At 35.7% G+C, this 259331-nt stretch overlaps 1 protein-coding gene across 4 annotated transcripts; it reads left to right on the forward strand.

The window, feature by feature from the left end:
* Positions 1–76051: 76051 nt before the first annotated feature.
* Spef2 (sperm flagellar 2) lies at positions 76052–240728 on the forward strand. Of its 4 annotated transcripts, XM_063258063.1 has the most exons (39): positions 76052–76221; positions 88681–88783; positions 94359–94611; positions 101487–101627; positions 102635–102699; positions 106285–106471; positions 109991–110179; positions 117580–117767; positions 125497–125665; positions 139053–139272; positions 139945–140075; positions 141832–141907; positions 143452–143516; positions 152611–152714; positions 155306–155562; positions 160877–160985; positions 161974–162131; positions 165145–165312; positions 169786–169836; positions 175813–175961; positions 177638–177765; positions 177847–177985; positions 180497–180634; positions 186024–186175; positions 189751–189931; positions 195549–195702; positions 197516–197641; positions 199673–199811; positions 203378–203607; positions 207601–208766; positions 208882–209111; positions 209232–209440; positions 211604–211710; positions 213753–213935; positions 219238–219330; positions 224538–224717; positions 231436–231684; positions 232413–232535; positions 240428–240728. In XM_063258063.1, exons 1-39 carry the CDS (start codon positions 76164–76166, stop codon positions 240515–240517), a joined length of 6858 nt encoding a protein of 2285 aa, XP_063114133.1. In that variant the 5' UTR covers positions 76052–76163; the 3' UTR covers positions 240518–240728. The 4 variants fall into 4 exon arrangements, 3 of the variants coding, with proteins under 3 accessions (XP_063114133.1, XP_013008357.1, XP_063114134.1); XM_013152903.3 differs by lacking the exons at positions 207601–208766; positions 208882–209111; positions 209232–209440 and having other exon boundaries at positions 240428–240726; XM_063258064.1 differs by lacking the exons at positions 169786–169836; positions 207601–208766; positions 208882–209111; positions 209232–209440 and having other exon boundaries at positions 240428–240725.
* Positions 240729–259331: the final 18603 nt, after the last annotated feature.

Consider the following 259331-nt stretch of genomic DNA (forward strand, 5'->3'; position numbering starts at 1 on the left):
AATACAAAATATAGGCTAAAAAGTAAAAGTCTCTTAAGTATGACCCCAATTCCACTCCTCCCACCAGGGGAAATCAGTGTTAATGAATGAATGTATATAACCTCGAAATTTTTTTTCAAAAAATTAAATACATCTATACTTCAGATATAATTTAAGCTTCCTATTCAAGAATGATACTCATAGATAATAGCATACATGCCATAATTTTACAGCTAAAATATCTACTACAAAGTGAACACAGCCGATCTAAAAATGGGACATTATGAGAATGTCGGAGGTGCCTGGTATTTCTTATCTATCTATATCTATATATCTATATCTACTATATAATTTTGTGCACAAGTAAAACCATAAGATACACATTTTCTTCCCATTTACTTTTTGCTTTGAAGAGAAAAAGCAATAAAAATCATGATAATTTCAAAACAAGATAATAGATTAACAATGGTTAATATATTGTATATTCTTATCTTCAAAGTAGTTGCTCAAATTACAAGATATAAGCATGAAAAATTGATTAAACAATAAAACACAAACCATTCTTTCCAGTGAAATAATAGAAATTAATAGTATAATTATCTTAGTTATTTCATATATATATATATATATATATATATATATATATATTTCTCTTCCTTCTTTTTCTTTTCCCATATTCTAGTTGTTCTTTCCTTTGGAACAGTTTCTTCCCCTTTCACAGTATCTATTGTACACCTTGTATGTTATTTATTTTTTTACTTTCTTACAATAGGGAGACAATGCAATGTTCACACATGCATGTCTGATTTATTTCATTTATCAGTATGGTCTCAAATTGCATCTATTTACCTATAAAATCCTCGAGTTTGTTCTCTTACTTTTTCTACTTAACATATTTATTTATATTAAGTAGAAATATAAACCTTGTTACTGCATCATATAATTTCCATAGTATTAATGTTTCTCACATTACATTTTTAATAGACACTGATTTATTAATATGATCTTCTATAAAAATTTTAAATTCAGAGCCTTTAACTCTTTTACCAAAATAAAAGTCATTCTTTTAAATTTCTATATTTCCAAAAAAATTCTGACTGATAAATGTAAGATTGTAATAATCCTCAGGTAAAAAAAAGATCTTTCAGGAACCATTCATATTTCCCTCTGAATGATATTTGTAAACAATGTTTAACAATAAGGCAAACCAAATGCCTTAGCATCTTGTCCCTAATTTCTCACAGGAACAGGTGTGACAGGGCAGGGCATGGGTCAGACTAATAATGTTGCAGTTTGACTCCTAGAATCAGTAGCTTCTGGGGAAAAATGATGACTAACAGCATTGCCAATTTCAAGTGACTAACTTGAAGTCACTGAAATAGGGTAGAGAAGATGCAACATTATAGTCTTAGCAGCTGCTGAATTATGAGTTCAACACATCATTGTTTAAATTCCTGAGGTAAAGAGGTACAACAAACCTGCAGGAAAATAATCAAAGGAACCCTACCTTAATGAGTGCTAGCTTTTTAAAAATGAGGCTGCAATTAAGTTTGAATGAGATAACGAACTATCAGCTTAGGGTGGCTCTATAAGAAAAGAAATGAAATAGATTTTTTTCTGTCTCCATAAGTGTACAGAGAAAAGATCATATGAAGAAAGAGCAAGGAGGAGCAAACAAACCAAGAGGCAAGGACTTTTCAGAAATCAACTTTGATGACACTTTGATTTTGCAATTTAGGTTCCAAAACTGTTAGAAAATAAAGTTCTGTGAAGTCACTCCATCTGGGCATTTTGTAAGATAACCTAGAAAATGACAACCAATAGAGTCAGTAAGAGGGATCAACCTGTAAATGGCATTTGGGTGTGAGGTAGTTGGATTTGTTTGTTTACACTTATTGACAGTGCATGTTACAGTTAAGAAATTTCATTTGTGTTCAAATTTGTGACTTCTGGATTTTATATCTTTCTCAGAAAGGTCTGCCAATCTCTTCCCGCAGGATCACTTATGCCCTCACTCTACTGTAACTTTTGAGTGCTGGGGTGCTAAATGAATATGAACCCCCCCCCGATATGTTTACTTTTCAAAATTTCTCCTATTAATTTTTTCTTTCTTACTTGCAGGCTTCTCTGAACATGAAGAATGGCCCTTGGCACATGTATGTCTATTAATACAGTACCTTTACATTGTTTATAGAGTTTTCTTTTTATTGAGTTATGCTGGCATCGAATTTAATTCTATTAAACCGTATTATATAAGAGGTTTTGTTTTTTTGTTTTGTTTGTTTGTTTGTTTTGGTACCAGCGGTCAAACTCATGATCTCACGCTTGCCAGGCAAGTGCTTATGCCACGGAGCTAAATCCTGGGCCCCTCTATGAGCTTTTAAATGTAACTTTCTATTTTGTTTTGTTAAAGTGTTTTTTTGTTTGTTTGTTAGGGTTTGTAAGACTTGGGAGAATTTATTTCTTTGCATCTTCTAAAATTGGGTAAACATGACACCAGTAATCTATTCTTCAAGATTTTAAAAGAACTCTTATAAAAATCATTAGAGCTTGAAGGAAAGCTTTTTCAGCAATTTTCATCATTTTTTTTCTTTTACTGTTTTAATTTACAAAATTTTAAAAATTGAAGGTATCGTCACAGTTTATTTCTCATATCTCTACACCCACTTCAGATGAACCTTACACACACACACACACACACACATCTATATATTTCTAAACTACTTCATGTGAAAAATGCACGTGTTGCCTGACTTCTTTAAGTGAGATGGAAAAGAATAGTACTCATAGAAATAAAATATATCTAAACTGTTTTATTAACATCTATAGAAGAGAACTATATCTCATAGAAATATGTTTGTTGGGATGGAATGAGATATTAAAGCAATTTTGTCAAGTTTTGATATCAATGAATAACTTTTTCTTAAAAAGTAGCATTCGCAAATTCTACATTAAATGTTTCACAAGTATTCAATTCCAATAATTTTTCTTTTAAAATCATAAATTCGTATTATCTTTTGATTAAAGGATTGTATTCAAACTAATGTTTCCTGGAATGAATAGTTTTAAAAATTCAAAATATTCTATCAAATTAAGAAAGCTTTCAATGTTAGTTTCTTGCAAGAGTGCAAGTTTCAGATCATAATCTTCTTCATGGTTAATTATAGTTTAAATATGAAGCGCTTTACAATGATTGTGTCGTGCATTTAGCTACCATTTTTACTTTTGTGTATCACTGAGGATCAAACCCAGAGCCTCACATGTGGTAGGCAGGCAGGAATTCTACCAGTAAGTTACATCTCTGGCCTTTCATCTTTGCTTTCAAATATCACCTGCCATTCAAAAATAATCTGCATTATGATATTGCAATATTACTTATTGCATGAAGTATTAATTAAAATTGTTAATAATACAGAATATATTAGGGAAAAGTGAGACAGATCGTCCATGTCATATCTTTACAACATTGGAACTAAGGCACAGAGCATTTTTTATAGCTCAAAACATTCTCAGCACACATTTTCTTGTTGGCCATCCAATGTGTCAGAATGTATTAGTGGTTGTTTGTGATCAGCTTCCATGGCAAGTCAAATTAAGACATTAGTCTCACAGTAAATGTACTATGTAGTGTATATTTGGGCAATTCATTGCTTTTACTGCACGATTGTTTGGGTCATCTTTCATTTTCATAGCAACACTTTCTCAGTGAAGGCAGTAGTATGGTGATTTGTGTGCCAGCCCAGGTTCCTGATTTGGGTTTGATCAGAATGTTTTCCTGTCATTGCAGCTAGTCTAGATTATCTTGTAGTAAATCTGATGTTCTACAAAACAAAGGCAAATAATAGATTAGTGGAGTTTTGTTGTTGTTGTTTTATTTTTAATGCAAATTCAGTACTGGAACCAGGTATATAATTTTCAAAACCTAATACAGAATGAGAATATGTGGCCTTTTATTCAAAACATACTAAGAATTCCAGGATAACAATAGCAGAACTTTTTTTAAAAAGTGGACTGTTAGGGTCTCTGAGCACCTGTGCTGTTCCATGTATGATGCTCATCTTCCCAATATGGAATAAGGTGCTGATAAAAAAGAAATCACAGGGCCGAGGAGTACATGTTTCTTTTACACTACACAATGGTTACTATATCCCAGACTTGAGAAAGATAGGCATTAAAAACTCAAGAAAAAGTAAGGATGACCTCACAAAATGAATCCATGGCATCAAGAAAGATAATTTCAAAAAGTTGGAAGTTGTTCAATACTGAAATTTCACAATTGCAAACGAGAAAGTTAAAGGAAGGGTTATGGAAAAAATGGTGAACCATAGGCCTTCTTAGATGAGTTCAAAATTTAGAAGACTTTTGTACAAGATAAAAACAAGGTATATTACCAAAGGGGCATGTCAGGGATACAATAGTACTACAGAATGATCTAACCTTTGGGGAGGTAATTTCACATGCACACTCAGAAATGTCTGTGTTTATATTGGAACAAGAAAAGAGTAGCCATAGCATAAAAAGAACTCTTTAATCATATGATAGTAAGGACACTTCAGTACTAATTGACTACTTAAAATGTGAACGTGTTGAGCAGTGGATAGCAGACAGCATGGAGAAAAAATCTTGATTTATTGTCCAAATTTTAGAGTCTGTTCTCAACATGTAAATGATTTACGTCAAGGTAATCAACCAGAATGAAACTGAGAGACTGTTAATATTTTTAACAGAGATAATTGTAAATTTGATATTCTAGAATGAGTAAGAATATAAAGGCCTGAATTGTTCAAAAAAAAATCAAATGCAAAAAAGTAACATTCTTATTTGTGCTTGTAAAGCAAGCAAAAATACCTATGAAATTTCTCAAATACATAACATAGTTATGTAATTTTTTGTGCATCCTTTTATCAACTTTAAATCCTTCCATTTAAACAAATTTTTCATTAAATTTAAAACATGCCATTTGTTTCCTCAAACATTTAGCCAATACCTCTAAGGTTAATTTCACTCAAGTTTAAGAACTCTTAAGTTACTATTGTCTCTTTTTTCCATTTAGCCTCCCTAAATTTTATTCACCACTTGACCTCAGATGAATGATGTTTATCATTTGATATATTCTGCCGTTACACTCCCAATACTTTCTTTTTTCCTGTCCTACCTTTCAATTTGTCCTTAAGAAGGAAAAATAAATAAAAAAGGATTTGCTATCAGGCATAATGTACTGTTCTTAAATGCCAAGATTTTGTTTTTTAAGATGAGAAATCAGCATGGTAGAACTGGCACAGAATAAACAATGCTAATTAATTTTGACAGGTTTTTTTAGTGGATGGGCATAGAACATTTTCTGGCCAGAAATCTTGACTCTGTGGGGAAGAATGTACTGAAATTTAGATTTCTAGTGTAATGATAAAAAAGTATTTCCATGTTAGTTGAAAGAAAAGAGAACTATAAAGGGATGATATATATCATTCATTATTTAAAACTATCAACTAATGTATCTGCTGGTTGGAAATGCAAGATTTTTTATTATAGGATGTTTGTCATTGTTATTTAAGATGGGAATTACTATTTTTCCTTTTACTTGGCTTTTCCTTAATTATTGCCTGAATATATCTACAAGAGTAATTCAATTTGGAATAAAAATTTAACTCTAATGATTTTTGTTTCCAGCCTGTATTATCAAACAGTAACATTTTTAAAAAAATACTCAAAACAGCTTGAATACATAATAAGCATTTTCATAATTCACAAATGAATCAGACAATTACACAGGTCATTAAATTTTTTTCCATTTAACATATTGAAAATATTCTAGAATTATTATTTAATATTTGAAAGTAGAAAATGTTAGTGTACAGAGGAAGAAAATATCTGTGCTATTCTTTCACTGGAAACTCATATCATTCAAGATATTTGGTGTCTATCCAAAGCAGCTCCTAAGATGATCTCCCTGCCTGACACCCTAATTTTCCAACATTGCAAGCTGCTCTTGAATGTGGGGCACACAAGCCAACTGACTTCCAGTAAATGTAATTTAGCAAAGTGATATGTTATCATTTCTAAGATGGGGTTAGAAAATGACTCTGAATTCTATCCAGGGCATGCTCTGTCTTTATTTCTCCTGGATTAATAATCTAGAAGAATCTTGCTATGTTATAAAGCATCCCTGTGAAAAAGCCCACAAAATGAAGGCAAGAACCAACCAACAGCACTTATCTGAGCTTGAGAGTAGATTCCATCTCTAGTGCACATTCCAAATGTAATTATGGCCTTACCTAATAGCTCAACTTCAATCTTAAGAAAGATCTATAAGCCAGAAGAACAATACTAATCCTCCCCAGATTTATGATCTATAGAAATTGCAAGATGATAAGTGTTGTAAGCTGTTAATTTGGGAGTACCTTTTTATGTAGTAATAGGCAAGAAATACATGGGTTACAAAATAAAGACATATTTGGAAAATCCATGAATAATCTATTTATGATTTTATCTAAAAAAGTTAAGAAAAGGTGCACAAGGACAGAAAAAATGTACCCTTGTCCATATCCATGGAAACTGTAAGTATGTTACTTTATGGGTGAAAAGGAAGTTAAGCTAAGAGTCTCAACACAAGATTATCTCGCTATCCAGTGGGCTTGCTAGAACCAAAAGGGTCATTATAAAAATGGGAGCAAAGAGGTCAGAGTCAAAGAGGGGAGGTGAAAATTGAAGATGAGATTGGATTGATGTACATTAAATTTGAAGGTAAAGTACACACGTATCAACAAAAGCAGAGGTACAAGAGTGGATTCTCCTCTGGAATCTCCAGAAAAAAGAATGCAGCTCGGCCAACATCTCATCTTTATCTCAGTGAGACTGATTCTGAACTTCTGATTTCCAGAAATGCACAATAGTAAATTCCTTTTGTAATACACTTAGTTTGTGACAATTTGTTAGATGAAAATGAGAAACTAGTACAGGATCTTTGTTGAAAATCTGTTTTACTTAATTTTGTATAGTTATTTCTATACATTGTTACATTAGAATTCATACTTGGAGTGACAAAACCAAGGACTAAGACGATGCTTAGTGTAAAAAGTTAATTCTATTCTAATTAGTCTTTAAGTAGCAGCACTCCTCATCTCTTCCAGGACCAACAGTGCAGCATCTCACAATTTCCCATTAAAATACCAAAAAGATCATAGAGTAGGAAAAATAATTCATAAAACTCAAGACTGATGAATAGATGAGACTTAAGCTTTTCCTAGGCAAGAGCTATTTTTCTTTTGAATTGTTTACAACACTAGCATATTGAAAAGACTTAACAAACATTTATTAAATATTGTTAAATGTACATTCTGAAAACAGAAATTATGAGAGCTCACTTGCAGTGACAAGCAGAAAGATCTGAGTGGAGAAAAATTGATGCAAATTTTATTTTAAGGTGGATCTAGGTGTTTTTCATGAAATATAGATGATCCAAGGCAAAAACAAGGTAGGAATTGTTAATTTCTTCCACTGTGTGCCTTTGAAGATTGGAGTCAAATTGGTCTCTTCTTCATGGCCCAGTAGTAGAATCTATGGCATGCATAATTTCTTTTAAGACAAAAGATGTTTAAGGCAAGAGCTGTTCTTTTCTCATCTAAAACCTCATTATTCAGGTTAAATTTCAGTGCTACTGCTTTTTGATAAATAAGTTGGTTTGGGATTGCAATTTGGTACCTGGTTTCTGAAAGGTTTACCATCATTGGAATAGATATTACTTATAAAAAGTTAAAGAGGGAAGAGTAAAAGAGTGTTTTATTTTCAATTCATTTTATTCTCTGTCTATTTAAATAAAACAACTCCACATTTATTACAGACTTAAGATTTAAAAGCTCATCAATTAGGGTAAAATCAGTAACATTTTTTCATTGTTTGAAACAAGATAAAACTGAAAAAAGAATATCCACCAAAATTGATAACTGTACTAGCATGCGACTATGTCTTGATCTCCAGATATAAATCTGAGAATGAAATTTGACCAATATACAAAAGTCAAAGGACAGCAAGGCAAGAAAAATCCATATGTTTGGTACAATGGAATAGAAAAAGGAAAAAAAATATATACTTGAGATTCAGAAGGAAAGTACATTGATGGAAAATCATGACAAATAACCTCACGATAAAATTTTAAGATATTGGAGTCATCATCTAGTTGAATTAGGAGTGATTTCTTTGAATTAAAAAGGTATAAGATGAAAACAGACCAAGATGCCCAGCCACCTCCAAGCAGCAGGCAGAGCCTGGAATCCAGTCCTGGCCCCTGACCATGCTGGGGTTTAATTCTAGTGCCTGAGGAAGCGTTAGAACTTTTCTCTCAGGTAGTAAGACCATGCCCTGTGTCTGAAATCACCAAAGGACACATGGAGTCCCTGTGGGCCCAACAGGCTCACCCCCAGCAAGCTCCAAGTGGTAAGCAGCTGCCAGCAGTCTGCCCCGGGAGCCAAAAGGGATCTAGGTGATTCCCAGTGCACCCAGGAAGCTTTGAAACATCACTCAAAATGCAGAAATAGGCACGACTCCAGCAGGTACTGAGGAATGCCACACTACCCTGGGACCTTGGCCCAGGCCTTCTTGAGCTTCTTGCATAACTCCTGCTGACCCTGAGGAATGCATGCTGCCCTCAGACCTTGAGCCACACAGCCGCCCACTTCCTGCATGACTCCATCAGCACTGAGGAATGCCGCGCTGCCCGGGACCTTGGCCTGTGCCCAGGGGACGCCCAGACACAGGACGTCTGCTGACCCCTTGGGGACACTTCCTGTAACTGCCTCACCCAAAAAAGATCTCAGCAGGTTCCACTCAGTGTGGTGAGTATGTCCCTAAAATAGAGATGTACAGTGGGTAAACAGGCCAGTAGTAAAGCTCCCTCCAACTAACTGTAAGATCTTGGTGAGTCTGGCAAGAGTGTGGGTGACCCTTCCTGCAAACAGCAAGCATCAGGTAGGTTGAGGAGTGTGCCAATAAGGACTACCCCAACTTGGAGAAAACCAAAAGGGCTTATGAGACACACAGGCACACAATAGGGACATAGTAGAGCCTGAGCCAACACAAAAACTTTAGAGAGGGAGATTTGGTAACCTGGAATAACCTGAAGATAAAGTAACAGCAGGAACTAAAAGTTGACCTACATCAATACTACCAGGCTTGTCAGCCCAGGAAGAATATAGGACTCACCCAACAGGCCCTGCAGGGGAAATCAGGTGGCTGGCTCACCTCTTCATTGAGGGACCCAGCAATTAAACAAACATCAACCTTACATTAGGACCCCAAGATACACACTGCCAACAGTTGACACTGGTGGGATTGAAGGACGAAATACTAACTCAAAAGGAGAAAATGACAAAATGATAAAGCAAAATGCAATGCCAAACATCTAGTCCACCAGGAGCTGGTACAGGAGACATTGAAATAGAGGACTTCAAAAATAATGCACCAGAAATCTCTGAAAAGATAGCAAGTGAAATTAAAAAAAAAAAACTCCATGAGGCTATAGAGGAAATCAAATTGGAAGTACTTTCCCATGTAAAGACAGAAATAACAACCTTAGTAAAGGAGTTGCTGAGCACACTAAAAGAAGAAATAGAGAAAAAGTACAGGAGCATGGGAAACTGTTTGAAATCTTGAATGAACAATATAGAAAACAAGCTGAATTCATGAAATAAACTCAAAAGAGCCATCCAAGAAACAAACATTCTATTCAGAGCTGGTGGAATCATTTAAACGAAGCTGAGGAGATTTTGGACATTGAGGACAGGATCTCAATTAGTGACCATGAAAGGATAGAACTTTTAAAAATAACAAAGCAGCATGAAATGACAATCCAACAGCTTCAAAATGATGCCAAGAGCAACAATGTAAGATTAATAGGCATCAGTGAATGTGCAAGAGTCAATGCAAATCACATAACTAAACTATTCACAGAAGTAATAGAAAATTTCCCAAACATGGGGAAAAAATCTGACATGCAGATAAGTGAGGCATATCATATACCAGTTACAACCAACATAAATCTACACCCAGACATATAATAAAGATTCCAGACATACAGCATAAAAACAGAATACTAAATGCTGCTAGAGAAAAGACACAACTCATCTATCGAGGAAAGCCCATTAGAATCACAGCAAACTTTTCAGCACAAACCCTCAAGTCAAGATGAGCTTGGTGTAAGGTACTTCAAGCCCTGAAAGAAAACAACTTCCAAACCAGACTGATGCACCCAACAAAACGTTCTTTCAAATTTAATGGAGAAACAAGATATTTCCATGAAAAATAACAACTGAAGAAATTCATGTCAACCAAACCAACCCTAAAAAGAGTATTGAAACACATACTAGATAGTGATAAAGTGACCACAATCCCCAGAACAACAACAGGAAGAAACCACAAGGTAAGGCAAGCAACTAAACAAAGGAGAAAAGCAGAAAACAAACAACTGGAAAATAACATGGCAAAGTCGAGCCAGTACGTATCAGTGATATCCATAAATGTAAATAGCCTCAATTCACCTATCAAAAGAAATAGGTTGTCAAAATGGATCAAGAAACAAGATCCTACAATATACTGTACACAAGAAACACATCTGACCCAAAGAGAAACTCATAAATTAAAACTCAAAGGATGGAAAACGGTATTCCATGCAATAGGAATCCAGAAAAAAGCAGGGGTAACTATTCTATTTGCAGACAATGTGAACTTTGAACCTAGAATGATTAAGAGATAAAGAAGGTCACTACATAATCATTAGTGAAAAAATTCAAGAGGAAGAACTAACAATTATAAATATATATGCACCAAATGCAGGAGCATCCCAACTACATAAGACAGATACTAATGGACAAGAAGAAACAAATACACAAAAATACAGTTATAACAGGGGATCTTAACAGCCCATTGTCTCGAAGAGATAAATCAACTAGACAAACAGTCAGCAAAGAAATAATAGAACTAAATTATACCTGTGAGCAATTGGGCTTAGTAGATGTGTACAGTGTCCCACCCAACTACATCAGAATACACATTCTTCTCAGCTGCGACATCTTCCAAAATAGGCCATATATTATCCCATGAAACATTCTTAGATAACTGCAAAGGTATTGAAATTATCCCACGGGTAATATCTGACTATGGTGCATTAAAATTGGATATTAATGGCAAAAGAAATTTCAAAACCTGCATAAATGCATGGCAATTAAATAACCTTTTGAACAACCAGTGAGCTATGGATGAAATTAAAGAAGAAATACAGCAATATCTACAATTCACTGAAAATGCAGAAACAACATGCTGCAATCTGTGGGATGCAATGAAAGTGGTCTTAAGAGGGAAATATGTAGCAATAAATTGTCATATCAACAAACAGAATGAGCACAAATAAACAACCTGATGCTTCATCTCAAGCTTCTAGAAAAAGAAGAGCAAGTTAAACCCACAGCTCATAGAAGAGAGGAAATTGTAAAGGCAGAAATCAATGCAATTGAAACTAAAAAAATTACAAAGAATTAATGAATCAACAAACAAACAAAATTGATGAACCTCTATCTAACCTTATAAAGAAAAAAAAAAGAAAAAACCCAAATTCACTCCATAAGGACTGAAAAGGCAGAAATTATGAGATCCCGTGGAAGTACAAAAAATCATAAATACTTACTTTGAAAATCTCTACTCATAGGGTGGAAAACAAAAGGAAATGGAACAGATTTCTAGAAACATGTGAACTACCAAAGCTCAACCAAGAAGATATAGCAATTTTGAATAACTCAATATCAGCTATTGAAATTGAAAACATAAGTGAAAGGTTACCAACAAAGAAAAGCCCAGATCCTGATGGATTCATGCCTGAATTCTACAAGAAATTTAGAGAAGATTTGATGCCAATACTTCTTAAATTCTTCAATGAAATTGAAAAGGAAGCAATCTTCCCTAAATCATTCCTGAAGGCAAATATTACTCTGATACCAAAACCAGAGAAAGACCCCACCAAAAAGGAGAATTATAGGCCAGTCTCACTAATGAACATTATTGCAAAGATTCTCAATAAAATACTGGCAAATAGAATGCAGAAAATCAAGAAGATCATACATCATGACCAAGTGGGATTCCTCCTCCCAGAAATGCGGGGATGTTTTAATATATGAAAATCAGTAAATGTAATACACCACATCAACAGAGGCAAAAACAAAAGTCACATGGTCATCTCAATAGATGCAGAAAAAGCTTTTAATAAGGTCCAACACATGTTCATGATAAAAACCCTACAGAAACTCAGAATGCACAGTACCTACCTCATCTAGGACAGACCAACAGCCAACATTACACTAAATGAACAAAAACTGAAAGCTTTCACTTTAAAATCAGGAACAAGACAAGGATGTTCACTATCACCACTCCTATTTAACATAGTTCTGGGAATGCTAGCCAGAGCAATCAGAGAAGACAGAGAAATAAAAGGAATAAAGATAGGAAAGGAAGAAGTTAAATTATCACTATTTGCAGATGATATGATACTTTATATAGAAGATCCAAAAAAACTCCATTAAAAGACTACTAGAAGTAATAAGCAAATTGAACAGTGTAGTTGGATATAAAGTCAAGTTCTCAAAAAACAATAGCATTCCTGGGGCTGGGGATTTAGCTCAGCGGCATAAGCACCTGCCTTGCAAGCAGGCGGTCATGAGTTTGATCCCCGGTACTGATAAGAAGTTTTTAAAAAATTAAAAATCAATAGCATTCCTGTACACAAACCAAAAACTCACTGAGAGAGAAATTATAGAAATATAGCCCTTCACAATAGCATCTAAAAAAATGAAATATTTAGGAATCAACCCAACCAAGAATGTAATATATGCTGAAAATTATGCTATGCTAAAAAAGGAGATGGAAGAGGATATTAGAAAATGGAAGGATATTCCTTACTCTTGGCTAGGAAGAGACAACATCGTGAAAATGGCCATATTCCTCAAACTGTTATGCATATTTAGTGCAATCCCAATCAAAATACTATTAACATACCTCATAGATGTAGAGAAAACACTCCTAAAATTGATTTGGAAGCAGAAGAAAGCTAGAATAGCAAAGGACATTCTGGGCAACAAAAGCAAGTCAGGAAGCCTCTCAATTCCTGACTTGAAACTATACTACAAAGCCACAGTAATAAAATCAGCATGGTACAGGCAAAGAAATAGACTTGAGGATCAATGGAACAGATTATAAAATGCAAGCACAACTACAAAGACACTCAGCCACTTGATATTTGACAAAGGGGCTAAACATATTCACTGGAAGAAGGATAGCCTTTAGCAAATGGTGTTGGAAAAATTGACTCTCCACATACTGAAGACTGAAATTAGATCCAGCATATCACCATGCACTAAACTAAAGTCTAAATGGATCAAAGACTTAAATATTTAAACAGAAGCACTAAATTCACTGGAAGACAAGGTAGGAAGAAGTTTTGCAGACATATGGGTAGGCAGAGAATTCATAAACAAAATGCAAACTGCATGCGAAATACTTCAAAGGATCAACAACTGGGATCTCATATTATTGAAAAGTTTTGTACTTCTAAAGTAATCACCAACAGAGTGAAAAGAAAAACCCACAGAATTGGAAAGAATTTTAGTCAGCAACCCCTCAGACAAAGGACTTTTTGCAGAACATATAAAGAATTGAAAAACATCAAGACTCCAAATTCAAAGACCCTCTCCAAAAATGGGTATAGGAGATGAACACACAGTTCTCAGATGAAGATATACAAATGGCAAAAAGTACATGAAGAAATGTTCACCATCACTGGTCATTCAAGAAATGCAAATTAAAATAGCACTGAGATTTCATCTCACTCCAGAAAGAATGGCTGCCCTCAAGAAATCAACTGATAAGAAATGTTGGCGAGGCTGCGGGGAAAAAGGAACACTGCTCCAGTGCTGGTGGGAGTGCAGACTGGTGCAACCACTAAGGAAATCATTATGGAGAATTCTCAGAAGACTAGGATTGGAAGTTCCATTCAACTCAGCTATTCCCTTCCTGGGTATTTTCCCAGAAAAACTGAAAAGGTCGTATCACAGTGATGTATGTGCACCATATTCATAGAAGCACAATCTGTAATAGCTAAATCTTGGAAAAAACCATAATGCCCATCAACCACAGAGTAGATGAAAAGATGTGGTATTTTTATACAATGAAATATTACTCAGCTATAAAAAGGATGATCTTGAGGCCTTCATAGGCACATGGAGATATTTTGAGGCTTCTTCATTAGTGAAATAAGAATCATATTTGTAAATATCACATTGTGTCTCTAGTGTAAAAAATAACTGGGGCTGGGGATTTAGCTCAGCAGCATAAGTGCCTGCCTTGCAAGCAGGCAGTCATGAGTTCAATCCCTGGTACTGATAAAAAGGAAAAAGACAAAAAATAGTAAGAATAATAGTAAAAACTGTAGGAGTAATAAAACCCATAATGTGTAATTGCTATTGTAAAAACAATAGAGGAACAGTAAGTGCTCTAAAGGATATAACTGTCTGTATGTTTAAGTGCGTAGGAATGATAACCATATTACTAAGTTTTTACTGGATCAGTGAACAGAACTGTTTGCAGGTGCACTGTTTGAATGTTCACTTTGTATGCTTCACTTTTGTAACTTGACGCAACTATTTGTAAGAGGACATGATATGTAATTATCAGCAAGTTATTTCTTATTGTTTATTTTTTGAAATTATGTATTATTTCTACCCTTTTTTCTTTTGTCTTTTTTTCTTTAAATAAAAAAAAAGAAAACAGACTGTACAAAAAGGAACTAGTGCAAGATTTAAAAAAATGGGACAAGGTAATAAAGATTAAAAATCTAAAATATTATAAAATTTAAAGTACATGTTATATGGAATAAAGGGCAAAAATAAAATAATACTGTGAAAATATTAACCACCATGTTTAAATATAATTTGACATGCTGAAGCACAAAGGAAGAGAAATGATACAAACATAAAAAAGAAACATACGAAAAAAAAGATAATACATGAAGAAAGGCAAAAGCATGAAACAATGATATTTTCCCAAACCTAAGAAATAAAGTATCAGTATATATAATTTTAAGAGCTATCTTCTATGCAAAATGAAGGAAAATTACTACATTTAAATACATATGACAATGTAACTTATAAGAATATTTAAAAATCTATAAAACCCCTAGACTCTCTCTCTCTCTCTCTCTCTCTGTATATATATATATATATATATATATATATATATATATATATATAACCTACTATGTATTCTATATCCATGTTTAGGTTTTTATATGCATACCTCAAAATTCAAGTTGTGTCAGAACTTTTTATCTTCAGAAATATGTGCAAAATAAAGTAGAGAAAAATATACATAGTTCTAGGTAGAAAAAAAATATAACCAAACATGTCCCAGGCCAAGTTGAATGTCATATATAAATGCAATCAAATTCCACATTTATTGTTAGCATCTATGAGCCACATCACTAATTTATTCAACATTCTTGAATAACTTCAGTATCTATCCAGTGAACAGAAGAATAAAATATGTTGTTAAAGGAAAGGCATACTCCATTAAAACTGATATTTTTTTCAAAAGTCTGAATTATTTTCAAATGGAAGTAGAGTTAAATGGAATTTGTAAAAATTCTCAATTGAGAAAACATAAAGTGATATATTCCAGTGATATAAGTATGTGAGCAGACATAGCTAAAAATGTTCATTGAATACCTAAAAACCATGTTCAAAATGAAAATCCCACTAAATCCACCAATACGGAAATAATTAAATCCATTATATCTTATCATGAGGAAAAATTAAAAAGCCCTTAAAATAGTAAAGTTTGAGGAATAAGAATGTGTATAGAGAAACACCACAATATACCTTAGTGAAAACGTTATGAAATATCATGCATAAAAGAACAAATTTTAGAGAAAATGAGCATACATGATTTGAAAATGTTACAGAAAGTTTTGTGCTAAGTCATCAGCAGCAGTTTCCTGTGTGGCTTTCCTCTTTTAAGAAAAATTATGCATTTCCATAATTTTCTACCAGAAACATGTTTCACTTTTGAGCAAACAATGTGCATGTTCTCTGCTTCTGCAGTAAATAGAAGGTAAATACTTCTTTGAATTAGTCAGGCTTTCCATTGCTGTGACATGGTATCTGGCCCCACAACTTAAAATCAGAAAGAATTAATGTAAAGGAAGAGAGGGTTAATTCACTTCAAGGTTTAAGGGATTCGGCCCATGGTCAGTGGCTTCAAGGCGGGAGCATCGCTATGGAAGGGCATAAACGAGCAAAGCTGCTTAGCTATGGCACCTGGCGAGTAGAGCAAAGGACCAAGGCCAAAGATAAAGAGATGAGGAGTCGTATCTAGGACTCAAGATCCTGCCTCTATACCCATGCAGACACACCTAGAAGTGTGTTCTACCAACCTCTGGGAAGTTCCCAAAGTCAGTCAAGTTGAAGGTCCAACCTAACCACCATACCTATCTAATTGTGTACGTTTATTATATTTCATGAGTTGCTTTAAGAAACAGTTAAAACTTGACCATCAATTAATGTGAGAAACCATAGTATGACGCTGAAGCTATTATTTGGTGGCGTTTAGATGGACATTGTTAAATAATTCAGATAACTTAGTCATTCAATCACCTAGGTAAGTTTTCCTGTCATTGCAAGCTAGTGTGCCCACTGTGATAGCATTATGATAGCTCTCAGATATCAGCATGACCCATATGCCATACTAAACTCATTTAAGGTTCAGACATATAAATGTTAACATGTATCCTCAAACTCTTTTGGTTTTTTTATTCCCTGTAGACATTATTAATTGATCGGAGTCTGCATTCAAGGCATTATGTGTTTGCCACTTAGGTTCATCGCTGTGCTGTCACATTGTTCAGTCAGTCCCATGGGCAGTTAGTCAGTCTGTCCATCAGGAAACACTTTTTAACCTCAAACAAAATCTGCCCAGCACAGTCAGCCATGGTAGTGAACAACACACTCAAGATGTTTATTCTCATGGAGTTTACATACTTATGTGGGAAGATGATCAATAGAAGAGAAAACCCTTAAATAAGCAAGATCATTCTAGATGGTTATGATTATTATGAGAATATTAACCAGAAAAAATTATAAATTGATATTGCATAGCATGATCCATTGAAGTCTAATGAGGAAACTCCTGCATCAGTATTTGAATGGAATGCAAGAGTAAGCCAAAGACCATTTTGGAAACCATTTATAGATGGAACTGGTACAAATGTTCTGGCTTTCTGTATTTAGGAAAAGAAAGAGGTTCCATGTCATTGGAACAAATACATGTAGTGAACCAGTCGTGGTGAACTGAGAAAATAAAAACTATTTCATGTATTAAAATAAAGTAAATTAACATATTGAACTGGTTACCTAGATGGTAGAAGACTATGAAGTTAAATGGTATGATGAAGTGACCCAAAGATTACAAGTTGCAGAAAGCAATCAAGAGCCTCAGGTTGACAAGACTATAGCGGATGCAGTTACCAAAGCTTAGGCCAGAGTCACTCAACAGAAGCTGCTACATGGTATGCTTGTCCCACAAGAAAAACAGGTTTCATAGGACAATCAGGTCAGGGAATGGGGGCTGAATATTTTAGTGTCTCATTTGCTACCCCTCTTACCAGTGCATTCTGCAGGAAGGCTCAGCCTTCACGGCTGACACCACAGTGGAGCCATGAACAGGGCACAAATGGGACTGTGGACAAACTGGAGACATACAGAAAGGGAGAGGTGTTGAGACCTTGAGGAAGCCTAACTGGAAGGACCTTTAGAGAATAGAACTCCAGATTGCTGGAGTCATAAACTAAGTGTGATCTGGTTTACAACACATCTGGGGCTTATTTCCATTGTAGAGGTTTGTGTACCCATACTCCCAATCCTTCTCAAGTGCTGCAGTAATGTAGACTCTTTTTAGAGACCAAAATTATCTGCAATTTATGATAGCAACTGTAAGCACTTATAGTTGGCCTGGTGTCAAATCCTAGCTCTGTTGTCTTCAAACTGACCTTGGACAAGTCATTCCCTGTGCCTCCAAGGTTATAAAATATGGTTAATAATAAACACCTACTTGAATGATGTTATGATTTGTGTCTAGATGCCCCCCCAAAGCCTCATGGGCTTTTAGATAGTGCTTTTTGAAAAGTAGCTGAATCTAGAGTTTGTGATTGATTCATGCATAGCTCAGTGATAGGTGCTGGGATTAAGGGTAGGTGATTGCTGGGTCATTCCACTGACTGGATTTGTACCTTCCTAATTCAAGGAGTCTGGCTAAGACAAAAGAGGAAAAAAGAAGCTTATTTCCCCCTTTTGCTCTCATTTGTTGTCTTTCACTGCCATGAACTGTTGCCTCTCTATCATGTGCCACCCTGCCTTGGAGCCAGATGATTATAGACTGAAACCTCTACAAACTGTAAGCTAAATGAACCTTTCCCTTTTTAATTTCATGTGTCAGATATTTTGTCTCAGCAAAAAGAGAGAAAAGTAACTAAGACAAGTGGGTCATCATAAGGATAAAGTAGTTCTTAAACAAAATTAGTAGGTCATATACACAAAAGGATTAAGTAGTTCATATACACAGATGGTTGCCAGGCCCAAAGTGTTTATGTATATTTAGTTATTAGTAGGTGTTTTAAATGCCCATTCAAGTGAGGCCATTTGCATTTAAAACAAATGTTCAAGGTTTTGAGTGATAATCAAGTTGCTACATCCCTCAAGTTAGAGTGTCTCAAAGCAGCACTTTAAGCAGCAGCATTCCCTGGGAACTTGTTTAGAAATGCGAGGGCTCTGGTCCCATCTCAGACCACTGAATTTGGAACAGCCTCATCACTCTGTGCTTTTATAAGCCCTCCAGGAGACTTTGCTTGTGAAACTACTGCCCTGAGTAATAATTTCTATTGAATCTGCTAGCCTGTCAGAAACATATCTGAACTGTTCAGATTGAATTCATTATACAGAGGCCTCCAATGACCTTTAGTGCACAAATAGAGAATATGAAGTTACTTTTTTATTGAAATGTGTTTCTGCATGTTTTTAAACTTTTACTTCACTGCCCATACCATATGTGAATGTGATTTTTAAAAGGAAAATACAATATAAGTGAACGTGTTCTTTTAAGGAAATATTCAATATCTCTCCAAATACTATTCTCTCTGTGTGTGTTTGTGTGTGTGTGAGAGAGAGTGAAGCACTGAATCCTTCCCATGCCAGTGCCAACCCAGGGTTGTCCTCCCTTAGTTATCTATGCTAAGGCTTTTTACCCTACCCCTCTACAGATCGAGAATGCTCCCTTGTGTCCTGACTGGTGAAAATGGTGTTGTTCTCATAGGTGAAGTCTCTTCACTCTCACAGAGGAAGAAGACCCTTTCTGTTCAACGAACCAAGTTTGTGGCTGTAGGCAGAAGGTCTTCATCCAGAGAGCTTTGAAGAACATAGATTTTGTTCTTTTGTACAGGAAGACAGGGCAGTAGCTCTCTGCCAGCTTCTACCAGGCTCCATCAGGGCAGGATTTTCCTCCTAGAACAGGTATTTCTTTCAGATCTATCATGCTCATCCCTCAGACAGGAGCCTCCATGGGGTATCCTTCTAATACACTTTAATTATTTCTATGGTAAAGTTTCTCCCTTTTAAAAAATTCTTACATGTTGATAATTAAAAAGTCACTACTAAAATTATTTTATCTCTTTCTTTACATTTCTATGATGACTCTCATTTCTCACTACAGGCATGCCTCAGACTGACCAAACTGAAAAAGGCAGAAAGAAAACTCTCTAGAATAAGTATTTTAAGAACTCTTGTTACTTCTAATGCTATTACCTTTCCTCCATCGGTTGCCATGACTTTGTTTGGAATCACAGTATCTTCATTTCACCTAATTTTTTTGGTGGGAACTGTTCATGCACTCCTTCATCATTCAGGCTTCTGGTTCTTAGATTGTGTCTGCTCTTACAAATGAGCTTCAGTTCCTTTGGGAAGCAGACACGTAACAATCATTGAATGAATAAATGAAAATTTAGACTCAGGGCATCGTGTCCTTGGGCACAACTTTGCAAAGATGAAAACAGGCCTGTGTTCCAAATTGTTGCTTCTTAAATATTAATAATTTTATTTATTTAATTGAGGTATTAAGCTTCAGAATCAGATTCCATGAGATTGCCCCAGTCCAATTAATGTTCAGTTATATGACTTAACTTTTTGTCATTTAACTTTATTACATTTGAATTTTTTCATCACTAAAACAGGAATACTAATGATTTTCCTCTGATAATGTCTTTCTGAATTTAGAAAAGTTGTGTGTAAAGTAGTTGCCACACTGCCTAATGTTTAATGGATGCAGACTGAATGTCAGCTGTTGGTAAAATGGTTATTGTAGTTTTTTTATTAGTTATAACAATTTTAATTCAAGAAAAGGGTTGTAAACAGCTTCAAAGATGTATACACTTCATATGACATTTTCATTAGAAGGAAATTTTAAAAGATTAAGAATATTTATACCTATGGGATTGTAGACTATTTATCTATTGTTACTTTTACTGCACTTTTAATAATTAATCTTTGAGGCGGACTTCCGGGAGAACATGGCAGACAGATAACAGATGCTACGGAGGCTCTCTGAAAGGCTTGGTTCAGAAGTCAGGAATGGTGCGGAGTAAGGGGACATAAGCAGGTGGAGATATGCTCTGCTGACTCAGGAACGAACTGGGCTGAGAGAAACCAACTTGGAATGCAGTCCTGGTGCTAAAGCAGGAACAGAAAAGCCTCAGTGTGGAGTCTGGACCCCGTGCCATTGGAAGCCACCATTTGGGTTTCCCGCCCCGTGGCCTCTACATCGGCTCGGCAAGGAGAGAGACGCGCGGAAGCTCTGAGAACAGCAATCTGCGAATGGAGTCAAAAACAGGATGGGCAGGGAGGTGTGCACTGACTTGTGGTGAGGTGAGTGAGAGAAACTGACACTCTACCACAGTTTGACTCCAGCAGAGGACTTTCTGGGCCCGAGCAGTCCTGCGGGAGCAGGGCGCGGTGGCGACTCCAGCCACACATCCCCCTCTCTGGCGGGATTGGTGAAAAGTGCCTGGCCTGCGTGACGCTGCTGGCAGACTCAGTAGGCTGGCCCAACCCAGATCCCAGAGCCTGACAGTGGCCTGGAGGGGCACCCTGCGCGTAGGCTGCCTAGTCCGTAACTCCCTGGTGCGCTGCGGTGGGCGGGAACACCTAGCCAGCGCAATTCAATCAGGCTGTGGCTGACAGGGAGGGAAGCTGGGCCTCCTATGTAAGCTTGCATATATAAGGAACAGAGAATATGGGAAAAGGCAGCAACAAGAAAGGCTCTTGGCCCCCAATTCTGAGAAACAGGCAATAGTGGACACCGCACCAATAGACATAAAGCGCCATATAGAGAGCCTCATAGACCAATTCAGGAATCAAGTTATCAATGACCAGAAACTAGAAGTATGCAGAATAGTTAGAGAAATGCTAAGCACCACCCAAGAAAAAACAGATGGTGGAATGGAAGAACAGAAAAAGAGGGGAGAATTGTTTGATGGAGAAAACAGAGAAAGCATAGCATACGTGAAGCAGGTTCAAAGGGACTACCAAGATACTAAGAAGTCTATCGAAGACTGGCATAACAGCTTGAAAAAATCTAAGGACAGACTATCTGAACTGGAGGGCAGACTTGTAATATGGGAGAATGAAATGAAAAATTTCTTAAAAATAACAAAGAAACAAACAGCAATAATCCAAAGACAAGAAGATGATAAGAGGAGCCATAACTTAAGGATTAAGAACATAAAAGAAGAAGTAGGGACACAAACAAGTGAACTACAAAAGCTACTCACAGAAATAATCCAGGAGAATTTTCCTAATTTAGCAAAAGGTAAAGACACTCAGATGTATGAGGCATACAGGACCCCAGCTACCTACAACCCAAACAGAGCAACACCCAGGCATATAATAATAAAAATTCCAGAAATTCAATACAAGAACAGAATATTAAAAGCTGTAAGAGACAAGAAACAGACCACTTACAAGGGAACACCCATCAGAATTACAGCAGATTTCTCTGCACAAACCATCAAATCACGAAGAGTGTGGGGGGAAATAATTCAAGCTTTGAAAGATAATAATCTCCAGCCAAGATTGAGATATCCTGCACAACTGTCCCTGGAAATTGATGGAAAAACAAGGTGCTTCCAGGATAAAGAGGAACTGGGGGAATTTGCAACCACCAATTCAACTCTACAGAGAGTTTTGCAGGATATTCTTAAAAAAGAAAAATACAAAGAATCCAGAAATAGTGGTGGGGAGGCCACAATGAATGGAGCAGAGAACAAAATGAAGAAGACAAACTGATAGCTACTGACAGAAAAAGAGTTCAACAGAAATGAGGTAGAGAAGATTGGATGATAGGAACAGCTAATTTGGAGAAAATGACATCTTAATAGGTAATACTGATTTAGTATCATCTTGTTTTGAAGTCTCATCTAGCTTTTGTTCTTCTGTCTCCAATGGTCTAAATAAGTTGTATCTTATTGGATTTTATTATGGACGATAGTATAAGCAAAAACCCTTTAAAGACAAGGAGATTATACAGAAACCATTGTTCATTTTCTGTTAGTCGATTCTAAATACTCTGTAATGCTGTCATTCTCTTAAATGGTTTTACATTGTTTTGATATACTTAATGCTACAGTATACAAAGTTGTACTCAAGGATTTCAAGGAAAGAGACAATATGGTAACTACTTTTATGTCAGGATTATCTTGTGGTGAAACACTATTCTGCTTAAATGGTTATGTTTTGATCTGCACTGTTTCGCTGTTATGCCCTCTTTTATCTCAATCTCCACTCCATTATTTACTTTTTTATTTTTATCCTTTTAATTAAGAGAAATATAAATAAAAATAGCAGGATATATTATAGTAACCCACTTTGACTTTCCATTATCTCAATTTAAAGCCCTGTATTACTCTCACAATCTTGTTTTTGACTGATGTTCCCCTATTCTGTTTTGCTGGATAGTATCAGGTTCGAAAGTTTAGGCATCAGCTGTGAAGATAATGAGATTCATTATAACACCCATTCTCGTTGACTTTTATCTACTTTTGAAGACCTACAATGTCTCCAATGCTTTGGTTTTGTCGGTTTTATTCTTTACTGTTTTGTTCAATCGTATTATAACTAATGATATATGCAATTCTATTAGAGATAGCGGGAGGCATTATGGTAACCATTGTTGATCACCTTGTATTATGTTTTTACATTATCTATTATGTCCACCCTTTTGACTTGACCGATTCTGTTCTGTTATGTCACATTTGGCTCTACTCTCTTCCAAAAAAGTAATAAGAACCGTGGGAGCAATGAAACCCAAAATGTGTAATAGTCATTGTACAAAAGAGAGGAAAAGAAAGTGCTCTAAACTATATAACTGCATGTATATTTAAGTGTATAAGATAGGAAATGATATCACAGAGTTTTATTGGATCATTGAACAGAACTGTTTGCAGTATCATTGTTGGAATGTCCACTTTACAAGCTTTAATTTTGTGACTTGAACAATTATTTCTAAGATGACAATATGTAATCCATTAACTAGTGATTTCCTACTGTTTTTTTTTCTGTAAATCTGTATAACTTGTACGCTTTCTCTGCTTTTTTTTCTATTCTCCTTAAATAAAATTTAAAAAAATAGAAACAATAATTGATCTTTGTTATAGAAATTATACCAACTATCAATAATTTTAATGTTTTTGAGTTTTCAGAAGATTCATTTTTTTACCTTATTTCTACTAACAGTTTAAATCAAAACATTTGGAAGTAAGTAGGCATAATTGCATACATTCTAAAGGATACATATATGTGTACACATACATCTATGCACATAAGTAATAAATATTGCCACACTAAAGCACTAAAGGTTGAAATAAGAATTCTGAGATCTTTTAAAATACCCAACTAAATTAAACTGTCAGCCAGAAAATGAGAGGAGGAGAGAGATAAGAGAAGTATGTTTTTAGCTCATTATGTTATAAATTAAAGCTAAATCAACAGAGAAAATTAAGAAACTGCTCACATCCCCCACTTACATTTGAAGATTCTTCATCAGTGCAACATCTCATTCTTCTTTTAGAATAAGCCAAGAAGCAGCAAGAACTTCTCTTATGGACTGTTCTCCTATCCCAGGACAGCCTAACTCATGTAAGCCCACCTTTCTTATTTTAACCAGTATACGTTTGATGAAAACAAAATAGAGTACTTACCTAACTTGAATGAGTTTAATTCCTAGTCTAAATGCAGTTCCTGCATTTAATTCCTAGTCTACAAGAGAAAGAGGGAGAGAGAGAGACAGAAAGAGAGAGAAACAGAGAAACAGACAGAGAAATGAGACAGAGACAGACAGAGAGAGAAAGGAAAGGAGAGAGAAAAAAAGAAGGAAGGAAAAAAGGAAGAAAATTATATTTCCCTCAAAATACTCATTATAAAACACCTTGGAGGGGCTGAGGATTTAGCTCAGAGGCATAAGTACCTGCCTTGCAAGCAGGCAGTTGTGAGTTTGATCCCCAGTACCAGTAAAAATGAAAAAAGACAAAAAAAAAAACACCTTGGAAACTGGGTTCTAGTGCATATTTCTCTAACTTTTATTTGACCATGATTGTGTTCCCTTAGGGAATTCGTCCCAGGATGAGTGATTTTACCTTTGGCTAGCATCTGAAACAGCTTAATAAATCCTCTATGTAGAGACTTGTTAGTCTCAAGTGTTTAATTTTACAAGGTCACAAGGAGCAGAATTACAGTATCTTCTTTAAGAGTATCATTTGTCATTCCTCTAGAAAGGCAGTCTTTATACTAAGAGCATTCGTTTACTAAAAATACCAAGAAATATTGTAAAAGTGAAGCAACTGAAGAGATTTTAAGAGGTACAACTTCCTGAGCCTTAAACCAAACATTCTGGACTCAACTTTGCCAATATGGTAAATTATTCCAGTACAATTTGACTTCCTCTGTTGTAATGAATAATGTTGACTACCATAAAAAGATATGCCAATGACTATTACAGAAAGATTTTCAACAATTCAATTACAGGGAAGTAATAACAAGAATTCTATTAGACTCTGAGGTCAAAGAAGTGAGTTGGTAGATTCAGAAGAACAAGAAAATTGATAAAAACTGCTACAAATAAGACTGGAAAGAATGTAATTTCTTCCAGAATCAGCAAGGGAAAATTAAGCTGCCTGTATATCTGCTCTACTCCAATGAAACGTTGCTTTTTGCACATAATTTTAAGGGAAAAATGGTGGTTATTCACTTTTTTTTTTTTGTACCAGGGATCAAACTTTGCATTTGCCAGGCAGGTGCTTACACCATTGAGCTAAATCCTCAGCCTGGGGTTTCACTTTTAAAGCAAATATATATAAAATTGACAAGGGAAGATATTAAGCAGATTAAATGATTCCGAGTATCTATTTTGTGGCTTGAGAATTCTTTCCCTGAAATCATCTTCCTTTATGATCCTCTCCCTTCTCTTAGACTCTCCTCCTAAAGAAAGTTTACAGTTAGTGTGAAGTAGATTTCAGTTTTAACTGCCTTTCTTTCAAATTTTCCAACTCCAAATTAAAAATAAAGCAGTGAACATGAAACCATTTTCACCATATAAAAATGCTGCACACTCGGAGGCCTGCTGATGAGAATGTATTTTACTCTAAATGAATTTACAGTGATCACCTTAGAAAAGCAAAAGAGTTTTATAGGATCCTTTGCTTCCATTAGAGTGCTTTTAAAGTCATTTTAAAAAACAGAACATAACTATGGGCATGGGAAAATGTCTGTTTCAACTAACAATTATATCTACTCCTATTTGAATCTAAAATTATGCCTTTATTCATGCTTTAAACAATTAAAATCTAGCATTTTAAAAGAACTTTTGTCATTTGCTCTTTTGGGGAAGAAATCAGTTCTGTATTTCTATATTTGTATTATCATATGGAAAACAAGGCTGAAATCCCCTGTTCAGTGTTTCTGCAGGGGCAGCTCTTGTCCCTACTGTATTGATTCCATTATTTTATAGAGGTTTTTGATGTCTTCTCCTTGGAAAGGAAGTATTCAGGTGATCTCTACCTTTGCTGTGATCCACAAGGAAGTAATTTTATTTATTTACCTTTTAAAGTCATTTTTAGATTTTTAATTTTTTATATTTTATTGGTATTTATTTTTAGTACAAAATGATTACATTTGCCCTGGGTGGTTGGTGCATTACATGACATCTCTTTATTACTTTTGTTAACCGTATCCCTTCTTCTTCCTCTGGCTCTGTACCTCTCAGACTCAGTTTCGTACGTGCATGTTTGTAGTACATGCTGGTCACTGTCATCATAGGGACTGGGTGCGTATATACAGTGCTTCAAAATCCCCTCCAACCTTTTCAAAATCTCCTTTCCCTTCCTTTCTGCCCGTTTCCTCCATCTCTCAGTTCCTTTCTCATGTGCCAAAGAAGCTTTTTAATTTGATGTGACTCCTTTTGTTGATTCATGGTATTACTGCTTATACAACGGGGGTTCTGTTCAGAAAACTTTTGCCCAGCCATATGTCTTCAAGATTCTTAGATATTTTATCTTCCAGAACATTATGTGTTCCTATTTTAACATTTAGATCTTTGATCCATTTTGATTTTTAGTGCATAGAGAAAGATATGGCTCTTTCAGTCTTTGGTATGTGGATAGACAGTTTTCCCAGCATCATTTGTCAAAGAAGCTATCTTTCTCTTAGTGAAATTATTTTTCCTGTTTGTGAAAGATAATGTAGGTAAGTGTATTTGGAGTTTCTGCATCTTTTACTCTGTTCCATTGATGCTCATGTCTGTTTTGTGCCAAAATCATGCTATATTATCCTTGTAGCTTTGCAGCATAACTGGAAGCTCACGATTGCGATGCCTCTGGCCTTGCCTTTGTTGCCTAAGTTGCGCTATTTTAGGTCTCTTTTGGTTCCATATTAATTTTAGGATTACTTTTTCTCTAGATTTGGGAAGAATATCATTGCCATTTTGATTGGGATTGTGTTAAGTCTGTATAACAGTTTTGGAAATGTGGTCATTTTCACTGTATTTCTTCTGCCTATCCAAGAGGAGAAAACAACTTTTATTTTTCTGATGTCTTTTCATTCTCTTTTTTAGAGTTCTGTAGTTTTGGGCATAGAGATCTTTCACTTCCTCAATTAAGTTAATTCCTAAGTATTTCACTTTTTTGGATGCTATTTTAAATACATTTCACCCTACTTTTTCTCTCAGTGAGTTTATTGTTGTAAAGGAACATTTTTGAGTTTTGAATGTTGACTTTATATCCTGCTATGTTACTAATTTGAATATTAATTCTAGCAAATTTTGGTGGAATTTTGGGGATCTTCTATGTAGAGAATCATGTCACTTGCAAATAATGATAATTTAATTTCTTCCTTTCTATCCATATCCATTTAATTTCTTTCTCTTTACTGATGTAATTAATTTAATTTTTTTCTCTTTACTAGCTAATGTTTCAAGAATTGTACTGAATAGATATTATGTTAACAAATTTTTTTTGGTCATGATTTTAGAGAGAACTTTTCAGGTTCTTTCCACTTAATGTGATGTTGGTCATTGGTTTGTCAAAGATGGCTTTTAAAAGGAAGTAATTTTGATAAGAGAAAAAAGAGGATAATACTGGAAATCGCAGATTTCTGCTCTTCCACAACTATTAGTAGTTTTATCAATACATAATATTGAATGCTACCTATATGTGAATATATGCTAAATGCTTTAAAAATATTGTCTGCTTCTTCTTACTTTTCTTTTTAAAAAAATAGCCATATTTATAGGGCAATTTATAGGGCAAGACAATAAAGTACACAACTGTTGGATGATACTTATTCAAAGTCACATTGGCAATATAAGAAAAAGTAGGGATTTGAATCTTAAATCCGAGTGACTTTAGAACATCAAACACCATTGAATACAATTCTTCAGGTTTAGTATCATTGTGCAATATTTTTAGTTTTGCAAAGGCTATATTTGCAGCAGTATGAATTATATAATCCAAAAGTTTCCCTGGAACTGTACCTATTGTTATTTTATTGAGAGAAAAAGATCCTTACAGATGTAATTAAATTATCTTTTCTTTTATTTTAAAGAAAAATATAAAACAAAAGATTTATAGAAAGATAATAGAAAATTAACAATGATTAATGTTTGCATATTGTGCTCTTCAAAGCAGTTGCTCAGATTATAAGACATCAGCATGCAAAATTGATCAAGCAATATAACCACAAACCAATCTTTTCTTTGTTTCCAAACCAGCCTTTTTTTATGAACTAAAAGCAATTATTAGTATAATTGTCTTAGGTATCCTGTATATGTGTATAGTTTTTCCCTTTTCCTTCCTTCTTTTCTCTTTTCCCTCATCCCAGTTCTTTCCTTTTTAGTAGTTGTTTTCCCCTTTTAGGATATCTATTGCCAATTTTGGATCTTATTTACTATTTCAGTTTATTTCATTAGGGAGATAATGTGATGTTTACACAGGAGAGTCTGATTTATTTCACTTGTGAGCATAGTCTCTAGTTGAATTCATTTATCTATAACAACCTTAAATTTATCCTTCTTTATAGCTGAGTAGTATTCCATTGCATAAAAATACCACATCTTTTTATCCATTCTGTGACTGATGGAAATTTGGGTTGTTTCCAAGATTTAGCTGTTAGAAATTGTTCTTATATAAACATGGGTACACATATATCACTATGGTATGATATTTTTAATCTTTCTGGGAAAATACTCAGAAGGGTAAAATTGAATCAAATGGACCTCCAATTCCACTTTTTTATGAATCTCCACACTGGATTTCCACAGTGGTTGTACCAGTCTACACTCCCACAAGATGGGTTCCTTTTCCCCCACAGTCCCACCAACATTTGTTGTTGGTGGATTCTTTGATGATAGCCATTTTTTTCTGGAGTGAAGTGGAATCTTAGTGTTCTTTTAATTTCTTTTTCTCAAATGAGCAATGATATTCAGCAATTTTTATTGTACTTATTTGAAATTTGTATTTCTTTAGCAGGGAAGTGTATATTCATCTTGGATGCCCATTTTTGGATTTGAATTTAGGAGGCCTGATTTTTTTCAGCTCTTCATATGTTCTATGTATAAGTCCTTTGAGGGACAGTTGACTAAAATTTTTCCCATTCTGTGGATTTTCTTTTTACTATTTTGGTGACTTGTTTTGATGTGCAAAACCTGTTTGATAAGGTGAGATTCTACTTGTTAATTCTTTAAAGTACTTCTAATGCAGTTTTTTTTTTCATGAATTCTTTGTCTACTCCTGTCTGTAAGATTTCTACCTACTTTCTCTTCCAGTATGTTTAGTATTTTTGCTTTAATAATTAGATCTTTGTTCCATTTTGACTTTAGGGCCAAATGGTAATGACGGGTTCTGTTTTAGTCTTCAGCATGTGGAATGCCAGTTTTCCAGAACTATTAATTAAAGAGGCTATCTTTCTTCCAATATATATACTCTTGAGTATATTTGGCCCTTATGTCAAAGATAAAGTGGTTAAGTTTATTTGTGGTTTGTCTGTATCTTCTAATCTGATTTTCAGGTCTGTTTTGTTTTGTTTTGTTTGCCAGTACCATGCTGATTTTATAACCATAGCTTTTGTAGTCTAATTTCAAGTCAAGGATTGTGATGCCTCCTGCTTTGCCTTTGTTCCCCAGGATTGCATTTGCTATTCCAGGTCTCTTCTATTTCCAAATGAATTTTAGGAATATTTTCTCTAGTTCTGTGAGGTATGCTGATTGTATTTTAATCAGAATTACAATAAATCTGTGCAGTAGTTTTGGAAGTATGGCCATTTTCACAATGATTGTTCTTATCCATGAGCAGAGAATAGCTTTCTATTTTCTGATATCCTCTTTGATATCCTTTTTGAGAGTACTGGCATGAGTACTTTAATTTTTAATGTATAGATATTCTTAAAACTTTAAGAGCATTAAATATTCTCTAAATTTCTTGTAAAATTCAGCTGTGCATCCATCAGGACCTGGGCTTTTATCTGTTGGTAAGTTTTTGATTACATTTTCAATTTCATTAACTAATACTGGGCTATTCAGGATATTTATATCATCTTGATTAGACTTGATAATTCATACATTTCTAGAATTCTGCCCATTTTTCCTGTTTTCTACTCTATTCAAGTAAAGTTTTTCAAAATAGGTATTGATGATCTTCTGAATTTTCACATGATCTGTAGTGATTTCACCCTTTTCCTTCCTTGTTACATAAATTTGAGTTTTTTTCTTTCCATTTTTTTGGTAAGATTGACTAGAGGCTTATCAATCTTATTTATTCTTTCAAAGAACTAACTCTTCAATTCATTAATTCTTTGTATTATTTTCTTAGTCTCAATCATGCTAATTTCTATTTTAATCTTTAAAATTCCCTCCCTTGTATGAGCCTTGGTTCTGACTTTCTCTTATTTTTCTAGAAGCTTATGGTGCAGCATTAAGTGGTTTAATTGTGTGCATTCTATTTTTCTGATATGAGAATTTACAGCTATAAATTTCCCTGTTAGGACTGCATTTTCATTGTATCCCACAGTTTCTGGTAAGTTGTACTTATATTTTCCTTTGATTTTAGGTGTTTTTTAATTTCTTCTGTGGCCTATTGTTTGTTTAGAAGGGTATTATTTAATTTCCATTTTTAAGTGGTGTTTTTGCAGTTTCTTTTGTCATTAATTTCAATTTCATTGCACTATGGTCAATTCCTTTGTAATTATTTAAGCATGTTCTGTGGTCCAATATATGATCTATTTTAGAGAACATCCCATGTGCATCTAAGAAGAATGTATATTCTGATGTTGAGTGGAACACTATAAATGTCTACTAAGTCATTTTGTTCACTGGTTTGGTTCAGCTCTGTTACTTCTTTGCTGATTTTTTGATGATCTGTTGTTGATCTCTTTGTGACAATTAACATTTGTTCAAATCCATTTTATGCACTGTATTTCTTTCCTATATTGATCATTCAGTTTCCATCCTCTACCTTTCCTCACCTATTTTTTATCTATCTGTACTCTAGAATTTCTATGCAATTCCTTTATATAGGTTGACATTTCTTTTTTTTTAACCTGAGAGATTATTTTTTATCTGATTTCCTCTATAGCCTCAAGAATTTGTTTCTTTACTTCAGCAGTTATCATTTCAGAAATTTCAGGTGTGTATCTTCCAATTTATTCTATGTCCGTGTCTCCTGGATTTGGTCTAGGTGGGTAGAGGTCTGAAATTGGATTTTCCTTCTTTTTCTTGTCATTTTCTATTTCAAAAAAATTTTATTTATTTTCTGTGATAATTCCTGTGAATTTTTGTAGTACGTAGCTGTGTCACTAGTATTAAGACCTCTCTAAGAAAACTTCTATTCTTGAGGGATATCGTCTGTATAAGCAATTATTGGTTTGTGTCTGTCCCAAGAGCCTACCTTCCCAATTAATTAAGATGTCTTATGGTATGGGCAGCTAGTTTGAAGATAGCAAGAGGCATTAGGGTAGCCACTGTTGATTTCCTATTATCTAGTTTTGATGTCCTGTATCACTTTCACTGTTTTGTTTTGATTGACTTTATTTTGTCTTATTTTGTTTGGTTTTATTCTCTTAAAAAATTTAAAAAACAATGGAGTGTTGGTATCTTTTTGGCTTAGGCCCAAGTCCTTTGATGCAAGGCTGTAATGAAGTTTTTACCCCAGAGCTTCCAAGTACTGTTACAGAAGGGAGAACAGCTGACTACATCAGATATGACAACCCAGCTACAGTAGTAAAACTGCCAATAACATTAGCATCAAGTACAATTTAGAGACTGAAAAGTTGTGTTTACTACTGTTTTTATGATTTAGATCATAGGAGCAAAGTCTATAGTATAATAGAATAGAACCAATCATAAACTAGGAGTTCATATGCAAAATGTTTTCCTTTGGTATAAAGTGGCTTTGCCCTGTGGTCGGAAAGTTTAGGAGGCTAGTGTATAGATCAAATACAAGTGGGAAGGAAGTAGAAGCAAAGTTGGAGGACAAAGGATAGTCCACAAGGTTTGGGAACTGGAGAAGGAGCTGGAAAAGAAAAAATGAAGGAGTATTCAAGGGAATATCTGAACTTGGTCTCTGAGTTTGGGGAATGGGATGATTAATTATCTGTGGTTGGAGTTCTCTGCAAGTGTTTATGGAAGAAAGGAAGTTAGAAAGGAAGGAAAGGAAAGAAGGAAGGAAGGAAGGAAGGAAGGAAGGAAGGAAGGAAGGAAGGAAAGAAGGAGAAAGAAAGAAAAGACAAAGAAGAGAGAGAAAAAACAAAGACAGGAATTTGACAGAAAAGGGCCAGTTACAGATTCTGGATCCTGCTTGCACTGGTCCTCAATGCCATTGGGTAGTGGGAGGGACCAGATACTTAGATTCCTCTAATGAAGTCAGTTTCTGTGTCACAGCTTCTTCCCACACTGCTTGCTGGTCCTTAGAAGAATCTTGAGGTGAGAAGATTATCCTAAATTATCCAGGTGTGTTCTAATTGCCATCATGTGTGGCTCTAGGGAGGGATGCAGAAAGCAATAGTATACAATCAGAATTTTTTTTATTTAAAGAGAAAAAAGAAAGGACATTAAAAAAGCAGTAAAAGGGTACAAATAATACAGTATTTCAAGAAAAAAATATACAGTAAGAAATCACTAGTTAATAGGTTACATATTGTCTTCCTAGAGATAGTTGTCCAAATTACAAAATTAAAGCATATAAAGTGGACATTCATACAGTGAAATTGGAGACAGTTCCGTTCAATGATCCAACAAAAGCTCAGTAATATGGTTTTCCATCCTACACACTCAAAAATACCTGTGGTTATATCCCTTAGTCCACCTTCCTTTCCTCTCTTTTTTACAATAACAATTAGACTTTTTGGGTTTTATTACTCTCACGGTTCTTATTACTTTTTTTGAAGAGAATAAAACCAAATGTGACTAAGCAAAACAGAGTCAGTTAGAATAGAAGGGTGGGCATAGCACGTGATGCAAAAATAGAATACCAGGTGATCAAAAGTGGTTACCATTGTGCCTCTTGCTATATGTAAATTGAGTTATCTATATCATCAGGTATAATAGAATTGATCAAAACAGTACAGAACGAGACCAATGAAACCTACACTGGAGACCTTACAGGACTTCAAAAGAAAATAATAGTCAAACCATAATGAGCATCATAGTATATCTTATTGCTTTCAAAGTGGTTGCCTATACCCTCAAACTTGATACTATCAAACAAAATAGAATATAGAATAATCAGACAGAACAAGATGGGGAGAGCAATACTGGGGTTCAAATCAGGTTAATAGGAAAACCAAGAAAGTTACTATAATATGTCCCGCTATTTTTAATTTAGTTTTCCCTTAATTAAAAAATGAGAGAAAATAGATTAATTTTTAAAAAGGGGAGGAGATTGAGATAAGAGAGGACATTGTAACAGAACAACGCAGGACAGAACCGAACCATTCAAGCATCATTGTGTTTCAACATCAGATAATTTAACATAATAGTAGTCTCCATAGTGCCTCTTTCCTTGAATTGAGTGTAACTTCGTATGCTATAACTTCAAGCATATCAAGACCACTCAAGAGAATGCAAGAATTACAGGGTATTTAGAACCAGCTAATAGAAAAACGAACAACGGTTTCTTTATTATCTCTTTGCTTATAAAAAATTTTGTTTATACTACACTATAGCATATAGTGAAATATAGTAAGATACAACATGTTAAAACCAGTGGAAACAGATGTACCACAGCTTGATGGGACTTCAAAACAAGATGATGTTAAATCAGCACTAGCTTTTATGATGTCTCGTTTTCTTCAAAATAGCTATTTGTACTATCATAGATACTAAAATCGAACAACCCAGGTTAAAACCATTGCGGTTAATGAGTGAAAACATTATATGGCTTCAAAGCAATATGATTGGGAATCATGATTACCACATACTTTTATGTATTCTTATCATTTCTTGCACTAGGGAAACTATGCAGTATTTATACATGTGAGTTTGATTTATTTCAGTTATGAGTATGGTCTCAAGCTGCATCTATTTATTTATAAATGTCTCAGTGTGATCATTCTTTATAGCTGAGTAGTACTCCATTTATAAAAATACTACAACTTTTTTATCCACTCTTCAGTTGATGGACACTTAGGTTGTTTCCCAGATCTGGCTATTACAAATTGTGCTGCTATAAACATGGGTGCACATATATCACTGTGGTATGATGCTTTCAGTTCTTCTGGGAATACGCCTAGAAGTGGTATAGCTGGGTCAAATGGGGCTTCCAGCCCCAGTTTTCTGAGAAATCTCAAGACTGACCTCCACAATGGTTGCACTAGTCTACACTCCCACCAACAGTGCAGGAGAGTTCCTTTTTTCCCCACAGCCTCTCCAGTATTTGTTGTTGGTGGTTTTCTTGATCTTGGCCATTCTTTCAGGAGTGAAATGAAATTTCAGTGTGATTTTAATTTGCATTTCTCTAATGACTATGATGATGAACATTTTTTCATATATTTATTTGCCGTTTGTATTTCTTCATCAGAATTGTTTATTCATCTCAGATGCCCACTTTTGGATTGGGTCTTTGAATTTTAGGGGTCTGATTTTTTTAATTCTTTGTATGTTTTAGACAGAAGTCCTTTGTCTGAGGGGCAGTTCACTAAGATTTTTTTCCCAGTTTGTGGGTTCTTCTTTTCACTATGCTGGAGATTTCTTTTGATGTGCAGAAACGTTTTAATAAGAGGTGGTCCCAGTTATTGATTCTGGGAAGTATTTCCCGTGTGGTTTGAGTCCTATTCATGAATTTTCTACCTACTCCTATATCTTAAAGATTTTTACCCAATTTGTCTTCCAGTAGATTTAGTGTTTTTGTTTTAATATTTAGATCTTTGATCCATTTAGATTTTATTTTAGTACATGGTGATAGGCATGGGTCTAGTTTTATATTCCGGCATATGGAGAGCCAGTTTTTCCAGCACCATTTATTAAAGAGACTGTCGTTCTCCCAGTGAACATGTTTGGCTCCTTTTATCAAAGATAAGGTGGTTGAGTGTGTTTGTAGTTGTGGTTATATCTTCTAATCTATTCCACTGATCTTCAGCTCTGTTTTGGTTCCAGTACCATGTTGATTTTACTATGGTTGCTTTGTAGTATAACTTCAAGTCAGGGACTGTGATACCTCCTGCCTTGCCTTTGCTGCTTAGAACTGTCCTTGCTATTCTAGGTCTCTTCTCACTCCAGATGAATTTTAAGAGTGATTTCTCAAGTTCTGTGAGGTATGTTTGATGGCATTTTTATCAGGATTGAATTGAATCTGTATAAAAGTTTTGGGCGAATGACCCTTTTCACAATATTTATTCTTCCTATCCATGAGCAAGGGATGTCTTCCCATTTTCTGAGATCATCTTCAATTTCATTTTTCAGTGTATTATAATTTTCCTTGTACAGGTTTTTCACTTCTTTCATGACAGTAATTCCTAGATATTTCATTTTTTTGGTTGCTAGTGCGAAGGGTGTGGCTTCTTGTATTTCTCTCTCTGTGACTTTGTTGTTAGTGTATAGGAATGTTATTGATTTTTGAATATTGATTTTACATCCAGCTATATTACTGAATTTATTTATTATATCTAGCAGTCTTTCAATGGATTTTTGGGGGTCCTCTATATAGAGTATGATGTCCTCTGCGAATAATGATAGCTTAACTTCTTCTTTTCCTATCTTTATGCCTTTTATTTCTCTCTCTTGTCTAATTGCTCTGGCTAGTATTTCTAGCACTATATTAAATAGGAGCATTGATAAGGGACATTCTTGTCTTGTGCCTGATTTTAAAGTAAAGGCCTTCAATTTTTGGCCATTTAGTATGAAATTGGCTGTTAGTTTGTCATAGACAGCCTTTATTATATTGAGGTAAAGACCATCTGTTCCAATTTTCTGCAAGGTTCTTATCATGAATGAATGTTGACCTCGTCAAAAGCTTTTTCTGCATCTATAGAAATGATCATGTGGTTCTTACTTTTGGCTCTGTTGATATGATGTATTACATTTATTGATTTACGTATATTGAACCATTCCTGCCTACCTGGGATGAATCCCACTTGGTCATGGTGTATGATTTTCTTGATGATTTGCTGCATCCTATTTGCCAATATTTTATTGAGGATTTTTGCATCTGTGTTCATTAGGGAGATGGGTCTATAGTTCTCTTTTTTAGTTGGGTCCTTTTCAGGTTTTGGTACTAGGGTAATATTTGCTTCTAGGAACAATTTAGGAAGGATTGCTTCCCTTTCAATTACACTGAAGAGTTTGAGGAGTGTTGGCATTAGGTCTTCTTTGTATTTCTTGTAGAATTATGCAGTGAATCCATCTGGGCCTGGGCTCTTCTTTGTAGGTAAGAATTTAATTATGTTTTCAATTTCATTAATAGAAATTGGGTTATTCAGTAGTTTTACATCTTCATGACCTAGCTTTGGGACTTTGTATGCTTCTAGGAATCTGTCCATTTCCTCTGTGTTATCAAACCTTTGAGAGTAGAGGTTTTCAAAATAGGTGTTGATGATTTTCTGTATTTCTATAGGGTCTTTCATTCCTTATTGCATGAATTTGAGCTTTTTCTTCCCTTTTTAAAATGAAGTTGGCTAGGGGCTTATCAATTTTATTTATTCTTTCAAAGAACCAACTTTTTGATTCATTGATTCCTTGGATTGTTTTCTTAGTCTCTATTGCGTTGATTTCTGCTCTGATTTTTATAATTTCCTCTCTTCTTTTGTCTTTGGGCTTGACTTGCTCTTCTTTTTCTAGCTGTTTGAGGTGTAACATCAGGTTATTTATTTGTATTCGTTCTGTTTTCCTGATGTGGGAACTAAGTGCAATAAATTTTCCTTTGAGGACGGCTTTCATTGCATCCCACAAATTCCAGTAAGTTGTGTTTGTGTTTTCATTTTCTTGTAGGTAGTGTTTGGTTTCTTGTTTAATTTCCTCTGTGACCCACTGATTACTCAAGAGTGTATCATCCAGTTTCCATGTGTTTGTGGGAATTTTTGTAGTATCTTTTATCATTAATTTCTAATTTCATAACCCTATGGTCTGAAAGCATGCAAGGGATGATTTTGCATTTATTTAGATATGTTTTATGCATTAATATATGGTCAGTTCTAGAAAATGACCCATGCACTGCTTAGAAGAATGTGTATTGTGTTGTTGTTGGGTGGAATACTCTGTATATATCTATTAAGTCTATTTGTTCAAAGGTGTGATTCAGTTCTTTTATTTCTTTGCTGATTTTCTGTCTGGTTGGTCTGTCCATTGGTGTCAATGGTGCATTAAGATCTCCTGGTAGAATTATGTGACTGTTAACTTGGTTTTTCATTTCTATTAGTACTTGCTTTATATAACTGGGTGCTCTGGAATTTGGTGCATATATATTTAAGATAGTTATCTCTTCCTCTTGGAGTTTTCCCCTAACCAGTATGCAATGACCTTCTTTATCCCTTCTGATAATATTGGCTTGAAGTTCACACTGTCTGCAAACAGAATAGCCACCCCCACTTTTTGGGGGGTTCCTGTTGCATGAAATATTGTTTTCCATCCTTTGACTTTCAGTCTGTGGGTATCCTTTTGGATTAGATGGGTTTCTTGTAGACAACAAATGGTTGGATTTTGTTTCTTGATTCATTCTGCCAGTCTGTTTCTTTTAATTGGTACATTGAGACCATTTACATTAATGGTTATAACTGTTATATATTGGTTTATTGTTGACATGTTATCTTTCTGCTGTTGCATCTTTATGTTTCAGTTCTGTTTAATTGTCTGCTTTGTTTAGTGGTTTTTTCCTAAATGTATCTAGGCTGTCTTTCAGTATTCTTTGCAGGGTTGGCTTGGTGATCATGTAGTTTTTCAGCTGTTCTTTGTCATGGAAGTATCTTATTCCTCCATCCATTTTGAAGGACAGTTTTGCAGGGTATATCAGTCTAGGTCAGAAATCATTTTCCTTTAGGATCTGAAACACTTCATTCCATGCTCTTCTTGACTTTATTGTTTGTGCTGAGAAGTCTGCTGTGATTCTGATAGGTTTTTCTTTATAGGTGATCTGTCTTTTCTCTCTGACAACTTTTAATATTCTATTCTTTTGTTCGATTTCTGGGATGGCCATTATTATGTGTCTGGATGTAGTTTTATTTTGTTTATGGCTATTTGGAGTTCTATATGCTTCATTGATCTTGATATCAGTTTCCAATCTCATGTTTGGGAAATTTTCAGCTATTGCTTCTCTAAATATCCTCTTGACATCCTTTATGTTGTTCCCTTCCATTTCATTTATCCCTATTAAACTTATGTTGTTCCTCTTTGTGTCATCTTGCGGGTGTTGAATTGTTATTTCCTGATTTCTTGTTATTTTTAAAAGATATTTCCTTTCCTGTTCACTGGCTGCAATCTTATCTTCGAGGTCTGAAATTCTATCTTCACATTCATTGAGGCAGTTTTTACAGCTTTCGATGGAGTTTTTGATTTCCTGTATATCTCTTTGCATCTGCTTTATATATTCTGTTTGTTTCTTATATTGTTCATCCAGGGATTCTATCTTTTTGTTTATCTCCTCCAATTTTTTAACTGTGTCTTCTTTAGATATGTTCAGCATCTCCTTCACTTCTTTTATCATTTCTTCTTTTACCTGAGAGATTATTTCTAGTTTGAATTCCTTTAAGGCTTCCCAGAGTTGCTTCTTTATTTCAGTTACTATTAGTTCAGGTACTTCAGGTATGTGGCATGTATTTTCTTCTATGCACATGGCTCCTAGGCTTTCTTAGGATGGGCTGGATGTTTGAGACTGCATTTTGGTCTTTCGTTTTGTCATTTTCCTTTATTTTCGAGCTTCCAGTGTTGTTCCAAGTGAGGGAGAGAGGTCAGCCAGGCTGGGACAGAATTCCCTGCCCCCTCCTTACTCACTGATCTTGACAGAAAGTCTGGTCCTTGTCCCCAGGCCAAGAAGAGAGCTCCATTGGTCTGGGACAGGGCTCCCCACCTCCTCTGGACCACTTGACCTGACAGGAAGCCAGATCCTGGCCCCCAGGTGAAGAAGACTATCGCACTTCCGCCTGACCCACTTGTCCCAACAGGAAGCTGGAGCCTGGTCCCCAGGCAAAGAAGAGAGTTCGCTGGGCTTACAATCAGAATGTGAAGATGGATGGGAAAATTGGATTGATTTGATCACAAGCTCAGGAATGTCAATGGCTAAAGAAATCTGATATGTACTTGAGAAACAATGCATTCATTCATTGATAATCAGAATCTATTATCAACAAAAATAGGACAATTTGGAGAGGACCTCAACTTTCACAGTGTTGTATTTGTTTCTGTTGACTTTATTTCCATAATTCCATAATCCAACTTACTTTGAAATGAAGACATACACATTGAGGAGTGAAAATGCATAGATATGCAAAGTAAATTGGTGAAAGGAAATTAAAATTGAAATGTCTTTTTCATTAATTCTTAAGTCCTAGAGCACGTTTGTCCAGCTTATTCTTATAGCTGATCCTATTTAATTGCTTAGCATTGGCATTCCTTTCTTATTTGTGTTCTTGCTTCAGGGTGGTCCAAAACATGCAACATAAGGTGCTTGGTGCCTCTGTGCTCCCTGCAGCTGCAAAGGTGGATATTTTGCTCTTGGGTGTCCTCCTCACGGCCTTTTATTTAACTTCCTGATGAAAGAATAAACTCCTCTGAAAATTTAACTCTTACTCCTTTGTATTTGTTGTCCTGTTTTCCCTTCCCATATAGGAAAATTGTGAGAAGAAAAGCAGCAGAATATCCTGGTGATACTGATTTTCTTCTCCTTTTTCTCTCTTTCTTGTGATTATTTTGTTTTCTTGCTAATGTGAAAGCAGTCTTGCATCTGTTATTTATTTAAATTTCATTTTTTAAGATTCATATTGCCTCATGAAATAAGACATTCATAGAGGTCTCAGGTGATACTTCAGTTTTCTCAGTGTTTAAAACCTTTTTTTTAAATATATGAAATTTTAACTTGATTTGAAGATAAAGTTTCTTTTTACCACTTGCATATTTTTCTGACTTCTGTCTTCTTGTCATTTTATCTTATTTATTGTCAAATTTCTGCTCTAAGTTTTTTCTTTTGCCTACAAAAGGACAGAATAACTTCTTAATATTCCTGCTTCCTTTAATCCTGTCACAAGTGTCACAGTTATTCAATTGATAACTGAAGTCATCAATTCTTCAGTGTCAAATTGTGTTTCACCAAAAAAAAAAAAAAGTCCTAATCTCCTTTAAAATAGTACTTATCTTGAAAACAGGGTTTTAACAATTGTAGTCAAGTTAAAAATGAAGGCATTAGCATTAGGATAGATTATAATCTAAACAAGTAATTTTCATATGGGCCATCTTGAGTCCATAATATCTCTGGACATTTAAGAAGAGACAAACAGGAAACATTAAACTATAGAAGTCTAAGCATCTGTGAGTGAAGTTTCATGTTCTGTTGTCATTACAACATGATGCCAAGTAAAACCAGAGGAGTGGTCCAGGGATTGTATGTGTGACTGTGGTAGGCAAATAACAGCTTCCCAAATCCTGAAGTTGTCCGTGTCATAATCCCTCAAACTGACAGCTACATCATGCTGCATGGTAAAGAGGTCTCTGTAGATATGATGAAGAGTTTTGAGAACAGAGAGATTATCCCGGAATGACCAAATGTGCCAAGTGTAATCACAAAGGCTGCTTTATAAGAAGAAAACAGGAGATAAGACAACAGAGGCAAAATGAACAGGAAAGAAAGATTTAAAAAGAAAGAAAAGGAGAGAAGGAGACAAGAAAGGAAGAAAGGGAGGAGGGGAGGAAGGAAGGAGGAAAGGAAGTGAAGATAAAGAGATCCAGTGATGTTTATAGTGTTACGTTTATTGATAGAGGAAAGGGAAACAGGTCACACGGAATGCTGATGGTCTCTAGAAACTGAATTAGGATAGGAAACAAATTCTCTCCTCAGAGCTGGTAGAAGAAATTAGCCCTGCCAATACTCTGAATTTAGCCCTGTGAAACTTGTTTTGGAATTCTGACCTCTGGAATATTTTTGCTTTATTTTGTTTTGTTCTTGCTGAGTAGTTCAGACTGGCCATGGACTCACCATGTAATTCTAGGCAAGCTTACTGTAATCCTCTTACTTCAGGTTCCCAAGTGCTGGGATTACAGACAGGATTCACCGTATCTGACTCTAGCCATACGATTGCAACATGATAAATTTTGGTTGATATTAAATATGTAATCATTTGTTACATCAGCAATATGAAACTGATACAGTGACTTTGTGTAAACTGCTCAATTTCTACCGACTGATCTGTTCTAATCCTTCAGAAATATGTACTCAATATTTATTATATTCCAACAGACAGATTTAAGAAACCAACATAATAATGTAACAGAAAGATACAGAAAAAATAATCATAAATATGATGGGAAGAGACAAAATAGGAAGAAGTTTGCATAGGGAGCCGTGGTGTTAGAAAAAGAAGATGGGCCAACTCATTGAAAGATAAGAAGGCATCACCAAGGTAGTGACAGCATAGCTGGGTCCCAAGGGATATATGAAAGGAGTATTAGATGATCTCTGACAGTCTTCTCAAAGGCAAGATGTTGGGGAAAACAAGCAGTTTTTCTGGGTTGAAGTGACTGATTTCCTCAATTATTCTCCAGAATTTTGCTTCTTAGTAAGATGCACACTTGGACATTAAAATGATCTCTATGTTTATAGCAGCACAATTTGTAATAGCCAGATCTTGGAAACAACCTAAGTGTCCATCAACTGACGAATGGATAAAAAAGTGGTATTTTTATACAATGGAGTACTACTCAGCTATAAAGAATGATCACATTGAGACATTTTTAATAAATGGATGCAACTTGAGACCATACTCATAAGTGAAATAAATCAAACTCACATTATAAATACCGCATAGTTTCCCTAGTGTAATAAATGGTAAGAATACATAAAAGTATGTGGTAATCATGATTCCCATTTATATTGGTTTGAAGCCATATAATGTTTTCACTCATTAATTGGAATGGTTTTAATCTGGGTTGTTCCATTTTATTGCATGTGATAGTACGAATAGCTATTTTGAAGAAAACAACACAACATAAAAGCTAGTGCTGATTTAATATCATCTTGTTTTGAAGTTCCATCAAGCTGTTATTTGTCTATTTCCATTGGTTTTAACATGTTGTATCTTATTATATTTTAATATATGTGATAGTATAAACAAATTTTTTATAGGCAAAGAGATAATATAGAAACCGTTGTTCATTTTCTGTTAGCTGGTTCTAAATACCTTGTAATATTTTCATCCACTTGAATGGTTTCACACTATCTTGATATGTTTGATGCTATAGTATATAAAGTTATACTCAAATATTTCAAGGAAAGAGACACTATGGTAGCTACTATTATATCAGGTTATCAGGGGGTGAAACACTATGATGCTTAAATTGTTCTGTTCTGACCTGTGTTGTTCTGTTGTTATGTCCTCTTTTATCTCAATCTCTCCTTTAAAAAAAATAATAACTTTTTTCTTATTTTTTTTAATTAAGGGAAAAGTAAATTTAAAAATAACCAGATATATTATGGTAACTTTTTTGTTTTCCTATTAACCTGATTTGAACCCCTGTATTGCTCTCCCCATCTTGTTTTGACTGATTTTACTCTATTCTGTTTTGTTTGATAGTATCAAGTTTGAGGGTTTAGGCAACCACTTTGAAGGCAATAAGATTTACTATGGTGCCCATTATGGTTTGACTATATCTTCTTTTGAAGTCCTGTAAGGTCTCCAATGTTTAGGTTTTATTGGTTTTGTTCTGTACTGTTTTGTTCAATTCTATTATACCTGATGACATAGGCAACTCTTTTTAAGATAGCAACAGGCATAATGGTAACCATTGTTGATCACCTGGTATTCTGTTTTCACATCATGTACTATGTCCATCCTTCTGTTCTAACTGACTCTGTTTTGCTTTGTCACATTTGGTTTTTTTCTCTTCAAAAAAAAAGTAATAAGAACTGTGGGAGTAATAAAACCCAAAATGTGTAATTGTTATTGTAAAAAAGAGGAAAAGAAAGTGATCTAAAGGATATAACTGCATGTATATTTAAGTGTGTAAGTTAAAAAACCATATTACTGAGTTTTTGTAGGATCATTGAACAGAACTGTTTGCAATCTCACTGTTTGGATGTCCACTTTGTATGCTTTAATTTTGTAATTTGAACAACTATTTCTAAGATGACAATATGTAATCTATTAACTAGTGATTTCTTACTGTATATTTTTTCTTGAAATCCTGTATTACTTGTACCCTTTCACTGTTTTGTTCTGTTTCTCTTTAAATAAAAAAATAAAAAAAGATCTCTTTGAATGTTGACTTATTTTAGACAATCTAAATAATTACAACTAATTGTAATTCTGTATTTATTAAACTAAAGATATTTATTGTCATTGCTTATCAGTGTGCTGACTCCTAGTGTGTTTATTACCAGAAAAGATGTGAAATACTTGGCTATGAATGTCATACCAATTAAGCTGTGTTGGTGGCAAGAAACCGAATTTCTGGATCTGAGTGTCTCCTGCAGTTTCTCACACAGCAACAAGTTTAGAGAATCCTGAGGTGACACGTCTCTGGCTCTATTCTGATGGTTAGTTTGACCTGTCCTCCTACATGGGTGGATTCTACCCTCAGACTCACTATAGATTTAGAAATAACATCAGTAAGGGATCATACTGGTGCCTTGTCTAGATGTTGTTGGGCCTGAGTACTTGTTCCCAAGGTGCTGTGAGAATTGCATTTGACTAAATAGGAACCACTTTGGCTAGAAAGTAATGCTCAAGGTAGGAGAAAGGAGGAGGCGATCAAAAACTGGTGAATGACTAACACAGGATATTCAGGATCTCTCTGTCTCAGTATGGGACCATTTCCTTATGCAACTTCTGCCCCAGGGTTTCCTGGAAGACTAGGAAAAAGCCACTCTTCAGCTGAGAATGAATCCTTACCCAGCTTTCTTCTGACACTCCTCTTTGTTCAGTGTTCCACCCTCAATAAAACCTTTTCCTAGAATCCACATACTGGTTTCTTCTTGAGTGAACCCGGCCTTAGATTTTATTTCCAAGTTTCATTCACCCCAGAATGCACCCCCAGCCCCGTCCATGCCAAGCTGACTTCCCCTCCTGCCTCATTTACTGCCATGCAACACAAGTCTGTGCTTAGACTTTTCCCTATAGATCTGGAATGGAATAAATTTGAGGGAATCAATCCATAAAGCCATATAATTATAATAAATGCAATCTGCTTTGTTGGAGATGTTTATCTTTCTGTAGTTTTTAGCAGAGGGCACTAGTAATGAGTTTCAGTGTTGGTTGCACCATGCTGAATTTCCAAGTACAGGGAACAGAGATGAAGACACATGAATCATTTAAGTAATTCTATAAATGCAGTAAACTAAGAGAAACAGTGTTTTTCCAGCACTCCTAACTCGCAGTCAATCCCAAGGCAAAAAATCTCTAGAGTAATTTTCAAATTTTAATGAGGGAACATTACTTCTTTGGAAGATGACACTGTAAAAGAATAAGGCCACATTTTGTGATTTTCCCTGCACACTGGCACATAGTTGAAGTTAACAAAGAAAGCTTCATTTATTCAAGAATGTAGTGCTAGGAAAATGTTCTGAGACTTAAAAATCAGTCTTGTCCTGAAACTAGAAGATCAGAAGGAAACAAGAATGATAGTAGCTTGCTGTACTATAAACTTACATGACATAAATTCTTCTAGATATCTCTTAAATCACCAAAGACAATAAAATTAATTTATTAAGTTAATTTTTCACTTTAGTTGGCAGAAACACTAGCAAACTGAAGCAAGCATAGTGAAAATACAGTGGAGCTCCCTCCCTGATATTTTTGGCAGACATCTCCCCATATACCAAGCTCTATCATGGCTACAGCTCCATTTTTTTGGCTCTTTTTCTCAGCACAGGTTTAACACAACAAAGTGAAAAAAAAAAGAGTTGACAGCCAGGAAAACAAGACATACTTATTATGTGAAATAATATGAATAAGTGTGGTCGTGACTTTTTTTCCAGTTTGTGGATCTTAAAGTGGAGATTTTGGGTTCTGTTTTGTTTTACAACTTTCTTAGAAGAAAATATGAGGCTAAATGTAAGTTTCTAAAAAGCAAAACAAATTTCTGACAAAGGAAGGAGAAATTACATACTCTCTGTATAATGCTGTTTTCTTCTACCTTACAGAAATTGGAATAACACTCTGTAGAGAAGTTAGAGCCTGTGGAGCTTATGGTAACTTTATAGAAATATGATTCTGATACAGGAGGCTTCATACTGACATACTTAGCATGTTGCACTATGACGACCAGATATTTGAGTTCTGTCCCTTGGTTCACTACTTTCATGTTGTGACTTTGGGCAATCATTTATTGATGCTTCTCAATTTGGAACATTAGAAAACTATGATAATGATGTTGAAGATAATGATAATGAGAATCATAGTAATAATGTTATTTATGGAGCACACACGATGTGACAAGCACTGTGTGTAAAGTATTTCCATAAACATCTTTAAAAATCTCCAATACAGTGATTCACATCCTTATTTTATTTTAATCAGTGTATTTGTGAATAGCCTTTTGGAGTCAAATCATACAAGGAACCCAATCCTATTAACTTACCCAATAAGAATAATTATTTCACATAATAAAACCACTCAAGTTCAGTTAATGAAGCAATTCATCACGTTCCAGAGGTCAACTTGTTGGCATGATTCTGGCTTTTGGACTTTGATTATTCTATCTTGACTTGACCTTTTCTGCTAACGATAGTTATGACATTTATAAGTCACATCTTCCTACAGTGATGAGCAGTGGCAGGAGGAACTATGTCTGCCTTTGTGATCTTTTTGTGTTACTGACCAAAAAAGAGTAACGTTACTTTCTAAAATAAACTGCACCAGAATGCATATAATTACTGTGATTTCATTAGACCACCTCTGATTGATTCTTGAGTCCAAAGATAGCCTGAGACACCCTTAAAGAACAGTTTGAAACAGCTAAACAAATATACAAATGAAGGTCTGGTTCTTGGATAAAATTTCAATTCATGAGCCAAGGGCCAAAAAGCAAGCATAACCCTAAATTTCTCTGATTCATTCTAATCTTTTCCATAATCGTTCCCTGAATCTTATTATAACTTAGTTCTTAATTTTAAAAAATCTTACAAAAGTCTCAATCACTTCAGATTGCAAGATATATTTTGGAAAGCCCTACAAACCAGAAATACAAGTAAACGTAACTGTTTGTCCCATTTTCTTAGATACCTTGATCTTCTCTTACCCAGACCTTCCACTTTGCAAGTCTTATCGCCCATAGAAGTCCCCAGTCCTCCGTCTTCAGCCTTTCTGTGATTAGTTATACAGCAAACGGGAGGTGCGATGCTAACACCTCTAATTTGTGGTAGGAAGGCTAAAAATGTTCAAATCGCCTTCCAGAGCTCACTTTCTATGAATCAAGATAATTCTCAATAGCTTTATTGACACTGGATGTGGTCACTTAGGCAAATTTGAGTGATGTGATTACTGATGATAGGTCCTTCTTTTATTAAAGTAAATGTATTCATTTCTTGAACATATGAGCAAGAACATAAAGTCATGGAGATACGCAGACATAGGTTTGATAAGTACTGAATCAAAAACATAAACAAAAGTATTTATGAGAAACAGTTTAAAAAGTTGAGAGACCAAATAATTTAATTCTTAAGAAAAAATGGACCTATGAATAATTTAAGTAGAGGCCACTATATTTGCTTCTTGAAAAGTGAAAGTAAAATGTATCAGTCTCATCCTGCAGAGTGCAAATATAGTAATTATTTGTATTTATTGCACTTAATATGAGACATTTGAGAGACACAGAGATAATATATATATATATATATATATATATATATAAAATATAACTACATGTATTTAAAAATTTAATTTTAAAGATTATTTTTAAGAATTATTTTTAGACTTAAATATTTAAAGATTATTTTAATGTGGATATTAGGTAAAACAAATTTAGGCAATCGAAGTTGGTCATTTGAATTTATCAAGTCTATGTTCTTGCATTTCTTTGCATTGTTCTTTTATTAGTAGATATAAAAATCAACATCTGAATTACTGGTAAATGAGGAATTATCTTATATTCCAAATATACCTACCAACTGCACTTTGAGTTCACTTTGCCAAACTAGGTCTAAGTCACTGACAAGAAGATGATATCTTAGTTAATTCAAAACTTTTCTCTTTTCCTCAAAACTCTGCAATTTCCCAGTAATTAGTAATTGTAGCACATTAAGGTATGCTTTAGTGCAGTTTCCTTCCAAGCCTAGCTCCTCGTTGGGAAATACCTTTGCTTTTAACTCTCTCCTGCAGGACAGCCTGCTATTTCCAGGGTCACTCCTGGGAAGGAATGCAGCAGCAAAAGTTTTGCAGACAGTAGAGGAGCCTCTTGGAGGAAATCAACCCTATGTTTAGCCAACACCAGTCAGGTAGTGCTGGATATTACTTTGCACACCATGTAAATCCAGAGTATCTGTGTGATAGGGGTCCAAAAGGAAAGCTCGCCCCAAAAAATGAATCACTGATGTTTTTACTTATGATACGGATATATTAAATTCTGTCAAAGTTTCCATGATACCTAAACAGATTTCTGAATAAAGACCTGATGCCATGAGACTGAAAATATCATTTATGGAATAATTTCAGAGGTATTATGCTTTTCAAACGTATGGCATTTTCTGCTAAAAGTTGTTTATCTTAGGTCCTTTTCTCAATATTAATTAAACCTATGTTTATGTTTGAGCTGCTACCACTTCTAAACTAACAATATTGACATGACAATGAAGCAGAGTTGTCCACAGATGACAGTGTTATTTTTGAAGCAAAAATGAACATACAGAAGCATGATTTCAGCTCAACCTTTAGTTAGGAGTGTATAAAATTCGAGGGCTGAAAGTATCCTTCCACAAAAACATACAGAAGAACACCTTAATTTCATATCAATGACCTCTGATAGCTGAATAAACTTTAATATCATAATTAGAGAATATTCAAACTCTTCCAGCTCTTCCAGTTTAAAACCTCCTCATAAGTAAATATATAGTGTCCTTGAGATCCAAATTCCTAATCAAGACTAGTTTTACTTGTGTCCAGATTTCACATACCTTTCAAAAGCCATAGGAATGAAAAGTGGACTGAACTGTACTAGAGAGAGAGGAGGAAGTAGACACAGTGAATTTGGTGGAGCACATTCTTCTTGCCTTGGCTTTCTGTCTGCATATGGCAGCTCTCCTCTCTAGGCTCCTGAGCCCTCTCTGCCTCCTATTCACTCCTTCCTGAGCAGGGAAGAGGAACGGGTCACAGATGATGAGTTGAGGAGAGAGAACTACACTGGTGCAAACAGTCCTGCCTGTTTTCTTCCCTCCCCTGCCTTTCCCTCCTTCACCACCCCTCATCTCTCTGCATAGGACACTCAGTGTACTATGTACTTTTAATGCAAACAAGATTTCTCCTTTCAGAGAAGAGCTGTTTTTTTCCAGTTGTGTCAATGACTAGTCATATCATCCTGTTAATAAGTTTGTTCTCTCACTGAGTAAGCCAACTTATGGTCTAGAAGACGTAGGATATGTTCTTTTCTTTGCTTTTTTCTTTTTCTTGTCAGGAATCTCAACTTCTGCAAATAGTGTTTTTCTGTAATTGACTCTCAGCTGGAACAGGAAAGAGTGTTGTTTACTAGTCTTCTCAAATTTCAACAAGGATTCCAGACAGCACTACTCTACTAAATTTATTCTAATATGTAGCAATGCAGTATGGTGTGGGATAGAGAGGAGCACAGTGTCAAGATACAGATAATATTTTGTTGGTTTTGTTTTGAATGGGAACTATTAAATTGCAGTTTTAGATACGAATGACACAACTGTAAGGGGCAAACTGAAGATTCAGAGAAGAGGCAATAATTGCAGGAACAAAATCCTTCACTAGAAGAAAGGAATGCATGGAATCCAGAACACGAGTGGAATAATTACCCCAGAGAAGAAGGGACAAGATCACCCACTGTAATATAAGCGGAAACAGAGAGTACAGGTAGGTGTAGTGCACCCCTGGAAGCAGAGGGAAGCTTCCTTTTGGTTGCTATTGTTGTATCAGTAAAAGTATAAATCAAGGCCATCTGCTTTAAAAGTATGAGTCAAACCATACATACGTATTTGGATTGAGATTTATTGACTCCATTTAGAAAAAGTTTATTTTTATCAAGTGTCCATGGAATTTCCTCAACTTTTAACTGAATGCGGTGCCCTCATCACTGTGTACATCCTGACCTTTATTTCTGGTTTTATTTTTAATTCTCTTGTTGTCCATGGTTCTTATTTTAACAACTAGAAATTCTTTTCAAGTGTAGAAGGAGTAAGTAAATAAATGTGTGCTAATAATAAGTTAGCTGGGGTATTTTTCAGAATATTTATACTACAATGTAATAAGGAAGACATTTTGTATTTCACTGTAATTTTCTGAGTGAAATTTTGAGAAGCAAAATCCTGTTTTCAGTTCTTTGCTAACAACATAGAATCAAAGACAAATTTAGTTATCTTTTCAGCACCCTATCAGTAGACCTGCCTGAGGAGGTCTACATATAATATTACATATTATATGTCATATATATAGTGTCTTTTTGAGGCAAGTTCTCTCTATGCAGTTCAAGCTGGCTTTGTCCTCACTTGGTAGCCCAGATTGGTCTTGAACTTGCAATGAGCCTCCTACCTCAGTCTCCCAAGTGCTGGGATTATAGGATTGTGCCACTATGCCTGACTTATATTTCTTAAAGAATTATGTGTGACTGGCTACTTTTATTTCTCATTTTCATGCTGAAGGACACAGGCAGGTAATTGCCAGGAAGCTTCCTGTATGTTGAATAATATGTAAAATAGAAAAATAATTTTGAAGGTATAAAAGATATTCTCCAATCCATAAGAGAATATAATTAACAAAGTTTTATTGTCCCCATTTTTTTGTGATCTTGTATGCTATTATAAAAAGTAATCAGAGAGAAATTGATGGAACAATAAAAGTAATAAGACTGAACATTTTTCATTGCAAAATCAAGGGTGTTAAGGGACATGTTGTGGGGTGTAAGACCTACTATCTCATTGGGGCTAAGTAATTTGATATTTATATGATCAAGTATTCATCTGTGATAAAAATCATTTGCTTCCTTAAATATAGATCTACTAGATTCTATAATTTCATACTGGAAGAGATTAATGAGGCTGGCTTTCAGGAACGATAGGTAAGGACCACGGCCAAAAAGGCAAAATATTTGAGATCTCACCTATCATTTAATTATGTTCTTATCTTTTATTCAGTTGTTATTTATAAGAGAATTTCAAGTTATATCTAGAAAGTAACCTGCCATTTAGGCATCAACCTGTAATTTCAAATTAGAAATTTCTTTACTTGTTTTTTGAAACACAATTTAATAGTTGAGAGTAGTTGATCTACAATTGTAATTGTTAGGATACGTTTATGCTCTGGAGCAAGCTGTTGGGCAATGTCAGGTTCTGAAAAGACTTCAGCAAAACTAGTCAATAATATTTTTTACTCTCTCATTTCATCAGTTTGATTTGACTCAGAAAATATTCTGCTTGGTCAGTTTGTACTAGCTTTATCATAGGTTCAGGCACTCAAAGTGATTATATCTAGCTCCATAAATCTAGTTCTACCAATAGCAACAATGCTATCTAGATTCAGTTTTCTGTTACACAATTCAGTTGTGTTATTAAACTTTAGAAACAAAAATTGTATTAGACAATGGAATTTTAGCAATCTTGAGCATCAAGTTATTCATGGTCAGACAAAAGTATGGTTAGTATTATTGCTGAATAAATAGTGCTATGAGAGAACCATACCTAGAAAAAGGAAAACAGAGTGTCTAGGACTTCTGGGGTCTCTTGATGATTCTTCAATTACTATTTAAAAAAAACCTCAGAACTGAGCATCTCGAAACCACAATTTTATTTTATCTGTCATTTTGTGATCAGGCATTTTTGGGTACTGGGAAATTCTCACTTGTGCTCTCTCAAAACATTGCAGTCCAACGTTGGCTAGGGATCCCTGGCCACTTGAGGTTCACTTCCAAAATGGCTCAATTAATTGGAGACGTCAACTAGAACAATAGGATGTGGCCTCTCCCTGTAGCTTGGGATTCTTAAAGCATGGGTGCTGGGTCCTGAAGGTCACAACAGTGCAGAAGCACCTGCCAGTGACAATTCCTAAAGCAAAGCAGGAACTCCGTGGTTTCTTCTAATCTAGTCCTACTGACTGCATATTAAAGGGCACTGAATTGGTCAGTGTAAAGGATGTCAAGAAATATGTTAGTGGATTGAGTCAATTGTTGGAATGCCCTCTTAGGGTCCAGCAACCATGATTTGAGAAGCCCAAAGTTTAAATAATTTAAAAATCAAAACAAAGTACATAATAGGAAATAGGAAAGTAGACTTTGGATGTGAGTATACAAGAAGGAGAGGAGAATAAGGGAAGTAAAAATGATTGAGATATAATATACTCATGTACCAATTCTCTGCAATAAATATATTCTTAATGTATCTCAAATATGCATTAATAGAAAATAGAATATATCATGATCAGTGGAAGACCTTACTTTTGGAACTTTTACTTATCTAATTTTCATAGGTTAAGAGAGTAGAATGCTTATTTCCACTGGGCTCAAGTCATTACTCTGTTAATATTTTCACACATAGTGAAACTTACAAGAATTGAAGGGATTTTTTATTAACATTATTTTCTAGGAGAAAACTTTCCATCTGCTGTTTCAGACTAGAGCACCAGATGTGTTTAGTGTAAGTAGACAAAAAGGTTATACTAGTTTTTTGAGTTATTCTGATTTAAAGACTCATTTTTAAAAGTGTAGATTCAAAAGGATACATCTCCACGAGAAAGAAATTGGGCAACAAATGACATCCATAAGCTATGATGTATCAGCCATATTGCTGGCAAAAGAATAATTGCAATCAGTAGGATTAGATTAGTCCTTTTTATTAGTACCTCTAGTGGATGAAAAGAAGGAAACATGATTTGAACACTATAAGTGGTTTTCATAGGTAGTACTTAAGTACCTGCTTGTGATTTTTTTACCTTTGTCTTTTTTAGAGCAATGTCAACTTTCTATTGGTTTTTTAAAATTTGTTTTAAATAATGCATCTTAACTTGCCAGAAGTCAAAGAAAACAAAATCTACACAGACTGGCCAGAAAACTGTTGTAGCTATTGTTTTTCCCTGCATGAATTGGTTTAAATAGGGATCAAGAATCAAACACAAAAACATAGAATAGGAGAACATCAAAAATCATGCTTATTGTCATCAATCCTAGCTCATTGCTCCTTAAACCTCAGTGTAAATATTAATCTTATGAAAATTTAAACTGTGTTTCTTACTCAGTAAGTCATTGACCAGGCTGGGATTTTGTGTTTTCTGAATTTCCCATGAAATGTTGATGTTTCCGGTTAAGAGGTAACATGTTCAATTTGCTTCTATTATCAGGAAAATGTATTTTTACTCTTCAAGAATTCATTTGTAATTATCGAACAAATGTATTTGTTTATACTTCCCATTTGTTTCAATAAAATTCATCATGAGATAAACTCTGATAGTATTCTAATATTCTATTATTTTCACATATTTTACCATGAATAATTTTTGGGCTTTTAAAAATCAAAAAAATTAAGCAGTGTTTTAAGTATATTAAAAAATGTTATTCTTAAAGTACTTTAAAAGCCTGTAGCGACTTTCTCAGTTCTGTTTCCTAGTATCTCCTCTTCCAGAAAAGTCCCATTATTCCTAAATAAATGTACTCCTTCACTCTTGATGAGCTAAAAAATACATTTTCCTGAGAACAAAAACAAACTAACTTTTCCTTCCCGGCCTCATAGCAGGCAAGGAGTTTCGCTAACCACATGCTTCCCACCATGACCCACTGCCTTACCACAGCCCCAAAAGCAACAGAACAACTGGTCGTAGGCTGAAACCTCTCAAACTACACAGTAAAACAAACTTTTCTCCTTATAAATTATTCATCTCAGATTTTGATTAAGGAAAAGAATTCAAGATTTCAAAAATTATTGCTGGAAGATAATCATATTTTGTACAGCTGGCCAGGTAAAGGAGAAAAACACATCTTTTAAGAAATGTTATTAGTATACGTTTTTTAGAAATATTATTACTATATGTTTCATCACAGGGAGTTTGCACATGTACAAAACACATCCTAATTTCTTTTAATCTTCTACCTTTCTCTCCACTTACTCCTCCACAAAACAGATCTGCAATGTTCTCACTTATTACTAGCAATGAAGATGAATACAGGATGTGCTTTCCATTCCCCAATAATCCAGCCACCAAATAATATAAAAATCCCTTTAGTACAGAAAAAAAAATCTTCAAAAGACAGAAATAAACAGTGGGAAATTATATGGGAAAAAAGCACAAATAAACTTAGGCAATTGTGTATGTTGACTATGAAGGATTGCTTTGATACCACTGCACATATACTGCACAAGTGAAAAAGTAGGGGTTCTAGTTACTATCTGACAGTGATCTATGAGCGCCCTTTTTCTTAGTTCCCAGAGTAATAATATTTATATTTTAGCAGAAAGTCATTTCCATTTATTCTATTAGTTTTTCATAAACAGCAATGTTCTTCCAATGCAAAAAAACACATAAACAAAAAGCAGAAGAGAAGAAAGAGAGCATCACTATGACAGAATCTTAGGTGGGCCTCCACCAAACAGTCTATTTACCTTTGTGTAACTCCCTTCCCTTAAATGTGAGGCCTACATGTAGGTATAACTATATGATCTTATGCACATGGTCACATTGCATAAAACTGTAGCATCCATACTGCAAGAAGGATTTCCACAGTGGCTTTGAAGAGGTAGAGGGGCATGTTGTGAGCTGCCTAACAGAGGCTACCACAATACAAGGAGCCAGAGACAGTAGGAAGAAACAAGGGCACTCATTTTGACAGTCAGCAAACAACTAAATGTTAACCCACAATGCTATTTCAGAAGGTTCTCCCCAGTCAAGATTTTAGATGGTAACTTAGCCCAGGTTGTAGTATAATTGAAGTCTTATAGAGTACCCAGCTGGACTTCTGACCCAGGGGATCTCTGAGATAATAAATGTTCCATGTCATAAGCCACTAAATTGTGATACCATTGTTACATACAAATGAATAATACAAGTTCTATTTTCACAATAGTAAAATTTGTGAATTAGAATTTAAAATGTAGCATACCACTTGACTTTGGGTATCTATTATTTAAAACCTTAGTACCAGTTGGTACTTAGGGTCACATAACTATTTCATGAATGCTGGTGTAAGGGACTGTGCTATGCATCATGGGATCCTGGCACTCCACTAAGTAGATGCCTGTAGTATTCCACACCCCAGAATCTCTCTAGAAATTACCAAGTGTTCTTGAGTAAGGAAAATAATTACATCTGTTTGAAAACCAATGACTTAGAGGAATTTCTTCATTTACCTCTTGCATACTGTTAGTGGTGTTAGGACATTTTAAATATGCAATTAAACATGAAACAACTGAAAGGGTGCTTTTGAATTTGTGAAATGGCTCAAAGCTCATAAGTGAAAGGAAACTGGATGACTTTTAACACAGAAAAAACAAAGTTGGTAGTAATTAATGGCTTTGATGGATATTTACACAACACTTAAAATGCTAATGCTAATTGTAGTGAATGTTGCCAAATTTCTAGGCCAATGATTATAGTTAGACTTCCAAATAAGGATTGAATAACCCCTTCTCTAAAACAATGCATTTTACAAGGGAAAAAACCAAATTATAAAAAACTTTCTGCTTTATAATTTGATATATCTCTCAGGATCTTACAATGTTGTACTTATGCACCACATCACTGTAATGGTTGCCACAGGCCACTGTAATGTGCTCATCTGTTATCCACTGAATCACATTGGAGACAATGCAATTGTGTAAGAAAATGAAATAAGGGATAGGGACTAAAAGGGAGACAAAATTAGCTTGAGATGATGTAACCATAAAGCTACAAAATTCTGAAGAACTTATTCAAAACAAAAAAACTTAATTGGAACATGACAAGGTGAGTAATGAAAGCAAAAGAAAAACAAAAGATAGAAAGGATGTCATTCATCACGACAGCAACAAATAGTAACACAAATGCACGTGAATAGTATGAACCTATCCATAAAGTACTACTCAGAGTCATAAAAGGCATGTATAAATATAAACATACAGCTCAAAAAAACAAAAGTCAGTTTGTAACAATCTGAGAAATGACCTTGCCTGAAAATCTTGTTCATATGAGTTAACTTCTAGCTGAACTGGAAGTAGGGTGTATTTATTTATTTATCTATTTATTTTTGTCTTTTTGAGATAGTCTTTCTATGCGGTTCAGACTGGCCTTGAGCTCACTTTGTAGCCCAGGTTGGTCTCGAACTCACAACAATCCTCCTGCCTCAGCCTCCTGAGTGCTGGGATTACAGCCACGCACCACCAGGAGTAGGCATTTTTAAGAGAAACAAATAAAGGAAAGTATGGTTAAATTACTTTTAAAAGTGAAGATTAAATAAATTATATTATTAGAGGAGTTTAATGATATTAGTATTTATTTATTTACTTATTTATTTGGATGTTTGAGACAAGATCTTGGTAGGTAGTTCAGGGTGGCTTCAAAGTTGCAGCAGTCCTCCTGTCTCAACCTTCTGAGCGCTGACATTACAGGTGTGTGCCACTGTCCCCTGCAGTATTTATTTATTGTTCACATTAAAGTATGATGAGAAAAATAGACAAAACATTTTTAAAATGCCAAGGAAGCTAATGTTTACATTTTGGAGTATCTTTTTCTGGAATTTTTAAAGCATGATCTTAAATAATTAAAATAACTTACAGATTTACATAAATAGTCTCACTAATATTCTCTATCCCATAGCTTTGCTAGTGGCTTTATAATGCTATATAATGTAAGAGTTTTATACTTTATTCAGTAATCTCTATATATTTGTTTTTAATTTTCAGCATTTTTCCAAACCATAATAAGTATTCCTACATGCTCATTTTTGCACATGATTCCCATTTTTTATGAAGTACTTTTGTACTTGAAAATGCTAGTTCAAATGCTGTACATGTTTCTAATGTTATTCTAAAATACATTGACAATTTCCTCCCTCTAAAAGGTACAAAATTTCACTTCCTCCAGCTCAACAATTATCTTAATTCCTGCCAATTTGCCACTCAATGACCTAGGACTAGAAATGCTGCAATAAAAAACTGTTCTCACACAGTTAATGGGGGAGTAAAATCAAAAGTAATCACCCAGGAAGACAATTTTTAGTGAGCATCAAGAGCTTTGAGAATATCCATGCCCCTTGACTTTTTGGAAATTTATCCTAAAGCAATGGCCTAGCATATGAAGAAATAATTATATCAGAGAATGTTGATCTCATTACATTTCTGTAGTCAAATTGTGTAACTATACTAATTGTCTACAAAAGAAAGGGCTATATGAAGTATAACATGTCTATTAAAATTGTTAGGAAAGGATTAAAATAATGTTGACAATATAAAACATGTGTCCAAAAATAACGGAAAGAAATGTACCCAGATTGTCAGAGTAGCTGACACCCCTTCTGAAGCTAGACAGTGAGACTACCATAGTGACTATTGATGTTTTATTATTCTTCACCAGAGAGCACACATCTCCTCTGGCTAATGTGTGGAGATTCCCAAAGAAGATTCTCACGAGGAAGACACAAGATGACTAGCAGCCAGATAATATGTTTGCTGAATGCCTGAAATTTCCAAACTGAGCATCAATCACTAAAAACCGTATTTTGCCAGTTACTAGAGAACAATGCATAGAAACAGATGCAGAGCTGTAGCTGAGCTATAGGTAACAGAGCCTTGACAATCAAAACTTTTTCAAGACCAAAGCATTTCACTGCTTAGGTCTTTCTAGAATTTGTAGATATTTTATTTTCAATGAAGCATCCTCAACCAAGATCAAGAAGGAATTTAGAATAAGACCACCTTTCATGGAACCACCACAGCCAGAGTTAAAAAAATATCACTTTTTCTTAGATTTGTCCCATTTCTTCTCAAGATTCTATGCTTCTATCAAAAGGCACCAGAAGTCTTTCTGTTCCTGTTACCATTTTTTTTTTTTTGGTGGCTGCATTTATTTTCTAAGGACATTCCTATCTCAAGGTTAACTTTGTTAAAGGGATATAAAGTTCATGTTTGAACTTTAAGGTTGTATAAAGACAGAGGATCTGTTCAAAAGTGACTTTGCAGACTACTTCTTACTGCTTTAGTGTTGGAAGGAACTAGTTGAGGCTCTTTTTTTTTTTCCTTTTTGCCTTATTTGATGGGAGTGCACAGCATTTCTCTCTTCCAGAGGATACAGCTACAAGGTACTATCACGGAAGCAGGAAACTGGGGCTCTCACCAGATCTAAACCAACCAGCACCTTGATCTTGGAGGAAAAAATTCTGCTCTTTTATTAGTACATGTTTGCAACACATAATAATTACATTCACTGTGTGAAATTGGTGCATGTACATGACACATCTTAACCTTTTTTATCTCTCTTCTCTTGCTTCCTACATCCTCCCTCCCCCTATCCTTTGGTCCTTTTCCCTTTTCAAAAGATCTGTCTCCTTAGTTTCTATTATCTGTCTTTTACTTTGCTCTTTAACTTTTTGATATTGTGGATATTTCACATAAGAGAAACCATGCAATGTTTAAGCTTGTGTGTCTGACATTTTACTTAACATTACTGATTCAAAGTGCACCCACTTCCCTACCAAAACTTCAGTATATTACTTATTCTCATCACAAATAGCCAAAGACTCTGTCCATATTATATAATGCATTCCCTTGCTTTAATTTTTCTCCTCGGCAATTATCACAAGTGTACATATAGTTCCTTTCCTATTATCTATTTACTCCACCCCCAAATGTGAATGCCAAATGGCAGAAATATTTGCATATCCTATGCACTCCTCCAAGGCTTGTCATTCAAGTACAATATTTGGAGGTGAGGGGGTTAGCATACCCCTGTAATACTGGCATGATGGAGACCAAGGGAAGAGGATTGCGAATTTTGGCTCAGGTTGGATGATTTAGTGACTTTGCATCATCCTGTCTCAAAATAAAATAAATTAAAAAGGGCTGAGGATGCAGATAAATGTCAAGGTCTTGTGTTCAATCCTCAGTACTGAAAAAATTTCAACATGCAGTTTTTATTTAAAAGGATTACTCCAATTGAAGAAAAGGGTTATAGCAATGGAAATTTACAATAGAGAGAACACTTCAACCATGAGATTTAAGGTCAGATGAAATATAATTTTATGTAAGGCAAAATAAATGAGGATGGAAATAACCAAGCATAAAGAGTGAAAAAAATAGAAGATATGGTATCACACTTTTCCTCACATCAACCAGTTCCCACCATTAAGCGAAAAGAAAAAGTAATTTCATATTCCAATAGTCAAACCTACACCAAAGTTCAGTTCCTTCCAGTGGAAAGAAAGGTTAGTCAGAGCAGATAAGTAGCTATTTCGCTTAGATTGACCGATAAAGACAAAAAGTTCCTACATGTTCATCATCATTTGTGAGTCAGAAAACGGAACTTCTGGAGGGCTCATGTGTGACTTTACTGCAAGCGAGTAAGGATGCTATTGGTGATATCTAAGTCACATGGGAAAGGACCGGCTTTTAGAGTAACACATTTCCAGAAGCCCTAAGGTTGGTTTCTTGATTCTCAGTCGTCTAGGACCTGTCTTGCAGATCCTAAAACTGTGTGTAACATACAAAAGGCATCAGGTAAATACTTGCTGATTGAATGAATCAATGAATGAGAACCCCCTTAGCACAAAGAAAAAAGACAGGAGAACAACTAGACAGGACAAGAAAGAATGGGGAGGAAGCCCAGCTATAGTTCAGCCTTTACATTCTATAATAACTACTACATATCTTTGTGGTTATCAGTGACCCACAAACTTGTGCCCACAAACTTTGTGCCCACAAAGTGTGCCCAAAACTTGGGTGAGTGTGCTGTAGTCATAAGCTGGTTCCAGGTCACACTGAGCTTGACCACTAGGTTGTTTCATCATGCTTTGGCTTTTGCTTGTTGCTTGAAATGTTCGAAATTGTTGTTTGAAACGATCTGATTGACAGAAAAGGCAGAATTTGTACTATGTCATTATCAGAAATCTCCTTAAAACAAACCAACCAAGCAAAACAGCTTCAGTGGTCTCTTTGGGTTCTATAAATACTTTATTAAACTCTTTGTAAATGTGTATTACAAGGGGTATATATGCCTATTACAGTTGTGACCTTATTATTTGAGGTAAAGGCTGACTTAAAGTGTATATAAACTGTTTTACAAGCCCTCAGCAGAGATACTACATTAAAAGTACAACCACTCAATGCAAGTTTATTTCTCAAAAAATTACAAATGTGTTTTTGTTAGTTTTTCCATTGTTCTGCAACAGGAACAGAAAGAAGAAAAGCTACTTCTTGGTATGGAGAATCAGGGCCCCATCATGTAATATCTGAAGGAATTTATTCAAAACTTTGTGACCCTCTACTTTGCTTCATTATCTGCGTATCTATTGGATTCCTACTATGTGAAGTACACTTTACCAAAAGTCAACCTTTTGTCAACAATTTCTAAATGCAATTCTGAAATTATATAATAAGCCTAAAAATGATGATTCAGTCTTACAATTGGATACAAAAAAAAATAATTGGCCACTGCATTCAAGGAATAATCTAATGCCACTTCAGCTTTATGGGAACAAAAGAATGTGTACTGTAACTCTGAAACTGAACAATTATGCATATTTAAGTATAAGAAATTAAATTGTCTATGCATACAATATTAAGACTGTTATTTATTTATGAATACACAGTGTTTAAAATTATTAAACACATTATTTATTTCTGAATACACAATGGTTTAAATGATTAAATCCATTATTTATTTCTGAATACAAAATGGTTAAAAGTTTGTTATTTTAAAAAGTTATGCAATTGTACATGCCAAACTGTAAATTAAAAATTTAACATGTGTTAACAAGGCCCAGTTATTGAACAAGATTAGCAAATAAATAGTAAATTTAATTAGCAGTTACATATTATAAAGTACTTAGCAAGAGTCTTTCAAAAGCATTTTGTATTCCTTGATGCTATTAAAATAGATTAACATAAATGCTAGAGGAAATTAAAGTTCTTTCTTTTAAATATTAATTGCCTTTGGAAAAATTGCAGTACAAAATGTTTTCTAATTTCTCAATTTCTCTCTATATCAATATATTTCAAAAATATTTTTAAATGTATTAGGGCCCCCTTTTGAATGTATCTAGCTATATCAGTCCCTGTTTTACTAGAGAAACAGACATAACACAAGATATATAAATATGTAAGAAATTACAAATTGGCTTAAGAAATTACAAATCCAGCCACAGAATTGGATGTGGAAGCAAGCAAAGGGTGTCTGCACACTGGAGACTGAGGGATTCAATATTCCATGCAAGTCTATATCAGGAGGTCAATGGATCTGTGATGAAAGGCTAGAAGCCAGGCTAGAAGCCAGATGACATCCAAGCTGAAGACAAAGATTGGACTTCTTGGAAGAACACAAGTGAAAGAGTTTTGGCCCAGACAGGACTCTGTAGACAGAAAAGCCTCAAGCTAGAACAAAAGAGCTCCTATCTCCCCCACCCCTAGGGATTTACCTGTGACTCTATCTCCCCCCACCCTTAGGAATTTGCCCCTGGTGCAAAACCAGTGCCAATGAGATACCTGTGCATCTCTAATGGCCCCAGGGCACCCTAAGCTTAGGCTACTTATATACCCCCCCACACCACGTGTCCGCCAGAGAGGCCAGACTCCAGCGGTGGGGGTAGGGGGGTGTTCTTATTTTTTCTCTCCGCGTTCTCAGAGTAAAGGCCTCTTTTGTTCTATACTTCTCTCTTTTGGATATAATCTTATCAACAAGCAAATCCATCCTTCCTCATTTTCCTTTTATACATACCTTCCAGGTGATGAACCACCCTAGGGTGAATCCTCTACTCCCTAGGGTATAGAATTGCTGAGTTTAGTTAAGCTTCTAAACTTCTTAAATTGACACAATCAATCAACAATTACACTGGCCATGTAAAATGGTTGTGTCTTATCCATGAATTTGAAACACGCTGCAAAATAGTGAGATGGTCTTATTTTAAAGGTACATGCTGAGTTCAGAAGACAAGTAAGTTATGGGCAAATCCTGCTTCAGAAGGTTGTATTGCTCATGAGAGGTTGATTGGACCAATTTCATTTTTCTCTTGCTTCTAAAGCTTTCCCATCTTACATATGGTGTAAGATTGTTTCTAAACTCATTATAACCCAGAAGCCTGGTATCTCTTTTCTCTAGAAACTTATTATGTGTTTGCTTCTTAGTCCAAGTCTTTGCTGTTCTATGACACCTAGCCTGGTAGCTCTAATGGTATTTATTTATTAATGAAGTATTTACATACCAAGGGCCAGACACAGCGCTAGGCATTTTTAGGTATTAGGAACTAGTAACTCATTATATTAATATAGGGGAGTGAAACTCCCAACCTACTATACATCTGGTACGAGTTTGTATTCTCTAAAATCAAAGAATGAATTTTAGGAACCACAAGTTTAAGGGTAGAATCTATTTATTGGGAGAAGAAAGCTTCTTTCTGAAACAGAAGAGGTCCCAAGCAGGTTGCAAGGACTCTGTCTTTTCTAGGGACTTTTATAGAGTAAAATCACAAGGTAAGATGGGTTCAGGTTGGGAGACTTCTGATTCCCTCAGGGTGATAGTGAAGTATTTAGAATATCAATTCTTAGGGTATGGGTGCATTTGTTTGTCTTTTGTCTTGAGGCCTAGTCCACAGCAGGAGGTGTCTGTCTCCCCCACAGCTGCAAGGTACCTGGGCTTCTGCGCTGGCTCCTTCAAGCACTTAGCCCGGTGTCATGCATATAATATTTCTAACTCAGATGCCTATAACAATATCTTCATAGCAAAAGTATGGGGCCATTGCTCTTGTTATCAAGCCCATTCTAAGAGGAGGAGATTAGGAAATGGAGAAACTAACTTGAAAAATCCAGGAAGCCTGATTCTTGAATCTCTGCTCTAATCCTCTAAAGTCCATGCTGGCAGTCCCATAAAGGGCTACATGACAGAATTGTTGTACACTAGAAAAAAGAGCTTCGTTATATTTGTATTATACCAAAATACATGTAACATGACCCTAACGGTTCTGTATACATTTTTCTTCTCCCTTCTCCCTCTGGGTGACCTAATTGATATGTTAACCATTGCTGCCCTCTACAAATAACAGATGTGGTGCTAAACTAAGGTAACAAAAGGTTTTTAATTGCTGCTAGACTCCTCTGTTCTCTGCTGAGGAAAACAGGATCTTCCCCATTAGCCTATCTCCTGATCTACACCCAAACCCCTTACTCTGTAAACAGTGATATATATATAAAGGCTGCATGTATGGGGGGCGGGATACTCACAGCTTTTGCAATCTCCAACTGCACTGTGTTGCTGGGCCCAGGATAAAATAAATCAGCGCTGCTTTTTAAAATATGTTTTTGCCTCATTTTTTAAACTAGAGTTTGGGGGCTCATTTGTGTATTACAAAGAAGAATATGTTCCAAACAGTAAACTTTATGTCACATACACAGAAACCTTGCACCTACCAACCCCAAGGATTTGAGATATGTAAATTCACTAAGAGTTAATCAAATACCATATTTTAAGAGAAGGATGTACAGAGACCAATCTGCCTAATACAACTGAGCTAACATTTACTATTTCTTAGAAGACTGGTGCTTTACAAAAATATTATAAACTCCAAACTGATCCTAATTGTTCTCTGTATATAACCCCTGACTACAACAAGTAGTTTAGAATAAGATAAAAGAGAGATAAGAAATTCCTCTGGTGAGGCTGGGGATTTAGCTCAGTGGCATCAGTGGCTGCCTTGCAAGCAGGCAGTTGTGAGTTCAATCCCCAGTACCGATAAAAAGGCAAAAGACCAAAAAAAAAAAAAAAAAGAAAGAAAGAAATTCCTCTGGTATCCTGATCCCCAGCTGCTAATCATCCTCCCACTTTGGTAAGGAAAGGAAAATAAAGAGATAACTACATGAAGATTTTTTCAACATTGTAAGCAAAAATGCACTGTGACTTTCTTCTCTAACCAAAATTGATTTTCTTTCTTTTTTCCCCCACTTTGAAGATAGAAGAGAAATCATGTCTTACTTTTCCTTCAGCGAGAATCTCTTAAGAAAGTGAACATGGTATTGATTTAACAAGTAGGTTGTTAGCCACTTTACCCTAGGATGCTTAGCAGAAAGCTGCAAGTTCTATGAAATGCCTTAGAAAAATGTCTTAAAATTTCCTGATAGGTATTGTGGGGGGAGGAAAGGTATTTATTTTTAATGATGAGAATTTAGTCATAAAAATGATCAAAATGCTATCTGTGTCAGTCTTCACTATGTATTGTGAATATATATTAATAAAAAATTAAAAGTCGAACGAAACAATAGTACCCCAAGAATCTATTTGACTACAAATTTAGTACTTCTGCTAACAGTAATAATAATACTAATTTTACTCATTGTGTTGGTATAATTTACTGTGTTTCATAATTCCTCAGTCCCTAAGCAGACACTAGTGTAAAAGATGTCTTGAATTTGAATTTTGTTTCAGATAAATTATTGCCTCAATTAAAGACCTGAGAAAGCCGAATCCTAGAAAGATGAGCTGGGTATAGCTTTTCACCCAAAATCTTCATTTCATATGTTAGCTAATCAAAGTTTCAAAGTGTGAGATGATTCTAATCTGCCTCAAGAAGCACAGCATTTGCCCATTTAGAGTACTCTTGTACCCCACTAGACCTATCTCTGTGTCCAGTGAAATCCTTCTCGGGAAATACCCTTGAAAAATCATTTGTACATCAAAGTAAATTTCCCCATAAAAATAATGAAAACTCAGAAAATTTGTTTCACAAGGCAAATATATTCATAGAAAATGATGATAGTAGTTTAATCTAATACAGAATTGCTCTTTATTTTTTTTTGTACCAGGGATCAAACTCACAACCTCACACTTGCCAAGCAGGTGAGCGCAGCTGAGCTAAATGCCCATCCCTGTAATCTAATACAGGATAAGAAATAAATTCCAGATTATGAAGAAAAATAAGTTACCTTTGAAAGCCATCAGGATTGGTGTGAGGAAGGCAAGAGAGAGGAGTGTTACTGTGGAGAATGACTTTATCACTAGCAGAATCACCACTATCTACTGAAACCTTTTCTTTTTCTTTTCTTTTTTTTTTTTTTTTTGTTTTGTTTATTTGAGGAGGGCAGGCAAGAAGAGTTCAATATTTATTTAAACCATTCACATTTAAGAATCAAAGAAACAGACAGCAGCAATACCATTTGATAAATTGTATAATTAGCCATGATTTTAAAAGTAAATAAGTAAACAACATAAAAACTCTGTCCACTGAGAAACAAAAGGAATGTTTATGTGGTAAAACACTGCATTCAAAACAAGAAGCAAATACCACACAATGATGCTAATACTTCAGAAATACACGATGTTAGGAACCAGTGAGGAATTCTTGCTCTTTCCTTCTATCCAACATCACACTTCAGGTTCGAGCCATGCAGTAAGGCTGAAGTGAAGGGCAATGCTCTCCTTTCTGAGTTCGACGTCCAGCTAACTCAGGGTTGGCACCGTGCTTCTTCTGTAGCTGTGAGCACATCGGTTCCAGTTTATCCTGATGTCTTTTCACTCTTTTTGTATACATCTCTCTATTTTCTGAAGCCTCAATTCTACCAAACGTGAAATTACTTCTTGTTTCTGGGCTTTATTAAGTTGTTTAGTCGATTCTTCCTCAGTCCTTTTTGTTTAAGCACCCAGCTGGCTTCTTCTGGAAAGCTGTTTAAGTAAACTTGTTTACTGCTGAACCCACAGATGCTGATGAAGCTCGGTCATGTCTTGCATCTCCTAACAAACCCTTGAACACCAGTTCTGGACTCCTTTACTATCCTGTGGATCACTGTCTCTGAGAAGTGAGGCAGGAACAAATGGTTGGCCCTCTGCTGTGGAGCCACTGTCAAGATCACTTGTACTCAGGCTTGTAGCAGAAATACTTTTTTCCTGAGTTTCTCAATAAAATGTTGATTCTACAATTAGTTTATTGATTGTTCCAAAGTTCTAAAGCACCTGCTGGTTCATAACTATATTCTTGATATCACCCAAACATCAGATCTCCTTGTTAGGTTCCAACTGATGTCCTGTGAAGTACTTGCTACAGAGTTGATCTTTACACAACAACTAAAGGGCGACTTCAGGTTTCCCTGTGAGTTGGCAGCCTACTATCTTAATTTATGATAAAGGGAGTACTCTGAATCACTAGATGATTCTGTGTTGTTCTCCTTTTAGGCACATATGCCTCTACCCTATCATCTTTTCATAAGATTTGCAGTAAATGTTGTAGCAAAGAAGATGATCTTCAGTTGATCCTATCCTTCCCAAACCATCTGAGACAAAAGATGACTCTAGATCCTTAATGGCAGTTGATGGAACAGGCCTCACTTGGCTCCAGGCTAGCAGAGACCCAAAAGCTGCAATTGATCAAATGCTGCAATGCAACTGGATCTGTAGTTTTCAGACTCTAAGCTCTATCAACTTGGACCACTCAGCCATGGCAGAGTACAGGACACCTGGAAGCTTTTTCTTTTCATGCGGTTTTAACAAGGAACCCACCCAACAACATTTTATTTTGCCTCCTTTGGAGGATTTTGCAGAAATGTAACATTGCATTCTTATTAAATAGATCATCTTTTGCACGGCTTCATCCTTACTCAAGTGGTGCTTTTCTACAAAAGTTTGCACTATTTCCCACATTTTACACATCTCCCTAATCTCATTTGAAATGAAGGATTCCTCTGCCTTTTTCTCCTCCCTTGTAGACAAGATCTCCTCCATAATCTGTTACTGTTGGGAGACTCTGACATAGTTCTCTAGAGAGAAAACCATTGGTTCAGTCATGATCATGTGGATTCAGTGTCATATCCCACTCATACTGCAAGACATCGCCTATTTATCAAGTTAAAATTTGTTAGAAAAGATTGGCCATTATGTGGAACACTCACAGAACAAGTTACTGGCAATCCAAGTTTTTATTGAACTATTAGTTATTTTAAAATGAAATAAAGAAATCTATGGTCATGTGGGAATATTTAACTCACCTCTAGAAATTTTTCAGTCAAGTAGACAAAAATAATGTAATAGATTTTAAGAACAAATCATAGGCTTATGTTAAAGAAACTTTTTTTATATTTTCTATCTTTTTACCTCTATGCTACATCATGATTATAATTTTAGATCACACTAAGGTACTTATTTTCAAAGTTTAAACACCATTGAAGTGTACATATATTAAAATTTTAATTAATTTAATTAAATATAAATAAATTTATATTTAAATAAAATTATATTTAAATAAATTTAAATATGAAATATATTTAAATATATTTAAAGTTAAAAGTACATATATATATATATATATATATATATATATATACTTTTAAATATTTAAAATTATGAATTTATTTGTATGTGTTTTACTTTTGGTTCCAGAGGGCTGCTCTTTTATTTTCCTATATAATGGTAGTCTATTCTGTTTAGTTAGTTTTCTTTTGTTGGTGAGGCAAGGATTTGGTTCATAGTTTGTGGAGGCTTCAGTCCATAATCGGTTGGCACCAAGGCAGGGTGGTACGGCAGACGGGCATCGCAAAGGAGAAACAGTTCTTGGCAGGCAGAAGGTGGCAAAGCAATAAGGGACGAACAGCTCTTTCTATCCCTTATATCTTACCCAGGCTGTGTAGCAAAGCTAGAGCTCACGCTCTTAATCCTAGAGCCTTTACCCTAGCAATGCACCGTGAATCAATTCCAGCGTCATACACTCCAGATACAGACTCTTCTGCAAAGAAAAACCCGCTTTTGACTACATGGTGCTTTGAGGGATATCTAGACACAAGTTTAAACACTATCTTTCAAACACTAATATATTTTCACTACAAGAAAATGTAGTGAGTTCCTCTTTTCACTTTTTGTATATATTACTCTGAAGTTTAAAATATATTTTACACACTACAATTGCATTACTAAGATCTTTTTTTGAAAAAATGCTGGGAATCTAACAAAAGGCTTTGCACATGCTAGGCAAATGTTTTGCTATTGAGATATACCCCACTCCTCTCTTTCACTTTTTAAGCAATTGTATATACACACATGTACATCTATTGATAGATCTATCAACTAATCTATCTACCTGTTTGTCTGTCTGTCTATCTGTCTGTCTGTCTGTCTGTTTATCTTTCTGTCTGTCTATCTATCTATCTATCTATCTATCTATCTATCTATCTATCTATTGATCTATCCATCCATATATTTGAGAATATTATTTGGATGTTACAAATTGTTAACATAGACTAGTAAATGAAATTTTTCTTAGGAGTTGGTTCAGAATATTTCCATTGTGTTAACTGAAAAAAATATATATTTGTAGACATTTTTATGAAACTTTTGTCAGAATAAAATTTTTAGCTGACTGGTAAAATAAAGATAGTTTGAAAGTATAAAGCTTAGCATAATTATTAATCATGGCATCATTATTATTTTAGCATATGTTAAAATCATTAATTTACTGGTAGTATCTTTTTTGGAGGGCACCAGGAATTGAACACAGGACTTCATGCTTGCCAGTAGGTGCTGCATCACTGACCTAAATCCTCAGCCACTACTGGTTCACTTGTCTTCGGGACTATGTGTAATAGGAGTTATTTGCTGAGTTTATCAAGGTTTTAATCTAAAAAGAAATCCATCTGGTAGACATATCAAATTAATAGAACTTGAACGCTGAGTTCTACTTTCTCAAAACTAGACATGGCAATTTCTTAACAAATATAGATGCATCTTCATTTTAATTCCATCACATATTATATTACACACATCTGACTGGTTTACAGTAAAGTAATGCAGACCGGTTATTAAGAGTAGGTGAGGTAGAGAAGATAATAATAAGAAAATAGGCTTCATTTAAATGTCTGGATTCCTTTGTGGTACTGCTTGATCCAGTCTTCTCAAACCTCCAAACCATTAAGTAATTCAGACACTCATATACTTAAGAATATTTAAAATGTAGAATGGAAATTGCTAGTACCCAGAAGCTAATATAGAATTTACTTTGGATATGAATTCTTGATACAATTCAAAGTAGCATAACTTGGGCAATCATGTTAATAAGAACATGAAGATTCAGCAATCCCTCAGAGACATAATCTGAAGCAAACTTTTTTTGTACCGGGAGATTTGATACAGTAAAGAAAGATGATGCTTTTCTGTACTGTGGAATTTCACAAGTGAATTTCTTAAACATGGGTTCTGTAGAAGACAAACTTCAAATTCAATTAAAGATTGTAGCCTCCATGTAAGTCATAAAAATATTTTTCCTGAACATCTAATTTGTAATTATTCTTAAAGAAGATAGAAAGATAGATCGTGCCCTGAAACAATAATTCAATATGTAATAAAAGGTCACCTACCGGTATTTTTTCCTAGGAATGTATACACACATGAACATACACACAGACAGACACACACATATACACACCCCTCGCAGCTCCTCAACACTGCATAGCAGGGTTGCAAACACCACAGATACTGAGAATTCATATTCAAATAGTCTGCTTACATGTCAGGTATTAGGACAGAGTTTTGCAGTGATAGATCTAATCTACATAAACATTCACAGATCTGTCATGAGAGTATTGTGAGTTTTTCATATGTTTTATCCTTCAATTTAAAATAATTTTTTTCTTTCTTAAATTTTATTTTTTTCTGCTTATTCTGTTACCAAATGTTCTTTTCATGTGTAAAATTGAAGCCAACCAAAAAGGAGACTTGTAGAAATATTGCAGTGTGCCCTCATCCACTGTGTTCACCTGATCTTCCACCATGTAACATCTGGCATGTCCCCAAAGTAAAAATGACCAGGACAAGTCAATGTGGTGAACTTGTTTAGGGCTTGGATGCAGCCAGAACAGCACAATGAAAGACACAAAAGAGGACTTCCACAACTGTTTCATAAAGTGGCAAGAGCAATCGCACAGGTATATTTGAAGTGAGGAGGAGTATTTTAAAGAATACTAATGGAAAACTGTCTTTTGCTGTAATAACTTTTATTTAAAGTAAGAAAGAAAAGAAATTTTTAAAAAAATAGAAAAAAGAGAAAAAAGTAGAATACAGAATTGAAAAAAAATTAACATCATAAAATCGCTAGTTGATACATTATATATTGTCCTCTTAACAATAGTTGTTAAAGTCACAAAATCAAAGCATAAAAAGTGGCTAGACACTCAAACATTGACAGTGCAAGCTTTTCTATTCAATGATCTAACAGAAATTTAGTAATTTAGTTATCTATCTTACCCACTATACATACCATTATATCCTTTACAGCAATTTCCTTTCACCTTCACAATATCTATCATACTTTTTAGATCCCAATATTCTGTCAGTTATTATTTTTTACACTAGAGAGACAATGTGATATTTACTAATGTGAGTCTTGTTTATTTCACTAATTAGGGTATTCTCAAGTTGCCTCCATTTACATATGAAGGTCTCAAGATCATCCTTTTTATAGCTGTATAGTATTCCATTGCATAAAAATACCACATCTTTTTCATCTACTGTGAGGTTGATGGGCATTTTGGTTGTCTCCAAGATTAGCTATGACAAACTGTGCTGCTATGAATATGGGTGCATGTATATCACTGTGACATGAACTTTTTGATTTTTCTGGGAAAATGCCCAGGAGGCCAATAACTGGATTGAATGGAACTTCTCATCCTAATTTTTGAGGAATCGCCATACTGATTCCCATAGTGGTTGCACCAGTCTGCACTCCTAGGAACAGTGGAGAAGTGTTTCTTTTTCTCCACATCCTTGCCAACATTTGTTATCAGTTGATTTCTTGATAGCAACCATGCTTTCTGGGGTGAGATGAAATCTCAATACTGTTTTAATTTTCATTTCTAAAATGACCAGTGATGGTAAACATTTCTTCATATATTTATTTGACATTTGTGTATCTTCATCTGAGTATAATGTGTTCATCTCCAATGCCCATTTTTGGACAGGATCTTTGAATTTGGAGGGCTTGATGTTTTTTAGTTCTTTATATGTTCTGGAATAAGTCTTTGGCTGAAGGATTGTTAGCTAAAATTCTTTCCCATTCTGTGGGTTTTCTTCTCTTTGTTCGTGATTTCTTTTGAAGTGCAAAAAACTTTTTAGTAATATGAGATCCCAGATGTTGATTCTTTGAAGTATTTCCCATGCAGTTTGCATTTTATTCATGAATTCTTTCCCTACCCTTATGTTGTAATAATTTTAAAAATTGTAAACATTAACATATTTTATCATACCACATTTGTTTTAATGTTAATTAAAATTTTATGACTAATTTATTGGTTAAACACCTCTATCTTACCAGAATTTCTTCTGAGGCTTTGTTAACTGTTTAGCTATGGTCAGTGTAACCCTACAGTTAAAAAACAAACACTATTTATATTAGCACATGTGTGATATACATTCACTGTGGGTAGTTGCTGCCTGTCTTAGCTCTCTTTTTTTTTTTTTTTTTTTCTTCATTTTTATCGGTACTAGGGATCAAACTCACGACCGCCTGCTTGCAAGGCAGGTGCTTATGCCGCTGAGCTAAATCTCCAGCCCTGTCTTAGTTCTTTATACGTTCCCTCTAACACCCCTCTCCCTCCATCTCTGAGTCCCCTTCCCGTTTGCCAAAAACCTATCTTCACATCTAGCTTTCATTTTATTTCACTGATTTATTTACACTTTGGATTCTTCATATAAGAGCAAACATACTATTTTTGAACTTGTGTTGATTTATTTCACTTAATATTAAGAATTCAAGGTGCATTTATTTTCCTATAAATGACTCAAACTTATTCTTCTTTATGGCAGAGTAGTACTCTATTTTGTATAAACATTGCACAGCAAAGAAAAAATACCAAAATGTCCACCAGAATTTGGGGTTAGATTTATTTATATTGATGGGCCTGATAAGGACTCAATCTTCACAAAATATCAGGCTCCAATCTCTGGTTGTTTAGGGCTTATATGAGACTTGCTAGCAAATCAAAAGTACAGAAGCAGAATATCTGGTGGTTATTGATTGGTCACATTTTATTTCATTATTACTGATTGGTCTACAATAAAATGACATCATATATGTTGCAGTTATGTATGTTGAAACTCCAGGAAAGCTCAGAGTTACAGGAAGCAAGTTCTTGAGATTACATAGGAGTTCAACGTATGTTTGGTAGATAAGGGAAATATGTACCTGATATTGGTAAGAGACAGGAAGATAAATCTGTTCAGGGGAGCAGTTAGTTGCAGGAAATTTTAATTCTAAAAAGTTAAGTCTCTGTTTTCCTCTTCAGTGCCACACATTCTTTATCCATTAATCTGTTAACAGATGTATAGGCCACTTCCAAGATTTAGCTATTATGAATTGTACTGTTATAAACACGAGAATACATATATCACTGTAATACTTTATTCTTTTGGGAAGACACCTAGATAGAGAATAGCTGGGTCAAATGGAAATTGTATTCTTTAGTCTTCCGAGGAATCTTTGTACTGATTCCCATAATTATTGAACTAGGTTACATTCTCATTCTACAACACCGAGGTTTCATCTTTCTCCAGAAACTATGGCGATCATCAAGAAAACATGCAATGACAAATCTGGCCCAGCTGTGGGGAAAAAGGAGCGCTTTCTGAATTTTTACCTGAATATTCTGAGAGTACATTGATTTTCCTCCGCTCTTACAGGTTGGACCTCCAGTGACTCCTAGAAATGTACAGCATTCAAAATCTCAAAATATCTTGCTGTATCCCTTTTCCTGAGCAGCTTTGTATTTGACCGGAGTCGAGGAGCTCTTGAACTGACGTCCAGAACTCGTTTTCTACATAGTACGCGCGTCTCCATTATCTTACCCTTCCAGTTCCATCTTCTTTGTATTACCTCACCTCCAAATTTGAGAAGCCTCAAATTCCAGTTTCTATTTCTTTTGCACAGTGAGACAGACCCTTGTGTTGTATTTGGTACTCATTTCTTTAAGCTCTGATCAGAAAATTTAACCCCCAAAGAAAGCTGAGATGAATATGCACTACATTTCCATTACCTAAACTCTTGCTGTGTGTATTTTTCCAATTATATACTTGAGTCCCACATGATAGAAAGTCTGATATATCTCATCCCATCATAGCCATAACTGAAAGCAAACATTAGAATTTCCAGTGTTCACCTGCTTTATGGTGATCATCATTTTCCTAAGTTTAGAGGAATTGGACCCTCAGATCCAACCCATCACACTAAAGAATATTGAATTTTACAATATAATACAAAGACGCTAAAATAGGTGGTGTGCTAAAAGCCCCATTGGCATGCATTGATTCATGCCACAGCATTTACTGAGTGATCATTTTGACTGAGATAGAACGTCAGCGACTTCACACAAGTTTTGACTTCTGGGTATATGGAAATGAAACACAATTATATTAACATAGCTTGGATTCTACTGGTACGTCTCAGCTCTCTCTGCAGTTGAGAGGAAAGTGCTGTTAAAAGGAATATTGAAGACAATTTTTGGGAAAGGACTTGAATTAAAAAATAGACTTTGCATACCTGGTCAGAAAGAAGAGCATCAGAAACTAACATGGCACATTGTTACTTATTACAGAATGTGCAGGATTAGAGACTAATAGAACAGAACTGAATTAAAAAGTAACTGGAAATTATGGCCAATAAATAGGAAACGAGGAAACACTGTAACTTCAAAGATAGGAAAAATAACAATGTGTAATAAGATTAGTCTGTCATATATATTCAGAAATGCAGGCTGAATTGTTGAGATACTGAAATAGTAGTAAATATGAATAATAGAAGTATAGTGGATAATGACTTATGAATTACTTATGAAGGCATACATTGTCTGGAAAATATTTCTTAAAGTGCAGAGAAGTTAGTTGCAGTACTTGGCAAATATCAAGATTCAATTTGCAGAGAAGCATAATCTGGGAAAGAAATAATATTTGTATACTACTTGTGCAAATTCGGTGTTGCTATATGAATAATTTGATTATATATAGTCACCTAAACTAAGAAGGCTTATTAGTACTATTTAAGTTCTTTGTTATGGAAGAGAAAAGTAAGACATGAAAAGTTTAGGGATCAAAATTTCACAGACAAAATATAAAATTAGATTAAAATCAGCAGATTTAAATGACATATCTTCTGAAATTTCAACATAAGAGAAATAAAGAATCAGAATAAGGAAGAAGAAATAAGAAATTAGAACAAAAATTCTGGTAAAATTTTGCTTATATATCTCAGAGAATATATGATTCCTTTTTATATAGAATCAAGTCATGTTTGATTTTTTAACAATTCGGTTCCAAATCCAACTTTTTTCTGAATTTGGAAATTTAAGTATTTACCCGAGATTAGTCATCTGGTGGGTTCTCAGATGGGTGTGATGTTGGGAGGTGAAACTTGATGAGAAGGTGGTTCCCTAGGGCTGTGGCCTGGAAGTCCAGATCTTTCCTACACCATTGATCTCTTTTTGCTTCCCACTGCCACACCGAAGACTGTTTCTCCTCTACCCCGCCCTTCACCATGCCTCCCTGTCTTGGAAGGAGCCAACTGTAAACTGAAACCTCTGCAAACTGTGAGCCAAAATGAATGTCTCCTTTAGCTAGTAGGTGTTGAGGATTTTGTGTGAGCAATGAGAAAGTAACTAAGACATAAAGGAAGAATGGAAGACAGGTGTTAAGACAGGCAGATTTGGACCTGGGAGAGAAATAGAACCAGATTGCAAAGAAAGTTTGTGGTTTATCATTAAGGTTGGATAGAGGTTATTATAAAGAATTTTCAATGGGGTCTTTATCCTCCAGATTGAAATGTTATTGAATAGGCATATATATATATTAATCAGCCATGAAGAAGGTTAAATTTGAGTCATTTATAGGTAAATGGATCCATATGGACACTGTAATGCTAAGTAAAATAAATCAGACAAAGTTAAATATCTCATGATTTCTTTTATTTGAGAAATTGAATATAAATAACTTAAAATAATAGAGGTATGACAGGAAACATGGAGGTAGACTTTGTGGAGATGGGAAGGGAATCTAGGAAAGAAGGGCACAGGGAGAGAAGGGCAGGGAAAGGGAAGTAAAAATGATCAAGATGTGAGCTGTATACGTACAAGACCCCCAAGATGGCTGTGATTATTATGTATCAAATATATATATTAATAAATTACAAATAAATGAATATTAAAACATAAATAATTCTTTTCCATGAGGCAAAAATGTTCCCTGCCTCTTCCCAAAATACCCAAAGGGGTAAATGTGTGTTTACCATTGTAATATACCCAATTTAAGTTTATAACACTGTTTTATGTGAAGATTCTGCATTTACCACTGAAAGAATCACATGCACTGGATAAAGGGATGCCCTGCTCTAGTGGAATACACAGAAATGCCTGAGCGGAGCAACAGAGCAGGGATTTGAGAATAGGAATTGTATCAGTTTCACGAGATGGAAAAAAAGAAGAGACAAGGACGCTCAGATTGATAGCTATTGTGTTCACAAGGACAAACATCTGTCGCATCCCTGAACAGCAAGCAAGCAAGGTCATTGTAAAACATCCTGTGAGATAATAAGAAAATAATCTAAAATGAGGAGAGAGAAATCTAAGATGAAGAAATGAGCAGAAGGTTTATGTGTAGGAACAAATAAGATTTAAAAAATTCTGCCTATGAATCTTTACTTAGGTGTGAATAAATAGAAAATTAGTCATAAAGTCAAAGAAGCTATTTGAAATTTCCTCAAAAACTTTTGAAATATAAGCAACTCTAAGCTATTAAAAATTCAGCCAACTATAATAAAATGCAAAAATTCACAAAAAAGTATGCTAAACTTCTACTATGAACCATGAACTAACGCATTTATTTTTTCACTTAATGCTGACAACTCTGTGACACAAATATTTTTGTGGAAGTTGAGTTTCACAACAATGTGGTTAAGTAGTTTTTCTGAAGTCAAAAGCCAGCTAACCAGATTTGAAAAATCAGGCATCAGTACCCAAGCTTATCTGATTACAAAGTTGTCCTTTATTGATAGAGCTTCCATCATGTAAAGTGTCACAGTTAATGTTTTAAATCATTAGGTCTTTTTAAAAAATTTCATATCAGTAGACAGCACCAGGTTGTGGTGTCAAAATACCTCTTTGCAGTTGCCCCTACATTATTTACTAAAGAGAAATAAGGACTTATAATTAAAATAGCAGGCAATCCTTTCAAGAAGAGAAGGAAGAACAGAACAGAATGGAAAAGAAAAGAAAAAAAGGAACCGAACAGAACAGAAAAGAAAGAAAAGGACAGAACAGAACAGTAAAGAAAAGAAAAGAACAGAGAAAGAAGAGAAAAGAAGTCTTTTATTTTGTTTGATAGTTGCTGCCAGACCCTTGGCGGGCTCCCAAGTTTGCGCATGCTCAGGTCTCACCCGCCAGCAGGGGGCAGGCGACGATTCTGGTCCCCTGCGGCGGAGCTCTGGCGTTCCCTCTTGAGTCTGTCACGCTTCCTTAGCAACGGGTTGCCCTGGGAAACAGGAGGACGCCAGACGAACAGCTGGTTGCCGGCGAGTTCCTAGCACCTGCTTGCTGTCAGAGGCGGCGAACCATGTCGGAGATCCTCTGCCAGTGGCTTAATCAGGAGCTGAAGGTGTCCCGGACCGTGAGTGAGTGAGCAGGCCGAGGGCCAGCGGGCGAAGGGCGCGCGCACCGAGCCCCGAGCGCGGAGGCCAGGTGGCGGGAGGGCCTCAGCCGGGCTGCTGGGCTCCGCAGGCTCCGCTGCTCCCCAGGCCGGCCCGCCCCATCTGCCCACGCGAGGTACCTGCCCACAGCGGACCATCCTCGCAGTTTTTGACCTACTGTATGGTTCCAAGCAGGCAGTGGGGTTAGGGAGGGTTGTTTCTCCTATGGAGAGAGGCCTTTGGTGGTCTCTGCAGTCTGAAAATAAGTTAGGATACCTTCTCTAAGTATGTTTCTTTCAAGTACTTACAGAATTTGTAGAATAATCATCTTAGCTATCCTAAGAGTGTTTATACAATTTTAAATATTTTTTTCTTTTCCCTGAGATATTATTTTTCCCCTTTAAGCAGATCCTTATCCTTTCACTGTATTTATTGAGGATTTTTTATCTTATGCACTCTTACCATTTCTTACACTAGGGAGACAACACGATATTTACACATGTGAGTTTACTTATTTCACTTATGAGTATGGTCTCAAATTGCATCCATTTATTTATAAATATCTCAATGTAAACATTCTTTATAGTTGAGTAGTACTCCATTATATAAAAATACCACATCTTTTTTATCCATTCCTCAGTTGATGGGCATTTAGGTTGTTTCCAAGAACTGGCTATTACAAATTGTGCTGCTATAAACATGGGTGCACATATATCAAGGTGGTATGCTGTTTTCAAATCTTCTGGGAATATGCTCAATTTACATTCATAAGATTGGAACAATTTTGAATGTTAGAGTCTAGTGATCTGAGGCACTCCTGAAAATCATTATGTAAAATAACAACCCATTATGCTCCTACCACCTTATTTTGAAAGCCTGTATCGTCATTGTTTCGGGCTCTTTGTTGTTGTTATCGTTTTGTTTTGTTTTGTGTTTTCTAGTAATTTGTTTGTTTTGTTTTGTTTTCCACTCTAATACAGAAAGGATAGGTGTACATGTAGAGGCTTATACATGCAGAGAACTTCTGAACAGTTTACAACAATGGATTATATTATGCATGATGAAATGAACAGCTAATTTGAAGAAAAAGAGACATTATAGTATGCATTGCTGATTCAGTATCATCATGCTGTGAAATCCAGTAATGTTATTATTCTCTGTTCAGAGTGGCTTTTGTCTATTTTTGTATTTTTAATTTCAACATACATGAGGGCAGCTATTTTGAAAAGAATAAGAGACATTATGGCAGTCATTGTTTGATTTTCCTATTGAAGACCTATAATGCCTTCATCACTCTGTTCTGATAGGTTTAATACTATTTTGTTTTGTATGAATTCACTGTGTGTGAAGATATGGACAACTATTTAGAAGAAAACAAGAGACATTATGGTAGCCATTGTAGATGTCCCGTTGTCTTGCTTTGAAATCTGTGTCACTTACATTATTTTCTTCTGATCTACTTTGTCCTGTTTTGTTACGTTTCGTTTTACCCTCTTTAAAATAAAGTTTTCAAAATTTTTAAAAAGTGTATTTCTTCCCTCTGGCCTAGAGTAGATCTGATCGTACTTCTGCATATTTAATTGCTCAGCAGAGGAGCATGTATAAAATTAGCTATGTAGCATAGGCTAACGTCTTAGAAGTTTAAGCTCAAAAGTTTACAAACGTTAGCCATTTCTAGCCACTATTTATCCCACTTGAACCGATCTTTTCCACTAACTTGATTTTATCTTTATCCTGAAGTTATAGAACTCAAAGCTCCTAAATCTTGCGATGGACTTCAGAGGTAGTTCAGTGGAGCCGTGCTATTCCAGTGCAGCACTGTCCTCCACCTCTGTGCCTTTGTTCTTCAGTGGGAGTTTGCTTTCCCCAAGGCAAGAGGTTTTCAATACAAATCACTCCCCTCTGATTTCTCAGAGGAACCCTGAGAACTTGATGCCAGAGGAGCAGTGATGCCACTCGAACATCACATAGGGTGGTTATGAAACTTGCTAGTGGCTCTTCAGGTGCAGAATTTATTATCTAGAACATGGATCCTCTTCAGTCCCAGTTTCTTGAAGCTTCAACCCCAGGTGCTTTCTTGGCCAAATCACTACCCACAGCTAAGTGGCAAGAAATTCTTTCCCAGAGTTCTGTGTTATTCTGTCTCCTGAAATACAGCGCTGGCATCAGGACAATATTTATCATTTATCATTTCTTACTCTTCTCTCAGTTTAGAATCCAAAAGATAATATCATGACTCAAAGCTGACTTGTCCGTAGGAGCAGCTGTTACAGATTGTTTAGTTGTTAGCAGGCACACCCCACCCGAACTCCTTTCCCTTCACCACCAATACATATGTATTTCTACATCCCAACTGCCGCAAAATGTTTGAAGAGAGACAGTCTTTAAGATAAGCAAAGTCCACATGTAAAGGATTTTTCAGAGTATATTGAACACGGTCAAATGTGTTTGGAAATAAACAAGGTAAGATCTATATATCAAGGAAGCAACTGCCTACTAGTGATTTCTCATCATTAGATGAGTGATTCTGTGGGGTACAATAAAAGACTTTGGCTATTGTATAGAAATTATCAGGAAAAAGCTGCACGTGTTAACTCTGGGGGAAGGGAGCAAGCAATTTCAGAGCTGTATGAAGACGAAGTATTAGAGGACACACTGCCAGGGTTGAACTCTCCAGTATACCACTTAGCTAACTTGGACCGTAGACAAATATTTACCTAAACTTCATCACCTTTAAATTACTAGTAATAATTGTGCCTTCTCAGATTGTATTGAGATCAAATGAGACAATAAATGTATAGTATTTTTAACAGTAGTTAGTGACAATAATATCTCACTTAGCACCTATTATATAAAAACAAGAAAGTAAGTTTATTTGAACAAAGTTTCATTTCATTAGGCTGATTATAGGAGCATAAAGAAATTGAAAATATCCTCTAAAAGTGTACTGGATTACTTGGTCCTTTATTCATGCTATGGATTATTATGCAATTATAGAAAGATTATTAGCTGCTAGAAGTTTTGACCTAAAAGATATTCATGTGTTTTTGTCAAGTAAAAAAAAAAAAACAAAGTCATGAGCTTAATATGATTAGTATAATTACATTTTTGCACCAATTAGGCAACACATTCATATAAGTTTGGATATTCATTCATATGAACGTAGAGATATGTATAGGACTACATTCAGTAGTGGCGAACCTATGGCACATGTGCTGCAGTGAGCTGTTCGTATTATTGAAATCTCTAAAAGGTTTGATGTCACTGTACTAGACTGTAGGCATACACATCCATTTCATATTGTGATTATGTAAATAAAGAGAAATGTATGTAGCATAAAAGCCAGTGTATTGCTATTGTTTGCCCTGGACATAAGGGTGTTGAATAGTTTTTTTTTTTTTTTTTTGTACATTTTTGTTATTTTGTTTGTTGCTTGTGTTGTTTTCATAGTTTTAAAGAAAACCTCGTTCAAACATTAAAAATGTAAAAGTTAAAAAAAGTAAATCAAACTTCATGACAAAATAGAAAAGGCTACTATTTAAACTGAAACGTGGTAAACATCTTAAATACGGTACTGTAAGGTTTTGTAGAACTGTTATTGTCTCAGATGAAATTTATAAGTGGGAAAATGATAATAAAATGTGTCCTTTTTTGAACACTTGCACACTCATGACATACTCTGCGCTAAGCCCTTTACATAATTCATCTTTCTTAGTGTTATAAACAACCCTAAAGCATTTCCTCAGTTATTAGATAAGTAAATGATGGTGAATTTGGTTATTTGTCAGTTCACATAACTAATAGGTTTTGAAATAAGCTTTGAACCTAGATCTTTGACTTGTGTTTTTAGTGTAATATATTAGTTTACACTTAGAAATATGTACATTCCTAAAGTATTCTTCCTAACCTATTCATTTGAACTTTTATAAGGATTATTTGACTTCAATTTGAAATCAAAAGAAGTACAGAAATTCAATCACTGAGGCATGTTACAGATTCACAGGGTATAACTTAATTCCTAGGTGATTAAATAGCAAAGATGGATGTATCAGTGTTTCACTAGAAGTAATTTGGTCTTTGCATTGTGAGGCAAAGGAACAGGGTGAGAATGTGAGTGAGTATCTCGATAAAACCAAATAACACTTCAGTCTTGTTAGAGAAGCAGCCAAAGTCAGTTGATTTCCTGGCTATTCTGAAAGGTAGATGTCAATTTGGACAAAGCATGTTACCCTGAACTTTTCATTGCTCAGGCTACTCTGGATAACCTCAATACAGAAAATGGACTCCATCAGTCTCCATTGAGAGTAGCTGTCTGCCACCTTAGAAGGTGGTAATAAAGTTTTTTGAAAGTCCCTAGAGGCATGATGACAGAGGAAGATAGGAAGACTGCAATATATATAACCAAAGCTAGGGATCTTTAGCAAGTTAAATTTAACTAGAATATTTTGTCTAGAAAATAATGCTTGGATACGTATGTTAATGAAATGTCTTAGAATACCAAAAATTGCTTAACACAAAATTATGCCTGGAATTCAATAATTAGTTTTATAATGGAAGTAAGCAACCGAGAGTAGTGTTGCTGAAATAGTTTCTGTTCCTTTCTTTGAGAATTCTGTTACTTTTTACAATAGACATTGCCTCTATTTTACAAACCGTATGAATTCAACAAAACTAGTTTCAGAATGGCATAACTGAATAGTCTCCATTATCAAAAGAGTTTGAAATTATAACCTTTGGGAATTCTTTTCTTAGAGGATAGCTGTATACTTAACTATTAATAACAAGATATATAAAATTAAATAAGTGTGCAAAAATTGGGTACATTTTGTGAATTTTAGGAAATATTCCATGCCTCTTCAAAGTAGGATTCTTCAAAGTAGGTTTCCATAGATGGCTAATCCAGCCCTTGTATGCTAAATATTACTAGCTTTAGTTTTGATGAATAATATTTTCCAGTCTTTGTCTCAAATTTTATGTGCGTATTCTATCTGGGTAATCCTGTGCATTAAAAATTGTTGTTGTATCCTTATGTCTAGACTTTTTAAAAACTCTCAGACTTTGTTTTAGAAAATATATCAAATATGGATAGGAAATTTTAGGAAAAATATCAAAACGTATTGAATATTTCCATGAAATATTTTATAATGTAGCATGATGATCTAATTGTATCATAGAAAATACAATTTTAGATCTGAAAAACAATCTTAGGCATTGTGGTGGTTGGAATACATTTCTGCTAAACTTACTTTGAAATTTAACTGCCTTCCTGAGGGGTTAGGAGTAGTATCTTTAAGAAGTGTTTAGCTGATAATGATGCTTCCCTCATGGATGGATTAATCTGTTACTGCTAGAGTGAGCTCCTGATAAAAGAAAAAGTTTTGACTCTCATTAGCTCTGTCTGAAGCAGTCATTTACTCTTGCATCTTCTACCATGTTATTATGATGCAGTAGGAAGTTCTTTGCTGGATGCTGGCATCTTGATATTGGACTTCTGACCAGCAGAACTGTGTGAAACAAATATCTAAAGTAGCTCAGTCGGGGTTACTCTCTTACATCAGCACAAAATGGACTGACACAGGCATCATTTAATTCTTATTTGGTATATGAAGGAATTAAATATGCTAAGAGCTTTGCTTAGGGTTACACAGCTGGGAAGTTAGACTTGCTGCCTTTTAATTCGTTGCTCTTTTAACCAAGTGTCATTAAGTCACGTATTTTCTTCTGCTCTCACTTTCGGGGTCATTAAAAATATATATTACTTCTGATAGAAAGTAATGATTTTTTATATTTTCTGACCAGGTCAGCAGCATCTTTCTTTATTAAAATGTGGCTTCAAATCACTAGAAATTTATGTAGCAAATATTAACAGTAGTACATCATTGTATAAATTAATGCCAAAGTTCTAAGATAGAAAATTCCAAAGAAAGAATGATAACATTGTATTTTCACAATTGAAGAGCATTGTGATATATAAATTGAAATTTAGCTTCAGCTAATAAATCTTGAGAATTATGATAAAACTTTCAAAGAAGAAAATTATAAGGGTTGACCATCCTGTTTTTATACTGAAGGAAAAATTGTCAGTGTACTAAAGAAAAAAGGCATAGCATACACCTAATATCCAAATAAAATTGAATTTATTGAGTTACTGCCATGAGAGTCTGAAGACCATCTTTACAGAGTGTGTTAGAATTGGTTTGGGCTTGTGTTAATGGTTTTTGTGAAGGATTCCAGGAATCGGCGCTTTACTCTAAATTGAATGCTGTCAATAAGCAGGAGATTTTATGGCAGAGTATCTTAATAAACTTTCTCTAGAAAGGGGGAGAATGAAGCAAGTCAACACTGTAATTAGTAAAGAAGTAATCACCACTCAGATGAGTCAAAATAGGAAGCTATTTGTTTACCGTTTTGTTTTGGACAATGTTCTTGTTTTTATCTGAGTTAGGCATGATTACAAAGGGATCTTGTTTTTGCTTTGATCTGTCAGGGTTGCGGAGTAACCTTGTCTGATGTTGGCATGTGTAAATTGGTTATGATCTTCAGAAGAATGTCCAGGCTTGGCTATGAGTGTCTGACCACTTCCTAGGATTATCAGACCTAGGAAGGCCAGCCTAATTCCCAGATACCAGCAACTGCAATTCTCTCTCTGAAATGAAAGTAAATTTGCTTGGTCTTGAAAATGTACTTATAATGAAGGTCTGGTATTATTCTTCAAATAAAGGAGAGAAGACTACTGAGCATAGAATATAGGTCTATATTACCTACAATTTCAAAATCCAGAAGTCTCCAAGAATCCAAAGCTTGTCTTTTATTCATTTGGCAGCAAAACATGACCAGAAATACTGGTTTTTATTTATGCCACTGAATGTAAATATTTAAATATTTTATTCTAAAAATCAGCCTATCACAGTACTTGTCCAGATGAACGGGCCCTAAAACTAAACATGCATCTGATTTTAAGGACAATGACAAAAATTTTCTTCCTGAGTGCTGAACTATTATTTGAGCAAGTATGTTTATACTATAGTCCTTGAGATTCTGTTATTCAATTTACAAATTATATAATTTCTTACCTTGCTTCCTTAAGTTAGAAGACAATAATAATAGTTATGCTTGTCACTGAAAACTTAAGAGTAGACCAGGCATTATGCTAAGCAATTTACATGCAGTAACTCAATTCTCAAAGCAACTTTTATGAGGTAAAGCTATCACTGTCCCTCTGTTACAAAGGAGAAAGGATGGCTATGTAATTACTCAAGGTCAAGTGGCTTATAATTGAACAAAGAATCAAACAGAGGCTCTTTATTCAAAGCCTGCACTCTCCTCATTACTACTTTGGAAAGTGGGTGGCTGTAAGTACTTTCTCTAGTGAGCTCAGGGACATGTTTGGAGAACCACAAGGCCATTTTACCTGCTGTCCAAGCCTAGCTCTAACCCATCACAAAGGCCCATATTAAAGATTTTAGTAAAAAGGAAACTTGAATGATGGCAGGAGCACAATGTGGCTTTGAAGACTAAAGTCACGGTTGAATTGTTGCTGAATAACTTTAATCCCAGATAAAAATCATTTGAAGTTCAAGATGTCACTAGGCCATCTAAGTTTGTTTCCTGTGTTAGTATATTATTCCTTGTCCTGGAGTAAACCTGCTACTTCTTTCCTACAAGAAATGCCAGTTGTTAACATAAATTGATTTATGGAGGTGACCATCATGAAATTAGTCATGCTATGCCATGACGTGTACTGGGAAGAAAAACAAGATGAGACAAAGGGAAAAATAATTTTTTTCTTTTTATTCATGATTTCTCTCTCCTGTCACCCTCTTCTTTACTCTCTGTGTTTTTGTTTTGTTTAATCTGTCCTTTAGTCATTGAGAGGCTGGGTCCCTCATTTGTTTGGTCCTCAGTTCTTTGGGTCCTTGATGAAAGAGGTATAGGTATAGGCTGTGCATAAGTATAGACAGAATTTATTGTAAAGTAGATACAGAGAGAGCTGTACCTTAAAGGGAGGAGGAAGGAGTGCCAGGAGGGCATCTGTGCTAAGTGCAAGTTTAGATGCATTTTTATATGAGCAAAAGTGTTCAGAGAACTACAATAGTTGTGATGCTTGTCAACACTTATACTGAGAAGTTACTTTGAAATTGCAAAATACCTTCCTTATCTTTTTTGGGTAGTTAGTGTTTTTCAGGGGCTTTAATCATGTAAGGAACTTGCAAAACATTTTTTTGAGAAAGATAAATTCTTAATTTAAAACAGGGCCCAGTCCAAGGCAGGAGAGTCTTTAAAGAATACTTTTTACCTATTACAATTGAGCTGTAGGTTATGGCAGCCAGGAATGCTATATATATATTTTTTGGAGTAATGCAGCCAGATGGTCAGGTGTTAGAAGGAATGTACATGGTGTAAGCCTTAAAATTTCACTGTGTCCTGTGCACCTTAGCAACTTACTATAGATGTATTCATTATACTGAAGAAAGAAGTCTTTCTTTACTTAACTGGCAACACATGCTCCCCCATCCCTCAGGTCTCCTACTGTCTATCTACCTGCCTAACATTCTCATTCTATGTTTCTTAATTTATATACTTTTAGCTTGTATATTTTTCAGTCTTTTCTCATTATTTAATTTCTCTTATTTATTCTTTTTTTTTTTTCTTTTTTCTTTTGGTACCAGGGATCAAGCTCAGGACCCCACGCTGGCCAAGCAGGCACTTATGCTCCAGAGCTAACCCCCTGGTCTCTCTTTTATTCTTTTCTGTTTCTTTTTTTTTCACATCTCCTCCAACTTTTCTCTGTGTTGCTCTCATCATTTGCTATATTCTTTACTCAATGTACTGTTTTTTGCTATGGTATAATAAATTTAAAATGTTAATTGTCATGCATAAAATGCTACAGACATATATTTTTATGTGTGTATTGTTGAAAGCTATCCAAAAACAAGGAAATACGTGTTTACTGTAATTCGTTGACCTTTATACTATATTTTATTCATATCTAAATTGCCTTGTTAACATACCACGCCATTTCAAAGGAAGTTTATTATGATTTTAATTTTCAAATAATCTTTTTATAATGAATAACTTGGTACAGACCATTTGTCTGCTATACTGAGGGTGACAGAATCTCCTAGTTTTTCATGGGAGTGACTGAAGACATTCAATTACTATGGACAATAGGCATACTTTGAAATCCAAAGGGAGGGGAAAAGGAAATAAAACTAACTGAAGTTAACAAAGCAGTTGCTTCTATACAGAAAGCAATAAGCCAGAAACTGATGCCACAGCCTAATAGCCTAGGGCCAGAAAGAAAGTTGTATCGACAGACTGACCATATCTCCAGGTCAGAAAGGCTGTTTAGGAAACTAAGAGACTATGGCTGGACTAGGGAGGAGAATTGAAGAAAGAAAAAGACAAAAACAACACAGAAGACGTAGAAGGCACAGCCAGAGAAGGCCAGATGGCACATTGAAGACTGGCATCAGCCAGACCATGGAATAGCACTGGGGGTAACACAAGGGTCTGCAAACAAAGGAGCAAGCAATAATAGTAACACAGAGGGTGATGGTCCCCTTCTGTGCTTAACAGGAAGTCGGGAGCCATTTGGACTCCAGTTGCATCATGTACAAAGCTGTGATGCTGGAAGGTTCTTGCTAACAGTTGGCATTTAGTGTAAGTGCAAGGCAATGCTCATTTTAATAGCATCACACGGCACTCTGATGTTTAGTGGGTGCCATCGTAACCTCAGGATAATGGGGTGCATGGCTTATGAAGTACAAGCTGAACTCATCCTACCATGGCCATATCCAGGAAGTTGACCAGATCTAGCTGAATTATAAAATTCTCCTTCAGTAGGTGATTAGTCTCTAAGTATATTTTTAAGAGTAACATCAGTGTTTCAGATTAAGGAACAGCTCTGCAAGGACCATTGTGACTTATAAGAGAAGGGCATCAAACCATCAACTCTGAAAGAATGTATTATGTGTTTCGAGTGAAATCATTCTGACCTTAACAGGTTTAAAATAATGATAAAACTGGCATGCTTGAGGACAAGCTTGCTAAAGCCTGTGTGTGCGTGCCAGGCTCCAAATTTTAACAATAAATATAGTGTGTCTCCTCCAATGAACTAGATAGCTAAGCACAGGTTTAGATGATTTAAAGTTTTTATTTCCTGGGAATCACAAAATTTAATTATTTATTTGCTAAAGTGATCCTTAGACAAAAGTGTTTTGCCCTGCGGGTTTCTTATCCTGTATTTTTCTATTGTAAATCAAATTACATAACCATAGTCAATAGATTGAAATGCTAGTCAGTTCAGAACCTCACCCTGAATAAATAGATCAAAGGGAATAATTCACATTTTTAAGCTGATGTTATTTTCTTACTTGATCCTAAGAATTGGTACATTACTCAGGTTCAAGTACTTTAAGAACAAATACTATAAAGTCTTAGTTAAATTTGTGAGTTAGTGTCAGATGGTAAAAGAATCTTCTACACATGACAGAGTCTTCTGAGTAAGTTCTCTTTGCAGTGAACTTATGGGCCACGTCACCCTTCTGAAGCCTCAGAACTAAAATGCAGTTGTACACATCATGAAAATGTGTTTCTCTGCATGTTCAATTAGCCACATCCTTCTTAGTCAAATAGATAACACAGAGCAATTCAATATGATTGAGTTTATGATACTTGAATGAGGTACAGTGTTTTGACTAATGTTACCTGATGGATGGACTGTCTTGAACATTTACGAAGGATTTTGAAATCATTTAAGAGATGATGGCTTTAATGTATGATAGTATAATTCCTTTGGTTTATCAATTTTGTGTGTCATCCATAAATGCCATATAACACTGTCTCCTAAAACAGAAGATTTTTTTTTAAAGGAAGAAAATTCTATGGCATACTTGAAATTTTTTCTGAACTTATGATTATGTGCCGACTAGATGAAAGACATGGCACCTGGTAATTCTCAGATATTATTTACAATCTCAGATTGCATCCCACAATGGAATGCCATTCAACCATAAAAAAGAACAGAAATATATTGTTTTAACAACATACATAAACTTGGAGATTATGTTAAGTGAAATTAGCCAGGCACAGAAAAACAAGTATCTGATCTTACTTATTCATGAAGTTTAAAAATGTTGATTACATAGAAGTTCAGAGTAAAATGGTGGTTCCCAGAGACTGGGGAGAGTAGGGAGGACAGAGAAAAAGAAGGAGGTTAGTCGGTGAGTACTATGTCTTGATAAAATAAGTTGTACCATTCTATTGTACAGTGAGTTCATTGTATATGCCAATAATAAACTATATGTATCAAACAGCTAGAAAAAAATTTTAAAATATTTTTCCATGCAGAAATGATAAACGTTTGAGGAAATATGTATTTTAACCTGACTTAAACATTATAGATGTGTACGTGTGTCAAAATATCATGATATTCCATTAATATATGAAATTCATATATTTATATGTATCAGTTAAAAATACGTCTAGTTAAAAATAAATCTAAAACATAAGATACGTAGTTACCTATTTTATTTTCATTTTATTAGTACATATTTGCAGTACATGATGTTTACATTCACTTTAGGGAGTAGGTGCGTGTACATAAGACAACTTGTTTTGTTTCTAATCCACCTTCCCTGCCCACCCCTTTCCCTCTCTCTGTCTCTAAATCCTTTTTCTACATTTTCATTCTTGTTACTATTCTCAGTTCAGGTTTATGGCATGTAATGTTTACACTCATTGTGGATATTTGGTAGTTGTACATGGCATGCCATAAATATTACTTCCCCTCTCCTGTCAGATGCAGAATTTCAGGGAGGTTATACTCCCTGCCCAAGATTGCATACAAGACTCCTGCATAGATTGTGTCTGACTCAAAGCTACTTTTTCTCTCAGATATTTCCATCATTAAATGGGACAGAACTGGATTGCAATGTCTTCTCTGAGCCACAAAGCAAAAACTTGATTATGTCCAATAAGGTTTAATTAAGATAGTACAAATGCTTTTAATATACTTCTCATTATTTACAAATTAAAATTACATCTTTATTTTAAAATTTAAGATTGAACTTCACTTGGCTAGAATATGTTCCATGATAGGTTGTATGGATAACTAAAGCAATAGAAAAAAATTTTGTAAAATATCTTGAAGATTTGTTTTTAGATCTAGGATTTTTAAAAATAAATTTCATTGAATGTCTTTTACATCATTTTAATTTGAAATTATCCTCCTTTAAAAATTTATATATCATCAATGATTGGTTTTAATTTGGGGATTTGTGTCTACTGTTACACATAAATCTTTTATTTTGGTTACTAAAAGATATTTCTAGAAATATATTGATGGCACATGGGTCCAATTTAAGTTATAGAATTTGATTGTATATGTATGTTACATTGTAGTAATATTTTTTCTTTTTTATGTCAATATTTTGAATTCAGATCCCAAGTCATTTGCAAAGGTGTTTTCCAGTGGCTATCTAATTGGAGAAATTCTGCACAAATTCGAACTTCAGGATGATTTTTCAGAATTTTCAGACAGCAGGTTAGTGAGATCATTATTTACTTTTAAAATCATTAAGTACATAGGCATTGGAGCGTTCAAAGTTAATAGAACCATCATTCACATCATTTCTAAATCTAAATCAGTCAAACCATTGGTTTGGAAATGGTTGCTTCCTCATATTGCATTCTTTGTTGCCTTAGGAATACAAAGAAGAGAAAATTACATGGTTTCATCAAGACCTCATCTTCACGGAGGGCTCATTTAGTAGCGTTCATATTCCTGCACTTTTCAGTCAGGTTATTTTTTCTTTTGATAATTATTCTTTTTTACTAAAAAGAAGACATGAAATAGCATATAATGACCTGAGTGTTGAATTAATATCCATTCTTGTGCTTTAAAAATAAAATTTAAGTGTTAATTTAAAATTCCATATTTTCCTTTTTATTATTTATATTGTGATAAAATTCTTAAACCACAACTTGCCATTTTAAAGAATACAATTTAGTGATTTTTAGTATATTTCTGAGTAAACGCTTTTATCATATCAATATTTCTAAAGTTATGAGCCTTTATTTTCTAACATATACTTCCACATTGAAAATGTTTCATGTGTACTTGAAAAGAATGTGTATTACATTTTTGTTGATGTTCTGTAGATATCTTTAATATTTCCTTGGATTATAATACTGTTTACGTCTTGTAATTTGTTGCTGGTCTTCTGCCTGGTTTCTGTACCTATTGTTGAGAGAGTGGTCCCAAAGTCCATAGTTATTGCTGTAGATCTCTCTGCTTCTCCCTCTATTCACACAGCTGTTGCTTCATGTATTTTGTGGTGCTCTTGTTAGATGTATATATGTTTGTAGTATTTAATATCTTGTTGAAGGTTATAAAATATTCTTATTATCTACTAGTAATTTTCTTAGTTAATTTTGTCTGATACTGATCACTTTGGCTCGCTTGTGATTATTTGCATAATTTATGTGTTTCCAATCTTTTTCTTTCAACTAATGCTTATCTTTAAATCTAAAGTGTATTGTCTGCTAAAAGGCATGTAATTGAGTCAATATGTAATACTAACCACACTTGCTTTGTAAGCATAGTTATTTAATATATTTTTAATGTGATTACAAAAGAGAGAGAATTTAAATCTGCCATTCTAGTATTTGTTTTCTATATCTTTTGCCCTTCCCTTTCTACCTTCTTTTGTGTATTTTCAAATGTAGTATTGATTTTCTTATTATTTCTTTTAGCATATTTTTGAATTATTTTCATACAGGTTGCCATGGAGATTATAATTTACATTTTGAACCAACTCATAATGGATCAAATTAGTACTAATTGATTTCAACATCATACAAAATTTTTGTATCCCAATTTTTCCCTTTCTCCCTTTATACTATTATTGACATAAAAAAGAAGTTTTAAAAGTATTGTTTTGTGCCACTATTTTTTAAATCAGATGGAAAACAATCATCATAAACAAAAGTACATTTAAACTCTTTTATATATTTCTCTATTTAATTACCTCTACATGTACATTGAGTTGCTGCTTAATGTTCTCTCACTTATGCCTTAACGATTTCTTAGTATGTCTTATATTCTTGGTATGTGGACAATCATTTCTCTTAGCTTTTATTTATCCTTCAATTTTGATATATAGTTTGCTAATTGCAGAATTCTTGGTTGGCATTCTTTCCCTTTCAGTGCTTCAAATATGCCTTCCTGCTGCCCTCTGACCTGTTTTATAAATCAGCTACATTCTTTATTAAGAAACTCTTCTCTGTGATGAATTGATTTTTCTCTTGCTACTTGGTTATCTATGCCTGGTTATCTACAAATTATCCTATTTAGAGATCAGTGAGATTCTTGACTAAATAGATTCATGACTTTCATCACATTTGTTACAATTTTGGGAATTATTTTTCAAGCTATTCTTTTTACTCCTTTCTCTCTCCTGTTTCTTTTTGGAAATCCCAGTATTACTACACTTGATGATATCTCAGAGATTTTTGAGGTTATACTTACTTTTTAAACTTATTTTTCTAGTGAATATTTTGCTATAGCAACACTTCTATTTTCTGAAACTGTACATGCTATGGTTCCTCAGACAACTTCTACCAACATTTTTCCGTATGTATGGGCTATACCTTCTTGTATTTCCATATACCTCATAATTACTGAAAGGGGAACACTGAAAACCTATCATGTGGCAACTAAAATTATTGTACCTCCCCAAGGCCCATTGTTGTTATTCTTACTTACGTTGCTGCCTTTAGCTTGTTTCAAGAATTTCTTGGGCTAATTCTGTAAAAATCTGTATTCCTTATTGTGTTCTTGGTTAGCTTAATGGTCATCTAATAAACAAATCTTGAATCCGTAAGAACTTTAGTATAAAAATATTTGCATAGAATTTATATTGCATTAGTATAAGTAATCTAGAGATGATTTAAAATATAGGAGAAGATATGCCTACATAATAAGCGAATATGGTTGCCATTATATAAACATCCAAGGATGTTAGTATCCATAAAAGATCCTGGAACCAAGGCCCTATAGATACTAAGAAATGACTGTTCTAAATTGGCTATCATTAGTAGGGCCACAGATGGATACAACTGTGAGGATGCTAGAGAAGGCTTTGTTCAAGAAACAATGGGGCCCTTTCTGAGTGAAGGAGTACTATGCCAGGGATAGGGCCAGGCAAGTTGAGCACATAGTATATCTCATATCCTTGGCCAGTATTTGGAGGTGAGCTTCCTGCATGAATAACATCAGTTGCAACAGCCCTACCTGTCTTCCACTGGGAGGAATTTCTGTACTATTGAGAGTTGATGCATTTTTTGATTTCCTTATTAAATTGTAATTATTAATGAATATGAATTATACCAATTAATAGGTTTCAGTGTGACATTTCTATACATGCATATGTTTTGTTTTGATCATGTATATCTTCTCTATTTCCCTTTCTTATCCTTCTCTTTCTCACTTTTCTCCCAACCCCTTTAATCTCTGTACTACTTTCAAGTCATTTTTCAAATTTCTCGGCACCATGTGTAAGAGAAAACTTATGATACTTGCCTTTCTTTGTCTCAGCTGTTTTCCTTAATATGATGGTTTCCATTTCCACCCATTTTTCTACAAATGAGATTCTTATCTTCTTTATGGCTAAAGTAAATATTCCACTTTCCGTATCCATTCATCTTTTAGTGGGTAGTTAGACTAATTCTGTAGAGAGTGACTTCCTTTTCCTGACAACCAAATATGATTTATCTTCAGTTCTTGAGATATCATACTTTCTTTTAAATAAGCAAAAGATGAAAAATTCTATGGACTTAACCTTCTTAATAGTACAGTTGTTTGAAAAAAAATTATTTGTAAAATCCAGCTTTTTTTTAAAATCTGGGCATCTTGCCTAATACTTTTAATTTTCCTAATCCAAATGAAAGTTATAAACTAATGCTGTGAATAAGTTAAATTTCATTGTCTAGGAAATTATTCGATTCTCAGAATAACTCATCTAACTCTGCATTATCTACCTTAGAATATGATTAGTCCTTCCAAAAGGACGAGTAATGAGCATATTAGTAAAAGAAAGAGAGAAAGAAGGAAGGAAAGAAGAATATTTTTGGGTGGACAGCTTCTACTTATTTTGTAAAAAGTTGTTTTCCCTCACCAGGTGTCAAAGAGGCGAGGAGAAAGTGGCCCTTGTTAAGTAAGGGCCTCACTGGACAAGCAGAAGACTTTTCCCAGAGCACATTCCTTATTCCCTCAGAGGTCATATCTTACGTCATATGCTCTGGAGACTAAGCAAAGATGTCCCAGTACGTTTTCTATATTCAAAAACAACTGCTGAATATCCTTATGCTGAATGTACAAATGCTTTAACAAGCTTGAATTTCCATCAATTCATATGCAAGTTACATTTCCCAAATTTTGATTTGTTAGGAAGTTAGAATATTTATTGGGACTTACATAGAGAAATGTTGTTATACTTGAATACAATGTCCAGTTCATAAAAACCATTTTAAAGTCTAATAGTTAAATGAACTATAATATGTACAGACTTCCTCTGCATTTTGGGAGCCATATTATATAAGGTAGAGGACAGGGAATGTTCTTCCTTTTTCTTGGTGTAAGGCTAAACCCTGAAAAAAATTAGAAATGGGTAATGCTTGCTTTTGGATTTTCCCTCCTGAATTATGCTGTAACCACTGCAGCCAAAGGTTATAACTCAGACAACACTCTGACAGGTGACCCTTCATCCTCTTTCTCCATACATGTAATAGGTGGTGCCCAGGACTCCTAAGTGTTTTCTTTCTTTAGGCACTCACATGTGTGTGTGGCAATTCTCTCAGTGCTGAGGTATCATTTTTGGTGAGAAGTTGGTAGCAATACACATCTAAATTGCAATTTTGCCTTCCAAATGAAATAGTTTTTAAACCTGTAAGTTTTTCTATTTGGAAGAAAGTATCTGATTATATCTTTCTGTATTAAATTTCTATAAAATTTTTGTTTTCAACTTTGAGCAAAAAAAATAAAATTAATTAATTTTAGTTCATTCCAGAAAGATAAATGGATTTCAGGTAGACACCGACAATACAAAAATTTCAATTTTTCCATTACTCAGTGGTTTTATTTATTTTTATTTTTTTTTTGTGTGTGGTAGTTTTGTTTTGTTTTTCACTATTTAAATTTTTTTTATTTAAAGAAAAGATTAAGATAAAAGAGGACATAACAACACAGGTCAGAAAACAATTTAAGCAACATAGTGTTTCACCACAGGATAGCCTGAGATCATAGTAGTTACCATACTGTCTCTTTCCTTGAAATATTTGAGTATACCTTCATATACTATAGTATCAAACATACCAAGACAATGTAAAACTATTCAAAAGAATGAAAATATTACAGGGTATTCAGAACCAACTAACAGAAAACGAACAATATTATCTCCTTGTCTATAAAAAATTTTGTTTATACTATCACATATAATAAAATCCAATAAGATACAACATGATAAAACTGATGGAGATAGAAAAGCAAAAGCTGGTGGGACTTCAAAACAAGATGATAATAAATCATTACTAGCTATTGTAATGTCTTGTTTTCTTCAAAATAGCTGTTCATACCATCACAGACAATAAAATCAAACAACCCAGAATAAAACCATTCCAATTATGAATGAAAATATTAGAAGGCTTCAAAGCAATATAATGGGGAGTCGTGATTACCACATACCTTTATGTATTCTTACCATTTCTTACACTAGGGAAACTATTCAGTATTTATTCATGTGAGTTTGATATATTTCACTTAGGAGCATGGTCTCAAGCTGCATCCATTTATTTATAAATATCTCAATGTGATCATTCTTTATAGCTGAGTAGTACTCTGTTGTATAAAAATACCACATCTTTTTTATCCATTCCTCAGTTGACGAATACTTATGTTGTTTCCAAGATCTGGCTATTACAAATTGTGTGGTTTTAGAGAGAAATTATGCACTTGAAAGAACATGAGATAATTCATAATATTGTATCACGGTAATTCCTCTGATATTTGTTGTTTTAGTTCAACATTGATGTCTAATTATATAAAATATATTAACTCCTAGGATTTCAACAGCCAGACTTACTAATTTTTCCCGCTTGGAGCCAACACTTCACCTTCTGGGTGTGCAATTTGATAAGAATGTGGCCCAAAACATAATCACAGAGAAGCCTGGAGCAGCAACAAAACTCCTATATCAATTGTACATTGCTCTTCAGAAAAAGAAGAAAAGTGGGTTGACTGGAGTACCAGTGTCAACCACGCAGCCCCTGACAAGCTTGAAATTTCAGAACGTGAAAAATGAGGCTTTCCGAGAGGTAGGTACACAAAGAAACCTGGTCAACATGTCACAGTGTAAGACTTTCCGAAGAATAATGACAGTTCTGTGGCATTTATCTGTCAGGTATATATGTCTATATGTATCTTACTGGCCAAATTTAAATTTTATTTTTTTCATATTTCTAAGTAAGTTACCTAGTTTTGATATCATATCCCCATTCACATTGCTGGTCGCTTTTAAAAGTCTGCTCCTCAATCCCAATAATTTTTGTGTCTCTCTGCTTCTTTCCATTTTTACCCTTATATCTGCTCAGATCTCCTTATACACCCAGGCAGCAACCTCTTAACACGTCTCTCCAGCTTTAGAGTTTTTGCCAGAAGCTAATCAAGTGCCATATGTGTGTTTTCTGAAATACAAATTCCTTGAGTTCTTCCTTGGCTTGGAAATCATTGTGCATATATATCCTGCCTCTAAATTTTGCTGATCTTCACATTCTTTCCTTAAACAGTCTCAACTCATCTAATTTTATTTCTTCATAGTCCTCAGCATCCTGTCTTTCTTTCTTTTATGCTGATTGATAGTGTGTCTTTGAATACAACTTGTATATTCCTACTCTTCCCTCCCACCCAAAGTCACCTTTCTGGTCTCTCTTCTTTCCCAAACTTGTCTTTTCCATCCTCTGTTTAGCCTTTCTGGTACACATAGATTCTTCTTTTTAACTCCTGGGAAACGTAATTTTCAATCTCTGCGTGTTAACCTCCCAATGCTGATATTGTTGGTTAAGCATTCATTATTTATACATCATATGACCTCATGGTCTTTAGTACCTCAAATTCAAGAAATATGTTCAGTGTAGTTCTTTCAAAATTGCAAAACTTCAGGAAATATGCTCTGATAAATTAATATACCTTTCTAGATGAAAAGTTTTTTCAATTTCTGTGCTAGTTCCTCATGGTAAGCGAAGAAAGGCCCTGAATTAATATTTAGTGCAGCCCTGATGCAAAGGAATAAATATGGATGGAAATAATTACATTTTAAAATTTAATTTATGAAGTAGCAATGACATAGTAGATGTGAGGATCATTTCTATTTTCAAGTTTGGACATTTTTAATGAACATTTTTATAAAACTTGATAACAAAATTGACTCATTACTCATGGAGAGCTAAATATTAAATTAGAATTAAATCTGAATAATGTGGTAATATATCTTTCTTATAAACAAGCTGATTACCTTTGCATTAGTCTCTGGAAAAATTTTCAAAGTGGTAAAAACAAGGACAATTATTTTGTACCTGCCTGATCAGTGGGATTCTATGTAGCTTCAGAAGACAATATGCTGTTGATATAAGTGGTAAAAGCTGCCCTAAATGAGGACAAACAAGTGACCCTTAGGCCTAGCGTTGTTCAAAGGTGACTTTCCAGAGTCAGTCACTCATTGAACAGACATTTATCAGATTCCTACTTTATGCCAAGCACTTGAAAATGAACAACACAGAAAAAGTCTCAACAGATTTTACATTTTGGGAAGAAAAAATTTTTTTATTTAAGTGGTATAATTGCCATGATCTGAAAAGGACACTGGAGATCACAAAAGAGAATATGCTTTCAAGATATATGGAGGTAAAGAAAATAAGAAAGTAGCTAAGGAGCCAGAGGAGTATCAGATTATTTGATAACACAGAAAGTGGAGCAATTTGCCAAGTGAGAAGAAAATCTAGCCACAGAAGTCAAATGTGGTCTGAAGACAAAACAGAACGATGTCCTCTGCGGAGAAAAGATGATGAGACAATAAGTGGTTTATTCATTGGTGTAGAGGAGGAGAGAGATTAGGATATCACTGATATGTACTGGCTCAAAATTGCCATGTTATGTTCCAGTTGTTTGCTTTCTGTTTTTCTTCCTTGTTTAAATGCTTGTCCTACCTGGTGGTTTCTTCCTGTTGTTGTTCTGGGGATGTGGTCATTTTTATCTCTACTATACTAATCTTTCAGTACTCTTTCTAAGACTGGTTTGGTGAACATAAATGTCTTCAGTTATTCTTTGTAATAGAAGTATTTTGTTTCTCCATTAAATTCGAATGAAAGTTGTGCTGGGTACATCAGTCTGGGTTCAAAGTTGTTTTCTTTCAGGGCTTGAAATACCTCACTCCAAGTTCCTCTTGACTTGAGGGTTTGTGATTCTAATGAGATTTCCTTGATAGGTGAGTTGTGCCTTTTCTCTAGCAGTTTTTAGTATTCTTCTTTTATGTTGTATGTCTGAGATCTTAATTATTATATGTCTGGGTGTAGATTTATGTTGATTGTGATTGTTTGGCATTCTATATGCCTCACTTATCTGCATATCAGATTTTTCCCCATGTTTTGGGAAGTTTTCTGCTATTGCTTCTGTGAATGTTTTAGTTATGTCATTTGCATTGACTCCTGCATCTTCACTGATGCCTATTAATCTTATAGTTTCTCTTGACATCATCTTGAATTGCTGGATTGTCATTTCATGCTGCTTTGTTATTTTTAAAAGTTTTATCCTTTCTGATTGCTAATTGTGATCCTGTCCTCAAGCTCCAAAATCCTATCCTCAGCTTCATTTAAATGGTTTTGCCAGCTCTCAGTAGAATTTTTTGTTTCTTGGATGTCTCTTTGAGTTTGTTTCATGAATTCTGCTTGTTTTCTATATTGGTAATTCAAGGTTTCAATCAATTTCCCATGCTCCTGTACTTTTTTTTATCTATTTCTTCTTTAGTTGGGCTGAGCAACTCCATTACTAAGGTTGTTATTTCTGTCTTTACATGAGAGATTACTTCTGATTTGATTTTTCTATAGCCTCATGGAGTTGGTTTTTTATTTTATTTGCTATCTTTTCAGAGATTTCCAGTGCAATACTTTTGAGGTCCTCTACTTCAATGTCTCCTGTACCTGCTCCTGGCGGACTAGATGTTTGAGATTGCATTTTGCTTTTTTGTTTTGTCATTTTCCCCCTTTGGGTTAATATTTGGTTCTTCAATAGTGTCACTGCTGGTATTATGTATCTTGGGGTCCTACTGTAAGGTTGATGTTTGTCCAATTGCTGGGTCCCACAATGAAGATGTGGGCCAGTCACCTGACTTTCCCCCTGCAGGGACTGTCAGGTGAATCCTGTATTCTTCCTGGGCTGACAAGCCTAGTATTATTGACATATGTCAACTTTTAGTTCCTGCCGTTACTTTATCTTCAGGTTATTCCGGTCACCAAATCTCCCTGTCTATATTGTTTGTGTCAGCTGAGGCCTACTGTGTCCTATTGTGTGCCTGTGTGTCTCATAAGCCCTTTTGATTTTCTCCAAGTTGGGAGAGTCCTTATTGGAGTACTCCTCACCTTGCCTGATGTTTTCTGTGTGCAGGAAGGGGTCACCCACACTCTTGACAGACTTTCCAAGGTCTTACAGTTAGTTGGAGGGAGCTTTACTACTGGCCTATTTACCCACTGTACACCTCTATTTTAGGGGTGTATTCATCACACTGACTGCAGGCTGCTGAGATCCTCAGTTTGGGTGAGGCAGTTACTGAGTCTCCCATCAAGCTAGCATGGTTAATCCTCTGTAGTCCAAAGTTCTGGGAGAAAGGGTGGGGGCTGAAGATCAACAGGAGTATTAGGTCCAGGAGGTGCGCAGTGCCCTCAAGGGGCCAGTGGGTGTCCAGGGACAGGTATCTGTTGGGCCTGCAGGAAGCGCAGCATAGCAGCATAGGTGGTCCTGGGCTGAGGGGCACATTGGTTGCATCAGTCCTGGTGTCCATGGGGTGCTATCTTGTTTTGAAGTCCTATATTGCTTTTATGGTTTTGTTCTGAATGGGTTCATTCTGTTTCATCCTGTTTGGTCCTATTCCTCTTAGTGAAGCTGTAACTTCAACTGGTTGTTGAAATTGTAGGATGAATGCTAGGAGAAGCACAGGAGCATAGTGATTGGAGCCTGCTGAGGTCTTCTGTTTGGGTGAGAAGTCATTGAGTCTCCCTTCAACTCAGCCTGGTTAATCCACTGTAGTTCAAAGTTCTGGGAGGAGGAGTGGGAGCCAAAGATCAAGTACTTGGTCTCGGAGATGGGGAGGGTCGCTGAGGGCAGTGGCTGTTGGTGCAGCATTCCTCCAGGGTGATTGGGGTCACAAAGGAAGCCCAGCTGCACGGGCGTAAGGTCCGAGGGTGGCGCGGCATTCCTCAGGGCTGGCGAAAGTCGCCAGGAAGCCCCCGGGGGTGTGGACACAAGGTGGAGGGTAGCACGGCTTTCCTCAGGGCTGGCAGAGATCACGCAGAGGAGATTAGGAAAAAAATAGTGGTTTTCTTTGATGGCTAATGAGGTATATAAAAGTGACTCTTGTTTAGTAATGTTAATGCCAGCTGATGTTTATTGTATGTAATAGTGACATGCCAAATCTTGCAGATACTTTGTGTATATTGGTTCACTTGATGGTCAAAATAACTCTGTGAAACAGATATTTTTATTACTCTTATTTCATAGATGATGAAACTGAGGCACAGAAAGTTTAGGTAACTTCTCTGTTTTGTGCAGCTAATAGATAACAGAAGTGAAACTTGTGTCCTGAAGTTTTAATGCTTTTTTTTTTTTCCTGAGGAGTGGCTTCAGTAATGAAAAGAATCTGGCTTCTTCTTGTATTATCTCTTATACATTAGAATAGATTTTATGAAATTTACTATAAAATCATAAATGGGAAGAAAATCAAGTCATATTTTTACTGTCCTCAGATCAGTGAAAGAAAAGAATGACTGACATGGGGTTTGGATTTATTTTAATTATTAACAATGTTAATTCATAAAAAATTTAAAGATAAATTTATATGCGTTCATAGTGACAATACAATCTTTGTTGTCTAATAGCAAAATCTTGTGAAATATTTTCATTTAGAGACTTAAAAATCTAGTACCACATCAAACTGATTGTGGTGTTGTAGTTACATAAAGGTTTGAAAAAAACATATAAGCAAAAATATATAAACAAATAAAAAGATCTTGCCCTAGTGCATTCTGAGAAACTTAAAAGATTTCAAAAACTCAAGAAAGAACAAAGGTGTTCTTAAAAGGTTAAAGAGGTTTTACAGAATGATAGCATTTAGGGAAATGGACATAGTACACTATTGTGTTATTCATTTAGTACAGATTGCATATATAATAATGCAACACAAATAGTATTTTCCTGATGCATGACTTTGTCCTTCCTGTCCCCCCCTCCTTGCCATTCACCCTTACTCCTGTTAACTGCACCTCCTAGTGTGGCTGAGAATGATAGCTCCCATTTTAGGGAGTGGCGGGACAACTCAGTCTCTTCTACTGCTGGAAATGTATGCTTCAGCTACTTTAGTGAAAGGGGTTTGATACTAGCTACACGAAGGTCAGGTTCATAACCACTGTCACCTTGGACTGAGACAGAGCAGATGTTTTCCCCACTAGTTGTGTTCTTGGGAATGTCTTTAGTGGCCCTGTCTTGCTCCATCTCTCTCTTCCCTTTCCAACCATGTTAAACATTTCTTTGACTTATTCCTGGCCCTTGTTTTCTGCTGTGACCAGCACACTGATGCCTTTCACAATTTTTAAAAAAATCTTTAATCATGTGTCTGTAAGGCCATGATTGGATAAAGATGTATGGAATTATTATTATTAAAGACTCTTAGAAGGATTTCAATTGGCTAGGTATGTGGAATGTGTAAACTACAAGCAAAATAATTATAATTCTTCCTATTGCACTATAAAATTTCGTATATTCCAGAATGGTGACTGCGTTCTTGTAGTTAAGGAGGGGAAAAAGCAAATCAAATGCTGGAAGATCTTATGCTCCCATCATTGCCAGAGTCAAGGATCATGCCTCCCCTAGCACTGCATGGCAAGAGGTTGTAGTATTTAAACTGGGACCAAGAGATAGAATCTAACTTATCTGAAACCAGTCATTGCAGCTTTAAAGTGCCAAATCTAATGCAGTCAGTCACCACAGAAAATTTGGAAAGGAAAACGTGACATCGTTATATATTCTGAAATAAATTATGTTTAAAATGAGCACAGAAAGCAACCTGGGCAAAAGAAAATATGTGACTTACTGACTTTCTTAAAGAAAAAGATAAATATATTATGTATATAATGCACATAAAAATTCACATTTTGGAAAGTAAAATGAAGAAAACTTTTAAATTATGTTCAATTTCTACAGTTTCGATGGTAATTTAAATTATATCTCGGGACATAGAAACTAATAATCTCTTACTAATTCCAGTATAATACTTTAGTAGTAAAGTGATGATAGGTTTTATAGGTTACCTCTTCAATCATTTATTTTTAAAATATTTCTTCTCAGTTTATGCTTTTATTTTCATTTCACTTATATTCTTCAGTTTATATTTTCCTTAAAATAATTATTGCCTACATATTTAAAAGAAGAGCCAATAATGATGTATAACTGTGTGTCAATTCAATGTTTGTGTTACCCAATACCTTTTGTACACTTTGTAAATGTGTTTGGGATAAACTTTCATTTTTATTGAGTTTCCCTGGGGCCTTTCTACAGATACCTCTATGTTGAATTTGCCCTACAGAAAATCTTCAGAGACAGACTTTTCTCTTCCCATGATTATGCAAATCATAAAGGCAGGACTGGGAAAGTATAATAATTTTCTTTGTGTTTGGAATAACTGTATTATTCTTCAGTGACATAACACAGAATGTAATATTCATATTTATCAGATATAATCTGTGGATTTCACAATTGTGTTTTAATATAATTTTCATGTAAATCACATTGACAATTGCTTCTTATCATCACACAATTTTGACACCTGGTATATTAGTTGACTGTGTGGTTCTGAAAATTTTTAAAAATTGTATATTGCCCATTACTGTGACAAACTGAATAACAGAACCAATGTGTATGCAATACTCAGCAACGCTTAAGCCGAAGACGACAAAATGAAATAATGGCCAAAATCCAAGCAGCAATCATACAAATTCCTAAACCTGCATCAAATCGCACTTTGAAAGCTCTTGAGGACCAAAAAAGGATGAAAAAGCAAAAAGAGGCAGCGGTAAGTGGTAATCTTTTACTGTTGTGTTTTAGTTATTTTAGTTGAAGGGTAGTATTTTCCTAAAATAAATAGGATTATCTTTCAAAACTTCTTAGTTTTCAAATTGTATGTACTTATATGCAAAATGCCTTTAGTCTATGCATAGCCAATCCACCTTATACTGTTATTTGTTCAGAAACAGAGAATTTAGCTTTAGACTAGACATGAAAAGTCTTCAGTAAATGATAGTACAGCTCTGGACTCCCATGACTAGGAAGATTCTGTAGCTGCTAAGAAAGTAGATTAGAATAACTGCTATTGTAATAGTTCACTGTTATGGGTCATGCAAAGGCCAATAAGACACACACACATGCATGCCATTCCTTTTCACCTTGCAGTACTACGTTACTGCTATCAGGTTATTTAAATTTACAATAACTATAATAGTGATACTTTGTTAGAACATACCAACCTCCACCTCTTTATTACAGGGTAAAACCTATCATATTTTCTAGGATAACAACACTACATTTTGATACTAATTCTTGATTATTGATATTCTCTTGTGTGATGTAAGAAGAATAATAGCTACCATGATTGGTTGTCTACTGTATGTCAGACTGAAGACTGGAAATTTATTTTGTAAATAACTTTCTAAGTAAAGTGTGTTATCTCCCCCTTTTTGTAAATAAGGAAGCTAAGACCCTAAAAACTAACATGTTTCATTCAGTTCACCAGTGCTGGTAAAGCAGACAGATTGTTCCAAGATTCCCAGACCCATTGTATTTTACATTGATCAACATCTTTAAAAACACTAACAAATGTCTGATGTTCAAGGTTCATAAAATATTACCCACAGTGGCTTTTTTGATCTTTATTTAGACTATTTTTCTAAATTGAAAAGGACCATTAATAATAAATTGTAATTCATAAAAAAGAGATGAAGTCAATTTTCAGACTTTCAGTTAGTTAATAGTGTAGATAAGGTCACATGAAAATGTTTAAACGATGATGAATTTTCTTTAAAGGATGTCGCTGATGAAATCATGAAATTTGAAGCATTAATAAAAAAGGATCTCCAGGCAAAAGAAAGGTGGGATGTTAACTCTTTCCTCACAAAACTGGATTCTAGTGTATGTGTAACCTTTAAATATTTAGAAATAATTTATTTAGTATACCTATTCCAAAGGTCTTTCACTTTGGCAAATCTTCATTAAGAATGTATATATGGAAGATAAAAAGAGTTAAAATTAAAATTGTTAACAACTTTCATGAAGCCTAGAAGGAAGATAAATATGCACTGTGATATTGATTTATTTTTCCATACTATGCTTATTCTTCCAACTGAATGATTCATTTGGCAACTATTGCTTTGGGGTTTCTGAAGATAACTAATGGAGATCCAGAGTCCACCTGCAGTGGATGAAGGAATAGAGAACAGACAAGTGTTTGTAACTTTCTGGTCAGGGGTGATCTTGAGACATTTAATTACTGACACGGTAAAGACACTAGTCATTCAAAACGGATGCTGGTAGGACTTGTCATGTTCAGTGGCTGCTAAATTCTGGGAACTGAGGTATCTCTGGTAAGAAGGTAGAGAGAATACAATATGCCAGCAAGTAAAAAGTACCTCAATGTTTTGCACTGGCCTTTCTGCTGGGAACCATCTGTTCATCACCACAGAACAGATGAATCAGTCTATGGCAAATTTTAAAGAAAACAAAGGCTGTGGTTAATCATAGTCCTTTTAATTTCCTTTATGAATCACTACCTTTTAAATTCCTTGTTTAGCTTTAAATCCAAAATGATGTTTTGAGCTCATTCAGAAACTTCAGACTAACTTGATGTCAGACAGCGCTAAAATCTTGCAACTTGAACCTAAAGTGCAATTACTGTAGTTGCCTCTTTCACAGGCTGCCTCTGAACAATTCTTCAGGGGCAAGACTATTACTCTGAAGTCTATATTTCTTCTTCTGAGGAAGAATGAGCTATCTTATGAAATACAGAATCTTAATACTAGCAATGCAAGGGCTTCCCTAGCTACCTTCCCCTCAGGGTTTCTCAGGTTTTTTTGTTTTTAATTTTTCAGGCACATCATAAATAATTACTTGTTTTATTTGTTTATTTAGCTAAAGCTGTTGGATGCTGTAATTTTGATGGGGTTATTTGTATCTTTTCTAGCTGCTACTTTTTAAAAATTTTGATTATTTCTGTGAGTACATGTTAGCAGTGTACAACAGCTACATTCATTGTGGGGAATTGGTATGTGAACTAACACACTTCAGTTCTTTTCCCTCCTTCCTCACCCCATTGTTGCAGAATTATCTTTTCACCATTAGATCCATTTGTATATTTTATAATTGTTTATCAAATTAATTATCGTAAAAACAGATAAACAGCCAGACTAATAAGCCATAAAAACATGTAAAACATCTAAGACAATTACACTAAATCAAGGTACACATTTAAATACCTTGGCCATGCTGGATTATACAAACTTTTCTCTTTGCTCTCTTTTTCCCTCTATTGCCTGTCTTTTATCTTATATGCATATTTCTATATTAGGTTTGTCATATAAGTGAAACCATGTAATGTTTAAACGTGTATCCGATTTGCTTCACTGAACATTATGGTCTGAAAGTGCACCTTTTTTCCTGCAAATGACACAAGTTTATCGTTCTCCAGAGCAGAGCGACACTCCATTTTGGGGGAATACCATTTTTTTTTTTAATCTGATGATGGGTATATAGGCTGCTTCCAAGATTTAGCTATTGGAAATTGTGCTGCTATAAACATGAGAGTGCATGTATCACTATAATAAGACATCTTTTTTATTACCTAAGTTAATGGGTACATTTTAGGTATACATAATGATCATACTCATCATAGGGAGCTTGTACATGTACATGATCTGTGTTCATTTTTTTCCCTACTTCTCCTCTAACTCCCTTCAATCTCTCTTCTCCTTTTTATAAAAGCTTTGTTTCCATTTTTCCTTCTTTTCGAATCATTTTCTTTTCCCTTCCTTTCCCTTCCCCTCTTCCTATTTCCCTTTCTGTTTGAACACTTTCTTCCTATTTTCCAATATCTGTTATACATTTTGGTCCGTATTTACACTTTTGGTTTCTTATATCAGAGAAACAATGTACATACGTCTGATTTATTTCACTTAAGAGTATGTCTTTACCTCTCATAGGAAGATACTTAGAAGGGACATAGTGAGTTGGAATTTCTTTTTTAAGTTTATTCTAAATCAAATATATGTTACTCAGAACATTAAGAGCAGTGATTTTTTATGACACAAAAAAGTCATTATTTCTTGGCAAGTAACCATCTTGATACATCTTATGTTACTGTGCCATTGTATTTTACCTTTTAGAGAGGCATGCAGAAAAGAATTGGTGATATAAATGTGATATACATATTTTTTTATTTTTAATGATACCTTTTAAAATTTTTTATTTTGTTAGTACATGTGTGTAATAAATGTTTACACTCCTCATGGAATGTTAGTACATGTACATAACATACTTTAATAACCTTTTGAATCCCCTTTCCTTTCTCTCTATCCAACTATCTCTCAATACCTTGCTTTGTTGTTGTTTTCTTACTAACTCTCTTTGTCTCACTAAATTTAGTGTTTAATTTTTTTTTTTTGAAAGAGGATCAGGCTTTTTCTGGTCTTTGATCTTTGGCTATGAGTTGGATGGAGGCCAGGTCAGACCTATACTTGTGCGTATTCGTGATCAGCAAGTTAACTTTCAACTGCAGAGTTTCCAAAAAGGGCTGAACCACTCCTCTAAGGAGTCAGAAATTCGTCCGGGACTTGGTAGAGTCACTTGCATTTTTGCTGGTGAGAAGAGACTGGTAGTGGTTGCAACCTTCCACAGGAGTATTCTCTAGTATCTGGTCCGCTGTCGCGGAGGTGTGCCTTCCCTAACAAGTGAGTTATCAGTAGTGAGCCTTCTGTTAACTCAAAATAGGGCAAGAAAGAAGTACAAAGCCAGTAGGAAGAAGAAGGGGAGAACTTCAGAATCTTTATGTAAGGATCTTAAGAGGTGAAACTCAAAAAAGTAATGGGCTTAGAAAGAGCTATGCTAAGGACCTCACAAAGACAGAGCTCAAAAATGAGGAGAAGCAAACAGAATCTATTAATAGCTATGGATGTCACACTAGAGAGCTAGCATTAACTTCAGTGGTTACGTTAATCAGTTACAGGGCACTCAAGGGAGCCCTATGCAGACGTCTTCCATAGTCACAAATACTGTCTTATAATACTTTTTAAATATAAAATAAAAAACTATTGGGGTGCTGTGTAAATATTTCATTTTTTCTCTGGTGTGAGTGTAAATAAGGAACAAAATTTATAATAGACATTAGGAAAGAGGAAGAAAATATTCAAATGAGAATGGGAACTAGGGAGAGGGTAGAGGGGAAGGAAGGAAAGGAAAAAGAACGAGAAAAGAAGGAAAATGGTAACAAAGCTTTAGTAAATACGAAGGGGAAGAGGGATTAAAGGGGGGATGGGAAGTGGAAAAAAGAGAATCATGATATATCCTGTACAGATACAAATTCCCTATGATTAATGTGATCATTATATATCTAAAATATACCAATAAGCTTAATTCTCAATGCAACTAAATAAACAAGCAAATAAAATAAAAACTATTGTCCTTAGTGCATCCAAGACTGCTTTAGATACAGCAGATTATACAACTACAGATTTGTTGAGCACTTACTCAGATGATGACTACATTAAAAAAATCCAGAAGCGCCTAGAAGAAGATGCTTTTGCACGAGAGCAAAGAGAAAAAAGACGTCGGAGGTTGTTAATGGACCAGTTAATCGCCCATGAAGCACAGGAGGTAAGACATTGAGATGAGAGTTAAATAGTGCTGACCACTTCTCAAAATGTGCTCTCTGTACACATAAATGGGTTTCACACATGCACTGTTTGCGATTCTGAGTAAAGGTCACTGGTACATGCTTATATCAGAACAGTAAATATAGTTAGGGAAAAAAAATCTGTGAACATTTACCAGAGAATTTCAAGTCTTGTGATGGTTGCATAGCACTATGGAAGTTAATGCCACTGAATTATACTTAAAATTATTGAAATAATAAAGTTTGTCATGTACGTTTTACCATGATAAAGAAATAGTGACAAAAAATCTAAAATTGATGTGAACCATTTATATCCATTGTTACTTCTAAATAGCAAAGGAGGGTTTTTAATGAAAACAGGTAAGAGTTGTTCATCCTCTCAATTTGCTCATTAGTCTGCTCCAGCGGCTCACAAAATGTGCTGTTTATACCGGTGGACTCAGCATCACCTGATCCCATCGAGTGTGAATCACACATCCTGGAGCTGGGCTCCCGAGCTAATTCTGATGTGTCTACCCTGGAGAATCACTGAGCAGCCCTTACATTCAACACAAGATGCTGACCCTCCTCTGTGCTCTGGGTGCTTATGGAAGCCCCAGTAATACAAGAGAGCACAGGAATAACAAGAAACTGGCTCTCAGAGAGCTCACCCTTTTAAGAAGCTCTGTAAATAAGGAAGGGTAAAAGCAAATGCATCCATATTCTAGGATTGCTATAACTTTTTCTTGTTCCTATAAGAAAATATAAAGGGTGGTCAGAGTATAACTGGACTTAAATATTACATATCTTCTCTTATATGAAAAGTCCAAAGTGTAAATAAGTTTCAAAAAAGATAGTCATTAGGAAACAGGGAGATAGATCTTTTACAACGGGAAGGGAATCCAGAAACTGATGGGTGGGGAGGGAGGATAGGGAAGAGGAATAAGAAGAATTAAGATATGTTACACGTCTACCCATAAGATGAATGTAAATATTATGTATGCAAACATGTATTAATAAAAATAAAAAAATATGGTGAATGTTTAAATTTTAAAAAGTTACAATAAGGGACACATTGCCATTAATTCTCCTCAAAATACCTGCTCTTGCTTTGAACACACTTATAACATCATTCTTGCCACTTTCTGAAGCAGGTCTGGAAGTGCTGTTTCATGGATATCTTTATAAAATGTGATTAAGAAATATAACAGTAAATGCCTCTTCTGGCTACCTCTTTCTTTCAACAGAAAGTCAGCCTTGCAGAAACAGTATAGTATATCCTCACCTGCCTATTTACGGGATCTGAACTCTAAATGACAATGAACAGTAAACAGTCTGAGGTAATTCAGACATCAGGCAGCAGTGACAGAGGACTTCCAGAGCTGCTTCAGAAAATTGCGAGAACCATGGAATAAGTGTGTTTGAAGTAAGAGCAAGCGTTTTAAGGGGGATTAATGATAATGTGTATTTATGTCACTTTTTAAGTCAAATTTTGACCTTGTTTTTCAATCACATCTTCTATTCTATTGAAATTTTGGGAAACAGTCTGTTAGGTGAATTACTCATACAGTGAACAAAAAAAAAATTAAAATCTTTTCCACTCCACTTTTAGGTACAGCATCCTAATACACTTGCTGGTTTTTCATGTTGAGGCTTCATAAATATCACGTTGACTCAACCATTCCACAATAATTTTCCTCTATCCTGCTTGATCCCTAATATGTTGCTGTCCAGAGATAATGAAAGCATAGCTGCCCAATCCAGTATGCTCTTTCTAAGAGTTGAAAGAGTGGATCTTATCTTGCCAGCTAAGTCTTCTTGTTATACAAGCACCGCAGAGTCTTCTAGAAGGGTTCACTTGGAATAATGAGGCAGGTTATATTTTCAGACTACGTGGTTGGGACTGTGCTGCTTGTATCCAAAATCACTCCGCAAATGTAGTAGCCTGGGCCGAGCTGCACTGGGCTGTTTGTGGTCTCAGTGGGCAGTTTGTGGATGAGAGACTGGCTGACTCCTAATCACTCCATCAGTCCTGCTGGAGAGAGCTAATACCTCTTCCTACTAGGTATCTCATTTTCCAGTGGACCACCTTATGTACATGGTGGCAGTGGCACAGAGAATTTAGAAAGTCAGGCTCCCAGTGTTTTATTTTTAATGTTTGTATGCTTTAATGTTTTGTACACTTAGTTTCTTTGGCTGATATCTAATTGGTTGGTTCGATTTAATGGTCTCTCAGTAACATATTTAAGGAGTGTAGAAATAGGTTCTCTTTTTTGATAGGGATAATAATAGGGTAACATTGCAAGATTAAGAATGTAAAGAAAGGAAGAACTTGTGACCACTTTTATATTCTACCTTACCACCACTATCGAATATTAAAAAGGAGTCAATTATTAACATGAAGCTTTTGGGAACTTTACAAATAGATGAAACATGCATTTAAAAGTTGCTCATCACTTTTAAATCTCGTATCTCTTACTAACAGAAAAATTTCATAGTCATCTCATTGGAACTTTATAGTTTTAATAATTTCCAGGTGTAGATTTCAGCATTTACCACAGAATTTTGTTTTTATTTCTGTCTTGGTTTGATTAAATATTCAGTATTTCTCCTGTAATCTTACAGTGCTACTGATCATTTGAAGCAGTGTCATTAATGATGCCATCTTTTCTATCTAGGTCATTGGATTGTTGATTTTTAAACTCCAGTGTTTAGGTATTTTTCTAAGTCCCCATTGAGTACTTTAATTACCTCTTCTTTCCACATGATGTCTCTGTTTAGACAGAACTGATGGAGCCTCAAAAATCATCTTCTCTTTAGATCTCTCATTGTGTCGTGCCGTAAAATAGACCTGCAAAACAGATAGATGCCCAAACCCTCACAGCCATTTAGTGATACAGCTGAGGGTACAAAACCCAGGTGCTCTGATTCCCACTTACTGTTTCTTCCAATATTTATTTTCTGGTTTCTTTACTATTTTCCTAAAACAGCTACTGGTTTCTACTTCAGACTTTTTAAGATAAGCAGTTGGTCACTTAGCTTCATCTTCAACCTTAAAGTCTTCCAGTTTTTACCTATTCTTTACACAGGTATTGTGATGTCCCCACCAGATTTGCTAACTTTACCTGACAGTGTCTACATTTGCTTTACAGCTAGTTAAGGTGTGCATACAACCCATTTCCAAACTTGTGAAGACTTACAAACTGAGAATTGTACTCTTTGTTTATAAAAGGTGGAGGAAAAGTCACCTAACTTATTTTTAAATCAGTTTAAAAGAAATAATATATTTATTTAAATTAATTGTGAGTTTCAAGACCTGATGTTTCTAGATACCAAAAATATTTAATCTCTGTTGGGAATTTTTTTTCAACCTTTATTTTCCTCCTTTGGTTCAATTGAAATGAAATGACAGAACTTGATTTAGATGAATGCTAGGCCTTTTATACACTGTGTGGAGACTTCATAGCCCCGTGGAAAACCATAACTTTGAGCCCTGACTTATGTCCCAATGGTGTCTGCAGGAGGCTTACCGGGAGGAGCAGCTGATACACAGGCTCATGCGGCAGTCCCAGCAGGAGCGCAGGATTGCGGTGCAGCTCATGCACGTTCGGCATGAAAAGGAAGTTTTATGGCAAAACAGAATTTTCAGAGAAAAACAATATGAGGAAAGACGACTTAAAGATTTCCAGGATGCCCTTGATCGAGAAGCGGTAAACAATATTGCTCTTCAACTAAGTTTACTTGAGACTTTTTCTACCCAGTCGTAGTTTGTTTTGTGTTTTGTTGTCATTTCCCTAAAAGAACTCATTTTTATATGATCTGCCTATTATCCACCCATCTTTTTTTCTCTGTAGTCTCCATTGACAGGGAAGCTGCTGTCGCTATATACTGTACTGTCTTCCCTTAGTTCGGAAGCTACGAGTAACCAACTGTTTGATGCTCACCACCAATCCTTACAGTGTCTTTGGTCACTTTGACTATTTGAACCCTGTTTCCACTTGATTCCTCAGACAAAGCTCATAGGAATGATATCTGAATTATTGTATTAGATAATAGCATGTAACTTCTATAGTTGATTGTTAGTTTTGCTATCTATAAAATGCTTGGTTTAGCATTTCTCTGTTTGAGTACTTTAAATACATAGCCCCACTTTTATCAGGAATAAAGTATTTCTGTCAAAAAGCCTGGTGATAATCAAATTTCCACTTCCTTGAATCATTAGATTCTTTTTTTTTTCAAAATGACACATTACTAGTGTAGGTATTGATATTGATTATTCAAATGAATATTCTCAGGTTCTGAAGGCTTGAAAAGTGATTCTTTTCAACAAGAAATCATTAGTTTTCAATACAAAATTCTTTACCTTTTGATAACACATGATTTTCTAGGTCTGCAGTTTACTCCTCCTTCCTCATGCCTAGAATGAATCATTTTTGTAGAGTTTTCTGGTGCATTACAGTTTAAGATCATTCATAGAATCCAGATCTGGCTTCTAGATGTGTGCTTTATCCTGAAATATTTATTTGTGGATTCTGTGAGTCAGTTACAGAGGTGATATTTAGGGTTTGTTTAGCCTATTATAGTCTTCTATAGCCTATTTCCCCAGACCATATCATCCATAGCAACGGGTATACAGTCATTGCAATAGGATGACAAGGATTTAGGTCTCTGCTGCCTGAGGTGTGGAGACATAGGTTAAACTGCTTCCTGACATTTCTACTCAGTTTATCATGTACAAAAACAGTTTTGTGATCCTTTCCACTAACCTGGTCTCTTTCAAGGTTCTGTATCTCAACAAATAGCTTGACTCTTTATTCAGTTAGCCAAGTCCAAACCTCATTATCTACTTGAAACCAGATTTACTCACACTCTTCCCAATCGAAAAATATCTCTAAGTCATATTCATTTTGTGCATTAAATGGTTGTTCAGTTTATCTGTTTATCCTCATGACTGTACCAGCATCCCTGATTTTTACTCTTACTGCTGCTACAAGGTTTTCTTTCATTTATTTTTGATAAGTATGTAGTGGCAAAAATTAACCTGGGGTATACAGAAACATAACATTGCTTATATTCTTTAAATCAGCCTCAGTTGCCCTCCAGCAACCCACGTCTGCCTGAAGAGGTGCACCATGCCCACATGAAGAAGAATGAAGCACTGCATTCATCTTCATTCATTCTAAGCCTTATCTGGTGTAAGCCCTGAGTTGCCAGTTACTGCAATCCACACGTGCCCTTCCATGGCTCAGGCATCTTGGGGAGGCTGTCCCAGCCTTTACCAATACGTATTATCTTCCTGGGGCTTTGCTTCTCCCAGGCGTTGACTGGGAATAGAGCATCCTCTTCATGTTTTACCTAAAAACCTAAAAACTTCTGTCCATTATTTTTGAGAATCCTAGATTATATTACATTTGAATTTGGTGTTTTACTGGTCATAAAGAGTTTTAACAGTTTCTGCTTTTTGTCCCACAGAAATTCCCTAAAGCAGGGGTTTTTATAGACTTGCTTGAAATGAAGAAATGGGGATACATATAAAAATTGCCTGCCTTACTCTTATTTCCTCCTGTCCAGTTTCCATTGTGCAACCAGAGAATTCTCTTTGATTCTCAAATTTGATCATCGCCTTCATACAAGATTTCTACCCTTTGCTCCCCTGTGCTCCCTAGCGCACCCCTGCTCATAACTTGCTCCCCTTTGTCAGCTCTGGTCCAGCCACATCTGTCTTTACTCTCAGATCCCTAAAAAGTCACTCACCTTTACCCTTCTTGCCATGTAACTTAGTCTACTAAATAAACATCTTTCCAATCTCCGTGTACACGTCATTTGTCTAGATCAGGGCTTTGGTTACCTACTCCATAGCCACAGTCTTGCTCTAAGTGACACTTGTGATAGTGTACTATTGTACATTTATCCATGGGTCTTTTTGACTGTTTACATATCCCACTGGTGTAAAAGCCCGTGATGTAGCATCACTTTTACTGATTACTGTTTCCCCAGAGCTGAACCTATTGCCCATTACATGTTAATGAGAGGAAGAAAGAAAAAGAGGATACGGAAAAATAAGTGAAGGAGAAAGGTGGCAGGAACTTGTGATTTGACCTTGGGAGTTTTGTAAATGTTTTCATTGTTTTTAGATTTAATCTGCTAATCTCGTCCTTTGAGGCAATGGGATATTCTATTTTGAAACACTTCCTGATTTCAAATCTTGGTATCACCTGCTATTAATAAGAGTTATAATAATATTTGCTTTAAGTCAGGAATTTTATCATGGTCATTATATACATGCATAATTCTTCCAACAACTACAAATGGACTGTATCCTTATCTACATCTTATGTGTTGGGAAAGTGAAGCTTAGAAGGCTCAAAATCATGCAGCTCATCAGTGGTGTATCAGGAACAAAGCCTGCCTTATCAGACTTTAGAGTCCAAGTTCATAACAACTAAGATTTACTACCTCCTACAGACTTCCTTTTTCCTTTCCCTCTTTCTCTTTTTAGGGCTGCAGCCTACTTTGCTATAATAAGACAGGAAATTGTGGTGGGGTTAGTACAGAGTAAATTATTTAGGTAGAAAAGAATAAGAATGAAGACTAGTTAGCTGGATAGAAAAAAATGAATGAAGGGAGGAAAGAAAACAGAAAGGGAGAAAGGAAGGAAGGAAGGGATGGACAAAGAAAAAAGGGAGAAAACTCTGGTAGAAAGAAGAGTGAAAGAGACACAGGTCATAACAGAAACCAAGATTGGGAACTGTTCTCACATCCTCAATATAATTTACGTGTTTCATAGTTACTGTGGTAAACCAATCTCGTGACCCATTTGTGTGTGTGTGTGTGTGTGTGTGTGTGTGTGTGACATTTTGTACATTTTCCTCTAAGATTTCCAATCTCTTGGATTCCTTTTTCCTTTGAACATGTCATAGCATGTCAAAACCTTTGCGCTTCAATTGAATTTCTTCTCCCTGGAAGCATCGGGCTTACGAAACAATGCAAGAATGACAAATTTGGTGTTAAGTCCCGAGTCTACCAGTTGTACTAAATTGTTCTCAGAGGCCATCCAACTCACTTGTTTCCCAACAAGAATGAAATAAACATGCAAAATAAAACAGCAGGACAAAACAAATAGTGGACCTTACATAGCAATCCACTATAACACACCTAGTCATTTATGAGTAGTACTATAATTTTTAAAAAAACTTGATCTGATTAGATAGTATGGTTGTTTTTGTGGATATACCAAAAAATGAAAAATATTACAATTATTATTTTTTTGGTGTTTTGGTACCTAGGCATCAAATTCAGGACTTCACACTTGCCAGGCAGGCACTGTGCTGCTGAGCTATCTCCTCAGCCCAAAATTAGAACTAGGTCACTTGTGGAGGTGCTAGGGATTGGACACAGGGCCTTGTGTATACAAGCATGTGTTCTACTACCACTGAGCTACAGCCCATCTTGCCAAGAATTATTAACACCACACTATTAGGAAATGGAGACTTAAGGAGGCTAACAGGCTTGTCCAGGTTCTCCCAGCTTGAATTTAAATTTTGAACACAAACTGGGACCAGATTTTGACTACAGCTCCCTCCTAAAGCTTGAGTGTTTCCATTTTCCTCTAGCACGATTAAGTTACAGGAGACAAGTTTTGTTCCTGACACAGGTTAACTCATCATCAGATTTTCCAAGAATCTGTCATACTGTTTCAAAAGCAACATTTGGTCATTTGAATCCCATCAATTGAGTATTTTGTTGCTCACAGCTTGGCCAACTCAAGTTTGACATTTGTACTTTGTGTAAGAAAAGGGTTCCCGAAACAAAGTAATAGTACAAACCAAGGACAAGGTGATGACAAACTCTTTGAATATTTCATCACTTTCTTCAGAATAGATATTTCCACCAATGAGTTTGTCTTATCAGCTTATTAAGTCTGTAATAGTAGAAGATTTTCAAACTGTTTTCTAGATATAAATCAATATCAGAACTTCCCCACTAAGCAACAAAGGATGGCAGCCACAGCAGATGTACCCATGTTTAGGATTCTGAGACAGTGCGGGGAGGGCAGCTATGCTGGAGGTCTGGCACGGACTCGCCTATTTCTCTGTTATTCCTGACCACTGGTAACCTAGGCATTCAGGACTTCTTTGTGAAAAGCCTTATGATCCAATTTATTGTTAGCCCTATTGGCTTTCCCTGGTCATATCACCTTTGTTCATTATTCTCTTTTCTTGATAAGTTAAGGTGAAACATTTCCAATATTGTCTCTCCCTTCATGTCATAGTTAGTACTAAGTGCTCACTTATGGTTAATTTTGGTGGGCTTGGTCTGTTTGTTTAGTTTTTATTTAAACAGAAAATGAAACAAAACAGAATAAAGCAAATCAGAACAGAACAATGCAAGTAATACAAAACTTCAAAACAAGACAACAATAAATCAACAATGGCTACCATAATGTCTTTCATTTTCTTCAAAATAGCCATCTATACCATCACGCACAATAAAATCAAACGAAACAAAACAGAACAAAATTAATCAAAACCAAAATATGAAAGCATTACAGAACTTCAAAACAATAGGAAATCAACAATGACTACCATAATGTCTCATTTTTTTCAAAAGAGCTGTCCACACCTTCACATATAATAAAATCAAACAATACAAAATAGACTAAAACCACTCAAAACAAAAGAATGAAAGCATGACAGGACTTCAAGGCAAGGTAATAGAAAGTCAACAATGGTTACCATAACAAATTGTTATCTTCGAAATAGCTACCCATCCCATCAGACACGGTAAAATCTAACAAAACAAGACAGAATAAAACCAAACCTAACAAAATTATGAAAAGGATATAATAATTTGAAACAATAGAAAATTAACAGTGATTACCACTTTCCCTTTTTAGGCATTTCCTCCCCTAACACTTTCAAAATATCTATTGTGCTTTTTTGATCCCACTGACTCCTTCAGTTTTCTATGCTAAGGAGATAACTTGGTGTTCACTAGTATGAGTCTAAACCATTTCACCCATGAGCGTGATCTCCAGTTGTGTCCATTTACCTACAAGAACCTTGAAATTATCTTACTTTATAGTTGGACAGCTTTCCATTATATGAAAATACAATATCTTTCTTATTAATTCTGAGGTTGATGGGAAAATTACTCTTGTTTTTTCTGGTCTGTTGTCATGTGGAACAATTGTTTTCTCTCTGATTTTTCAGCCTATGAATTTCCTTTCTAGTTAAATGTTTCTTGTATACAGTATATTGATGAATCTTGTTTCTTGATCCACTCTCTCTGTTTTTCCTCCTATTGTGAATTAAGGTCATTTACATTAATGGTTACAACTAGCATGCATTGGTTCATCTCTACCATGCTATCCTCCTACTGTTGGCCCACCACTTTTTTCCTTTATTCAGTTGCCTGTCCTGTTTGGCGATCCTCCTCTGCTGCTGTTCCTGGAACTGTGGTCATCTTTCTCTCTCTAGAATATCCTTCAGCACTCTCTGTAGAGGTGGTTTGGTGCTCATGAATTCCTTCAGTTTTTTTTTCCATGGAAGTATCTTATTTTTCCATTTCAAAAGATAGTTTTGCAGGGTACATCAGTCTGTGTTGGAAGTTACTTTCTTTTAGGATTTGAAACACTTTACTTCAAATTCTTCTTGACTTAATGGTTTCTGTTGTCAAGTGTGCTGTGATTCTGATTTTCCTTTACAAGTGATCTGTTTCTTTACTCTAACAGCTTTTAATATTCTATTTTTGTGCTGAATTTCTGGGATCTTGATTATTATATGTCTGAGTATAGATTTACTTTGATTGTGGCCAGTTGGAAGTCTATGTGCCTTGCTTATCTGTATGCCAGATCAGTTTCACATGTTTGGGATGTTTTCTGCTACTACTTCTATAAATAGTCTTTTTACTTCATTTGTGTTGACCACTGCTTCTTTGCTAATATCTATCATTACTAATTATTTTTCTTTGTGTCATTTTGCAGCCATTGTATTATTATTTCCTGGTTCCTTGTTATTGTTAAGAGATCTTTCCTTTCATGATCACTAGCTTCAAATCTGTTTATAAGGTCTGAAAGTCATTTTCAGTCTCTTTCAAGAAGTTTTGCCAGTTTTCAAACAATTTTTTTAATTTCTGAGATATCTCTTTAAGTGTTTCATGCAATATACTTCCTTCCTATGTTGTCCATTCTAGGTTTCCATCATTTTTATATTCTCTTCTTTTTATCTTTAGATATGCTCAGCAATTCTTTTATTATGCTTGCAATTTCTTCTTTTACTTGAGACATTATTTCTGATCTGACTACGTTTTACAGTCTCATGAAGCTGTTTCTTCACTTCAGTTGCTATCCTTTTCAAAGATATCAGGTGTATGACTTTTTCTTTCATGACTATATCTCCCAGACTTGTTCATGTGGACTAGAGGTCTGAGATTGCCTTTTGCTCCTTCATCTTGACATTTTCCTAGGTTCCTCACAAGCAGCCAGTTGGGGGGTCCCAACCACTTCCCACATTAGCTGCCCCTCTACAGTGTAGGCCAATGGGCCAGGCACCTGCATTCTGTGAACCCTGGTTCCCAGGGGGAGGTAGCAGTGCATGGGACAGGCTTTTCCAGACCCGCACAGCTACAATTAGGCTTCTCTGATGGCCAGGGGTGCAAGGTGGCAGGGCTACTTTTTATCTCAGCCTACATGTCTACACCAGGACTCCCCCAGTGGCTGCAGGGACACAGGGATATGTTAATCTGATTCTCCTGGTGGGTACTGGCTACCCAAAGGAACCAATGGTGGTCTGTAGGCACATGGGGTAGACCTGGCTGCTTTTTCCTGTCTCTTCTGGCTACCTGCATAAAGCAGGTCTTCCAGGGGTGGTGGCAGGTGTACAGGGGCATATCTGGCTGCGTCTCCCTGCCATGCTGGCTGCCTACAGGAAGCAAGCTTTCTGATGATGGAGACAGGTACACAGGGCCTGTGTTTAATTTTTTCCTGATGTAAAAGATGTCTTCAATCTACTTAAAAGGATTGTATATTGGCTATTAAAATGCTGTGATTATTTTCAGTTGAATTATTTTACCATGATAGTAACTTAAAAATATAATTTTTCCTTGTTAGGCTTTGGCAAAACAAGCCAAGATTGATTTTGAAGAACAAATCCTCAGAGAGAAAAAAGTTTATGAACAGATTGCTGTGGAAAGAGCTCAGGCTCGTTATAGAAAGCATTATAAAATGTGTGAAGAAATTTTGGATCAAATACTTGATTTGTCCTTTAAAGTGGCAGACTATAGAATTCTGACAAATAAGTAAGTACTATTTTCTATAACTAATTCGTAGAGACATCAGAGATAACAAAAATGGTGAGATTATAAAGTAGATACTAGGTTGATGACTAAAGGTAAAAATGTCTCAGAAAACTAAGAAATAGAATTCAGAAATTTTGATTATTGAGTCGTTTCATTCATTAGTTTTATTTGACATCTATATATGTCTTTCATAATTTAAAAAGTGTCCAAATTATCTGCACTTTACAAGAACTACTGTGATAATTTACTAGAAACATTTACTAAAACAATAGAATTATAAAGATTATTTCACTTTATGAAATTGCTTACTTCCATCACGTCTTGTTTTCAGAAGGTATCGACAGTTTTAAAGAAAAATTGAAAATCTAAAAGTGAAGAACACCACCACATAATGAAGGAAACTCTAAATTAAAGTAGGAATAAGAAATAAACTGAACTGCAATTATTTGGCAGCAGTAATTTGCCAGTTATTGCAACTGAACTTCCCAGTAATCAAAGGAAAATCTGAAACATGATTTTTACTTCCATTTTAGTTATGTATACAATACAAAATTCTTGGCAATCAGTTTAGAAAAGTAGTTTTTTGTGTGTGATCTCACTAAAGGTAATGGACATGGTATAGTGGAGCTAGGCAGCACATCTTCTGCAAGGAAAAAAATCATGTTTTCAAAGAAAACATTTGTAATATCTATACTCACAGACCAACTGTTTCTTGTGGTGTCTTAAGTGACACAAACCGTAATGGCTAAAATATGCTAAATGGAGAGCTAAATGTAAAATATAAATATAAAATAAGAATTCAAAGAGGGAAAATTATAAGATAAATCCGATTTTTCTAAGGAAATAAAGGTCCATAGTTTAAGTCATAAAAATATCATTTTTCTCTGACACAACAGCATAGACAGACTTTCTATTCCTTCCATTAAGTACAGCTTAACTTCTAAACATATGTGAAACTCACATAAGAAGACTGAAAACTGGAGAGAGGTCAGACTGATTAGTGAATCTAGTTCTGAGGCATGACACAGTACTATGCTTCCTGGGTTTGACTGATTTTTCATGGTCCTAGCTATTTTTAAGAACCTTTTTTTGTGGTCAATAACTGCAATCCTGTCTTCGAGGGATGATATTCTATCTTTGCCTTCATTCAGTCTGTTGCATATACTTTTGTTAGAATTTTTAATCTCCTTAAAACAGATTTTTAAATCTGTTTTATAGCTTCCGTTTTTTTCCTATGTTGGGTATTCGTAGTTTCCATTGTTTTTCTAAGCTCCTCAATTTCTTTTTTTTAAAATCTGTGTCTACTCTAGATTCATTGGGCATGTCTTTAATTTTTTTTATCATTTCTTTTTTTCCCTGATTATTATCTTTTCTATAGCAAACTCCATTTGTTTTTTTCAGTTTTGCTTCTAATAATTTTAGAAAGTTCCAGTGTGTGGCTTTTGATTTCTTCTGTCTTGTGCTTTGGAGTTTTCCTGGGGGGGCTGGAGGTTTGGGCTTGTGTTTTGGGTTTACATGGATAATGAGTAGGGATCTACAGATAGATACATCAATATTTTCTATATTACTGCCTTGTTCTTCCCATTCATATGTGCATAAGAGGATAGCTTATAAATTTTTCTGATCTCTTTTATACAGTACTTTTGAAAGTAAGAATAGAAAATTCTTTTTTTTAATTTTTTGTGTTCTTAATGCCTTATTTTCAGTACTAGCACCTGAGACATTGTTTTACCCTTTTCAGTAATTCTTGCCCTTCCTCCTACGTAGATTCCACTGCATAGAATTAAGTGATGTTCTTTAGAAAAATAGCTCAAGGCCTTGGATTAAATTGAATGCTAAGTAGCTACTGCAATACATCTCCTGATAATATCAAGTGTTTACTATTGTCAGAAAAATTATGTATAAAATTCCTTACATTCCTACAGATCAGCCTATGATATTTCTATGCTTCCTTCTTGGAGAGTTTTCTTCCTGTAGATATTCAGTTACTATGTTACATAAACTGTATGGTTTTTCCATGACCTCAGAAACTGCACACCAGGCCAGAAATTAGGGATACGTTGCCTGTAGATTTTCACCCACCAATTTGATTATTGTTCACTTAGACACATGTATATTTTCAGTTTTCAGGTACTATCATATTAGTTTTATTGCCAAATATATAATTAAATGAATTTTTCAAAGCATCAGAGAATTCTGGCAAATGGCTTGTGCATTTGTGAGAAAAGAAAATGCCATTGTATTAGTGATTATCTTTTATAAGACATTGGACCATCGTGTTACTCTGGCAGCTACCCATATGAAGGGTTAAAATTAAATATAAAATTAAGATCTTCCTTGTTTTTAACACAGCACCATAGGCTTATTCTAACAATAGATGTTAGAGTGCTCAGCAGATATCTTGATAGGCTCAGAAACTCCGTGTGAGCCTGGCCAGCTCCCAAGAATAGTTTTTCTTACCCACCTGGAAACCACAGATGTTGGTTCTCTGAGGCATATGTCCAGTTCTTGGGGGCTAAAAACTCTCTTCCTTTGCTCAGACACACAGTTGGGCCATTGTCATTTTCATTTCTACTGCTATTTAAGGGACCTCACTGAGAAGGAGACTTTAAGAGTCTCATTCATGGGGAGGATGCTCCATCTGGACCCTTCCCAGTGATAACCCTTTAAACCCTATAATGAAACTCCCCCACATTGAAATTTCAGGTGTTGTGGCTCTTCTGGTCTGATGATGTAACTTTCTTTGTATACTTGCTTTGTAAACCAAGTACATGTTAATTAAAAATTTATTAAATTATGTGTTATTGTTTAAAAAAATAAGATAGTCTTGAAACATTTAAAAAACTTTCATATTGAAGTGATATATATATATATATACCCTTGTTTAGAGCAGCACAATTTATAATAGCTGAATCTTGCAAGTGTCCTAAATGTCTATCAACATATTAAAGCATATATGAGATTGATACACAATGGAGTGATACTTTGATAATAAAGAAGGAAAAATGGGTCCTTAGTGGAAAAATCCATAAGGTTAAGTGAAATAAACCAGACATACAAGCTTAATATCATATGATTTCTCTTATGTGAGAAATTCAAAGTGTAAACAAATCAAAGAGAAGATGAAAAACAGACAATACAAAATAGGTAGATAGTTCTTTGACAAATAGTAACAGGACCAGGGATATTGGGGAAGGGGAAGGGAATATAAAAAAGAATTAAGACATGTCATATACATATACCAACTACTCGCTATGGATGTATTTATTATGTACTATAAGCACACACTAATAAAGAAAAAATAAAACAAACTACTGAAAATGAAGGTTTATATAAGATCCAGTGTCTTAAAGTCTATTTAAAAATTAATCAGTATGAAAGAACCAGAAAGAGCTCAAACTGAATATAAAATGGCAATATATGAATATTGTTATTGGTTGAATATATTTTGGGTTTTTTTATTGTTATTGTTTGTTGGTTTGTTGAGACAGGTTCCCACCATGTAGTTCAGTGTTCAATCTGGCTTTGAATTCATTATGTAACCCAGGCTGGCCTCAAACCCACAGCAATCCTCCAATTTCAGTCTTCCAAGTTCAGGGATTATAGGCATGAGCCACAGCATGACATTAGGTAGCATATGACATTGTTGGAAATAGGATGATTGCAAATATGATTAGTAAAGATGAGGTTCCACTAGCTAATTTAGTATCACTTGTGTTCTTAAAGGAAAGGCACAGGGAGGGCACCATATTACAATGAAAGGAAATATTTATGCAGTGTTTAGTCAAGTACTACCAAAGATTTCTGATAAACCACCAAAATCTAGGAGGGATTTCTTTAATTTGCCGAAGGCACATGGCCTTACCAATATCCTTAGTTTGAGCTGCTAGTTTTCATCAGTTTCTGTGCTTTTATGCCACCCAGTTTGTGGTACATTGTTATAGAACCCCTCAGGAAACTGACACATCACAACACTTAGAATTACCTGATACACATTTTAAAATGGCCACGGCAAAATGTCTCAATAAGCAATTAAGAGCATCCTTGAAACATGAAAAAAATACGTTTGCCATAAATTTAGTCATATCAGAGAAATAAAGTATAAATAAGAATCAAAAGATTATTTGAGACAATAACCTAAAGAGCTCATTGGTTAGGCTCAATGGCAGAATGAGGGGAACAGAGGACAGGATGACTAGACTAAAAAATAAAGCAATCGAAATTGTGTAATCTGAACAGAGAAAAAGGAGACAAAAATATTAACAGAACTCCAGACATTGGCCATCTATGTTGCTGTAGTCAGCTTTCCATCACTATAACAAGTATGTGAGAGAAATTAACTCATGAAAAGTTTATTGTAGTTCACAGCTTCAATAGTTTCAATTCATAGGCACTTGAGACTGTCGCTTTGGGACCAGAGCATGGCAGAACATCATGATGGGAGCATGTGACGTCAGAGATGCCTCCACCTCACAGTGACCAGAAAGTGAAAGAGAAGGCATAAGGGCATGCCCCCGGGGTCTGTCCTCATCTTCTAAGCCTCTGCATCAGTACTGCCACAGACTGGTGGTGACCAAGCGTTTACCACTTGCCCCTTGTGGGAATATTCAAGATAAAATATAGCACATGTCATTGCAGTCCTGCAAATAGAAGAAAAGGAAGTTGAGGCTGAAAGACTGCTTAAAGAAATAATGCCTTTAACTTTCCCAAAGGTGTGGTATGTCATGTAAATGTATAAACTTCACATTCAAAAATCTGAGCAAACGTTTCAATATAAACACAAGTAAATACATGTAAAGACAAATCACAATTAAATATCTGAAAACTAAAGAAGAAAACATTTCAAATGTACCCAGAGAAACACAACAGCTTACTTATAGGGACAAAATAATTCAAACCACAGAAGATTTCTTACAAGAAACCATGGAGACCACAAGTATCATATTTTTCAAGTGCTGTAAAATAAAAGGACTCTTATCCGTGAAGGTGAATGAAGGTGAAATATCTGATATTGTCAGATGATGGTAACTAAGAAAATTTATTATTTGATACCTATTCTTATATAAGTAGCTGCAGGAAGTTACGTAAGCAGATAGGTTTTTTTTTTTTTTTTGAGGAAGCTTGGAATATCAGAAAAGAAGAAAGAATACAGTTAACAAAAATACTAATAAATACAATAGTATTTCCTTTACCTTTTGAGAAGTTTAGAAATTTAATCAAAAGATGTATTGCTATTCTGATGTTTTAAAAATACAGAAAGAAAATACATAATACACTTTAGCAAACAGCATCTGAGCATACACACTCTTTTTAAATGCCCATAGAAGTTCTATACAAATCCTAGCCCATAGATCACACCTCAATAACCCCTGACCAGAATGAAATGAAAATGGAAATCAGCAACATGAAGATGAAAGAAAAAAGTTGTAACATCAGGAATTCAAGAACACACTTCTAAATTATCTTTGGATATGCAGTATGATTTTTAAAAATATTAACAATTACAGGACACTCATTAAATATAAAGCATATATAGATATAAGTAGGTACATTATTCAAAGACTACTGAGGAAAAGCAAATGGCATACCTCGGATTTTAAGACCCAGTTAATTAAACTAAAAACTGTGCAGTCTAAAAGGGAAAATATTTAATCATTGTGTCATTGATGTGATAGCATTCTGTCCTTGCTTGCTTTAGTTTCACTTAATAATTACTTCACTGCACTAGGTTGATATACAAAGTAAGTTGATGGAACTCAGATCATTACAGAGTGGAACGGCTAGTTCAAAGGTACACATGAACCTTAAGAACTTTTAGTTAACACCAAAGGAAGACACTCAGCACAGAGGCTAGAGAACAGGTAGTGCTTTATTTTTAGCACTACGTGTTTGCAGTACATAATGATTACATTCATCGTGGGAAGTTAGAACATGTCCACCACACGTCTCGATTAATTTCACTTCCCCTCTCCCTCCCCTTCTTCCACTCCGCCAGCTCTTGGCCACCTTCCCATTTTCAAAGGCCACTCCTGTTCTTACCAAGGAACCGCAGTGGGTTAGAGGGGACCAGCGAAGTGAGAATCTTGAGAATCCTGGGCAATAACAAGGAAGCCAATGTTCTTAAGACTAAAGAAGCAATTTTAAAAGCCTTCTTGCCTTTGCCATTTTAGGTTTGTATCCTCATATTCTTAAATGTGAGGATTTTAAAGGTCAGATTTTTTTCCCCAAAATCTATTGAAGTCACAAAAGCCTAATAACTTCTACAAATGTCATAGTAGAATTGTTATAGAAAGGAAATGTTAAAAAAAAAACTGTGAGGAGGAACATGGGCAACTTTTAGACTTTTTACAGCCTTAAAAGTGAGGAAGACAGAAAAGAGATCCCGAATTTGAAAGCAATCTCACTGCACAGTTTCGTAAGCAGGAAAATTGCTGGGTGTGTAACCACTCAACACTAGCTCTCTATCTCTTTTTCCAGGTCCTAATATTTCCAAATCTATTTTATATCTGTGAATTTGTCAGTTCTCAGTACCTCGTGTAGGCAGTATCATACAGTATTTATCCTTTTGTGCTTGGGCTTCTTTCTTAGCATGTTTTCCTCAAAATTCTATTAGAATAAAATATCAATTTCAAATTTTAGATCAATTTTCCTCCAGGACTGCTTTTTAGTCTTATCAGTTCTGGTTGCCTCTTAGCCATTCTTTAGACCTCAGTTTAGCTATCATTTCTTCAAAAAAGATTTCCTGAAACAGGTTAATTTGAGTCGTTGTTTTGCCGTTTTCCATATCACAACAAGATACCCAAAACTCACATTGTAACGGAGCCGTTTGTTTTGACTGATGGTCTCAGTCCATGGTTGGCAGGCTCCAAGGCAAAAACTAGTTGGCAGAGGGACACAGCAGAGGAAAAGGTACTCAACCCAGGGCAGCCAGCAAGTAGAGAGAAAAGGGAAGAGCGGGGAGTGAGATGCACTTCTGCAGGTCACATCTGCTGTGACCGCCTCCACCCAGGCTCTGTCTCTTACCCACATAGTAGGCTACTTCACTCAGTGGATGCATCCGTGGAAGAGTATCGTGCCCTGTGTTTCAGTCATTTTCCAAACACAAGAGACTTTAGGGCAACGGATCGCAGCCATAACAATAATACTGTTATGTTTTCCTATTGTGTAATTTTCATTCAGAACTCTCATTCGATTATGCAATTGCTTTTGACTTTTTTCCCCCAAGATCGACTCTATTAGGGTAGAGATTACCCTTGTTATTGCATCCCTAATAGCTGTTAAGTCTAGAAATTAGGAGATCTGAAAAAATGCATGTGACTTAAAGCCAAAGGTCCCTAGACTTACCTATTCAGCAGACATGTGTCTAACATAATGAGTACAATTAAAAAATTAAGGTTCTTTAATTTCCAGTTCTGATATCAAATGACTTTATAATCATAGGACATAATTTTGGTGTTCCACAATCAGTGTTATTTTATGCAAACTGCGCAGACTGAATGCTTTTCAAGGACCCTTAAGATAACTGTTGATTTAAATGTTTTATGTAATTTGTTACAGAAACAGAAAATGTATTTTGGTATTATTGCTCTTGTAATAATCTTTAAAAATATTCTAGTTATTTCTAATGAAAGTGTTGATTACTTAAATACCATAAAAGACTAAGATTTAAAGTATACATTTAAAGTGTAAGCATTGGTTTATCTATATTTTTTTATGCTTTTTACAATAGCCTGATTCCATTTAAGATGATGCATGATTGGAAGGAACTGTTTTTTCATGGAAAGCCCATATATGAAAACGTCTCTATTAAGTATATCCCTGATAAGCCCTCTGAAGAACAACTTACAGAAATGGATAAAAGAAACTTGCTAGATAGCAATGATTATGAAGAATACAAGGTACATACTAATATGAAATAATTAGAAAATAATATAATAAATTCTTTTTCCTTAACAGTAATTCTATGGTATTCTTTTATTTCATATCTCTTAATGAAAATAGTTTTTTGTTTACATTTTTCCTTGGGTTAACTTGTAAGTATAACCTATTATTTTTGATGTCTAAACTGAAATCTAATTTCTTCATAATTTATTACTTATTGTCCTAATAAGACTAAAGAACAATCTGGAAAAAAATATGCATTATATATTTTTTGGGAAGCTAGATTTCAGCATTTTGTAAAAGGAAAAATGATTCAATCCAATTATTTTGCTGGTAATTAGTAAATACTCAATGAATGTTGGATGCTAGAACGAATAATTTGAATCAATAACAATGAATAAACAAAAGCATAAAATAGCAGTAATATGTGAATGTTAAAAGTTTGTGGTAAAAATTTAAGGAAAGAGCATGAATTGTGAGAAACTAAATATACACCATATTTTAATTGACTGGTTCTACATTTATCACTAAGAAAACTGTTACTTATTTAGGGTTGACTAGAACCTTATGGAATATAGACAGATTTTTATTTTGTATGGTGGGTAAGCACATCTAGTATATCAACCTAAGGTTGCCACATTGTAGAATGTTTTAAAAAGGTGAAACTATGTTATTTCTTCCCACTGTAAATTAAAAAGTCATTTTTAATCCACAGATTAAACTTATTTATTTGACAGATTTTGCTGGTTCATGGGATATTTGTCTCTAAGTTGTTTCTCAAGTAGCTTAAACTACTTTTTGTTGTTCTCATAAATCAAGAGACCTAGTAAGCCATATCTTATCAAAGATTTGTCTTTCTAACTACTTCTCTTGTTTGGGAAATTGTTACCACAGGAACATGAATGTCTTACCCACATCCTGAAGTCGCTGGTGCATTTCTTTTGCAAGAAATTATGAACTTTTGTTAGGAGATTGTGAATGTCTAGCAATGCAATTTATTTTGTTTAGAACTTTCACTGTTCTTTTAGATGTGAAAATTAGGATTTCTGGTATGTGTTTACATGTCCTATTCCTTTTAGCTACATAATGGAAAATATGGCATATATAGATTTTAGGATATACTTTAAAGTGTTCTATTATCATTCTGTGCTTTAGGATCTTATGCCCTTCAAAAACTTGTGCTAAATATCCCTACGTATAAGCAAAGAGCTTTCACAAATGCTTTCACAAGTCTTTCACAATAAGAGCAAAATGAAAAAGGAAATCAAAAAAATTAAGATGGGTTATGTGTGTGTACCAATGCTCCAAGGTGAATTTAATCATTATGTATTGAAAACAGGTATTGATAAAATTTTCAAAATTTAGAAATATAAAATGGGTGTGTTGGTGTAACCCTGTAATTTCAGAGCTCTGGAAGTTTGAGTCAGGGGATCCATGTTTGAACCCAGTCTGGGCAATTTAACAGTTTAGTCCCTGTTTCAAAATACAACATAAAAAATGGTCTGGGGCCATGGCTCAGTATGTTTCTTCCTCGAGTTCAATTCCTAGCAAAATGAATAAACAAATTTGTAAAATATATTTTCTGTTTTAAGTAGCCTATAGCAAGGGACAGAAGGATAATACACCTTGATTTAGCTAATAACACAGTTGCCCACATTTATTATTGCTTAATTTGTTAAGGATTGTATTGTTTCAAGTAAATGCAGAAGTTAGAAATAAGTTTTCAAAAATTCACATTCTTAACGTACTGCATAGGTGTCCTACCTACCATCTCTAAAGAACTGAGAACTCCCAGATTTTAGCTATTTCTTTTATGAGTCTATGCTTTTAGAGTTGGCTAGCATGCTTACTACTTAAATTTTTATACCTAGAAATTGATGTAAAAACTACTTTTGCTTATGTATGTATCATACGTAGCTGCAATTAAGCTGTTTCTTAGCAGCATTTGCTAAATCAGCATGCAGCACACTATTTATGAAATGGCTATATGTGAGGAAGTTCTGACCCAGAATGATGAAATTAGAAGTTTCACTGCTCTCTTCCTAAGAATGAGATGACAGCATCAGCATAGAGCAGCAGGGCACTGTTGGATAATTCCCAGGCAACTGTCATAAGCCAAGAACAGTGAGTAATTCCATAGAGAGCAGTGACGGGCTTTGAAACCCCATGGCTCATGAGTTTCAGGCTCAGCCAGAAGGCCCACCCAGCTCTTCCAAGCACATCCAGCATGACAGCTTCACACGGTAGCTGGTAGTTTCTCGGTTACACAGTAAACTTTACACAGTGAATCTCAAAGTCCTCCACATGCAATTCCTTTCCATGATTCTTCCTAACACATGAGTCATTGTCCATAACATTTTTTTCATAAACTGTTTACTAGCAGTTATCTATTGAATACATTTAACAGTCACAGACAGCTTTTGGTATCAGCAGATTCCACATCTGCCAAGTCAACAAATCACACATCAAAAAAAAAAAAAAATGTAATTGCCTCTGTACTAAACCTGTCTCTCAGCTTTATTCCCCAGTACAGTGTAACAAGTGCTTATATAACAGTTGGAGGACATTAGATGTTACAAATACAGTAATTTAGAGAAGATTTAAAATATACAGGAGGGTGTGCATAAGTCATATGCAAGTATATAAATCCCTTTTCATAGAGACTTGAGTATCCATGAGTTTTGATATTCACAGGCAGTCCTGGAACCATCCTTCATCGATACTTAGAAAAGACTGTACTAAAAATTGTACTAAAATTGCCTATGCATAAATGAAAAATAGTTCACAGATACAATTTCAGACTCAGATTTTTGGACTCAAATTTTTGTCTCTACGTAACTATCCACTGCACGCTCACAGTCAAGTTGTACATAATTACAGTTCCTCATTTGAAAGAAGGATGTTTTGTTTCTAGCACATCATCCGTGTTGTTGCAGTTAGTTGGACATATTTAACTTCAGCTGTTTTTACTTTTAGTGTTTAATTTCATGATCAGCTGAGTTTGTGGTAGTTACTGGATTATAATTTTCTACTCTTGGACTTAAAGCCATGTTTGTATGTTATGGCTTCACGTCTGTACTCCTGCTACCGCAGCACATGTATACTTACTCACCCCCAAATTTGTGTATGTACTGACAATGTCATCACGCCTTTTCCCACTGAACAGAGATATAAGATGAAAGGGTTATGTAGTTGTTTATCTTCCTACTTGTTTGACTGAAAGACTGTAGACATCATCTTGTTCTTCATCACTCCAGTCTGTGTTATTGATCCACTGACTTTACAAACTCAATTTCTGACAGTAGACTTTCTTTCCCACATAGTTTTTATCTTGTTCCCTGACACCCCAGTCACTAACCCAAGTTTATAATTTATTAATCAGTTCGCTAAAAGGGAGAATGTCGACTTGAAGTCTGAATCACTTATGACATCAAAGATAACCGAATCAGGCACAGTGATAGTATATGAACACAAACAGTCTTTGGATAGATCACTAGAATTTTTCATTTAAAAGGTACACAATATTCCACTGAAATACATTAATCAGACTGCCATAATGAAATACTATAAATTAGTGGCTTACGCAACAGGAATTTATTTTTCATGATTTATTTTTCACTGGAAATGTAAGATGGAGGTGCCAATCACTTTGGACTGTCAATGAGGGTACTCTTTTTGGTTTGTACTTGGACACCTTCTGGAGAATCTTCACAGGCTAGTGAGAAGCAGGGTCTTGTTTCCCCGGAATCTGAAAGTCTGGCAGAAAGATGTGGCCAGGTAGCTAACCAAATCCTGCCCTGGCTGGAATTCAAATGATTTAGCAAGGCTACCTCATTTGGTAGGGTCATTCCATTATGGAAGGTGTTCTGAAATCTTGAAACTGGGCCAAATATAAAGCCCTTCCACAGCAGCTCCTGGCGTTTGTTTGTACTTCAGATAGTAACCCACTCCTCTGTGTATTGTTAAAAGCCCTACTTACAGTTAAATTTTTCCCACTGAAACCTAGCAATCAAACACATCCCATACAGTGTTTAGAAACCCTATCAGAGCTGGCCGAATCCTATGGTAAGTGGTACTCATGATCAGGCAAGTTGTAAAACCACCTTTTCTACTCCTGAGAATTCTATGTAATTGTCCTGAATTTCTAAATCTGAATTATAAATTCAGGCAGTATCTTCAGATTGTCTCAGGGTTTTGGAATTGTCGGAGAAGACAAAAACTGGGCAGAGACAACAAAGTAAAGAAACACTAAAAACTGCGAAGATTAACTTTACTACTTCATTCTGGAGCAAGTTTTTCCTGAGCACCAAATGTCCTGAGTGTAGAGACTGGAATATTGTCGCTCGCTAACTTCTCTGCTATTATAACAGAAGATACACCCCACCCCACCCCCAACCCCACCCCCGCGTCCCGCACCGTACCTCCCCCCCGCCCCAGCCAATATACTCCAGTTTCTTAGTTGCCCAGTAATAGTTCCAGTTATGGTCCCTGTTACTTTTGTCTCTTAGAAACAGCTGGTCATTGTGATGCGTAGCCGGTCACTATGATGCATATTTTAAGAGCCAGTGCCTGATTGACAAGCCATTCTGCCTCTCTACTTCCTGCTTGCTTATTCCTTATAAATCCTAGACTGCCAGAGATCAGGTGTGATGTTTTGGAATTGATCCCAATCAGTGCCCTTCGATGTAAAAAAAAAAAGATCTTCCTCCAAATCCTAGGTGCTCGGTCTGTGTTTCTGTTTGCCATTGTATTATCTTTGTATTTCTCTGTGATTTCATTTAATTTCTAGATGTAAAACAAACTAAACTTGATAAGTGTGCTTTGAATTTCCTTACTAAGAGTCATCTCCTTCATCAGGAACTTTATCAGTGTCAGTTATGACTAAAAAATCAAGAGAAATTTATAGGTTGCCCAATGGATTGAATGTTATAAATTGTCAATTAGGTAATATCTGATTAAGTCAACATTTTCCATTCAAGTTATTTAAGTGTTACTTAACAAATTATATAATTTCCCACTCATTAATATTTTTCCCATGGATATAATTTAACCATTGATCGGTCTATTGTCTTTTATGAGTAAAACTTTAATAGTTGTAACTTATGTTATTTAGAAGATTTATCAAAATATTTTACGATTGTACAAAAACTTTTTCTGATAGCATGATATAAAATATAATATCCCTCCCTGCATCTCTTGGTAACTTTTCTTTTGCAAAAAAATCTTATCTCCATATTTTTCTATTGTCTTTCATTTTGCTATGTAATTTATTTATAGTTTGGATTTTTCAAGTAAGAAAAACCATGTGATATTTAAATTTGTGCATCTAATTTATTTTACTTAACATTATGGTTTCAAAGTATATTCCTTTTCTTACAAATGACTTACGTCTATCATTCTTTATGGCACAGTAATACCCCTTGCATACCAATATCGTATTTCCTTTATCCACTCAAATGTTGATGGGCCATAAAGTCTACTTCCAACGTTTAGCTTTATGAGCTGCCCTGATAAAATGTTTAAAACCAGTCTTCAAAGACAAAATTTAGTAATAGTTGTGTTCAAAGAGGAGTTAGACAGCTGAAGGTATGTTTGTGAGGATTAAAACTACCAAAAATGGACATATTTGACAAGAAAAATAGCCTGCAAGTCTTGAATAGTTAAAGTTCATCATGATGAACATAAATGCAAATACCCACTCAATGTTTAAGTCTGGTAAAGGCTAAAATGATCCCTGCTGCTGTTACTACCAGTTTAAACCTTAGGGGTATTTCAGGTATCATAGACCTTAACTCTTCCTTGCTTTGGAGAGCGGTGTGCCAAGAAGCAGCTGCAAAATGAAAGCAGTTTGAATGTCTTCCTGTGAGAGAGCTGTGTTGTGTTGCACTGGCTACAGTTTAAAAGGAGTGTAGATTTATTGTGTGGAGCTACTAGCTATGGAGTTTCTTGAGCCATTTTATTAGAAGCCTCTGCCCAAAATTCTTTAGGTTCTATAGCACAATAGTCTGTTGGTGGGTTGCATCAAATATAAGTAATACGATTGCATTTTAGGAAAAACCTAGTGAACTAGAAGATGTCAAAAAGAGTATGTGTGGTCTCCCTTTTTACTGTTTATAAGGAAAAGGTACATATATTATCTTTCATTACAATAACTTCATTGTGGATTCTCAAAACTAGCAAACTGGGATGATCTAGAGGTATCAATCCATAGTTCTAGTGATCCATAAAGACAAACAATGTGTCACGTGTATATTCACACTAGTATTACCACCTACAAAAGCTACATTTGAATGTCATTGTGAGTGCATTTGATTCTGGCTGAATAGTTGTAGATTCATGTGATGTATGAAGATGGGAGGAATAGTATGGTTCATAGGATTTAGAATTCAGGTTCTGGAAAGGTCAGTGTAAGCCAATAAAAACTGTATTAGTGAACGTTTGATTATGGGAAGAAGCTGTTCACTGTTGTACTTTTATAGAATAGACAAGATGATGTTTCTTGAATAGACAAGAACTCACAGGGACAGACTGATCTTTAGTCTTGCAGTTACACTTTCTCAAAAATGCTTACTAGCCAGGCCTTGCGGTGCATAACTATAATCCCAACAGTTTGGGATATTGAGGGAGGAGGATCACAAGTTTACACCCCACCTGGGTAACTTAGTGAGTGTCTTAGTGAGACCCTGTCTCAGAATAAAAATTAAAAATGTAAGCCTGGATGTGTATTTCAGCGTGAAGGACCTAGGCTCCATCGCCAGAGGGGGGAAAAAAGGCCTACTGCAGACACTGCAAAAATATTAATAAAATAAAGGCATCTTAGCAGCATTTCCCTATACATCCTTGAAAGTTTAAAATAAATGTAGTGGCATGAAGTACAGCCACACGCAGAAAGTTTTGTTGATAAATACTTTGTATTGTCCACTATTGGTGTTAGCCTTTTTTGTCAGTCATTTTTTGGGAGAGATTAACACAACTTTTATTTACTTTTAGCAAGATTCTGTCCTCATATTTAAAGCAATTTTTTAAATCTTCTATAAATGTTTATTTTTTAGTTTATTAGCACCGGTGTATTATATAATACGTACATTCCTTTAGGTAAGCAGGCACGTGTAAATAACACATCTAAACTCCCTTCACATTCCCTCTCCCTTCCCTTGCCCCCTCCATCCATTCTTTGATCCCCTTCCATTTTTGTGCATTTTTAGTAAAACCATTTGCATTCTTTGTGTGGTTGGTACATCTAGATGACATAATCCTATTTTTGTTTCTCATCCCTATTCCCATCCTCCTCCCCCACGTCTTGATTCCCTTCCCCTTTGAAAACAATCTATTGCCGTAATTCCTATTATCTTTTATATGCTTTATATGTCCTAAAACTAATGGTCAGATGTCTGCTTATTAAAAAAGAGTAAAAGATTATATACTTCTGATTATATCTATTTAAATACTAAACATATAAAGTGAGTATGTGTAGAAATTTCTGGTTCGCCTTCACAATGAGCTAGGAAAGTCTCCTTAGCTCATGTAGTTAAACTACTCTGAATTTTCCACTTTTCTCAGCTTGTCTCATATCCTTTTCATTGATTGCTGTTCCTTCACAATGTTTACCTTAGCCTTTATCCTCAGTCTTTGCTTAGAAACATCATCTGTCATCTGTGTATGTAACATGATTCTTCTCCAGGTGTTCCACCAAATCCTATATCTGCTCATCTCCTCGGGGCAGGCTCCAGCTGTTTTCTAAACCTCAACGTTCTGTTCTTGTCACAATGTTCTGTTCCATTGTACTAGGAGACAGTCACAAGCTGTAGTTAATTAGGTCATCAGGGAGCGCTTTATTTTGATTCCTTTGTGAGGAAGCGTGGCTTTCTGACCAGTGCTGTTGAATGTAATTTCTCTCACTGGGCAGAAATGTGTATGCTCTCACCCTCCTGTGTGGCACCATCACATGCCTCCAGCATTGCCTAAGAACTTAAGTGCTCATTGCTCAGTGGTCACATAGGCTACTTACCCAAGCATTGTTTCATTTAATCTCTACAACAGTTCTGAGATGTATTATCACTATAATGCTTTGAAGACCAGGCACTGACAAAAGTGCAGAGCAAGCAAGTAGCAAAATTTTGTAGGAACCCTTGTCATCTGAATTATAACTAACATTTCTCTCCTTAGAAAGGGTTCTATGACTGCATAACTGAAAATCATTGACATTGGCAACTTCCACTTCAGCTAGGCCTTGGGATTAGAGCCTGGTTTAAGTTTCCTTATTTGTTTAGTTTTGGATTGGCTGCATTACATAAGATAATTATCATTTGTCTAATTTGAAGTACAAACAAAGGAAAATATAATACTATAGGAATTATGCAACTCATTCAGTATTGAAATATTTTCAATAACAGATAATTATGCATAGAGCTACTACAAAAATGTCATTAAATTAAGATAAAAATCTTTTAAAAATAAAAGGTAGTTTTATAAAAGTTAAAATCAAATACAAATATATTTATAGAATAATAAGTTCTACCAATTAGAAAATTTACTATGAATACTTTGGTTGTTGTTTGCTTCAAAGAATATTATTTTATTTCTGACATTGCCGTATCAGAAATGTTGGCATTGAACTAGATAAGGCATCGTTAGCATTTATCTAATTTAATAATTTATATTCTGAGCAAGTATTTTTGTCAGAACCTGTATATGAAAAGAATACTGACAAAAGAATAAGCAAGATGTAGTCATGTGTCTTTTGATACAAACAATAACTGTAGAAGTATTATTTAAAAATGGCCAAAATAGTATGAAGTGATCAATGATTAACACAAGTTATATTTATGTCAAGATATTTAGAAAAATCGCTCTGTGTATAATGAATCTGTCAATTTAAGTGACTTTATTGAATTAGTGAAGGGCTAATGATGTAACATGAAAATCTTTGTGTAAGAGAAAGATGTGACTTGGTCATTACTTAGTGAGGTAATACTCATAAATCTCATACCACTTACTTTTCACAGTCCTGACATGAACAGACGGCATTCAAGTTTGTGATTCAATTTGGTCAATTCAAAGATGGACTATTTTCTTTTAAAGGAAATCTCATCTAGAACACGATTAGGAAAAGAGATAAATCATACACACATAGCCAAAACAAAGAGACCTACTTTTCTTCTTTAAAAGAAAAAACAACTGCCTTAAAGCAAAGCAGGCAATCTAGGCTGAAGGAAGTTGGCCGGTGATATGTAAAGAAATGCTAAGCCTGCTGGTCGTACTGGTGCACGCTGCAGTCAAAGTACCTGCAAGACTGAGGCAGCAGGATCACAAGGCTGAGCCAGCTTGAACAATTTGGCAACTGAGACCCCATGTTAAAGGTTAAAAATAAAAATGAAAGGGCTGGGGATGTAACTGGAGAGCAAAGTTCCTGGGCTTCATCCCTAGCACAGACAACAAGGACAAAAATAAAGTACTTTATCTTTTGTTTTTGTTCTCTCTTTGGTTGTCATCAAAACATACATTGAAGAGGCAGCTCAATGTTTTCCCCAGTTGCTCATGTTTTTCTACCCTCAGTATTAATTTTTGGACTGCGAAGAGTAAATGAAGATGATTGGGGACAGCTGATATATATTAGGGGAACTGCTAGTAACTGATCATTTTGAAAAAATTTGGAGTAAACTTACAAAATTTCAACCAGTTAATATGTATTGGAATTAATAATTTTCAATATTCCAATATCATGTATAAGTTGACATTTCTCGGCCACTTGAACCATTATGTTGAATTTTTTTTGAAGAGGAAGAGTTTGATAAACAGGTTAAAATAATCATAAAATACATTACAAATTTTACATATATATACATATATATTTCTCTGTTCTCTTTCTGATAGGTTGTAGATTAAGTAATAAATCACAAGTTGTAGACTGAATGTAATGAAATTGTCATATATTCTTGTTACCAAATATATTCTATATGTACAGGATATAATTTTTAAAGGTTTTTATGAGACTTCAAAAATGGCATTTTATCTAATACTTTAATCACTTGTTTGTATCTAAATTTATAAATCTTAATTTTTATCTCATAATTCTTCATTTTTTATTATATAGCATTCCTATATTAACAATTTTGGATGCTTTAGAAAATAAAAATAAAATATAATACTAACTCACTTTCCCAAGAATAGTAGATAAGAACTCTAATTCAGTCTTTTTTGTTCAGCAAAATATGCTGCATCAGTGTTTCATCCGGATACCATTTACTATTCTACATTGGAATATTTCTTCATAAGCTTATTGGACATTTTATTCTGCTTTGTTAATTTCCTGTTCATATTTTTTGCCTTTTTGTTTTTTTCTCTTATTATAGCTTTTTATATACTAAGATTCTAACCTGTTGATAAACATATATACCTATATGCAGATACTTTGCCTTGTCCTTTATTTTAATGTGTGTGTTTTTATGGTGTGTCATGCATGTTGTTTGTGCAACTGAAGATGTGTGGAAGATTTTTTTTTATACAAACAAATTCGGCAGTTTTTGTTTTTTATTTGTGGTTTCCAGCTTTGATGTTAGGCTTTCAAATCATCCTGCAACACGTAATTATCTACTCAAATTTTGATACCATTATTATTTTTTTGCATCTTTTATTCTTCTGGAACTTATTTTCATGAAAAGAATATTTAACTTAATTTTGCTCCTACTATATGACAAGTTCTCCACATGCAGTTGTGAAATAATCTTTGTCTGCTAGTGTGAAATGCAAAGCTTACTGCACATTAAATTCTTACGTGTAATTAAATGTTTCTAGAATTTATATTTTTGTGTAGTGAGTATTCTTTTTTCATCCCTGTATTTTTAATAAGTGCTTTATTTCCTGGCAAAACAACAGTCACTTATTATTCTCTTTTATTTAGTGTATATTTTTATCCATTTTCTTTTTCTACTTTGACATTTGTTATATCACTCTGCAGAGTAAAACTGACTTTTGTTGTCATTAGCATTAAATTAGATTAATTCAAAGGGGCTTAAGAAGTTTATAATTTGCAAACTTTTACTTTGGTTCTTACTCACATATTTTAAGAATCAGCCTCTAGTTCTGAAGCTTTCTGTGTAGAGGTTTTGTGCATTTTGATAACTCTGATTTCACCAGTTTTTATTTGCTTTGCACCAACAACTGACTTTTGCTAAGTAGGAAACATTTAAAATGTGTTAGGCAGTTTGAAGAATCAGTAAGTGAACCAAGCTCAGAACTGAACTTCCAAGGAAAATGATCAAAAATGTGCAGCAAAGACCAACAGAAGAGCACTTTCACCACCGAAGAACGCTAGCAGTTCAGCTTTCAGCTGCCGCTCATTTCCAGGAATTCTCTCTAGTCACCACTTCCCCTTGTAGGTCGCAGCTGCTGAGTCCTTACTCTCATCTTCCCACACTGGCTGGACTTCCAGAACAGTGTGACTATCAGCGCTAATGATGAATGTCTTTGTTGTTGTTGTTTTTCTTGCCCTTAGTGGAAAAATATGTAGTTTCTTTATTGCTATTAGCCTAAAGAATGCTAGGGAACTATTTTCAATTCATAGCTTACTAAGATAATTTGAAAGCTGAATTTGCATTTTCTGATTAGAAATAAATTTGATTATTAGATGTTTCTTGTAAAAATTATCATACATTTTCAAAAACTTACATATTAATATGATATAGTAATAGTTTTTCTCATATTTAACCTTCCTTGTATTCATGAAATTACTTCAGTCAGGGTGAAACAAAGTCAATATGGAATACAGATTTCAGGCCTCAGATTCTGACCACCTGTACTATATTTTAGTTCCTGTTGTGACTGTTTATGGTGGCTTTTATAATACTCAACTTTTTATTTTACAAAATCAAGAAGATAGTAATAATGTTTATGTAAGAGTTGTATGGTACTCATTTGCAATACTTTATGAGAATAACCATATATATTACATAGTGAATGTATGGTCAGTGCCAATTAATACCTTTATTGATTTGTTGTGTATTAATATAAGGTTGATTTTAAAAGTAGATGTATGATTTTCACAAAATATTTCCAACTGAGTTTGGCTTATGAGGCTTTTTTGGCTGCTTTTTTGTCAATTTTGGGTATATTTTTGTGTAAGAATAGCAATAGTTTCATTAAATGCACTGAGAGCTTTCTACTTTCCTTATATATTCTAGAAAACTTAGAAAAAATCTGAACTTGTTCAATTAAGGAATGAAACATTTATGTAAGCCATCGCTATCTTCAAGTCTCCTGCACATAGTTTTCTAGCAATTTTTCCATTTCTTTTATGTCATTTATCTTTTTATATGTTTCTTTTAAAATAATTTTAATCAATCATATATAATGTTTTCATAACAATTTGTAGGTCTCCTTAAAAATCTCTTGCTGTTTTCTTTCATGTTATGATATAACTTTGATACTTCTGACTCCTCACTTTGATGCTAAACTAGTAGCACATTCTTTGTCATGATTTATATGGTAAAGTTCTAGACATTTATCAGTAAGATATACACATAGGTTGCTCGACTCTCTAATTTCAATTTTTTTATTTTCATCCCTTAGTTTCTTTTAATTATTTTAAATTACATTTATCTCTAATAATGCTTAGTTTTTGCTTTCCATTTTTATTATTCACTTTTTGATTTTTGTCCAGATCAAAACATTTTAGGCTAAAGAGCTATGTGGATTCCAAACTATAATTGATCTCACTCCATTTTTTAAATAAATCTGTTGTTATAATGTTCTTTTTGGACTTTATAATTTTAATTTCTTAAGAACTACTTCAAAAATGTTTTTAAATTTTAAATACATTTTTCAACTTATAAAAATCAGTTTGTAGTTTTATTACCTGAAGTCAGAGAAATTGATATGTATAACTCTGTTTTGTTTTGTTTTCTTTTGTTTTGATTCTCCCTCTACTTGCTTGATCACATCAGCAAGAAATCTGAGGAACACTGGAGTCAAACCTCGTAAACTTAGAACAGTCTATCATGGATGAAAATTATCTTTTCATACTTTAAAATATTTTGAAATAAGTTTAGTATTTGCATAACAGCATATAAACTATTACATACTGTGTTTTCCATTTACTGTTGGTGGTATCAATTTTAATTCTTTCAGTATTCTACTTAGATTAAAATAAGTCCTTAACTCAAACTACCTATTTCTATGAACTAAAATTATTTTTTCTATTTTTATGTAGGAAGTTTATTTTTCTATTCTCTAATATGAAAGCAGAATTGATATTATTACTTTGATATAAAGTATAAATGAGATTTTAATTGCTATTATTTGAATTTACTTTTAATATTTAAAGTTTTTCTTTCATGCTTAAATTTCACTTATATGAATACTTCTGTTTTTATCAATTGTTTCTTTTTTCAATTGTCATTTTTGCAGAACATGGTGGGAGAGTGGGCTTTACCAAGAGAAATGGTGGATAACTTACCACCCTCCAACAATCCCATATTGGGCCATGCACTGCACAGACTCATTGAAAAATCTCTTCCTCCTCAAGTAGAGGCAACAGAACCTGAACTGCCTTCATTTGCTGTTAAAGGATGCTTACTGGGGAAAACACTTAGCGGGAAAACTATCACTCTAAAGTCTCTACAAAGTGGTAAAAATTCTTTCCTTTTTCTTCTTTTACTTTTTCCTTATTGGATTATATTTGCACTGACTGTAGCTGCAATATTTACGTCTATAGAAAGCTTACAAAGTCTCTGCTGATGGATAAATCTCTGTAATCAAAACTTTATAATAGTACAATCATGTATCTTATTGTGCAGTCCATAATTATTTGCTCCTAAAAATGAGTTAGGTCAGCACTAATAATCTTGACAATACTATGCTAAGCGACAGATGCCAGATACACTTGGTCACTTAAGGTCTGATTCTATTTATATGAAATATCCAGAACAAAGAGAGAGAAAGCAAATACAAAGAGATAGAAATCAAATTACTAGTTTCCAGGGGAATGATTGGGGGAGTAGGGAGTGACAGCTTAATGAGTACATATTTCCTTGAGGAGAGGATGAAAAGTTTCTGGAACAAGGCAGTTGTGACGGTTACACAGCGTCGTGGATGATTAAATGCCACTGAGCTGCCATTCAAGTTCTTAACTTTATGCTATATGAATTTTACCACACCTTTTAAAAAGCAGCCTAATACAAAAAACAGTTTAGGGGCTCTGAACGCAGTGCTATAGGGCAAAGCCAGAACACAATAATGTGACAGATGTCAACTTCTCAGATGAGAAACTATTTATAAAATCATCATTTTTTTACTTTAGAGTTTCCTATTCAGATACTTTGCATTGATACTCTTGTCCAAGAAGCTATCCAAGCATTTCATGACAATGAAAAAGTCAGTGAGCACCCACCCATTCAGAAAGAAGGTAGAGAGGCTCCATCAGCTCTTCAGGTAGGCAATGAAGAAACCCAGGCAAGTATAATTTTCAATTTCTTTTTTGCACTTTTTATATGAGAGATACAAAGCTGAGTGTAATTCAAGAGGTCTTCTAGATTAGAGTTCTTTTCTGTAAAGATATGAAGAGTAAATAGTTTAGATTTTGTGGACCAAGGGAAAAAATAAAGGATATTATGTGGATATTTACATAATAAGAAATAAAATCCTGTCCACCCCACACAGTGCTTTTTCTGTATGGATACTGCATAGTGACGGGCTGACTTTGTGCCTGGTAGTCATCTGTCAGAAGCAGCCACTGGCTGGTGAGTGGAGGCGGGTGTAGTGACTGAATTGTAGGGTTGGAGGAGTAGCAGATAAGTGTTAGAGGGGAACTCAAAAAGTCACTAACACAACTGGCCAGTGGCACATACTTATTATCCCAGAATTCTGGGAGTCTGAGGCAAGATCACAAGTTAGAGCCCTACCTGGGCATCTTAGCAACTGAGACTCTGTCTCAGAAATAAAATAAAATGGACTGAGAATTTAGAGTTCAATGAGAAGGACCTGTGTTCGATCCCCAGTGTCGTATATCTACACAAATAAGTGGCTCTCTGAGTGAGAGCCCACAGAACAGTGCCTGATGCTTGACAGTACAGTCTCTAGCATATAGTTGGAGACCAGTGATGGCCCTGCCCATTGTCAAGGCAGGTGGTAGAGCCAGTGGGGAAGGCGCAGGTATAGAGAGGTCACCCGGCTTCGTCTCCAGATTCAAGTGCTAGGCTGCTTCAGTAGGAACCATGTAAAAAGTCTTCTAGGAACCATGTAAAAAGCCAGACTAGATGAATTTTTCCCACAACCAACTCATAATATATGCAAATAGAATTCAGTGGGGGAAGGGAGGGTAGATCTCTTTGTGGTTTATCTATATTGTCGTCCCACAATTCACCTTTATCACATTTCTATTCACATTGCATCTCACTATTTCATGAGATTTTGGGGGAGTGGGCCTTAGGGAGCAACATAAAAGACTGTGGCCCCGCTTTAATAATAATTGACAGTCTAGTCTATTTTACAGAGAGAGTAAAGGGCCTAATTATGAATTGATTTGCTCAGGGTCAAAAAACCTTTTAGGTATCTCCTCTGTTTTTGGGCTCCAGATTATAAATTCGATAAAGTTTTGCTTACCTTATACTGTTTTTGCAATTGAATCAATTAACAGAAAATCTACTCTAGATCATGCATATGAACTGCAAATACCATTTAGCACCAAAAAATAAAATAATTAGAAGTTTTCTTCACGGTGGAGAGACTATCTCTTCTTCCATGTTCTGGTACTTTTCTAATACTAATCAATAGGGTAATAGATAATATATATATTTTTAAAATACCTCTATGTCTATGACTGAATACTTTAGGATTTTTTAAAGATTATTTTCCCTAAACTTATATTTCTCAGGTTGCATTTATTAAAATATAAGTTGATATAGTTTGCAAAAAAAATTGAAAGCTATTGGAAGACATTATTTTCTAGGTTATTGTGTGTTTCTCTAAGTGCAGTAACCATCAAATTTTGTTCCTGAAAACTGAAATGTCAATCCCCTTGAATATCTTTAATATCATCAAGATAATTAAAATAGTATATTCACTCTTGAATTTTTATGTATACAAGTAAAACAGAAATGTAATGAAAATATAACAATGTTACAATGTGTGTTTGTGTGTGTGTGTGTCTGTGTGTTTGTGTGCATATGTGTGTGTTTTCTCCCTAAAGGACTCACACAGTGTATCTTCAGCTGCTCCAGTTTCAGGTGAACCATTACCAGAGACGCAAGGTGAAACTGCACCTAGTAAGTAAGATACTGAAAAGAATCATCCATCATTTACATTAGAGAGACAGGCAGATGAGCATTGTACGTGATCACAGTTATACTTTCAGGAAAAAAAAACAAGGAGGCCATATATAGCTGTCTATATGGTCATTTGACAGAGAATACAAGACACACCTGGCCTACAACTGAGGACAAAGATGAAAATTATAACAAAAATCTTCTCATTCTCCTCTGTCAGATAGTTGCTCAGTTCTGCTGTTGTTATGAAAATAAGCAGGAGACATCATCCTTACCCTCCTTGGTTTTGAACTTTTTCCTGGTGTTTTGTTGTTTGTCCTCATCCTTGTATGTCTGTGTGTGAACATTCCTGGGCTCTCCACACTGCACCAAGGGAGACTGCAAGCTCTGGCTGCTTCATTTGGCAATGACAGTGATTCCTTTCCATAAGGCTGTTCTCAACCTTGAATAAGACCAGTACAACTAAGCTTCCCAAACCTAACCAAAAGTCCTCCTCTCCCGTGGGATCTGAACTTTCGTTTAACCTTTGTAGAATCATTTTAATGCAAATTATTTTAATAGAAATAATTTTAATTATTAAACATCTTTGCTATTTGAGCTAAGAAAGGCTTTGCCACATTAGTTTCCTCATGTTCTGTTATAAAGCCCGGAACCTACCATGTAGACATTATTGCTGTCACCAAAGGAAAAACTTTATTATACACATGAAATCATTCTGCAACATAGTTTTTTGCTTTTTGTTTTCTTTCTTTATTTTTAAAAGACATTAAGCCAAACTGGATACAGTAGTGGATACCTAAAATTCCAGCACCCTTGGAAGCTTGGGAGGAAGATCACAAATTTGATCTCAGCCTGAGGAGTTTAAGGATTTAGTGAGACATGTCAAAATTAATAGGGGGTAATATAACTCAGTGAGAAAAGGCAAGATTAAATCTATAGTGCTGCATAAAAGAAACCAAGATATTATTAGTCTCTTATCCATATATTTCTTTCCCTCCTTTCCTTTCTTTTTCTTTCTTTCTTTTTTTCTTTCTTTCTTTCTCTCTTTCTCTTTCATTTTTTGTGTGGTATATGGGTTGAAATCAATGGCCTAGAACTGTTGAAAGAGTTTTGTGACATATTTTTGTAATTTAATTATTATTTTGAAAAGCTCTGAAACTTACTTTTCAGTTTGACCAAAACCCCAACTTTTGGAGTTGTCTATTTTTAAATATTATTATATCTAAAATTTGAAAATCCAGGACAAGACAAATAGAAGGAATCAATCATTCAATTTTTTAAAATTTGTTGTCTGAAAAGACAATTCAAGTTGTTTTAAAGCATTTCTAATGATATTATGATCTTAGACCATGCTGGAAAAGAAAAAGTAGAAAATATCAAGCCACACAGAGTCCAGGATCTTAAATGATATCATGGAAGTAGGAATTCCTCCGATTCTCTAACACAGCTGAAGTTGTATAACCAAAACCATGAACAGTCAAATCTGACAGGGACAGTAGATGTAAATAGTTGAAGCTTGTGTTTACATCTTTTCTTATTACTAGGTAGAAATGCTAATAGAACACCAAAAACTGAAGAAGTCAGTTCCCATGATAGTGATATCTCTAAAGTAAGTATTAAAATCTTATTTTGGTTCCTGGTATATTACAACGTGTTATGATTTGTGGGGTTTTGTTATAGTATAAAATGGTGTGCAACAACAATGATCTTTTGGTTTAAAATTAGGTTTGATAATAAAATGTTATCAAATTTGGGTTTATTTGGCATCCTTTACACTCTTAATACTTTTTATTCCATAAATATTGTAATGCAGTGATACTGGAAATCAATGGCAAAAAATACTGCAGAAACTAAGCAAACACATGGAAATTGAATAATCAATGGGTCACAGATAAAATTAACAAAGAAATCAGATGTCTTCTACAATCCATAGATAATGCCAGTGTGACATACCAGAAGCTGTGCAATGCAGTGAATGCAGTCCTAAGAGGGAGGACTATAGCAATGCATTCCCACATCAGAGGATCAGAGTGAGCTCAAATAGCCTAATGATGCACTTCAGAGTCTAGAACAAGAACAAGCCATACAGAAAGCTAATGCAAGGAAGGAAATTATAAAAATCAGGGCAGAAATTAATGAAATAGAAAACCAAAAACAATATAAAGTGTCGGTGTCGCTCCCGGCCGGCAGGAAAAACACACGACAGATTCTGACGGTGTGCAACCTTGTCTTTATTTGTCTCCGCGTGGGCCCCGCGAGGCCTCTGCTCTGCCACCAGTCCTTTCTTACCGGTGGACTTTTTCTATCTCTCTCGTGCTTCTCTCTCGTGGTGGGAGAGGTACTCACTTTTATAGAGTAACAGTGGCCAATCAGTTTAAAGCGCGCGATGCGGGCTGATTGGCTAACATCAGTTGTTGCTAGGCAGACTATTCTATTGCGCGGGCTGCTTACGTCGCCAGGGCAATCAGGGGGCAGGAAGCAGGCGCCAACTTGGCTCACTCGATGGGAGGGGTAATTTAGCTCAGGCTTTGCTCTTTTCTACAGGCCTCACGTCCGCCAAGTAAGGCGACCGGGCTCGGTCGCGGCTCCCAACATCTCCCCCTATTTTATTTATTTTGAATGAATGTACGCATCGCAGCCCGCCCTGGATTGAGTGCAGAGGCTTATGCCCTGTGTTGAGGCCCACCGTAGGCCCTTGGCTTGGACCCTGGTCGGCCGTCCCCGGGTCCACCAAGGCCTTGAGACCCTCGTCCTTTTTCCAGGGCCAGGAGTAAACTGGACGGAACCTGGATGCACATAGGCATGCACTCATGCCCCTCCGTGTGATCCCCTCGGAGAGGCATCTAGATCTGGGCAGATTCTAGTAATCCAGCGGCTTTCGTGCAGTATGGGGTAGGGCCTGGCTTAGGTCGAGTCGTGCTGGGGAGGCACGCTCTTACCCGTCATTGACTCACCCACCCTGCTGTGTGGTGTCAATAGGGAAGGAATGCGGAAGACCCGCCACATCTAGACCCGGTCGTAGGCCAGTCGAGCGAGCCATGCGTAAGCCTGGGGGTCATTGTGCCCATCACGGGCTGCTGCCAGGGCCGCATGGGCAACCAGGCGTACTTGATGCCGGGCCGCCGCAAGGCGCCCATTAATAAATGATGTAACCCATCGGAGCAAGAATGGTCCTACAAGTAAGAGCAGAAGCAAGGAGCACAGGGGACCTAACAATGGTAAAATATAGGGGAGCAAGCCATTCCAGGCTCCCCAAAAGGGATTATCCTGTAGTTTTTTTTTTTAGGGCTCATCTTGTTGTTGGGTCTACGGTTGGCCTCTGGTGGAACAGGCCTGATCTTCAGTCGAGGGACTTGTCGCAACCTCTGGGACCTACAGTGGTTCTTGTCCCGGTCCCTGCGGAAAGACACAAACCGCGCCTCGGTTCCAGCTAACCACCGGATCCAGGCCCATCCATTGTCCCGTCAGGACATCTTTTTATCTAACCCATCCTTTATTTTTTGGGGATGGGGTACAATGTGCCATAGCTGGGGAGCAATTTTCACTGTTTAAGTTTAAAAAATTGTATGTGAATAATGCCATAGATAACCGCGCCTTTGGAGGCAGGCCTTGGCTTACTCCCCCTTTTTTTTTTTTTTTTTTTTTTTTATCGGTACCAGGGATCGAACTCGCGATTGCCTGCTTACAAGGCAGGCGCTTATGCCGCTGAGCTAAATCCCCAGCCCCTGTTTCCTCGACCGGTGTTTTTCTCAGCCTGCTCGGCAGAGTAGCCGCCCATGAAAATACCGTCCGCCCCGCGGTGCAACGTCATAGGATGGCAGCCGCGACAGAGTGGAACGGGGCGTCACTTCCTGTGCCGGCTGAGAAAAGGGGGGGTCCCCTGTAGCGGCCTCTCGGCGGGGAACCGCTTTTGGAAAAGAACTCCAGGGCGGAGCGGATGGCTCTCTATCTCCTCCCCGCCCGGGGGCGCTCGGGGATCCTTTTTCCTCTCTTTGCTTTTTTCGGGCAGCGCACACACACAATTTGTGGCGCAACTCGGCATAGGGGTTTTGGGCCTCTCGGCTTTCTGCCCCACCTTCTAGTTTTTTCTCGCTATCTGAGTCGGAGGACTCCAGAGCTTGGGTGTCCTCTATCTTTTTTTTGGATCTTCTCCCCCTGGACAGATCCCTCCCGAGAGCATTCCGACTTTGCCTGCTCAAAAGCCTTGCATGCGTCCATGATTTCCGCGTCTCTAACTGCCGACGGGAACCCCTTCCCCTCCCCTTCAAGGCACGCATGTATCATTTCCCACAGGGGGCGAATAGCCAGCGAAATATCGCCTTCCAATTCCGCCGAGGCGAGGTCCCCGCCTAACTTCTCCCATGATGGCAGGTTTAAATGCCCCGTGGGTAAAAACCAGGGAGCCACCCTATCTACCTCTGCTATGAATAGTTCCAGTGTTTTTTGACCTACCCTGAGGTCTCTAGCTTTTAAAAGCTTTCTAAGGGCCTTTACCAAGGGCCGTGCCTCTGTGCTCGGTAAATTACCCATCCTCAACCTCTGAGGGCTGTTACTCACCGCGTGTGACTTAGAGCACCCGTCACCTACGCGTGAGCCTGAGGGGAGTCTAAAAGCCCTGTAGGTGCGCGCCACCCAGAGCCCAGGCTTATCCCCCACTCACCTGTCCGGCAGCACCACGCTGGAGCGTTGCACACCACCGCCGCGTCTCGGGGTTGATCAGTCCCCGTACGGGCCACCAGATGTCGGTGTCGCTCCTGGCCGGCAGGAAAAACACACGACAGATTCTGACGGTGTGCAACCTTGTCTTTATTTGTCTCCACGTGGGCCCCGCGAGGCCTCTGCTCTGCCACCAGTCCTTTCTTACCGGTGGACTTTTTCTATCTCTCTCGTGCTTCTCTCTCGTGGCGGGAGAGGTACTCACTTTTATAGGGTAACAGTGGCCAATCAGTTTAAAGCGCGCGATGCGGGCTGATTGGCTAACATCAGTTGTTGCTAGGCAGACTATTCTATTGCGCGGGCTGCTTACGTCGCCAGGGCAATCAGGGGGCAGGAAGCAGGCGCCAACTTGGCTCACTCGATGGGAGGGGTAATTTAGCTCAGGCTTTGCTCTTTTCTACAGGCCTCACGTCCGCCAAGTAAGGCAACCGGGCTCGGTCACGGCTCCCAACAATAAAGAACCAACAAATCAATGAATCAGTTCTTTCAAAGATTAAACTAAATAAGGCAAACACTCAGCCAATCTTACTAAAATAAGGAAAGAAAAGACATAAATCCATGCAATTAGAAAAATTATTCAGTCTTACCAGATAAAAATTATGCATGTAATTTAAATTTTTAAAATTTATTTTTTCATTTTTTGTTTATTAACTTAAGAATAACTTCCTTTCATTCACTCTTTATCAGTAAGAGAGCTTTTCAGGCTGTATTCTGAGCTTTGTTGATGATACTATGAAATTTTTTGTTAATCTGTACCAGTGTTTAGAACAATTCACTCAATCTTGCTTCTAATGTAAACTAATATTTCAAAAAGTAATGTTGCTTTACCATATATGAACACATTATTTGTAATCAAATGAAATGACCCAATTTGCCAAGTGAGATTTAATTTACTTTAATTATAGTTTTTACTATTACTATGCATATAATCATAGAATATGATTTTATAATATTTTAAATTTCAAATCTGATTAAAGATAGAATTTTTTAGAATATACACAAAAGTATAAACATAATGACTTACGATAGGAAGGAAAATGAATTTAGAAAAAAAACAACAAAGGGTTTTTTAACTATTTTTGCTCTGTGCATTTGAAATACAAAATAGCAGAATGGCTAAGTTTATTTTTATACTTACGTTTATTGAATTACAAATACACTACACCCCGTTTTCAATTCATCTCAAAGAGCATACTTTATCTATGAGTTATTTCAATTACTAAGACACATCAGTGAACAATAAGAAAAAAAATCCCTTCCCTGGTTTGATTGAGTTCATGTTCTATTAGAAAAGAACAGAAAATAAACCATAACTGAAATGTATGAAATTTTAGGTGGTAATAAGCACCAGGAGGAAAGAAAAAGTGCAGAACATTAAGGAATATTGGGAACACAGGCCATGGGGGAAGGAGAAGAAAGAAGGTTATTGCATTGGCTGGTGGGAGACATCAGCTTAGGAAGATGAAGATCCAGTTTTGGACATGAGGCTCATTGAGTAATCATTTCATTGAGAAAACTTGAATGACCAGGTGTAAAGAGCAAGAGAAATGTGCAATGACTGTGGGTGGGGCAGCTGAGAAGATGGCAGATCGATAAGTAGCAAGGTAAAGAGCCTCTCTGAGAGAAACAGCTCAGATGCTAGAATTTACCACCATGGAGAAGACTTGACAAAAGGAGAGGGATTCTCATGATCCATGAAGAAACTAAGGAAAAAGAAAACAAAGAAAAATGTAGTCGGAAGGCTGGAGCCAGACACGCTCTCACCAGGGCTGATCTGACTCACAGTCGCAGTGCTCTCACTGGAGCCACAGATGCATTGAAGTCAGGGGTTGATGAGCCCTGTGGAGAACAGAGCCAGCATGGAGACCTACACTAACCCACAGTGAATGCTTGGAATTTGGTCCTGCCACAGGAGGGGGGTGACTGACTGGACGACATATTGGAATTGGGCAGGACGGGCCTGATTAAGGAACAGCAGTGACTCCAGTTGGCTGCTCCCTGCTTAGAGCAGATTGGTGAGATCTGCTTGGGCTGGGTCACACCCCTGGCTGGAACCCAATAGCCAGGGACAAAATTGTCCCTGAAGTTGTCCTGAACTGTTTCCATCCACACGGCACAATTAACATGGTGGGTAAAGGCTCCTTCTAGTTGACTGGCTTGGAGAAGAGGGGTCAGCCTGTATTGCCCCTGCTTGCACCTCAGTGACCAACAGCAAACTGGAGAGGGCAGCAATCCCTAGCCAGCATGCTTCAGAAGAACCATAACCAATACAAAAAGCGGCTGGGACCTCCACCATACACCTATACAGAAGAAACCAGAAACATGACAAATGTAAGAAATAAGAAAAAGCCTCCAGTCCCCAGGGAATGAGTCCAGGGAATATGGGTCCAGGAGAAGTAAATACAGAAGATATCAAAGGCAGCAAACATGCAATATTGGACATGGCATCAGCTGACATAGACAAATATCTTTGTGACATTATAGATGAACTCAAAACTGAAATACTAATAGAAGTAAAGCAAGATATAAGATTAATAAAAGATATGCTAACCACCTCTCAGGAAGACACAGGTTGCAGAATGGAGGGAACACAAAAAAAGGAGAGAAACCTTCGATGAAGGATTTTTTTAAAAAGCCTAGAACACATGAAAAAGATTCAAAAAGATTACCAAGAAATTAAAAACTCCATTGAAATCTGGCAAAATTGCCTGAAAGAAACTAAAGATAGATTAACAAAACTTGAAGATAGGTTTGCAATGTGTGTGATCACAAAAGGAAAGATCTCTTTAAAATAACAAGGAAACAAGCAGTAAAAATACAAAGCCTAGAAGAATACAAGAGAAACTATAACTTTAGAATGAAAAATGTGAGTGAAGAAGCAGGGGTAAACATAAAGGAAATGCAAAGGCTATTCACAGAAATAATTCAGGAAAACTTCCCAAGCATAGGAAAAGGAAATGACATGCAGATGTATGACGCATACAGAACTAGAGCCAGCTACAACCAAAACAGAGCTACACCCAGACATATAATAATCAAGATTCAAGAAACTCATCACAAGGACAGAATATTAAAAGTCATCAGAGGAAAGAAACATCATCTATAAAGGAAAACCCATCAAAATCACAGCAGACTTCTCGACACAAACCATCAAATTAAGAAGAGCTTGGAGTGAAGTATTCTAAAATCTGAAAGAAAATAACCTCCAGCCCAGACCAATGTACCCTGAAAAACTGTCTTTCAAAATTAATGCAGAAACAAGATGCTTCCATGACAAAGAGGAACTGGGGGAGTTCATGACCACCAATTGAACCCTACAAAAAAATACTGAAGTACATTCTAGACAGAAAAAAACACCAGGATTTCAGGAACAGTGGTAGAGAGGCCTAAATGAACAAGGCAGACAGTGGAATGAAGGAAAAAAGTAGACAATCAATGGCAGAAAAATAACATATCAGAAATGAGGCAGAGAAAGTTGGCTATAATCTCTAACATAGATGGCCTTGCTACACTAACAAAAAGAAATGCAGGCAGTATAGATCAGGAGATAGGGTCCATTGGGATACTCAGTATAGAAAATATAATTAACCTGAAAGAGGGTTTATGGACCAAAAGTGAAATATGAGAAAATAATGCTCTATGTGATAGGGAACCAGAGAGAAATAGGGGCAGCTCATCCAGCAGCTTCAGATAGGGTGGAAAGACCTGACACTTTTGTGCAGTGGAGAACTATTCAGCAATAACAAAGGAAAACTTGGAGGCTTTTGTAGATAAAGGAGTGCAATTAAGATCAAGCCCAGGGGTAAAAAGGTTCAGGACCACTTAGGTAAATAGCAAGTTGCCCCCCCCCATTCTAAAAACTAAAGGAGTTAGTGGGAGCGAAAATGTACATTGTACCCTGTGAAAGTGAAAGGAGAGGAATTATCTAAAAAAGGAAGGCAGAGGACATTGTCAATAGTGTATCAGGATTTTAAACCCGCATTATACGCATCGCTCTGTTTAGCTTGATTATAGTCTGTTCCAGTCTGTCTACTTGTACTAGATTTGAGGCACAGGCAGCTATTTCAAAAACAGCAGGATATACTACGGTAACCATCCTTAATTTACTATTAACTTAATCTGAAGCCCTGTATAACTTACACTGTCTTGTTATAACTGATCTTATTTGGATCTGGTTTGTTAGATCACTGTTTTGTCTTGACTGACTTTATTTGAATCTGTTATGATTGATAGCATCAAGTCTGAGAGTATAGGCAAATACTCTGAAGATGACAAGATTTACTAGGATACTCATTCTGGTTTAACTATTACCTGCTTTTGAAATCTTATAATGTCTCCAATGTTTTGTTTTTATTAATATTGTTATGTACTGCTATGTTCAATTATACTATGCCTGATGATGTTAACAATTCTATTGAAGATAACAAGAGACATCATAGTAATCATTGTAGATCACCTTATATTGTGGTTTTATTTGTTTTTTTGTGTGTTTTTCTAGGAGTTTGTTTTGTTTTGTCTTGTTTTGTTTTGCTTTTCCCTCTAATACAGAAAGAATAGATATACATGTAGAGACTCATGCATGCATAAAACTTCCAAACAGTTTATAAGAACTAATTATATAATGCATGATGAAATGAACAACTACTTTGAAGAAAAAGAGACACGAAGGTACCCAGTGCTGATTCCATAGCGTCATGATGTGAAATCCAGCAATACTATTACTCTTTGTTCATAATGATTTTAGTCTGTTTTGTTTTGTTTAATTTCAACATATATAAAGATATAGACAGCTATTTTGAAGAGAATGAGAGACATTATGAGAGCCACTGTTGACTTCCTTATTGTCTGGTCTTGAAAACCTAAAATGCCTTCATCATCCTCTTCTGATCAGTTTTATAGAAAGTTGTTTTCTATGAATTCACTGTATGTGGAGATATGGACAACTATTTGGAAGAAAACAAGAGACAGTATGATAGCGAAGCTCTCCAGTTGTCTTGCTTTGAAATCTTTGAAATCTTATGTTTTCTTATGTTCTGTTTAATTTTACCCTCTTTAAAATAAAATTTTAAAAATATGGAAAAAGGAAGGTTATTGCATTAAATAAGGTATAGAGCTCCTTAAGAAAGTGAGTTTCAAGGAAATTGTAAGAGATAAGAAAATTATGCAGCTGGATCTGGGGAAACATTTCAGAGAGCATCAGTGTGTGAACACTGGACATCAGACATGAAGTCAGCCAGTTGGGTAAGAGAGCAGTCACAGAAGAGCATGGAGAGCTGAACAAGACGGTAGAAGAATCCAGGCAGTCAGGGCCTTATAGACCATTATCATGGTATCTGACACAAAAGGTACAGCTTCTAACGGGTTTTGACTAGAGATACGATATCATGTGATGTAAACACTCACTCTAGAGGCTGAGTTAACAGACTACAGGAAAATCCCTGTTATAATGATTTTGAACAGACTGGAGGTTATCTTTACATGAATAATAAATAATAAATGTTGTATAAAATATAAAAGCTAGTAATTTACCCACCAAATTAAAACCAGAATAACAAAAGGAAAGGTAGTAAAAAGCAACTAGTAAAACTCAGGCAGAAAATGTGGAATTTGACCACTGAAAAAAGAAAATTTAATTGAGTGATTCAAGCCCATTGCTGTGCGATTGCAGTTTTCTTCGGAGGCCATCACACAGTCCTCACGGCACAAGAGACCCAAACGCATTCGGCAAGCTCCATTTTTTTGATTAAAGTTATCAGAGGGTGAAGTTTTGAAAGCCAGCCTGCTGAAAACTAAAGAACAAGATATTGGTGAAATAGGAAAACTAGAAAGGGCGTCTAAAACCTAATATGCTTCCAGAATTATGATAAATGTTCAGTATTTTCATCAGAATGCAGGATTATTTAACTTGGTTTTTTTTTTGCCTCTAAACATTTGAAATCTGACTTTAAAATTAGTTGAATTCTGCTAGTCACTGTTTCTTTCCACAGCTCACAGTACGTGCTCAGCTTGGTGCAAAATCACAAGAATTGCTGAAGAAAGGAAAGAGCATTCCAGACACGTTGTTAGTTAACATCATAGTAAATGCTATTAAGTATGTATTGCATTTTTCTTGTAACTAATATATCCTCTATCAGACAAAAGTGTATCAAGAACACTATAGAAATAGTTTTATTAATATCTAGGAATATTTAAAATACCATACACTCAAGGTAGAGACATGATTTGAGTGTCAATGTTTCACTTTCTCCCATTTTCCACAAATGATTGTTCTCATCCAAGATGTGAATATAGGACAGGCTCTGTTACTTTTGTAGAATCTTAAAAAGATTGTATAATGGTAAATGCTAAGGGAGAAATGATGGAGAGAAAGAGATCCTAACTGAATGTTCAGAGGACACTGTAATTTCTCATTCTATGTTTCAGGAAGAGAAGTCATGAACTGAGCCCAGGGATCCAAAGGGTGAGCAGTGCTGGGGCAGGAAGGCAGGGGTACACAGGCAGGAAGTGACATACATTCATAACATAGAGAGGATGTGTGACAGGCAATAAAGAAAAAAGTCAAAATAGCCCATCATTTTTGTAACCTCTCTGCCCTCTTTTCAAAAGAGGAAACATGTTCAGGCTTCCTTGTTAAAATGGAAAAGGGAGAAATTAAAAGCAGCCCCAACAGCTCAGTTAATCCACATAGTAAAGAAGTGATGCCAAATAGGATAAAATAAAAGAGTTAAGAGGGCTCCAGTGAAAGAGGTGGACAGATCACGGTGGGTGAGGGAGCAGTGTGAGTTAGCTGTGGTGTATGGAAACCATCAAGACAGACGAGAAAGCAGATTTTAGAGAATTTTATTATGTACCGGGAATAGGCTCCTTGTTGGCATTTTCCTAAAAGAGTGCTTTTCACATTTAACTTGCTTCTCAGATGTGAGAAATTAGAAACTGGACCATGGGGATGCTGCCCTCAGAGCTGGAAGGGACTTCTTTCTAATAGTTGCAACTTGTCTTAGGACTGACATAAGGCATGCTTCAGCCATGGAATTCTTTAGTCAAGGGAAGAATAGGCATGAAAGGCATCAAATATGAAGCAGATCTTCACTTCAGTTTCAGTGAAGCTGGAGAATCTGCAGTCGTCATCAGAACTGTCTCACCCTATCACTACCACCATTCCCACCACCATGAAGGCACCTCCAAAGGAGTGTCACTAGTTTGAAATCCTTTGAACAAATACTATGAGCAAAGGGACATAAGGTATTTCAGTTAGGAACCTGGGTGGTGGCATAGCCAGGGCCAAAACCCAGGTCTTCTGACTCCCCAGTACCCAGTCACTCATTTGATTACTGAAACTAGTGACTAGTGTAGCTCTGATGCCTCTCTCTCTCTCTCTCTCTCTCTCTCTCTCTCTCTCTCTGAAATGACATCTAAGACTGTAAGAAACTCACACCTGGCAGGGAACTCAAGGAAATTCTCCTCAACTTAGGCCAAACTGTGTAAATGCTTCACCCAGCTCTGGAGATATTATAAAAGCAAGCTGCAGTCTTTTCCTGTTTTTGGCCACTTTGTGGGGGAAGAGGACGCAGTGGCCTGAAAGAGGTTTGATGCTGTGGAAGGGTCATGGATTTGAGAACGTGTAACTTTATAACATTGAACAAGTAATGAGCTCTCTCCGAGCTTTAGTTTTTCCCCTTCCTGCCGCAGTCAGTAAGATCACATGTAAGCACCATGGCAGATTTAGAAATTGTTGGAATGAAAATTCAATTATTTAATATGAATTCTAACAGAATAAGAAATGAAATTATATCTTTAATTCAAAGGCCAAACCTCTATTTTGCATAATGTATGGATTTTTAAGACTAAAGTTGAAGTTTATGCTCCTTTCACGTTGTTTTGCAATTTGCAAACTAAAGTAATAACCACTTGGAATATTCATTCTCAAAAGAAAAAAAAAAAAAAAAACATTGTACTGGGTGGAAAAATCCGAGAAACGACTCATATCCTTTGGCAACTCATAACCTAATTGAGATTTTTTTAAAAATCTAACTAGAATTTTTGTAAGTGGGGACTGTTTCCCTTTTGTGCTGAGAGGAAAGAGAGTCGGAGGAGTGCAGGCTATTTCAACTCCATGCAGGAGTGGGCGAGCAGAATGAGCTCCCCAGGTGGACAGCCTGAAGTTTAATGTGCGCTAAATCTGTGGTGGGATTATTGAAAGCGTAATTTCAGTTCACCTTAGCAGTCATTCTGAGTTATGTTACCCCATAACTCAAATAAGGAAACTGAGGCACAAGGGGGGAAAGTGAGAAAACAAATTAGAAAATATAATTTGTGCCTACATAACTGAGAAAGGTTAGTTTCTTTCAAGTAAACACTCAAATTTGTGAGAAGAAAAGTTATGAATAAATAAATTGTGACTAGTTAATGTTTGGCACTGTGTTAAGGCTTCTGGAATAAATTTGGAAGGCAGCAGAGGCCCACAGAAGGATTTTAAGCAAGGGAGTGATTGATTATAGCACATTAGTAAGCCTGATCATTACAGCAATGAAATCCATGCAGTGCAAGGTGATTGCTGAATTGAAAGAAAGAAAGAAAGAAAGAAAGAAAGAAAGAAAGAAAGAAAAAGGCAACATTCATATTATTGTTTGTAAAATACTTTAGTCTGTCAAACTGTTAATAGATTGCGCTGTGTCACTTTAGTGAGATACCTGTGAATCAAAGCTGGATCCTTGATGGTTTCCCGATGACGTTAAACCAAGCACAGCTTCTAGAGGAAGCTCTCACCGGCTGCAATAGGAATCTCATGGAAATGGAGGCAAAGAAAACACAAATATCCACACTGGCGGTGGACCCTACAGCTACAAAAGAAGTACCTCTCCCCCCTTCTGCTTTTGATTTTGTCATATTGCTAAATATTTCAGACACTTTCTTGCTGAATCGCATGAATGATGTCATAGGTAAGCTCTTTTTTATATCCGAAGTCTTTTTCTTCCACTGAATCAGTGACTATTTCCATTTCCAGTTGTAACAAAGAATCCATTTCAGCCTCTCAAAGAATCACCTCGCTGGTCACATTTGCCTGTTGCTTCAAACTGGTAGCTCCCCTGGCTGCGGTCCTTTTTGAGACTTGGTGAATGGAATAGCATTTTGTGGCTACCTGGTGGTTCTTGGTGAGTCACCCTAGTGATGGCCCTAAACCACATCTACACTATATGTAAGGATTAGTAATATTCTTTCCTGGGCTTTGTATTAAGTTAGGAGCAGATATCATTTGGCTGAAGTCCTCATATAGTGGTACTCAGTATTTTTGCCAAAATTTATGATGTATTTAACTTTTCCCTCTTTCAAGTGAAAATGTTCTTTTGCCCTGTGATTTAAATATTTATGAATAAAAGTATGTATTTTTGAACCATAGCTTTTCTACTTATGGTTGTATTTGAGATTGTGAAGTTCTTAAACAAAGTCCCAACTTGTTGCCCCAGGCTAGACTCAAACTTCTGGGCTCAAGTGATAGTCGCATTTCAACCTGCCAAGTAGTCATACTGCTCATCATTGTTTTAAACCTGTTTTGAAATGTATCTGGTAGAACAGCTCATTTAGTTGTTATACATAATAAATGAAATTACAGTTAAACACTAAAGGATTGTATCTGGCACATGATAATAAGCATATGATGAATACATCAGGTAAAAATGTGGAAGAGTTTGAAATAAACAGAATATTACTGGATATCCTCTAAACAGAAAACTAGGTATTTTATATCAGACACCTGGAGGTATCTGATTCTATTGGGGTCTATGCCTTTTTTTAGTTTAGTTTATCTGTTCTATAACTTCGTAACTTGTAGGAATTGATAATAATAAAAATTGTTCCTATTCATAAAAATACAAAATGAATTGTTCAATTGAGATAATTTCCACACTGTAGAAAACAGATTATTTCAAATATTATAGTACTCTATGGATAATAACCAGTTTTTCACCTATTAATGTCAGTTTCAGCATTGCTGATTATCTGTAAATGTGTCTATGGTGCAAATTCTCATTTGGATTTGTTGTAATGTGTTACCAGTTCTCTCATTAACTGAGGTGTTAAATGATGTATTGACACATGCTCATTTTTCATTTGCTTAAGAGTATTTTAGCTTTTTAAAAAACTCTGTCCTTTAATAATAACATTTGTTATTCTTATTTTACAGCTGTTACTAATATAATATTCAGAGCTAGGAGATGCCTAAGGGACCATCTAGTCCAATGCATTTTATTTATAGATTGAAATTTGAAACATGAGCACTTGACTTATTCAAGGAGACACACTGTTCTAATTTTGAGTTTGAGTAATTGGAAATCTTGTTTACAAAGCTTGCTTTAATAAAATGTCACAATCTTTAGATATTACTTCAACTGTTTGGCCTGGAAGTTTAAATTAGATGTTATCCATCATGTTAAAAATATGGACAAGTATAGTTTGAGGGTATAGGCAACTACTTAGAAGGGAATAAGATTCACTAAGATGCCCATTCTGGTTTGACTATTATCTCCTTTGGAAGTCCTGTAATGTTTACAATGTTTAGGTTTTATTGGTCTTATTCTCTACTGTTTAGTTCAACTTTATAATACCTAATGAGATAGACAATTCTTTTTAAGGAAGCAAAAGGCATTATGGTAACCATTGTTGATAACCTTGTACTCTGTTTTTACATCATGTGCTGTGTCTATCCTTGGTTTTGACTGACAGCTTTGTTTTGCCATATTTGACTTTCTTCTCTTCCAAAAAAAAAAGTAATAAGAACTAGGAGTAATAAAACCCAAAATGTGTAAATTTTGTTGTAAAAAAGTGCTCTAAAGGATACAACTGCAAGTGTGTTTAGGAGTGTTAAATAGATGACCATATTAATGTTTTTGGTTGGATCATTGAACACAACTGTTTATAGTCTCACTGTTTGAATGTCCACTTTGTATGCTTTGATACTGTGACTTGAGCAGCTATCTTTAAGATGATAATGTGTAATCTAGTAACTGGTGATTTCTTACTGTTTTTTTTTTTTGTAGTCTGTATTACTTGTACCCTTATACCACTTTGTTTTGTTTTGTTTTTTTTCTCTTTTTCCTTTTAAATAAAATTTAAAAAAATATGGAGCAGTTACTTCTCTCTGTGAAATCAAGTAGAGTCATATTGATGGTAGTGATGATTCTACTTATTCATCTGATTTCCCATTCCTATTCAGTGGGTAGCTGAGGACTGGTCAAGAGTATTGCCAATCCAAGGCCATCTAGGAACTGTGCGTGAGTAAATGGCCCATGATGATAGCTAAAGACATTGGAATTTAATGGTAAAGCCAAGAAGGCCTGTGTAGAAGCAGAAGATAGGTAGGGAGAAAGCCATGGAGACTAGTGTCTCATATGCAAAGACAGAATGGACTTTTAAGACAAGATATCCCTTGTCATGCCGAGGCTATGAGGGGCCTGAGACACACTGTAGGTACCTGGTGTCTAGAGGGTAGGTTCAGCTTGCTGTCCTACATGCTTTGTAGAAGCCTGAAGAAAACAGGGGAACACACCTAGGTGGACTACAAAGGCTGAGTGTCAATGCAGCTAGGACTGGGTGGAGAGGAATGGTTTAAACTCCAAACAAATATTCAGGAGACCAGGTAGACCAAGGAGAAGGACAGACATTATGAGAGAATGGTTGAGAGAATAGGTGGCTTCCTTAGTGGATTAGCCTCTAGTCTTGGCTCAGCCTGAGAAGCAGCAGCAGTGAGCACAGCATGGTGAGAGGTACTGACATGTGCATTCCGCTCTGGATGCTTACTGTTCATGATTAATGGTGACATAAAAGAGACAGAAAGGGGCTTCCAGAGCTGATAATGTTTCATTATCTGCTTTCTGATTCTTCAGTTTATGAGTTCATTAAGCTGTACATTCATGTGCACAGTTTCTTTATTTGAGCCTATATATTTGAATTAAGACTATAAAAAATGAAAAAAGTCCAAAGATTGGGGTCATATTAATTGGAATAAAATCTCTTCACTACCTTATAAATTGCAGCTTGGAGCAAATGATAGACTTTTAATCCTAAATTACAAGTCTTTTCTGTGATTATAAAACAACACAGTATGTATAAACACTTTTAAGAATTGTAGAATAAATTCTATCTGCATGGTACATGCTACAGAGAAACAATGTAAGGTAAGGACTAAAGTCCATTGACGTCACTGCATCTGGCCTTGTAATGGGCTGTTTCATTGAAGTGGGGGAGGGAGGATGAATTGCAGTGGCTCGAGGTACACATGGTTGATGAGGAGGTGAAGGGTACGTGTGTACGTAACTAGCAAAAAGTTTATCTTTGAAAGAAAGGAAAGAGAATAACCATGGTGTTTTGTTTTTTCACTTTTTGTTTACTTTAGAAAAGGTAGATATACATGAAAGAGCTTAGCTGAGTCTTGAACTAGGGAGCAGGTGAATACAAGGCTGTATATTTTTCTTCATACACGAGTACCACAATGGAAATCTGGGAAAGAGACAGATACGTTATAAGAGGGGAGTAGCAGCAGGACACAGAAACTGAAATTACTAGATAGACAAGTTGCGGTGTTCAACTACGCAACTGACATTTACTACAAAATAAAGACAGGATAATACTTGCAAATTTGGGGAAAGAGATGTAGGAAATCAAAAACTCATTGCTGTTAAAAAACATCATCAACTATACCAGAATGTTAGAAAGTTAAAAATTTATAAGTAGTGCATGTAACTCTTTAGGATTGTAAAGTTTGGGGACCATTATGAAATACAGTGCTGGAAGCAGTCAGAAGGGAAACGGGCAGTCCCTCTCTCCTTGGAGAGAGGAATTTAATCCATTTGCTGCACTCCTTGGCTAATGTAAGGTAGCGACTGTGAGATGGTACATGACAGCCTCTTCCACGAAGAGCTCCCACAGTTTTCTTCAATCACCCATCCTGATTACACTGTGAGGGTCCTTCATTTTCTTGAACACTATTAATTCACTCTTCAGTGCTTTTATGCTTTGAGTAATACTAATTCCTTTTAATGTATTTCCTAGTTTTGAATGTAGTAGGTTTCATAAGTAACCAAAATCATTATTATGTATTCTAAATCCATTTCATCTTATTTGATCATGAATATAGATGGGGAAAAACTGATTTCTATAACCAGAGTGGGTCATCCATCTTCATCAATTCTATTAATTCACTCTTTGAATATTCTCTTCCTTTGAGTAATTCTAATTCTTTTATGGCTTTCTTTCCTGCTTATTGTTTTCCATTTACCTAAGTTCTTCATTTTGTACCACTAATCAAGAATAGGACTCAGTCAATGTTTTTATTTTTGGTGTCTTATGGTCTATTTCTTTATGGCTTTTTTTACAGCTAAATCAAAAGTCTAGAAAAAAGATAAATTAATGTGGTATTATGTTATCCATAAACAATTTGATACATATTTTACTTTATGGGGACCTCCTTATTATTTCATTCTTTACTTTTACTTCCCAGAATGTTTTTCTCTACAAGTTTGTTACATGTAATGACCCATCTGCTTTCATTCTCATTTGTACATAGTGTTAAACTTTTGAAACAAAGAGATCTCTGAAATAAAAGGTTTATTAAGCTGTTACAGATGCTAGACCAAAAATAAAAGAATAAGTTCTCTGTGCTGCCAGAAGCATTTGAAAAGATGGCCCTTGAACTTAAGAAGCCAGAGTACTGCATAATGAAAATTTTGGGAGAAGAAACATAAATCATTTACACTGAGCCTGGATTGGTCATTGATAAGAAGGACAGGACAACACCAAATATGCAAAATCCATAAAGATATATATTTTCCCAGTTGGTTGGTTCTAAAAGCAGAATACAGTATGGCTTTAGTGACTAACCTTCAACATACTGCAAGGAAATATGGGTCGGTTTTTCTTCGTTGACTTAGGTTGAAGATGACAGTTAAAAGTCATCTTTCTTCCCTTCATCCACCCACTTTGCCTGTAATTTAATTTAGGATCTGTTATAATTCTTCTTGTATCAATAGTCAATCCTAAAATCTTCTATGTTACAACTGCAGCTCATTTTTAATGTGTTTTACCTTAATTTCTCCAATTTCCAATAAAACTTTGTTTAAAGTTTTTAGGTAACAATTGAAACATTTTTAGGTAACAATAGAAAGACAGAGTGATATTTCTTTGGCATCTTGCATTAGTATATTTTAGCAATAGGAAGCAAGTTTGATTGCTTTTAAAAATTCATGAATTTTCATACTTTAGGTGAAGAATTTTCACATGAAGTGGCTCATAAAGATATCGATCAACATGGAACTGCTGAAAACCAAGATAAGCATGGGTACCAGAATTTAAGAGATCACATACATAATAGGTTGGTTTTAAGCAAAATATCTTTTATCTTGTCATTTGCCTTTTGAACATACAGTCACTTTGGAATCATCAGAGCTATAGAAAAAAGGATAAACTCACACACATACATTTCTACATGTGAAAACTCAATAGTTTTGGTGTTGAGTAAAATATTTAGATGATGGCTTTCATAGGCAGAGCACAAGTAATATTCTGAGAAAAGAATTCAATCAGATAATTCTTTCTTTCATGATTCTATGAATTTAGAAATTAATTGCATAGAATTCTGAGCATTTACAAATTCAATGAAGCACTTAGAACATCAAACAGATTCCCGAGAGCAATTCTAACACTACTACTATTTTTTGCTAATGCGAAGTTATACAGCATTCTTTCAGTTTTGTGCATTTTTTTCCTTTAGAAAATTCAGAAAAAATTACACAATTTTATGAGAAATCCAAAAATATGAAGTGAGCTAGGGAGAGTGACTCGAACTATATTAAGTCTGTGTGCTCTAGAAAAAGTTTCAAGACTCATTCAAGAATCATTTTAGGAATACTTTGAGTAAAGCAAGTAAGCCTGAGCCACCTGTCCTTATTCAAAAGCCTTTTCAATTTCTGTGAAATTGAAAAAAAGTAGATGACCTGGGTCAATCAGTCTACAGAGAGTGCTGAGAGGTTCCGTACCATTGGTGCACATGATATCCTTAGACTTTCAAGTGGAGAACTGGACATACATTAAAGGTTTCCTGAACTGGCAGTATTTTCAAATCTTCTTTCAATCTTTCATTCAACTTAAAAAGCATGTTTTGGTAACATTAAATAATATTTATTTTATCCTAAATTGAATAATGTTCCTTTGCCTGTAAGGTTCTAAAAGTTGTTTCCTCAGATTCATCTGTATTGGCAGACTAGTTTTTTCATTGTTATCAAATAAATCATGTTTGATATATATTCACTCAAATACTTCAAATCAATATGAGTTATTTACATGATATTTTGATTTTTCAGAATTATAGGCTTCTTGGATAACTGGCCTTTGTTGGAACAGTGGTTTTCAGAACCAGAAAATATTTTGATAAAAGTCAATGCTGAAATAGATAAAGAGCCTTTATGCGAAAAGGTAAAAGAAATTTTTACAAATGAAATAATGAAGAAAAAGAATAAAGGTAATTATATTTATTATAATTTTAACCTTGTATCACTAAAATATTTGGTCCTACTGACTTTAGAAGGAAACTAAAGTATGATTGCAAACTTCTCTCTTATATTTGGATTATGCTGTCTACAGGTACATTCTGGCTCTTACTGTAGCTTTCTGCTGCTTGTTTCTGAATAACATTGCTTTCTCTCCCTTTTAAATTAATTTTATAAAAAGTGGTTATCTCTCTGAAAGCACTGAAGAGAACTCTTTTCCTATTTATAAAACTATAACTTTTTCAGAAAGTAGCTAAGACTGTAAAGAGTGAAATATGCATCATGGCATTACTGTCATTTAAAAAAGGAAGTAGAATTAAAAATTAAGAAGAGTAAACACATTTTATACACTGAGTATATTTAATTCTCAATACCTTTATATGAAATTAAAGTTGTTACAGAGAATAAAAACTTAAATTTGTTAACTTCAACATTATAAGGAAATAGTATATGAATTTTCCCTTCAGGATAGAAAAATTACACAATTTGATTTTCTCCAAATCTATTTCTCTTCTCTCTCTCTCTCTCTCTCTCTCTCTCTCTCTCTCTCTCTGACAAATTTACTAATTATTATTTCTTTGTCTCCTTATTTCTGAGCCATATCTCCTCCACTTTAAACCACAATAATTTCTCATTAACTGTTCACAGTATAGAAACTTATTGAAGAAATAATCCTAAACTCAATCCAATGCCATATTTGAAGTGGGATTTTACCTTTTAAAAATAATGTAAAATAAAAATATTCCCTGTTTGATCAGTTTTACCTACTTATACTGGTAACACAGCTTCTGGTCTAATAAAGAAAATGGTCAAAATTAATATGAATTGAACTCTTAAATTCCTTTGTTAGATGCTGTCTCTCATCACTAGATCTATGACCATTGTGTGTCCATGAATTGACCACAGATACTCATAAGCCACATCATTACAGGATCAGAAGCTCACACTCAGAAAACAGGCTCCTACAGCCAAAAGTCTGCTCAAGAAAGATAGCAGTGTGAGGTTTTCAGGCAAAGCAAAACCATTGTAAGTGTTCTAAGATACTTACTGAGGGGAAGAAACTTGCTTGAGAGTCAGGAGGAAACCTGTCACAGTATCCTTTTCAGCTGGAGCCAAAAATAACGTGATTCTAAGCTGTAAAGGCTTGAAACCAAAGGTAAAATCAGTTTGATTTTGCCAGTTGTCAGAATCAACTTCAACATTTTCTGAAAGATTTTACATATACTGAGTGCATGAACAGTTTTAACTGTCACTATTTTGGGTTTTGATTCCAATGAGTTAACTAATAATAACTTTTTAATAATAAATACTTTATTATTAAGAAATACTTTCTGAGCCCAGTGTTTACATTAAAAGTAAAATAAAAAGATATAGTACTTCCACATATTTTTACATGAAAATGTAATCATAATATACTGATGAGTAGAAAAAAGCAGGTTATACAGAAAATAGCCTTACTTTTTAAAAACATGATATACATATATGTGATATATATATGCTAAATTTTTGTGCACAAAGAAGAAAGTAGTGTAATATGTATGATATTTGATGATGCAAAAAGAGAAAAATAGTCTTCATCAATAATTAATTGTCCTTCCTACATAATTGTCTAAATTTAAAGATTTAAAAAAAATTTCACTTGATCAGAAAAAAAAAAAACCCTAATTTCCACTTTGAAAGAAAATCTAATAGAAGGAGGCTTCCTTGCTTTCTGAATTGAAAAGAATAACCTAAGTGCCTAGAGAGCTAATATAAAGACAGCTGATGACGATGGCCGATCAGTGCGGACGTCTCCAGTTGCAGGGTCGCTGAAGCAGACAGTCAGGGCAGTGTGCCAGAAAGTTTACATGAGCAGCAAAGGGCCATAGCAACAACAGGAGCCTGGAAAGTCACTAGTTAACCACGCTCCAACACCAATGCATTAGGACTGTCCCCTCTACTCTGGGCACTGTTCCTTCACAATAAGACCCATGCCCTGACTGTCTCCACATCTTTGCTCAAATGTTACATTGGGCCCATCCAGTTTTGTGCACTGCATAAAACTTGTAACACTGCCCTGTAGCACTCTAGATTCGCCTTGTCCTATTGTATTTTTCTCCATAGTGAGAATCACATTCCAATCTTTTGTATAAATTATTATGTGTATGATCTGCCTCCTACTACTAGGATGCAAGCCTCACAAGGGTATTATTCTGTTTTGATTTACTGTTGTATCTTCAGTATCCAAGATGCTACCTCCAGTTGTCTTAATGCTAGTAGTAGCTTTACTTTATTGTTAGCAGCACTTCCTTAGCTTCCAGACACAGTTCAGGTACAATAAACAATTGGTGCATGGCTGGGTGTGATGGCACCATCTGTTGTCCCCGTTGCTGGGGAGGCTATGATGGGAGGATCCCTTGAGCCCAGGAGGTCAGGACCAGCCTGGGAAACATAGTGAGCTCCTGTCCTTCAGCAAAAACATTGTTGCATGATGTAAACCTCTGAGTCACTAAGGACTTAAGTGAGGGCTGCACATTCCCTTCCCCTTCCATTTCCTACCCACTTGACCACTTCTATCATGTGGTTTTTAATCTTGTCATTATGCTCTTCTTTTAAAAACCTTGCTTTTCTAACAAATTATTTTAAATAATATTTTATTTTCTTATCTTTTTTTAGCTAGTTCTGCATTATTAGCTACTTTTATGCTTGGTACCCACACACTAATTTTTTAAGCACCACACACACACACACACACACACACACCATCACTCCCATCACCCCCCACTGCCATCCATCCCTCTGCCCTCCTCAAGAGAAACCACATGACCAGGCAGAGAAGGCTTAATATCTTATCTTTACAGACTAGAAGATTAAAGGAGAACGTTAAAACATGAATAGCATTAAATCAGTGAATGTAATTTTACATTAATCTTAATTTCCCTTAGTTCAAATGAAATAGTAGATGTCTGGAATCCTTAATGAAGGCTTATTCTTATCTTTTTGAAGTGGAGAAGAAATTAGAAGAAAAGGAAGTTGAGAAAAAAGCAGCAGCTTCTTTGGCTGAGTCTCCACCTCTACCTCCTCCTCCTGAGCCAGAAAAAGAGAAGGAAACTCATGCTCAGCTCAAGCAGGAGCCTTCAAAAACTCCTCCTGCCAAAGGAAAACCACAATCAGGTGATTGGCAGAGTGATTTATAATCCTGTTTGCCTGTTTCTTATTTTCACCTAGGAAAGAAATATAAATTATAGTGCCAGTCCACTTATCTAGATTCAGATTGGCAACTGCAATCATACAAAACCAAGATCCATACTCAGGTGGGGATGGAAAAATCTTGTTTTTTAAATAGTATTGGAAAATGAACCTATCCTCAGTCCTTTTTATTTTTTATCTTGAGAACAAATCATGCTAAATTGTCCAGGTTGGCCTCAAATTTGCAATCCTCCTATATCAGCCTCTGAAGTGATGAGGTTACGTGTGTTTGCCACCAAGTCCATCTGAAAAAATACTCTTAATAACTGTCTTGGTTACTTTTCTCTCCTTGCAGAGACAAAATATCTGACACCCAAAATGAAGGAAGGAGAGGTTTGTTTAGCTTACAGTTTGTGGAGGTGTCAGTCCATAATCAGCTGGCTCCAAGGCAGGGTGGCATGGCAAGGGGCAACAGTTCAAGGTGGCAGAAGACAACAAAATCAGCAAGAAAACCTTTTTTCCTCCCTTATATTGTAAGCAGGCTAAACTGCCTTAGAGTGGATGTAGCAGTCACACCATCCCTGTGCACCACCTCCTCCTGCACAGGCTCAGGGTGTTTACAAACCAGGATCCTGGTTCCCTATTGATTCACTTAGTTAAATTTCTAAATTTTTCAAGTTGACACATTTTATCAGCCATTACAATAGCTTAGAAAATAGTTGTTAAAAAGCTCAGATGCTTTCCTTTTGTAATCACATGATCCTTAATATTTAGTTACATACAAACTCTACTATCTAGCAAATGCTGTTGATTGGCAACCTTATTTTTGAGTCAATTGGCTATGTTAGTCCTCATTTTATTAAAGTATTTCTCTTTCCATATATATGTAATTCTGTGTTCAGACAGCCATTCTTTTAACTTGCCTTAGATTACTTCTTATTCTACAACTTTTTTTCTCCATATTTGGTCTTATTTATATAATCTGAATGTTCCCTGTTATACACTGAAGAACCTGAATCAAATACACATTCTTTCTCTACTACTTCAGTAGGGATTTAAAAAGGAAAAAAAGATCTGGAGAAGACAATTTTCATGGTAGTTAAGCTAGCCTCAAATCATCTAATGCAATTAGATTTAAGCTATTCTCTCAAACTGATCTGTAATGTTTCTGATTATGACAGTCCATAGTCCAAGTTTCTGTAGGTTTTTTGTTATTTTAAAACTGTATTCTTGAATACTGTGCATTGGAGGAAAAATAAATCTATTGCTGCTTCAAAGAGTGGTTGTATCTGTCTCTTTTTTCCACGTAGGGCAAGGCTACTGCCTTATCTTTAAAATAGATGTGTAAAACAAAAGTTTAGTCTCCAGAGGCCTAATCATTACCATCAACAGTAAAGTATTGCTGGAGGAAATCTCCTTCCTCATGGCATTGATTAGGCAGCAGAGTAGAGGGCTGCCCTTGTGGTGCATAGAAACTTGGGTAAGCAATTTTAGGGAGGGAAAATTCCAACAGTTTTATTTTTCCTTTAAAAAAATTTATATAACTTTGAAATATTTTCAAAAGAGAATAGTTTCAAAACCAAAAGCCGGAGGCTTCTGAGCATGCCCAACTGAAACATTCAATTAGAATCTTCTCTAATTATTATTTCCTTAAACAACAGCAACAAAAATTAATGTGCAAATAGGACAGAGAAAAAGACACAATACACTGAGTGCTAATAAGCATTTTGTTCAAGTTTAGTCCTATATTTTATAAACTTCTGCATTTTGCACCTTTTCAACTATACTTGGGATTCATTTTGAAAACTTTACAGTGATGCTCCTTTGAGAGATTTATTATGAAATCCACCACCAAAGGTCAATTTGGAGGGGTATGCAGTCACATTACTTTTACAAAAATATTTAATTAGTAACACATTTGCAGTACATAATGATTACATTTATCATGGGAAGATGTACATGTATATAACATATCTTGATTTTTCTATTCCTTACCCCTCCCCTCCCACTCTGCTCCTTCCATTTCTGGGTCCCCATCTCATTTGCAAAAGGTCCGTCTTCTTCTTTTTAAGTCTGTTTTTAGTTGCTTTCCTCTTCTTTCTCTTCTGCCTCCCTCCATCTCTTGATCCTCTTCCCATTTGAAAAGATCTCTCTACTTGCCATTATCTATCTTTTATTTTGTTCTTTATTTACATTTTGGGTTTCTCTTATAAAAGAAACCATTTTATTATTTTGCTTAATATTATGATCTCAAGAGGCAAATCTTAATTAGAAGTGAATTCTCAGCAAGACAAAACTGTGCTGCTGTTTAAGAATACTTTTTGAGCTTTCACAGTATATTTTATTTTTTTGTACCAAGGATTGAACTCGACCTCATGCTTGCCAGGCAGGCACTTATGCCACTGAGCTAAATCCCTGGTCCAATATATTTTAGAGTTAACAAAATTGGCAAGAACACATGCTATCCTCAGCAGAAATTATAGTTGCCCATAATAATTTGTAAGTTCAGTGTTTTACTTTATTTTCTCTACCACCTTGCACTAAAGTTTAGAACTACTTACATATTTTGTTTTGTTTCTATTAAGAGAACTACTTCAGAAGAGTTTTTGATTATTAAGGTGTTTTTTAAAATGAATAAAAAAACTGGTTCAAACATTTGGATCCTCCTTCTTTCCTTCCTTCCTTCCTTCCTTCCTTCCTTCCTTCCTTCCTTCCTTCCTTCCTTTTGTCATATGAAAAATCTTGTAGAGGTTCACAATATGGGCAGTAAAAGAATTTAACAAAAAAGAAACAGTCAAAGAAAAGTTCTGCTCTCAGCAAGTGAGACAAAAAGAGGTCTCCTTCATGAGCAAAGCAGTGGTGTTTGTTTGATTCATTTTGCATTTTTAAGACAAGTTCTCCCTATATAGTTAGGCTGGCTTTGTACTTCTATGTAGCCCAGGATGGTATCAAACTCATCACAATCCTCGTGGCTCAGCTTCCTGAGTGCTGGAATTACAGGTGTGTACCATCATTCCTGGTGGAAGTGCTGTTTTTAAAGAGAAACATGCAGAACATAGAAGAAAAGAGTGGCTCACTTTGAAGGAAGTCTGTGCAAAGTAAGATGCCCTTCTGAGGGCCCTGTAGGCTCCTGAGGCCATAGATCAAACAGGGTGGGGTGGGGCCAAAAGTTTTTTGTCTTTTTGAAGTTTGTGATAACAGCAACCTGGCTATAATGTCTAGGATGAGGAGGGTTGGATAATATGAGATCACACACGCTGGGAAAGGAAAGCTAGTGGTTGTTTTTCTGTAAGTTTCTGAAACAGCTTCTTTGAAAACAGAGTTTATGGCTGTGGGGCGTACAGTTAAATAGAGCCCAGAATGACTTCTTCCTGGTTACTTGGTCTCCATACTTTCTTCAGCCCTTTTCTCCTTCCTTTATTTTTCCCTTCTTTTCTTGCTTTTTGAAAAGTCAACTATTGAATGTTTAAAAGTCCTTTTAGAGAAGTTAATAAAGTGTAGTGTAATGTGTAATGTTTCTCTACCTTTCACTTGCCTTGTTTCTATGGAATCTTGCTTATCCAATCTTACATATTCAAATATAAATGATACACACTATGCACTTACACATTCTATGTCTATCATTTTAAAATTCAAAAGTAAATAAATAGGTAAAATAAATACTCAGATGGAATTTCCCTATTATACACAATTACCGTGCTATGATTATCATTCTTCCAATGAAAGGGGGGAAAACACTTTATCCCAGAATCGAGGGAAGGAAATTGATTGAATCTGCCAGCACATAAAAGCTAGGGTGCTGCGAATTATTTCTAGGAGCTAATTCATTCCTTGGTATATCGTCTCACCTTAGATCACTGGTTTCCCATTTTTCATCTCCTGAGATACTTTAACTAGATTACAGAGATTCCAAGGTATATATGCCTAAACCATCATTTGCATTACAAATTGTGGTCACTACAAATATGTAGAAGTCATAAGACAATCAAGTGTGTGATCACGAAAATTTTAAAGATGGACCATATCAAATGATGTAATTAACTCTTATACAGTGTTTAGTAATCATCTTTGCTATAGATCTAATTGTTTTATTAAGGCTTAGCCCATCACAATAAATCCAAATAGAATCATCTATTTCAAGAGGACTTGCCAATAACCAAAATCTCCACAATCCCATGAAACAGATTATAATCAACCCCGTGGGTACACATTAATACTAAAGTTAGAACTAACTTGCTCAGTGTAATACAATAGGATAGGATTATCAGCCATATCTTTTAAGAAGATTAAACCTGTACTTTGTCTTCAGATTAACTTCTATCTCACACAAAGACCTGAGCCACTTTATTCTATGCACAAATACAACTATAAGCTGTAGCATTTGATTGCTTAGAAATCATATGGTATAGGCTGGTAAAGTAGGTCATAAATTTTATTTATCTGTTTAATTTTGTTTAGAACCCCCACATGGCAAACAAGAACCTCTTCAGGAAGGAAAAGGAAAGAAAGGTGAGACTGCATTGAAAAGGTATAATATAAAAAGATAGATATGGTGACCTATACTTCTTCACTGTATAATTCTTTCAGTTAAAACGGCTCAGTGTGTATACTAGTATACCCTGACTACTTCTCTTGGGAATTTGTAAGTCCTAGTCCTTTTCCAGAAAAATAACCACAAAAAAACTTCCTATAGTCTGGCTTTTAGCAAAAGACCTACTGAGAAAAGTGATGCTTCAAGGGAATGATGCAGAGAATGTCTAAAGGAATGTCCGTTCCTCACACATATTATAGTTATTATCCTTGGGCTAAGCTACATAATGATTGCTTTCACCAATAAGTACTTTGATATAAAATTCTCAATTTCCTCTACAGCAGTGGAGATAAAATATTCATTGCACCAATAATGACCTAATATTGCATTTTCTCAGGAGTAGCATGTACAATTTATCACCTTTTGTGAAATCCTAGGTAACAAACTTCATTCAGAAACAAGAGACAGGGAAATGTTTTTATCTCTGAATGATTATATAACAAGCATCTCTAATGGTAGTATTTCCCTTTTCATTTGCTGTCTGGAAATTTAGAATCAAATTTATACCAAATTTCAGAATCTGTAAAGTGACCTAAATATCAGTATCTGTCTTCTACATTTGTCTATATGTTTCTTATTTTGATTTTCTGTTTTATGTTACAAGTTATTTTTTCCTGGGCTTAGGTTCATTTACGTATTTTCTATATTTTTTTTACTATGTTTTTAAAGTGGGGAGAATTTTTAAAAATAACTTTCAATTGTGGGAAAAAATTCAAGCCATATTGTTAGATTTATGCTAAGTTTCTGTAGTAACCAATTAATTAAAATAAAAATGCTGGCATGAATACCTACCATTGACTTGCCCAGAGATCATTAAATAAGACTATTTTGAAGTTCATAATTTGTTTAACTGTACATCATAAATTACCAATACAGGTGCAATTTAAGAATGTGAAATAGTCACAAAATGATATTCTGAAGAGGCATTTATTTTTGACATTTAAATAAATATAAAAATAGTTCCAGGCAGGCATGATGGCTTATACCTGTAATCCTAGCACTCAAGAAGCTGAGGCAGAGGGATTGTTGTGAGTTCGAGACCAGCCTAGGCAACAAAGTGAACTCAAGCCCAGCTTGAACTGCATAGAGAGACCTTGTCTCAAAAAGACAAAAAAAAAAAAAAAAGTTCTGTGAAATAATTTTATTTTTCTCTGATTATATGACATTGCAGGCAAGTTAACAGTGAAACAAAAAATGTTACCTAATTCTAATACCTGTAGTCTATGCTCAGCTCTTGTAAAATACTGGCATAAATTCATATTTTACATTAATTATTTCTTACTTTTTCGTGGTTAACAACGGAGCAGTTGAAAGTTCATACCATAACCATGAAATATAAAAAGGAATACATACTAATTTCAAAATCATCAAATTAGACAATGTAATGAATAAGTCATAGAGTTTTCTTGATTAAAATCAGACAGATGCCAAACAAATCACAAGCAAACACCATGTTCAACAGGAAAATACATATACTAGAACTTTGTGGTTATATCCATTTGACTGGCACCAAACATTTCCAAATGTTTTTGAGTTTTATTTTATTCTTCTACTGTGTTAAATATTGGAAACAAATGAGCCCTCAGTCAAGATTTAAAATTCTTTTGGTTGCATTGAAATAGTATTGTTAAAATAAATGAAATGGGCATTTGTTTTGGCATTTAGAAAAGGATTTCCTTCTGAAAAAGCAAATTATTGTTTTATTTCTTAATATTTGACATTAACATCATTAACCATGAACACTATGAATTATTTTATCTCACAAGCCAGAATACAGATCACGATTATATTTAAAGCATTTCTTATGAGTTAACAAACTGTTTCTTCTCTTTCTTCAGGTTTATTATTTTCTCTTGTTAGTGTCTTTCATTCATTTAGACTCTTCTCCACACATTACATCAGTCTCTGCCTTTTGACTGGGATTCTACTCACAATTGCATCTGTCTTAAATCTTAAAGTATTTCTCATCCTCTTCCTCCCGTTTGCCACTGTCCCACTATTTTCTTTCATAAAAGAAGGCTTTTCAACTCTACAGGTTCTTCTGGGAGATGCTAAATAGAATCTAAGTTTTCCATAATCAACTAAATTCAGAAAAATGCCCAGTTACACTATGTTTAAATATTTTTAATTACAGGGAATCTTTCCTATGTCAATAGGCATCTCTCAAGAATTCAGAAATGCAATAAGATCCCAGAATACTTTGATTGCAAAAGTTTTCTCCCTTGAAGGAGTATCTATTAGGACTATCATTCTGTGAAACAAACACTTAGAAATAGAATGTCATCTTTAGTTCCTGTGGCTAGTACTATGTATTATTAGTATTAGTATTAGTATTATTCCAGTGCTTGCCTTCTGATTTGCTTTACAGTTCCAAGTGTTGTAGGTGCTATCAGGCCGCTTGACTCAAAAATAACATAGCGTCGGGGGCTGGAGGTTTAGCTAGGCGGCATAAGCGCCTGCCTTGCAAGCAGTCAGTCGTGAGTTCGATCCTGGGTACCGATAAAAAGGAAAAAGACAAAAAACAAAACAAAACAAAACATAGCGTCAATGTTATAAACATGTCACTGGTTTGAAAAGATGTGGAAGAACTGAAACAGAAAGACAAAAGTAAAATAACTAGATGGATCCATAAGGAAGGGCGCTCTTAGTAGGAGGCCCTGGTCCAGTGACATCTGCATCACGTGTGTTAGCAAAGCAAATACTCACCTGCACTCCAGACTTGCTCTGCAGTTACAGAAAGGTGATCTAGCAACTCATGTTTCAATCAATGCTCTGAGAGATTCTGATGGTATCAAACTTTGAGAATCCCTACACTAGAGCCCAAGGTATACTGCCTTATTGTAGTCATTAGAATATCAGAAACATTCAGTTATTTCTAATGTATTACGATTTTGAAAACCAAATATGATTCTGAAGGCTTGATATTAGGGAATTAGCGTGTGCAGCTCAAGGACTCAATGGTTATTATATCTCATTAAACAGAGAACAACTTGACAGGCAAGGCAAAGAAGAGGCATAGGGGTTACTTCAGCCTCATTCCCAGAGAAAAGGAAATGTGCCAGTTATAAAAGAAAACAATAGCCATTACCAAAATTATTTTTATCACCTGGGACTAAAAAATAGAGAGCAATATTCTGCACAATTTATAAGGTCTTAATCAATTTTAAGAAAAATGCAGAATATATTGACTTTCATCTTAAAATAGATACCACATATCTGAAGCTTATAATTCATTATCACAGTACGTGATTCAGATTGCAAAATTAACCACAATCTGCTTTTATTACCCAACTCACAGTCATAGCAAGCTATCATAGCACTTTTAGAGTGCCTGCCATGTGCCAGGCACTAGGTAAGAGGAATTAAATTTATGATCTCACTACATTCTCACAATCACCTGGGAAGTAGATGTGATTATTTACTGCTTCAAAGATGAGGAAGTTGAGAGTCAAAATAAATAAGGGGATGTTTTCTTAAGAACTGTTCACCTTTATTTAAAAATATAAATAATAATTTCTATATCTTTTATTCTCTCATCTTCCAGTTCTTTTCCTCCCTGAAAAATGCTAATTCAAAAGAGGTCTGCATTTTTTTAATGCCCTCTCCTTCTCAACTAATACAGATTTTTTATGTTTGAATTAAACATCTACTTTCTTTTAACTTTGATTCTAGATTTTGACTTTTAATTACTCAAAACTTACCTAGCTATGACTATTATTTATTTATGGTTGTTTAGCTCAACTCTGGTTTTCTCTCATTCCATCTTGACAGACCATTGCTCCACTTCCAGTATTAAATAAAGCTTGTATCTTAACACTGAATTTTTCTTTTTGCTTAACTGTATTTTGATGTATAACTATTCTGGCTCTGCTGGCTTCTATGTGATATATCAGGTATATCAACAACAAAAACAACCAAAAATACACTAAAATTTACCAGTAGCATAACTAAAAATAGATTATTCTAATAAATGGAAGTTTTTAGAATACTCTTGAAAAGTATTCTTCTTAGCATTCTTCAAGAGTTTTCTTTAGAATACTCTTGAAGATACTCTTTTTTTTTTTTTTTTTTTTTTTGTGTGTGTGTGTTTTTCAATTTATCGGTACCAGGGATTGAACTCACGACTGCCTGCTTGAAGGCAGGCGCTTATGCCGCTGAGCTAAATCCCCAGCCCCTCTTGAAGATACTCTTGAAGAGTATCTACAGTAAGTACTCAACTTTTCATGAAAGTACAGTTCTCAATAGACAGAAGCATTCAAAGGAATACTTCTTTGTTTAAGATGCTGATTTTGATCAGAAGCAACTTTTGTTTGCATTTACTGTGGCATAGATACATTTGTATTCTTTGAAATCTTTTTCCCCTTCCAGCATTTTCATTTCTGAAACCTAAATAAACCTTAAATAGAAATTACATAGAAATTACTGTGAGAAAACAATAATAAAAATTCCTTATCTTTTAATTTTCCCTAAATTATCAAGATGTTTAAGAAAAGGAAAAAAAGGAAAAGAAAATCTAGTTTGCAGTTTAGAATTAATCCTTCTTAGAAATCTTCTCAGAGAATTTTATCTGAAAATGATAGTAGAGGTATCATGTTTACTTTACCATAGAATCAGATCAAAGAATGAAGAATCATCATAGATAAAAAGAAATCCAATTATGAATATTTTGGCTTACTGCCTGGACAAGCATTTTCTTAAACATTTCTAAATTTTCCAAATTTTAGATTTAATCTCAGATCTATAGATAGTGAGATCTATTTTTAAATATAAGTAGAAGTCACCTGAACTACCCACAAGACATAACTGATCATTTCTTCTCTACTTATAATTCATGCATTTTTAAACTAATATGAACGTGAAAGACGTATTTACTTTTCACAGTATTACCACTAAATCATGCTCATTGGAACACTATGTTCTAGGGAAACAAAGAATTTCCCGTGTTACAGGCATCTGTGAATTGCACCTAAAAAAAATCTCAAAAATTAATCTGAAGATAAGTGAATTTTAAACTGAATGAATTCTCAATGATAATACCCTTGACACTTCCGGGTTGTTTTCATGTTCTCTAAGTTATGGAACAAAGTCATTCAGATTAGACAGGTATAGTTCACCATTCTGGGCTCTCCTCCACGCTATCACGCAAAGGGAAGTGGATGCATCCTTTATACATTCTAACTAGAACAATACGCCTTTTCCTCCTCTCTCCTCCTCTTTGTTGTACTCTTCCCTTTTTTGTCTCTCTTTTTCCCTTTTATTACCTTCCACTTCCTTCTATCTCTATCATTCCTTGATTCAGCCAGCCTTCTGGCAGTAACTGCATTTATTCTCGTTCCTTAGCTGTAGCAGGAATCACAGCATCCCCCTAGAAACACTGTGTTAGCTGCAAGCACATGCAAAGGGTCTGGAGCATCAAGGCAGTGTAGCCTCTCCTCCCCTTCCTGCCTCTCCTCTTCTGGATGACTCTTACATACTATTCTTTTTTCCTGCCCATTACACTGGGCCCAAAAGGACACTGCAACTATCCCTCACGTTCTTTACACTCAGGTACTGAGCTTAATTGCCAGTTTTGCAGTAGTGAATGAAACACACTTTGCTCTGGAATCTAAACTTTATAAGAACCATATGAGATGAAAACAAAATATCTATTAATTTTAATAGCCAATTGGATGATAGCACTTAAATTGTTTTAAAAATTTTATGAGTAATATTATTGTTTAATATGGGGTCTGTGGAGAATGAGATAGTTTCTTTTTATTTGGTAAGACTGTCCAAAGGAGCTTGAAAAATAATGTTGCTTGACATCCACAGCAAGCATAGATTTATATTCATCAACCAGAAATCTATCTTGTTTGTCTACTTGTAATTAGAATGATCTAATGTGAATGTTTAAGGTTCTCCTAAAGGAAAAACATCAGGAGGAAAAATACCACTAAAGAAATCACCTGTTGGGTCTACAGAAGTATCACCCACTCCAATAGCGCAGCCACCACCTAAGCCAGGATGTGAAGAATGGGTCTATGTGAGTGAACCGATACCAGAGGTATGTCAGTTAGAAATCAAACTAGTACAATTCACTGTTTCCTGTATTTATAGGAGGACTCATAGAAATTTTTTTGCAATACCCAGAAAGCCTTTATAGCTGGTAACATATATGCTCTCATCAAAAAGCTGAGATAGGCCCCAGACCACGGCTTAGTGGTAGAGCATTAGTCCAGTATGTGTGAAGCCTTGGTTTGAGCTCCAGCACCGCAAAGTGACTAAGAGACACACAAACAAACACAAACACTGATGTGCATTTTCTAGAGACTTCTCTGGCATACTTTGAACTAATGTTGAGTGATGCTGAGATCAGGAGAGCAAAAATGAATGATTTTTGTGAGGACCTATTTTCTCCCTGAGGACAAGAAGGGATGCAGTTTCCCAGGAATTCATTCCCAGAAATGAATGCCTTCTGCTGAAGACATATTCAACAAAAGCAGCACCCATCCATGTTCCTATGCCTGAATTAGCATGATTTTCATGGTATTTGACTTCTGATTTTTATTAGTGGGAGGATTTTTGAGTGGGGAAGCTCTAGCAAACTCAGACTTCTGCACTGAGCTACACCCCTGTTAATCACTAAATTACCTGAGCTAGGCTTGAACCTGGTATCGTCTTGCCTCAGGCTTCCAGACTGCTGGGATCAAAGGCATGTGCTCAACTCAAGAAGAAACCTTTGAAGGTAAACCAATAAAACTGCAGCCAGCTGTCCCACCTGAAACGGGTGTGCTAGACAAGGACACACCCTGAAGAATCCTATTGTTCTCTGACATCCAGCTGCAAAACCCAGTGGCTACCTAGGCATCTGGTTGTTGTAACAGCCAAATCATCTTAGGAATGTCATGAAAATTTTGTGCTTAGTGCAACCGTAACATCCACAAAGAGACTGGATTACACATCTTTAGTATTTGGCATTTCATGACTGGAGATGAACTACTAGGTTCACATGATTGGTTCCCTAAGTAAATGCATAGCTAGTAAGAGAATAATTACATAGCAAGTTTTATACTTAATGGTTTCTACACTTTAATTCACTTGTGTTATTTCTTTATTTTAATTGTTTATTTGCTTTACCTAAGATAATTTAAAAGAAATTTTCTAATTTTCATCATGCACACAGCAAAGATACAATGTCTATCAGAGAAATAACTCATCAACACCCTAAAATGAACACCAAGTTTTCCTCATATGAGACAGTTTTCCAGCTAAGGCAAAATATGATGGTTCAATTCGTTCTTTGGGGACCTATTAGGTCCCAGACAGTATGGTAATTATAGAAAAGACTATATAGTGGTAAACAAGACAGCCATGGCTTCTGGAGTTGTGGAATTAGTATACAGTCAAATACAGATGAAGTTATAATTAATATCATAAATATTATTTCAATAATAGGAGAAATAGTACAAAAGGAGAAACTCAGAGCATCTTAGAGTGATCCTGAAAACTTATTGGGTCAGAGAAGGTTCACTATAAGAAATTATTTCTGTACTAAGATTTGAAGAATTATTTGGAATTGGCATTAGCTGGGGGAGGAGATAAAGGAGGAAGAAGAAATTTCACAGGGATCCCTTTAAGCGGTATCAAACTGCCTTTGATCTTAGTAGTAGTTCACCTCCGACTCAGTTATTCAGAAACATTTTCATCTTTCAAAGACTTTTATGCTTTACCATTTAACAGGAAGTACGTGCATTTTTAATACCTTACTGGCAATTAATAGAGAATTCATACATAAACACCATCAAAACAGCCCTCAGGAATCTGAGAGAAGATCAGCACACCCTCCTCGCTTACCTATATGAAACTAGGTGAGTAAAGTCTTCTAAGTCAGAATGTTATAACTAGATATGACACACAGGAGCCATCTATCTCATTCTCATGTCTTGTAGAACAAGTTTCAAGCAGCTTCTAAAACAACCAGATTACAAGCAAGAATTTGTATCTCAATGGCAAGCTGATTTCAACTCTCTTCCTGAAGATCTGTGGAATGATGAGGCAACAAAGGCTGAGTTACACCAGAGATTGAATGTAAGGACATCTGTGACCTGCTGGGTCAGGGTCACCACACTTTGATACCTTGTCCTGTAAAACTCATTCCCTTCTTATGCTTACAAGTTGTTAGAACTCATAACGGTTTGAACTCATAATCAATTAACTTTCCAGAGCAGTGGCTCTCCCATACTTCTAGCTCAGAATGAGAACATGGCAGCTGCTTGGGTCAGTAGCACAATGAGCATTCTTGGCCTTTGCCTAATAGGTTCTTATAGCCCTTGTTGGTCCATGTGGTTGTACTCATTGCCTGAAGTGAATCACATGTCTATCTTAAACAAAGTTATGCAGATAGATAGCAGAAAGGATAAGGAAAATGAACAAAACTCAAAGGGTTGCCTCTAGGTAATAGATTCCTTGAATACAGGTACCAAGTCCTACATATTTTTGTACATCCAGCAAGCACAATGTGCAACAGTTAATAAGTAGATCTTTATAAACTCAGAAAAGAAAGACTTTACCCTGATTGATGCTTTGGACAAGGGCCTCTAATGCATGAGAAGCTTAATTTCAATGTCTTATATTACAATTGTCCTATGCTAAGTTATGAATTCACTTTAGATGCTGACCCAACAGAAAATGTTTACATTTGTCAGTGTGTTCATTTTCATGGATTTTTATCTGTGCAATCTTCTCAATCAATAGCCAGCAGTTTCTAAAATCCAATCCATCCAGATTTTTCATGAATATTAGTTATTCCTTAATTCTTGCCAAATAAAATGTGAACCCCCCAAAATATGTCTAGGTAAAGGTATAATAAACATTAATTGTTTAATTCTTTTTTACCCTTTGTAATATTACTTGTCCTTGAACTATTTCTATGAAATTAATGGAGAAATTCTGCTATTCTTATCTTTTGCATTTTACTGATTGGGAAACTGAGCCGCAGAAAGAATGTTAACTGCAAAAGTAGTCAGTCAAGCAGTGCAAAAGAAACACTACAAGCAAGTCTTCAGACTCCAGCTTTTGTAACTTATCCTTTGATGTATCCTCACCTGTGTTTTAAAAAGATATAAATATTTGCTAATCACAAGCTGGTATTCATTTAATATCCCACAGATCACTTACAGAAACACTGTGGAGATGTCAAGATCAGCTCCAGTATAATGGTGCATTGATCTAATAAAAATGACTTGTGATATTTTTAAGTGCAGCCTCCACACAGTTACAAGAGTGTTAAGGTAGAATTCCAACACAAAGTGTTTCATTAACATGGTGTCCCACAAGAAAAACTCACTCACTGTAGGCACTGGAATCAAATTACTTGGGTTCAAATTACTGTCACCACCCAGATCAAAATCATAGGTAAGTGACTTAACCTCTCTGTGCCTCAGTTGACTCCTTAGAAACCTCCCTCTGTAGTGAGCAGGAGATTATATGTAAAAAACAGTACACAGTCCCCCGTACATGCTGAACGTTCAGTGCATCAGTATTTTAAAAAACTTGAAATTTTAGACTATATAATCACTGAGATATTTTATTAAAAAACACTTTGTTGCTATGAATAAATATATAACAAGAGCTTTCACAAACTGAGGAATTATTGTGTGCTAACTACTTTCTTTATACATGCTAATTAATTTTGTATTATCATTTGAAAGGTATAGTATTATCTTAATTTTACAGGATAAAGTACCTGAAGTGTAACACAGTGGTGCGCATCACTCCAGATCAGTGGTTCATATCCTGTCTCTACCACTTACTCATTGTGAGACACGAGAATAGCAACTACTCTGTGACTCTGTTCCCTCATCTTCAAGATGAAGATATTAATACCGACCTGAAGTAGTTCTGAGGCATCAAGTAGGATGATGCAAATATAGTGATTTATGTGCTATAATCATCCCCTACAATTACTATTGTTATATTTATATGTAAATTATAAAATACACAAATAAACTATGTTACTATAAAATTATCTACCATATTATAAACATGCACATTATGCATTATAATGTTTATCATCTGTATTATTGCTTAGAATCTTGTATGTGGTAGAACTTGGATCTCCGAAAGGTATTTTTGCTATTAGATATTTTTATGCAAAGCTTATTTTTAGACCACCTCACTCAGACCTCTTGTTTTGGTAAATGGCATCTTCCATCTGTGGTATTTACTAGCAAGCTCCAGGCTCTTAGTTTAAATGCAGCTATGTATTTTTTTTTCTGTCAACAATACACCCCTCCCCACCAATTTCACTGAAAGGATTTTTTTAACCAAACAAATTTGTTGAGGAAAGACTTAAATTCATAAAATGTAGCCATCCATGAAAAATGTGCTTGAAGTGGATTTGTATTAGATAGGGACATTATTTGAGGGTAGAAGCAAACTAATTATTGGTTGTATAAGTTATTCTAATATATGAGCACATCAAGTCAATATTTGCTTTAGGCACATTTTTAACATGAGCAAAAGATTTTAGATGGATTAGCCTGAGGTGTCTGATCAGGGATTCTCCATTGTAACAGCACCATTTTCTTTTCTGTTCAGGATCTGCGCGACCGACTGTGGGACATCTGTGATGCCAGGAAGGAAAAGGCAGAGCAAGAGCGGCTTGATATCATTAACGAGAGCTGGTTTCAAGACTTTCTCGGAATAACAATGAACCACTTCTCTTCGCTAATGCAAGTAAGAGTGGCCAGTCACTGAGACATAGGTTTTTCTCTTTACAGCTGCATCCCTCATGAAGCAGTTCCTTTGGGAATGTTAGGGTTCTGTTTAAGGGTCATTTTATATAACACTACCTGGTATGTGTTCCGGCTTGCCAAGCAAATTAGCTCACAGAAATCATTTTGGTCCCAGACAAACACATACCAAACAGGGAGCATCCCAAACTGCTACTCACCAGCTCTGTTTGCAGGTGGCCTGGATATATGCAGAGGGACAGCAGTTACAGTGTCTGCAACTCAACTGTATACTTAGTTGATCTGTCAAAGCAGACACCTAGTGAGGCCAGCCCAACCCTTCACAATGGCCTAGAATAGACCCAGTGAGCATTTGATTTCTAAAAACAAAACATCTTCCAATATTAGTGGATTAAAAGACCCTAATTAACTTAAATTCACATCCTACTAAATAAAAATTGCACAATAGAAGATAAGAAATAAACATTACTTTTATTCTGATGTTACTGCCAGCAACAGAGAAGATGTCTTTGGCATCTAGTTTTGCCCAAATAGCACTAGGGAGCTTTGAGATTTGGAGTACGATAGAGTATGAGGAGTCATAGGGCATGCATTTAATACATTTAGTAGATCTCACTCAGAGGAAAAGAAAATACTTTTCTATCTTCATTACTGAACTTAGATTTTTACTTGGAGCAAGAGACCCACTGAAGATAGGATCCTACCTTCACACAGGCCAGAGACGCTTTCATTTCAAAGGATTTAAGACTAAAGAGTTGTAAAACTGATAACAAGTTTTTAAATAGATCTTTTGTAAATGGAGAGGGTAACAAGAAGTGGAGGAAGCAAGTGGGGAGGAAATATAAAAAGAATTAAGATGCAGCATGTGCATGTACCAAATACCCACAATGAAAGCAGTCAGTGTGTACTGCAAATATGGACTAATAAAATTAGAAGTAAAAAATTCACATCTCAAAAAGATATTTTTGCAATAATGTATTTTCTAAAGTTCTCTAAGTGTTCTAAGAGAAAGGTCAGGAGCCTAGCATCAACTAGAAACCTATGTAAAATTGAATCAAGCTGAAGTGAACAGCAAGGATATATAAAGGTGAAGCTATGCATACATGGCTATATTTTTCCTAAAAGAAAAACAATGAAGATGGAAAATGGAAAACACTTCTGATCTTCAGCTGATTAATTTGCAAAAGGAGTTACTTCAGGAAATGATAGTATTTATCTGACAAATGAGATACCATCTTTAAAATAAAATGAGGAAAAACTATATACATACAACTGGCGAGGTCATGGTTGACCAAGGTCACTGAAACTGTGACAAGTGAAGCCATGCTAAGGAAATTATTATATCAAGAAGGCTGCTCCTGCCTCTCAGGCTTGGCTGATTTCAGGCCTCCTGTGGTCCAGCGTAGGCACCAGGGGAGGTCTCTAGGAAGGCGAGAACTGCAAGCAATCATTGGTTACTTATTGAAAGGTATTTGCTAAACACCTTCTATGTAAAATCTCTAGAGATTGTCAGATAAAACAGATAGTGGGGAAGGAAAGGGAATATGAAAAGAATTAAGATGTGGCATATACATGTACCAAATATAATGGAAGTATTTTGTATTATAAATATAGACTAATGAAAATAAAATAGTCACATTTATTTTATCTGGCATATATTTTATCTGAGAGGCAGGATACATCTTGTTGATACAGTAGTTCCCTTATAATTTCATTTGTCAACCACGACCTTCCCATTTGTATATTCATATAGTTTTCCTTTCTTTTATTTTCAAGGTAGGATCTGATTTGGCTGGTTTCAAACTACCTCAGCAATTCTCTTATGTAGCTGAGACTGCAGACCCATAGCACTATGTCTTGTGGTCCAAAATTATTCAGTGGAAAATTCCAGAAATTAGCAATGCACAAAATTTAAATTGCACACTATTCTGTGGATCACGATAAACTCTCTTGCTGTTTTAATTTGCAATATCTTGATCTCCATCTCACCTGGGATGTGAATCGTGCCTGGCTGAGTCCACACACACTGTATATGTGTTATGGTTTAGTTTTAAATGTCCCATAAAGTTTCCTATTCAGAGTTGGAGTGTAGTTGGTTGAGGTGTGCCACTGCTGGTAGGTAACAAGTGTGTATTCTCCTCCCTGCTCCACCCTACTCTCTCTCTCTGCTTCTTTGCTGTCACATGTTCCCCTGCCATGTCTCTCCACCTCTCCATTTCTGCCTTGGAGTCCATTAATTGTACACTGATACACTGGCACTATGAGCCAAAATAAACCTCTCCTCCTTTAAGTTTTCAGTGTTGGGTATTTTGTCCCAGAGATGGGAAAGTGAAGCATTCACCAGCTGTCTCAGAATGTAATTTCTTAGGAAAAGGGAGAGTCCTGTGTTAGCTCTGCTGTGCTGGTGGGAGATTTAAAAAAGCCAAGTTAGCAGGATAAGGAAGACTTATCCAGGTATGTTGGGAATCTGGATTGGGAAGAGAGCATAAAATTCAAAAGTTCATAAAAAACAGAGGACAGCACCCACACACAAAGCATGGATGGTGTTTTAAAGTAAGATTCTCAAGCAGCATAAACCAGTCTGGTAACATTCTCAGGTTATCAGTTTGAACTAGCAGAAGTCAGGTGTTGGGAACAGGTATTTAAAAAGCTTATGCCAGAAATATCTGAAATTCAACACAGTAATAAAGATACAAAGAGCAGACCAGCTTTATAAATTATTCTTATGAGTACAAACCATATATGACTCTTTTAGAAATGGTTCGACTCTTACATTTCACCAGTATCTAGAGTTAGGGCTCTCATCCTCAGAAACTGAAGTAATATCCAACAACAACTAGAAGAAAATAAAAAGGAAAGAGCTATGAATAAAAGCTAACATATGTAAGGTTCTTAATGCATACATACCAGACACTAGTGTAAGGACTTCCAGATAGAACACGTTGAACTTTCTAATTTTTCCTATATGGGAATCCTGGATATAGTTTGGCAATGTCTTAATAACTTTCCTCACTTCTCAGACACAATACTTGAAGTCTACAACTTAAAGGAAGGGAGATTTATTTTGCCTCAATTTCAGAAGTCTTGATCTATGCATGGTGGCTATTTCTAAGACAGGTAGGGATGGTAGCAGGGCCTAGCAGAGGAGACCTGCTAACATCCGGAGACCAGGAAGCTAAGAGTAAAATGAAACAGGGATGACAATATATATTTTCATGTCATATTTCCAATAACCTGACTTTTCCTCTTATGCCCCACTATAGAACGCTTAGTGGTTAAAGTCACTGGTAGATGAATTCCTCAATGAATACACTTCCCCCATAATCTAATTACCTTCCAATAGACCTAAATCTGAGCTCACAAAGCTTTGAGGAGTCGTTCTCTATCTAAACCATAGCAAGCAGCTTATTCAAATTTAACTATGAAGTGAATCAAATTATGACTACATAAATTAATCTCTTATAAATTAATCACTATACTAAGGGAAACTTAAGGCAAAAATTCCAAACCAGCACAATCTCAAATACCAATTGTATAAAACAGACTCTACTAAACCTAATCATTAAAGAGTTCAGCTAAGCTAAGGAGGAAATAATTTCTTCATTCCTACATTTATTTAACAAATAATATCATGCGATGTATTAATGACTAATTATTTTTAAAACTCCCTCCACACTTTTCTGCAACTTTCCAAAGCTATTTGCCAATATCCAGTTTGTACAGATTGGGTTTTTATTTGCCTCTTTCCACTGTAATATGTTATGTGTCAGTTCTCATAAGTATAATTTTAAAGACTCATTTTCTTTCTGGAGTTTTAATGAAACTAAGCTTGACAAGTACATTTATTGTCAAACTATGACATTGTTCTATATTTGAATATTAAAAACTTAATTTGAGTTCTTTGTAGTGAAAAAGAAAAATGCTTAGTCTTCCTAGTCATTTCAAAATACTAGTTTGAAAAATTATTTAAACATATATTTATGTTCACAATCCAAGGAGACTAAAACATGTTCTGTAATCTAAAACACTATGTGAATGTTCTTTCTGGTTTATAAAACAAATTCAAATTAACAAAATTAAATGCTTCCTGTTTCAGCCACTTAGCTGGAAAAGTACAATAATGCAAAGGACAACCTCTCAGGAGTAATTTGGTGTATCTTTTTCTATATTACAAAGACGTTTATTGAACCAATGTGTTTTGTTGCCGACTGCAGTCTGAAGGCAGTCATTTATTTGTTCTCAGTAGTGAATATGATCGTGCAAGGTTATCTCTGATGATGTATCTGGCATTTGTAGTGGATCCCTTCATAAATGTCTTTTGGTCAGGTTCAATTAAAGGCTTTGAAGATGAGATCAGTTTTTTTTTCTTTTATGTAAACATATTTCTAGAAATAACTAGATATCATGGAATACATCTGCATAAAGGTTCAATAATTTATTCCTCAGATACTGATTTAAGCAGCCTCATCACGTAATCCAGTCTGGAGGCTGTGCTTTACACTACTGGAAAAAAACAAGGAGATCATACACTCTAGTATCGAGTGGAGAATGATTTGGAAATTTAGGGTCAGTGATTATAGTATTTTTATCTCCTGTGTGCAAAGTCTTCCAATGTATGTATTTCGGCATATACACACCACAGCAGAAATGACATGCACAGATAGGCAGTTGCCACATGCAAGCTATTAATGCTTATTTTTGTCACTGGTTCCTCTATGCTGCTCCATTTCCTTCAAGCTACTTAACTGGCAAATCCAGCACAGGTGTTTACTTGTAACCAATGGAAGAATTATACCACTATCTTATGTATTTTACAAGAGAGAAAGTGTAAAAAGGAAACTATTTACTATTGCTTTGTTATTGTGTTTTATGTCTCCACAACCAGGCTATATTGTCCTAGAGTATCAAAATCTAGTGTTGTTTATTTTTTGTATTTGTATTTCTACATATAGCGCTACTGATAACCCTAACATCAACTAACATGTTATCTATGACAAAGAAGACACTTCCGTGTTTCTTAATGTATCGGTTGATTAACTTTGAGACACAGAAAGAATTCCTAGCATCAAAATAATGGAGAATATGCACTACTTCAGGCATCATGTATATGTAATCTTTCTTCACAATATAAAAAGACAGAAATGTCACAATAAGTGGAATAATGTTCTGAGTAGAGAGCACAAAATCACTAGTTATCTTTCATTTTACAAAAGTTTATATATACAAATACAACCAATGCTTTTTCTTAACTTCCAGAAAATTAATTTCTACCTAAATGTTTTTAAAATGGTACTCAAAGAGTATTATATGGGAAATATCTATGGGTGAGTCTATTCTTTCTTGGGTATTAACAGTAACAATTGCTGTTAAAGGCAGAACTGAACCGTTTCCAGGATACAAAGAGATTCTTTCAAGATTATTATAGGGCAATGGAATGCAAAAACCCTACAGAAGATAATAAGAAATTTACTCGAATCACATTGGTTCAACTGGATGCTAAAGATGTTTCAGAAAGCCAGATTAGGTAAGAAAAGTATCATGCTACACAGAATCATTTTAAACATAAAGCTTTGTGATATCAAGTTATTGTTACTAATAGAAATATCACACTCCTTTTCTTGAAAATTCAGAAGCTCAGATAAGCTCTAAAACCTGAACTATTTTTGTGACTTCAGTGTATCGTTGACTTAAGATTACTAATACGAATTGTTTATATTGAATATTTACTTCTTTTGCTGTAGTAGTAGACTGTGGTCATTATGAAGTATCTTCAATCTTTGCTGTGGGGATTAGGGAATATACAATACATAAAAATTCTCCCATACATTTAGCTCCAATAATCTTTGGTAAGGTTTTATGAACTTGCAGCACTTTTATGAAAGGAATCAAGTAGAGTGTGTGTGTGTGTGTGTGTGTCTGTCTGTCTGTGTTTATCACATCATGTAAATGAAAGTCAAAATATTTATGTGTCTTTTTAGGACACTAAAAAGCAGTAAAATCTCAATCATAAGTGATTAAGACCCCATGAGACTGAAAGATTTATTAATATCCTAAAATTAGATTCCTGCAAGTAGGGAAGTGAAGTTGATGGTGGGATAGATCTTAACTTATATTTTCAGCCAAAAAAATTCTATACAATACAGAAGTTTTTTTAATAATTATTTCGATAGACCTGGTGGGTAGGAGGCAAAGGAAGAGCAGGATTGCAAATTCTGAGACGCTACAAACAGATAAAAACTGTCATCAAGAAATAGAAGTTAGTAATGGTGATAATTATTATTACGTGTTTTCAGCCCTAAAGCACTAAGAGATTTTTTAAACTTATTTTTACAAATATTAAAGCAATTAAAAGGGAGATTTCTAAATCCTTAAGAAGTAAATTAATCAACTAAAAAGAAATTGATAAAATTGCTGGGGATTTAGCTCAGGGCATAAGCACCTCCCTGGCAAGTGTGAGTTGTGAGTTTGATCCCCAGTACAAAAAGAGAGAGAGAGAGAGAGAGAGAGAGAGAGAGAGAGAGAGAGAGACAAGAAAAAGAAGAATTAAACTCTCAAATTTTTTCGTGTTCAATAGGCAGACCATGTAAAAGAAAAACTAAATTTTACTTATCAAAATAGAAAGTACAGATGTTTTCACAACAATACACAAGTATGAAATGTTAATTTTAAATTCCAAGAAGATGAACTGTACAATTTGCATTCATTTTTTTGTACTTTTTACAAGCTTTCTCAGTTAATACAAGTGAGAGAGTTTACTTGCACAAACAAAACATAGGATATTGAATATATAGGATATTGAATATAATTTGAACTTGCCCCTGGTTTGAATTCTGGATCTGTCACTTACTAACTATATATAAATAAATTAAGACAATTTCCTTTTCTGGCCAAGCCACAACTCTAAGCCTCAGTTTTCTTCTCTGTAAAGTAAGGTTGTTGTAAAGATTACATAAAGTAAAATCTACAAACCGTTTGGAACTGTGTGGAACTCAGAATGCTTGAGATTTAGTTACAAGGACTCTCAATGGTGACTATTTAATTGCATAATATCCATTAAACTATTTTTCCTATATGTGATTTTTTAGTTGTGTTGCTTTTATTTGCTTTATTTTACCCTACCTTGTTCCAAAAAGAGATTTGATGTTAATTGAATACAATTAATACTATGCAATAAGCAAAGGTCTATTTGCTCTCTTTCTATACTTCTACATAAGGCCATCTTAACTGTACTAGGCTCCTGTGTGTGTAAAAGCACACAAAAGGAAAAGTGTATATACTTTGCTTGACTAAAAATTCAAGGGAAATGTTTGGCAAGCTACTGAATAAGAACTTTGAAATTAAAAAACAACAAAAAATTCCAAGGGCAATATGAACCATCAGCATCACCAAAAGCAGCCAAGTTTCAATGGTTAGAATGGCAGTGCATTCTGTTCTTAGCACAAAATAGCAAGTCAGAGGGAAATTATTAATGTTGGTTGGTAGAATAAAACTGCAGAGAACAACCAGTTCTTATTTTCTGCAAAACTCTGTACCAATCTCAACCTCAAATCACTGCTATGGCTATCTGCTGGAACTATCAGTTATTCGCTGCATCGACCAATCAGCTCACCAGCCAATTAACCACAGTCTCTGAAACACATGTAGAGAAACAAGTACAGTGTTTGGCATTTTTACACACCATTTCTACTTTATTCCTTCCACTGTCCTATAACAACAGTAGTACTATAGTAACATTATATAAAATAGCTGTTAATTGATAATGAATAATCATAGTAATCATAGTATATTTGTATTATCCAAGAAAGACTGAGCCTCAGAAAGTCAAGTGCTATGTCCGGGTCTACTAACAATGGAAGAAATAAATAAAACAGTTTCTTTTTCTAGTAAAGGAATCATAAACTCAGGTTCTTTTTCTCCAAGATATGCCAGTGCTGTTGTTTTGCAAATGAAGATGAGAAATAAATGTGGTATTTTATTAAATATATAGAGACGTTCACACAGGCTTACCATGTTTGAACTAATTTAACATTATTTGATTTAACAGTATTTGATTACTAAAATGTAATTAAATATGTGAGTAGATAAACAGTGGATTCTCAACACACTGACTTTATAGTCTTGGTAAGCTGTTAGAATTTCAAGCCCCTTAAAGAGCCAGAATGCCAAATTTAAACATTGTCTAATACTTCAAAACAATACCAAGTTAGCTCTTTGTTGGAGTGTGTATCTGTCTTTCCAAATCACTGTTGTCTCCTCCAGCAACTTGAAACCAGAAAACCAGTACTGCAACTGTAACTGACCCTGATTCTCATTTCAACACAGGCATCCTTGGAAGTACTTGCTTTATTCCTTCTCTAAACTGAGAGTTTTATAATTTCGGTCACCAAAGAACATTTCCAATCACAGAAACAGTCTACCTTGTACAGCTCTCTCTGTCTCACTTAACCTTTGAGATTCTGGGATCCTTAAGGGTGGTGTATTCTCAAGGATAGCTCTAAAATTTCTACATAAAAGCAGCAATGTGGTTAAAGGCAGAAGGAGGGCTTAACTCTGTGTTGCTACAGAACTTGACAAAACAAAGAGAAAACCTCCACCATCCATATTCTAAAGAGGAGAGAGCTGCTGGAACTCTACCCCACCCACCACCAAAACCTGGCTGCCTGTTCACCTTAGCCCCCTTCAGTCCCCACTTGTGTCATCTTAGCCTATTCAACACCTGCTTTCGGATGTCAAATGATACTAGTCAGTTTAAGTCCATGAGCTTATACCACATCAGAGGACTATGCCCAGAGAAACATCAGTGGTGTATTTTCTTCGTAATCACTGTTGTTTAATCTTCCTCTTTATAATCTCTGAAAATTAAATCTGAAAATGATGTCCTACTATTTGTGAGTTTTATCATTAAAAGTCTAGGTCACAGAGATTTGAATACAGCGTTTTGTAATCTTTTTGTCCCTTTAAAGAATTCTTCCAGGAAAACTTTGAAATTGGGCATTAGAACAAGACAACAAAATTCACAAAGTAGCATGTTCACAAAAATAGAATTCTGTTAAATAAAATCTATGTCTTTTGTTTGATTGTTAGTTTTGTTTTTCAAAGATTTCCTTCAGGTCCTCGAATGTCCATTACTCCAGAGACAGCTACGCCCAGACCAAAAGTAAGAGCAATACTGAGAAACAAGACAGATTATGCGCTAGAAAGCATAGTGTTAAACTTTGAGGCAAACGAGAAGTTGATCATGGACACCTGGCAGCAGGCTTCTTTAGCAATATCTCACATGGTAAGCAGTGCTTATTCTTATATCTCCTTTCAGTTTACCCGCTCATTAAGTATCAAGATTGGTAGTGCACTGTAAGCCGAAAGTTATATGATATTCTCGGGCCTTCTATAAACGTACATCTTCAAGAAGTAGCTCCACCCTCCAACAAAGAGGAAGTAAAACAATCTGGGTAGTAAATACTTGAAAGCTGCAAGTACTGGGGCCTAGAGGAAAATATTAACGAAACTGATGAAATATGAGACAATAGGAAGGGTGGGATTGTGGCTAGGTAAGAGTCACACCGTTGTCAAATCTCACAGCATATAACCACAGTTTCTGAGTAGGTCTCAAGGTCCCCTTGGTTTCTCTGTCTCTTTGGATGATCTCTTTACACATCATCATTGAGTTCTTTTTTTCTTCTTCTTTTCCCTTAGAAGTACAATGATCATAACTGCTCTTGTTTTCTTGCTTTCTGTACAAAAAAAAAAAAACTTGTCTTTCTTTTTTTTTTTTTTTTTTTGATCCTGAGGGTCGGACTCACGACCTTGTACTTGCCAGGCAAGCGCTTTTGTCGCTAAGCTAAATCCCCAGCTCAAAAAATATTTTAATATAGATTTTGACGCAATAAGGAAAATGTATGAAATAGTATTGCCTGGTTTCATGGACTCACTTAATGACTCACAGTGTCAAGGAGTAGAATAAAGTCTTGTCCTTCTTATTCCTTCTTGTGTTCTTTCTGATCTTTAACCTCCTTGTCCCTGAGATTCTTATTACCCAAGTCTGTATCTCTAAACACTGAAATGTAGCTTTCCCTGCTTTTGAGCTTTGAATGAACACAATTTTGCCTTGTCTTTTTTTTGTGTCTTCTTTTGTGGAACATTGTCGATGAGATCCATTTCATGTTGTTGAGTGTAGAAATATCTGTTCATTTTTGGCAGTGTGCAGTGTTTCATTAAATGAATTCCCCACAGTTTATTTACTGGGCTGCTCCTGCTACACCTTTGAGTTTCTAGTTTGATGCCATTCTGGACATTGCGCTGTTTATATATAAAACATATGATTTACCTTACTATTTATTGTGTATTTATACTTTGAAATGTGGTAAGTGAATAATTATATATACTATTACTTACAGTTTCATCCTCATTTGTTTTCTACTTTTTTAAATTATTAAGAGTTGTGATAAATTCATCCATTATTGAGATAAATAAATTTCTCTCTGAAGTTTTATCAATTTTTGCATATTTTAGGCAGTAGAAATGAGTATACACAAATTTTAAATTATTGAAGCTTTCTGGTAAATTGAATATTTTGTCATGTTATAATCTTTAACTGTAATCTTCTTTTGTAAGTTAAAGTTTGAAATATTTACAGATTCTAGTTTTTATAACTTCACTTTCAACCTTTCTATATCTTCTACCTCTTGCTTTTTCTTTCACCTTTTAAAGTTTGAAAGTAAAATATCCTGTTACTCTTACTGGTCATGCTAGGAATTAACCATGAATTATTAACTCATGAAAGCCTACTATTTTGTCAGTAACTTATGGTGTTATTTCTATGATATCTACTAAGTGAAGTACTTAATGTTATTTCCAGTTTAACATGGAATAATTTAAATTATAATTTAAAATATTCAATACAAGAGAACAAAGGAGGATAATAAAAAGATTTAGGACAAACATTATAGGAAGAAAGAATATAGTGCAATAATAGAGTTACATTCCAAATATATCTACAATTATATTAATTTCAAAAGAGCAAAACTATCTAAGTATAAAAATTATTATTAGATTTTAAAAGGCACATATGATGCTTGTAAGGATACAAAAATAATGTCTCTTTATTGACCCCAAAAAAGAATGATCCAGTGTTATTATTTCCCATGGCCATGGTAGAATCCCACACTCTTCACCTAGCATCCTAATGTTCAGCCTTCTATATCCTGGCCAGTACCAACCTATCAAAAGCATTTTTTAAGTGACTGGGTAGTGGATACCTCATTTTCCCAGGGGCATTACCAATTTTAGTGTCATGGTTCCTCCTCCTACATCATCAGACCTGGTTTCTGCCCAGATTTCTGACCAGTTGTTTGCTTATTTCCTGAACCCCAGTTTCCTGTGATTGAAAGTGTTTCCTATCCACATATGATTATTATCTATTCAACTCAATTAAGTCTTACTATCCAGGCAAGTTTTGTAATTTTAATCTTGGTATTTGTTGTCCCAAATACTTAATAGATTCTAAAACTTTTCAGGTACCCTATCCTAGCATAATGCTCACATACAATATGATGCTAGTCTTGAGGTACTGTTACTTCTGTATTCATAATGCTGATGTCAGTATTGATGATGGTCATGACAATAATGATCACCACAAAGACAACAAATACCAAGCACCAGAGAGTGGGAAACCAGATTTAGAAACTATAGGGAAAAAGTGAATTATTCACATTGTTAATTGAGCTATATAAATATAATTTACAAATTTTATGCATTACATTAAAATTGCCTAGAGAAGTGACATTTTAAAATAGTATGCTTTTAGAAAGGGAAGCTCAGAAGCACAAAGAGCATTAGATATATCTCAATTAAGCTATGTGATTTTATGAAAATCCTTTATCGCTCTAGATCTTCAACCCATTCTCTTGTAGCACGGTAGATACTCTTGAGGGTTGAAAAGATCCAATGAAATAATGTATAGGAAAATGTTTTAGAAACCACAAACACAATACATCATGTTGTCAAAAATTTATTTAAAATTACAGCTTTTTTTTTTTTTTTTTTTTTTTGTACCAGGGATCAAACTTGTGATTGCTAAGCAGGCATTTGTGCTGCTGAGCTAAACACCCAGCCTATATAGCATTTTCTTTTAGGGCTTCAATAAAACCTTATTTTAAGAAGATTTGATTAGCAATTAATGTTACCAACAATTGTATATGAGCCCTTATGAACTCAAATGAATTATATGCTTTGAACAGACTTCATGATTTTGATGTCACATGATCCAAAACAGACAAAAAGAAAGGCACTCAGTTTTAGCATCCAGAACCCTAAATGCTTAAACTTCTCCTTTGTAGGAAACAAACATTTACGGGAACTTTGGGTTCCAAATGGGACAGGTGTGATTTAGTAAACGGATGTGGGGAATACAGTACCTGCTGAGATTACTGCAATTAAAGTGAGAGCACATCGAAGTAGGCTTTTCTACACAACAATTATACCAAGAGCTATTCATTTAGTATGCTGTGTTAATTTCTAGCAAAACTTTCTTCTAATTAGTAGGTAAGCATTGATTTCAAAGGAATCATATTTAACACCCACAATGTCAAAGAATTATGTTAAACTTCTCTCCAGTCTTACAAGCTAGATTGCTGAATATATTCAAATTATGTTAATTTTTGAAAAAGACTCAGAGTTCTTAAAGGAAAATGGACCATAAAAAGCAAATTGTGATAATGATTATCATCATAATCATTGTCATCATCCTCATCATCATCATCACAAGATTTTTTACCAAGGGGAAAACGCAATTTTCCCTGGAAATTGTTAGCTTACGGTGCTTTGCAAGAACAGATTCAAAAATGAATTACTTGCAATTTAGGGGGGAATGTTAACAAGCTTGTTTTCAGCTTTACCAAGAACTTGAAAGCACAGTAGGGTATATAACATGAAATCCATTTTTATCAAAAAAGCATCTGTGAACATAAAACAAAAAACCTGAAACAAAAAACTGGCTTGCTTTTTAAAACCTTAATGGATTTCTCCAATTCACTGTTGTTTTGAAGAAGCTATGGGTTTGCCTGTATAATCTGATTATTTTAGAGAAACTTTATCAGTTAGTAAATATTTTCTGGGCATTTGCCCCAAGATACTGAGAACTAAAAAACAGGAATGGGGATATCTCTAGGAAGCATGAAACCCTTTGGGAAGGTAGGGCGAGATTTGCATATGGAACAGTTGGGGACAATTACATGCTGAGCCATGGGGTCTCAAGTATGGTAGCAATTTGGAAAGGTTAAAACCCAACTGTTGTATCTCATTCACAGGACTGTAAGAGTCTCTGAGGGTAGATATTTCTGTTCGTCTTTCTGTTAATCTTCATTACTCTTTCTTATTTATCCTTCCTTTCCCTCATTCCATTTTGCCCACAAACAATACTAGACTTGGACCAACGGAACATGTAAATAAGTAAATAAGACATCATTAACCACCCCCCCATTTTCTTACCAGTTATTTTATTGAAATTTTAAACTTCAGAAACTTTTCAATCATATATTGTTACTGCTTCCATACTGCATATGGATTCTGTTTCTTCTCTTGGGACTCTTTTCTTAGCCCTCATAAAGAGCCTTCACTTCCCCAACAGGCCCAGTATTTAAGACAACAGTGACTCCAGTGTAAAGTTTAATTTACAGTAGTAAATGTATATATTCATGTCATACAATGGGATATTTTCATGTTTATAAATACTGTGAAATGATTAAATCCAGCTAGTAACATATCATATTTTTCAGTGAAAACATTTAAAATCAACTCTTCTAGCAATTTCGGAAGTACAGCAATATGATATGGTCACCATGCTATATAACAGATCACCAGAACACAGGCCTCTCATCTAACTGAAGCTTTCTGCTCTAGCTAACATCTTCTTTTCCCCCATCTCACTCTTTCTCCCCACTTCAGTCTCTGGTAAAACCACCATTCTGCCCTCTACTTTTATGAGTACAAATATTTTAGGTAACAGTAGATGAGAGCATGTACTATTTTTCATTCTGCATCTGGCTACAAGACAGTTTCAACCTTGTAGTCCTGAGATGAGGGTTTCTGTAGCCTGATGAGCAGAGCCAGCCTAAGGGAAGGAGTGAAGGGAAGCTTTTGAGTGGGTGGCTAACATTCTCTTAATCAAGGCATTAATGAGAGTGAGAGTAGGAACTTCCTGAAATGGAGAGAATCTGAAAGTCAGCCAACTACAGGAATCTATAGGCTAGGAAGTTAGCTGTGAGACAGGCCATCTTTATGACTGAGTCTTCTAGGATTGTATCTGGTGTTAGAGTAGAATAAAATAGGATTCAAGTGTTCGTGAACCAATTAAAATGGGTCATGTAAACTTTAAGATTAGAGGGTCATGCAAAGTTATCATTTTATGCATAACATACCCAGTGCTTAAACATATCTAGCTTTGCAATATTAGAATTCCACTAGAGGAAATTCAATTAGGAAAAAAAAACATAAAACAAATCTCCATCAGGGGTCAGTTGTTAAAAACATTAAAAACCACTTATGCAGGAAATTCTTCCACAGGAGACAAAGAGATACAGGAATTTAGAAGAGCAGCAAGGGTTAAATTCAGAGTCTGACACTAAAAACAGAGGAATTTTGACATAATCATGGAACTGTCATTCTCTGGATGTGGCAATAAGAACACATAAGAATGATTTTCAGGCTGGACTTGAGAAAGTGGAAACTTCCTTTCAGATGCTGCAGAAGAGCAACATCAGTGTGCGCTGCCAAGACTGAGCTCAAAGGCAGGGTTGTTTGTAGCACTCTGAGGCTTTAGTGGAATCTAGTGATGACAAAATCCAATAGTTACTGTATTTCATGAATGTATAATGATCAAATTATTGTTATTATACAACTAGGTGGCTGCTGAAATTCATCAGAGGCAGGTGGAAGACGAAAAGGAAAACCAGCCAGCAGACTCAAAAGAAAAGATTCCTCAGATGGGTGGGAATAAAAAGGTCAAGAAGGAAAAGGAGCCACCTAAGAAAAAAAAGGCAGATAAGAAAGCAAAAGGTATTTGTGGTGTTATCCCTCAGACCTGGATGGTTCAATCTCTCCCGAACAGAAAGCAAACATTTCACCAGGTGCCTTAGCGTCTAATACTGGCTATTTTGTTTAAACTAGAGATCTAGATTCTATAAGCTGTAGGGTTAGTTGGTAAATCACATCATATATCCATCCTACCTAATGTCTTTATCTAAATACCGGCCATTCAGAGTGAGATGAATCGCACAGGCAATTTTAAACCTACTAAAAGAGGATCCAAGATGGCATCATGAATTCCAAAGAGTCTGCCAAAGGGGTTGGCAGTTGCTGCAACAAGAAGTGTAAATGCTCTGTGTATATCAGAGCTGTGTTTGAATTGAAACAAGTTCCTCTGTTCCAGAACCCTCCTACCTAAATCTTTGCCTCAGAGACATGAGGGGAAGCAAAGAGGAAAGAAAACCCAGGCTGGGAGAAACTTCCAATTAATCATAGGACTAGCATTCTATTCCTAATAGTACAAACATTATCCACCCCTTTGAATATTTCTACTTGTATATTTTTTAAGTAATCAAGACAAGAAAGGTAAGATGAGAATACATGAAGTCACTCTGCTTATTGATTGCTATCATATATTTATTGGGAATCTACTATGTAAAACAGTTTATGATGGTGTCAAGGACACAACAGTGAATTAAAAACAAAAGCAAGAATCTTAAATAACTGTAGCCTAACAGCAGACACAGACATTTGAAAATAATTAACTTTAATAGGTGAGGTCAAGTACTTAGAAGACAAGGTCCACTCATTCTATCTGAGAGGACAAGGGTACTTACAGGATGGACTACACTTAAGCTAGCATGATAGCAGTCAGAGGAAATCACCAAGTACGGGGAGAGTGTGGTTACTCACTATAAGCAAAGGTAAAGGTGACACCTCAGTGTAGAATAAACCCTCTAGTCCATCTTATATGATCAACAAATAAAAGATACATGCAGCATCTGAAGAAAATTCTTTTTAGTAAAATAAGAAATTGAGTCCAATATTGTAATTAGACATAATAAAAAGAAATACATTGAGGTTAATCTTGCTTTCATTTGTAATCTATATATTCTAAAAATTCCACACATGCAACCTACTATTACAGTAGAATTATCTTACTACAAATTTTGTCTTTATGTTTAAGTCTTCTCCACAAGATTTGAACACCTTGTGGTCAGATTCTGAAGAAAGATTCATTAGGATTATGTAAGTTGAGCCTGTAGTTAGAATCACACTACCACCTCCAGTAAATGAAGCCACAGACAAATACCAATATATTTTCATTTTTGAATTCTCGTATGCAATTATTGAAATTCACATAGTTACATACTAATTAGTAGGTACATAAATAGGTTACAGAACCTTGCATGTCAGTCATGTGTTCTTGAGATCACCCTCTTGTCTTGAATAAAGACTTGGGAAACTAACACAAGAGTCCTCATGGAATATAGCACTTCTGTAGGTGGCTCATGTTATGAGAGTATGTGGGTATTTGCTAATTTCTGGGCCAGTAATCTGGATTTTACCAACGTTGGATTCTCTGCACTTGATACACACTTTTTTTATGATGCTTTACAAAGTGGGGTGTTTCTAGAAGTTCTCAGAAACCACAAGGAAAATTATTCAGGAAGGACTATCAGCATTTTCATCACTCACACTTGGTCACCCTGAGAAGAACAAGGTTTCTTGTTTCTAAACCATTAGAGGTTTACAAATTTATCTTTGTGCTCGATTTGTCCAGGCACTGTATGCATACACTCCTATGTTGACTCTTACTTGGTGTGTTACACTACTCTTTCAGATAAGTCACCACCCACAGCAGAAGCCACTGTGACAGTGACAGCAGAGGAAATGGCTGAAATGGAGAGGAAAAATGAATTGAGACTCAAAATAAAGGAAGAACATATTGCTGCCCTGCAATTTGAAGGTACCAGTGGAAAGCAACTAAGATGATGCTTTTTAGTAGAAAGTAGACCAGTGCCAAACAGCCCATGGCAGTCTCGTAAGTTACCTTAGAATGGTGTATGAGAGTACAAAATCAATCAGACTGAAATGACAACATTCAGGTAGTTGTTTTCATTTGGTCATAGGACAAGCAGATTTTGCTGCTTGTTATGTGAGTCACATATTTTTGCTACAGTCTTAATAGTCTGCAGGATCTCAGAAAGAGATGAAAAGAACTTGGTATGGGTTTAGAAGAGCACATAACTAGACTAATTAAAACCTCAAATAGAAACAAAAATACATATGAAAACTGGGTGATTTTACAGAACTAGATGGGAGACATCTAAAAGTAAGTGGTTTTATGTAACAATGATAATAATAATTTTCCTCTCATTAGGAAAATAATCCCTAATCAAATGCTAACAGACCTGAAAGTGAATTATTGGGAGCAGAGACTATAAAAGAGCTTACTAAGTATCTTCAATAGTTGAGGGCTTTCTTTTGTTCTGTTGACAGCAAAAACTCTACAAGACATACTGTTTTGTGGACTGCATTAATGTGTTATATAGCAATTGAAATTTGAAATATTAGAAAGCTAAGAAAAATAAGGAAAGGAACCATGATCAATATAGTAGGTGACAAAATCCTAAAAAATGCATCACCTTTAGTGACTCAGGAATCATTATCTATTTAGAATACTTTTTAGTTCTTGCTTCTCTCCTTTTCTTTGTCAATTTCAATACCCATCCTACTGCCTGCTTCCCTAACCAGGAATAAAACAAGAAGTACACTGAACACAGGGAGGCCGAGGCTATGAAGAGAGTCAGAAGGCATGCGCATGTTTCTCTTCCTGATTCCAAAGGTGTCCATTAGGTTTCATCTTTCAGTTTATTCAGTACAGGATTTCCAGTGTGGTAAAATTCATTCATTCATATAATAAGAGCTTATTGAGTTTCACCCTACACAAATTGTGTGATGGTTGCTAAAGACATACATCTGTGCACAACTGTAAAACAAAACATAAAATCCAGAGGAAGACAGATGCAAGTCCTGAAATCATTTACAGTATTCTGTGATGCTATAGATAGGAGTACAGAACAGGCAGGAAGATGTCAAGAAATACTCTCAGGAAGAACTAAGAATATGGGTAGATCTGACCAGAGGACAAACTAGAGTGGGGATGGAGAAGAGAATCTTGTGCTAAGGGAGCATATAAAGAGTGTGCTGGTGACCTGCGGTGCATAGGTGAGGGTATGAGCTCCTCAGACTGCAGGAAAGTGTGAAGCCAGACCTTGGAGATCAAATATGCCCTGCCAACAAAATTAAATTTTCCCTATTGCACCTAAGAGCTGATGGAAAAATGTAGGCAGAAAAAGAATGATACGATCACATCTGCAGACAAAACAGAATATTCAGAGTACCCTGGATAGTTTGAGGTGGATTGGAATTGTGAGAAAAGGACAATAGAAAAAGCAGAGCTGAAATTATTGCAATCATTTCAGTGATAGATAAGCAGCACCCAAACTAGATTAGTGAATGGACAAACCCAAGAAAGGTGGGAAATATTTTGGAAGTAAAATCCAGACCTTGCAATGTGCCTGCAACAGCAACAGGCCCAAGAAAATATATGTTTTTTCATAATTTGAACATTGATGAAAAATGTAATGTCACTGCCACCCCAAGGTTCAAAAGTAGAGAAGCATTAGCAAGAGCCTTTGTCCCCACACTTTCTAAAATTTATAAATCATATATGTGTATTCCCTACTCCATTTAGAGAAGAGCATGTTGCTATAAAGTACAATAAATGTGAAATTCAAGTATACTTTTGATTTCAATAACTTCAAAAAGGACTCCAGCACACATTACATTTTGCTTCTTAGAATGGATATTACCTTATCTGCATTGCTATAGTTAAGTGTGCCTGTAACATCACAAACCAAAGCAAGATTTGCTTAAAAGTGAATTCAGTTGATTAGAAAATGCATGAAAAATACTTACTTTTCTTTTTAAATAGAGAAAGCTACACAGTTTCGACTTGAACTGATAAAAGCAAAAGCAATGACCGCCCTTGAAGATGCAGTAACCCAGGTGATCGATGTCTATAAATTTATGGAAAAGTGGCTTGGTGAGAGGTATTTGAATGAGATGGCCAGGTAAAGTATTACACGTCTTTTAAAAAACACATTTTGTTAGCTTCTAAGTGCCAAAATAGGCAAAGATTTTTGAAGTGTTTATAAATTTTAAATATCTTTACAAATTTAAATTTGACCTTGGAGGAAATCATATTTATAAATATGTGAAGTCAGTTTTACAATTGCATTTATATTGCCTCTTTGTAAGCAGTGAAGTGTGTATGAATGAGTTCCCTTACAGTACTCAATTTTGTGTATTATTTATGTGTCCAATTTTCACATTACTTAATGGGAACTTTAGTGTGCAAGGTAAGATTATAGACCTCTTTAGAGTATTTTTAAGAAGTAAGATTATGTTCCATATCTTTCCAGTGCCAGACTTATTATCAGTAAGAGCAAATTCATGAGAGATTAAAAATCAGTCATTGGAATAGTTTGCTAGCTAGGCTGATTTCAAGGGCCTCACAGATTCTCATTGCTAGTGAAGGACAGTCACTTTCTCCTCTTTTTTTTATTTAAGATTAAAAAAACACAGAAAAGCAATACAGACAAACAAACACAATAATAGTATTATAAGTTTACAAAGCAAGATAATAGGATTTGACAATGATTATAATATTGTATATTGTTACCTTCAAGAGGGTTGCTTAAATTAACAGATATAGATGTGTAAAATTAATCTAAACATATGAATATTAACTGTTCTTTTCCAGTAACTAATACAATTAGTAGTATACTCAGTTTAGCTATCATATATATTTGTAAATTTATGTCTTTTTCCTTTTCTTTCCCTACTTCCCCTTATTCTAAAAATACTTTTCCTCTTTGAACAGATTCTTACCCTTACACAATATTCATTGTATATTTTGGGAGATACATAATTTTGCAGTTTCTTACACTAGGGAAACAATATGGTAATTACACATGTGAATTTGATTTATTTTTCTTATGAGTAGAGTCTCAAGTTGCATCCATTTACTCATAAAAGTCTCAATGCAATCTTTCTTTATAGCTGAGTACTATTCCATTGTATAAAAATACCACTTTTTTTTTTAATATCCATTCCTTGATCAATAGGCACTTGGGCTGTTTCCAAGATCTGGCTATTACGAATTGTGCTGCCATAAACATGGGTGCACATATATCACTGTGGTATGATATTTTTAATTCTTCTGGGAAAATGAGAAGTGGAATAGCTGGGTCAAACGGAACCTCTAATCCTAGCTTTCTGAGGAATTTCCACACTGGTTTCCACAGAGGTTGTACCAGTCTCACTGCCACCAACAGTGTAGAAGGGTTCCGTAGGACAGTCAGTTTCATGCTTTTCTAGCCTACTAGAAATAATCAGCTCAGCAGACTGGAAATGCTCTTATTTGAGAAGAGGATTCCGATTGTGTAGGACACCAGGAGTCTCACATTACCACAAATTACTGGCATACCTAATTGTTTTGGGCTTCGTCAAAACAATTTGAGCTTAGTAATTCAGAAATTACCAAGCAAGTAGGATACAAATGGCACATCTTCTCAGAAACAGCAACTACCACAGGAGAAAAAGGGTTTTGGCTTTCCTTTCTCCAGTTCTTGTGTCATAATGAAACTTCCAGTGTAAAGTCTTCAACCTAATTGTTTAGAACTATTGTTTCACAGTAAAATATATACATTTTAAAAATATATAATTTTTAAAATATATATATTAAAAATATATATTTTAAAAGATGCACATAGCATAATTCAGTCAGTGCCAGCTGCAGAATTCTGCTCACAAATGACATGACTTCCTTTATTCTTAGGACTCATGGTTTCCATTCATGTGGCCATCAAGTGTAAATGGTTATTATTTTTTATCCAGTTCTCTTATTTGTATGTATATCTACCTTATGGATCTATAACTTGCTATCATGTATTGTGTCCACAAGAAGGGCAGTTAAAACACAGAAATACGAGAGTGGAGGGGAGGGATGAAATCTCTTTGAACTTCAAACCCTTCCTTCCACCCCCCTGGCATATTTTTCCCCTTCTACCTTTTTTCAAATTTGTCATTATGTGTTGTACGTGATGTTCACGTTCATCTTAGGGAGTAGGTACATGTACTGAACGTGTCCAGTTCCCTTCCCTTCCCGCCTTCCTTTCTCCCTTCATCTCTAGATCCTGTCCTCACATTTTCATTTTCGTGATTATTACTATTTTTTATTATTAGTTTGTGCTTGTCACCTAATGATTACATTCATTGTGGGCAGTTACTAAATGCACATGTCACATCTTAATTCTTTTTATGTCCCCTCCCTCTCTTTTCCTTCCCACCCTTGATCTCCTGCTTCCCTTCTATTTGCATAAGATGTATTCTTCCTTTCCTTTTATTAGTCTTTTACTTTGCTCTTTGTACTTTGGCTTACTTCTGGCAGTGTTCCACCAGGAGGCGCACACCTGTTTTTGATATCCTGGTTTTGAATGGATCTCAGTCTACCTATGGAGATTCTCTTCACAAGTAAACTCCATTCATCTACTCCCCAGCACAGAAACACTCTAAATCACAATGAACTAGCTATGATAATTGGTGATAATACATACCACACTGAGACTCACAAAGACAGCATTCTGGATTTGAATTCAAAAAGGGCATCTTTGAAAGACAGCAACTAATGCTAAGTTTTCAGTATATGAATATGTTGATGAAGCTAATTATATAAAGGCAAATTAAATAAGCATTTTATTGTGATGTGTAACCTTTCATTATAAGATATAAATAGTATCCTTTCTTCAGCACCATGATATTTTATGTCATGTATAAAGTCTCTCTAGCCTTTAAAATGGCCCTTTGAGAATATTGAGTATATCCTCAGTATAGTTTGAACTGATGACCTATATTATTTCAAAACAAGTAAGAGAGACACATGTCGCTGGATTCATGACAAAGGTAGGGAATTCAGAGAGCCTAGGTGACTTGCTACAGGTCCATGGCTAGTGTCCTAGGTAAGGGTTCTGATCCTAAAGCTCTTTCTACATTTCCTTTCTGCATTGGTGGTTGTAGACTCAGGAGCTCCCTAGGAAGTGTCACTTTTGTGGAGATAGCAATGTAGTGAAATGTAGTGAAAATGGGTTTTATGCATCCGAGGAAACAGACACTTTTCTAGAAATATATTATCAAATGTGACTCACTCTAGAATTTATTTTAACTTTAAATAAAATATATTCCAGTGGTCATATTTTACATTATAAACTGCCATATCACCTTATTCTGGTTCACACCTAAAATGGAATCTAAACTTTGATATCATATTTCTTATACAGTGAAATATGCTCCAATACTAATAAAACTCTTATTTAATGGATTCTTATTTGTTCACCTTTATACAACATATGTAACTATTAATTGTGCAATAAGTACATACTTGATTTTAATCTACATTTTTGTGTACTCTTTTAGCCAAATACATTTGAGAGTAAATTGAAGTTCTTAAATACACAGATTGAATTGTCTAATTTAACTTTAGAATGTGTGCTTTTCTGTGTATATTTCTTATAAATGCACAAGGCTAATCTCATAGGATCTTTAACGGAGATAAACCTGTTCATTTTGTTACTTTCAGTATAGAAAAATTAACTGAAGTAGCTCGCTATCACATTGAAACAGCTACAAAAATTCAGCATGAGCTTTATTTAGACCAAGAAGAATTCTTCATTAATGACGATATAAAAGTCTTCCCAGATCCTCCTCCACCAGAACGTCCTCCGCCTGTAGAAAAGGAAGAAAATGGTACCCTGACCATCGAACAGCTTGACAATCTTGGAGATCAGTTCTTAGACATAGCCCCTAAAGGTATGAAAACTAATTATGAAAAGAGCACAGAAAAGATCATGATTAACTGAGTTACTCATTACTTCTCCACAAGTAAAATCAACCCTGTTGGACTCTGTGACACCCTCAAGACCTCTTGCTTTATTCCAGTTATCAGATATTTGCTGTGCATAGCATACTTTGAATTAAAGCAGCAGGAGAATCACAATGGCTAGGTAATACTTGAGCAGTATGATGCTCTTCCAACCCTGGTCATTTTTCCTTCTTGTCCACCTTTGTTGGCAAGTTGGTAAAATTAATTATTAGCTCTATCTGACAGTTGGAAAAGTGTGCATAATTCTTATTTGGGTTTTAGATTGGGATTACTAATTTGTGTTTGTCTATATTGTAAAGGGAGACTAAGGAATATATTTGTCTACTTAATTTGTTCAAATATATATGCACATCTCATTTTCTGTGCATAAATTATTTAGTTCCTTTTTGGAGCCCAATAGCTTCTGAAAGGACTTTGACAACTCAGGCTTCTCCTGCTTCCAGGTATTTTTCAATGAATCCCACATGGAATTCAGATCAATCATGCAGGATTATCATTGTATGTTTTAGGACTGAACACTATATCACACAGTATTTGAGTAATTTGCCTAGGGTCATAAACTATTCAGAACTCTTCAGATTTAAAGTACTTAGTCCATCTCACTGAACTAAGTTGCCACTCACGAACAAGTTTAGTTTTTCAGTATACCTCACCTATTAGAATATTATCATTCTTGCCTAAAGAATAGTCAATGCACACTTTTTAAAAATAGTCCAGCATTTCCAAAAATCCACACTGGTAAAAAAAAAAACACAATAACAGCAACATTAGTTTAGAAGATTAACTCTATAACCCATTGGGATAAAAAGATGTGAACAGACATTTATCTGTTTTCAGAATATGCTAGAGAATGGGAATTGGGCCAGCAAACCCTATGGTCTCCACCAGAATGGAATAAATCCTCTGACTCAAACCCCCAGATTTATTGAGGAACAACAAAGGTATAGAGTTCCGTTGAGGGCAGATGTTTTATTTTAGGTAGCTGAGCAAGCAAGTAAGGCATGGTGACAATCTAGTTGAATAATTAGCTTTTATCTGATTGTTCTCTAGGGATCTCCTTTGGTTTTTTTTTTTCCCTTAAGATCTATCTTTGCTCAAACTGGCAAAACATACCCTCTTCAAGATGTTTAGATTCTTGAGAGTTAGTTTTCAATTAGAGTCAATTAGAGCAGACATTGACTGAGTCAATTAGAGCAGACATTGACTTGTTGGTGTCACAAGGAACTCCACAGTAGAGCAGAACAATTCTAGAACATGGTAGAAATAGGAAAAAAGAACAAAGGAAGTAAAGGAAGGAAAGAGGGAGAAATACTTACAATTATAAAAAGCAGAAGTAAAAAGTTAGAGGGTAATTAAAAGAGGTAGGTCAAAAATAAAACAACATGGGTTCTTTCTGGGAAAGGATCAGCACTTGACAACAGTGCTCAAGATCACCAACAAGAACCAGAGTGCAGTCAATGAGGCTGGGCAGGGAAGACTTTGTGGAAGGAGAAGTGAAGGGAATAAAGAGTGACTTGGCAACAAAAAATGCATTTAAATCTGTGAGAACAGCTGCTAGAAAACATATATATCTGAGGTCTGAGGATGGGATGATGGATGGTAGGGCAGTGGTCAGGAGACTCAGCACTTCCTTCCCCAGCTGCATAAACTATAGGTGGATGGAGGGAAAGGCTTTAAGGAGCCTCCGGTACCCGCTCAGGCTGGAGAACTAACCCAGCTGGACATTATCATTAGAACAGAATTCAAAAAAGTGTGTAACACTATGTGATTTAAAGGTTTTTACAATTCAGAATGAGTTATGATGTATAAGAAAAAAATATATATATATGTTTGAAACTATATATGCTGCATATATTATTTTTAAGTATGTATAAAACACTTATGATTGTGTTACATATTTTGTTGGAGATGGTATTTATTATTGTTTTTTCTCTTACTATAAAAAGAAGGAACATCATGCAAAATCCAGTGAAACAATTGAAAATGCTTGCATCATCCCATCACTCAGCACATCCATGCATACCTCAGAATCAGGGTAACTGAGGCAGCAGAGCCAGGCTCTTTCCATTAACTGTCATCACAGCAAACATCCCTGTGAGCAAACTCGCAGAACAGAAGGAGATGGAACGAATTTTTCTGACCTATAACAATAGCCAATTTGGCATAGTTACTCTGTGTCAGACTCTATGCTAGCATTTTTAATCTGTAAATTTGCTTTTGCCCATCTTAACCTATGACAAGATGGACCAAAATCAGACAGCTCTTTCAAGTCGGCCTCTTGTCAAATGATCATTATATGACTATTTGCAAGTTGCGTAATCTTTTCTTCAGTTCTTAACTGGTAAAAATGTTAGTAAAGTTGCTTATGTCATGGAATTCATATGAATATTCAAGCAATTCATATACTTATAGTTTTTAAAAAGGACATAGTGCATAAAAGCTGCAATCTGAGTGGAACATAAGCCATTATGATTTAATTACATAATTATACCAATGCCATATTAGTGTATAATATACAAAATCACACAGTAGAGATAAAACTGATTTTATTATTATTTAAATGTTAGTTTGGTATCCTGAGGTTACAAAATTATTCCAGAGTGCTTCCAGAAAAAAAAAAATGCTGCCTGGTAGAATTAAGCCATGATGTTATATGGCTCCCTAGGGACTCTACACATCCTAAGTACATCAGGAAGGAAGACATCCTTTCTTCAAAAGAAACAATTTGTAGTTTATTGAAACTAGAGCACTTTTAACAGTGTTCTCTAGTCCCCATGTAAATTATTAAAATATAATATATAATACCTGCCATATAATGTCATTATATAATGTCATATATTATAGGTCATAACAAATGTATAATATATAATAACATATATTATATACTATATTGTATAGTTTTATATATTTTATTTTTATATATACAGGTATTATAGTACATACATATTATTTCATATTTTATATAAAATTTTGAAATATGAAATATTGCATATTTCATATTTTATGTAAAATATTTTATATTTCTTATATACAGGTATTATCATTTGTGTATATATATATATATATATATACCTGTATATAAGATGTATATTCCTATCAATGTGTATAATACCTATAGAGACTTGGTTCACAGCTCTTTTGACTTCTGTTTAAGAGCTACCTGAAGAGCAAATTCTATACCCTCATCCCTTCTTCAAAAGGGTAGCACTTAGGTGTTCAAAGCCTGTAACACTGCTCTCCTTCGAACTCACTTGGGGATCTTTCTATGGTGAATTCCTTTCACAACATCAAATACAGATCCAGAAATGCAGCAGTGAATCTAGAGGCTTTTGCCACTGGTAAAACTGTGGACAGAGTTTCAAGGCTGTCTTCGGGATAAAATATAAGTCTCATGAGGTCCAAGAACTTTTCTGACAAATCAAATTATATGCTTAGAATTGAAGATAATGTCTTCTGGAAAAAGCTGACCACAAATCTAAAAGCATAAGAGCTATCTAAATTAATGGAAACTAAGGCTTTATTCTATGACAAGATACTTATTTTTTCACATTTATTGACCAACATTTATGTCTCTATAGCAGACATCAGGCATGACCTGATGTAAAGACTGTCACATTGTCCAGTATTCAAACTTATGAACACAGCAACACTGAGTAAGGAATCACTGTGCACTTTAATTTTCCTAGCCAAAAAATGGTGATAATAATAATTGGCTTCTGTCCTTAACTATTAAAGAAGGGGAACAGATTACAAGGATTAAATGATAAAAACCAGTTAAAGTACTTACCAGAATTCCTGGTAAGTAATAAACATTCAATATAACTTTTCCAGAAATAAAGAGCAACTGTGTGTGGTTGGGGGGCATTGAAAACTGGGGACATTGTGATTATTTAAAATAACAACATGGAGTTGTTTTAAAGGCAGGAATCCTTCAGATGATATAAGTCAAGTCACTGAAAAACAGAAAAGAATATGGAAAATTGACCACTATCTCCCAAGGAAAAACAATCAATTTTTGAAAATTTGGCTTAAAAAATATCCTTGGCTTATTTATGATGAGTTATTAAATCTTATGTTCTGTGCCCTGTGCCGAAAGCACGGAGTGAAGTCAGGGGGACGTCAAGTGAGTTTATTTTACGGCACTGACAACTTTAGGACTGAATTTCTCAATGCACATCATATCAGCGAGGCTCATGCTAAAGCTTTAATAATGGAAGCAACAAATAGTTCTCCAGTAAACAGAGCTGCCACTGAACTAATGGTGAGGACCATGAGCAAAGTAACCTTTGGGAGAGTAGAGAACTTATTCAGATCATGCCATGCAATTGCTAAGACTGGACGCCCCCTCAAAGATTTTATTTGGATGTGCAAGCTGGATGACATGAAAGGTGTTGATATTGGCTCAGTCTTCAGAACTAATAAATCAGCAAGGACATTTACATATTTTATTGCTGAAGTGGAACGAAAAAATCTGAAAGAAAAACTAGAAAAAACTAAATTTTTCTCTATCATTAGTGATGGAATCATAGATAGTTTCATGGAGGAGGCTGAACTTGTCTACGTCCAGTTCGCTCAGGCAGGAAAAGTGCATTGTCAAATCGTTGGGTTACAGATAATAGAAAGGAAGGATTCCGTGACCATAAGAAATGCCATTGAAAAAATTCTAGAGATAAATCTTCAACTTAGGCTGTCAAGCCAAGACTGGGCAAAGAAACTGGTTGGTTTTGGAAGCAATGATACCTTTGGAATGGAGGAGGGGGTGAGTAGAGTGGCCCTGCTTCTGAAAGAAATCCAACCATGTGTGCAGACCGTGTACTGCTTTGCACATCACCTTGAACTAGCGTACAAGGCAGTGTTCCAGAACATTCCTCTGTACGACGACATCAAAGAACTCCTCCACAGCATTTGGCACTTCTATCACAACTCTCCTCTTCAGAAGAGCTCTCTGATAAACACTTTCAAAAGCCTTCGGCTTCCACCCGTGATGCCTTCTCAAGTAGAAGACAAGAGATGGCTTCGAGGATTACAAGAGGCCCTCCAGAACTTTCTCAAGGGATTTCCTGCCATTGCCCAGCAACTGCACTCAGTAAGTAATACTGAAAAACCATATTATATTACTTTTTTCCAAATAAAAGCAAATAATTTTATCGAGCTTCTTGGAAGAGAGATTTTGAGAAAGATGACCAAAGTGCTATTTCCAGCTTACATTACAGACAGGTGTCGGCAGAAGTTCCAGCAGCCAACAGAAAGCCAGAGAACTTCTGGATCGCCTTCTCCAAGCTGATGTTGTTAAATTTGCCCATTTCTTGCTGGATGTTATTAACGTTCTCAGTATTCTGTCCTGTGTCAATCAGAACAGAAATTCCTCAATTGCTGACATATTTGCCACGTTGGAGGCAACTCTGGAAATGCTCCGGATGTATCAAACAAGGTGAGAGATGGAAGATGCTGTCAGACAGAGCAAACAATTTGATTTGGGAAATTATTTGCCAGATACTTGGTTGCTTAATTCTTTCTTTGGGTGTTTTGTTTTGTTTCGTTTTCTCTATAGACCAGGGCCAAAAGAATATAGGGTAGCTTCAGTCACACACTTTCACGGTTACTCTCTCAGAGGAAAAGATAACATTGCTGCTGTGAGAAGCGTGGTTCTGACACATCTTATCAAGAGACTGCAAGGCTGCTTCAGAGATGCCAGCCCAGATGTGGTAAAGGCAACCATAATTGGAAGCTTTAAATTGTGGCCCACAAAGATAAATCAAGGTAACTTACATGTGCCTACTCTGAAACTATTTTTTTTTATCATATGAGTCTCTTATATAGGTGAATATTTGTTGTATCTTAACTGCAGAATTTGGAGAAAAAGAGGTAGCTATCCTGATGGCACATTATGAACCAGTATTAGAAGGTGCCAATGTTCAGATAGGTGATGTGGACAATGAATGGAGCATGCTAAAATTAGAGATTTATGCCAGGTAAACAAAAAAGAAAGTTGAATAAATTTGTTAATATGTATACATATTTGAGTAAAACTCATAATTCTCGATTTTTTTGTGCTTTTTTTATCTTCTCTTTTAGATTTCGGAACATTAAGAAATTGACCTGGGATTTTGTAAATTCCATTTATTCCCACAAGTATCCAAATATTCTAATGCTGGTGGACTTGGTGCTAGCCCTCCCAGCATGTTCAGCTGAAGCAGAACGTGGTTTTAGTCAGATGAAACGAACCAGATCACATTTGAATGCTAAAGTGGAGGCTGAAAGAATGACAGATATCCTGGTTATTCAGTTGAATTCTCCAGACATTAATAATTTTGATCCCAAGAAAGCTATCCATTTATGGAACACAAGAACCTCATTTGCAATGAGTGACCCAGGACCTAATTCAAATTGCTCATCAAACTCAGAAAGCCAGGATGAAAGTGATGGGTGATATGGCAAATGTTGAATTCATCATTGCTCATAATAAATAAATAAATATCTTTCAAAAAAATCTTAGGGTCAAATTGAAAGAGTGCTTCTTTTTTTAATCTTTACACAAAATTTCTAAGCGTCTCTCTCATTGCATTAGATATGAAAATGATACTATTACGTGCCTTGACCACTTGAACAGGTCAAATATTAAATAGTTTTCATATTTCACTTTAAGGTCTTCAGATAAACAGTTTCAGTGTAAATTGAAAGTTTTGCCTTAAAACTCTTTGTTTCCCAATGCAGCCACTATAGATGGTAGAAATATACTGCACACTTAGCAGAACTTTTAAACACGTTAGTTCTTTACAGATGGTTTTAATAGATTTTATTCATAGTTTCATCTTGAGGAACATGACTAATTTATTTCTCATTTATCGGTAAACCAAAGTGGTTTCATAGAAAGTTTCATTTGCTAAAAATTCTACTATCTAGGTAAATATCCTCATCTTTATAAAATTAGATACTAATTGTTATTATCAAAAAAATAAAAATTCCACAGTTGCTACCCAGAATAATATCTTCCAAATCATAAAGCCCATATTTGGTTTGAACCACTGACATTCTAAAGGGATGACTGCATTTTCCTAAGGGTTAGAGATCATGGTAAAGTTCATGTGGACTTTTCAAAATGACAAAAACTAGGTGTAAAACATTTGGATGTTACGTCTTGTTTCACTCTTTTTATTTTTAAACAAAGAATAGCTTTTGTATTCTGGACCTGAAAGATTCCTGGATATAAGTTAACAGTCTCTTCTGGCTCTAGAAGGTACTTCTGTTGTGTGCATGGGCTAGGAATTTTTTTATAGATACATTAATTTGTTTTCCTATTTATTTAATGCATGTGCATGCAATTTGAAATGAGAAATAAAGTCGATATCACTTTTAGATGGATAAGACAGAGTAATGTGTATGATCAAAGCATTTTAAGTTCAGTGATATTTTATGAAATAGATATTGAGTCAGTTCACTGATTAAATCAGTGCTTCCAATCTAATGATTTAACAATTCAAATCTCCCTACTTTTATAAAAAGCAAAAAAAAAAATGCTAAAGGGAAAGATGAAGATAAATGTTTCACCCTACCTGTAATGGTAATCTGCATGCAATTGAAACACTTTCATTTTATATTTACCAAAGTAGTTTACTCTGTGCCCTACGGCATTTGGAAACTTTAGAATAATATTTTTAAAAATTCAACCTACTTTGAATAAGAAGGCTTAATTTTGCTATTTTACTCAATCTGAAATGAATTATTACTAAGCAGAAAAAGACACGACTTAAATAATGGGAAACAATAAAGGGAAATAGTGGGAAAGAATCTGAAGAAAAGGTTTTTTTCACATTCAAAATATCTAAAGATTATAGTGCTGAATAACATTTAGAAAATGATTATTTTAACAAAAGAAAAAATCTTATCACAAAATATAACTAAGTATTCTTCATTTTATTGTAGGCATAATGGGAAATAAAACATTTAATGACATTCTACTTGATCTGGTAACCCTGAACCTTGGAACAAATAGCCTTCCGAGTAGTTGGATGCATCTCACACAGTCTGAAGTAAGATTCCATTTGTTTGGTTTTAAAAATTTAATATTATTTTAATTTATCAATGAATCAATAATGACCAGTTTTCGTAAAGTTTCTGGCAGTTAGTAACCAATCAATAAAATTAGAATGAATGAAGCAGTGAATGAACTTGAAACTCATACACATAATATGCACATGCTCAGTACGCTGATGGTCTGGCAGTCAATGAACTGTTACAAAGATTGCCAGGTTGGGGGTGGGGGTTTAGCTCAGCAGTATAAGCGCCTGCCTTGCAAGCAGGCAATCGTGAGTTCAATCCCTGGTACTGATAAAAACGAAAAAGACAAAAAAAAAAAAAAAAAAAAAAGATTGCAAGGTCAATCTGGAGAGTTTCTACTGCTCCCAGATGCAATCGTCTAGTAACAGTAATACTAGATGATAGCAGTGGTAGGTGATTCTAGCAATCTTTCATTTTCTTCACAATCATTTCCTTAAGAATGTCTCAGAAAACAAAACAGTAAAGAACATTTCACCAATTGTCTGAAGAGCCCTTGCCTGGACACAGTTACAATCTTTATTTCTCCTCTTTAGAAAAGTACAAAATTAATAGGGCTCCATGTGTAAATAACTTATGTAACATTAAGCAAAACATACAAGTGTGATGGAACACTTTCTAGGTGGCAAAACACTTGGGAGTTGTTGTGGTTAGATTGGTAGAACATAGAGAACAAGAAGGAACTGGTTATTTTCACCACTATACAATCGTCTTCTGTCATGTGAACCTTATCTCCTCAATAGGTTACTCAAATGTCACTAGGGCTATGCATTTGTTTACTTACTGAGTATCTTAAATGTTGCTTGGGCAGGTGTCATTTCAACCAGGAGATTCTTGTTTGCAAGAGATAACGCTTGTGTATCTGCTTGTTTGCTTTATGTCAACTATTTTTTACATGCTTTTTATCTAGAATATTGTTGCCTTTTATATTTGTTTCTATTAAAATGTAAGAATAAGTTCTGGTTATTTCCTTTGATTAATCTGCATTTGTTTGTGAACGGTAACCTATAATTTTGTGCTATAATCTATAAAAATTCATGATGTAAGTACATTAGATATAATTTTTATATTTCTCCAGAACTCAGTGGTATTCTTTTACAATACAAAACAAACACGTTTGAGACACTGAAAATAAATAGGAAGTGTCAAAAGATCTGCACAAGGAAAAACTGAAAAAGGGAGAAATGTTAACGTATCAGCGAGGAAAAGTCTGTGTTATGAAATGAAAAGATAAAAAAGACATCTCTTTATTGTCAATTATTCATAATACAAAAATGATGAAACTTGAAAGAAGAAAATGAATGAAAATTTTCAATAGTGGCCAATGATTACAGTAATTCTATGGGTGGCATTGACAGAGTCAACAAACATCTAACCAGCTATCCTGTAATCAGAAAGTGAGGAAAAATATCATTACAAAATATTTATGCACCTTATAGACCAAACATAATAAAAATCATTTGTTATTTATGCAAAACCAGGGAGTTCCCAAATTCATTTACAATTTAGACTAGGCCTTAAAGACCAAGTAGCTGAAAAACATGGAATAGCAAAATATCAAGTGGGACATTCACCATCAACATCTTCACCATTCTTCTACATTTAATGGGGAAACATTTCATTGGAGTTACAACCCACAGAAAAAAAGTAAAGGCCAACACAACAGTGTAAAGTGTGTTGTTCAAAGAAAGACATAATGCAGACACAATTTGGAAGAAGACTAGATATTACTGTCTAGATTGTAATGTTTCATTGGATGTTAAAGTTAAACATCCAATGTTTCATTGGATGTTTAAAATATACCATACACAGAAAAATTATTGAATAAGTTTGATGGAATTGTGATTTTTTACATTTCCTGTTATATTATCTTACAAAAATTAATAAAGGTGCAATTTTTGATGATTATATATTTCAATAATTGGGTTGGTAAGTGGTGAATATTTAAAGTGTAGAACAGATAGAGCTTCAAGAGAGCCACACAAATATTCCAGTGACATCTCTCGTTTTCTTCCAGCTACAAGAGTTAACATCTTTACTAGTGGTGAATTCTGAGTTCGTGGACTGCTGGAAATTCCTGTTAGTCGCAGCAATGCCTTGGCCCATCCCCCAGGAGGAGGAGCTCCTTGAAACCCTGCAGAGGTTCAAGGCGGTAGATGAGGCACAGACCGGCACCATCAATTTTGAGCAGTATATGCAGGTTGCTATTGGGCCTGGTGGGTTAGTAATGCACAATATCATTGATCTAAGGAATGTCTTATTCACTGATGTCATGACAGATGTCTTGGGCCAGGGTTTGCTCTTCGGAAGCTCACAGCTAAACAGCACAGACTATCTCAAAACTTCAAGTGAAAGTCTGGCTTCCATTCTTAAGGAAAGCGTCAGAGAAAACCAAACACATTAGACAATTAAGTGTTCTGAAAGAAACCACATAAACTTCATTGTCTGTCCCATAAACTGCTATGCTGTGCACATGCTTAATGATTTTTACTCTTAGCCATCCATTAATTTCAGATGGAGGGCCTTTAATAAGAACACTGTCCAATACCCAACCCTTAGGACTAGCAAAAACAGTGGGGGAAGGCGCGAGGTTGTCTCTCTCTTTGAGGTAAGATAGTGGTAAAAGGTAAGATTGTCTTTAAGAAGTTGAGTCTAAAATCTCTGAGCAAATGAAAATCCCATTTAGCAGATCTAGAAGGGATTGAAAATCACCATCATAGAGTTGGTTGAAGTTATGAATGGATGAGACCACCTTTGGAAATTAGTGAATAATCCAATAGCATTATACAGATAGGATAAAACTGGTGACTTCTGCCAAAGTAATTTTAGTAGAATAGTAAGTTCAGAAGTCAGACTATAGAGCTTTGGGGAAAGGAGCAGGTCTTTAGAAGGTAGATTGATTAATAAAGAGACACATGATAGAAAGGAATTCTATTCATTAAGCTGATTATATGAAAATTTCACTCAATTTTGAAAAAGTTTAAGTAAGAAAGGAGTGAGAATGAAATTTCATAGCTGAGAGGGGCCTGAATTATTAATTTTGTCTCTACTGATTGAATTCACCCTATTGATCACCATTTCACTTCACTAGTAGGCAACAAAAGAGGAAAATGTTCACACAGCACTAACAACTGAAACAGGATGATGGTCTGTAGCATCTCACATGTGTTTCACCATTAAAAGATAGCATTCCTTGCCACTTTTTCTTTACTTCTCAATGAATAGATGCCATGCTTTTTAAAAGACAATCCTAAACTTCTTGGGCTCATACAGTTGAGCCAGAGGAAACAACATTTGAATTCTAAGGAGATTCGTCAGAGATTATCAAAATAAGGGTTAGCTTATTGAGCTCCAATATACCTATTTCCCAAAGAGAGTAGTTCATAATGTATCACTGTCTTGGACTTTCAGTTTGTTAGGTGAGTTTATTTGAAGAAAAAAAAACAAGAAAAATATTACAGTATATCTGTAGATGGCTTAAGATTTTAACATTTGGGAACTGGTAAAAACCATCACTATTTACAGTATGTGTCAGTTAACACAGGATATCAATTTGAACATCCTCTTGTACAAACAGGAGAACAAATTGTGGTAGCATTTTTACCAAAGTGTTGAGCCAAACCAGAAAGCTCCTTTACCAAAAGTGTGAATTTCTTAGAGATAGCGGGAAACCGCATTTAGTAGAAACTTGGAAATATTTACTTGAACACTGTGTTTTGGGAAAAGCTGATTTCTGAGCTTTGCCCATTCCCCGAAACCTCAGATCTATTCCTCAGAAGCCATGAGATGCTGATGCTATTTGGAGAACTGCCTTTTAAAGATTTGCAACCTTTGCTATCTCACTAAAACAATAGTATGATTCTCCCATAGAAAAAATGAATACAAATTCTAGAGCAAAATTTTGATGGATCTTTTGAAAATTCAAAATCAGAACAATAAAACAGTGTAACTACATTGCTGAAATGAAGTTTTCTAGGAGAAAAGAGCTGTCTGCTGTGTTTTCTACTTTGTTTGCTTTTTATTCTTTCTTTTGACTAACTGCAACTTCACAGCAGACACTTAGTAGTGTGCTGATTTCCCTGACTTGTAAAATGGGGCAGGGTGGGGGGGATTTGTGAAGCTGTCTAGGCCACGTGCCTTGGCTAAGAAGTGAGCATGAAGGTCCATTTACCCTTTGTTCTTCCCCCAATGCCACCTAGTGTGCTTGCTTCTGTCATGGGATGCACAGTCACACTTCCATAGAACTCTTTTATTTTGAAACATCAACTTATTTCTACTAGTGTCAATGCATATTGTGAGTTTAATGAGTCAGATATTCTGAGATTCGACCAGTATAGCACTTCTCCCAGAAAAAGTAAAACGTAAAATCCTTTGGCCATGTTTTAGCAATAGAGTACCAAGAACATTTCCTTATTTCAGAGAGCTATTACATAATAATCCAGCAAGACAGGCTTTATTAATAAGGCTCACATTTCAAGGTGCTAACATTTTTAAGTTTTTTTTTTTTTTTTTTTAGGAAACTATGTGTTCTTTTTTTATATGACCTTGTTATATGGGAAACACTTTAAAATAGTTTTCAAATATGTAAGATATCATATTTTTAAAAAACTAATACAAATGAACCTTTGGTTTAAGATTCAGGGGAAATCCTATGCACTGAAACCATCAGGAGTGGAATTGATGGGTTGGGAAATAGAGGGAAATGTAGAGTTTATCTATTTCTTTTCCCTCCTTCTAGCATCTTCTAAAATTTCCTCTTTTTTTCTGGGTTTTGTCAATATGGTTATTCTATTCCTTGCTATGATTTTCTTTATATTTCCTCTGCTTGGGATTTATTGGATTCCTTGACGTTTGTGTTTGTAACTTTTTGTTAAACTTAAAAGTATGTGGGGTGTTATTTTTTTCAAATATTTTTCTACATCCTGACTTCTCAAAATCCACTTATATATTTGTTTATTAGACTATTTGGCACTGTCTCACAAGTCACTGAGGACTGATTCATCTTTCCAATATTTTTCTCTCACTGGTCTGTCTTGTTTTTATCACCATTGTTGTGCTTCCAAATTCACTGCCGTTAGCCAGGGATATGGCTCAGTGGCACAATGCCTGTCTGCTAAGTGTGAGGTCATGATTCAATTCTCAGTACCCAAAACAATTTCACTAGTATCTTCCTTTGCAGAATTGTGTCTGCTACTGATAATGTCCCGTTTTTTCACTTCTGATATTATAATTTTTATTTCCCAAAGTTCAATTTGGGTCTTTTTCATATCTTATCTTTTCTTACTATATGACTTTTAATCTTTCAAATTATATGGTTAACAATTGTTCAAAATAGCTGTTCCAAATTTAGAACAGCCTTCTCTGTTCATTGTATCATCAATCTCATTTCTCCTAGATAACAGTTACTGTTATTACTGTTTCTCCTAAATAACAGTTGTATTTTCTGTCTTTTTTGCATACCCACTAATCTTATATTAGATGTCATAATGGTTGTGAATTTTATGGTTTTCAGTGCCCAACGTCTCTGTAAACCTTTAAAATATTACCAGTGAGGCAGTGGTATTATTAGGAATCAGTTTTATCATTTCAAGGTTACATGAAGAATTTTGAGGGTGAATCCAGAGAAGCCTTTAGTGTAAGGGTTCATCTAGCTCCACTAATAAGATAATAACCTTCTGTGAACTGTTCCTCCTGTATATTAGGAGGACATGGCAATCTGGCTGGGTAATAATTAATCCCAGCCATGTGAGACTCTCAGGAATTAATGAGGTGGTGGATCTTTCTCCAACCTCTGCTGCTCTCCAGACACGATACATAAATTAGGCAGACCTCAAAGGGATTCGTGGGAGCATCTTTAGAGCTCTAACACTCTCTGTGCACAATTCTAGTACTCTGCTTTATGAATTCCAGACACCTCATCCTCTTTCAACCCTAAAATCTGGTGTCTAAACTCAAAAATCCCTACCAATCTCAGATGTTCTTCTAGGCACTGCATGGTGATACTGGGGGACTCCTCATTTTCTTCCTTTCTTTTAAGAATAACTGGCCTGGACTACTTATTGTCTAAAGTCTAGAAACTTGTTTCTTATATGCTGACTACTTTCCTTGTTATTGAAGACAGAGATAATTCTGTCCTGTGGCCCTCTTCATGTTCAGAAGTGTAATTCTCACCTCTCAGTTCTTCCATAACGCCCCAAGTCTCTGCAAATTAGCCGTTAGACAAGGATTTCCTCCTGGTTAGTGAAAAATCTTCTTATGTTTAAAGTATCAGCCCTCATTGGTCATTGAACTTCTGGTTCTGTTCTCTCATAGGCTGTCATACAGCCAGTATCTCCTTCGTTCCAAATGAAAAAGAACATTCAGATTCACCTCTGCAAGTCACCCTGTGCATCCCAACTACCTCTTTACAGTTGATTCTTGAAGAAAAGAAGATACAGAGCATAGACTTGAATTGGGTCAGACAAGTTAGTGGTTCTTAGCCTCAGGCAGTGCTGAGGAGAGGTTGTCAATAGATATATATATCTGAAGTACTTTCCAGTTTGGCAAGATATATTCCTTTAAGCCAACACATTTATGGACTAAGTGCCAACTGTGTGGTATAAATAAGTCAAATTGGGAGTTCGGAGAAGAGATCAAGCAGAGTCTCTCTGAGGAGGCAGTGTAGTGATCAGGTTCAGAAAGATGAGCAGGCTTTTTCTGAGTGGAAGGGAGGATAAAAGTTACCTGAAGTAAGAGATAAAATGATCAACAGAGTCAGGGTAGAAAATGGTTCTGAAAAGATAATGATATGAAACATATAAGGTTTTGAGAATATTGATATGATTATACAGTAAAAGCTGAAACAAAATCAGTCAAAGGAGACTGGAAACAAAAAAAAAAACCCTGAAATTATTAAGTGGCTCATGATAGATGAAATGAGGCTGCATACCATAGTGTTTGCTGTGGAAATAGGAAAGAAGGGTGCCATGGAAGACACATTGACAATTGGCAATCAAGGGAATGATCACAAATATTGTCAGATATTGACTGAAAGAGGGAGAATTCCATGGAAGAAGAGATCACTGAGATTTTGAGTCATTTTTCAAGTCACTCAACAAGTATTTTCTAACTTGAACAAAACAGCACATATGTGGTCATGTGGAGTGTGAGCCACTTTTATGACAGCATGGATCCTTCCAACATGTAGCCAGGCCAAGCTTAATCTAAGTTAGTGACCCCCAAATTTCACCAAATGTTCTAGAGTTTAAAATATACCTAGCACTCCTACTGTGTGAATTTAAATTTATAAATTATATGAATACTACACGTTACCAAATGTGTGAAAATAAACATGAATAAAGAAAGAGATACAAGCTGTAATACTTTTCTCATGCATCATACATCCTCACGATTTTTTCAGTCTGCTTCAGAGACTGTCACTCTAGAACAAGACAAGTTTAATCTCAGACCTTTACAGGAACGGTTATGATGCCTTAATATTTTCATTTTCCTTTTCTTTGTAGGCTGGTCTGTGGTTTTCAGGAGATGAAGAGATAAAAGTTCCAGAAAATCCCCTTGAGCCCTTGCCATTTAATAGGCAAGAACACCTTATAGAGGTAATTACCAATATCTATCAACAATTTAGCATTATAACACTGGTCATTTTCTTTGTTTCTTCTCCTTGAAAAACTTGCTTAGGATTCCACCTTCATCCTACAGCTTCTTCACTGTATCTCCAAATGCAGTTGCATGCTCTGCAGCCTGGAGAAGCTCTAGAGAAAAAGGCAGGGGCCAGAATCTTAGAGTCCTATTGTGACCTTGCATAATTTCAGTGGCCTCTCTTGATTTCAAATTCATCATGTAAATGTCCTCAGAAGTCTAAAAGCTTAGGATAATCTTTTTTCATTCGTTTTTGATTTTGACTAACATAGCAAGATTTTATACATGATAAATCCATTGTAGCCCACAAGGACTTACACCATCAATGTTATTATCAATAAAAGCATTATTATTGGAGCCACCGTAGAAATCGTAGTCTCAAAACCTGAAAGTCCCTCTGACTTCAGTGTGCGTATTTGAAATATAAAAAATACATAACAAAAACATACCTAACATATGCCCACATCTCTAGTGATGAGAGGATATGAGAAAAGTTGAGTTGTAGATTTAGACATCTGTATATTGATTACTCAATTTATAGAAGCCATTAGTTCAAAACTGCAGTACAAAAGTGAATATAACTCCACTTATAACCTCAAACTGAACAATTCTCTTCAATTGTACTCATATTTCTTAAGCACATCTGCTAGATGCTAGCAGGAAAGCAGGTAAGAGAAAGAATTCAGAGTTATCAAAAAACGTCTGAAACAGGAAGCCTGTAGGTACAGGACAATATATCGTTTGTTTATTGTTTTAAATGTGAAACTGAAGGGCTGCAATCCATTCTCCTGTTCAGATGTTAGGAGATGGTCTCTAGGAGTTTGTAAATAAGTCTAACATCTGCCCATAGCATCAACAGGTTCTTCGGTACTTGGGGAAACTCTCGCACCTTGAAAAGTGGTAGCCAAGTGACAAGCACTTTCCTTTTTGCCAGACTTGGCTGTCAGTCAAGAACACAGTCTTTTGGTTGTTTGCTCAGAAGTGAAACAGGAAAGGACCTTTTCTTAGAGAGGAAAGGTGTGGCTCTCACCTGCGGCTAGAAAGTCATTGTGGGAAAGGAACAAAGTAGGAAACAAAGGCAAGACTATGGAACCTGAGAAAGAAGCATTTTTATGGGACAAAAGATGGCTGCTAGATGTGTGTGGATGAGTGAATGAGAGAGAGAAAGAAAGAGAGAAGAGGAAGAGAACAGGAGAGAAGGAGAGAGAGATTCATAGAACAGAAGAGGTGAAAGAAATGCTATTTTCATGATTCCTCCAGTGTTTCAGCACTCAGGGATAGGATGGTCTGTGAAACATAATTCTCAATGCTCTTAAAATGTTACACAAGCACAGACTGCGGTGTTTCAAGTGCTGAGGTCTCTCTGGCATTTACTCAGTCTCACTGTATCTTGTTTTACCTTTCTGGTAGGGTTTTTGTGCATAGTGAGTTCATATTTGTCATACTCCTGGAACAGCAACTGGCATATAGTAAGCCCTACATAAGTGCATGAGTCTTTTTGTCATTATAATGAAATACCTGACACAGGCAAATGGTAAAAAGAAGTTAATACGATCTCATGATTCTGGAAGTGTAAGGCCAAGATTGGGCAGTCCAGTGGGTTTGGACCTCTGCTAAAGCCAATGCGTCATTGAGGGAGTATGTATGGCAATGAGTGCTCACGTCTCTTGTTAGAACCTGGGGAACAGACAGAGACAGAGAGAAACAGAGAGAGAAAGAGAGAGACAGACAGAGAGAGAGAGAGAGAGAGAGAGAGAGAGAAAGCCCGTTGAACAGCACACCCTCAATGACCTAAGCATCTTCCACTAAGCCCCACCTCTTAACAGTCCACAACAAATCACAGTACAGTACTGCCATCTTGGGGAACAAGCTTATACCTGTGGATCTTTGGGACACGCTCTTCCAAACCAAAGCAATAAGTGTTGGCCAGCCAGAAGTTAACCATGCTAACTGCACAGCTAAACAGCACTTAACGATTAACTGCTCAACAAAAGTGAATAAAAATATTTACTTTTTGCCTATAATTAGAATAAGAAAGATCAAATTGGGAGTATACCCCAATTAAGAAGGAATGTTGGGGATTTCCAGCCCCAATCTCTACTCCCAGATGTGCCAAAACTCTCTGTGGGAGCTTAAGTAGGTCCCTTCCCCTCCCAGGGCCTCTGGATCAGCTTGAAGGGAGGACTTGGGCTGCAGTGTAGGGTTGTACTTGGATCTCTTTCTCTGTTATCCATACCTTGTAACTCAGGGCCTGTCTCTAAACATGTTATGCAGGGATTCTGAAAATAGGTCATTACCTTGGGTTTGATTAGCCTCAGAGATCTAATCATTCTTTATAAGGTCAAATTGTACTTAAAAATGAAACCCTCCAACATCTCTTGTTGCAGTCGCACCATCTAACAGCGCATGTCCTTGTGACTACCAAGCCTCAGCACGGTGTGTCCTACTTTCCAGCTTCCCACACCTGAGCAACAAGAGAGACTTTCCCAGGATTCAAGAATTTTTAGGATTTTCTTGAGAATAGGGGCTTTAATTTTGCATATTAAAACCCACAAGTGTTACTTTACTCTCCACTCCAAACCTATCCTGGGACAGCACATAACGCCTTTCCATTCCTTACTGGGCCTTGCAGGTTCGGTCCCTATTACCTCTTTCATTTCATCCCTGCTGGTCTCCACTGGCTCACTCTGCTCAGCCACACTGACCTGCTCATTGTTGCTCAAACACACAAGGCTCGCTCCACCGAGGAGACGCACCTCAGCAGTTCTGTCCACCTACTGTGCTCTGACCCTGTCTTCCTACCAGGCCATCTCCCTTCTGTCTTCCAAATTTTAGTTCACCTTTCCCCCTACTCCTGGAATCCTCCTTCTTCCCCATTTTTGCCTTTTTTTTATTTTCTGTTTCCATAATCACTATGCAATTTATTTAACTAATAATATTAATTCTTTATTATCTACCTTCTTCTTCAAGAAAGTAAGCTCCTAAGAGCTAGGAATTTAACCTCCTTATTAACAACCGCATTTTAAACATCTAGAAAAATCTATCTCTGGCACGTTAAACTTCTCAATTTGTGTTTGTTAAATAGAAGGAAGTACATTCGTATTAAGTTTTGCTACTGTGTAATAACTGCCACACAGTAACACTGAGCAGTACCCATTATTATCTAGAGTTCATAAATCAGAAGTCCAGGCATGGTTTAAATGACTTATCTGCTCAGGATCTTACAAGACTACAAGTGTCAGCTATGGTCACAATTTCATCTGAGGCCACTTCTAAGATTGGATCTAAGATTAGTTTCGCACATGGGTTGTTGATAGAATTCAAATCTATGATGTGTACGGCAGGTACCCTTGGTTTACAAGAATTTCCATTTACTTTCAACAACATGGCCTCTCCAGACATGGCAATTTTCTTTCTCAAGGCCAGTAAGAGAGCATCTCTCTAACTTCAAATTTCTCCCTGAAGACTTGGGTCATTTTTAAAAAGATTGACGTAATTAGATCAGGCCTAAGTTCAGGCTGCTTTGAATTCATTCAGAATCAGTGAGTTTTGGACCTTACTTACTTCTGGAAAAACAAACAAACAAAAAACCCTAACTTTTTTTGTCATAAGGTAACTTATGGGAATGAGCTTCCCAGCATCCTCCCAAGTCCCACCACACTTAAGGTGATGGGATGATACAGGACAGATATTTCTGAGGGTTAGAACTTTTGTAACCTTCTTAGGATTCTGCCTGGTATAGTACCTTAAATAATCTTTAGAACATGCTTGTTTGGAGTCTAAAGCATTGTTTAGAGTCTTAAGAATTACCTTTGTTTAGAGTCTAAATCATTGTTTTTAAATTCAAGCTTGTTCAATTACAGAAATAGTCCATATATCAATTATAGACATAGTCCAATTACAGAAATAATTCATATATCAACTTATTTTATTTTTGTATATTTTTTGCAATATATAATATTCAGTTTGTTAATGAAAATAATGATTCCAACTAAATATTGTTTATAAGAGCAATTCAATGAAAAATTCTCTTGGGAAACAAATGGGGCCTAACTACTCCTGGTCAGTGTCATGACTACTGGCTGCCCTTTTATATCCCATGCTACTGATTATTTCCAAAATAACTCAAGGTCAATTGGAAAGATGAAAATACAACATCCTGAAGGAACCCAACAGCTGGGCTGTGGCTCCTGAAAACAGTCAAAAATTCCTTATTGTCAGAGAGTATTTGTAATTATCTCAAACTTTCATTTTTAATGTCAGATATCAGAAATTAACTTTCCAACTGTTACCTTCATGTATATCTCATCATATTTTTTCATAGCTGCAAGAATTGTTGATAACAAAGAATAACAAAGTGGGGATACTCTGGATTTAGGAGCTTCACAAGAATTGGCCAGGAGCAGCAATATTGGCTTACTTCTAGACATGTAGAATGTTATGCAGCTTGAGAATCATTCACTCCGTCAAAATGTTCATCACAAAGATTTGCTGGGTCATTAAACACAACTCTGAGAAGAGCTGATCATGGAAGCCAGAGGTCTCCCCAGATAGGGCTGTGTAGATATCCAGATGTATCTCCACAGGGGTTGGGCCTCAGCTTTGTAGGGCTCTAGAGGATAAGAGCCTCCTGAGCTCTACTTATCTTGCTGTCAGATTCATAAGACACCATGTGACTGTCAGCTTAGTCATTTAGAAAAATATCTGCTGGTATTTAACACACTCTGTCCCTGCAGGTAAATCCACATTGGAGGAAGTCACTTAGAGTAAGAAGTTCAGAGAAGATGAACCAGTTTAAAGATTTTAATTGTAGGAGTCTCAGCAGCTTTGAGCATCATTCCTTTCCTTTCTTTGGGGCCAGAGAGGACTGGGCCAGAAGTCTAATGTTTAGGGTCAGGACTTAGTTTTTCTGGCTGAGGCAGAAGACAGACCGTGGGCCCAGCTCTTACAGCCTCCTTTCCCTACTTAACATTAGTCCCCACTCTCCTTAACTAGTTCATTATTTCATAAATGTCTCAGCACCATTGACCAGAACACAATTTTCCTTTAGATTATAACTTGTTTTTACTTAGCATACTCCTCAGTTAACTGAAGATAAATTTACTCAAACTCCCTCTATTCCTTAACTCCAAAAATTCACTCATTTTCTCTCCCTGTATAACAGTTCTTCTTCATGCTGTTTGCTGACTGTGAGAAGGACCCACCCCAGCTTGACTACACTCAGATGCTGCTGTATTTTGCATGCCACCCGGACATGGTGGAAGGTATCTACAGGGCTCTCAGTGTGGCTGTTGGAACTCATATCTTCAGACAAGTTGAAACGCCTGTGCTGGCTGCAGAAAAGGTAATGGTATTCATGAAATGGGTGAATACTGCGTTAATACTGGGAGAAAGATTCCAGGAATTCGAAACCTCCTAACAACAGTGCTTCTGGTTTTTTTGTTTTTGTTTTTGTTTTTGTTTTTGTTTTTTTTCATCTGTTTGCTCCCATATTGCTTGCAATGTTATATATACAAAGCCTTCTTCAAATGCATTATACTGGGAATCCAAATTCTATGAAACACTTTTCCTCTATTGGAGATTGAACCCAGGGCCTTCCTACTAAACTAAATCCCAGCCTGGTGTTTTCTTTTCTGTTTGTTTTGTTTTGTTTTGTTTTTCCAACAAGAGCCTTGTTAAGTCACTGAGTTCCTCAGTTTGGGCTTGAATTTACAGTCCTCCTACCTTAGGCTCCCACAGTGCTAGATAATAAGTATTTGTCATCATACCAGGCTATTAAACATTGTAGTAAAATCAAACTCTGTTAAAGATTTCTGGGTAGAAACAAAATTTGTTCTGAAAAGGACAGGTTTATTTGCCTTGAAGTGTTGGTTCTGATAAATGAAGCAGAGGTGGATATCAAATCAGTCCTGTCTTACTGTATACAAATTTTATCTGAAGTAACCTCAAGCCACAGATGCATCCCGTGCAAATGTGACTCTTGATAGTATTTCAGGAAAAGGTCCAGATACCAAAAATCCACAATGAGTCTGTATCACTTGCAACGAAGGACAAAGAAGCTCAGAAACTTTAAGATACCACTGCCATTCACCTCCATATTTCTAAGCAATGAGCATTCCCTAGCTTTTCAAGTAGAAGATCTTACACTTGTAAGAAGGGTACCAAGTAATATATTTTTGATGCCCCTTTGTATTTTGTATGACTTTTGGTTTTTCTCTTGTTCTTTAAGAGAGAACTGTGGCCCTCTTGACAGGATGTTTGTTTTTCTTCTCTTTGTGGACAGAAAGAGGAGAGGGCTGGTATATGACTAAGACTCCTCAGATACCCCAGCCACACTTCTTCCTTTTCACATACATTTGTCAAACAGAAGTCATCTGAAAGAAATAGGATATTTCTTGACAGCATTCACTTTTGGGTTCTGGGTTCTCTAAAATGTGATACTAAACTTTGATCCTGTGTACATGGACAAAAGCATCTACCTATCCTTCCACTAGAGGGAGGCCAGAGAGATATTTGTAACATGAAATCTTGAGGCTCTTCAAACTAGTGTGCTATGAATTTACATTAAACACATAAGGGTAGAAAGTTCAGCAAGGAGTATTACTTCTACTCAGGGATGCTACCTCTTTGAGAGTAGGGAGCCAATTTAGAATGTTTCCAAATATGAAGACTACATCTAACTCTAGTTTTCATTCATGGGACAGCATTTGCCACTTTCCTAGGAATGTCTCCGATGACCCCCTATAGACTAGGACTCCTTACCTAACTCTGGAACTATGATCTAAACCTGAATCAAAACTCATCATGAGGTCTCAATAAAATATATGTGCTTATAGTCAGGCATGGTAGCACATGCTTATAATCCCAACATTCTAGGAGGCTGAGATAGGAAAGTCAGAATTTCAAGTTCATGTAATTTATCAGCTAAGTGAAACTCTGTCTTAAAATAAATAAAACAAACTAAATTAAATTAAATTAGTTGGGGATATAACTCAATATGAAAGCTCTATGTTCAATGCTAAATTTAAAAAATGTCTTCCAAAAAATATCCTCAGTGAGACCTTCCCTAACTTTAGATTATGTCAGGTCTCATCACCCCTAATGTGTTCCCAGAGTGGGCACTGCACTTACCCCTATACATTTGTCCTCTCATAAGTTCAGCTCCTTAACTAATGCTGAGTTTAGTGGGGATACCTGTCTTATTCTGCAATTCCTGAAATTATGGAAAGATCTAGCATAGAACTCAGCTAAACATTGCACTGAGTGAATTAATCAGTTCATTAATTGACTCATGCTCTTTGAGTAACCCCATGATCTATGAAGACTATTAAAGAAATCAGTTTTGGTTTTTTTTTTTTGAGGAGATTCCATCTAATTTTGCCCAAACATGCTGAAAAAAATTCAAGAATAATGTACCCCACAGCAAGAAAACACAGAAGACCAGATTCACATTGATCCTAGCAGTGACAAATTCACTCATGCCTTCTTCTTCCCCACCTCTCTGGCTTAGATCTTACTGTGCCCTCACCTCATCTTAAAAATTCCCAGCCCTCCCCATCATCCAAGGCCTCTTGAGGTCATTAACAACTCCCATGTCATTCCTGAACAACATTGAGCACTCTCTTGCTTGGGCTCCAATTATATTCACAACTCCTCTAGAAGAGTAGAGCACTATCATGAGCACATGATCATTGTTTCCAGAAATATTCATGGTACACTTGTGTGTGCTGGGGACCACTCATAACCTAGGTGTTATGGCTTATGTCTAGATGTCCCCCCAAAGATTCATGCAGTCATGGGTTGGGCTTTTTCAGAGATAGCTAAATCTAGAGTGTGTGATGCTAGGACTGATTCATGGAGCAATGCTAGAATCAAGAATATTAAGATTAAAGGTGTGAATGCTACCTATCCTGAGTATCCTGTATAAAATATAAGGTGCAGAAAGATGCTCTTAAGGTCACTCTCCTGCTTATTTTGCTAGCTTCTGCCTACCATAAACTGTTTCTCCTTGGCAATTCCTGTCTGCACAATCATCTGACCTAAAACATTTCAGGATCTCTCTGCCTGCCTGGAGAACAGCCTGTGGTGGGCAAAGGTGGGAAATAAGGAGACCTAGTAATGCATGCAGGACTTTGCTTATCCATTGTTACCTGCTACTAAATTATTTCCACCTTGAGCATAGATCAATGTGCAAAATAGTATCAAGTGGCTAGTACTCAGTTGATACTTTCAAATAGTGCTGGGAAAGTCCGGAGGAAGGGAAACAGGGAGAGTCCAGTCTCCAAGGTAGAGAGGAGAAAGGCAACATTCTAGGAAGACAAAGACAATAACAGGATCCAGGATGCTGCCTGGAGCGTCTGGGAAAGACCAGGGAAAAGAAAGCTGTGCTAGGGGAGTTACCATACCAACAAACATCCACCTCAGTGGATGGTGATTGGGTAGCAGAGGAGGCAGAGATCTTTCTGTGCCTGAACTCTCATTTGCCTTGGAAAAGTTCAGTCCTTCCCCCAGGAAGCAGCTCGCCTTGAGTACTGCTGTACAGAAACTGAACAACTCAAGAGACCAAATATGGGCATGCAATGAGGCAAAGTATGCTTGTTTGCCTCTCTCACAGACTCTGGGACCTGTTCCTGACTGGTAGTGAACCCTAGAGGCATTTGAAACCCAGAAGTTATCTTCTTTCTTCATTCTGGCTCACCCTTGGTCTTTACCATCTTGTCTCTGATTATGCTAGTTTCCTGGGCTACCTCCTCTCGGAAGATCATAAACATCTTCCCAGAAATAGCACCTCCAACTATGCTTTTTCACTCCCAAATCATTCAGTCAGATCTCTGCTTTTGTTTTCTGTAAAAACAACTGAAAATGCCCCACCCCCAGTTTCCACCATGCTCTTATTTCGCTCTTCCTTACTCTGTCTCTGCTATCCATGCTGATTTTACTCAGGGTGGCTCAGACCCTCTGTTTAAAGTCATGGCTTCTTGAATAGTGTCAAAGAAGCTTAAGAGTAAGGTGTACTTCAGTAATGCGCTAATCCTGTAAAATCTTTAAATTAAGGACGCTGAAAATTCATTTTCCAAACTGTGTGGGCTTGTAATGCTGGTATTTAGCAAATTATGAGCTTGGTTTGTCCACATTGCAAAAATCATGTAAAAATATCTCAGCAGGCATGTTTCAGGACTTGGGGTTCAAAGGACACAAATTGCTATTTCCTTGTGCTGTTTGATGCTTTGCCTACATTATTCTCCAGAAATAACCTTCTTTTCTGCTTTCTGAGATGTGCAACTGAGCTGACTGATAAAATGCATGCTCAGGTTAATATCTATTAGACACTGTTGAGGTCTATGTTGGAGAATTAGGCACATGTGACACAGTGCTTGACAGTGCCATTGTTCCCCTTGCTTGGAGGATGAGACTCTCATGGACTTGTGGTACCAGTAATAACTATTTATTCAGAAGCACTTATTTTTCTTCAAACTAGCATCACTGGTTTTGTTCCTACACACACATTCAAAACTGTGGTCTTCCAGAGTCTCTGTTGGAGAGAAGGTTCCCTTTTGCTTTCCATTCTCTTCAGGCCTCTAGAATGCTGATGTGGCTTTCTTGGTCTGATCAGAACTCCTATGCTTTTCCTCTCTCTCACTGAGCCTAAATCTATTATGTTTCAATCCCAGACAACAAAAAAAAGCAAAATATTTTTAAAGAAGCCTCTAGGGCTGGAGATTTAGCTCAGGGGAATACACACCTGCCTGCCAAGGAGATCGTGAGTTCGATCCCTGGTACCGATGGGAAAAAAAATCAACATAAAAGAAGCCTCTGATATTAAAAAGCTAAGGTTCCTTGATGCTAACATATAAGGGGTAAATGGTTAATTTTTGGATTAAAAATATTTTATACAATGATGCTTATATCATGCCTTTCAAAAATAAGCCCCTCCTTAATTGTTGAAGAAAAACCAGATTATTCCTTTATTTAAGTTTGGCATTTCCTGCTCACCTAACCAATCAGTCATTTCTTCATCCACAGATCATGTGTTTATCTTGTTCACATTCTACCTATGTTATCTGTTCATTCATTCTACACTCACTTGTCATCATGTTTTACATCCCATGATGATTTTGCTATACTAAATATTCTATTGCTCCTGATATTAATTGATGAGTAGCTAGTGCCTTACTTTTCAAAATTCCTAGGAAGAGACACTGAAGCCTGTTTTACGTTATCACCACGTATCATTTCCAATTGTTTAAAGGAGAAAAAATTAAAAAGATATTGAAAATATGTTTCAATATGTCACCCCCAAAGCCCTAACTGTTAGAGTTCTCCTCCTTTAATATTCAGTTAAATCCCCTATTTAGCAAAGGGTTTAGAACCTCAACTAAAGCAAAAGCAGAGGAACTTTTCTTCATTATACCATTAAACTGCCCAACGCCCCTTCAAGTCCCTTATAAGAAGAGCTAACTATCAGAGGCTTAATTTTGTGTCATGTCGTACTTATTTTATACACATTTGCATAATTATTTGCAGAGAACTTGTGTAATCTATACACTTAATACTCCTACTGAATTAAAATTTTCACTCTCTCTAACTAGCATTTTTTTTCTACCTTAGATAAAGAAAATCAGAACTCAAGTGTTCTCTGACATCTGAGCAACTATGTTTCAGAATACTCCTTATCTTATGGGAAATCATCAGATATTGATTCCCTCATCCTTACAAAGCACACACACACACACACACACACACACACACACACACACATTTAATGTAACGTTTGAAAAGCATAAAACAAAGAAATCATCTGTTCTACCATCACTATTACCTCTTTAATGTGTCCATGTCCTTTATTTGTATTAGTAAGGACAGATTACATAATGAGGATCCTAGTATATTTACTAATTCATTTTCTTGGGGGGGTTAATAATACTGGAGATTGAACCCAAGTTCTTCACACAGAACTGTATCCCCAGCCCTTTTTTAATTGCTTATTTTGGGACAGGTGTCACTAAGTCAGTAAGATGCCAGGCTGAGTTCAAACTTGTATTTCTCCTGTCTTGGCCCACCAGGGTGTCTTTTTAATTATACTTAATCTACTATGAATGTTTTCTTATGTATTACGCACTGATCCAAACCATAATTTTCATTGCTGTGAAATGGGATTCTATCACAAAATATAATTTATGTCACCACCTATTTTTAAATGATAGATTTTCCATTTCTATTTTTGTTGCAATATTGAATGAACATCTATATTGAAGACTTCATAAGCACTTGTGTTTACTCAGGATTAATTCTTGGAACTATAATCATTAAGTCAAAGTGTAGAAATCGTTTTCAGGGGCTGGGGATTTAGCTCAGCAGCATAAGCGCCTGCCTTGCAAGCAGGCAGTTGTGAGTTCGATCCCTGGTACCGATAAAAATGAAAAAGACAAAAAAAAAAAAAAAACAAACAAGAAATCGTTTTCAGGCTTTTCATACCTAAGAAAGTATTCTTTCCCATACTCCAAATGTGAGTGTCCTAGTTCAAGGCTGTAAGCCCAGTTTTAAAGAGCAGCAGTGAGAAACTCAACTGTTGTTTTTTATATTTGATTTGCTTTCTAACAGTTTAGTTACTCTATTTTTTAGTATCCAAAGAAATGTCCCTAAATCTATTCGAATCTACCAAACTTCAGAAATTAATTTGCCATTACCCCACCTGCAATCAATTCAAAAGCAAATCATGTTGAAATTCTATATTCATGTGCAACACTCTGAAACCATGCATACTAATGTATTCCAGTGTCTATTTGTTGAGGGATTTGATATACCTACCTGTGCAGTACGCTCAAAGGTATATAAAGACCTAAAGACAAATAAGATGCACCGCATGCTAAGGCCCCTTTACACTACAAGCAAAATTGTCCTAGGATGTTGACACTGTGATTTTCAGTATAGGCTTCTAGATTTTCCATACTTGGTAATAAATTCCATCATTTCATTGTATGATGAGTGTGATGCACAGGTGTTTTCTGAATATCTGTGCGGACTTCAGTCTGACTTCATGTTCTTCTTGCTTACTTTTTCAGACTCCCTTCTCTCCTGGCCTGAGTCCCATCAGTGAATCTCCTGACCTTGAGGAAAAGTCTGGAAAAGAAGAAAGAGAAGTGAAAGAGGAGAGGGGTGAAAGAGAACAAAAGAAAAAAGAAGTACCTGGCAAGACAAACACTGAAAAGATTTCCATGGAAACACTACTCACAGTATTCCGAGGAGGAAGCGAAACACAAGATACTAACCGATTTGCCAGTCACCTAAAGATAGAGAACATTTATGCAGAGGTTGGTTAGATTATTTGCAAAAGGGACAACGTGAATGATGTGTAATCAAAAAATAGGGTTTAAAATTTGTTACAACAAAAGACAAATTGCTGTTAATATCCCTTAAAATGTTCCCCCTCTCTTTGCACACATTTATTCCATCCTTCTAGCCACTTTCTGAAGTCCTCTTTTGTGACTTTAGTTGTACTGTGATGGCTGTCTCCAAGTCCCGAATTGATTAAAAAATATTTACCCTACCTGATTACTCTGGCTTTGGGAAAGAGCCGGAAGTCACATGGAGCCAAGTCTCATGATAAGGTGGGTAGCGATACACTGTAATGGTCCTACGAGCCTACCTTTTCATTTGATGGCACTGGGAGCAGCATTCACTATGTTTTGATCATACCTGTAAAGCTAACTCATGACTCCCACAATGGCTGCAAAAGTGGCAAGAACAATGAGATGTATAGTTGAAGCTATAAAGACTATTTTGAAGGGCATTAATGGCCATGTGCCTTTCACTGTAATTTTTTAATTGAGAGATTTGCTATATATTTCAATCACCTCTTGTACATAAGGAATGTTGCCCTCAATTCCAAGCATATTTTCACAGAATTGCTCTGAAGAAAGTTTGTATCATATATGTATCATTATATAGAAGACATGGGAATTCTTTTTAGTAAATAAAACTATTCTTTAAGATCTGTAAGATCCTAGGTTAATTGACTTTATTTTGTTCTTCCTTAAAGAATTTCACAAAGACATTTCAGGACCTTGGTGTTAAGAATGTGGAGCTGATTGAAATTGCTCTTCTTTTGAAACATCCTTTCATTCAGCAACTGATTGCAAGTTATTCAGACTATAAGCTTCCTGTAAGTATAACCAAAAGCTGTCCTAATTTGAGTGGGCTTAGGCGCAGGATATGCTGTGCATTCCTAATACAGGCTAGCAAGGAAAAGCAAAAGCTAGACTAGGTTGGAAAGATCAACCTGCAATGCTCAAAAAACAATAACCTCGTTCACAATTGAGGCAGCTCTCAATTTGAGGATCTGCCTCATCAGTGCTGTGGGCCTACCTTGAGACTAAAACAGAAGGTAATAGTTAAGGCTGGGTGGATGGACCTTTGGAATTATGGATCATTTTATAGCCACATAATAAGACTAACTTAGATAGAAAAGCATGGCAAACAGGATCCCTCTTGCAAAAGAGAACTAACCAAGATCATGGTCACAGCCACACACTGACAGAGTAACCATATTCCAATTATAGTACATTGTGTAGGTAGTGGAAATTATGTCACATAAAAAAAGTTTGGGTGCTAGTTTTTTAGGGAAACTATGGACAAAACCCAGACATGCAAGGTGGGAAAAGTAAGGACAAAACTCAGAACAGGTCAACCCAGCAGAAAAAAAGGATGAACTCTGGTTCAAAGACCTCACAGTAACAAAGCAAGCCTAACTCAAATATGGTAAATACACATCCAGTATGGTGAGTTCCAGGTCTTTCTAACAAGGCAAAGGCAGGCAGAAGCTGTAACCTCTCCCCTATCTGAATGGAGCAAGCTGCTATAATCCCATACATATAAGATTGTAATAGTATGAAACCTCTCTATTTGATTTACACTGCTTTATTTGACAACAGAGTTTCCTGAGTTTGAAATGAAAGTACTTTAACTTTGGTAAAGTGCAAGTGTTCTAACAAGCATTTATCCTAATTTCTCAGTGATACCAAATTATCTTTTGCAGATTTCTTTCTTTTGGCAGAAATGATTTAGATAACTTTATATTTAGTGTATTTAAATCATAAATTTATTTGTTTTAAACCATTGATCCTTTATTATATGATTTTATTGCCTGTATTACCCCTAATTGAAATTGGTTTCTGGGGCTGGGAATTTAGCTCAGTGGCATAAGCGTCTGCCTTGCAAGCAGGCAGTCGTGAGTTCGATCCCTGGGACCGATAAAAAGGAAAATGACAAAAAAAAAAAAAAAAGAAAAAGAAATTGGTTTCTTAAATGATAGCAGCTATCAAGACACTAAGCATATATCATCATAATATGTTTTTAACTGTTTTGGAAAGATAACTAGAAGGGGAACAGCTGCATCAAATAAAATTTTTAGTTTTTGTTTTCTAAGGAATCTCCATATTGATTTTTGTAGTGGTTATACTAGTTTACTTTCTCACCAAAAATATAGAAGTGTTCCTTTACCCCCATAGTCTCACCAGTATTTGTGTTTATTTTATTTCTTGATGGTTACCATTATTTCTGGGCTAAGATGGAATCTCAGTGTTTTTTAATTTGTTTTTTCTACTAATCAGTGATGTCAAACATTTCTTATAAATTTATTGGCGAATTTTACCTCTTTTGAGAAGTGTCTATCTTTGAATCTGTAATTTTGAATGAAACTTACCAGACCAGACATACAAACTTAAATATCAAGTGGTTTAATTTTAGATGAGAAACACAAAGTATAAATAAAGAGCAAAATAAAGAAGAAAAACAGATAGATAATAAGAAATAGTGAGATAAGTCTTCCTGAATTGGAAAGGGGATCAAGAGATGAAGGGATGGAGGAATAGAGAGGGAAAGGAGAATAGAGAAGGAATTAAGATGTGTTATAAATGTGTAAAAATTCCCACAAGGAATGAAAACATCATGTACTCCACAAATGTACTGATAAAAATCAAAACAAAAAAATGACATTAAGCACATCCAGAAGTAAAACACATTTATATTTAAGAGCACAGGTCAGAAAATCATGAGACTGAAAATCATGTGCCCCATTCACCAGCTATCTCCTAATCCTGGCTGTGTCATCCACAAGCGGGTGTAACCCTCCTTCCTCATCAAAGAGTAATGGTGAGGATTAAATGAGATTGTGTGTGTAAAACCCTTGGCGTTTTATCTGACATGTAGGATGACAAAAATGACGGCTAATAGGGTTACTTTTCAATACCAACCACATACCACTGAGACTTGTATAAGCTTTCATGTGACAGAGAAACATAAGCACCAAACTCAGCTATTGCTATCAAGTAAATTCCACATGTGTCTGTTTTGCAAGACTCTTTTTGCCTGCATAAATAACAAAAGAATAATATAAGCCAACAAAATGTCATATGATAGCAATTCAAAACATTTTTTGTATGCTGGAAGCATGGAGGGAATTTTCCCAGGAAGGAGTAATCTGGGTCTTGAGCTATCAAGCGTTTTCAAGACTGGAAGGAGAGGAGAGGACGCCCGCATGGATTCTGCTGTTGAGGGAGGAGGAGGCAGCGTCCTAGATGAGCGATCTGGGCCAGGACCAGGGAGCAGGACAGTGTGGAAAGAATAGATCTGACTCCTCACAGGGTCTTCTACAAAGAGTGTGGCGTGACAACATCGGGTTAGTAAAACAGGCCAGATTGCAAAGAAACAGAGAAATCTACATTTGACTTGAAAATCAATACAATGTAAATAGCTTCCTAAGGAGTCACATAACATAATACAGGCATAATATTTTTATGTCTTTGTTAAAAGACATATCATTTTGTCTTCTTGAAGGAGGCAGATTCCATACGCCTATCTTTAGATTACAATTAATTGTATATACTCTGTTAAAGAAATGTGTCTTGTTTTTAACCAGTAAGATAACTTGCCAAATCTTCAAGAATATAATGAGTTTATTTTTCATTATCAAGAACAAGTAGGAGCATAATGATGTCACAATTACTTTCTTTCCTATTGGGCAGAAAACTTTCTACAAGTCTAGGCAATTTGGAAATATCATCAGTCCGATCACAGTAACTAAACATAATTAATTTTAACCGAATATTCTCTTCAGCATTTTACCTGAGGGGGGAAAAAAAAAACCATGTTACAGAGCTACTCCTGAAGAGATGTCCACTCCCAGAAGAAGCTGGAGACCACAGGACTTTTTAAAGTTATGTTCTACCCTCATTTGGGATAACATTCAGTGTACCTCAACTGAAGTATTATTGCCAAGTTAGCCCAGAACAGTTTCTCTTGGTGCAGGATTATCTCAAGCATGGCCAGACGTCAAACATCTCAGGCCCCTGCTCAGTATATTCCAGGAACATATTCATCACCAAAACCACCCCTGCAAACACCTTAAATCTTCCCTGACATGCAAGAGCTTTCTAGTTGAAAGTCATTCACCTGCTGTCCTCCAGGACACCAGTCATTTGTGCCCAGTGATCACCTGACACTCCCTCATGTTAATTCATCGCCAGAAATCTTCCCTGAACTCTGCTCCGTCCGCTTCCTCAGCTCCTGTGCTGTTTAGCCTTCACATTTCTCTGTCGCTGCACTGAGGAATCAAATGAGAGCACAGGAAACTTCTGCAATCAGGACTCATTCATATGACAGTGAATCAAGAAGAGTTGTGCTGATAACTTAGCCCAAATCCTGATATTTAAAAGAGGACTGCTTTCCAGTAAGGTACCCCATTCTCATTTTTGCTGACAAAAAAGAAAGGAAGGGAGGAAGGAAGGAAGGAAGGAAGGAAGGAAGGAAGGAAGGAAGGAAGGAAGAATGAGAGGAGAGAAATGAGTAAGGGAAGGGGAAATGGAGGAAGGGGGAAGAACCCTTGAAGATTCAGGTATTATCACATTTGTCCTGTTAATTTTTGCTCCAGATATCCATGTACAAGTCAATAGACCATATTTTTAAAATGAACTCTAACCACAGCGATGTTATTTGAAGATCGTTCAAGATAAGTAGAGCAAAACTAGAGTGTGGTTTTTCAGGTTATAATGTTGTTTGCTGTTACAAACAGTGGCAAGCGAAGATTGTTGCCTAACAGCTCTGTGTTTACAAGATCCACATTTAGAAGCAGCAACATTTGCAATGATGATGACGTGCCTTAGTTTTGCTCTTACTATAAGGTGGACTGGCTATGTAGTTACAAGTGGACTCTGGAGCCACATTTATGAAATGTGTAACCTTGGGCAAGTGACCTTATATATCTCAGTGTCTCAGTTTCCTCATTTATAAAATAGGGCTAATTATGTTACCCACCTCAGGGTTTTGTACAGATAATATACAGACAGATAGATAGATAGATAGATAGATAGATAGATAGATAGATAGATACAGATAGACATATACATGCATACATACATATATAAAGAGACAGACAGACAGACAGACAGACAGACAGGAGCTTTGTTGCTTTGTTCCTGGCAGATAAAATGAACTCATCATTAGACATTACTACTGCTGGTCTGTTACTTGAGTGAACAAGAAGTATTTCCAAGTGAAGTGAACCATATAGAGTGATATGTGTATGCATGGATGGATGGATGGATGGATGGATGGATGGATGGATAGACTAATGAGCTGGCATTTCATCTCTCAAATATGCAATGTCTTCTCTTTCTCTTTTTTATTTTAAAGAGGATAAAACAGAATAAAGCCAATCAAAACAAACCATCATAAGAGACGTAGGACTTCAAAACTTCATGAAATCAACAATAGTTACTATAATGCCTTTTGATGTCTTTAAAATAGGTGCAGATAACTTTGGATATAGTAAAAATCAAACACAACAGATAGAATAGAAACAATAAAAACAAAACAATAAAGCAATAAAAGACTTCAAAACAAGCCAATAAGTAAATCCAAAATTGCTACTATAATATATATTACTGTCTTTGAAATAGCTGCTCCTACCACTGATTTTTAACATAAACAAAACAAAAGGAAATAAAACCCAACCCAGAAAAACAATGGAAATTATATAGGGCTTCAAAGCAAGACCACAGGGAATCAACAATAGCTACAACCCTCAGAAGGAGATTGCCTTCTCTTTCAAAAGAAAGAAGATTTTCACTGATGCAGGACCTTGAAGATGATGGGTCCAAATCAAAGTGCCAGGTATCCCAAGGTGGGCAATAGCTACTTAGAAGTTCAGGAATCTATACTGGCTATTACATTTATTCAGTTAATATCACTTATTTTACTTCTGTCTTCATAGACTTTATGCCAAATAAGTCACTTTCAGGAAATTTTTTAACTTTTAAGAAAACAGTGTGTTTAAATGAAACAGAATCAAAGTGAATAATGTGACTGAGTTGCCAATGAGCAGAGTCAGTTTCTTCTACCTAATGTATTTATCAATGTATGTGGAAAAAATGATTTTTTACAACAATCCAAAATATAAATTCTGGTGATAAACATATGCCTGTTGTAAAGTTCTTTTAACAAAGCAATGAATCAAACAACTGATCTCATGGAAGATAGTAGGAAATTTTCAGGACTAAAGACAGAAAGCACAAGAAATTGATTATCTGACAAACAAATGAACCAAGAACTGCTTACTTGTAGTTACAAATGTGACTGGAACTTTCATCCCACTTTTTCTTCAACCCATCTGATTTTAAAATATTCTATAGCTGGAGGAGAACCAGCGGCTACCCAAGACCCAGCCATAGTGGGAGGCGGCTACACAAGAAGACAATTTGTCCGCCTTCCTGGTCAGTGGTCCTGGAACCGCCAGAAGAACCAGTCAGCTGTTCCTGTGAGCCTACCAGGCTGACAATCAAGACTCCCTTCCCACCCCCCTCAGCAACTGGGGACAGAGGTCTGAACACCTCTTGGGAGGATGACCATATGTAATACAGCAAATATGGGGAATTTCCTTCTATGTTCTGTTTGAAGGCAAAGGTTATTTTCACTGTTTTGTTTTGATGGTTTTGCTCTATTCAATATTCTCCTTCAATCGATTTTATAATGTTCTGTTATTGGTTTGATTTCACTATACCTAATTGACTAGACAACTATTGTGAAGATAATGACATATACTATGGTACCTATTACTACTATCCCAGTATCCTGCTGTGAGGTTCTGTACCAATGTCACTACATTGTCTAGATTGGCTTTGTTCTGTCTTGTTCTGTTGTATTTTTACTACCTGCAGAACAAAAATTTTTTTAAAAGGAAACAAAGTGGGAAATGAGACAGGAAAGTGGTCCGCTGTGGGACTCAGTCCCCAGGCCCTTTGCTTTGATGATCGCAGTGGTTTCTGCCCTCAGATGAGCATACTCCTCCCCTCCTCCCCTCCCCCATGAACTACATTTTTATGTGATAATGAAGTGGTTCCTCCTTCCGTCTCCGATATGAGACTATGAGACCTAACCTGACCCTTCAGCCTTCTCTTCCTCCTCTGCCTCTGGTTTGACTCCCTAGCTGACCAAAGTTGTAAACCTGTCACCTTCAAGTAACTGTCTTTGTTCAGCTCAGCCTTTTGCCACCTTAAAATCTAAGAAACTTTCTGTAACTCTGTGCCTGGCACTTAGACTTTGGAGTATGAGCTCTTCTGAGCCTGGAAGCCAATAATGGGTCTGGTTTTCTCCACCTCTTTAGTGCCCACTTAGTTTCTTGAGCCGCTTGAAGATTTTTGTTATCTTGTTTGCCACAACAGTTGGATTAAACTTTCATCTTTGTAATATCTCAAAATGAGAATTAGATTTCAATATATGAAACCTTAAGGAATAAACTATTCAAACCTTTAAAAAATTCTGTAATCTCATTTATTTTTGTAACCAAAGGTGACAGCTGCTTCCGTGATTTGTGTTTCTAAAGCATCCATGCCAAACATCTTCTGACCCTCCATCCACTGCAACTGATAATTACTATCCCAAATTCAGCTACATATTTAGGCAAGGCTAGTTTCAATCTAGAGTTTATCCTTTTTTTTTTTTTTTTTTTTTTTTGTCTATACTATTGAATTTTAGACAGTCAGAGATTACCTCATCCCTTAATTTCCAAATTAATGTTCCAAGTTAACATTAATTACCTTAAAGATAGTATTCAAATATGATGTGTTTAGAATTGTAGTGAGCATGACCCCAAAAATCAATAGGATCAACTGTTCTTTACCACTTGGTTCACCTAAGGTTGACCTTTGGTTTTAGATCTGTGCTTTCAAGGAATGAGTTTCCTCAAGAAACTGATTCACTGTGATTTGTAGCAATAACTTATACAAGCAGTGTGGATGTCAGTCAGAAAGGGTCAGTTCAAGTAATGAACTAATTCGTACCTTCATGTGTTAAATGGCCACAGACTGAAACCCTTGAACTCAGTACAGAATGAGAGAAACAGACTCTTAAGGCACTTCTCTAAATTTGTGAAATAAAAAAATCTAAAAGCCACTTAAAAGCTATTTTGTTTCCATGTGTATTGGACTCCTTCTACACTACAGTAATAGTTTAAATTTATTTTGAAAAAACATTTCTGATTTAAGATATAAAAATGCTGTTTATGTGATGAAAAACAGACCATTCTATCCTTGATATTTTTTAAATGGAGAAATGAGACAATCTCAGGAAAATAATCTGCTATTCTAAAATTCTACAAATCTGTAGATATTAATTTGTCGTTATAATCTTCCTTTAATCAGAGATGAATACTATTTTTATTCGTTCATAGAGAAATAGCCATTTCATAGAATTGCCATTACATGCATTTCATACAATTGCCATTACATGCCAATGTCTGCTTAATTGTTTTCGCAAATGTTATTTAGTGTAATATACAATTCCATTATTAGATGAGGTAGTTGAGGTGTCAACACACTAGACATCTAAGAATATAACTATAAAGTTGTATTGTAGGATTCAAGTTAAATAGAGAATAGTTTTCTCAGAGGAATATAAAAAGAAAAATAATTTATTGTTTATTTACTGCCATGCATTAAATGATTATTACTCATAAATTCTTTATTAAAGATTTGTGACTTCACTTTGAATCTTTTCTCTTAGGTTATTAAGAAGATTCTCCAAAGGAATGGACATGTACAAAGACCTGATGATGAAAGATCACCTACAAGATTTACAGAGGAAAAGAAATGACAAAACAGTATCATTTCATAATTTGACAATGAGCTTTCCAAAAATCAAATGAGAATATGATGTTTATCATACATATTCCGTTGTAAACAGAGAAAATGACCCTCACTCAATTAAAAATATTGTATTACAAGCCTTACAGAAATACAGCAAATATCCAAAGTATGCAAAAAAAATTTGGAAATGATTCTGAAAACAAAATGTATCATTAAAAATATATTCAAAAATAAATCACACAGAAGTCGTGAACACTTCCTATCAGAAGCATCTAAATTAGACACATTCTCCCAAAACTCCACACCAGGAAGAACAGTTCTGTACCTCTTATAGCTCTTCCTCCTTGGCTCATAAAATGTCAAGGTTCATCTCCATAGCCAAGAGAGGGTTGTCTCATTAAGCTTCTAATCTAGTCATGTTCCTATCATAGATTCACAATTATTTCTTCATAGAATATGTTTCCTTGGAAGAAGGCTATATTTGTACACTTGTACAAATTATACATTTTTAATTGATAAATTAGAGGCACAAGTTCAGTGATCTGATCTCAACAAAGTATCTTAGACAAATGACTGTGACATATTACCCGTGGCAGGGCTTCTATCCTCTCCTTAACATCTCCTCCTCCTGAGGACCTCCTGATGGATCCTTCTCCTCAACTTCCAATATTAAAGGGCCTTAGGAATCACCTTCTCTATCTGTATCCATCTTTAGATAAGTCAGCCTTTCTCATGGCTTTGCAAGTATTACAAGGACTCACAATCCTGATCTTTCTATTCCAAATTTCTTCCAGAATCCAAACTTCTCCACCTCAATACTCACCTAATTTCCACATGGGTGGCTAGTAATCATCTCAAACTCAGAATGTCAGAGACAATATCTGGTTTTCTTCTTCCTGAAACCTGTGTTTATACTTCTTCCTTAATCTAGGCAACTGTTTTCCTCTTATTCAAGCTAAAGACTTAGAAGTCATCCTTGACTTCCTGTTTTCTTTCATACCCTACCTCCAGTCTATCAAAAGATGAGGTAGGCTAGTCCTTCAGAGAGCATTTATAACATAATCTTCCTTACTACTGCCACAAGAATTTTGGTCCAAGCCATCACATTTTCTTGCCTAGATTGCTGGCAGCCGCCCTCTGGCCGGTCATCTTGTTTCTACTCTTGCTCCCCCTAAAGGCTGTTCTTACCACAGCAGCCAGAGGGAACCTTTTGTAATACACTTCTGCCCATACCATCCTCCGGCTTCAACCATCCATAACACCCTCTTTCACTCAGGGTCCAACCCAAGTCACTATCTTGACCTCACCAGCTGATACTTCCTTGGATTTCATCTGCTATTCTTGCTCATCCTGCCAGTGTATGTGCCAATCCACCTTGCTGACCCTGGAACACAAAAGTCACACTCCTGACCCAGAGCCTTTGCATTTACTGTTTTATTTGCTTGGAAAGATTTTTCCCCACCTCTCTGGATGGCCAACTCATGGTTATCTATGGGACTTATTTCAAATGTATCTGTCAATAAGCCCTTTCCTCATCACCTAATACAATGTAGAAACCATCTAATACATCTTATACATTCAAATATTCTTATTTTTCTACACCACACTTATTAGCACCTCACAACTACATAATTACTCTTCTGTCTGTCTGTCTGTCTAGTTGGTTATCCATTCTACAAACTCAGGCTTTTGGTGTATTTTCTTTACTGCCACGACACAGAACCTAACTATAAACACAGACAGCTTTAAATTGTACTGATACGTTTGTTTGGTGAAAATATTACATTTAGGTCACTGAGACAATGAGCAGTCCAAGACAATTCCTACTGTTGGTTGGAATTAGATTTTATTTCTAGAAAGTGACCCATTTCCTCATTTTGCTTCTTGTTGGCTAAGAATCAGCTGAGGTCTGTTTCTTGAATCCTTCTGTCTAAGGAAGATAGTAAACTAACCCCATGCTGGGGAAGTAGAAAAGTGACCCCTAAAAATTTCCACACAAATCATTCATATGGATAAACAGGCTAATTATAGTTATTCTAGAGAAGGGATGAGATAAAATATTTAAAAACAATTAAAGAAAATGACGTGACATAGTTGTAGTCACAATGCACAAGACAGGCCAATGTCACATTGCAATAGACAAAAAAAATACTAAAGCTAAGAAAAAGTTTTTTACTGTTACAATTTTCTTGCATGATGTTAATAGAAAAAATGTAGAATCTCTCTCCCAAGACTCATCAAATCCTCTAAGCAACAGGAAAGCAAAGAGCAGCCAGAGGTCTTCTGATGAGTATTTGCTGCATCATATCCCAGCATCTTAATTATCTTCAGAATTAAACAGATATGGTGTCTGCACACAGCCCAGAGTAATAAAAGAAACTCTCCCACTTCAGGTTCCAGAGGGTGGAAGGAATGAAACTTTACACTGAAAACAGAAATGGCATGGGATTCTCCCAGAGGAAGAAGGGGTGTTCTAGAAGCTAAATTCTCTTAGAAACTGTCAAGCCTCATAATTCCAATGAATATTCAGCCATCTTCACATCACTTTTATGAAGTAACTCAGGATGTGAAAGCCATTACTGGCTCTGCAAACAAATGGATACACACACAAATGCACATATGAACTTTGAAGAGCTCTATCTGGTAGATCTGGTAACTAAAAGAAATTAATGACATATTGAGCTTACAAAAATTAAAGCTCCTAAGCTTGCCTTTTGTGTGTTTTTGTTAGGCCACATTCCATTTAGCTTAATAGATACCATAGCTCCTATATTTTATTTAGTCAAGGCATTTTAATAAGAAGAATGTATAACTAATTTCATCATTCAAGGTGAGTGTACCATCTGCTTGTGCGGTAGTACGCCTGCCCTGGTTCCTCTCATGACATACTTCTGGCCAGGGACTGTCTCACCTTCTTGTGGTGGTACCAAATTTAGGCCCCTGAAAGGCCTTATCTTGATCCCCAAATTTCATGATAGTATTTCCTTTGTCATCAGGAAAGTTTGGTTCCTTCAAGGGCGGGTCTCCAGAGGTATCAGGCCGCCCCTTCTCAAAGGCGATACAGACAAGTGCTAAGCCCAGTGGCTTTGTGGCTCCTCCAGAGCAGAGGAGTGCCTTCCTCGACTTCGTTTTAATGCTCCACTAATCTTCAGTGTCATGACCAAGAAACGGCAATGGCCTTCACCCAAACTCACCAACCCTTTTCTAGCTTTAGTTAGCAATCCCTCCCACATTCCACCCTCACTTGCTTGACTCATCCTTAACTATCCCTTCCCCAGGGAAGGGTGAAGTATAACTATACTTCATCCAGAGCTGACTAGTCCTTCAGGAAATGATCACTACAATTTTAGGTATTAAAATAGTTCCAGACAGTGAAAACCACCCATTCCTCATTGCAGTGAAAACTGATCGCTATGATATTTTCTTTTAAAAATGATATTTTCTTTAAAAAATGTTCTTTCACTTTGGGTATTATTTTCTCATAAACCAATAATCTAATATTGTTATTACATTTAATTTTCCATTTGAGTCTCCTGATAAGCTCTGTGACACCCTCAACATGTTAGTCACTAAATTATTTATATTTAATTTTTTTCGTGTAGATAGAACATGAAGTATTCTGTTTAACAATTTGAAGTCTAAAATTCAGGGGCTTTAATTACATTAACATTGTTATAGATCTATCATTACTATTTCCAAAATGTTAGCATCTTTATTAAAAGAGTAACTCACCTTCCCTTCCTTCCTCTGATTGTTGGTAGTCCTAATCTTTCTGTCTCTCCTTCAGTCTCTAGATATTTCATAGAATCAGAATCACACAATATTTGTTTTTTATGTCTGGCTTATTCCATTTGACATAATGTTTTGAAGACCATCCAGGTTATAGGATGTATTTTGTAATACTAAATCACATCCTATTGTGTGGATATACAACGTTTATTCACTCATTTATCTGTGGGTTGTTTCCACCTTCAGCTAATGTAAATAATGCTTCTGTGAACACAGGCATAAGTTTATTTGAGTGACAGGCATATGTTTTCAATTATTTTTTCATTTCAAATATTCAGTAACTTTGTATTTCTTTTTATTCAATGACCCCTCCTATCACCATAGCAATAGTATTATGAGAAACTACCCCGAAACTTTATGTCTTACAGCAGCAACAAAATTTCATTAGCTGAAGAAGGTGGTTTTCTCCCATTTCACAGAGTCCCAGAATACCTCAAAACCTGAGGCCTGGGCCATCTCAAGGCCACTTCATTCATCTTTAGTGCCTTGAACCCTTGCATCTGTCTCTGTGTGGCTTCTCCACATGGTTTCTCCAGCACTACAGTGATTCGAATCATTAAAAGTAAGTGTATGAAGGAAAAGAGGCAAAAGCTATTTCTTACACCATGGCATCAGAAATTTCTGTGTGTCCTTTCAATCATAGTCAGCCCTTGAAGCCAATCACTAGTGACAGCTTATATTTGAGAGAAGACTATTAGCTTTACTATTTGTGGGAGAAGTGACAAATAATTTGAAGACACATTTTCATTTTTTATTTTATGAAAAAATAAACTTTCACAACAAAATAAGGTAATGACACAACTTAATACACAATGTACCAATAGAAATTTTTTAAAGCTATCCCATCTTTCATGACAGGGTTCACATTTCTATCAGGATTACATTGGTTATAAAATATAGAGACCCTTTTCTCTTATAAAGTCATGAAAATTTAGAAGCAAAAGTCGAGACTGGGAACCAGGTCTGGTTTGACAGTGTTATTAGCTTCATAATTTTTGACTTTTCTGTCTTTGAATAAAAAATACTCTTTACTTTGTAGTTAGAATCCTAAGAAGCAAACTTTGATCAACCTGACGTATCATGTGTGTTCCTGGACATTTGCCTTGTGTTAATGTATCCTGCCTTTGGATGGCACATGGTGGGTTGGCAATGGGATGTGGAAGACCATTTGAATGGCCCTGAAAAGAGTGAGAAGCTACTGAACAGTAGGCTCCTTTATAAGAGATAGATGATTGAAATATGTTATTACCATTATCAGAGAAATATGAATTCAATTGGCTTTAATTGTCAATTAAACCCTTATGCTCAACATCCTGGAAGAATTGGATGAAATAAACCATGGCAAAGCATTGAATGACCTTGAAAAACCACCAAGAAATATAATTTTGATCCTAGAAGACTTTGTATACTATCTAATCCAACTGCCTCCACTCAAGAAATGTCCTTATCTTGCTTCTTAGGAGATGCTATGCTGTTATTAGTGTGACAGTAACTGAACACTTGGCTCTTGGTCTATCTGAAATTTTCAGAATGATGTTCAGTATGTATTTAGTCAGATCATTTAAGTAATTTAGATCAATGTCTTAATTTAAAACTTAAATATTAACTAGATATCGAAATCTATTAAAGAAGACTGTACATCTCAGAACTCTGTACATTCCACCCAAATTACATATTCAGAAAGCTTAACCATTTGTGAATAACTGGGCCAACCACTGTATCCAAAAAAAATCCATTACATGCACTTGGTTTATGTCAGATCACAAATTTTTTAGAATGATCCAGAATTCATTTTAAAATGAAAAAGTAATATTTGTATATATTTCAATATAAAGCTTAAAAACAGGATTCCTATAATAGGGAATCAATGTTATTTTATTCTAAAATGAATATAATATAATAGTATAATAATGAAGGAATTACCTGACCAAAGGAGAGCAGAATGTCCCAAAATGTGGAAAGATATTTGCCATTTTGTATGTGATTCCTACACCTGGAAGATAGATGACAGAACTGTGAACCTAGCAGCATTTGCTGCTCACTCTAGATTTCTCTTTCTATTCTTTTTGCCTTTATTATTTCTCTGACTAGGTCTCCTCTTCCTTCAGATTGAACTCTCACTCATCCATTTATTTCAAAGAACTATTTCTTCCTCTTTAGTAAGGACTGATACTCTTAATCAATTCCAGGTAATTTAAACCTATAAGATCACCATTTCTTCTAGACCATGGATCAAAAAGATGTCAACATCAACCACTTGTACTAGTTTTTTTTTTTTTAAGCTCACTTCCTGCTGACACAGCATTGACCCTGTTAAAAATCTAAGCCACCTTTCCCTGTAACTACCTGATGTCTATCTTCCTCGGATTTAACCCCAAACTGTCACTTTCCTCAGTACTTTCCACCATTCACACTCTGTCTCTTGCCAATCTTTGGTAATCATAGTATGATTCACTTTTTAGTATTCGCTTATTTTTACACATCTTCAGTAAACCTCTGTTTGCATTTTCCACTATCTCTGATGCAGTTTTTTAATTCTCCAAAACGCTAGCACCTTCTCTCTTTCCTTTATAATCAAGAAACAAAAAAACAAAGATAACAAAAGTAGCACTGCCTGGGCATTTGCTCTGTGCCACGGACTGTGCCATCTTACATGTGTAATTATTTTATTTCACCCTTTGGTAAGGCTCCAGGTTTGGTGTTACTTTTTCCTTCTTTTGTCAAATTGACAGGGACACTAAATATCACAGAGGGCAGCTGATTAGCACAGCGTCACTCCTCTGAGCCCTGCCAGAGTGGTGATTCCAACTCAATTTCTAGTCAGGGTTCATTCTTCCATATCACATTGCCTCTTATTGAGAAAGGATGGTTGGCAACTCTGAGACTATACACTGTGGACCTTTTTATTTTTCCTCTTGCCTCTAACAGTGTAGTCACTTTTGTGTGTCAGGGGACCTCTGCAGACAGCTCGTTACTGTCAGTTTTAGAGTACTGAACTTAGCTATTTGCTCTTTTTTTTTTATTTTATTTAAGAGGAAAAAGAGAAAAACACAAAACAAAAAAAAGCAGTGTAAGGGTACACATAATACAGAACTACAAAAAAAAACATAACAGTAAGAAATCACCTGTTAATAGATTACATATTATCATCTTGGAAATAGTTGTTCAAATCACAGTATCAAAGAATACAAAGTGGACATTCAAACAGAGAGACTGCAAACAGCTGTGTTCAATGATCCAAAAACATTAATATAGTCAGCTATTTAACACCCCTAAACACACTTGCTGTTATATCCGTTAGAGCTCTTTTTTTTCCCCCTCTCTTTTTTACAACAAAATTTACACATTTTGGATTTTATTACTCCTTAGTTCTTATTACTTTTTTGAGGGGGGGAGAGAATAAAGTCAAATATGGCAAAACAAAGCTGTCAGTCAAAACCAAGGATAGACATAGCACATGATGTAAAACAGAGTACAAGGTTATCAACAATGTCTCTTGTTTCCTTAAAAAGAATTGTCTATCTCATTAGATATTATAAAGTTGGACAAAACAGTAGAGAACAAGACCAATAAAACTTAGGCATTGTAAACATTACAGGACTTCCAAAGGAGACAATAGTTAAACCAGAATGGGCATCTTAGTGAATCTTATTGCCTTCAAAGTAGTTGCCTCTACCCTCAAACCTGATACTATCGCACAGAATGGAACAGAGTCTAATCAGTCAAAACAAGATCGTGAAAGTATTACAGGACTTCAAAACAAGTTAATAGGAAATCAAAAAGAGTTACTATTATATATCCTAATTTTTTAAATTTTTCCCCTTAATTAAAACAAACATAAGAAATAACTAAATAATTTTTTTAAAGAATAAGGGAAGCTATTTGCTCTTACTGTGGTGCAGGCCTGTTCCCTCCCAACTTTTAGAAATTGGATCATTATTATTTCCAGGATTTTGGTTTGATTGTTTCTCTTCTGGCTGTTTCTTTTCAGTCTACAATCATATTCAAGACTCAAGTTTAAAGTAAATTTCTTCTCTTTCCACTCTACTTACCCTTGGAGTTATCCTGTTCTTCATCTGTTTCTTTCTGTCGTATTTCTTAAAGTTATAATGAATTCTAACTCTTCCTATTTTATTATATTTATTTTTTATCAGAAATAGATATTCAATCTTCTCAAAATTTTCTCTTTATCTAAAAAAATGTGATTTCACTTGTTTAGTTTACTTATATGAGGAATTTTATTAACATTAAATGATGAACCAGCCTTGCATTCTAGGAATATATTATATAGTTTATATACTATTGAATTTGGTTTACTAATATTTCATTGAGGATTTATGTATCTATGTTCAGGAAAAGTGTTTTTGGTATTTTTATTTTCTTATGCTATATTTGGCTTTCATAGCATAATTCTGGTCAAAAAGGTTAATATGTATTTCTTCTTTTGTGGAAGATTTTTTTATAGAATTTTTCTTCCTGAAATTCAGTGGAATTTCTAATGAAGTTTCTTGTCCTCGGGTTTTCTTTTTAATAATTTTAATTATAAAATCAATTTATGCAACAGATATTGTATAATTAAGATTATTTCTTAGTAAGAAGCTTTGATATCATTCAAGAAATGTGTCATTAAATCCAAATTCTTAGATTTATTTACAAAAACTATAATACTCTCCTTTTAATATTTCTGTGTTGTATAGCAATATCTCTTTTTCAATTCTGATGTTTTAATTTATATTTCTCTCTCTGTCTCTCTCTCGGTCTCTCTCTCTCTCTCTCTCTCTCTCTCTCTCTCTAAGGGATACATGTAGGAAAGAACACCTCACTCAAATTATCATTATCTACAGGTGATGTGCTGTTCTACGTAGAAATCCCAGAAAATTTCACCAAAAGACTGTTAGAATTAATAACTAGCTTTAGCAATGTAGCAGGATACAAAATAAGCACACAAAAATGAATAGCATTTGTGCACGCCTATAATGAACTCAATGAGAAAGAAAATATGAAAACAATATTCTTCATAGTAAAATCAAGAAAATTTAAATATCTATAAATTAACCTAACCAAAGAAATAAAGACTTTAACAGTGAAAATCACAATACTCTGAAAAAGAAAATTCAAGAGAACATCACAAAGTGGAAAAATGTCCCCTACTCCTGTATAGGCAGAACCAATATTGTCAAAGTGGTCATATTCCCAGAACTGTATACATATTCAATGCAATCACAATCAAAATACCAACAGTATACTTCACAGAGTTAAAGGAAACAATTCTAAACTTCATATGGACCAAAAGAGAACCAGAATAGCAAAAGCAATCTTGAGCAACAAGAACAAAGCAGCGGGCATCTCAGTATTTGACTTCAAACTATACTACAGAGCAACAGTAATAAAAAAAAAAAAGAGAGCAGGGTCTTGGTGCTGACAATAAAACAGATACGCAGATCAGTGGAACAGAAGATACATCCTCCAGTGCATTCAGTTATTTGAGCTTTGAAAAAAGGGCCAAAAATACATGTATATTGCAGGAAAGACAATGTATTCAACAAATAGAGCTCAGAAAATTGGCTGTTTGGAAAATATTGAAGCTCAACCATATCTACCACCATATACTAAACTAAAGTCAAATGGATCAGAGATCAAAACAGAAACATTGAACTTACTGAAAAACAAAATAGATAAAAATAGAGAAGTTACATGTGTAGAAGAAGATTTCCTAAACAGAACCACAATTGCACAAAAAGTAAGAACAACCAAATGAGATTACATCAAATTAAAAAGCTTCTACATATTAAAGAAGTCAATTAGTAAAGTGACAGCCTGTAGAATAAAAAAAAAATTTCCCGCTAATTGTCAGACAGGGTACTAGAATATATATATATATATATCTAGAAAATATAAAGAATTTTAAAATTTTAATATCTAGAATACATAAAGAATTTTAAAAATTTTAAAAATTTGAATCACCTGAAAGACTTAGTTAGGAAACAATCACTTTTTAGAAGAAGTACAAAAGACTAACAAATGTATAAACAATGTTCAGCATCTCTGACCATTAGAGCAATGCGAACTAAATAAACAACATCAAGATTTCATCTTACACTAAAATGAATGGTAATCAAGAAGTCAAAGAGTAATGAATGCTAGCAAGACTGTGGGGAAAAACAAAGCCTTCTACATGGTTGGTGGGAATACAAACTGGTACAACCATTAGGAAAATCAGTATGGAAATTTCTCAAGTAACTAAAATTAGAAATTCCACATGACCCAACTATTTCTCTTCTAAGTATCTTCCACAAAGAGCTAAAGACATAATGTTATAGGCTTACATGCATACCAAAGTTTATAGCAGCACAATTCATAATAGCTAAGTCCTGGAAGCAGCCATCAATAGGCAAGTGGATAAACAAAATCTGGTACGTATACAAAATGGAATACAACTCAACTAGACAGAAAAATAAATTCAAGACATATGTAAGAAAATGGACATATCTGGAAAATATAATTTTGAGTAAAATAAATCAACCACACAAGCTTAAATATTGTGTACTATCTCTCAGTAAGGTGAGGTACAAAGAGCAAACAAAATAAAGGCTGGATGGAGGGAAACAAGGTGATAGAGCGCTCACAAATAGGAAGATGTCCAAAAGACCAAAGGTAGACAGGAAGGGGCGGTAAGAAGAGTTAAGATATGCCAGGTACAGGAACTTCATAATCTCGACGAATATAAACATTCTGTGTTATAAACATGAGAAAATAATAACAATAATAAAGAAAAAAATGAAAGGGAACTTAGAGAGGGAGGGAGAGTTTTAAGGGGAAGAGGATTCAAAAACAGAAAAGAGAGAGAAGCTATGTTATGTTCATGTACCTACGACTCCCCAGGATGAATGTAAATTTCATATACAGGAAACATATACTAATAAAAATTTTAAAAAGAAGGTGTTTGTTAACAAAATGAATTTAATTTGCTATGTTAATGACCCCTAAAGAATGCAATATCCTTCAAACATCGATGGTATTACAAAGATAAAATAAGGGAGATGTTAATTTTCCCACCACATACAGTTGTCAAACCTCAATTGCAATTGTGTCCAGTTCATTGGTATATAGCTTCGTATATGCCCACTTTATATATGTAGGGAAATTAATGTAGACATATACACATGTATACATTTTTCAGTTACATATACTTATATACAAAGGCGTACACACGCATGCGTACCTCAGAAGTCAGGAAAAAGAAACTCAGCTTTAAGAAATGAAGCCTCAAACTTGGTAGACAAGGCAGTCATCTTCAAACAACTGAAAAGCTGTCTGGGTGAAGTACTTCTGTGGTCCCTAAGGTTCAGAACACATTAGTGGTAAATGACAAAACATAACAGATATCAGCTGAACAAGAAAATCCATGAACTCCCTCTTTTGCCAGGAAAATAGACATCTTCTGACAGAGCAGAATACCTCGTAGCAGGGATGCCAGAGATATGGCAGCAACCAAGTGCTTTCCATGTGTCCTACTACCAGACAATTCATCGCTGCTGAATTGGTCTCACAGCTTTGCCCTCCAGCTTCTATATCCCCAAGAACACTTTCAACTTGACATCATGTGTGGATCTCTCCTTCTTGTAGAATACTTTGACTGGACCTATCTTGCTGTTTGAGCTCCCTGTATTTCCTTGCAGTAGAACTACCATTAGAAGCCAATACTGTACTTCTTGGCACTTAGCTGTTTTCCTGACCAACCTAACCTGTGGTTCCCTCAGGAGACTTGGTGAGAGCAGAGAGCATACAAACTTTAGATGTGGCACTTGGATGGTAACTCTGTGGCCCCACCTATCTCTGAGGTTTTCTAGGATGAGCTCTTGCTTCTAATTTTCAGTCCCATACAGTGGAAACAACCAGGACCCCCTGGTCTTCCACACAGGAAACTTTAGTGCCATGTATGCGCTCTCTTTCTCTATCCACTCACACTCAGATCTTATCATTACCCTTGTAAATATCTGTCACAGTAGTCCTCTGTTCATGGTTCTAACAGTCATCGCTCCATCTCAAAACCCCTTAAAAATCTTAGTTCCAAACTGTTGTGATAACCTTTCAATTCATTCTCCTATTTTCTTGTCTTTTCTCAATTTTTCTGTTCCACTTTGCTTTCTTTACCACTTCAAACACAAACTTTCTAAAATTCTGCCTTAACATGCCACATATTTGCTTAAAACCCTTCCACTTTTCCAACAACTAAATTCCAGATCGCCTAGGAAATTCAGAATCTGATTCTCATCTATCCTTCACTACTCACTCATCTTTTTTTCACATTGTAACACTCAACACAACTTCATTCAATGCAGCTTCTGGCACTTGCAGTGTACCTTAGATATAGAATGAATTCATGGATAAAGAAGAACATCTCCTATAATGAGAAAGTCTAGGAGACAAAGACTAACTTTTCAGACCAGACATATTTCTATGATCTTATATATCCCTTATGATAAATCATCAGAGAGAATTGAATTCCTCTTTACGCGTTTGCATGTATGTGTGTTTTTAGGTGTGTACGTGTGTACACATGGGTCCACAATACATAAGTGGAAAGAGTTTCCACCTGGTCACCTACAGCTTGGGATGGCAGAAGCTGAGCAACACCACAGTACATCTGCTACAGGCTGACATTCATGAAAGCTGGCGAGAACCATATAACTCAGCTCCTTTTAGCACTTGGAGCCTAATCTAATCCCAAATAGATCAGCCATGTAACTCCTCTGTCTCGAGCTTCTCTTCTGCTCTGGTCTCATTCTTTCTTAAATGATTGGGTACCTCAACTCTGCTTTGAACCCTCTGATGATTTACTGGATTTGACTTAACAAATTCTTGTTTCCTGTTGGCATAGTTTCTTCTGCCTCTGATAGTTTTTCTGACAAGTTCTCCAACAAAGACAAAAGACTTAGAGGCATTTCTGAACATCCTATTGAACTAGAAATCAACAAATTTTCAAGCATATTCATTTTCAGATTCTTAGCATAAGAACAAAGTAGAGTCTTGTTTTCAAGCATTATTTCAAAACAAATCTGGAATGAGATGCCACCCGAATCTTGTGGCTGCAAGGGCCTCAAAGGCCTCAAAGCAGAGCCTGGAGCACTCAAAGCTCTAAATTCATACTGTTGTGTGTTTGCTCACTTCACATTAACCACGGGAGACAGCAACACTGAGCACTGTCTCTGAAACAGCCTCACCTCACTGTGCCCCCACAAACCAGGCTGAAACCACAACATCCTTCTTGAGTATGGGAGGCACCACCATGCACGCCGGAGGGGGAGAGCTTACTCCCCTCTCCATCCACTTTCACTGTCTCAGCCATTACAAGACACAGTCCCTGCAGAACCAAAGGAACCCCTGTCACCATTCTCCTTCTGAATGTACTTAAGGAAGCAGTGCACTGGATTGGAAGGCATCACTTACACTTTCCTTCTGAATTTAGCTACATATAGCAAGTTGATCCACTGTACTAGTACCATGTCTCAGCAATCTCCTTTAAAATGCTAAGATGCCACTTCTAAAAATGTGGGGTTGCAATTTTTCTGGAGGGCAACTTCCTTCAAACTGATGACTGTGTTTCTGAAATACTGTATCTTTCTAAGAAAGGTGGGAAAAGTAACGAGGAAGCAATGACAAATATTAGCAGGCTATTTAGAATGTGCCAACTGCTATTCTAAGCATTTTACAAAAATTAGTTCTTTTAATCCTCTCCTTATGAAGGGAGTATATTAATATTCTCATGATGCAGCAAAGGGCCAATTTGTGAAGGGGTTAACGAGCTCAGGTAACTCACACAGCTAGGAAGAGTCTAGGCTGGTTACCTAGACAAGCATCTGTCTTCAGAGTCTCTGACTTTCCCCACTCTACTGGACTGACTGCTTCTCTGTTACCTGAGCACAAAGTAGAAGCATTGCTAGGCATAACCAAGTGCGTGGTTTCCAAGCGCTCCATGAGCAAAGGGCTGGTCTCTTCAATACATTGACTTTTAAGCATCTTGTACCTGCTAACAAAACCTTGCCACCAGGCCTTTACCTTATTAAATGAGACTCCATCCATCAGTAAAATTGACATTTTATAATTACCAGTTTCACCTCCAGCGTGTTCCTAACACCACTGCTCACCCTCCTCATTCTAAACTCATATTTAGCATCGCAGTGTCCATCTGCTTGACCATCTGACCCACCATGAGTGGTTCACTCACCACTGTTCTCGCAGCTGAACAGGAAAGGTCTGTTTGTCTCTTTCAAACCTAGTGTTTGAAAGAGGGTTTGTCTCTTTCAAACTTAGTGTTAAGCCCTTGTCCCTAGGTTGGCAGTGTTGGGAGGTGATGCCTTTAAAAATGTGACTGAAATGGTCATTTAAGTGGATTAATGATTTCTTGTGAAGGTAAGAGTTCTTATTTTCCCAGGACTGCAATAGTTACAATGACATCCAAGTTGTTGTGATGTATGTCTGGCTAGCATTGTTCCTCTCTCTGTCTCTCTGTCTCTGTCTCTCTCTCTGTCTCTCTGTCTGTCTCTCTTCCGTACACATTTCATCCATGTCATGCTTCCCACCACATTATGACACATCGTGAGGCCCTCATTACGCTGAGTCATCTGATCTTGGACTCCCTACCTCCAGAACTGTGGAACAAATATATGTCTTCTGTATAAATTAGTCAATATCATATGACTAATTATATGATAGATATAGAAAAGATAGACTAAGACAAAATCTAAACTATTTGTCAAATAACAGTGGAAAGATGAACCTCCAGAATATACTTCCTAAGCAAAGCCCTCCCTTCTAAAGTGTCTCCATAAATCAACACTATTTCTATAAGTGTAGTAGTCTGATTTGATGGCCAAATGAAGGGGTATGAATTATGTCTGGATTTCTAAGATTTCTCTAACTGCTTAGTCATGAGACTATTTGATAGAAAAGCCTGGGGTGAAAACACAAATGTTAGAGATATGAAAAAAACTTGAAAGTAAGTATTGTGCCTCATTTAAAAAAAATGATTCAGTCTACTTTTTAATGTTTACACTTTTGAAGAGAATGCAAGATATTTTTTATTTTTCTCTTAATGTCTTCTAAAAGAAAACAGAACACAAATACTAAAATGAACAAGACTTAATCTTCATCCTCAGAGCTAGGGAGGTTTTGGGTCACAGTAAGGCCTGTGTACCCAACTAGCTGTTACTGAATGCTATTGGCTATAAATTGAGATTTTTTTTATAAAATCTCCTCAATTTTAAATATTGATAATTAATTTAATTATTCTCTAACACTATATGGCCCATCTTTGTGCAACCCAAATAAATATATCTATGGGACTTGTGTGTGCCCCCTCTCATACTTCCCAAACTGAGTCACTTTAAGCAAATAAGAAAAAGGCCGACCTTGACATTGAGAGAAGAGGTTCCAAAGTCAGGGCTTCATAGTTTAAAACCATGTAGCCAGGCTGCCACTAGCTGATCCAGTGCCTCCGAGTAGCCTCACGAAGGAAAGGAAAATTATAAAAAGGTTTCCCTTCCTTCATTCTACTAGAGTGCCATGCTAGGATCCAGCAATCACAAAAAGAGTTCAGCCTGTGTTCTCTCACCAACTGGCCAAACTTTGCAGTTCATGAGCCACCCAAACATGCACATAAGACCTGAAATAGCTCCTCCATCCAGCATACCTGTACATTTAGACCATGTGAGTGAACAAATTTAAAAATTTGAAGAAAGAAAATCAACAACAGCTTCCCCAACTGTTGTCCTGCAATTCTGTCAGACACTTGACCTCTAGGATTCTAAGGGTGTACAGCTGGATAGAAGTCAGCTGCTGTACAGCTCATGGTCTCATTGCCTGTACCTCCTGCCCACGCTAGACAAAAGGGAAGAAGAAAGATCTTGCACATATGCATGGGATGAGGTTCAGCCTTAAAAAAACCTGGAAGTGTTGAAGTAGGACAGGCCCCAAGAATAAGCACACAAACACACTGTGCAGTCCCTTGAGGCTTTGTGCATTTGTTTGTATGTTCTTGTGTATTTACAGGATGTTTAGCAATGCACTTTTACCCAGGTCTCAGTTTTTCCTGCAAGACTAAATTGAAATGAAAAGCCACCACAGCTTCCTGTACCCACCTTTTCCCCTATTATTAGGAGCAGAATAAGGTCATTGTGACAGCAATTACTAACTATTCAAATATTACTTGTAATAAAACTGTTGATCTGAAACACACTGTTGGATCTATTTCTGAACTGGCTGCAGACCCGTATCATAAGGTAGTTTCTTCTTCTTGCAGAAATTCCCAGGGACCAGAAAGCCTGGTCAAAAGATGTGTTTCCCGTAAACCTGGGACCCTTTTTCACAACTATTATTATATCCACTTTACTCTTTTGTGCTGAATAAGACTTTGCCAAACCTAAAATGGATCTCCTAAAGCCCCCAGTACCAAGTCTAGTGGACTGCAGAGGGAAAGACAGCTCTCTGTTCTCTTCCATTCGTCTCTTCCCTACTTCTATCTCTGGACCCAGCCACTGATACCAAACACATGTGCATCTGAGCTGCACACGGGAGCAGCTCTGCAGCATTCCTGGACCTGAGAAAGGTGAACATTCGCCTCTCTTGACTTCCCAGGAGAGATGACTGCTGTTCTTTCCTTTGTGGAAGTGGAGCGTCTCTCTATTTCTACTCCAGAGAGAGCAAGAGCAGAGAGGAAGCAGCTATGGCCTTCCTGTGGAACCTTCTGCATCTAACAGCCCCTCGCAAGCTGAGTAGATGGTGTTTGCTTAGTCATGAAACCCTTTTATTTATGTACTGGGGCTCTGAGAAATTCAAGCAATAAGCCTTCCATTAACCTCAAGTTTCCACTAAGAGTGGAACAAACCCTCTGTCAACTTTAATCTGAGGCTCAGGAACTTATATACAGGAGCTAAACTCCAGGGATAAAATGCATCACGAGCATAGAACAAGCTAGAATCCCCGAAGCTCATTCTGTGATAGCATTGTAGCCACGTGTATTTTCTTTTGTCTTCTAGCAAATTTCTCTATATACCTATGGCCCCAAAAAAGAAGGGAATCAAGTAAAAGGGAATCAAGTAAATGCTAAAAGGCCACTTTGCTAACACTCTGGAGCTTGGTACCTCTCCAATATAATAGCACCCAAAAAAAAGAGACTAAGTTCTTTTTCTCCATCTAGAAGAATGCTGGGCATCTCTGAACACTCTTCTTTGCCCACTATGGCTCCGACTTGAGACAAGTTCCATCTGAACAAAGAAAATGCTCTGCAGAAGGAAAACATTCCTGGAAGGCTTGCTACTGCCCATAGAAGGGGTCATACTCAGCAAAAATTAAAAGACAGCAGACTCTCCTAGAAACTAGGTTTGTTTGTGAACACATGAGTATAATCCTCCTCCAATCACAAGTCCTCATAATACTTTGGCAACATGTTTTATGAGGTCAGTGGTCCTAAGAGAGTGGATAAGTTCAAGGGCCAGAGAAATCTGAATCCTTAGCTTTTTAGTAAAGTCATTTTGATCCCTAAGGTAGCGATACCTGAAGAAACAAGGTTTAAAGATTCATATTTAACCTTCTGCTCTTAGGAAGATGTTCAGGAACTAGCAAGGTAGTGAAGATGTTCCATTTCTGACCTAACATGCCAGTGTTTCCTCACCTATGCCTTCAAACCTCACCCCACCAGGGTGTCAGCAAGGACACCTAATTGCAGGTCCTACAACCAAACTGTCCCATGCCCTTTTGTCAGGGCTGTGAATCTCAGTAAAGCTGAAACTTCTTGTATTTCAAGAAATTGAGTTGGTTGGGCTGGAGATGTAGCTCAGAGGCATAAGTATCTGCCTGGGTAACTGTAAGATCTTGAGTTCAATTCCCAGTACCAGTAAATAAATATAATTTTTAAAGGAAATTTCTGGTGTTTGAAAATTTTTATATCATTGCAAACTAAACTGTGAAGTAGTGGTCACAATTCAAGCTGTGGGAATATGCAGAAAAAAAGTTTGAAAGTTTCCTATGACACTGACTCACTGTCTGCCCCACCAAAGGTTCCCTGCTTGATAAACCCTCACTGACATCACAACATTTTTTTCATATCCTCAAAAAGCAGGCTATGTGGCTTTGAGAATTTTCGCTTAGCGTCACATTTCTTAAATAGGACCACGCGATCATGATAACATCAGCAGTGATGTGTGAAGAGTATACCCCCCAGACTACTTTCTCCCTGAAGATTTGCAGGTGGAAAGCAGTGGTTGCATTTGCAAAATGTGACTCTTAAAATTTTGTCAAGCAGGTAAGAAAAAGTTCATTACACAAATGTGGTAAGAAGTAAATTTCCATTCCTGGGTTGCCCTGTCAGTTCCATAGTTCTCCACCCAAGCTTCGATCATTGTTGCTAATTTCTTACTGATTCTACCAGAGAAGACATTTGGTAGATGTATCCCCAACTTAACAAACTGAAAATGACTTAAAAGAGTAACTTTTCAATGGAAAAGTGCTTTGGATCACCTACGAGCATCATTCAAATGGATATTCTGATCTAGATGGGGCTGCAGTGGGACTGCAGGTCTGCAGATCTCCCAGGCTGTGGGCAATGCCCATGCTGGTGCCCTCCATGCTTTAACCACATTGGGACTACCAGGTACTCAGAACTTTCTATTTATTCTAATATACAATGTTAAGATGTGAATCCATATGAGGATTTAAAAGTTCAGAATTGCAAGGTTTATCAATATTTGAAGTTTTCAACCCAAAAGTCCCATTTGGTGATATCAGTGTAAATAAGAGGAAGAAAGGTCATTGGTAGAGAGTAATTGCATTCATTATAACATATTCATACTGTAGAAAACCGTGCTTTTCTTTGTATAAAAAAAAAGAGAGCGACTTCAGAAGTAACGATTTTGTTTTGTTTAGATAAACTCCCATCAGGCATTTTTGGGTGCATAAAGTCAGGCTCAAGTAACTTTGTAAGATGTGATCCTATGATCATAAGATATGATATGATTTTAGCTAAATAAAAGACT

The sequence above is a fragment of the Cavia porcellus genome, unplaced genomic scaffold (assembly GCF_034190915.1).
Source record: "Cavia porcellus strain 051 isolate PalLab524CR breed Dunkin Hartley unplaced genomic scaffold, mCavPor4.1 scaffold_11, whole genome shotgun sequence".
Lineage (NCBI taxonomy): Eukaryota > Metazoa > Chordata > Mammalia > Rodentia > Caviidae > Cavia > Cavia porcellus.

Bases quoted from the DNA above. Each gene is read 5' to 3' on its own strand.
- Spef2 (XM_063258063.1), top strand. From the start codon at position 76,164: ATGTCGGAGATCCTCTGCCAGTGGCTTAATCAGGAGCTGAAGGTGTCC. The intron at 110,180-117,579 runs GTAAACAATATT...TTTCCTTGTTAG, and splicing joins ATGCCCTTGATCGAGAAGCG to GCTTTGGCAAAACAAGCCAA. The intron at 197,642-199,672 runs GTACCAGTGGAA...CTTTTTAAATAG, and splicing joins TGCTGCCCTGCAATTTGAAG to AGAAAGCTACACAGTTTCGA.